The sequence below is a fragment of the Delphinapterus leucas genome, chromosome 7 (genome assembly GCF_059928025.1).
Source record: "Delphinapterus leucas isolate spDelLeu-1000000601 "Yukka" chromosome 7, BTC_Dleu_Yukka2, whole genome shotgun sequence".
In the NCBI taxonomy this organism is placed as follows: Eukaryota; Metazoa; Chordata; class Mammalia; order Artiodactyla; family Monodontidae; genus Delphinapterus; species Delphinapterus leucas.
In genome coordinates, this window is record NC_143135.1 from 40,894,702 (window position 1) to 41,163,419 (window position 268,718).

At 37.9% G+C, this 268,718-nt stretch overlaps 2 protein-coding genes and 2 pseudogenes across 4 annotated transcripts; 3 read left to right on the top strand and 1 right to left on the bottom strand.

Annotated features, from left to right (window-relative positions):
- Window positions 1–1,685: 1,685 nt before the first annotated feature.
- On the top strand, window positions 1,686–28,418 carry CYP2R1 (cytochrome P450 family 2 subfamily R member 1). 2 transcript variants are annotated; one of them, XM_022555735.3, is made up of 5 exons: window positions 1,686–1,965; window positions 10,180–10,321; window positions 14,237–14,869; window positions 15,609–15,938; window positions 25,414–28,412. In XM_022555735.3, exons 1-5 carry the CDS (start codon window positions 1,741–1,743, stop codon window positions 25,587–25,589), a joined length of 1,506 nt encoding a protein of 501 aa, XP_022411443.1. In that variant the 5' UTR covers window positions 1,686–1,740; the 3' UTR covers window positions 25,590–28,412. The 2 variants fall into 2 exon arrangements, with proteins under 2 accessions (XP_022411443.1, XP_089771247.1); XM_089915121.1 differs by lacking the exon at window positions 10,180–10,321 and having other exon boundaries at window positions 1,863–1,965; window positions 25,414–28,418.
- Window positions 28,419–45,863: 17,445 nt separating this feature from the next.
- Window positions 45,864–219,269, bottom strand: PDE3B (phosphodiesterase 3B). Of its 2 annotated transcripts, XM_022555765.3 has the most exons (16): window positions 218,165–219,269; window positions 113,110–113,160; window positions 105,106–105,354; window positions 102,154–102,296; window positions 95,807–95,913; window positions 88,131–88,332; window positions 87,488–87,564; window positions 80,508–80,659; window positions 79,295–79,432; window positions 78,190–78,301; window positions 75,068–75,181; window positions 62,062–62,261; window positions 54,699–54,902; window positions 52,015–52,176; window positions 49,620–49,875; window positions 45,864–48,395 (listed from the first exon to the last, which is right to left on the bottom strand). In XM_022555765.3, the coding sequence occupies exons 1-16, from the start codon at window positions 219,143–219,145 to the stop codon at window positions 48,181–48,183; spliced, it is 3,363 nt and encodes a 1,120-aa protein (XP_022411473.1). In that variant the 5' UTR covers window positions 219,146–219,269; the 3' UTR covers window positions 45,864–48,180. The 2 variants fall into 2 exon arrangements, with proteins under 2 accessions (XP_022411473.1, XP_022411474.1); XM_022555766.3 differs by lacking the exon at window positions 75,068–75,181.
- On the top strand, window positions 62,646–64,006 carry LOC111165287 (dynein light chain 1, cytoplasmic pseudogene; annotated as a pseudogene).
- LOC115803275 (ubiquitin-conjugating enzyme E2 D3 pseudogene) lies at window positions 181,405–181,899 on the top strand (annotated as a pseudogene).
- Window positions 219,270–268,718: the final 49,449 nt, after the last annotated feature.

The window sequence follows — 268,718 nt, forward strand, 5'->3', positions numbered from 1 at the left end:
GGCAGGCAGAAGGCAGGCAGAGAACGGGGCAGAAGAGTCAGTGAGATCCAATGTGAGATGTTGCTACTTTTGAAGATGAAGATAAGGGAATACGAGTTAAGGAATGTGGGTAGCCCCTAAAATTCGGAAAAGGCCAGGAAACTGATTCTCCTCTAGAGCCTCTAGAAGGAATGCAGCTATACCAACACCTACCTTTTAACCCAGTAAGTCCCACTTTGGACTTTTGAGCACAAAATCTATAAGATAACAAATTTGTGGTTTTAAGGCACTGTAGTAATTTGTTACGGCAGCAGTAGAAAACTAATATAACTCCTTATCATTTGATCTAAGCTCAAATGTCATCTTTTTAAAGAGACTTTCCTTGACATCTCTCACCTGCTAAAGGATTTCCCCATGCCCAAGCATTCTCTATAACACACTTTTATTTTTGTCTGCTAATGACTGTCTAAAATTATTTTATGTGTTTATTCCTCCTCCCTCACAAGAATGTAAGTTCTAGGGGGGTAGGGACTTTGTTGCTCTTTTCACATATTATCTCCATTGCTTTGGATAGCACTCATGGTGGACATTTAAAAAACACCTGCAGTGACAAAGTGAGAGAGTGGCATGGACATATATACACTACCAAACGTAAAATAGATAGCTAGTGAGAAGCAGCCGCATAGCACAGGGAGATCAGCTCGGTACACTGTGATCACCTAGAGGGGTGGGATAGGGAGGGTGGGAGGGAGGGAGACGCAAGAGATATGGGAACATATGTATAACTGCTTCACTTTGTTATAAAACAGAAACTAACACACCATTGTAAAGCAATTATACTCCAATAAAGATGTTAAAAAAAAAACAAAAAAATACCTGCAGTGTGAATAAGCCTTAAGCTAATGAGGACCATAACACTCTTGCCACTGCTCAATCACAAAAGGCAGCTGTTAAAAAGAGTCCCATGCCCAGTAGGTCCTGTGTTGCAAGGAACTACCCAAAACAAAACAGGAATAGAAACAGAAACAGCAAATAGAAATTTCCAAGTAGGCAATCACTATCCCTGGGCAACTGTAGACCAGAGAGTCTTCTGTGAGTGCCAAGAAGTAACCAGTTGGGAACGACCAGAAAGCTGTGAAAAGATATGTAATTAACTCAGGTTGCCTAAATATTGTGCAATTACAATTCATAAGGGATCACATGTAAAAATACCTCATAACATAGGACAAAATAATAGATGAGTAAAAAAAGGATAAATAGTGAGATTATTTTCTTTTTATATTGATGGGTCAATTCTTTAACGGAGATTCTTAAGATTACCAGGTTTTGCTAAAGACTGCAGTACTGATAATCTCCCCAGTTTTCCAGTCTGAAATAAGCAGACCTGGCTCCTAAAAAGATACCCACAGAAAAGGCTGGCTGCCTGGGATGCAGGATCCGCCTGACCCAGTGAGGTAGGCGGTGCTGTCACGTCTTCCAGCCCCAAGTGTCAACACCCCGGAAGAGGCCTCCAGGCTTTGTGCCCAACCAGCTGGGGCTTGCCTAGAGCCGCGCCCAGATCCATAGGGCCACCCGCCCTCCGCAGAGCGGACTCTGACCAGAACAAAGGCAAGAGTAACTGGCCCGAGGGCCCTACGCTCAGCCAGCCAATGGCCATGGAAATGGGGCGGGACCACGGGGTACCGGGCCAATACGATGCGGCGGGGTTGGAGCGCTCGCCGGGTCCCGGGGCGGTGGGGTTTTGCAGCCCCAGCCCGGGCTATGTGGGAGCCTCACAGTGCTGAGGCGTTCGCGGCTGCCCTCGCAGGTGCCCTCTTCCTGCTGCTCTTCGCGCTGGGGGTCCGCCAGCTGCTGAAGCAGAGACGGCCGTCGGGCTTCCCCCCGGGACCGTCGGGGCTGCCATTTATCGGCAACATCTACTCGCTGGGCGCCTCGGCCGAGCTCCCCCACGTCTACATGAAAAAGCAGAGCCAGGTGTACGGCGAGGTACAGCCGACGGGCCTCGGGCAGGGAAAGCTCGGGCCTTCCTCTCGGGGTGAGGGGATGACCCACGCTCGTGGGTGCGAGCTGTCTGACCCCTCTCTGTGTGTCGGCAGCGTCGAGGGGAAGCTGGCTTCCCAGGCCCGGGGTCGAGGTACTCAAGCGGCGCCGCTGGGGGAGGGAGAGCCCGGCCAAGCCGCGAGCCCCTCCCACCTGACGTCCGCGGGGTACTGGCCGGATTCTCCCGCCCCCGAGGGCGACGAGGTGCCGCTCCCGCGCCTGCGCAGTGGGGTCTGGGTCACGCGCCGTAAGCCCGGTCGGGAGTGACGGGCGTCACCCTCAGCGCGAACAGCTTCTAGCGCCCATGGAGCTGCACGAAGTGCGTAGGTTAGCTTCCACCCACGGCTTCTTGAGAAAACCAGGCGTCCGAAATCTAGGACCGAGTTATTGGTTAATAGGAGGTCGTTGGATGTTTGCGTTTGAGAATGGCTGGTCTAGGCGTCTGCCGAGAGGCTGAGAGAGCGCAGGTGAAGGCCTCTGGGAAATGACCGTGAAAGAGAGAATGAACAGTGAAAATTAGTGCGGAATCGCAGTGCCGTCTTGTCTGCCCGGAGCCAGGAGCGTCCCCGCAGCAAACACGGAGACTGCGCCGGCCGTGGGCCAGCCTCCCTTGCAGTGCGGGCGCCCGGGGGCAGGTCCTCTGGTCCTCCGCGTTTTACAGAGGAGGAAACTGCGTCACAGACCAGCTGAGTGACTTGCAGGCAGCCACGCCGCTGCGAACTAGCAGGGGAAAGGCCAAAACGCTAGCTTGTGTTTGGAAGGGTGTCCTGACCTCGAGGAGGCAGAAGTTTCCAGAACACTGGCACTAACACGGCTCACTTGTTTCCTTTTGAATCCATTCTTTTATAGGAAACGACCAGCCAGGCTCTGCCAGGTGCTGGGGATAGATGAAGAAGGCAGTCACAGCCCAATTTTAGGTAGTTACAGTCTAGCCAGAGAAAAAAATTAACGATCGACCACAAATTGTGTTTTGAAGGAAAAGTACCGCAGGGCTGCCTGGCAATTGCGGTGTTTCAGGTTTGGGCTTACATCCGTATTTAAACCAGCTTTTACAATAATTATTCTAGGTTTCTGCAGTTCCCTCATGGTATATGTTGCTAAAGGGAGGCTGGGCTTAGATAAAGCAAATTGTATAATTCTTAGATACTATTTTCAACCCTCCAGTTCTCAGGAATTGAGTGTATTTCCATGATTTCCATTGAATATATTTGATCTCTGGTGTACAAAGCATCACTAATATTTAGAGAAATCATAAGATGTGAAAGCGCAAGACGAGAGGTTGAGTCCTCTTTCGTCAGGTAAAACTTGACCTTTACTTGTCTGAATCTTAAGGTTTCGCGATACGCGTAATGGTAATAATAATAACTGAACACAGTTAAGTGCTACTCAAATGTTCTTTGAGTAAATGTTAGTTATTAATTACAGAACAACTTATTAGGCCTACAAAGTAGAAAGTGTTTTTAGACCAGTTATGTGAAATGGTGTCATGCAGAATAGGGAACTGTTTTTCATACGTAGATATTTGAACTGAAAGGAACTCTGTATTTACTATGAACATTCTTTTGGGAGAGGGGTAATTTAGTCTTATAATAGACTGCAAATTATAAATGTGCTGGAAGACTGTCATCTTGGCATAGGTAGATCTGGTACATTGGATAAGAATTTGGCATGAGTAACCAGTTTTATTGCTGGTACAACTATATATTTGAGGCAACCTTGGTTCTTTACAAAGAGGTCTTTTTACTGAAGGTGGTAAAATTAAATAGGGCTAACCTGTGCTGTTAGGTATAAGAGGAGCAGAGGAAAAAGAAAAAGGAGCAGAAATGGAAAGGATGTATGCACTGAAGAGTAGACATGGTTTGAGTAACTCAGTTTTAGACTTAAGTTGAAAACCACCTGATGTATTAACCCTTTAAGCTACTTGCTCTTTATCTTAGTTGTGAAACACCCCTACAGTTCTCCCATTGTCTCAGAGGTATTTTCCAATTCTGACAAAGTCTCAAAGTTGGTATTGTTGCAGGAAGGGAGACCCCTTCCAGGGCCCCAGAGTGGGCTCTTGTCTAACACTAAGAAATGAATTGTTCTAGGAGAAATACGTGCTGACAAAGCAAGAGACTTTATTGGAAAGGGGTGCCTGGGTGGAGAGCAGGAGGGTGAGGGAACCAGGAGAACTGCTCTGCCATGTGGCTCGCAGTCTCGGGTTTTATGGTGATGGGATTAGTTTCCGGGTTGTCTCTGGCCAATCATTCTGACTCAGGTTCCTTCCTGGTGGGCGCGCAACTGCTCAGCCAAGATGGATTCCAGCGAGGAGGATTCTGGGAGGTTGGTAGGACATGTCGACTGGCATCTCCTCTCTCCGTTTGACCTTTTCTGTATTCTTCCGGTTGGTGGCTTGTTAGTTCTATGTTCCTTACCAGGATCTCCTGTCATAAAATAACTCATGCAAATTGTTACTGTCTTTGCCTGGCCAGGGCAGGCAGTTTCAGTCAGTGTTTCTGCTAACAGTATGAGTTGTTAAAATACTATGCCTTTTTTGGAAGTGGAAGGAAACTATTATCTCCTGTACTCCTAGAAGGTTGTGGAAAGTTGTTTATATGTCATACTTATAAATACAGAATCTTATTTTTCCACTGTCTTACTTGATGATCTGGAGATGTGTGCTCAGAGAAAGCAAGCCCTGGACTTTAAAATTGCTTATAAGAAATGACAGCCCCTTCAAGTGACACCTACTTTTATGAAGTCTGTGAATTCAATTCTCCTTCATAATTCTTGAAAGGAAGACAACCGGTGCTCAAGACTTATACAGTCATTTTAAAGACAATCTTATATAGAAATGTATCACACTGAGACTTAGCATTTCCTTGGAGATTCACTCTGAATGCGTAAGCTTCTGCAGTGACTAATGTTAACCCAGGTTTCGAGAAGCATTCCCTAGCTAGCAAAGCTAGCACAAGGAGTTTTCACAGATTATTTTCAGGTAATGCATGTAAGGATAATAAAATAATTAATTTGAGGCATGTGGAGTTGACAACCTATAATTTATTTATACAGTAAGCGTTTATTGAGATTTAAGCAAGGCATTGAATGAGATTCCGTGGAGTGTTCAAAGATGAAAGAGATGAAATCACTGAATCTAAAGAGTTTATAATTTAGCAGGCAAGCAGAAGACAGGAATATGAATGCCTCTGGTTTTAGGTAGTATTAAATAAGTGCCATGGGAGCTTCTAAGCGTGTGCTGTGGTGGTTCAAGGGAGAAAGAGAAAGAGAGTGCACTGAGAAAGGCTTCATGGAGGTTGGTCCTTAAAGACTTGGTGGGGTTTGGACGGTATGGCAGTCAAGGTAGGCATTCCAAATGAGAAAACAACCCAAGCAAGTGTTGAAAAGTGTGTGGCAGTTATTTATCAGTTTTCATCAACAGCACTTTTTACATTCCTCTGTTATTAGCACTTAGCCCATAGTGTTGTAATAATATGCTTAAATGTGTGCCTCCCCCACTATTCTTTAATTCAGCATATATTTATCAGTTGTTATCATATGCTATGTATTAATACTATGCTAGATGTGAAGATTTAGCAATGAACAAAACAGGTGAAAATCCCTGCCCTCGTGTAGCTTACACTCTAGCAGTGGAGGGGAGGTGGGGAGCAGGATAGGGACAATATAAACACAATAAATATATAATATGTTAGAGTACAGAGTAAGAAGTAAACTAAATTAGGGTAAGGAAAATGGAGAATTCTAGGGCGTGAAATTTAAATGGGTTAGAGCAGGCCTCACTGTAAAAAAAAGGCGTCTTAGCAAATATTTGAATGAAGTGAAGGAGCAAGGTATGGGAGTATCTAGGGGAAAAACATTCCAGGCCAAGGGAACAAGTACAAAGGCCATGAAGCAGGAGTATGCCATGCTGAGAATCACTTATAAAGAGACAAGTTAAGAGGCTGTTGAGATAACATAGGGGAGAAACGAAGGATTAGAGTGTTAGTGACGGAAGTGGTAAGAAATTGTCATATTCTGTCTGTATTGTTAAAGTTGAAACATCGTGACTGCTAAGCAGTGATGTGGGGCTTGGGTGAAAAATGGAGTCAACATGGGCAGCTCAGGACTTCCCTGGCAGTCTGGTGGTTAAGAATCCGAGCTTCCACTGCAGGGGGTTCAGGTTCAATCCCTGATCAGGGAACTAAAATCGCACGTGCTGCGGTGTGGCCAAAAATAACCCCAAAAAACAAAAACCATGGGCAGTTTGGGACCAGAATATAGCTTGAAGGATGGCTGGAATGGTCATTAACTGAGATAGTGAAAAATCGTGGGTAGAGCTAGTTTGGGAATAGGGCAAAAGACTTGAAGATCATAGACTGACTTCTAGAAGCTGTTTTATGTGTACCTGTTTCCATCTTTGCCAGCATCATAACTACCCCATAATAATAAAAATTATTGAAGAAATTAAAAAATATATAAAACTAATCTTGGACACTTCCATAGATTAAAGCAGCATAAGGATGAATTTTCACAATTTGATATACAAACTTCTACCAAAAGTCCTTGAAAAGAGCATGTACCTGAATAGATGCTAGCTCAAGTAACAGTTTCCCCAGTTTTCACCGTGAAATAGAGGACCATCTCATTTTTGAGTAAAGGTGGATTGTATAACAATTTTCTCAAGTTATGGCTCCTAGTTGGTTTTTGCAATCTCTAGTGTCCACAACCTGACAGCATTACCCTGAAATTAACTCCCCTGTCTGTTCTGCCTTCCTATTAGCAGAATTTGTAATCCCATCGTTGTGAAATCGATCACAAAGTTGATTTAATCACAAAGTTGGGGATTTTTTTCCTGCATCAGGACCACTGCCTATTCACTAATACCCTTCGTTATTGTCTCTGCTTGTGATACTGTGATTTTTAATAAATGTGTATTTGGTCTTTGTACCTTTCCTGGCACAAGCTCCCAAAACCCTTGGAACTTCCTAAGTGTTGAGAGTGGTAGATGCATCTTTTGTTATTCATAATAAGCCCCTTTCACCCGCCTCAGAGTTTATGTGAATGTTAATGGAAAGCCCTTAAGGATGGGAGCTTGTTGCCTGGAGAACCAACCAGGATTAGAGGGTTGGAATTTTCAGTTCTACTCATCTTACCTCTGGGGAAGGGAGGGGGGCTGGAGGTAGAGTCAGTCACCAGTGGCCAATGATTTGATCAATCATGCCTAGGTAATAAAGCCTCCATAAAAATCCCTGAATTATAGGGCTCTGAGAGCTTCCATGGTGAATTGGTGAACACGTGGAGGTGAGCAGAGGCTAGCATGCCTGGAGAGAGCATGGAAGCTCTACACCCCTTTCCTCATACCTTGCTGTTGGGCTGCACCCCGCAGGCCGGCAAGGCCTGTACTTGCCCAGCTCCAAGACTGAAGAAAGAGCCCGGAGTCAGCAACAGAGACATCAGTGGATAGGGATCTTACATAACTGAAGCAAGGTCCTGGAGCGATACCCCACCGTGTGTGGCAGGTGGAAGGCAGGACCTGGCAGCAGGGGAAGGGGGCGGGGGATTACCAGTTACAGGGGAGTTGATTCAGGTTGCTTCATTGGTTATCAGGTACACTAGCAGAGGGGCACGCCCCTCGCTGCCCCTTTGATAAGAACAGTCAGTAGCTGGAGCCTGGGGCAAGTATGTAGGAAGGTCAGTCATGTGAGTAGGGTATAGGTGAAGCAGGCATTGGTTGAGCAGGGTGATATACAGAGAGCAAGAGAACAGCCATCTTGAGTGGCCTGACCGTACACTTGCCCTATGCATCTCTTCCATATGGCTGCTCCTGAGTTATATCCTTTTTTAAGAAACCGGTAATCTAGTAAGTAAAATATTTTATTGAGTTCTGTGAGCCACTCTATCAAATTAATCAAACCTGAGGAGGAGGTCATGGGAACCTCTGATTTATAGCCCTTTGATCAGAAGCACAGGTAACAACCTCGACTTGTGATTGGAGTCTGAAGTGGAGGAGCACTCTTGTGTTATTGAGCCCTTAACCTGCGGAATCTGACACTTTCTCCTGGTAGATAATGTCAGAATTGAGTTAAATTGTAGGACACCCAGCTGGTGTCCCAGAATTGCACACATCTGGTGTTATAGGTGTTGTAGTGGAGTACTGAGAGTAGAGGAGACACACAGGAGGAGGAATTTTTTCTTTATATCTGCTTAAAATTACGCTTCTGTGAAAAGATTTTAAGACCATCCCATTACTGCTTTGGGAACTGAAAGAGCCCCATCTTTGCTCAGCTGGTAACCACTTCCTTTGTGCTGAAACTCTTACACTGCCACTTTTGACTAATAACTTTACTTGTGGCAGGCAGTCCATGCTGCTTCCCAAAGTTCTGGATGTACCTACTGCTCAGTTGGCAGGGCCCATCCTTGTGCCAAAGACCCTTCTCAGCTGGTTGATTCTTTACTATTTGGAGGTCTTCATCACTTTTGCTACTGTAACTACTTCTGCTGAACTTCAATTCTCTGCTAAGTCTCCTGGTACCTCCCACCCCACCCCCCAAAGTAGTGTGAATCATAGCTAAATCTGTTCTACCTGTTTGCCCAGAGATGAGGCTTGACTCAGTGTTTTGGCTCTCAAAAGCTCTCAGCCACCCACTGAGAGGATGGGGATAAGCAATCTTTGCATCCCACTAATAAGGCAGCATTGTTCCCTAGGCCTCTATATAGAGCTAGCTAGAATAGACTGCAGGAGGTGTGACGTTGTAAGTGAACCTGTGGTGAAGCACATGAGAAGCTTCAGCAAGGAATAGGATGGATATTCCATCTTTTAGCTGAGGGGCAGCCACCTGTGCCAATGTGGTGGATGCCAGTCCTCCAAGGTCAAATTCCCTTAGGGCCCTCTTTGTTAACTTCGTGGAATTCAGGGGCCCAAATAAATAAGCCTGTGAGTTTCAGTATGTTTTGTTGAGGAGAGGGAAATTTTCCCCTCTGCCCCTCTTGAGTACTTTTGGCTGGACTAATAATAAAATTGACACAAGACAGATTAACAGGAGAAAAAGAAACACATTTGACTCCATGCACACGGAGGTTTCACAGACATGGGATGGAGGAAGTGGCCAAAGCAGGCAGATTTTCTACTTCTTAGACAAAGAACCAATAAATTTGCAAAGAATTGACAGGACAAAGAAACTTTGGTTTTGGGTGCCCAATTGGTGAAGAATCTAAAGAGAGTTTGTGCTTGGGCAGTACATTAAAGAAGTAACAAGATTTGTTTAAAAAAGGATTCTCACCCCCAAATTCCCTATCTTTGGCAATAAGGGTGTCCTACCTCCAGATGCATGGAGTATACCTTTCACATGAGAGATTTATTTCCTGCTTTCAGGGAGACAAAAAAGAGAAAGTGTCCCTCTTTTTTTTTTTTTTTTTTTTTCTTTTTTAAAAATTTTGTCTGTGCCGAGCAGCTTGCATGATCTCAGTTCCCTACTAGGGATCGAACCCGGGGCACAGCAGTGACAGCACCAAATCCTAACCACTAGGCCACCAGGGAACTCCCTAGAGCATCCCTCTTGCGTTGGCCATTTCTTCAGTAACTTTAATTCAAAATAATTAATATGCCATTGAGGCATATTTTGGGGTTGCATATCCTGGGCCCCAACATTTTATACCTCAAAAGTTGTCTCTCAGGCCTTTGACAATCCCCTCTCCTACCTAAACCTGGAATAATAAATGATGTGTAGATGGAGCCACTTCCTCATTCATCTTGGAAATAAACAGATTCTGAGATATCATTGAATGTTTTGAGTTGGAATGAATTTTAAAAGAGCATAAATATCAAGTATTTCTTGATTTTCTGTGGCAGCCCTGAAGCCCAAAAAGTTTAAGGGTTCTGCCAGGTGTCCTGTATCTGTTTAATGGCAAAGCTTAAACTAGAACCCAGGCCTCCTGAGTCTGGTACTCTTTTCATTACACCATTTATAAGATTATGTCTTGAGCCACTGAATGAGTAATGAAATCATGGTCTTTGACGTGCCTTGTAGAGAGAAGGCACTCTAAACATTGTCAGCTGAGTAATAAATGCCAGCATCTTCAGGGAGTAACAAATACTGGGAGAGCTGGACTTAGTATATGTGGATTTCTGTGGTTATATTTCTCCATATATTTTGCCATTTAAATGTTTTTCTTTTCTTCTCAAAGATCTTCAGTTTGGATCTTGGAGGTATATCAGCAGTGGTTCTAAATGGCTATGATGTAGTAAAGGAATGCCTTGTTCATCAAAGTGAAATTTTTGCAGACAGACCATGCCTTCCTTTATTCATGAAGATGACAAAAATGGGAGGTATGTTTATTTTCACCTACCTAATGATTTACTAAACTATTTTAAATCACATTTCCTTTTTAAAAAATATTTATTTATTTATTTATTTTTGGCTGCATTTGGTCTCCATTGCTGTGCACGGGCTTTTTCTAGTTGTGGTGAGTGGGGGTTACTCTTCGTTGTGGTGCGCGGGCTTCTCATTGCAGTGGCTTCTCTTGTTGCAGATCATGGGCTCTAGGCACACAGGCTTCAGTAGTTGTGGCACATGGGCTCAGTAGTTGTGGCTCACAGAGTGCAGGCTCAGTAGTTGTGGCACATGGGCTTAGTTGCTCCGCGGCATGTGGGATCTTCTTTGACCAGGGCTTGAACCCGTGTCCCCTGCATTTGCAGGCGGATTCTTAACCACTGTGCCACCAGGGAAGTCCCCACATTTCTTATTTTATGTAAATTTAGTACATAGAGATTGGATTCTGTTGTACTGATTAACAAGAAAGTGTTAATTAGTTAATTTAGGTTACAGACCCTAATATTTGAGAACCTTTCAGGCTGCATTACATTCATATTTTAGCCCAGTACATACTAATTCTACTGTTGTAATCCAGTTCTAATAAATATTGTAAATAATGTTTTAAAGAATTAGCACTTAATAATATGTGCAGGTTTTGTGAAACAGGTTAAGAATACATACACATGCACACATACTTGAATCAAAAGTATCTTTGAAGCTAGTCTTGAGTGCTTGGTGACATTTTACTATTATTTTACTTATAAGCTTATAGACCCTGAAACAGCCTTTCTTTAGTAATTAATATGATATGTAAATGAAGAATTGTGGGTTTGTGTAAAGGACTAGTATTCTCTATGGTTTAGTGTTGATCAGTGTCGGATGATTGCATATTCAACAAGGGAGAAAGGCTGAAAGTTAACAGAACGGATGAGACGAAAGCAGCAACAGAAAGCCTAAAATAGAATGTTGACGTCAGATACATCCGTTTTCATACTTAATAGTATAAGAGTTTTTATCTCCAAAATTTTCCAGTTCAATGAGAGCTTCACTCTTCATTTGACAGAAAAATTCAACAGTATCTTGGTTACGTAGACTAAAGAAGACATTGATTGAAAAGGAAAAAAATAAAAATTAACCATATATTAAATTGCAAAGCAAATCAATTAATGCAAAGAAAACACCAGTTTTAAAGGCCAAATTCTTAGGCCAGGGCATGATGACACTTGAAAGCGATAATATAAATAAAAAGCAAATCTCCAGCTTCTTAAATACTCTTCCAAGTAATAATTAGGCCAAAGAAGAAATTATACCACAATTATAATAGAAGACCTTTAAAGAAATTATGAAAATGTATGATGTGATCAGAGTAATATTTAGGATAAACTATATGTTTTTTGAAGCTATAAACTTATAGTTTAGACTGTTTTTATCATAAAGAAAGAAAAAAATGCATTCAACTTAAGACTTTTAAAGAAATAGTAAGAGAAAAAATAAGTAGAAAATTAGATGTGTTGGGCTTCCCTGGTGGTACAGTGGTTAAGAATCTGCCTGCCAGTGCAGGGGACACGGGTTTGAGCCCTGGTCCGAGAAGATCCCACATGCCGTGGAGCAACTAAGCCCGTGCACCACAACTACTGAGCGTGCGCTCTGTGAGCCACAACTACTGAGCCCATGAGCCACAACTACTGAAGCCCGTGTGCCACAACTACTGAAGCCTGTGCTCCTGGAGCCTGTGCTCCGCAACAAGAGAAGCCACCACAATGAGAAACCTGTGCACCACAACGAAGAGTAGACCCTGCTTGACGCAGCTAGAGAAAGCCCGCGTGCAGCAACAAAGACCCAACACAGCCATAAATAAATAAATAAATAAAATTTTTTTTTTTTTTTTTAAAAAGAAGGAAAATTAGATGTGGTTTCTTTTTTTCTTTTTTTTTTTTTTTTTTTCTGGCTGCACTGCCCAGTTTGCGGGATATTAGTTCCCAACCAGGGACTGACCCTGGGCCCTCAGCAGTGAAAGCGTGGAGTCCTAACCATTGGACCACAAGGGAATTCCCTAGATGTGTTATTTTAAGATGCATATGCACTGAACTTGGAAGTGGGAAATCAGAGCCACCATAAACCCACTGTTTGAATAGGAAAAAGTGGCCCTTTAGGCGGGTTCAGCCCATGCCTGGGCACACAGACTGGCCAGTGTAGGGTTATAATCAGGCTCCTGTGTACCTTCTTGTGTGTAACTGTATGCATATATTATGCACATGTATCCCATATGCATACATTTCTCTTGGGCTTGCTTTTATCTCAGTGCCTTTGCACTGGTTCTCTCTACCTGCAGTGATCTTTCCCTGGATATCTGCTTGACTCACTCCCATCTCCTGTGTCTTTACTTATGTCACCTTCTCACTGAGGCTTTTCCTGACCACCCTATGTCTCCTTCCTTGCTCTATAATTTGTTTGTCTCTCCTCACTAGTATGTAAGGCCCATGAGCAATAGCCATCTTTGCCTCTTTTATTCACTGATATATCTAAGACACTTTAGCTCCAGAAATACATTATGTTGAATGAATAGTCATCTGGGAGTATAGAAAAGAGAATGGAATATGGCATATAAAATTGCTGCACAGCGTTAAAGACCCCCTTATTTATGGTTAATTTCATCATAAGTTCCAAATTCAAAAACTGTTGCACAAAAGTTGTTGAAATGTAAATTACATAGGTACTTCATGTAGACAAGAGAACATGACATTTTTCATCATAGGTATACCTATGTACCAATTATGAATGAAATTCCAAGTAAACTACACGTTACAGAAATATATATGCTGAAGAAGTTTTTTTCTCGATAATCGATTTAAAGGGAAAATATTCCATAGTAGACATATCAGAACAGCAGAGTATACTGTGGAGACTGAGATTTCAAGGCAAGCAATATCAACATTAGAAGTTTGAGTTTCATGTTTGTCCCCTTAGTTTGGGCTGCTATAACAAAAATATATAGACTAAGTGGCTTCAACAACAGACAGTTATTCTATCAGATCTGGAGGCTAGGAAATTCAAGATCAAGGTACTAGCAGAACAGTGTCTGGAAAGAGCCTGCTTCTTGGCTTGCAGACTGCCGTCTTCTCCTTGTATCCTCACATAACCAAGAGCAGTCATCTCTTCCCACATCCCTTCTTATAATGGCACTAAAGCTCATTCATGAGGGCTCATTACATAATTATTTCCCAAATACCTAATTTCCTAACACCATCACATTGGGGATTAGGCTTCAACATTTGAATGTTGTGGTGGCACAAACATTCAGTCCCTAGCACCTGCTTTTGGCTTGAGTATTTCCACTACGTTGACACCTCATTCAGGCCATCCTTGCCACTTCCAGTTATAGTATTAGGTAACATATGCCTTTAATGAGAGGAAATTTGTATTCTAAAATCTAGTCTCTTGAAGCAGGAAATTTCTAATTCGAGAAGGATGATTTCTCAGGTATGTGTTTAGTCCAGGATAAAATTTTGCCCATAGAACACACAGTCATTCGTCTTTTGTAAATTAGGCTTATAATAGAAGTTGGATAATAAGGTCACCCAAGGCCTTGTTCACCCAGGTTGAATTACAGAAGACAGTTCAGTTTCTTGTGGTGGGAGATTATAGGTCTTTTCTGCCTGTGCCCAGATGAGAAGTATGGATAAGCTTTATCTGTTTATAATATTCCATGGCTAATGAGGAGTAAAGAATAGGGCTTAACTACTGGGTCTAGTTTTAGTTTTATAGAAAATTTGGAGAAGAATGAATAACCATCTTTTTTTTTTTTTTTCTTCCCTGCATAGTATTTTTAGCTGTTAGATACAGGGATGTAGGAATGATAAAAAATTTTTAATAGTATCATAGAAAGATAATTTGGAGAAGAATGACTAACCATCCCTTTTTCTTTTTAGGCTTACTCAATTCCAGATATGGCCGAGGATGGGTTGATCACAGAAAATTAGCTGTAAACAGCTTTCGCTGTTTTGGATATGGCCAAAAGTCTTTTGAATCTAAAATCTTAGAAGAAACCAAATTTTTCATTGATGCTATTGAAACATACAATGGTAGCCCTTTTGACTTTAAACAATTAATAACAAATGCCGTTTCAAACATAACCAATCTGATAATTTTTGGAGAACGATTCACTTATGAAGACACTGATTTTCAGCACATGATTGAATTATTTAGTGAAAATGTGGAACTAGCCACCAACGCCTCAGTCTTCCTCTATAATGCCTTTCCATGGATTGGCATCTTACCTTTTGGAAAACATCAACAACTGTTTAGAAATGCAGCTGTGGTCTATGACTTTCTCTCCAGGCTTATTGAAAAAGTTTCCATCAACAGAAAGCCTCAGTTACCTCAGCATTTTGTTGATGCTTATTTAGATGAGATGGATCAAGGTAAAAATGACCCATCATCTACTTTCTCCAAAGAAAACCTGATTTTCTCTGTGGGTGAACTCATCATTGCTGGAACTGAAACTACAACCAATGTGCTACGGTGGGCAATTCTTTTCATGGCCCTTTATCCTAACATTCAAGGTAAGGATTCCAGTGATCTCAAGGTCTGTTCTTACATTTAAGGCTCACACATGTTTTAGAGTCTTTGGCCTTGTACAAGGTATTCTATTTAGGAACTCCTGCTGTGCTATCCAAAAAGAGAAGCATTGAATAGCTATAAGGTTTTCAAAACTGTTATCTAAATTCGTATAAAAACCTCAGAGATGTCTTATAATACCTATTTCATAAATGAGGGAAAAGGCTGAGTGACTGATTTGCTCACTCCCTTCTAGTGCTGAGCTGGGACCTGAACCCTGGTGGTGGTGGTTGTTGTTGTTTTTCGGCTGCACCACGCTGCATGCAGGATCTTAGTTCCCCAACCAGGGATCGAACCCGTGCTTGCTGCAGTGGAAGCATGGAGTCTTAACCACTGGCCTGCCGGGGAAGTCCCAACCCTGGTTTTTTTTAATTTAAGTTTTTATGCTTCACTCTTTTCCTTGCTGAGAGTGTTGTTATTCTAATTCTAGATTTGTTTAATTTTTATTTTTATTACTTATAATGTGTTTTTCACAACAAAATTACTTAGAGTGTTGGGTACTGGTCGTATAAGATATGTGGCACATATTTAAATAGAACTCCCAGATAATGAAAAATCTGAATCTGGGTGTACCCATACCTTGTTGGCTTACTACAGGTTATCTTTTGTTTTATCCTAAAGGGAAATTACTTTAGATATAATTCTAAGAAGTGCGTAATAACTTGAACACTTTTTCTCTTACAGGACAAGTTCAGAAAGAGATTGATTTAATTATAGGACCCAGTGGGACACCTTCTTGGGATGACAAATGCAAAATGCCTTATACCGAGGCAGTTTTACATGAAGTTTTAAGATTCTGTAATATAGTGCCATTAGGGATTTTCCATGCAACCTCTGAGGATGCAGTTGTACGTGGTTATTCCATTCCTAAAGGCACAACAGTAATTACAAATCTTTATTCTGTACACTTTGATGAAAAGTATTGGAGAGACCCAGAAATATTCTATCCAGACCGATTTCTGGACAGCAGTGGATATTTTGCCAAGAAGGAAGCTTTGGTTCCCTTTTCCCTAGGTAAGAGAACTTTCAAAGGGGCATAACTTTAGGAAAAAGTATAATGCTGATTTATCATGTATAATACCTTAATCTGAAGCATTCTCTTGTAGAGTTAATATCCAAACTCTGAAAACAGTATTGAATCTTACGGGAGAGAATGGTTTAATTAGAGCTCATTAACACCTCTTTCTACTCAAAATAAGCCATAATTTAGCAGCTAGAAAGAAATTGATGAGAAGCTCTGGCTTTTTCTGAAACTTTCTTGCTTGTGGATTTTGGCTTGTAATCAAAACTTGTAGAGCTAGAAATCAGTAACAGGCAGCTTGAGAGACTGAGACCCAGGGACAGGAATGGCATCATAACTTGAAGTGAAACTAGAATCTAGCTCTCTTGGCTCTCAATTCTTATACCTCATCTCCAAAAATATTGCGTCTCCTGTGAACAAGTACACAGATCACGAGACCCATGGAAGATGGACTGGAAAAATCCTTTCACTGGGGAAGGGTACACATGCAGTCATTTGAAATGAAATGAACTTCTCCTGGGTCAAGAGAACAAAGTGTCACACCTCACATCTTTCATGGCATATCTCAGGCTCTTTTGCCACATGCAAAGGAAGTGGAGAATATAACTAATGAGCTTACAACAGCACATGACCTTACAAAAGAAGATGAAGAAATGGCCTCTGGGAACCAAAGTGCCAATTTCTATTCTTTGTGGCTTAAGAAAATCCTTTAATAAACATAACTTCCAGGCTTCCCTGGTGGCGCAGTGGTTAAGAATCCACCTGCCAGAAAACCTAAATAGACATTTCTCCAAAGAAGATATACAGATTGCCAACAAACACATGAAAGAATGTTCAACATCATTAATCATTAGAGAAATACAAATCAAAACTACAATGAGATATAATCTCACACCAGTCAGAATGGCCATCATATAAAAAGCTAGAAACAGAGGGAAGATGGTGGAAGAGTAAGACGCGGAGATCACCTTCCTCCCCACAGACACACCAGAAATGCATCTACACGTGGAACAACTCCTACAGAGCACCTACTGAACACTGGCAGAAGACCTCAGACCTCCCAAAAGGCAAGAAAGTCCCTATGTACCTGGGTAGGGCAAAAGAAAAAAGAATAAACAGAGACAAAAGGATAGGGATGGGACCTGCACCAGTGGGAGGGAGCTGTGAAGGAGGAAAGGTTTCCAAACACTAGGAAGCCCCTTCGCAGGCAGAGACTGCGGGTGGCAGAGGGGGAAGCTTCAGAGCTGCAGAGGAGAGCACAGCAACAGGGGTGCGGAGGGCAAAGCGGAGAGATTCCCGCACAGGTGATCGGTGCCGACCGGCACTCACGAGCCAGAGAGGCTTGTCTGCTCACCCGCTGGGGTGGGCGGGGCTGGGAGCTGAGGCTCGGGCTTCGGTCGGAGCGCAGGGAGAGGAGTGGGGTTGGCGGCGTGAACACAGCCTGCAGGGGGTTAGTGCACCATGGCTAGCCAGGAGGGAGTCCGGGGAAAAGTCTGTACCTGCCGAAGAGGCAAGAAACGTTTTCTTCCCTCTTTGTTTCCTGGTGCGTGAGAAGAGGGGATTAAGAGCACTGCTTAAAGGAGCTCCAGAGACGGGCGTGAGCCACGACTGCAAGTGCGGACCCCAGAGACGGGCATGAGACGCTAAGGCTGCTGGTGCTGCCACCAAGAAGCCCGTGTGCAAGCACAGGTCACTATCCACACCCCCTTTCCGGGGAGCCTGTGCAGCCTGCCACTGCCAGGGTCCTGGGATCCAGGGGCAGTTTCCCTAGGAGAACGCAGAATGGCGCACCTCAGGCTGGTGCAACGTCATGCTGGCCTCTGCCGCCGCAGGCTCGCCCCACACTCTGTACCCCTCCCTCCGCCCGGCCTGAGTGAGCCAGAGTCCCTGAAGCAACTGCTCCTTTAACCCTTTCCTGTCTGAGTGAAGAACAGACGCCCTCCAGTGACCTACACGCAGAAGCGGGGCCAAATCCAAAGCTGAGCCCCGGGAGCTGTGAGAACAAAGAAGAGAAAGGGAAATCTCTCCCAGAAGCTCAGAAGGAGCAGATTAAAGCTCCACAATCAACTTGATGTACCCTGCATCTGTAGAATACCTGAGTAGACAACGAATCATCCCAAATTGAGGAGGTGGACTTTGAGAGCAAGAATTATTATTTTTTTCCCCTTTTCCTCCTTTTGTGAGTGTGTATGTGTATGGTTCTGTGTGAGATTTTGTCTGTATAGCTTTGCTTCCACCATTTGTCCTAGGGTTCTATCCGTCCATTTTTTTTGTTTGTTTTTTCTTAATAATTAATTTTATTTTAATAACTTTATTTTATCTTACTTTATTTTATCTTCTTTCTTTCCTTCCTGCTCTCCTTCCTCCCTCCCTTGCTCCATCACTCCCACCTTCCTTCCTTCCTTCCTCCCTCCCTCCCTCCCTCCCTCCATCACTCCCACCTTCCTTCCTTCCTTCCTTTCTTTTCTTTCTTTCTTTCTTTCTTTCTTTCTTTCTTTCTTTCTTTCTTTCTTTCTTTCTTTCTTTCTTTCTTTCTTTCTTTCTCTCTCTCTTTCTCTCTTTTATTCTGAGCCATGTGGATGAAAGGCTTTTCATTCTGCACCCAGGGGTCAGTGCTGTGCCTCTGAGGTAGGAGAGCCAACTTCAGGACACTTGTCCACAAGAGACCTCGCAGCTCCACATAATATCAAACGGCGAAAATCTCCCAGAGATCCCCATCTCAACACCAGCACCCAGCTTCACTCAACGACCAGCAAGCTACAGTGCTGGACACCCTATGCCAAACAACTAGCAAGACAGGAACACAACCCCACCCATTAGCAGAGAGGCTGCCTAAAATCATGGTAAGTCCACAGACACCCCTAACACACCACCAGACGTGGACCTGCCCACCAGAAAGACAAGATCCAGCCTCATCCACCAGAACACAGGCACTAGTCCCCTCCACCAGGAAGCCTACACAACCCACTGAACCAATTTTAGCCACTGGGGACAGACACCAAAAACAACGGGAACTACGAACCTGCAGCCTGCAAAAAGGAGACCCCAAACAGAGTAAGATAAGCAAAATGAGAAGACAGAAAAACACACAGCAGATGAAGGAGCAAGATAAAAACCCACCAGACCTAACAAATGAAGAGGAAATAGGCAGTCTACCTGAAAAAGAATTCAGAATAATGATAGTAAAGATGATCCAAATTCTTGGAAATAGAATAGATAAAATACAAGAAACATTAAACAAGGACCTAGAAGAACTAAAGATGAAACAAGCAACAATGAACAACACAATAAATGAAATTAAAAATACTCTAGAAGGGATCAATAGCAGAATAACTGAGGCAGAAGAACGGATAAGTGACCTGGAAGATAAAATAGTGGAAATAACTACTGCAGAGCAGAATAAAGAAACAAGAATGAAAAGAACTGAGGACAGTCTCAGAGACCTCTGGGACAACATTAAACGCACCAACATTTGAATTATAGGGGTTCCAGAAGAAGAATAGAAAAAGAAAGGGACTGAGAAATATTTGAAGAGATTATAGTTGGAAACTTCCCTAATATGGGAAAGGAAATAGTTAATCAAGTCCAGGAAGCACAGAGAGTCCCATACAGGATAAATCCAAGGAGAAATATGCCAAGACACGTATTAATCAAACTGTCAAAAATTAAATACAAGGAAAACATATTAAAAGCAGCAAGGGAAAAACAACAAATAACACACAAGGGAATCCCCATAAGGTTAACAGCTGATCTTTCAGCAGAAACTCTGCAAGCCAGAAGGGACTGGCAGGACATATTTAAAGTGATGAAGGAGAAAAACCTGCAACCAGGATTACTCTACCCAGCAAGGATCTCATTCAGATTTGATGGAGAAATTAAAACCTTTACAGACTAGCAAAAACTGAGAGAGTTCAGCACCACCAAACCATCTTTTACAACAAATGCTAAAGGAACTTCTCTAGGCAAGAAACACAAGAGGAGGAAAAGACCTACAATAACGAACCCAAAACAAGAAAATGGGAATAGGAACATACATATTGATAATTACCTGAAATGTAAATGGAATAATGCTCCCATCAGAAGACACAGATTGGCTAAATGGATACATAAACAAGACCCATATGTAAGCTGTCTACAAGAGACCCACATCAGACCTAGAGACACATACAGACTGAAAGTAAGGGGATGGAAAAAGATATTCCATGCAAATGGAAACCGAAAGAAAGCTGGAGTAGCAGTTCTCATATCAAACAAAATAGACCTTAAAATAAAGACTATTAGAAGAGACAAAGAAGAACACTACATAATGATCAAGGGATCGATCCAAGAAAAGATATAATAATGGTAAATATTTATGCACCCAACATAGGAGCACCTCAATACATAAGGCAAATACTAACAGCCATAAAAGGGGAAATCGACAGTAACACATTCATAGTAGGGGACTTTAACACCCCACTTTCACCAATGGACAGATCATTCAAAATGAAAATAAATAAGGAAACACAAGCTTTAAATGATACATTAAACAAGATGGACTTAATTGACATTTATAGCACATTCCATCCAAAAACAACAGAATACACATTTTTCTCAAGTGCTTATGGAACATTCTCCAGGATAGATCATATCTTGGGTCACAAATCAAGCCTTGGTAAATTTAAGAAAATTGAAAATGTATCAAGTATCTTTTCCGACCACAACACTATGAGACTAGATATCAATTACAGGAAAAGATGTGTAAAAAATACAAACACATGAAGGCTAAACAATACACTACTTAATAACGAAGTGATCACTGAAGACATCAAAGAGGAAATCAAAAAATACCTAGAAAGAAATGACAATGGAGACATGACGACCCAAAACCTATGGGATGCAGCAAAAGCAGTTCTAAGAGGGAAGTTTATAGCAATACAATCCTACCTTAAGAAACAGGAAACATCTCGAATAAGCAACCTAACCTTGCACCTAAAGCAATTAGAGAAAGAAGAAGAAAAAAACCCCCGAAGTTAGCAAAAGGAAAGACATCATAAAAATCAGATCAGAAATAAATGAAAAAGAAATGAAGGAAATGATAGCAAAGATCAATAAAACTAAAAGCTGGTTCTTTGAGAAGATAAACAAAATTGATAAACCGTTAGCCAGACTCATCAAGAAAAAAAGTGAGAAGAGTCAAATCAATAGAGTTAGAAATGAAAAAGGAGAAGTAACAACTGACACTGCAGAAGTACAAAACGTCATGAGACATTACTACAAGCAACTCTATGCCAATAAAATGGACAACCTGGAAGAAATGGACAAATTCTTAGAAAGGCACAACCTGCCAAGACTGAATCAGGAAGCAATAGAAAATATGAACAGACCAGTCACAAGCACTGAAATTGAAACTGTGATTAAAAATCTTCCAACAAACAAAAGCCCACTACCAGATGGCTTCACAGGCTAATTCTCTCAAACATTTAGAGAAGAGCTAACACCTATCCTTCTCAAACTCTTCCAAAATATAGCAGAGGGAGGAACACTCCTAAACTCATTCTATGAGGCCACCATCACCCTGATACCAAAACCAGACAAGGATGTCACAAAGAAAGAAAACTCACGCCAATATCACTGATGAACATAGACGCAAAAATCCTCAACAAAATACTAGCAAATAAAATCCAACAGCACATTAAAAGGATCATACAACATGATCAAGTGGGGTTTATTCCAGGAATGCAAGGATTCTTCAATATATGCAAATCAATCAACGTGATACACCATGTTAACAAATAGAAGGAGAAAAACCATATGGTCACCTCAAGAGATGCAGAGAAAGCTTTCGAGAAAATTCAACACCGATTTATGATAAAAACCGTGCAGAAAGTAGGCATAGAGGGAACTTTCCTCAACATAGTAAAGGCCATATATGACAAACCCACAGCCAACATCGTCCTCAATGGTGAAAAACTGAAAGCATTTCCACTAAGATCAGGAACAAGACAAGGTTGCCCACTCTCACCACTCTTATTCAACATACTTTTGGAAGTTTTAGCCACAGCAATCAGAAAAGAAAAGGAAATAAAAGGAATCCAAATCAGAAAAGAAGAAGTAAAGCTGTCACTGTTTGCAGATGACATACTATACATAGAGAATCCTAAAGATGCTACCAGAAAACTACTAGAGCTAATCAATGAATTTGGTAAAGTAGCAGGATACAAAATTAATGCACAGAAATCTCTGGCATTCCTATACACTAATGATGAAAAATCTGAAAGTGAAATCAAGAAAACACTCCCATTTACCATTGCAACAAAAAGAATAAAATATCTAGGAATAAACCTACCTAAGGAGACAAAAGACCTGTATGCAGGAAATTATAAGACCCTGATGAAAGAAATTAAAGATGATACAAATAGATGGAGAGATATGCCATGTTCTTGGATTGGAAAAATCAACATTGTGAAAATGACTCTACTACCCAAAGCAATCTACAGATTCAGTGCAATCCCTATCAAACTACCACTGGCATTTTTCACAGAACTAGAACAAAAAATTTCACAATTTGTATGGAAACACAACAGACCCTGAATAGCCAAAGCAAGCTTGAGAACAAAAAACGGAGCTGGAGGAATCAGGCTCTCAGACTTCAGACTATACTACAAAGCTACAGTAATCTAGACAATATGGTACTGGCATAAAAACAAATATAGATCAGTGGAACAGGATAGAAAGCCCAGAGATAAACCCACGCACAAAGGAGGCAGGACTCTACAGTGGAGAAAGGACAGCCTCTTCAATAAGTGGTGCTGGGAAAACTGGACAGGTACATGTAAAAGTATGAGATTAGAACACTCCCTAACACCATACACAAAGATAAGCTAAAAATGGATTAAAGACCTAAATGTAAGGCCAGAAACTATCAAACTTTTAGAGGAAAACATAGGCAGAACACTCTAGGACATAAATCACAGCAAGATCCTTTTTGACTCACCTCCTAGAGAAGTGGAAATAAAAACAAAAATAAAGAAATGAGACCTAATGAAACTTCAAAGCTTTTGCACAGCAAAGGAAACCATAAACAAGACCAGAAGACAACCCTCAGAATGGGAGAAAATATTTGCAAATGAAGCAACTGAAAATGGATTAATCTCCAAAATTTGTAACCAGCTCATGCAGCTCAATGACAAAAAACAACCCAATCCAGAAATGGGCAGAAGACCTAAATAGACCTTTCTCCAAAGAAGATATACAGATTGCCAACAGACACATGAAAGAATGCTCAACATCATTAATCATTAGAGAAATGCAAATCAAAACTACAATGAGATATCATCTCACACCAGTCAGAATGGCCATCATCAAAAAATCTAGAAGCCATAAATGCTGGAGAGGATGTGGAGAAAAGGGAACACTCTTGCACTCCTGGTGGGAATGTGAATTGGTACAGCCACTCTGGAGAACAGTATGAAGGTTCCTTAAGAAACTACAAATAGAACTACCATATGACCCAGCAATCCCACTACTGGGCATATACCCTGAGTAAACCATAATTCAAAGAGTCATGTACCAAAATGTTCATTGCAGCTCTATTTACAATAGCCGGGAGATGGAAACAACCTAAGTGTCCATCATCGGATGAATGGATAAAGAAGATGTGGCACATATATACAATGAATATTACTCAGCCATAAAAAAAAATCGAAATTGAGCTATTTGTAGTGAGGTGGATGGACCTAGAGTCTGTCATACAGAGTGAAATAAATCAGAAAGTGAAAGACAAATACCGTATGCTAACATATATATATGGAATTTAAGAAAAAAAAATGTCATGAAGAACCTAGGGGTAAGACAGGAATAAAGACACAGACCTACTATAGAGTGGACTTGAAGATATGGGGAGTGGGAAGGGTAAGCTGTGAAAAAGCGAGAGAGTGGCATGGACATATATACACTACCAAATGTAAAATAGATAGCTAGTGGGAAGCAGCCGCATAGCACAGGGAGATCAGCTCAGTGGTTTGTGACCACCTAGAGGGGTGGGATAGGGAGGGTGGGAGGGAGGGAGACGCAAGAGGGAAGAGATATGGGAACATATGTATATGTATAACTGATTCACTTTGATATAAAGCAGAAACTAACACACCATTGTAAAGCAATTGTACTCCAATAAAGATGTAAAAATTTTTTTTAAAAAAAGCTAGAAACAATGAATGCTGGAGAGGTTGTGGAGAAAAGGGAACCCTCTTGCACTGTTGGTGGGAATGTAAATTGATACACCCGCTGTGGAGAATAGTATGGAGGTTCCTTAAAAATCTAAAAATATAACTACCATACAACCCAGCAATCCCAGTACTGGGCATATACCCTGAGAAAACCACAATTCAAAAAGAGTCATGTACCAAAATGTTCATTGCAGCTCTATTTTTTACAATAGCCAGGACATGAAAGTAACCTAAATGTCCATCAACAGTTGAATGGATAAAGAAGATGTGGCACATATATACAATGGAATATTACTGAGCCATAAAAAGAAACGAAATTGAGTTATTTGTAGTGAGGTGGATGGACCTAGAGCCTGTCATACAGAGTGAAGTAAGTCAGAAAGAGAAAAGCAAATACCATATGCTAACACATATATATGGAATCTAAGAAAAGAAAAAAAAAGGTTGTGAAGAACCTAGGGGCAAGATGGGAATAAAGACGTAGACCTACTAGAGAATGGACTTGAGGATATGTGGAGGGGAAGTGTAAGCTTTGACAAAGTGAGAGAGTGGCATGGACATATATACACTACCAAACGTAAAATCGATAGGTAATGGGAAGCAGCCGCATAGCACAGGGAGATCAACTTGGTGGTTTGTGACCACCTAGAGGGGTGGGATTGGACGGTGGGAGGTAGGGAGACGCAAGAGGGAAGAGATATGAGAACATATGCATATGTATAACTGCTTCACTTTGTTATAAAGCAGAAACTAACACACCATTGTAAAGCAATTATACTCCAATAAAGATGTTATAAAAAAGAAAAAAAGAATCTGCCTGCCAATGCAGGGGACATGGGTTCAAGCCCTGGTCTGGGAAGATCCCACATGCCGCGGAACAACTAAGCCCCTCTGCCACAACTACTGAGCCTGTGCTCTAGAGCCCATGAGCCACAACTACTGAGTCCACGAGTCACAACTATTGAAGCCTGTGGGCTTAGAGCCCATGCTCCGCAACAAGAGAAGCCACTGCAATGAGAAGCTTGTGCACTGCAATGAAGAGGAACCCCCGCTCGCCGTAACTAAAGAAAGCCCATGAGCAGCAATGAGGACCCGACGCAGCCAAAAATAAATAAATTTATTAAAAAGAAATGAATAAAATAAACATAACTTCCTCTAAGTTTCTTTAAATTCCAGGTTTCCTGAATGGTACATATTAGACTTAAATTTTGGTAAATATTGTGGATTTAGAAAAATTATTATGCCTGTTTTTTATGTTGAGGGAGAAGACATTGTCTTGGAGAACAGCTGGCTCGGATGGAAATGTTCCTGTTTTTTACAACATTGCTTCAGCGATTTCACTTGCACTTTCCACATGAACTGGTTCCAAATCTGAAGCCCAGGTTAGGCATGACGTTGCAACCCCAGCCCTACCTCATCTGTACAGAAAGACGCTGAAAGTGCCTGGCTGTTTTGTGGAACAAGGTGTTTGCCTCACCCCTGAACCTTGTTTATACAGTGTGTGTGTTTGTATAAGGATCACAGCATCATAAAAGCCAAATGAACACAGATGTGTCTTTAAAGACTGTAATAATAAGCATTAGCTATTACTTTTTCCAACCTTTTATGACTTATAAGGTGGAATTATCTGAGGAAAACAGAGGTACAAATGACAGTTGTTGCTTAAGATACTAAGAAGGGCCATCGATGACCTGACTTTTCAGCCTGTTGTTGAGCACCAGGTACCCCTCATCCCTTCTTGACTGCAATTTGCTCCTTTCTGGGCTCTTTGCTTCCAAATGTCAATGCCAGCTCCTTTCTGATCAGGTATTGCCATTAATTGTGTGGTACTAGTCCAGTTTAATAGTGGACTAAAGAAGAAATTAAAACCCAAATAAATGAGTTTGGACTACAGAGGTATTTTAGACATGCTGGCAGATGATAGAATAGATAGCTATACAGTATATTTAATGTAAAACCTGCCAGTGCTTTCAAATCTTGCTTCCTACTATAGCTTCATAAGAGTTGCGGCGTCATTCTTCCTACAAACGAGGGTCCCTGTGACCCTCATAGCAGCAGTTAAGTAGATAGGAAATTACAATAAGGTATTTAAAAATGACACATATGGGGCTTCCCTGGTGGCGCAATGGTTGAGAGTCTGTCTGCCGACACAGGGGACACGAGTTCGTACCCCAGTCCGGGAAGACCCCACATGCCACGGAGTGGCTGGGCCCGTGAGCCATGGCCACGGGCCATGGCAGTACCCATCTGTGTAAAAAGGCACTTTCAAATATGAAACATGTAAATCTCATTACAGATCAGCATTAACAGATGAACATTTGTAATGTTTTGAATGACAGGAAACACACACTTTGAACCCCAATTAAGCAAAATTTTATCTCCTAAAAAAGAATTCCCTTTTTCTCATTAGTGGGTCAATATTACTTTTTTAAAAAAAGTACTTAATATAGTATTACTATGTTATATTATGAATGTCATCAATAAAAATCTTGTAGAAAATTGTTTTCTCTTTTATATAAGTACCTACATAATGTGCTTGGTCTGCAAAGCCTAAAATATTTACTATCAGCCCCTGTACAAAAAAGTTTGCTGATTTTGGAGTTAGGAAAACTAGTAGCTAGGGGCGACAGCATAAATACTCAAAATACAAAATAACAAAAGAGAATAATCCAGAAATAGAATTTTAATAATCATAAGAAATTGATTTATACAATTAAATGCAAAGAAGTTTGAAGACCTGAAATGGATAATCTCTATGAAAATATAATTTACCAAAGATGACCCTAGGAAGACAAAGTCTTAACAGACCAGATTTCATTTAAAAAAAAGTTGCCAAAGATGTGACCCTCAGAAAACTATTTGAGCTGTTCTAGAGCATAGAAACAAAAGGAAAATTTTGAATGCTATTTTAGAATCAAAACAACAGCAAACATGGATATCAATTTAAAAGTGCTAAATAAATTATTAAGAAAAGATCCAGGGCTTCCCTGGTGGCGCAGTGGTTGAGAGTCTGCCTGCTGATGCAGGGAACATGGGTTCGTGCCCTGGTCTGGGAAGATCCCACATGCCGCGGAGCAGCTGGGCCCGTGAGCCATGGCCGCTGAGCCTGCGCGTCCAGAGCCTGTGCCCTGCAACGGGAGAGGCCACAACAGTGTGAGGCCCGCGTACTGCAAAAAAAAAAAAAAAAAGATCCAACACTACATTTAAAAATTAATACATTATGATCAAGTAGAGTTTATTCCAGGTATATGTGAATGGTTCAGTATTAGAAAACATTAATCATTTACAGAGAAAACTCATATGGACAAGCTAGTAGATGTTAAAAAGGCATTTGACAAAATTCAACATTTAATACAAATTGATAGAATGAATACATGTATATATACACCTCTAAAACATACAATGTGTACATATGTAAATATGTGTATATATAATGTGTATTATATATACACATTCCAAAACTGATGTGAAAATATTGGAGGTATTCCCTTAAAGTTAAGAACAAGAAAATGAGTCCACTTTCACCATACTGTTTTCTTGTATTAAAGGTATTAGCTAGCACAATGACAACATTAGATTGTAAGACTTGAAAAGAGTAAAACTTTTTATTTGCAGAAAATATGACTATATTCCCGTACAGCCCATGAGAATAAATAGTAAGATAATTTAATAAAGTAATAGGATATAAAATTAAAATACAAAAAATCAATAGTTATTATATGTACAGCAACCATTAGATACATGGAAGAGAAAGTACCTTTTTACAAAATCAATAGAAATAGATGAGTGGGGAAAACATTAAAACATTCTTGAAGGAGCTGTAGAGGAGGAAGAAATTTTCCTCTTCATTTCAAAGTTCCTCTGGCTGATCTAAGAATTTAATTGACAGAGAGTAACAGAAAAACAAAAATTAAATAACATGTAAAGTCTGCCTTTTCTCAGAAAATAACCAGCCTAAAGCAATATGCTGTAGAGACATATTTTAGGGTGGCAAATTCTGCTCACCTACAGAGCCAAAAGGAGACTGACAAATGGATAGATACGTTCTTGGATAAGAAGACAACACAAAGATGTTGGTTCTCCCTTGGCTAAGGTATGAATTTAATGAGATCAGGTATTTTTCCCCATAAGACCAGACAAGCTGTTTCTAAAATTTACATGAAAAGTAAAAGAATAGCCACAAACAAATAGCTGTATGGGGGTTTTAGCCCCATCAGGTATTGAAATATACTATAGAATTTGAATAATTAAAGTATTGTAATAATGGCATGAATAGACCGACAAATAGAATTGAAAAGAAAGTCAGAAATAAATTCAAATACATAGAAGAACATCAAGTCTGTGGAACAAAGATGGAATTTTTAATAAATGGTATTGGGAATTCTTTTCAGTTATTTGAAACCAGTTAAAAATTTGAACCCATATCTCATAGCATATGCCTTGATATACTACTGTCGACTGAAAAAAAATGCACAACTAAAAGTTGAGGATTATGCTTTATTTAGGGACATTATGAGGATTTAAGCCTGGGATACATCCTAAGGGAGGAGTCAGGATATATAGGAGTTTTTGCAAAAAAAAAAAGGTAGTCGAACATCAAAATATCAATATTACTGCTAATTAAGGAAAAACCAGACATCCCAAGTTAATGAATTTAGCACTTTTCTATGTATGAGAAGATGCAAGAGTCTGGGCTTATTTAAATTCTTCCTTTGACATGCACGTTAACTATCTATGGCCAGCATCCTGTTTTCTCTCCATCCTGAACCCCCTCAGGGTGCGCTGTGCGGGTGAGGGCAAGCTGCTGCAGTGGCTGAAGGTTGAATGGCTGCAACGTCCTTTGTTTACATTCTTTTTTTTTTGAATTTTTGAATTTTATTTTTTTTATACAGCAGGTTCTTATTAGTTATCCATTTTATACATGTTAGTGTATATATGTCAATCCCAATCTCCCAATTCATCCCACCCCCCCCCACCCTCCCCGCCACTTTCCCCCCTTGGTGTCCATACGCTTGATCTCTACATCTGTGTCTGTTTCTGCCCTGCAAACCGGTTCATCTGTACCATTTTTCTAGGTTCCACATATATGCGTTAATATACAATATTTGTTTTTCTCTTTCTGACTTACTTCATTCTGTATGACTGTCTCTAGATCCATCCACGTCTCAACAAATGACCCAATTTCGTTCATTTTTATGGCTGAGTAATACTCCATTGTATATATGTACCACATCTCCTTTATCTATTCATCTGTCGATGGGCATTTAGGTTGCTTCCATGACCTGGCTATTGTAAATAGTGCTGCAATGAACATTGGGGTGCATGTGTCTTTTTGAATTATGGTTTTCTCTGGGTATATGCCCAGTAGTGGGATGGCTGGGTCATATGGTAATTCTATTTTTAGTTTTTTGAGGAACCTCCATACTGTTCTCCATAGTGGCTGTATCAATTTACATTCCCACCAACAGTGCAAGAGGGTTCCCTTTTCTCCACACCCTCTCCAGCATTTGTTGCTTGTAGATTTTCTGATGATGCCCATTCTAACTGCTGTGAGGTGATACCTTGTAGTTTTGATTTGCATTTCTCTAATAATTCGTGATGTTGAACAGCTTTTCATGTGCATCTTGGCCATCTGTATGTCTTCTTTGGAGAAATGTCTATTTAGACATTTCTAAATAGACATTTCTAAATGTCTATTTAGAAATGTCTGCCCATTTTTGGATTGGATTTTTTGTTTTTTTAATATTGAGCTGCATGAGCTGTTTATATATTTTGGTGATTAATCCTTTGTCCATTGATTCGTTTGCAAATATTTTCTCCCATTCTGAGGGTTGTCTTTTCGTCTTGTTTGTAGTTTCCTTTGCTGTGCAAAAGTTTGAAGTTTCATTAGGTCCCATTTGTTTATTGTTTTTATTTCCATTACTGTAGGAGGTGGATCAAAAAAAGATCTTGCTGTGATTTATGTCAAAGAGTTTTCTTCCTATGTTTTCCTCTAAGAGTTTTATGGTGTCCAGTCTTACATTTAGGTCTCAAATCCATTTTGAGTTTATTTTTGTGTATGGTGTTAGGGAGTGTTCTAATTTCATTCTTTTACATGTAGCTGTCCAGTTTTCCCAGCACCACTTATTGAAGAGACTGTCTTTTCTCCATTGTATATCCTTGCCTCCTTTGTTATAGATTAGTTGACCATAGGTGCATGGGTTTATCTCTGGGCTTTCTATCCTGTTCCATTGATCTATATTTCTGTTTTTGTGCCAATACCATATTGTCTTGATTACTGTAGCTTTGTAGTATAGTCTGAAGTCAGGGAGTCTGATTCCTCCAGCTCCATTTTTTTACCCTATAAACTGCTTTGGCTATTCAGGGTCTTTTGTGTCTCCGTACAAATTTTAAGATTCTTTGTTTACATTCTGTGAACTCTTTTTTTGTTTTGTTTAATATGATTTATCCTGGAGATGTCTCTATATTGCTACATAGAAAACTTCCTTATTCTTTATATAGCTGTACAATATTCTATTGCAGGATATACTATAGAAACATAAAACACAACATAAAAACGACATAAATCCTCTACAAGGCAAACAACACTATAAGTGGAAACAACCTGGAAAGAAATATGCAAATCTTATTGCAAACAAATGGCTAATCTCCTTAATACAATAACACAGGAGAAAAAGTTTTAATAATGCATTAGAAAACATTGGTCAAAAGTCCAGTTATGACAGTTCACATAACATACACCACATTGTAAACATCTAAAAAGATAACTAAACTAAACCTTAATCAAAAAAAGAAATGCACATGTAAACTTTACTAAGATAACATATCTCATCTATTGTATTGGCAAAAATCCTAGAACTTGACTGTAATCACTATTGAGAAGGTTGTGCTGAAACATGCACTTTCATACATGGGTGATGAAAGTACAAATTTACACACATTTCCTACGGAAGGGAATTTGGCATTATCTATCAAATAATAGATGTATTCACCTTTTGACTGAACAGTTCTAATTCTTAGGAATTTCTCCTGCAGATACACTTGAACACTTATGAAGAGACATAAGTGCCAGGTTATTATTCTCTGATGTGTTATTTCTAATAGCAAAACGAAGCAAAAAAGTCAATGTAACAATACATATCTATCAATAGAGGAATAGTATATTCTGCCATAGAATATTTTACAGCTTTCTAAAGAGTCAGGAATTTTCTATGTAGCGATATGGAGCGATCTCCAGGATAAATCACGCTAAACAAAACAAAACAAAAACAAGGAAAAGCAACGTACAGCCTGTGATAGCCAGCCTCCAAAAATACCCTTAATTATCCTCACCTGGTACACACAAACTTGTTAATCATAGCTAGTTTGTATAATGAATAGCATGCAATGAAAGTGGTGGTGCGTGAATTCTAAGGCTTGTCTAAAAGCGTTGCAGCTTTTCACCTTGGTCTCCCTGACTGGGGAAACCTGTCACCATGTCATGATGACACTCAAGCAGTCCTGTGGAGAGGCCCACATGGAGAGAAAGTGAGGCCTCCCACCAGTTGCCCGGATCAACTTGCCAACCACGTGAGTGAGCCACCTTGGAAGTAGATTCTTCTCAAACCTTAAGATGACTGCAGACCCAGCTAGCATCGGATTGTGACCTCATGAGAGAGATCCTGAGCTAGAACTGCTCAGACAAGCAATTTCTAAATTCCTGACTCATAAAAATTCACAATAAATATATTTGGTCTTCATCCACAGTTCCTGGCTCACAGTTCCCAAACCCTTGGGAGTTTCCTAAACTGTAAGACCAATGGAGCATGTTTTGTTACAGTATTTTGTCTCTTGTCCTCAATTCCTGAAAAAATGCTTCAGAGCCATAGAAGTGAAATGGGTGCCTTGTTATTCGTAACAAGCCTCTTTCCACAACAGTTGGGTTTATGTTAATGAGGTGATTTTGGAAAGTAAGTAAGGATGGGGCTGGTTATCAGGGGAACCACCTTGATTAGAGGGTTGGAACTTTCAACCCCACTCCCTGATTACCCAGGAGGAGAAGAAAGGTTCTGGAGGTTGAATTAATCACCAGTGCCTAAGGATTTAATCAACCATGTCTGTGTAGTGAAGCCATCATTAAAATCCAAAAGGAGGGGTTTCAGAGAGCTTCCAGGTTGGTGAAGCAGAATGCCTCTACGTGCCGCCGTGCTGGGCTCCAAACTCCAAGGGGACTGAAGTTTCTTTGTTCTCAGCCTCACCCTGTGAATCTCTTCATCCGGCTGTTGATTCCTGTGCTTTAATATCCTCGGTAATAAACCACTCATCTGGTGAGTAAATTGATTTTCTAAATTCTGTGAGCTGGTTTAGCAAATTAATTGAACCCAAAGAGAGGGTAGCAGGAGCCTCTGATTTATAGCCAGTTGGTCAGAACAACATGGACTTGAGGCTGGTATTTGAGTGGGGGCCGTCTTGTGGGACTGAACCCTTGTGGAATCTGATGCTGTTTCTGGGTAAATAGTGTCAGAATAGAGTTGACTTGTAGGGCACCCAGTTGCTGTCGGAGAATTGATCGTTTGTGATATGGGGGAAACCACACTCCCACGTAGGTATTGGTTCCAGAATATTTAGCTTTAATTTAAAAAATAAAAGTTAACATTTAAAAACAATCTAAATTTCTTGTAAAATCCATATTTTCAGCGTTTCTTTTTAAAAAATATGATATTCCATAAATGCTGGGCCGGCCTTTTGACTAGCAAAAAACAATTAGAGCTGAGTTGTGGCTTTTTACATGATATATACATGTGTACTACACGAAGTCCACATTAATTTGAATGTTCTATCTGGTCTTGTAGGTATTTAAATATGTGGCCCCCACTTCAAACATTGAAAGAAAGCTTTCACTTGGGTTCCCCTGTGAGTCTTTGCTTCTCCAGGCTAAAATATCATAGGTTCTTTTTTTAAATTTATTTCTCTTTTTGTTTCCTTAATTTTGGTCTTGAAAGGAATTCCATCAAACGCTTGCAGAATATTCACCCTCAGGTAACCAGTAAATTTGTCTTTGGGGAGCTGCTTAGGGAATCAGACCCTGGCTTCAGGTTATCAGAGTCAGGAAACCTGCATTCTAGTCTTAGCCTTGAAGCTGTTGCACTCCTTGCCATGCAAAGTCTGGTCCATGGGCTAGCAGCATTACCTGGGAGCTGATCAGTAATGCAGAATCTCAGGCCCACCTAGATTTGTGAATCAGCATCTATGCCTTAAGATCCCCAGGTGATTCATATGCACGTAAAAGTTTGAAAAGCACTGGTCTAGATGATAAGCTCAAGGAAGGCAGGGTTTTTTCTGTCTTCTTTATTATTTTATATCCACAGGACCTATCTAAAGTTTAGCACATGATGGCTGCAAAATCCATGAATCTTTCTCTGACCTTGAGCATGTCCAAACTTCTAGGGACTTTGTAAACTTCCAGGGACTTAATTGTAAAGTGGTGTAGGGAGAGAGGTGGTGAGTGGAGATGGGGTCAACCTTCAATGGTTGAAAAACTGACGTGAACATTAGAATCACAGGTGGTAGTGGTGGTTTTTATATGGTTGTCTTTGACCTACTAAGTCAAAAGCTCTGAAGATGGGTCATAGGATTTGTATGTTTTAAAATTTCCCTTTAAGTTCAATGTTTATTACAATAACATATATTAAAAAATCTTTAAATGTCCCTCAAGAGGAAATGGATAAGTACAATGTAATACAATTCAGAAATTTAAATGAATGAAATAGAGCTACACATGTAAACATGAATAAGCCTAAAAAATTTTTTGCAAGAAGAAACTTGCAAAGAAGGTGTGAAGTATGGTGCTGTTTATTTAAAGTTTAAAAAATGCATATGTTTGTAATAGAAACATACTTATGTAGTAAAAGTGTAAAGTCCTAGATGGGAAAAATAAACACCAAGTTCAGGGTAGCTATCATACGTTCTTTATCTGATTTGGCTCTTATCACTCTTCTCTGGACTTGTAATTTACCAGTGTTCCATTTATTTTATCTGGCTATTTCAGAATGGGATGGATGCAGACAGTATATTCTGATGAATGCAATTTATGACATCCTTTGCCTTTTTTTTCTTCTTTTTCTTAACCAGAGAAACATAGGTAATTGACAACAGCTTCCAGGGCTATTATCATTAGAGGGCTTATTAAACCAGCCCTTCTCCATTTATCCTTTTCCAAAAGCAGTTATTTGAACTTAAATGCAATGAATCATACTAACTCTTCTAGTGGTGGATATTTTATATCTTTTTGGATCTTCTTTGTCTTCATTTAGGCTGATAGTATTGAAAGGGCTATTAAGGGAAAATAGACTGAGACAAAGTGTTAGCAACCGGATCCCACTTACACTGTCTGTCTTCCTGATTACATTTAACTGTGAATATCCTCTTTAAAAACTTTCCTTTAAAAACAAGCAGGGAGCCCCCAGCAGGGAATTTTGACTATGTGTGAAGACTCAAGAGAATTAAAGTGTGCCTGGGACCCTGAACTTGGGGATCATTTCTAAGCTAAAATTGGTGACAGCAGAATTTGATGCTGTTCTCTGAAAATGCAATAGAAATTTGTGTATTGATAGCATATGACAATAGTGCTAAACTTTCTATTTTGAAAAATATAATTCTTTTTCTCAATTCTTTGGGATTTTCCATTAGACAATAATATCGTCTATAAATAACGACCATTTTGTTTCTCCCTTTCCAATTATTATGGCTTTTATTTCTTACCACTCTGGTTAGAACCTCCAGTAGCGTGTTGATGAAAAGTGATAATAGTGAGCATTCTTGTCTGTTTAAGGGAATGACTAACATTTCATCGTTAAATATGTCATCGACTGTTATTTCTTTTGTGCATACCCCACAAACCTAAGTTCCCTATATTCTAGGTTTATCTCTTTTTTTTCCTCCCATGCATCCATCCTTCTTTCATTCCTCTTTTGTTTCTTAAATGAGTGACTTTTATTATTTTTTGCATCCATTGAGATAACAATTCTTTTTTTCTCCTTTAATTGGTTAATGTGTTTAATTACATTAATCAAAAAAAATTTTTTTGGGGTGTGCCATGTGGCTTATGAGACCTGAGTTCTCTGACCAGGGATTGAACCTGGGCCCAGGGCAGTGAAAGCGCTGAGTCCTAACCACTGGACCGCCAGGGAATTTCCCATTATTCAATTTCTAATGTTAATCATCCCTTGCATAACTGCCCTCTTGGCCTAATTACCAACCAAAGGCCCCACCTCCAAACACCGTCACATTGGGGATTAGGTTTCAACATATGAACTGGGGGGAACACAAAAATTTGATCCATTGCAATGACCTTTTAAGTCCAATATCTCTACTACCTGATAGTGTGGTTCTTAATCTTGGTTTCTTAGTTTACTAGTTCAAATTCTTGAGGAGGAATGTGGTGGACTAAGCTTAGTCTATGGGTTGGAACTTGGGTTCGGTGTAAATTCTTGGATCAATCAACTCTGGCCTGAGGGGTGGGTCAGACCCTTGTGGTTCCAACAAGGTGGTCTAAACCACATGGAGATAGAACTTTTCCCAGAAAGGGGAGGTAGGCCATCAAACCTATCTTCTACCTCCCATTCAATCCTTAAATTGTCTTAGTGTTGTCTTCAGAAGGTTAAGGCATTGCAGGTATTACTATCTACCTTTGTCCTGCCAAGCTCAACTGTAGGCATTGGGGGGACCTTCACAGGCAAGCTCTGTCCCGCCCATTTCTGAATCAGTGTACACAGTGTTAGCAGTACGTTGAGGAGTGTCCTATGTCTGCCAGCAGGTGGCGTCTAGAAATTAGTCGTAAGCAAAAAGTGTCTGTGTCTACCATGCTGGTCTCCCCTCACCACTTACTAAGGTTTTTTTTAATAGATATAATTGATATATTAATTAGTTTCACGTGTACAACATGATGATTAGATATTTGTATATAGTGCAAAATGATCACCACAATAAGTCTAGTTAACATCAACCAGGGGAATGGCCACAGTCTAATTCTCTTTCCTTCCAGAAGTCTCCTCCTTGCATACTGCAACTTATATGGTCACCAATGACCAAATGAACATGAACTTGAGCATATTGACAAGGAGATCTTGTCAGTGCCACCTCTGTGGCATCTGAGCTACAGCTCCAGTGAGTGTCCCACCATGTGCACATATTTCTCTCTGCTGCTGGGCTGTACACAACTTGTAGAAGAAACATGGGATTCACCTTGTTTGTGTTGAAAATAAATATTTATTGAACGAGGGAATTAATAATGGATAATCAATGCTGAGCAGCATCTCTCTTGATGGAAAAGTTTATGGGCATGGAAAATGTTCCTTGATCAGTGAGTCCTCAGAGTCGTGGTTCCCAGGAAGGCACCGGTGCCAGGTGGTATCAGGCATCTTAATCTTAGCTGAGCCCAGAGCAAGGGTTTGGAACGGAACTTCTCTCTTAAAGTGAGTAGGAATAAGGCTCCAAGGAATCCTTTCAAACACTAGGACAGAGCAGGGGTGAGGGTGTGAAGGGGTGGGAAGAAGGGGAGGAGGAAGAAGGATGTAGGAAGTCAACAGGGAAGAGGGGGACCCCCACCCCCTAGTCACCTCCCCTGGGGCCCTTTCTAATTGGAAATCCCACCCTGGAGCCTGGGTTCTGTACGACTCTTGGCTGCATCTCTCACCAGGAGTGGTTAGTTTACAAGAAGGACTTGAAGCCTTCAGTGTCTCTCACTTAATACAGCAGCTGCTGTGACACCCACTCCATTTGGACAGCTCATTTCTGCTCCTGCATCCCATCAGAGGCAGCCCTTGCTCACCTCCATTTGTCTAAGGAGACTGGGCTCCTTGGTGGGGGAAGGGAGACCATTTACTGTAAATTATTCCATTAGAATCAGGAGTAAGAGCGGTTTCTGCCATCGTCTGACAGGCTAATCCCAGGGCAGCTAGACATGGCTGTGAAGGTTGTTTGTTTTTTTCTGGCTGCACCATGGGGCTTGTGGGATTCCCCACCAGGGATCGAACCCCTGCCCCCTGCAATGGAAAGGCAGCCACTGGACCACTAGGGAATTCCCGGCTGTGAATGTTTAACCTGCACAATCCATTAGGGCCATCAACAGGGAGGGGACAGCAAATATAGGGGAAAGCAGTTAAGGGGCGTGGCCTGACTGGAGCTTCAGCAGCAGCCCTAAGACAGGGAGGAGGCACCTGAGGAGTAGGTGATGGAGGATGGAGTGGGAGGCAGAGTAAGGCAGTCTGCATGGCCCTCACTCATGCCTGCCCCTCAGGGACTTCTAATACATTGGTTCTCAACCTTGGATGCTCACTGGAATCTCACGGGACTTTTGCAAAATGCTGATACCCAACTTCCACCCTCTTTTCCACATTCTGATTAGATTGGTCTGGTTTATGGCCTGCACATCAGGTTTAGGAAGCTTCCCAGGTGAGGAGGCTGTGAAAGGAAATGGACAGATCTTATCATTTCATAGTGGACAGCTCGAAGGACCCCTCCAGAACATCAGGTGAAGCAACAGGCCAAGAGGGAAACGTCACCTATCCAGATTAATGGCAAAGAAAGGGCCATAACTGTTATCTCTTGAGTTCCTAAACCAATTAATTTTCCCATTTGTACTCTTCTTTCACTTTCTAGTCATGTGGGCTTTGTCAAGTCTTATTTTCCTCACCTGTGAAATGGGTATTATCACCTAATTTACTTATTTCCCATTACTATTACTTTTTTTTCTGAATTTAATTTTATTTATTTTTTTATACACCAGGTTCTTATTAGTGATCAATTTTCTACACATCAGTGTACACACGTCAATCCCAATCTCCCAATTCATCACACCACCCCCCCACACTGCTTTTCCCCCTTAGTGTCCATACGTTTGTTCTCTACATCTGTCTCAATTTCTGTCATGCAAACCGGTTCATCTGTACCATTTTTCTAAGTTCTACATATATGTGTTAATATACGATATTTGTTTTTCTCTTTCTGACTTACTTCACTCTGTATGACAGTCTCTAGATCCATCCACGTCTCTACAAATGACCCAATTTTGTTCCTTTTTATGGCTAATATTCCACTGTGTATATGTACCACATCTTCTTTATCCATTCGTCTGTCGATGGGCATTTAGGTTGCTTCCGTGACCTGGCTATTGTAAATAGTGCTGCAATGAACATTGGGGTGCATGTGTCTTTTTGAATTATGGTTTTCTCTGGGTATATGCCCAGTAGTGGGATTGCTGGGTCATATGGTAATTCTATTTCTAGTTTTTTAAGGAACCTCCATACTGTTCTCCATAGTGGCTGTATCAATTTACATTCCCACCAACAGTGCAAGAGGGTTCCCTTTTCTCCACACCCTCTCCAGCATTTGTTGCTTGTAGATTTTCTGAGGATGCCTATTTGAACTGGTGTGATGTGATGCCTCATTGTAGTTTTGGTTTGCATTTCTCTAATAATTAGTGATGTTGAACAGCTTTTCATGTGCTTCTTGGCCATCTATATGTCTTCTTTGGAGAAATGTCTATTTAGGTCTTCTGCCCATTTTTGGATTGGGTTGTTTGTTTCTTTAATATTGAGCTGCATGAGCTGTTTATATATTTCAGATATTAATCCTTTGTCTGTTGATTCGTTTGCAAATATTTTCTCCCTTCTGAGGGTTGTCTTTCCATCTTGTTTATGGTTTCCTTTGCTGTGCAAAAGCTTTTAAGTTTCATTAGGTTCCATTTGTTTATTTTTGTTTTTATTTCCATTACTCTAGGAGGTGGATCAAAAAGATCTTGCTGTGATTTATGTCAAAGAGTGTTCTTCCTATGTTTTCCTCTAAGAGCTTTATAGTGTCCAGTCTTACATTTACATCTCTAATCCCTTTTGAGTTTATTTTTGTGTATGGTGTTAGGGAGTGTTCTAATTGCATTCTTTTACATGTAGCTGTCCAGTTTTCCAGCACCACTTATTGAAGAGACTGTCTTTTCTCCATTGTATATCCTTGCCTCCTTTGTTATAGATTAGTTGACCATAGGTGAATGGGTTTACCTCTGGGCTTTCTATCTTGTTCCATTGATCTATGATTCTGTTTTGTGCCAGTACCATATTGTCTTGATTATTGTAGCTTTGTATTATAGTCTGAAGTCAGGGAGTCTGATTCCTCCAGCTCCGTTTTTTTCCCTCAAGACTTTCCTGGCTATTTGGGATCTTTTGTGTCTCCATAAAAATTTTAAGATTTTTTTTTCTAGTTCCGTAAAAAATGCCATTGATAATTTGATAGGGATTGCATTGAATCTGTAGATTGCTTTGGGTAGTATAATCATATTCACAATATTGATTCTTCCAATCCAAGAACATGGTATATCTCTCCATCTGTTGGTATCATCTTTAATTTCTTTCATCAGTGTCTTATAGTTTTCTGCATACAGGTCTTTTGTCTCCCTAGGTAGGTTTATTCCTAGGTATTTTATTCTTTTTTTTGCAATGGTAAATGGGAGTCTTTCCTTAATTTCTCTTTCAGATTTTTCATCATTAGTGTAGAAGAATGCAAGAGATTTCTGTGCATTAATTTTGTGTCCTGCAACTTTACCAAATTCATTGATTAGCTCTAGTAGTTTTCTGGTGGCATTTTTAGGTTTCTCTATGTATAGTGTCATGTCATCTGCAAATAGTGACAGTTTTACTTCTTCTTTTCCAATTTGTAATCTTTTTATTTCTTTTTCTTCTCTGATTGCCGTGGCTAGGACTTCCAAAACTATGTTGAATCATAGTGGTGAGAGTGGACATCCTTGTCTTGTTCCTGATCTTAGAGGAAATGCTTTCAGTTTTTCACAATTGAGAATGATATATGCTGTGGGTTTGTCATATATGGCCTTTATTATGTTGAGGTGGGTTCCCTCTATGCCCACTTTCTGGAGAGTTTTTATCATAAATGGGTGTGGAATTTTTTCAAAAGCTTTTTCTGCATCTATTGAGATGATCATATGGTTTTTCTTCAATTTGTTAATATGGTATATCACATTGACTGATTTGCATATATTGAAGAATCCTTGCATCCCTGGGATAAATCCCACTTGATCATGGTGTATGATCCTTTTAATGTGTTGTTGGATTCTGTTTGCTAGTATTTTGTTGAGGATTTTTGCATCTATGTTCATCAGTGATATTGGTCTGTAATTTTCTTTTTTTTGTAGTATCTTTGTCTGGTTTTGGTATCAGAGTGATGGTGGCCTCATAGAATGAGTTTGGGAGTGTTCCTTCCTCTGCAGTTTTTTGGAAGAGTTTGAGAAGGATGGGTGTTAGCTCTTCTCTAAATGTTAGATAGAATTCACCTGTGAAGCCATCTGGTCCTGGACTTTTGTTTGTTGAAAGATTTTAAATCACAGTTTCAATTTCATTCCTTGTGATTGGTCTGTTCATATTTTCTATTTCTTCCTGGTTCAGTCTGGGAGGTTATACCTTCTAAGAATTTGTCCATTTCTTCCAGGTTGTCCATTTTATTGGCATAGAGTTGCTTGTAGTAGTCTCTGAGGATGCTTTGTATTTCTGCAGTGTCGGTTGTAACTCCTCCTTTTTCATTTCTAATTTTATTGTTTTGAGTCCTCTCCCTCTTTTTCTTGATGACTCTGGCTAATGGTTTATCAATTTTGTTTATCTTCTCAAAGAACCAGCTTTTAGTTTTATTGATCTTTGCTATTTTCTTTATTTCTATTTCATTTATTTCTGCTCTTTATGATTTCTTTCCTTCTGCTAACTTTGGGTTTTGTTTGTTCTTCTTTCTCTAGTTCCTTTATGTGTAAGGTTAGATCTTTTGATATTTTTCTTGTTTCCTGAGGTAGACTTGTATAGCTATAAACTTCGCTTTTAGAACTGCTTTTGCTGCATCCTGTAGGTTTTGGATCATCATGTTTTCATTGGCGTTTGTCTTTAGGTATTTTTTGATTTCCTCTTTGATTTCTGCAGTGATCTCTTGGTTACTTAGTAACATAGTGTTTAGCCTCCATGTGTTTGTATTTTTTACGTTTTTTCCCCTGTATTTCATTTCTAATCTCATAGCATTGTGGTCAGAAAAGATGCTTGATATGATTTCAATTTTCTTAAATTTACTGAGGCTTGATTTGTGACCCAAGATGTGATCTGTCCTGGAGAATGTTCCGTGCTCACTTGAGAAGAAAGTGTAATCTGCTGTTTTTGGATGGAATGTCCTGTAAATATCAGTTAAATCTGTCTGGTCTATTGTGTCATTTAAAGCTTGTGTTTCCTTTTTAATTTTCTGTTTGGATGATCTTTCTATTGGTGTAAGTGAGGTGTTAAAGTCCCCCACTATTATTGTGTTACTGTCGCTTTCCTCTTGTATAGCTGTTAGCAGTTGCCTTATGTATTGAGGTGCTCCTATGTTGCGTGCATATATATTTATAATTGTTATATCTTATTCTTGGGTTGATCCCTTTATCATTATGTAGTGTCCTTCCTTGTCTCTTGTAACATTCTTTATTTTAAAGTCTATTTTGTCTGATATGAGTATTGCCACTCCAGCTTTCTTTTGATTTCCATTTGCATTGAACATCTTTTTCCATCCCCTTTCTTTCAGTCTGTATGTCTCCCTAGGTCTGAAATGGGTCTCAGGTAGACAGCATATATATGGGTCTTGTTTTTCTATCCATTCAGCAAGCCTGTGTCTTTTGGTTGGAGCATTTAATCCATTCACATTTAAGGTAATTATCGATCTGTATGTTCCTATGACCATTTTCTTAATTGCTTTGGGTTTGTCTTTTGTAGGTCCTTTTCTTCTCTTGTGTTTCCCACTTAGAGAAGTTCCTTTAGCATTTGTCGTAGAGCTGGTTTGGTGGTGCTGAATTCTCTTAGCTTTTGCTTGTCTGTAAGGCTTTTGATTTCTCCATCGAATCTGAAAGAGATCCTTGCTGGGTAGAGTAATCTTGGTTGTAGGTTTTTCCCTTTCATCACTTTAAGTATATCATGCCACTCCCTTCTGGCTTGTAGAGTTTCTGCTGAGAAATCAGCTGTTAACCTTATGGGAGTTCCCTTGTATGTTGTCATTTTTCCCTTGCGGCTTTCAATAATTTTTCTTTTTCTTTAATTTTTGCCAATTTGATTACTATGTGTCTCAGTGTGTTTCTCCTTGGGTTTATCCTGTATGGGACTCTCTGTGCTTCCTGGACTTGGATGGCTGTTTCCTTTCCCGTGCTAGGGAAGTTTTCGACTATAATCTCTTCAAATATTTTCTCGGGTCCTTTCTCTCTCCCTTCTCCTTCTGGGACCCCTATAATGCGAATGTTGTTGAATTTAATGTTGTCCCAGAGGTCTCTTAGGCTGTCTTCCTTTCTTTTCATTCCTTTTTCTTTATTCTGTTCTGCAGCAGTGAATTCCAGCATTCTGTCTTCCAGGTCACTTATCCGTTCTTCTGCCTCAGTTATTCTGCTATTGATGACGTCTAGTGTATTTTTCATTTCAATTGTATTCTTCATCTCTGTTTGTTTGTTCTTTAATTCTTCAAGGTCTTTGTTAAACATTTCTTGCATCTTCTCGATGTTTGCCTCCATTGTTTTTCCGAGGTCGTGGATCATCTTCACTATCATGATTCTGAATTCTTTTTCTGGAAGGTTGCCTATCTCCACCTTTTTCTAGGGTTTTATTTTGTTCCTTCATCTGTTACATAGCCCTGTGCCTTTTCATCTTGTCTATCTTTCTATGAATGTGGTTTTTGTTCCACAGCCTGTAGGACTGTAGTTCTTCTTGCTTCTGCTGTCTGCCCTCTGGTGGATGAGGGTATCTGAGAGGCTTGTGCAAGTTTCCTGATGGGAGGGGCCTGTGGTGGGTCGAGCTGGCTGTTGGTCTAGTGGGCAGAGCTCAGTAAAACTTTAATCTGCTTGCCTGCTAATGGGTGGGGCTGTGTCCCCTCCCTGATGGTTGTTTGCCTTAGGTGACCCAACACTGGAGCCCACCTGGGCTCTTTGGTGGGGCTACTGGGGGACTCTGGGAGGGCTCACGCCAAGGAACACTTCCCAGAATTTCTGCTGCCAGTGTCCTTGTCCCTGTGGTGAGCCACAGCCACCCTCCCTGCCTCTGCAGGAGACCCTCCAACACTAGCAGGTAGGTCTGGTTCAGTCTCCTATGGGTCACTGCTCCTTACCCTGAGTCCTGACGCACACACTGCTTTGTGTGTGCCCTCCAAGAGTGAAGTCTGTGTTTCCCCCAGTCCTGTTGAAGTCCTGCAATGAAACCCCCCTAGCCTTCAAAGTCTGATTCTCTAGGAATTCCTCCTCCTGTTGCCGGACCCCAAGGTTGGGAAGCCTGACGTGGGGCTCAGGACCTTCACTCCAGTGGGTGGACTTCTGTGATATAAGTGTTCTGCAGTTTGTGAGTCACCCACTCAGCAGTTACGGGATTTGATTTTATTGTGATTGCACCCCTCCTACCATCTCATTGTGGCTTCTCCTTTGTCTTTGGATGTGGGGTATCTTTTTTGGTGAGTTCCAGTGTCTTCCTGTGGATGATTGTTCAGCAGTTAGTCGTGATTCCAGTGTTCTTGCAAGAGGGAGTGAGAGCACTAGTATTTCTTTTTTGACCCTGGAGTTATTTAGGAGCAATTTCTTAAATCTGTCAAGCATACATAGTTTTCAGAGTTCTTTGTTATTTCTAATTAATTGCTTTGTGATCAGGGAACATGTCTTGTTTGTACATATTCTTTGAAATTTATTGAGACTTGCTTTATAGACAAGCATGTGGTCAACATTTTAAAATGTTCTTTTGATATTTAAAAAATATAATCTCTCTTGGATTTGGGGTTCTGTATATGTCCAATAAATCAAGACAGTCCCTTGTGCTATTTATATTTTTACTAACTTCTGCTCTATTTAACTTATTCAGTGTTAAATCTCCTGATTGGGTTGTAGATTTGTCAATTTTCCTCTGTAGTTGTACCCACTTTCGATTTATGCGTCTTTGAGGCCATTAGACGAGTACATGTATTTTATGTACCTGGTGAATTTCCTCCTCTACAAAACAGATAATAATACCTATATTATGAGGGTTGTGACAAAATATAAATATCTTACATAATTTTTATCACATTTATATCATAGTTATGAATCACTAAGAATAATGCCTAACACATCTTGAGTAGTAGAAGATACATGTAGTCTCTTCTGGCTTCCATTGTTGGTACTGAGAAGTTTGCTGTCAGCCTAATAGCCATTCCTTTCTTGAGACTTTTAAATTTTTTATTGCTTGCTCATTTTTGTCATTCCATGCTTTATTTCCTTAAACATTTCATACATAGTTATTTTATATTGTTTTTGATAATGCAATGTAGCATCTGAAGATACTGGGAAGTCTAAATCTGCTATTTCTGCTCTTCTTGCTGATGTTTGTTTCCTTGTGTTTGTTGCTTTTATCAAAGTTCTCCAGAGAAAGAACCAATAGAACATATAAACACCTCACCCTCCATCACATCCAAAATCTCCTTCTCTGGTATACCCTACCACAGTGAATGACATTGACAGTTGCCCAAATTGGAAATCTGGGAGTCAGGTCATCATCTCTTTCTTACCACCATACCCAGTTAATCAGGGTAAATTGATTCTATTGTATACCTTAAATCTCAAGTCCGTTCACTTTCCTGTTGTCCTACAATCTATCCTAGAGCACTGAGGTCTCCCCATGTCTAATCTTACTCTTCCACTCAACGTGATACGTTATTTGAATGATCCTCATAAAATGTGAATCTAATTATGTCACTTTCATATTAAAACTCTTTCAATTTTTCCTCATTTCCTTTTGGAATAAAGTTTAAGTGGCACGTCATGCTTTATAAGTCCCTTCATTAACCACTCTCTCTCTACCATCCCCTCTTCTTGCAGTCTAAGTTTCAGCCATCCTAAATCTCTTTCGGCTCCTCCAAGGTGGGATGCTTTTTCTCCTGGCCTCTACACATGCTGTTATTCTCTGGCCACAAGCCATCATCTCCAAGCTAACTCATTAAGTTTTCAGTTCTCAGCATTAAAGTCTCTGGGAAGCTTTCATCCCTGCTCCATATACCAGCCATCCCCACACACCCTCTAGAGCTGCTGACTGGCTTGGCAATTACAGTGAAGAAACCAGAGTTCATTCTATTCGTCTCTATTGTGAAGGTTGTTCCTATGAGATCATGCAATATAGACAGAAACCTAAGCAGTGCCAGAATTCCTAGGATTCTTGTAAAACTAAGTAGAAAAATCCAACAGCACCAGCAGAGTGAGAATAGCAGGAAACAGCCTTCAAATCATGAAATAACTTTAAAAAGTAGACTTTTATGGAGAAAAATGTCAGTAAGCACACAGATATTATAGCACTACAAGATTATTTCTAAGACCAGTGACTTAAAACAACAGCAAATTCATGATGAAAATGATTCTAATTAGAAAATTAATCTGATTCAGTAATAACCAAAATAGGATCTGCAATATGACTTTCCACAATTTCTCAAGTAAGATTCCATCTAATAGTACTGTTTATACTTAACATACACTCACATTCATTTCTTATAATTTATGAATTTAAGTTTCAGCAAGAATACTTTTTAGTGTTTGGGTTATTTTAATATATGCCAATTATTTTGTAAAGGCTAAATAATTTCAGGGTTAAATTACTTAAGTGAATTTTCAGTAATAGCATTTTTAACAGAATAAAAACATGCTTCTTTTGAGAAAATAAAAATATACACTAAACAACCCAATACAAAATTTTAATAAAATAGAAAGTAAGGAAATTTGAGTCATTATGCACACATGCATGTGTGTGAATTTATATATATATATATATGTAGTTTGCAACAGCAGAAATATACTTCTGCAGGATGTAAAATGTACTCTAGAGAACGAGAAGCACAGGATATAGACATTATAAGGGCAAACTCAATAAATTAGTTAAAATTTTATCACTCAGTAATGAGAGACCAGTTTACAGTGATGTGGCAATGGTAGCAAAAGTAGTAGGAAGGAGCTAGCACTCACCGTATCTAATAAATAAAGCTTAGTGATTCATTAAATATTATGATACTGTACAGGATCAAAACTTTCAACACTTATGTAGATCTTTAATTGCTGTCTTTCAGATAAGCTAAATAATCTAGGTAGGTAAGAAACTGCCTGCTGACATCATATTTTAAAGGAATTACCTTGCATAGGGAAGTCTACTCAATACTCTGTAATGAACTATATGGGAATAGAATCTAAAAGAGTGGGTATATGTATATGTATAACTGATTCACTTTGCTGTACAGCAGAAACTATAACACAACATTGTAAATCAACTATACAGTAAAAATTAATTTAAAAAAGAATTACCTTGGAAAACTGAAAAAGCTTCATAAGAGCTGCACAGATCCAAAATATAATACAGTCTCCAAAAATAATGGAAAATATTGGTCTACTATCTTGCTGTCATTCTGGCTGCATTTTATATCTTCAAAAAAGTTTTCACAACTAGGGTATATATCTGGACCCTAACAAGTTTATAAACATTGTAAATATGGCCCATTTTCTTTGTAATTATCTTAATGTGCTTTTGTGTAAAATGATTTACTAAAATGTTTAGGTTTTTAAAATATAAAAAATAAGTACTCCCACCATTTACTTTATCTCAGAAACTAGACTTGCAGTTGAGCTCTAGAAGTATTGAGTAGTCATAGGTCATTTCATGTAGTCTCAAGGCAGAAGGAAACTAACAGAAAGATGAGCATCAGTTTTACAGTAACACACAACACCCAAGATATGGATCTAAAGATTAAGCACATATTCAATTATTTATTCAATGTATGTGACCTTTAGAGCTCACGCTATTTCATTTGTTCTTTATCTTTGATAGGATTAATTGCATTTGATTTTTGTATTAAGGCAAAAGACAGACATCTCCTTTTCCTTGGCTTTAATTAGTCTCAAATTTAAGAAGAGAGAATAATGCTCATTTCATAAAAGGTTAACATTGATATTAGGACATTTTTTTTTCTTCTGACAAATCTGTGCTGTGTTTATATTAAAATAAGTGTTTAAAAATACTAATCCTGAGCAAGAGTTAAAATAAGAACAGTTTTGACTAAAGAATAAAATTCCTTCATTGTTAAACCTAAACAGCTTTAAAATTCAACCATGGGATATAAAGTCAGTAAGACTGGAATTCAGACTTCTGATGTCCACGGCAAACCTGAATGCTCTGAGCAGAAAGAACACACACATAGTAGATTAAAAAAAAAAACAGTAAAAAGCATCAAAAATTGATGCACCTGGATTTTGTTAAATATAACAAAGGTTACTCAGTCCTTCATGGATAAACCTATCTGGAGAACAGCACTGAACGGTATACTGCATTGAACAGATCCCTCAGAAAGGCAACGCTGGATTTCTTTTTTTTAGATAGGCACAGACATTCCCCCCCAGACATTCAAAGACATAAAAGACACATTTGGAAGTACAATATGAATCATGTTTTTTGGTGGGGTTTTTGTTTTTGGGTTTTTTTTCAGCTGTGCTGCTCAGCTTGCAGGATCTTAGTTCCCTGATGAGGAATTGAACTCTACTAGGGATTCATGGCAGTGAAAGTTCCGAGTCCTAACCACTGGACTGCCAGGGAATTTCCATTTTTTGTTGTTGTTTTTTAATCCTGTCTTCAAGAAAGGAAAAGGTTCTGGCCACTTAGGAAACTAAAGTGAGTCACTTGAGTTTTTAGTTATAGCTCCCCCCTCATGAAAAATAAGAGCCTTCTAGCCAGCAAAGCAGTATTATGACAAAGTATTAATATTTATACACCAGTAAAGGCATTAAGTAAGGGCTTGGCAACACAAGTCAACTGAAACCAAGCTCTAAGGATACTTTTAGTCCGTGTGGTGAAAGTGCATGGGAGTGGGAAACTGCCGGCACAGCAGGGATCCTCTCACAGTGTTAGCGCCTGTCCACCTAGGTGCAGTCGGTTCCAAGTCAGCGTGGTGAGCACTAGGCAATGACTTCGGCACTGAGCACGGCCCTCAGGGCTTCTTCAATATGCCTTTTCTTTTATTCCAACTGTCTCTCTTCCTCTTCATCTGCTTCTTCAATGACCTGAATCTCATCTCCTTGAGGTAAGGAAGAATTCTCCACCTGCAGTTTATTCCCATCAGCTTTACATTTCTCTTCTTCCTCTATGATTTCCTTCCATATCTTGTGGTTTTCGGTGAGATGGTGCATTAGCTGACAAAATATTCGCCGTCTGCCTTTCCTTCTTTGTGGTTCTGTGAAATTTAACACACGTGTATTCTAATCATAGCAATATGATTCAATCATTCAATAAATATCTGAGTGCCTGATATATTCCAGGCATTTATCTAAGCACTGGGGTTATAGTTATAATAAGATTAAAATAATCCTTGCACCATGGGGCTCTCTTTCTAGTGGGAAAACCAAGATAAGCAAAGAAGCAAGACACTTGTGTGTTAGATGGTGTTAAGTGCTACTGGATAAAAATAAAGAAGAGAGGGGATTAGGGAAGATGGGGTGGGGTGGGAGTTTCAAGGAGAAGGGAGGATGGTACTGAAATTTCAAATGATAAATAACAATGCAAAGTTAAAAACCATCCTTTTTAGGGATTTTTTTTAATGTATTGAATTAAACACAATTATCAAAATTTTGGTGAATACAAATAATTTTTAGAAGCCAATCAACTTTCCCAAGATGACATCAGATGGTAATGCCAAAATGCCATAAGATTACTCTTCACTATGCTACTCCTGAACACAAGGTAGGGTGGGGGTAGTACTTTGTTATCTTGTTTCAAGCTGTCTTATCTGTTCTGATTTACAGCATGCTTGGGAAACAAACAAAAAAATAATTAGCTAGATATAATTTAAATCCTACTTTAAAGAGCAAATAACTGATTTCATTTTTAGTTACAAAGATGACAAATGTCTTTTTCATTTTCCATTTATACTCACTGATTTATATAGAAAAACTATGCATTACGGTTTGGTAGTTCAAAGCCATAATGCCACAAAACTTGGTTTTCCTCTTAGAGTCAGATAATGTGTATTTTCCTCCTCTCCCAACTGTGTTGAATGAACTATTTCCCAAGTCTATATGAAGGGCATGTTAACAGGGGAGGGTGGTGTGAAGAGGGGTTAGGCAAAGGAGGACTAGCCACTAGGACCAGCCAGCTCACATAAGTTCAGATTTGGCGACAGCCCCATCATGTGTGCACAGGTAGAGACTGCTGAAGTGCACTGGCTGGAGGACAGCACTTCCAGAGATGCTACTTTCACTAAGAATGCTTGTTGTGTGACAGCATTTGCGTGGTACCCAAGCAGTAGTTACTCAAAAGGAGACTATTCAGGCTGAACATTTAGATAGTACTTACTTAAGATATAACTACTGAATCTGTATCTTAAAAACAAATCCAAATTAAATGGACATTTGCAGGTAATTAATAACATTAAAGAAATGACAGTATCCTTATATCTTACTAGGATTTAGGTTGTCTTCTATTTCTTCATCCTCTGTATCTAATTCTTCACCATCTTCTTCATCATAACAACTTTCGGTATCATCATCCTCTTCTGCTTCTATCCAATGACCCGGTAGCAGGCCAGCAGCATCATAGGAGTTACACAGGGGACCCACTATGTGAGTGATAAAAGATTCCTGGAGTTTTGCTAGTTGAGGAGAAGAACGATCCATGAAGGGACTGATGGGCAAACCAAGATTTGCTTCTTCATCTCCCTGATCATATTAAAAAGAAAAGTATACATTTAACTGTTGAAAGAACCACCACTGAGCTTTGTTAAAATTATCTTGAGGTTTTTTAATAAGCACAGTTGACTTTCCTATAGGTTAGTACATTTAACCTTCATGACCACTGTGTGGTAGGATTATCAGATGGCATTTTTCTCCTTTGACATAAGAATAATGAAACCTAGAAAGATTAAGTGAAACTGTCTGAAATATTGTTTTTAGTGATCTGGAATTATAACAGTTTATTGAGCACTTATGTGTCAGGAACTGTTCTAAGAACTTTACATAAATTAATTCATTTAATCCTCACACAACCTTATAAGGTAGGTACCATCAATATTCCTATTTTCTCAATGAGGAAACTGAGGCACAGAACTTACCCGAGGTCACATTGCTGGCAAGGAAGAGGAGCCAGGATTCAACCTCAGGCATGGCTTCCAAGTTTGTTTAATAAGAATTAATTCTCTATACTTTAAAAATATATCATAAAATGGGTCTAAATGAAATTTTCTAATGTTCTTTCACTGAATTAGTGGGTTTTCTAAAATTGGCATATACTACCACTTTCTTATTACCACTGTTTGTACAGATAATATAAAGACAGCATTTTCCTTAGCATAAAATTCTTTTGTGAACCTGAACTGAAGCCTGAGGCAGTCTTCAATTATCTTTGAGAATGAGGATGGGAATATGCAAACACTACTATACATACTGCAGTCTACAAATTAGGGTAAATATTTATAACCATTTATTACCCCAAATTACATACAATTTAGTTCAAATGTATCAGTGAAAAGTATTCGAAGATTATTGCTAAGATTTTACTAATCTATTTTCATGATTACACAGTATGGTATTTTGTTGACTTGTAAACAGCAGAGTATACACTATTGTATTGGAATGTTCAGCTAAGGTGGGTGAAAGACACTACATTTACTGGTCATTCAATACAATCTGGGTGTGACAAGGTATAACAGATAAGTGTGCAGTTTATAGGCTCACCTTCGTCACTCCTACTAGAGTAGCAACTCTTGGTAAAGAAAGCCCTGTCACAGAAGTCTCACTTGGTAAACATCTTGATCTTTCCTGATTAGTAGGTCTAGTAAGGATTCCCAAGGAATGCAATTCCAGTCAAGAGGATGTATTTGTTATTTTGGAGATAATGAAATATTAGGCTTCTGGGGAAATCAGTATTTTTCTACATTGTAGGGAGCCTCAAGATTGGACAGAAAAGTGGTAAAGACTGCAAAGTGGTAGGATTATTTTAAAGACAAGATTAAAAACATATGAGAAAAGAGCATGTTTATATTTTTGAAACTTGAAAGCCACTAAGTATCTACTTTGTCCCCATTTCTAGCGCTAATTTCTTACCCTCTGCCAGGACTTTTACGTAGTTGATGTATCTAAGGCAGTCTTTCTATAGCAGAGTTGAAAATGGGTTGATACTTTAAAAATACAATCTAAGTATACCCTGAATCAATTAAACAACTTCTTCTGGAAATAAATTATCCTAGGCTATAGGTTTTCAGGATTGAAAGGGACCTTGGAATCAATATGTAGTCTTTCCTTAGCTCTAGACTGGAGTACATTCAACCCACTCCAGATTGGCAATAAACTATTTTTGTTTTTAAAATTTAAAGATTAATTTATTTATTGTTATTTTTTAAATTTTTGGCTGCGTTGGGTCTTTAGTTGTGGCACATGGGATCTTTGTTGAGGCATGCGGGTTCTTTCGTTGTGGCGTGTGAGCTTCTTTCTGGTTGTAGTGTGTGGGTTTTCTCTCTCTAGTTGAGGTGCACGAGCTCAGTAGTTGTGGCGTGTAGGCTTAGTTGCCCTGTGGCATGTGGGATTTTAGTTCCCTGACTAGGGATCAAACCCACGTCCCCTGCGTTGTAAGGCAGGTTCTTTTACCACTGGACAACCAGGGAACTCCCTGTTTTTAAATTTTAGAAACAAAGGCAAAGGAGCTGAGAAAATATTAAGACCAGAGCAAATGCAACCCATTTTTGGTTAAAGCAACTCATTTCAAGCATTTAATGTAGCTATCCAAACCCAAAGGGTAGTGTCTTCAGATGGCAGAAAAGTCCACCAATCTAAAAGTCCCACCAATCTAATGTTTCAACTTACCTGCTCATAAAATTCATTGACAATGCCTTCTGTCCATTTCAAATGCAAGTCTCGAACTTTTGTTGGGCCATTTATATCTGCCAGTTTGATGCACACCTGGCATACTAACAGGCGATCATTTTCATTATTCCATTCTATACCATTACTGTTTACATCATTGGCCTAGTTTGGAAAAACAGAATTATTTTAGGTGCTGAGGGCACAGGAGTTTTTTGTTGTGGGGGATTTTTTTTGGCCACACCACACGGCCTGTGGTATCTTAGTTCCCCAACCAGGGTTTGAAACCACACCCTCAGCAGTGAAAGCGTGGAGTCCTAACCACTGGACTGCCAGGGAATTCCCCAGTTTTTTGTTTTTACCAAATTGTCTTAAAACTGTTTCCTGTCCAAAGGACAGGAAGGAATTTCAATAAATGCTGCTTTTAATTGGTTTGTGCCATAACATGTACCTCTATGGGTTAAATTTCCCTTTGAAGTGTCATTTACGGTTTTGTTTCAATGGAAGTAGAGCACTGTACAAGCAGAACAACAAACCATGGGTTTCAATATTTGTGATTACCAGAGAAAAATGTAATTTGTGTATATTAACACATTCGTATATAATATAAAGTATATATGTATATGCAAAAACAAATCATATAAGAATTATAACTATTTCTGTCTCAAAAAGGAACACTTAAGGATCTAACTGTAAAAGACAACATGCTATATAGCTGAAAGAACACAAGTCTTACAAGCTAATCTCTATGGTTTTAAATCCTGACTCAGAATGATTTACTAATTCATTGCATAATGCTGGAAAAATTACTTAAGCTCCTTGAGTCCACCTTTCTTCATCTATAAAATAGGAAAAATATCAATCTAGCCATATTGCCATGAGGATTAACAAAGAAAAATTCACAGTTCATAGTAAATGCTAACATTGTTATTTAAATAAATGCTAGTTATCAGGCAAATTACCATGCCTTTCAAGAACTCAAATTTCCTCTTGTAAGAAATAAAGTGAATAGGCCAAATCAGTGGCTTTGGAACTTTACTGTGATGGTAGATTTTTTGGGGGCGTCTACCCCCCTCTTTTTTCTTTTTTTGTCTATGCTGCATAGCTTGCAGGATCTTAGTTCCCCGACCAGGGACTGAAGCAGGACCACGGCCAAGAAAGCCTTGAGTCCTAACCACTGGACCACCAGGGAATTCTCTGACATCCACCTGTTTTGTTAAAGGAACTCTTATGTAGACCACCACTACAGAAAACAGTTAAAAGAAAGGTGAGCTCTTTAGATTGAAATTGTGTAGTCTAGGGAATTCCCTGGCTGTCCAGTGGTTAGGAGTCTGCACTTTCACTGCCGTGGCCCGGGTTCAATCTGGTCGGGAACTAAGATCCGCAAGCCTCGCCCCATGGCCCAAAAAAAAAAAAAAGAAAAGAAAAGAAAGAAATTGTGTAGTCTAGAGCCCCACTCATGTGACATTTTTCTGAGAGACTACAGAATAGAAATCTCTGAGGAACACAGATTCAAAAGTTTTGGGCTAGATAATCTTTCACCTATAAAAACTTCTATTTACTCTAACTTAAGTGAATTTTTATTAAATAAAAATAAAAGTTAATAGAACTATACAGCGATGAAATAAGTTTAAAGAAATTTCAAATTTCTTGCTGATTTTTGTGAACATTTTATCAATATCACATCAGTGACATATATAGGTCTCCTTCCAGGAGGTTGAATCTAGTACTCCTTTGATACCTGTTCCTCTACCCTGAAGGTACACCTTCCTTTAGGGCACAAATGTTATCAAGAAAACGATTTCCTGCCTGCAGAAGGTGGGGCATCCTTCCCTCAGGAATCTAAAGCAGTGGTTCTCAACATTTTTTCACCCCAACTTCTGAGGGATAGAACGTGCTCCCATTAGTACCATCACACAAGGGCAGTGATTCTCAATTCCACAGTGAATGTGAGCTCAGTGAGGACAGGGACTTCCATCTGCTCATTCCTTATTCTTCACTAGGACGATTGCATGCAGTGGGCAATCCCAATAAACAGTAGTTCAATGAGTGCCTTATTCTCACGTACTTCTCCAGACCCACACCAGCCAGTTAAACACTTAATAATATAAAGGGAAACAGGTGAAGCAAAGTAGGCATAACTGGCTTCTTAGAAACACATCTTTAACTTCATAAAATGCCTTACTTGGCACTGCACAACTTTCTCAAATCTGTCCCTAAAAGCTTCAATTGACATAATTGGAAATGTAGCAAGCAATAGTATTTTTGGACATGCTATAATTTTTTAAAACTACTGGCATATATATTGTATTATGTCAGACTTATCATGACTTCATGACTTCAGATTTATTCTAACTTAATGTTAAAAAAATACCTTTTGGAATGGCCTAATCAGTTAGGTAATCTGACTGATAGAACCTGGCCATCCCCCAAAGAAAAGTAACTTTTCAATTACCAACCCGCTTTTTTGCCCAGTATAACTTCCTGTCCCCTTGTGCCTATAAAAGTCTTTCATTTTATACTGGTCCTTGGAGCTCCTTTCTGTTAGACTGGATGCTGCCTGATTCAAATCAGCTTTTGATCAAATAAACTCTCAAAATTTAAAACAAAACAAAAAAATAACTTTTGTCAGTAACACTGACAATAATTTCTGCTTTTGAAACCAGGAATTAATTTGCATAACAAACCTTGGCATTGAATTCAGCAAGGAAATCAAAATGCTTTTTAAGATCTGTGGCAAGGATTGCTTCAATGACTAAAAAACGAAAGCGCTTGAATTGCACATTATCAAGATTAAGAAGGAAGTTGTACTCTGGACGAGAAAGATACAGATTCCAGGCTGATGCAGCGTGATGATTTTCCAGAACAGATCTGTCATTGTACAAAACTGCCTAAAAAGGAATAAGAAAAATGAGGCAGGCATCTCAAAGATACTGAACTTTAATAATAAACAGAGTTAGGATCAGGTTGGAAGAATACAATGAGTACCTACTACATGCCAGGCATGTTAATACCTGTAAAGAAGGGTTGATAATTTTATAAATGAGTAGACAAGTGCAAAGAGGATAAGGTACACCTTTCCAGCATTCACAGCTAGTAAGCGAAAGGGTAATTTGTCTCCAAAGTTCATCTTTGCAGACACCACGCTGCCTACCAAGAGATGTAAAGTTGATATCTGAGGTCAACTTCATTAAATCAGTGAACCTTCTAAAATAAATCTTCTGTTAATAAAGTCATTAGGGACAGAGAGAGCAGGTTTAGGGATATATTACTGTTCTTTAGCCAGCATGGAATGAACATGCTGACTAAAGCATGAAGGAGAGGAACCTGGAATACTGTGTGTGGTGAGTCAGAGACCCACAAATATGAGAAGGGCACATCCTATACTCCCAACTGACACAGTGCCTGGGAGTCAGAGAAGTATCAAGCAGGTAAAAGCACAAATTCTCTGGTTCAAGTGGTGTAGATTTATTCACTTTTTTTCCACTTCACTCTAGTGGAAGACCCTGAGGTACTACCTCAGTAGTCTAGGATTTGGGAATACAGATTTTAAAAACCACTGGATTATATAGAATTTTTAAAGCTTCTTCCATCTCTAACAAGCAAGCAATTTTTTAAATTATTAAATAAGCATAGTAATTATTAAAAGAACTCTCATAGCCAGTGCTAACGGATGAGTATAAAAATTAAAACGTTGTCCCCATTTTCATAGAGCTTCCTGTCTAATGGAAAAGGACAGATAAAAATACTGCGCAATCTCAGTTAAGATGCATATTCTGAGCCTAATTAGATTGTTTTACATATTTGTGAAAATTAGCTATAGTCTAGATTTAAGCATAGATACTTACCATTTGATTTTTTTTTACATCATTTATTTTTATGTTAGCAATGATATGATTTAAACTTTGCAGTGAGTCATAAAAAGGCTGGAAACAATCTGTGTCCACCAATGGATGAATAAAGAAGATGTAATATATATAGACACAATGCAATATTTTTTAGCCGTGAAAAAGAAGGAAATCCTGCCATGGGTGGACCTTGAAAGCATTATGCTAAGTGAGATAAGTCAGAGAAAGACAAATACTGTATGATATCACTTACAAATAATCTGAGACTGAACTCTAGATACAGCAGAACTAGGTTGTTACCAGAGGGTGGGGGAATTGGGAGATGGTGGTCTAAGGGTACAAATGTGCAGTTTGAAGACAAGTTCTGGGGATCTAGTGTACAGCATTGTGATTATAATTAACAATACTATATTATATAATAAAAAACTGCTAAGAGACTAGATCTTAAATGTCCTTACCACACACACAAAGTTAATTATGTGATGTGATGGAGGTGTTAGCTATCGCTATGGTGGTAATCATATTACAATATACGTATCAAATTAAAACATACATGTGAAACTTCAAAGACTTCCTAAGGGGTCAACTTGCATTTAATTGTGATTTAACTAATTCATGCTTAAATCCAGTAAAGGCTGATAGAATAGCTTTGTTCATGAAGAAGTAATCAAACTCCCAGCTCAATAAATTACAATGTATAATGAGTGTCCTGTAAAGCTAGCTGACTTAAACTCTCAGCTAGTGAGATCAGTAAAAAAAAAAAAATTAGTAATTCAGAATTCCTGAAGCATCCAAATTACCCTTTGACCTTACCAAAGAAATATAAAATGGGGACCAAAAGAAATCTGAGTCAATATTAGAATCTAGATATAATCACTATACTGGAAGCTTTAAAGACATGGTAAAAGTGGGAATGGATTGAGGAAAGGCCATCTAAGTCATTGCATAAGAAGGAAAAACCCACCTGGAGAGTAAGTAGAAGGAGTCCCCTGCTGGACCCCAGTCAACTCTCTACCTCATGGCTGAGTGGAGGCAAGAATCATGGAGCAGTAAGGAGGCAAATTCTGCTTTAGAAGAATACTGGAAGCTTGCACATAGAGCAACAAGCCAAGCTTAAACTCTGTGAGGAAAACATTCCAGGTAAAACAGATAATGAAGCCTCAGCTGGCTTTTACTGAGAGCGCCATGACAGCTAGAAAAGGAAGACAGTTTCCCCCCTAATTTAGAGCTGCAGTAACTAACATCCTCTGAATTTTGCTAAAGCAACTTGCTACCTGCTTTCTCTAGTTATGGATCCCATCCTTATCTCCACAAGCAAATACTTCTCTAACATGGCAAAGCAAATTAGTTGATCATGAAGTTTACTTTTACCCTCTCTGAATCAAAAAGATTTGAAAAGGGGTTTAATACAAACTCTGATGTAATTAATCTTAACAAAAACCCATCAGACATAAAGACTTTGATCAAACAGGAAGACTATGACAAATCTGAACAAATGTCTCCTTTTGAAACACAAGAAAAAGGAGGAAACAAAAATCTCTAGGTCATAGTCATAAGATTAAAGAAGGTATTTAAATTTTTCTGAATGAAAAATCTTGGATTAAGAAAGGCTGTTTTCATTAAAAAAAATAATATTCCTAACTTAAAAAAAAATCCAATAGAGGCAGTAAACAAATTAGGTGCAGTAGAAAACAATGAAGCTACTTTTTTATAAAGAAGTACTTCTCTTTAAAGAAATAGTCTTGATGAACAGGTGTCATCTGGGGATTCCTTTACTCTCAAGTTCTGGGTTCTAAAATTTCTGGTAATCCCATTATCTTCTAAGACCCTTTGTCTTAGTTATCACCCTTGTTTTGCTAAAACACATTTTTATGTAACTTTCTCAGATAGGATGGATGGAACATGATTTTTAAAAATCTTTGCATACCTGAGACTCTTTATTTTGCTCTTAACACTCAACTGTAGCTTAGCTGGATACAGAACTCTAACATGAAAATAATCCTTTTATGCCAGCACTATCTCTTCCCGTTTTACTTTTTTCCTAGCACTTATGTCATAATCATCTCTCTGTCTTTTACACACACACACACACACACACACACACTTATTTGTTTTTTCTTGCTTTACTAGAATGTAAGTTCCATAGGGGCAGAATATTTTTTTTTGCCTGTTTTGTTCAATAATATTCATAGTATGCATTGAATAGCCTTGTGTATGTTTTATTGCTGAGTCTCTTTAATTGGGAAGGATGAGTAGGAATCCTGTAAACATGGATGGGGCCTGTTTACCTAGCAGGTTTTGCTTTAGAATTACCAGTGTGATTTCAAAAATGAGAAGGATTTACTCTGGAGTACTAAATCTCTCCTGGCCATTTTCTTCAATATCTAAGATATGTGTTTTCTGCCTGGAAGTAAATGCAGTAAATACAGTAGCTTTGCTTAAAGGTGTGTGGTGTGTGTTATATGGGAGGTGTGTGTGTGTAGAGCAGACAAAGGCAAATTGCATCAGAAGTCTCTAGGGTTCCACTTAGGCCTCAGCTCCCTTCTAGTATACTTTTTTTTTTTTTTTTTGCGGTACGCGGGCCTCTCACTGTTGTGGCCTCTCCCGTTGCGGAGCGCAGGCTCTGGACGCGCAGGCTCAGCGGCCATGGCTCACAGGCCCAGCCGCTCCGCGGCGGCATGTGGGATCCTCCCGGACCAGGGCACGAACCCGTGTCCCCTGCATCGGCAGGCGGACTCTCAACCACTGTGCCACCAGGGAAGCCCCCTTCTAGTATACTTTAATCTCGTAATATTTGCCCACATGTTTTTCATTTTCCAGAAACAGTATGAAATTCTTTAACCTACTGGTGATAATATCCTCCCGCCAACTCCTCTCTGTTGTAATGAGTTTCATCCCTTACTAATATTTTGATCAGGAGGAAAAGGAGAAAAATGTACTTGTTTAGTCACCATCTTGATCTATATTTGGGAGGACAAACATTTATGACTGTCTCAGATCTACAATTCTCAAAGTTTTGTTTACTTTTACCCCAAATCAAAATATTCTGCAAACTCTAACATCTCAGTCACTAATCTCCATCTTTCAGCCAACTATTCATTTGGAAATAGCTCAGAAATCTCTTAGAATTTTAATACTGACATCCCTCCAGGATAAAGCTGACTAAATGTTTCCCCTTCTCTCATGGCAAGGATTCAAAATAATCCTCCTAAGTCTTCCCACACACTTCTCTTACCATGAGAATGAAGAATGCTTGATCCAGTTGGTGGTGATATACACTATTGTCCCTTTTTATCATATACCAGAGCAATAATATCTTTCACTATTTATAGCCTGATTAGACCTATTGAGCTTCCTAAGATGAGAGAGACTGCTTTATTACCTAATAAACAGGTTAGGCCTCAGGCTTTCATAAAAGAGTCCTTATCTCACAGGCACTAGCTGAAGAAGGTCTCAAGAATTTCATCACTTTGGGAACAACGGAGTGTATTTCAGACAAGCTTAGCGGTCCTGCAGAGCAAAGAAATTAGGGATCCTTCAACATTCAACAAATTTTTACTGAATGCCTTCTGTGTGCTAGGCACCATTCTAGGTATTAGGGAATAAAAGAGATAAAAAATCCCTGCCCTCTTGGAAACTTATACTCCTCTGAGAGGCATGGAATAAACAAAATACACAAGCAAAATACACAATATGCTGAATGACCATTGTTATGATCAGGGGAGGAACATAATGAGTGCCAGGGAGGGGCTTTTGAAATTTCAGGTGGAAGGAAGTGACAAAGTGAGCTATATATTGGGTTGACCAAAAACTTCGTTAGGGTTTTTTTGTAAGATGTTATGGAAAAACGCAAATGAACTTGTTGGCTAACCCAATATATGTCTGAGGAAAGAGCACTCTGGGCAGAGAGAACAGAAACTGACCAGGTTCTTAGAAAGGGAGTGTGCCAGCACATGGAAGGAAACAGCAAGGAGGCCAGTGAGGCTAGATCTGAGTGAATTTAAAAAGGAGAATTACTGGGGGCTAAATGGTGTAGGGCCTTCTGAGCCACTGTAATGACTGTCTTTTACTAGGAGTGAGGGCTTGGAACAGAGAGTGATGTAATGCACGTTTAAACAGGGCCACTCTGGCTGCTATGTGTTGAAACCAGACTGAAGGGGAGCAGGAAGTAAGCAAGGAGACTAGGTAAAAGGCTACACTTTTTCATAGCTGAACTCTGATCAATTTCCTTTCCAGTCCAGCCCTTTCCATTGCTTCATCTCTTGGCAGTCCTTAACAATGAGAATTTAGAAATAACACATAGTTACTGATTGTGTCCAGACTTCATGTTTGTATTTTGATCAGGACAACAGTTCTGAGTATACAACTTATATAAATTACATTCATGTGTCATTGTTTTCAATTATCTGCATGCAAGACAACACTAGTATTCACTAACTTGTAATATCCTTGAAGAAGAGGTAATAAACAAGTCTGACTCACCTATACTCAAAGCTAATAAAGAGAGAATGAAAGCAGAGGGTGGAATAGAATAGTAAATAATTTCTGTCTACATGATATCTGATTCAGTAGAAAACTTTCCAAATGTTATCTCTTTTAGTCATATCAGGTACATATTTTGAGGTTCAGAAAGATAAGGGTTACTTGCCTAATGTCACACAGCTAATAGTAGGTAACCAGAAATTAAACTCAGGTCTCTCAATCCGAAGACCAGTACTTTTTCCACTGTGCCACTACTGCCCAGGTCTGTGACTTGCCATAGGACTAGGATTGTGAAGTGCTAGGCTAGAGAAAATGGGCATCTGATTCTTGCAGAATGGGACTGCAAATGAGGAAATGTGTTCCTTAGTGGGAAATTTCTCCCAAAGCAATTCTTAGAAAGTGGAAAAATATTAATATCTAGATTGAAATTCATTTAAAAGTTACCTGTGGAAATCATGAGCTATGAAGAGATGAAGTCTAACTGGAGAAAATGAATTACATAGCACTTTTTTTTTTTTTACATAGCACTTTTAATCTTCTCTCTCTCTCTGAATCCTATTCTTGTTCTGGGTAGAGAATCTATCTCCTATATTTTAAGCAGTGGGAGTGTGTCAGAGAAATGAGAAAAGGAACACAGAGAATGGCTATAAAAGATGAAAGAATCAGAACTGAGTTTTGAACACAGAGCAACAAAGTGAGGAAGTAAGATGAATTCAGCAAACAATCATTGACAACTTGCTCTTTGTAAGGCAGGCAGGCAGAAATACAAAGCTGACATTTCAGGAATCACCAGCCTAAACAAAAATTCACAACCACACTAAATTCTGCTTAAAACCAAGTATAGTCATCCCTTAGCATCTGCAGGGACTTGGTTCTAGGACCCCTGCACATGTTCAAGTCTATTAATAAAATGATGTAGTATTTTCATATAACCTACGCACATCCCCTGTATACTTTAAATCTTCTCTAGATTACTTATAATACCTAATACAATGTAAATAGTTGCCAGTGTGCAGCAAATTCCAAGTTTTGCTTTTTTTGGAACTTTCTGGAATTTTTTAAATTTTCAAATATTTTTGATCTGCAGTTGATCGAATCCATGCAGGCAGAAACCCTGGATGTGGAGGGCTGACTGTATCTAGTTCCAAGTCCTAAAGTTTAAAGTCATCGCAATTACAATATCCATTTGTTGGGGACTCCTACCTCTTATGCAAATTGTGACCCTAAAGGAATCTTGCACCTTATCAGCTGTACTGAATACAAAAATAATGTACTAGAAGATTTTTTACATATATGAATATATGCAGACCTAAGAGACTGCATATTATGGTATGTCTTAGAGAAAAAAAGAGGACAACAACAAAAATAATAACAGTTCTCAGTCATTATAGCTTTTAGGCATATGAAGGATCTTGCTAGAAGGAAGAGTAAGTCTTACATCTAGTCAAAGTCTTATCAATTTGATCAAAGGCAAAGATATTGACAGCGAAGACTCCAGAATTTCATAAAAGTAGCGAATTACTCTTTCAGGAACATTTTATTTTCCAGCTGAAGATGATTTTCCCCTAATTCTTCAGCACAAGCACATGTCATATCACTGCCGTGTGTTATTATCCAACGGCCAAATGATTCAACTGAAGAATGGTTTACAAAGTGAAATACAGCATGGCTGTAAAATTTCAGAACCACTCCTTAAACTTTCTGAAAAAGTAGTTCCTACCTGAGGGGCATTTGTAGCCACTAGAAATGCATTTGTCCGCCCTGGGTGGTCGTAATCATGCATGGCAGCTGCCACGTACAGAGCCATCAACTCCAATGCAGGAATGTTTGAAGACAGGCAGCCATAGCTCTCATCTGGAATACAGCAACTCCTCGAAGAAATGTAAGCAATTCGCCCAGGGTTAATTCTACCGTTAGAATCTGAGGAAAAAGCAAAATAAACCAGCATTACACATAATATCCTCACAAGGAGGCTAAGAAGGAGATTCCCACAGGTAATATCATTATTTATCTTATTTGTTGACTTACCTAAGAAATAGACTCTATTTATAAACATGGACATAAAATAGTATACTATTTCCAACATACATGCTAATAGAGAGGAATAGTGTTAAACACGACCCTGAAGTCACTCACTTTACAGGACATGACAGGATTCTCATGATGCTGTTACTCAAGCTAGTGATAATTTTTTAAAACCTCTGATTGATAGATGCACCATGGCTTCAGTAGGGATCGCTACTCTCAAAGGGTCTGAGCCTCGCCAGCCCCTCCCCCAGGAGACCGTTGCAGTGGGCCAGACCCTGCTCTTAGGTAACCATGTGTGACCGAAAGGCTGTGATCAAAAATGCCGATATGTCGGAGGAGATGCAACAGGGCTCGGTGGAGTGTGCTACTCAGGCATTGGAGAAATACAATATAGAGAAGGACACTGCGGCCCATATCGAGAAGCAGTTTGACAAGAAGTATAACCCCACCTGGCATTGCATCGTGGGGAGGAACTTCGGTATTTATGTGACACATGAAACCAAACACTTCATCTACTTCTACCTGGGCCAAGTGGCCATTCTCCTGTTCAAATCTGGTTAAAAGCATGGACTGTGCCACACACCCAGTGATCCGTCCAAAAACAAGGACTGCAACCTAAATTCCAAATACCAGAGACTGACATCTTCAGCTTTGCCTAAGGGAACACCTCGATCTTTATTGTGTTGTTTTGTACAGGGCATTCTCTGGACTAGTTTGTTGTGGTCATAAAGCAATTAGCAAAACAGCTTACATTTGTATTTTCTATTCCATACCTCTCTGCCCCATGTTTTTTCTCTTCAAAATCCATTCCTTTAAAGAAATAAATGTGTTGGAGAAGTGTGCGTTTAAAAAAAAAAATTAAAAAGCCAAACCTCTGATTTTCTGAACATTTGTTATTTAATGGTTAGATATAATGGCCGGGGTAACAGGAAAAACCAACCTAGAGAATAACATTTCATGAAATAGTATGGAGACTTAGGAATTTAATATATTAACAAAGTAAGCTATTCAACATAGATGCTTTTCAAATCTTATCCAGATAGATTACCTTTCATTTGTAACCCTGACTACAACCCTTCTTCCTCTTCTTTTTCCTTCCATGAAGCCCCTTATAAAATACTGTAAAGAAAAACTATGAAAACTGAAAAGGCATGGAAAACTGAGGGGTGTCCTTAATATCTTACATTTGTTTCTTCCTTTTTTGTAATTGGGTGGCTGTCTCCATTTACATAGTCACTAGATTGTTTTTGCTAAAGGGATCTTAAAGTATTAAGAAGGAAATAATAAACTATATTGAGAGTAGACAGCAAATAAAACCACAAAGATATTAGAGAGATACTAAATTTCATTGGTGTGTTCACGAGTGGAAACTCAGAATAATGCCCTGGCTTGTCAAAGTCCAAAAGGACTTTATCATAATTTAGTTCACTCAACAGCTGCAATCACAAGAATGTTTTAACATAATGACTTTAACCCACACTATTGATATTATAAAGATACCTAATTATTTTCATGCTGTTTATATTTTGTATCTAAATTGAGTTTTAGAATTACCCACACTAGAGTTACTTTTAAAAATAATTATAAAAAGTAAAAACAAGACAGTTAAATGTATGGATAAAGATATATTTAATTCTGATAAGATTTTAATTACCAATATCAGAGTCAGTAACTTCAATTTTTCCTGCATTATATGCATTCTGTATTTCCCCTAGAATTTAAAATATATACATAAAATACCAAAAATGGCCAAAAAATCCTTTTAAACTCAATAATTACTTAGAATTGACATATTAGGATCTTAATACATTAGTTTGTATATACTTAACATTAGTAGTATAAAAATTAGTACTATAAAAAAGAAAATAGATGGCAAGGACAACTAAACATAACTACTGTAGATCTCATTTAAAAAGAGGCCTCACGGGACTTCCCTGGCAGTCCAGTGGTTAAGACTTCGCCTTCCAATGAAGGGGGTGCGGGTTCAATCCCTGATAGGGGAGCTTAAGATCCCACATGCCAAAAAACCAAAACATAAAACAGAAGCAATATTGTAACAAATTCAATACAGACTTTAAAAATGGTCCACATCAAAAAAAAAAATCTTTAAAAAATTAAATAAATAAAATAAAAGCAGGCCTCAGTAAAAGGCATCCAGATTGAAAAGGAGGAGGTAAAACTACCTTTATTTGTAAATGACGTGATTGTATACAGAAAAATCCTAAAAAATCCACTGGAAAACTATTAGAACTAATAAATGAGATCATAAAGGTTGCAGGGTACAAGATCAATATGCAAAAAATCAATTTTATTTCTTCACACTAGGAATGAATAATCAAAAAATGAACCCAAGAAAGCAATTCCATTTACACTAGCATCAACAAGAATAAAATACTTAGGAATAAATTTAACAAAAGAAGTGCAGAACCAGTATTCTGAAAACTAAAAAAATATTGCTGAAAGAAATTAAAGAAGACTTAAATAAGTAGAAAAATACCCATGTTCATGGTTCAGGCGACTTAATATTGTTAAGACAGCAATACTCCCCAAAATGATCTATGGTTCAACACAATCCCTACCAAAATCCCAGCTGGCTTTTTTGGTACAAGAGATATATAAGCTGGCCCTAAAATTCATATGGAAATGCAAGAGATCCAGATTAGCCAAAACAATCTTGAGAAAGAAGAATAATTTCGAAGTTTACTACAAAGCTTTAGTAACAAAGATTGCGTGGTACTGGCATAGGATAGACACATAGATCAATGGAATAGAATTGAGAGTCCAGAAATAAATCCTCATATATATGGTCAATTGCTTTTGGACAAGCGTGCCAAGACCTCGTTGAGAGCCAACTATGCCCTGTGTGATGCAAGGCACATTCATACATGTTGTTTCATTTAATGCTCACATCTTAAAAGGTAGAAAATGATTTCATAACATTTAAGAGCCAACCATGTACAGAATATATAAAGAAAATTTTTCAACAAATGTTGCTGGGACAACTAGATATCCATGTACTAAAGAATGAATGTTGGACCTCTTCCTTATTTCATCCCCCCAAATTAGCTCCAGTGGATCCTAGACCTAAACTTAAGAGCTAGCTATAACTATGAAACTCTTGGAAGAAAACAGTAAATCTTCATGACCTTGAGTTACACAAACCCTTCTTAGATATGACACCAAAAGCATGAGTAATGAGAGAAAAAATAAGATAAATTAAACTTCATCAAAATTAAAAGCTTCTGTGCTTCAACAGACCATCAAAAAAGTGCAAAGACAACACAGTGTGAGGAAATAGCAAATCATAAATCTAATAAGATACTTGTATCCAGAATATATAAAGAACTTCTACAACTCAGTAATGAAAAGATAAATGACCAAATTTTTAAATGGACAAAGAAGATATACAAATGGCCCATAACAACATGAAAAGATGCTCAATGTCACTAGCTATTAGGGAAATGCGAATCTAAAAACCCACAATGAGATACCACTTCACACCTACTAGAATGGCTATCAAAAAGATAGATAATAACAAGAAATTGGAACCTTCATACGTTGTGTGTGGGAATGTAAAATAGTGCAGCCACTTTGGAAAATAGTTTGGCAGTTCCTCCAAATGTTAACCACAGAGTCACCTTATGATCCAGTAATTCCATAAAACTAGGTATATGGCCAAGAGAAATGAAAACATATACCCACACAAAAGCTGGTAGAATATTCATAGCAGCATTATTCATAACACCCCAAAAGTGGAAAGAACCCAAATTTCCATCAACTGCATACTGACTGGTAGAAGAGTGAGAAAGAGGCAGAAAAAAAATGCTTAATATATAAAATAAATATCAACATCAAAGCAATGAGGAAAATACATGGCTATTATAGACTTCATTTCTGTGACTGGTCACATAGCTGTGTTTGGGATTCAATCATTTTCTTATTTCACTACCCATCCCTCATTCCCTTATTTGCTCAGCCAGCATCTCTACTGATTATGGTTCTTTGCCCAGTGGGATGACCCATACTTTCATGGTTCTGTACTATTAGTGACCCTTATGGCACTGGATTACTGCAGTTTTTCATTATCTTTTGTCACTAGACATAGGAGTACCAAAAAGGTCAGAGAATCCCCTGGGTTCCTAACATACATCCTCCCATGTGTAGTAGGAACCCTATTTTTTCTTGATAATGAGGATCAGACAGGATCAATCACCTGACCTTGTACAGAATCCTCCTCCTGTCTACTGGTTCAAAGGCATGGAGAACACCAAGTGGCCAGATGTCAGTCTCAGTTTACAGTTTCCCTTTTATGTGTCCTCTATTGAAAGCATTTTTCCTTGGGAACTAAGGTGTGTAAGCCAAGTTTTTGTTTGTTTTGGTGGGGGTTGGGGGAGAAGCAAAAATTTTCTAAGTGGATCGTTTGAGGTAACAGAAAAAACCCTCCTAATCCCACTCTTTGATTCACAGATTTGTGTATTCTTGAAATAGGAGAAATGGTAGCATATACTGGTCACTGGTTCAGAAAATAAACCACATTTTGTGGGACAGCACCTTAGCCCCACAAAATGTTTTCACCTAACAGGTGCCCCAACTGAGTCTTCAATATGTCATTCTCTCAGGCCAGCTGTGGGATGATAAAGTTCATGAAAAGATCAGTAAACTCTGTGAGCATGAGCCCAGTGCAACAATCTTTTGAGGCAAAAATGAGTTCCTTGATATGCAATACTGTATATAATAAGCCAATGGTGAATAAGGCATTCACTAAGTTCATAGGTGGTGATGGTGAAGCACTATAGACAGTAAAAGTAAATCCATACACAGAGTAAGTGAGAACAAAAGTTGTCTCTTCTATAAGACAAGGGATCCAATATAATCAACCTACTACTACCAGATAGATGACTGGATATTCCCCCAGGGAATGGTGCTATATCAAGGGCTCACCACTGGTTTCTCCTATTGCCAAGCTGGGCACTCAACAGAAGCCAGGGTCAGGTCAGCCTCAGTGAGAGGAAGTCCATGTTGCTAAACCCATACATAATCTCCATTCTTGCCATCTTGGCTATTGTGTTTATAAGCCCATCAAATGAAAACGGGAGTAGCTAAGGAAGGAGTCTGATTGATAATCAAGAGAAGAGGTCATTTTGACTACTTGATTATTGAGAGCCTCTTTTGCAGGGAATGCTCTTTGGGAAGTGTATTAGTTAGGGTTGTACAGAGAAGTGGAACCAACAGTGTGTGTGTTTGTGTGTGAGAGTGTGTGTGTGTGTGAGAGAGAGAGAGAGAAAGAGAGAGAGAGAGATTTTAAGGAATTGGCTCATGCGAATATGGAGGCTGGCAAGTCCAAAATCTGCAGTATGGGCTAGCAGACTGAAGAACCAGTCTGAGTCAATGCTGCAGTTCAAGTATGAAGGCTGTCTGCAGGCAGAATTCCTTCTTTCTGGGGGGAAGTCAGTCTTTGTTCTATTAAAGCCTTCAACTGATTGGATGAGGCCCACCCACATTATGGAGAGCAATCTGCTTTACTCAAAATCCACTGATGAGTTAATCTCATCTAAAATACAGCCTCACAGAAACATCCAGAAAAATATTTGACCAAATGTCTGAGCACCATGGTTCAACCAAGTTGACACATAAGATTAACCATTACAGTAAACATTCACATGGGAAACAGATATCCTCCACTCTGAGAAGTCCAGCCACAAATCTCTTTCCCAGAACTCCTTATAACCAATTTTCCAATCTTTTTCCTTCTAAAACTCTAAATATACAAACAAGCTATTACCCACAGGCCATGTATCTGTGTAGACCCTTTCTCCCGGTCATCTCTCTCTCTAGGCCAAATAAACAAGCAGATTTACTGCCTGATGTTCTGCCTACTGATTGGATTTACCTTCCCCTTTTTATCCTTCAAAGGATACCTTTGAGAGTCTATAAGGCTGTAGTCATCCACTTTCAGGAGGTACTGACTGGTATATGGGACAAAACAATCTAGAAACCAGGTCTTTTCTCCTTCAGTCACCCGGTCATGGGTAATTCCCCATGAAGCCATATGGATTAAGGAAGAGTGCCAGCGTATTAGCAATAGCTGCCATAGGAATCTGAGTTCATATTTGGAGTCTCCTGTTCCTTCAGGGGCAGCTCAAAACTAACCTTGTATTTAATATTTCCTCTTGATGACTGAGTGCTACTGTACATGCCAACTTTAGGAGAGTCAGAGGGCCCAAGTTTATGACAGGCAGGTCATGTGGTAACAGTGCACATGGTCAAATATTCCAACTCTATCAGAGCCCAGTAACAATCTAGCAGCTGTTTTACAAAAAGAACAGTTATCCGAGGAAGAAGGATGGGCACTGCCTCAAAATCCTAAGGAGTTATACTATGATTCCCTTGTAGTGATCTTCTATAACTCCACAGAGGATCCCTACCTGCCAAAGACACTCTGAGAACTGCTGGATGTGTTGAGGGTCCTATTGCCAAGTGTCCAAGCAGCTTACACTACCCTGAAACTGCTTCACATGATTCTCCTGCTCTGAGTTGCACATAAAATTCATAGCCTTACAGTTCATGGGTTGGAGCAGCAGTACTGAGATATTGTAAATTTGCCTTTAGAATCCAAAGAGCACTCTAGGTAGAGAATTCAAAATAATTGTCCCTAACCTTGGAGAGGATACCTCAACGTATCCTAGACCACCAGATTCCTAATAACTTCACTGAGGTAGCAAATCTCTGAATTTTTGTGCAAGTTCTCTCATTTCTCTTCCTCTGGCACTCTTATCAAGGTATCTAGGATATTTGTTACATCTTGCACAGTAGAGCTATTCAGCATTATCTGGTCATTATACTGGACCACTTTGATACCTTATGGGACTAGGCTAGATTATAACAGAATGGGAGACTTGATATAGCCCAGAACTAGGACGATGAAAGTGTACTGCTATGCCTGCCAGATGAGAAAGTAAATGTCTTCTTGTGGATTCTGCTAACAGGTATAAAAAAAGAAACATTTCTCCAGATTAACAGCTGTGCACCAAAGAGGATGAGTAGGGTTGACTTATTCAAAAATTCATATCTGGAACAGCTGTGACAACTGGAGTCACCACCTGATGAAGTTTAGAATAATCCACCATCATTTTTCAAGATCCATTCATCTTGTGTAAAAGCTAAAGTACCACAGGTCAAATAGCAATGTGATGGAAATCACCACTCCTGCATTTATTAAGTATTTGATGGTGGCACTAGTTTTGCAGTCCATCCAGAAATAAGGTACTGCTTTGGTTCACTATTTTGCTAGAATGAGGCAGTTTCAGGAGATTTCACTTGACCCCTCCTACCAGGATGGTCCTCTCTGCAGAGATCAAGGAATTAATGGAGAGATTCTGCCAGTTGCTAAATATGTTTATTCCAACTGTGCATTCCAAAAATGGGTGGGTTCAGGGAACTACCACTATGAGATGGACCCAGGCCAAAAGTCCTTTTATCATCTAAATTCCGTAAGCCCCTACTATGATTGGTGGGCCAGTGTGGTAGTTTACCCTCCAGGAGTTAGCGTTGCAATGTATTTCTCAACACTGATGAAGAGGGACACTTCTGAGGGACATGGTTAGGTATGGGTGGGAAGACTACATGACCAATCCATTTCAATATCCTATCAGTGTAAGCCTTTGAATCCCTTCCTCCACAGTATATCAGGAAGTTGTGACATCTCAATTTCTCTTAATGCCTAGATTTCAGACAATGAATGGAGCAAACTGTTAGGGCCACTGCCGAACACTCAAGCTAATGCCCTGAATCCAGAATCTCTAATAGGTACACCTATATCAATAAATTCAGAATGATCAACCATTACCTTCCTTTCCCTTGCTGTAACACTTTAAATCCATTCCCACATATGTTCCTCAGGTTTCTGCCAATATAAATTTAGGAAATTATTCTGGTGTTCAGACTTAGATCCTGGCAGATATAATTATGGATCACAAAGAAATGAGAGGTGGTGGGACTGGATTTAGAGGTGAAATAACATTCCCCTACAAGTCAAGAATCTCAGGTCTCAGGTGAGGTTGTTACAAGGTCTTCAGGCAACCAACACAAGGAGAAATGATTGTTTCTCAGCAGGGAGGTACGGCAAGATTTGAGGGGTTCAGGGTAATCAGATTTACTGAAATCTACTCAAATATTCCCCTTCCAGTTATCAGGGTCCTTTCTTTCCCAATCGATACCGTAGTTCTAACATAAGAGGCTTAGTGAGGCCATGAACTCAACTTGAATTGTATTTTAGGTAACTTCAGGATCAGACTTTGGATTATGTTTTCAGTAGTTATGATAAAATTAAAGAATAAAAATTAAGGAATCTTTTAGCTATCTGGTTCTCTAACCATTCATTAAAACTCTAAATATGGGGCTTCCCTGGTGGCGCAGTGGTTGAGAGTCCGCCTGCCGATGCAGGGGACCCGGGTTCGTGCCCCGGTCTGGGAAGATCCCACATGCCGCAAAGCGGCTGGGCCCATGAGCCATGGCCGCTGAGCCTGCGCGTCCGGAGCCTGTTGCTCCGCAATGGGAGAGGCCACAAAAGTGAGAAGCCCGCATACTGCAAAAAAAAAAAAAAAAAAAAAAAAAACAACTCTAAATATGTCATTTCATTTCTTTTTTTTTAATTGAAATATAATTGACACAAAGCACTGTGTAAATTTAAGGTATACAAGGTGTTGATGTGATACATTTGTATATTGCAATATGATTACCACCCGGAGCATTAGCTAACCCCTCACTACACCACATAATTATCGTTTCTTTTTTGTGGTGAGAACAATTAAGATCTAGTCTCTCAGCAACTTTGAGCTTTGTAATATAGTACTGTTGACTATAATCATTATGCTGTGCGTTAGCTCTCCAGAACTTGTTTATCTACTAGTTCCAAGTTTGTGCCCTTAAACAACATATCACCAATTCCCTCACTCATGGCCTGTTTTTACAAGTTCAACATTTTTAGATTCCATATATAAGTGATATCATAAAGTATTTGTCTGACATTTCATTTAGCATAATAATGCCCTCAAGCCCATCCGTGTTGTTGAAAATGGCAGGATTTCCTTCTTTCTCATGGCTGAATAATATTCCATTGTGTGTGTATACACTTACACACACACACACACACACACACACACACACACACATTCTTTATCCATTCATCCATTGACAGACAAGTCATTTCCATGTCTTGGCTATTGTGAATAATGATGCAATAAACATGGGTGTATATCTCTTTAAACTTCTGCTTTCATTTCCTTTGGATATATACCCAGAAATTGCTAATTCATATGATAGTTCTATTTTTATTTGAGGAATCAAAATCTCCATACTGTTGTTCACAGTGGCTGAACCAATTTACCTTCCCTTCAACAGTGCACAAGTGTTCCCTTATATCCACATCCTGCCCAAGACTTACCTCTTGCCTTCTTGATGACAGCCATTCTAACAAGTGTGAGGTGATATCCCACTGTGGTTTTTTTTCTGCAGTACGCGGGCCTCTCACTGTTGTGGCCTCTCCCGTTGCGGAGCACAGGCTCCGGACGCGCAGGTTCAGCGGCCATGGCTCACGGGCCAAGCCGCTCTGCGGCATGTGGGATCTTTCTGGACCGGGGCACGAACCCGCGTCCCCTGCATCGGCAGGTGGACTCAACCACTGCGCCACCAGGGGAGCCTCCCATTGTGGTTTTGATTTACATTTCCCTGATGATTAGTGAGGCTGAGTACCTTTTCATGTACCTGTTGGCCATTTGGATGTCTATTTTATTCCTCTGCCCATGTTAAAAAATTGGATTGTTTTTTGGTTATTGAGTTGTACAAGTTCTTTATGTATTTTGGATATTAACCCCTTACCCAGTATATGGTTTGCAAATATTTTCTCCCATTCTGTAGGTTGCATTTTCATTTTTTAAATTGTTTCCTTTGCTGTGTAGAAGCTTTTTAGTTTGATGTAGTCACACTTGTTTATTTTTGCTTTTGTTGCTTATACTTTTGGTATCATCATTTTTTTTCTATTAATTCTCCACTGCAATCAGAATAAGGCAGCACATCCCATAGTCCTTATAGTCTTTGTTTCTACCACAATTTTACATTTCAACAGCTACTTGGTCTCCCAAAGAAAGCTTTGTCTTCTACACATACTTGATTCCATAATATTGTGTATAAGGACTTATAGCATTGCTAGTAAGAACTCAGGAGGAAGTAAAGTGCATGGAAGAGAAAACAGGCATTGCCTTAGGGAATACTTAAATCATCTTGAACAGGCTGGTGGTAGAAAACTGCTGTCAAGGGCACTGCCAGTGAGGGCTCAGAGGAACCCATAATTGGAAACTAGAGGAAAGAGGATCATTGTCAATATAGCAGCAGAAAGCTTAGTCGAATTGTGTGCTGCATATGTGGAGTACAAAACTTGTAAACAATGACCTTAAATATTTAGCTGAGGAGATTTCCAAGGAAAGTATTAAAGATATATAGCCAGGTTTCTTACTGTTTGAAATTAAATGCAAGAGAAAAATGAGGGAGAACTGTTAAGCAAAATGGGTCCAGGACTTGATAATTTGGGAAATTCTCAACCTGTTCAGACTGCAAAAAATATTAAAAGTAGGAGATGCACTGTCAGGAATGTGTACTCTGGACAGAAAATCAACATTGTAGCTGTACCACTTTATGCTAATTCTTTTGAAGGATGAAAAGGTCAGGGTCTGAGACAGACTTGAAGATGCAACGCTGATGTCTTTGAAGAAGGGGCCATGAGCCATGGAATGCAGGTGGCTTGTAGAAGTTGGAGGGGGCAAGAAAACATTCCACACCATGCGGCATGTAGGATCTTAGTTCCCCAACCAGGGATCGAACTCATGCCCCCTGCACTGGGAGTGCAGAGTCCTGAACACTGGGCCGCCACGGAATTCCCCGAATTTGTACTGTTTTAAGCCACTAAGTCTGTGGTAATTTGTTACAGCAGCAATAGGAAACTAATACAGATTTTGGCACTTGGAAGTAGGGTGTTGCTGTAACAAATACCTAAAAATGTGAAAACAGCTTTGGAATTGGGCAGTGGGAGAAGGCTGGAAGAATTTTGAAGAGTGTGATAGAAAACAATAAAAGATATTAATATATTCAAGAAGTTCAGTGAACCCCAAATAGGATGAATACAAAGAATATCATCTGAGTGCATCACAGTCAAAATGTTAAAAACCAATAGCAAAGAAAAAAGGGATATAATACTTTTAAGGAGAAATAAGACTTATGGCTGATTTATCAACAGAAACTATAGAAGTCAGAAGATGAACCCAGAGGTATCTACAAATGTGCTGAAATAAGAAAACATTATTCTAAGACAAAATAAATACATCTATAGGGACTTGCCTGGTGGCACAGTGGTTAAGAATCCTCCTGCCAATGCAGGGGACACGGGTTTGAGCCCTGGTCTGGGAAGATCCCACATGCTGTGGAGCAACTAAGCCTGTGCTCCACAACTACCGAGCCTGAGCTCTAGAGCCCGCGAGCTGCAACTACTGAGCCCGCGTGCCACAACTGCTGAAGCCCACATGGCTAGAGCCTGTGCTCTGCAACAAGAGAAGCCACTGCAATGAGAAGCCCGTGCACCACAACAAAGAGTAGCCCCTGCTTGCCCCAACAAGAGAAAGCCAGTGTGCAGCAATGAGACCCAACGCAGCCAAAATAAATAAATAAATAAAAATAAATACATCTACAAACAAAAAGGCTGAAGAAAATGAACTCTGATGGAAGCACGGAACTACTGGAAGGAAGGAAGAGCTCTACGAAAGAGTATGGATGGCAGACAAAAATGAACCAGTGACATAAGGCAAATCCATCAAACAATGGCAGCACTTTAAACCACCAAAGAATGTAAAGCAGTGGCTAAGACTATATCACATTTACACTGATTAGTATGGTAATATTTCTCAGGCATTTGTAACTGAGCAAATTCTGTCCTGATTTGTGTGTGTGTGCATGTGTGTGTATTTTATTGGAGCATTTCTCCTCTTTTTTTTTTTAATTTTTAAAAATTTTGGCCACACAGCTTTTGGGATCTCAGTTCCCCCACCAGGGATTGAACCCAGGCCACGGCAGTGAAAGTGCCGGATCCTAACCACTAGACCACCAGGTAATTCCCGTCTCCCCTCTTTTATAAACTAGAATGAGAGAGCCATGAATGTTATAATTCATTATATTTGTATAAATAGTTACATTTACGAGGAAACAAAATTTGAATGTTAACAAGTTCTTTAATATTATTATTTAAATACTTATATGAAGATTTTAAACATGTCCACTTTTGTTGGGAATGTCATATATTTTAAATTTACATGATACACCTAAAACAAAAAAACTAAGAATTGAAAGAAAAGCAAATAAATGATTATCATAATATAATATTCAGGATATTGGCTACCTCAGTGAAGAAGGCAACACTGTGGGACACAGAAAAGAAACATGGTAGGTTGAATAGTACTGAATCTTAACCTCACTTTTAAGACGGGTAGTGGGTTTCCTAATTTGCATGTCATTATTCTTCAAAATTTACATAGTCCTTTATATATACCAAAGTTTACTTAATAAAACTTTTAAGAGAACAGAGATAATGAAATGAGATAGTTTGATTTATTATTCCTAATCAAATAATTAAAGGAAAGATTTATAGAAGGAAGTACCTGTTTCATTTCCCGCTCCATGATCATTGTGGATCTGTTGTAAACCAGGAATTGGCCGTGTTGTCAGATACCAAACAGCATGTAGGACATCTGTGGCATGTATACGATTGTGATCTAAAGTCACCAAAATGTTTTATAAAAATGATCATTCTGTTATTTTTAACATAGGGCATTTAAAAAAGTACTTTCTAGTCATACTGTATCCTCATAAATAAAATATATGGCTTAGAATAATTTCCAACAATTATGTTTTTGTTTCATCTTATTTTGTAAAAGTTTATTGATGTGTTAAAAAGCTTTCTTTTAAAAACTTTCACATATACTATGAAAACATATTAAAGGGGTCAAAGAAAAGGCAGCATTACCAGGGCTAATTAAGGTTGCTTTTTTTTTTTTTCTGGCCAGTCTGCAAGGCTTGTGGGATCTTAGTTCCCAAACTAGGGTGGGTCCCTGCAGTGAAAGTGCCAGGGAAATCCCTATGGTTGGTTTTTGTGACTTTTAAAATTCCTTAAAAAAACTACAAATAGAACTACCATATGACCCAGCAATCCCACTACTGGGCATACACCCTGAGAAAACCATAAGTCAAAAAGAGTCATGTACCAAAATGTTCATTGCAGCTCTATTTACAATAGCCAGGAGATGGAAACAACCTAAGTGTCCATCATCGGATGAATGGATAAAGAAGATGTGGCACATATATACAATGGAATATTACTCAGCCATAAAAAGAAACGAAATCGAGCTATTTGTAATGAGGTGGATAGACCTAGAGTCTGTCATACAGAGAGAAGTAAGTCAGAAAGAGAAAGACAAATACCATATGCTAACACATATATATGGAATTTAAGAAAAAAAAATGTCAAGAAGAACCTAGGTTTAAGACAGGAATAGAGACACAGACCTACTAGAGAATGGACTTGAGGATATGGGGAGGGGGAAGGGTAAGCTGTGACAAAGTGAGAGAGTGGCATGGACATATATACACTACCAAACGTAAAATAGATAGCTAGTGAGAAGCAGCCGCATAGCACAGGGAGATCAGCTCGGTGCTTTGTGACCACCTAGAGGGGTGGGATAGGGAGGGTGGGAGGGAGGGAGACGCAAGAGGGAAGAGATATGGGAACATATGTATATGTATAACTGATTCACTTTGTTATAAAGCAGAAACTAACACACCATTGTAAAGTAATTATACTCCAATAAAGATGTAAAAAAAAATTTAACTTAAAAATATGCAAATAGTGTCTCGGTTATGGAGACCCATGTTTGCAAACAAAACAATTTCTGCACAAAGGCACATAGAACAGTTAAAAATTCTGGATACTTGGACAGCTGCCTCGCCAGATAAGAAATAACTCTCAGGCCTGCTATAAGGATTACATGTTAAAAGATATATACCTTTATATAAACATCCAGAATAGTGTCTGACATGTAGTACATGATCAATAAAACACTGGTTTACTGAAATACCACTATGTGAAAAGGCAAGACCTACAAGTGAAACCCAGCTTTGCTATTTCCAGTTTTATGATCTTGGGAAAGATCCTTCTGAATTTTTACTTCTCACCTGTAAAAGGTAGATAATACAACCTTTCCAACAAAGATTAAATGAGATAACCTTTGTGAATCTAATGATTATAGTCATAGCTGATGTTTCAACAAATATTTAATGTGTACCTTCCATGTAGCATTAGCAAATGATACAATACTGAATGTTTACACTATAGATATGTCAACCCACTAGGAGCTTATTATTAATACAATCATGACCTTTTACTGACCATTTGCTATGTGCCATGAATTTTGATATGTGCTTTACATTATTATCACTACCTATGGGGTAGGTACTATTGTTCTTCCCATTTATAAATTTGGAAACTAAAATTTAGAAAACTTAGGTCCCAGTGACTTTTTTTTTTTTTGGCTGCTCAGCACGGCACGTGGGATCTTAGTCCCCTGACCAGGGATCAAACCTGTGCCCCCTGCAGTGGAAACACAGAGTCCCAACCAATGGACTGCCGGGGAATTCCCCAGAGACTCTTGTCTTAACCAGTATATCCTAATTGGAGGTGACAGTGAAGACTCCCCACCATGGCTTTCTTTTTTCCATCCCCCTGCCCTTGAAGTCCACCTTAAAATATCCCTTTATTCCATTTATAAAATTCAGCCACTTTTCAGAATGCCTACCTTGTAAGTGGTAATTATAGTACATATAACACACATTAAATTATTAAGCATCACCATTATTTATGAGGCCAATTTAAGAATAATTTGCTCTCTCTATATTTCCCAAAAGTGTGTCCACCTGGAGGTAAACTGTAGAATGATCAACACATAAAGAAAATTGTACCTTTTCCTAATATAAAATTAAAATTCTATTGTATCATAAAATCAAATAGCCATTAAAAATTATTCCACAGGGAATTCCCTGGCGGTCCAGTGGTTAGAACTCCGTGCTCTCACTGCCGAGGGCCAAGGTCAATCCCTGGTTGGGGAACTAAGATCCCACAAGCCGTGTGGCCAAAACACAAACAAAATTATTCCACAAATCAGGACACAGTTAAAAAACGAATTCTATGGATAAATTTTAAACATTTTAAAGTAAAGAAATTTATGAAACTCATGACTTAAAATTACCAAACATTTGAAAAGGTACTCATATGAATAATTGTTAACATAGAAAGATGTATACTATATTACATGAAAAAGCAGATTATAAATAGGTATTATGATTCACTTCATAAAAAATAAGTATGTATAAGAAAAAGTCTTGAAGGATATATATCAAAATGGGTTTTGGGGGGTTTTGTTTTTAATTTTTTGGCTGCACCGCATGGCCTGTGGGCTCTTAGTTCCCTGACGGGGGATCGAAACCACACCCCGTGCATTGGGAGCATGGAGTATTAACCACCAATCCTCCAAGGAAGTCCCTTACCAAAATGTTAACAGTAGTCAGTTAACTCTGGGTAGGAGGATGTAGATTTTCTTTTTAAATTACTATCTTCCAACTTTTCCAAACACGCAATTTTAAAAGTGTTTAAGGGACTATCTGAAGGGAATTTATAAAGAATTTCAAAACCAGTATTATTTCAACTTAAATCATATATTTTAATACTTACACGGAATGTCTCGATAACCATTTTCTAATGCATGAAAGTAGTTCATGAATTGTAGAGCAGGAATTTTAAATATCTCCAATAAGCCAGTGTCTTGAAATAGGGTATACATAACCTACATGTCAATTAAAAGAAAGTTCGCTTTAAAAATCGGAATTTCTATTTCTAGTTGAATATGTTTTTGTGATTTGCATTTGGGAAAGTTAACCATGTATATGCCTTTAACTTAAGTAATTTATTAAAAACTTCCCTATAGTGAATTCTTTCCGAAATATGAAAAAGGAAGATACTGCCCTAAAGCCCTTGAAAACCAAAGAATGATTATCATATCATGTCCCAGTTTTGAAATTTTTCTACTCTTCCCTTTAGCTTTTCATTCACAATTTATTGAAAGGCATATGAATTGTATTCTATTCTAGTCCTAGGTGTTAAAAGAAGTCAGAACAATACATTTATCACATTTCTGTCCCTAAAGAATTCAATGTGATAAATTGTGTGCCCTCCACATAATTTATCCTTATGTTCTCACATTTCATAAATAAGATACTTCGGAGTTAATGAGAGTAATATTTCAGGAAGGTTAATCTGATGCTGCTGTGTGGACCCACTAGGAAGAACTTTGAGTCTGGGTGGTAAAATGGAAATATTTTTCCATGGTTCTAGCATGAAATGGACCATTTGGCCTTGGGTAAAGCACAGGGAGGACCAGTGAAAACGATGAAGCATAAGTTTCAGTCTAAAGAACTAGATCACCTTTCATGTCCTTTTCAACCTCAAGATTTAATAAAAAGTAAATCTTTATTACTTCTTTAGTGTAAATTAAATCCCATTATTATGGGCAAATAAACTACTTTTCATATAAATATATATATAATTATGAAATACTTTATATACATAATAATATATTTGTTTATATATATATGGGTTTATATATCCAGGTTTCTCTTTTCAAATTTTCTATTGAAAATTTCATTTGTGAAAAAAAATAATTCAATGAACAATGTTGAACTTGTACCTAAACCAATATTATACATCTTTAGATTTTGGTTTTTATAAAGATTCAAGAAAAAAGTAACTTATAATAAAGCAGCAGGGGTTTGAAACAAACCTGACTGAGGATCCTTCCTGATTTCTCTCCCATCTTTTCTACAAGTTCAAAAATTTGAAAATTCCAGTTACTCATATTTTCTATTAATGAGTCATAATCTTCTATTAAAATCAGGTCCCGTGATGCTTCTTGTTCAATCTGTACATGTAGGGGAAAAAAAAAAAAAAACCAAACCAACTTAACCTTACTTTTTATAAATATTGTTAAATCCATAGCTAAATGAGAACACTTATAAATGAACACTATAAAAATGGTCAATATTATTTTCTATAATGGTTATTCTCAAATATAAACTGTACTTCCTATTCTCTTTGTAGAATGTTATCTTCAGACAAATATAAACATGTCTTCTAGGCATCAAAAGACTTATTGGTCTTTACACTACTTTTATAAATAAAACTATTACATTTCCAAAACACTACACAAATCTAAAATCCATTATTTTCATTTTGGAAGTTACAGGTATCAAAGGATAATAGACAGAAACTTATATCCTTAAACTGACATTTATTACTAGGATAACTTCCCAAAAGAAATGGATGGATTTTTTTTCCCTAAAAAGCTTAGATTTTGAACTTTAAGAACAAAAACAATATTAAGAACAAAAAACCCCTACGATTATAAGTAGGTTATTTTCATTGTTTTTAATGACTATGCACATACTTTATTTTTTCATATTTTAACACATACAATGAAGAAAAAATCAGCATAGAAAGTAATATATTGACTATAAAACCAAATAAATGTGTCCATTTTAAAATGAACGCACTTAGTTATTCTAGGATGATGAGTTTAAAAGTAATTATTTTTAACCCAAGGTTTTCTTTCTTTTTTTTGTTTTTAATAGGGGTATAGTTGATTTACAGTGTTGTGTTAGTTTCAGGTGTACAGCAAAGTGATTCAGTTATACATGTACATATAACCATTCTTTGTCAGATTCTTTTCCCATATAGGCTATTACAGGATATTGAGTAGCATTCCCTGTGCTATACTGTAGGTCCTGGTTGTTTATTTTTTATATAGTAGTATGTATATGTTAATCCCAAACTCCCCATTTATTTAAAGAAACTCTATGTTCAGGTGTTAATAGTTTTCAGTAAAAAATTTTTTTAAATCATATTAAAAACCTTGTTCTGGGCAAAAATAAGCAGCTTAGTACTAACTAATAATATATTTCACCTTTACATAATCATATTGAAAATTTATCTTTTACATTTGGTTGCTCTTCATTCTGTGCCTCTTCTTTTAGGTGATTATCACCTTCCCAAAGTAATTTTCTGCAGTCTCTGTTCTCTGTTTCCATTTCTTGTTGAGCTTCCGTAAGGTTGAATGATGCTTTTGAGAAAACGGTACTGTCTTCAACACCTTTCAGAAAGTATTTAAAGTAATAAACAAGAATAAAACATGTCCTATATGAACAGTTTTATAAGAAGAATTTGTAAAAAGTATTCAGATAAATCGAACCATACTGGCATTCAATCTAAATTAATGACACAATTAAGTTGTATCTTGCTGGACCAGCTGGCCCAGGTACCTTGTGCTCAGGCAATATTTCACCTGATATAGCTACTCATGGATGAAAGAGAGGGTGGAAATTCATTATAAAAGTGAGAAACTGAAAATGTCAGTCCCTCTCAGTAGGAAATTTTTTTAAAACCAATTTCATGTAAACTACTTCTAATGCCTGAAATTGTTTAGGCTTTGGATATGAAAATTCTAAACTCATAATTATGGATGAGATTAAGGCACATCTAAAAATTAGAACAATGTTATGAATTGTGAGTTATTTCTCTACCCATGTGATTAATAATACTCTTTTTCCCAAATTACATGGAAAAGGGAAGCAACATTGGTAGCTACATTTCATTCACTCATATGCAAAAAAATATTCATACTCATTCTATTTGTAATATGCTAACCAGGAAACTTTCCCAAAACACATCAACAGCAGAATAAACAAACTGTAGTGTATTCACACAATTGAACACTACAGAGCAAACAGAAGAAACTACAATCACATGCACCAATATGGACGATTTTTAAAAATACAATGTCAAGTGAAGGAAGCCAGACACAAAGGTATATACTCTGCAATTCTCTTTATGAAAAGTTCAAAAACATATCAAAATTGACACACATGAGTATTGAAAGACAGGATCAACATTATCTTTGGGGGAGATTCCTGGAAGTGGGGCATGAGAGGAGGTGCTGGTAATACTTTGTTTGTTGATCTGGGTGCTGATTACATACGTACATTAGATGTATGAAAATTCGTCAAGCCACAGACCTAGGATTTATTTATTTTTCAATATGTAGGGATTTTTTAAAAAATAAAAGTGTTTTTAAGAGTACTCATTCGAGTTGACTTTCAGAAGAATTAGGTTGGTTGGTGGGTTGGTTGGTTGATTGATTGATTGATTTCTATTGAAGTCTAGCTGATTTACAGTGCTGTGCCAATCTCTGCTGTACAGCAAAGTGACTCAGTTATACACATACAGATGTTCTTTCAGAAGAACTAGGTTTAAATCCTGATTTTTGTACTTAATAATGGCAAGCTTTTCCCCCTGCAGAATGTGGATAATAACACCTATTTCACTAGATGTTACACATAATAGGGGATCAATAACTGTCAGTCAAATCTGAACCTAACACACTGAATATACTAAAAAATCATTAACTGATCATGATCAGGAAGTATTACCCTTTGGAAAATATTACTTTTCAAATGTTTCCAAATAAACACACTTTATTTTAAGAAAATTTAAAAATTCAGATTATTCAACTGTTCTTGGTAAGTTAAGGCACTAACTACAATTATGTTCTAAAATAGCTGTCAATCCAAAAATTGTTGACATTTGAAGTACATGATTTACTTTTTAATGATCTAAATTCCTAATAACTATATCTTACAGATAATAAGAAAAACAGATGAAATAAATATAGCAATTTCTTCTCCAAAGATGTCCACAGCACTATCTCTTATCCCACATGCATTCTTTTGAAATGTATTCTTATTGCTCCATCAAGAGAGCATTTATTTCCCAACCCCCTGGAATCTGGACAGGCCACATGACTGCTCTGATTAACAGAATATGACAGAAATGACAACTTTGTCTGGTCTGGGTTGAGCCATTAACTGGACTGGCAGCTTTCATAGCCTCCTCTTTTGGCCTCCAGCCAAAATGTTGGAAGAAGACCAGAGAGAGGTCATATTTAAATGGACTGGTCAATAGCCAGCAGACACATGAGACATCTTGGAAACTCAGTCCAATCAATCCTTTGGATGACTGTCACCCTTGCCAATATCTGACTGCAATTACATGACAGCCCTCAAGTGAGAATCTCCCAGCTGAGACCAGTCAATGCAAAGAACTGTGAGAATTAATAATCTGTTGTGGTTTTTAAAAGGCTTTATTGAGTATAATTACATGCCATAAAACCCACTCAGAGTAAGTGTATAATTCAATAATTTTAGAAAATTTAGACTTCTACAATATTCATGACAATCTAGTTTTTTTGTTTGTTTGTTTTTTTGGTCCAGAATTTTTATTATCATCATTATCTTCAAAACACCTGATTGCTTTGGTCTTTAGATTCAAAAAAGTCTTTTTTTATTAAAGTATAGTTGATTTACAATGTTGTGTTAATTTCTGCAGTACAGCAAAGTGATTCAGTTATACATATATATACATTATATTTTTAATTTTTTTTATTTTTTGGCCACGCTGTGTGGCATGCAGAACCTTAGTTCCCTGACCAGGGATCGAACCCGAGCCCCCTGCAGTGGAAGTGTGGAGTCTTAAGCACAGGACTGCCAGGGAAGTCCTACATTCTTTTTTAATATTCTTTTCCATCATGGTTTATCATAGGATATTGAATATAGTTCTCTGTGCTGCACAGTAGGACCTTGTTGTTTATCCATTCTATATATAATACTTTACATCTATTAACCCAAACCTCCCACCGCATGTCTCCCCCAAACCCCTCCCTCTTGGAACCACAAGTCTGCTCTCTATGCATGACAGTCTAGTTTTAGAACATTCTCATCACCTCAAAAAGTACCCTTATGCCTATTTACAGTTCATCCTTATTTTCACCCCAGGCAACTGCTATTCTGATTATTGTCTCTATAAATTTGCCTTTTCTAGAATTTCATATAAATAGAATCAAACAATATATAATCTTTTTAGCTTAGTTTTTTTCACTTAGAATAATGTTTGGAAGTTTATCCACGTAGTAGCATGTATCAGCAGTTTGTTCTTCTTTTGTTAAACAGAATCCCATTGTATGGATATACCACATGATATTTATTCATTTACAAGTTGATGGACATTTTGATCTTTTCCAGTTTAGCACTATCATGAATAATGATGTCATAAGCATTCATAATCCTGTCTTTGAGTGCTCATATGTTTTCTCTTGAGTAAATTCTTATCCATGTTACTGCTGGGTAATACGGTAAATTTATGTCTAACTTTTTTGTTTGTTTGTGTTTTGTTTTTTTTTTTTGGCTGCACCACACTGCGTGTGGGATCTTAGTTCCCCAACCAGGGATCAAACCCACACCCCCCGCAGTGGAAGCACAGAGTCTTAAACAGCAGACCACCAGGGAAGTCTCCATGTCTACCTTTTAAAGAAACTGTCAAAATGTTTTCCCAAGTGGGTTTACCATTTTACAATCCCATCAGCAATGCACAAGTTCCAATTTCTCTTCATCCCTGCCAACACTTGGTATTGTCTGTCTTTTTGATTATAGCTATTCTGGTTTGAGTTTACTGGTATTTCACTGTAGTATTAATCTGCATTTCCCTAATGACTAATGATGTTAATAATTTTTTCATGTGTTTACTACCCATTCATTTATATCCTTCATATCCTCCACCAAAAGTCTTTCACCAAAATATCTAAAATCTTTTGCCTGTGTTTTAATTGAGTTGGTTGACTTACTATTGAATTAAAGAGTTATATGTCATGGTTATAAGACCTTTATCAGATGTATAATTTGCAAATATTTTCTCCCAGTCTGTGGTTTGTCTTTGATTTTCTTACTGGCGTCTTTTGAAGTGGAAATAAGTTTTGAAATCAGGTAGTATCAGTCCTCCAAATTTGTTATTTTTCCAAATTGTTTTGGCTATTTTAGGCCATTTGTATTTCCATGTAAATTTTAACACCAATTTGTCAATTTCTACCAAAATAAGCCTACTGGAATTTGATCAGAATTGCAATGAATTTACAGATCAATTTGGAAGAATAGCCTGTTGACAGTACTGAGTTTCCCAGTCTGTTTGCTATGCCTCTCAATTTATTTAGTTTCTTTAATTTTTCTTTAATTTTCTTTCTTTAGTTTTCTCAACAATGTTTTATAGATTTCAGTTTATAAATCTCCTAATTCTTTTGTTAAATTTAACTTTATTCTTTTTGATACTATTATGAATGGAAACATTTTCTAAATTTCAATTTTTGATGGTTCATTTCTGGTATAGAGAAATACAGTTGATTTTGTACTTTGATCTTGTGACTTTGCTAAACTTGTTTATTGGTTCTAATAATTGTGTGTGTGTGTGTGTTTGTGTGTGTGTTTGAAATTTTCTACAAATGATCTGTGAATAAGGACAGTTTTATTTCTTTATTTCCACTCAGATATCTTTATTTTTTTATCTTTCTAGAAATTTTCCTGGCTAGAACCTCCAGTACAATATTGAATACAAGTGCTGAAAGCAAAAATCCTTCTCTTATTCTTTTTTCTTTTTAACATCTTTATTGGAGTATAATTGCTTTACATTGTTGTGTTAGTTGCTGCTGTATAACAAAGTGAATCAGCTACACATATACATATATCCCCATATCCCCTCCCTCTTGCGTCTCCCTCCCACCCTCCCTATCCCACCCCTCTAGGTGGTCACAAAGCACAGAGCTGATCTCCCTGTGCTATGCGGCTGCTTCCCACTAGCTATCTATTTTACATTTGGTAGTGTATATATGTCCATGCCACTCTCTCACTTTGTCTCAGCTTCCCCTTCCCCTTCCCCATGTCCTCAAGTCCATTCTCTACTCTGAGTCTTTATTCCTGTCCTGCCCCTAGGTTCTTCAGAACTTTTTTTTTTTTAGATTCCATTTATATGTGTTAGCATATGGTATGTTTTTCTCTTTCTGACTTACTTCACTCTGTATGACAGACTCTAGTTCCATCCACCTCACTACAAATAACTCAATTTCATTTCTTTTTATGGCTGAGTAATATTCCATTGTATATATGTGCCACATATTCTTTATCCATTCATCTGTCGATGGACACTTAGGTTGCTTCCATGTCCTGGCTATTGTAAAAAAATTCAAAAAAAGAGTCATGTCCCTTCTCTTATTCTTTTTTTTTTTTTGCGGTACGCGGGCCTCTCACTGCTGTGGAGCACAGACTCCGGACACACAGCCTCAGCGGCCATGGCTCACAGGCCCAGCCACTCCGCGGCATGTGGGATCTTCATGGATCGGGGCACAAACCCGTGTCCCCTGAATCAGCAGGCGGACTCTCAACCACTGTGCCACCAGGGAAGCCCCCTTCTCTTATTCTTGATCTTAGGGGGAAAGCATCAATCTTCCTCTAGTAAGGATGATGTTAGCTCTGTGTTTGTTTCAAAGATGCCCTTTATCAGATTGAAGGACTTCTCTGATATTACTGGTTTGAGTGTTTTCATCATGAAAGAGTGTTGGATTTTGTCAAATGCTTTTTCTGCATCTAGACAGATTATCATGTGATTTTTCCCCCTCTTTAATGGGGTGTATTACATCGATTAATTTTCAAATGCTAAATCACCCTTGCATTCCTGGCATAAATACCAATCGGTCATGGTATGACATTTTATCTGTTGCTAGATTCACTGTGCTAGTATTTTGTTAAGGATATTGGAAATGTTGGTCTATAGTTTTATTTTCTTGTGATGCCTTTGTCTGCTTATGGTATCAGAGTAATACTGGTCTCGTTTATAGAATGAGTTGGGAAGTTTGCCCTCCTATTTTTTTGCAAGTTTGTGAAGGATTGGTCTTCTTTCTTGTTGTTGTTGTTTTGGGTTTTTTTGCGGTACGTGGGCCTCTCACTGTTGTGGTCTCTCCCGTTGCGGAGCACAGGCTCTGGACATGCAGGCTCAGCGGCCATGGCTCACGGGCCCAGCCGCTCCGCGGCATGTGGCATCTTCGCGGACCGGGGCATGAACCCGTGTCCCCTGCATCGGCAGGTGGACTCAAACACTGCGCCACCAGGGAAGCCCCTCTTATTGTTTTTTAGTCCTTTAAAATGTAAAACCCCAAAACTATTAAATTGTACACTATAATAGGGGGAATTTTAAAGTATGTGAAGGGATTGATATGCACCTATAACCCCTGAAAGGGCCTATTTCTGGTTTACCTTTATTCTTAGGATGCAGTACTGCTGAGTTTACCAAGTTACTCCTACCACGGCAAACCTTCAATTCCAATCTTTGTCTCCCTAGTCCCATGAAGCTACCAAAGGGACTGCTCATTCTATCAGTCACTGGCCCCTCTGGAAGCAGCGAACACCCTTTTGGTAGCCCCAAACTTGAGACTCACTTTTGTGGATTTCTGTCCTCCTCCAGGTCTTATACTGGAAATTCTGAGGAGCTTGTTAGTTCTTCAGTGGCTTCAAGCAGATTTTTTTATTGTTAATAACTTGTAACTTTTCTAGCTACCTTCAGGGGATATGATGGTCTGAGTCACCTAGTTAACTATTAGTGGACACTTGAGTCATCAATGTTTTAAAGTTATAAAACAACTATAACTTTATCACTAACAATATTTCTTGTTTGAGGGTATGTTTCAGAATAATATAATTAACTAAATTTTAAAACAACTCCTTTGTGTAATTATTTAAAAATGTATGCAAACGCTTTTGAGCTAAGATTATGCAATTTAAATTTCGAGGTTAATATAGTTAATCTCACTATTTATGAACCCTAGCCGTAACATAAGACTATATTCATTCGTACAGCACATTTTTACTCTTCAAAATACTTTCACCATCTATTATTTATAATTTGCTAATAACTCCTCTGTGAAGTAAAAAAGATTATAATCTTCATTTTAAAGATGGATAGACTAAAAAACTCATTCATTTATTCATTTTAAAAAACAATGTAAGAAATTGTTCTTAAATTTAAACACACATGACTTTTGCAGTCTCACCTGACTTTTCCCTGTGGCAGTCTGTACCAGACTCTGGTTCAGATGCTGAAGCATATTTCAATATTTGATGTCCACAGCTTATAAAATAAAACAGATAAATATATGTATATGATAAGTGAGGCAAAATTTTTTTACCTAAATACAATCAGAAAATCTGGTTATTTTTTAACTGCAAGATCCCAACTGCAAAATATCCTAATATTCCAATCTCTCTATAAACTTAACAGGCTTTATCCTAGAAAGCACCTGTGTCCCTATGAAGGAAATAACATATTTTGGAAGTAACACTGAGATCTGAGGTAAACACTTATTACCATCAAAGCAGAAATAAGAACAAACACCATATGAACTGGGTACTGTAAATAGGTACTAAATTAGTACATACTAAAATAATTCTCATACATTTACTGATATCTTATGATGGATAAAATACCACTATATTTCACTTCAGATGGAGATCATTTAGCTGGGAAATGAATAATGGCACTGAAATGAAAAAAAATTGTTTAGAATAAAAACTGCTAGATGAAGAGGATGTAGTATTCATTACTCATCTAGTTATAATACAGAACAAGAAAACTGGTAATACTTTACTAAAATAACCTATATTTTGAAACAAATAGTAAACACTTGGGAAACTTACCTGTTACATAAATTGCTATCAGAATTTCTAAGTTGCTGATAAAAATCTGGTGAATTGGGTGCATTGCTCAGAGATCTGTGTAAAATAACACTTGGCTTAGTAAGAAAATCAGCAGTGTCAGGAAATTCTATAGGCGATCGGTTAGTTGGAGAGCCAGCAGACATTGGTCCATGACTGGGAGAATTCAGGCCGGGTAAAGTACCTAGAAAATTGAAAGAGAAGAAAGAGATATGTATGGATGTATGTACTGATATGTATGTGTTTATTGTCCGTGTTCGGGTGTTTATAAAGAGCATTTTCCTTCTTTAAAGAAAGCAAAGTATTTACAGTTAAATGATTAACTAGATTTCTACACGGAGCTATCTTCAACACCTTCTACGAATTCAGGCAGAATACAGACCATATTTGTCATCATCGATGACTGTGGAATAAACACCCTGTGGCAGGATGGCACATAGTAGGTAAATACTAAAAGTATAACTAAAACGTACATAATGTGTGGCACAAATTTTCCTAATTCATATTGGTCTTTATCTTTAACATTTTGTGTCCCTACCAGCTTGATTATCCACATGAACAAAAGCATCTTTACCAAATTTTATTGAATATTTTTCAGTACAATACAATTCATTTTTATTGAAGAACCAAAGTTCTTGATAGCATTAAGCAAATTAAGCATATGATAAAATTATATGAACACAACAGCAGATCCCTTAAAAAATCCACATCTTTCCAGCTCATTCATTCATTCAACAAGTATTTGAGAGCCTATTATATGCTGGAAAACGTGCAGTGTTTCACAATGGAGAAAAAGATGCCATCCCTACCACTCAATGAACCTAAAGTCTAGTGGAAAATACAAACAAGTGCTAAGTGTTAAAATAAGGGGAAAAAAAGAGTGCTTCAGAAATACATCCCTAATCCTATTGATTTACTCAAGAGCCTTTGCTGGGTGCCTTGAATTAAGGGAATATCTGGACAGGTGTAGGTGGATTTAAAACTTTATTTTGAAATAAAGATCCAAGTAAAGTGTGAATCAGAGAGGAAAGCAAATAACAGTTGTTAAGGTATTATGGTATTTTCAGACATAGTTACAGATGTGTGTGATGGTTAATTTTATGTGTCAACTTGGCTAGGTTATCATGCCCAGTTGTTTGGTCAAATTCCAGTCTAGATGTTGCTGTGAAGGTATTTTTCAGATGTGATTAACATTGAAATCTGTAGACTGAATAAAGCATATTGCCCTTTATAATGTGGACTGGCCTCATCCAATTTGTTGAAGGCCTTAAGAGAAAAGACTGAAGTCCTCCAAAGAGGAAGGAATTTTCCCTCCAGACTGCCTTCAGAGTCAAAACTGCAACATCAACTCCTGCTAGAATTTCCAGACTGGCAGCCTGCCCTAAAAATTCTGGACCTGATAGCCCTCTCAATCTGGCGAGCCAATCCCCATCAGTCAATCAATCAATCAATCACTCCCCACCCCATGTATATGTATGTAAGTATATATGTATATATGTAGGTATGCACGAACATCCTATTAGTTCTATTTGTCTGGAAAACCCTGACTAATACAATGTGTTACTTTATTTAATCTTCATAATAGCCCTGTGAGTTAAGTAGCATTTTCATTTTACATGTGCAGGGCTGCCAACTGCTGTTCTATCAAACTGATTTGTTTAGAGGCTCCTATAATTTCATATAATGTTGGGGCTGAAAAAGATTTTATAAATAATCGGTCAAACACTTTAAAGTTTCAGAAGAGGAAACCGAGGACTAGAAAGGGGAAGTATCTTTCTTGTCAAAATAATAACAGTTAGTTACTAACTGGAGACTAAAGTCCCAATTTTCAGCATTCTTTTTTCTATTATAATACTGAGTGTCCGAAACCCTGACAAACAGGCTGAGAAGAACACACATATAGAAAAGTTATAACAGGAATGCTCACCACTCAAGCTAAAACATAAAACATGGCCAGAGATCAGAAACCCATGTCCAATATCTAATTCCCCTCCCTCTCATTAAAGGAAAGCATTACTTTGACTTTTATGGTAGTGTTTTTCTTGCCTCTCTTTATATTTATCCCACATATGTTATCTCTTTACAGCTTAGTTTTGCCCTTTCTTTGAACTTTGTAAATTGAATCAGATAGTATAAATGCTTTTATGCCTTGCTCAACATTTTAAAAAGATGTTTCACATGTTCATTCATTTTGAATGACATATAAAATTGTATGTATGAATATAGCACAATTTTATTTCTCTGTTCAAGTACTGAACTGCCAAATTGTTTTCCAAAGTAGCTGTAGCATTTTACTTTCCAATCAGTGATGTATGAGTGTTCCTACCTCTGAACATTTTTCCAACACTTATACTGTCTTTAGAATTACAGACATCATAGTGGGTGTGAGGTCATGATTCCTTGTGGTTTTGATTTGCATTTCCCTAATGACTAATGATGCTGAGTATCTTTTCATGTGGTTAGGGCCATTTGTATACCTTCTTTGGAGAAACATCTATTCAAATCTTTTGCCAATTTTTTAGTGAGGTCAGTTGTGTGTTTATCATTGAGTTTTAAGACATCTTTGTCTATTCTGAATACAAGTCCATTGTCAAATCGTAATTTGCAAATATTTTCTCCCATCCTGTGGACTGTCTTTTCACTTTCTTTAGGTGTCTGTTGAAGTAAATACAAATGATTTAATTTTAATGAATTCCTATTATCAATTTTTAAAAAATATTTATTTGGTTGCTCTGGGTCTTAGTTGTGGCAGGCAAGCTCCTTAGTTGCGGCTCACAGGCTCCTTAGTTGCAGCATGCAAACTCTTAGTTGCGGCTTGCATGTGGGATCTAGTTCCCTGACCAGGGATCGAACCCGGGTCCCCTGCATTGGGAGCATATAGTCTTATCCACTGTGCCACCAGGGAAGTCCCCCTCTATTATCAGTTTGTTTCATTTATGGACTGTACTTTGGGTGTCTAAGAATATCCAAACTCAGAGATTTTCTTCTATGTTTTCTTCTACAAGTTTTATGGTTTCACTCTTATATTTGAGTGTACGAGCATTTACAGTTAATTTTTGAGTATGATGACAGGTATGGTTCCAAATTCATTCTTTTTCATTTGTATATCTATCCAGTTGTCCCAACATCATTTGTTAAAAACACTATTTCTTCCCCTTTGAATTACCTTGGCACACTGGCTGAAAATCAATTGACCATGTAAGGGTTTATTTCTGGACTCAGTTCTATACCACTGAGTTGGAATATCCTTATGCCAGTGTCACTGTCTTGATTGCCATAGCTTGGTAGTAAGTTTTAAAATTTACAAGTGTGAGTCCCCCAGTTTTCTTCTTCTTTTTTTTTATTAAAGATTATTTTAGCTACTCTGGGTCCCTTGAATTTCTATATGAATTTTCAGATCAGCTTCTCAAATTTCTACAAAGAAGCCAGCTCAGATTTTGATAAGGATTTGTACTAAATTTAGAACAATTTAAGGAGTATTGCCATCTTAACAATATTAAGTCTTCTGGTCCACGAACATGGGATATTTTCCATATGGGTCTTCCTGCGACTTCCCTGGTTGGTCCAGTGGTTAAGACTCTGCGTGCCAATGCAGGGGGCATGGGTTTTATCCCTGGTCGGGGAACTAAGATCTCACATGCCACGCAGCGTAGTCAAAAATTTAAAAAAAAAAAAAAAATCTGGGTCTTCTTTAATTTCAACATTTTATAGTTTTCAGTGTACAAGTCTTGCACTATTTTGTTAAATTTATTCCCAAGTATTTTTTTAAATAAATGTATTTATTTTATTTTTGGCTGCGTTGGGTCTTCGTTGCTGTGTGTGGGCATTCTCTAGCTGCGGCGAGTGGGGGCTACTCTTCGTTGGGGCGGGCGGGCTTCTCACTGCGGTGGCTTCTGTTGCAGAGCACGGGCTCTAGGCTCACGGACTTCAGTAGTTGCAGCACGCAGACTCAGTAGTTGTGGCTCACAGGCTCTAGAGCACAGGCTCAGTAGCTGTGGCACACGGGCTCAGTTGCTCTGCGACATGTGGGATCTTCCTGGACCAGGGATTGAACCCATGTCCCCTGCAATGGCAGGCAGATTCTTAACCACTGTGCCACCAGGGAAGTCCTGAAATTATTTTCTTAATTTCAGTTTTGTATTGTTCATTGCTAGTATATAGAAATACAATTGATTATCGATTATAGATCTTGTATTCTGCCACACTGATGAACTTGTTTATTAGTTGTAATAGGTTTAATGAATTTCTTAGGATTTATAAATATATGATTATGTTGTCTGCAAATAGTTTTACATGTTCCTTTTATTCATTTTTACCTAAACTTCCCTGAGTAAACCTCCAACCCAGTATTGAGTAGAAGTGGTAATTATTTTATAATTATTTAAATTATTTTATAATTTTATTTTATAATTTCTAATTCTTTATATTCTTTCTGTGGTGAGACATTGTTGTCATACTGTCCTTACTTTAGATATGGTTTCCTCAAGTTCTTTAAACATATTTATGGTAGCAGATTTAAAGTCATTACTAAATCCCAAATCCAAGCCTCCTCAGGGAAATTTTGTTGGCTGTTTTTCATTGTCTACATGGCGAAAAATTTCTTGTTTCTTTGCATGCTTCATGGTTTTTTTGTTGAAAACTGGACATTTTAGATAATATGTTGTAACAATTCTAATATCAGATCTCTCCCACCCTCAAGGTTTATGCTCCTGGTTTCTTGTTTGTTCGTTTTTTGTTTCTGATTATTCATTGAGTGATTTCCTGGACTCATTATGTAGATTTTGTTTTCTCTGAGGTGTGTAGCCACTGAGTTCTCTGCTGCCTTTTTCCCCTTTTCTCCTTGATTTACGCTTGCTTTCCTAGAAGCCATTCTTGGGTCAGTGTAATTTAGATGAGACAGAAGATTACTTTAAACGTCTTGCCTCTATGTCATCTGTAGATGAGAATCTGTTTGAAAAGATACAACTTCAAACTTCCAGGCAGTTTACAAGACAGCCTTAGCTTTTACTTCCTGCTTGTGCAGGACCTCAAGGTCAGCTACAGATGGAGTGGCCAGGGCCTTCACCTTTCCCAGATCTTTCCTGGGCATGTGCACAGCCCTAATAAACATGTGCTCAGCCTAGTATATGTGGTGGGATAAGTGTCCAAATTCTTTTCTTGGATATCCAGTTGTTCTGGCCCCTTTTGTTAAAACAAAAACAAAAACAAAAACAAAAACAAACTATCCTCTTCTGTTGCCAGAGCTTTCCACTTCCCCAGGGTCATCTAGTGTCCAGGATTTCCTTTTAAATTCCCAATCAGCTCTTGTTTGCCCCAGTTGAAATCACAGCCTTACGCACTCACAATGTTGCCTGGCATAGGGTATATGTGTTTTTGGAGAGCTGAGCTCTGAGTTAAATGAAATATCCACAGCACCCTGGGAGTAGAAGTGTTTGCCAGGGAGCTTGAACAAAACGTTTACTGTACTATCAGGTTGTTGCTTTTAATGCAGTTTCTAAAGAGGTAAGACTCTAATGGCTGCAAAGCTAGTGGCTTTTAGCTGTAGTATCACTGAGCTGGGCAGAGAGAGGGTTTGGGAAGTGCCCCCAATTAAGCTGTCGCAGAACCCCACTGTCTCACCAAGGTTCGGTAGTTAGTTTCTCTTGTATAGATGACTTCTAGTTCTCTGGCTTTTGTTAACTTCCAGAATTCTGAAATGATTTAGTTTTTTGCCCCTATTTTTGTTGTTTTAGCAGAAGAACAAGTTTACTGAGATCCTCTCTCTGCCATTCCGGAAGCTGATCGCTATATATGATTTTAATCCTTTGAAACTTGTTGAGACTTGTTTTATAGCTCAGCAAATGGTCTATTTTGATCAATCTTGTATGTGTCCTTGGAAAAAATATGTATCTTGTAATGTCTGAGTGTGGTGTTTTATAGTCGATTAGGTCAAGTCAGTTAAATCATGTTGTCCTAATCTTCCATTTATCTATTACTAATATTTTGGTTTGCTTATTCTACTAGATAATGAGAGTGATGCGTTAAAATCTCCAAAATGAATACAGATTTGTCTTTCTGTCCCTTTAGTTCTGTCAATTTTTGGTTTGTGTATTTTATTTTAATTAATTAATTTTTGGTTTGTGTGTTTTACACCCATGAGATCAGACCTGTGTCCTTATATTTAGTGTGCCTTTTGTAAAGAGCATGTACTTGAGTCTTGTGTTAATTGTCTGACAGTCTGTATCTATTAACTGGAGTGTATTTTCAACTTTTTTGTGGAAAACTGCACATTTCAGATAATATACTCCAGCAACTCTGGTCAGATCCCTGGCACCCCCAGCTCCCCACCAGCCACCCACGCTAGGTGTATATTTAATATAGTTTGCTTAATCCTCCATCTTGCTATTTCTTTTTTAGTTATTCTTTATGTTTTTGTTTCTTATTTCCTCTTTTCTTGTATTATTTTAGATTATTCAAGGTTTTGTTTTTTTTTTTAAATCATGCCATTTTACCTCCTATATTAGCTTCTTACTTATACTTTTTCTTTTATTCTTTTAATTATCACCCTGGATATTACAATGTGCATCTTTGAAGTATTAGTTTCTTTTAAATTAGAACCTTTTTAGTACTTTTCAATCACTGCCAGTACACTGTAAATTTAAGTCCAATTTACCCCTTTCCCACCCTTTGTGCCACTGTTACCATATACTTGGCTTCTTTATACACTATGCAGGCCACAAGGGAGTCATTGTTTTTAATGATCAGTATTCTCTTATGTACCCACATATTTAGGCTTACCAGTGCTTTTCATTCATTCCTGCAGATCCATGCTTCAGTCTGGATCATTTTCCTCCTACCTAAGGAACTTCCTTTGCTGAATCTTAGCAGTGCAAGTCTACTAGCAATAAATTCTACCAGCTTTTGTTTGTATGAAAAAAATGTTATTTCACCTTAAGTTTTAAAGGATATTTTCACTGGATAAAGAGTTCCAGGTTGGCAGGTTTTGTTTTGCAATACTTTAAATATGCCATTCTATTGTCTTTGGTGACTGTAGTTAATAATACTGTATTGCATAATAATACTGTATTTCATATTTGAAAGTTGCTAAGAGAATAGATCTTAAAAGTTCTCATCACAAGAAAAAAAAATTTGTAACTGTGTGTGGTGACAGATGTTGACTTACAGTGATCATTTCACAACATATACAAATATCAAATCATTTTGCTATATACCTAAAACTAATATAATGTTATGTCAATTCACCCCCCCATAGATAGATAAAAATTCTATTAGAATGACTTATTATAGGATATAGTCAGGGTTTTTTTCTACTCTCATATTAAGATTTTTTTTTTTCTCCCTCCACAATTATCATGCTACAAAAGAATGCTCTTTCCGGGGTTTTCCCTTGTTCTCTGTCTACAACTACCCAGGTTAAATAGTTCTATATTTTATCCCTGAATTACTAGTGCCTAACAAAGTGCCTGATACATAGTACTTGTTCAAAAATTAATAAATGAATGAGCAAACTGTTAATAGCCAACCCAAACTGCTTAGTTATGTTAACCTATAACACATGAAATGGTATTCAAAATTAGCTATAAATAGGTAATGACAAGGTTTGCACTACCATATACTTTGAGGCCTCCCATATTTAAGTCACAAAAATGATTTCTTACCAGCTCTTCTTAGACCCATATGGTGAGTTAACGATACAGAAGATGACCTTTGCTTCGGGATTGTCAGTAGATTTGAACTAAAAGGTCCATTTAGATAGCATCCTTGACTAAAAGGGAAAGATAATAGGTTAAGATATTTAAAAACATGAGAAATTCCTTTTTTCCTTATGGTCTTCAATTCAATTCGCAAATATCTCCTTATACATTTAGTTTAGACATCTATCTAATGCCTAAGGAGTAAAGCAGGAGCCAGCAAACTTTTACTGTAAAGAACCAAGTAGTAAATACTTCGAGCTTTGCAGGCCATAAGGCCTCTGCAATTACTCAACTCTGCCAACTGCAGTATAAAAACAGCCATAAACAATAATAAACAAATGAGTATTGTTTCAATATAATTTTATTGACAAAAACAGGTATGGGCCACATTAGGTCCACAGGCTATAATTTGCTGAACCCTGGCCTCAAGCAGGTTATGAATATCACCTGGAGGGCTTCTTACTACACAGATTTCTAGTCCCATCCCCAAGATTTCTGATTCAAAATGTCTGTGAAGAAGGTCTCCCCTTCTTCACAGATATTGATTACCCACTGATGCAATCATATCCTGTAACTGAAATGTTTATTACAGGTTTTAGGGTTCTTATGAAGAAATTACATATACGTGAGTAGTCACAGTATACCAACTGATACATAAAAGGCATTTTAAAATTATATATTTTAAAGCTTTTGGCCCAATGCCATACATATAGCACTTCCTTTCTTAGTCACTAGCCTGTTTTCTTCTGTTAGTCAATTCCTGATTGGGCACTTTGCTACAGGATCAAGGACAAATCTAGATTCTCTATTTTCCACTCAATATTTTGTTAGTATAGGCTGAGTTCTCAAGATTTTCCCTAACTCCTTCATCTTTTTTGTACTTCCACACCCCCTTACTCAAGGAAAATCTATTTTTCAGCATCAGATATTTCTGATGCTATCTTTGTATGTGTTTTTCCACCTGTAAAATTAGAGATTTAGAATAAAGGACTTCTAAGATAACATCTAGCCTTTAGATTCTATAACATTTTTTGCTCAATAGTAATAATAATTTGTTGGCAATGTTACAAAAAGAGGCAATATGTAAATAATACCACTCAATAAACTCATCTCCCTACCAATGCTCAAGCATTCTTTGTATTTGAATATTCATTGCCTACTTACAGAGTGGGAGAGATGGGGAAAGTAGAGTGTCAATACCACCCAGGGCAATATTCAAATAGAACAATCTGTGTACTCTACCAACATCTACTTCCTGATTAATATTCAAAACAAAGACAGGGTTTTCTCCTTCAGAGAAGAGACCCAAAGCACTGCTCCATAGTCTTCTACCTTAATCCAGGGGGCCTAATCATTGAAACAGCTGTTTAGAATTGAGAGGTCAAATGACAGGTTTTCAGCTCAGTTCCAGAATCATTAATTCCCTGCCTATAACCAGATAAATATATACCGCAATGAGATTACATAAAAAATACTGAAGAGTGTATATGTATAACTGATTCACTTTGCTATAAAGCAGAAACTAACACACCATTGTAAAGCAATTATACTCCAATAAAGATGTTAAAAAAAAAAATACTGAAGAAAGCAGGGGGCAAGATAGGCTAGGAGTCCCAGTGATTATTAATAGTTGGTAGGAAGGTGATTAAAGTCAGACTTTGGAATCGGTCTTCAAATCCAAGTGCACAAGCATTACAAGAGATGTCAAATGTTATGGTCACAGAGTTAAGTCATATGTTAAGAGTTGATTTCTAAGACAATCAATGCAAATTACCTTGACAAGTTTTGTATCACCTCGTTTATTATTTTTTTAGGTAGCTGTAAAACTTTCTGGCTCCAACACCCAGATTTGCAGAGCCATTATCTTAAAAACTGAGTGGGATGACACCATTAGCCCTCTTGAATCTCTGCAGTTCAAATAGGTTCCAGGCATTGGTATAAATCTCTAATAAATTATGAGACTCATAATTGAGAAGCTGGTTCCCAAGTACATTATTTAGAGGACATACTATTGCCAGGCAACAAGTTATTAGATTTAATTACAGAGCACTTACGGCGATGAACGATGCATCAGGATAGGTTAAAGGCAAGCCTCTTTAGTGTAGGGGTACCTATAGTTGCTGGCCCTCAGAGTTTTGGTACGCAATTTGCCTACATTTCCCCAGGGAAAGTCTGTTCAAAGGAAATGAGCTGTGAGTTCTGAATACGTTGTCCACAGGGAGGGTCTGGGTCCCAGCAGGCATTCCATGCATAGCAGTTTAGCCATTCTTTTAACCCTAGGTACTAACACTGTACTTGGGTAATTCAATTGTCAGCTAACCCAGAAAAGCATTCTTCAACCCTTCCTGGAATTTCCTGACCAGTAAAACTTCATCCTAGGTCTGAAACTTAAGCAGAAGGCAGTATCAACTGTCATATGGACACCATACCCCTGCAGGATACTTGTTAAGCAGCTGTTTATCTTCAAAGACCCATTTTAATGTAATCCCAAACTCTTTACAGTAGTCAAGCAGGTCTCAGAAGGGTTGTAATGACTAACGCAAGGTAGAAAATGAAAATTGCCATAAAAGAGCAAAGAAAAGGTGTTAAAGAGATTCAGAGGCGAAACAGATTACTTTTCCTTGGAGAACAAGGGAGGGGGATGTCAGCGTGTTATTCTTAAACTGTGACATCTGAGCTCAATCTTTAAAGACATACAGAAATAGGGGTCAGAGGGTCTCTTCTAGGTAGAGGGAATAACTAAAAAGGGGCACAACTGTGCACAAACAGAGGCAATACCAAACAGTTAAGCTTGACTGGATTTTCAGATAAATAAAGGTGATACCGGAGAGGTATTTTGGTGTTATAAAGTAATGGCCTTCTTAATTAATTAAAATCTCAAGTCCTCTAAGAGATGAACAGTGGTAAACTCTTTTTTTTTAAATTAATTAATTTATTTATGGCTGCATTGGGTCTTTGTTGCTGCATGCAGGCTCTCTCTAGGGGCCACTCTTCATTGCGGTGCATGGGCTTCTCATTGCGGTGGCTTCTCCTGTTGCAAAGCACGGGCTCTAGGCGTGTGGGCTTCAGTAGTTGTGGCATGCGGGCTCAGTAGTTGTGGCATGCAGGCCCTAGAGTGCAGGCTCAGTAGTTGTGGTGCACGGGCTTAGCTGCTCCGCGGCATGTGGGATGTTCCCGGACCAGGGCTCAAACCCGTGTCCCCTGCATCGGCAGGCGGATTCTCAACCACTGCGCCACCAGGGAAGCCTCAGTAGTGGTAAACTCTTAAGAGTAGGTAATACAGTGGCTGTTCAAGTAGGACTAATTCTTCTTCCTTGTGGTTTTCCTCCTTTGGAGTCCTCTCATCATACCTAACATAAGGTTTATAATACTTCACTTTTTTTCTCCAGGCAAAGCATAAAGAAAACCAAACTTAAGTCCTATATTACGCTTTACACAAATGAGGCAGCTGAAAAATATAATTCAGCTTAATTTTCAAAGGGACTGAAATTAAAAACAAAATTATGAGAAAACTTCAAGGAAGAGTCTAACACAAGTTACATGCCTGTTACTTTCACGTAGAGAGCTTTCCAAATCATTTTTCTACTCTTATTCTTTGCAAGACTGCTCATCTCTGTTTGCTTAATTTTTCCAAGTAAGGGTGCAACTTTGTCATGAGGGAGTAACAGAATTTTAAATCTCAGGCTAGGAATTTGGGCAGTATTCTATGGGTGTTGACAAATGTCCAAAAACTTAATGATTAGAAAAAACTGTATAATCAAAGCTTTGTTTACGGAAGATTTCTGGTGGAAGGGTAGAAGATGGATTGGGTAGTGAAGGATATTAGAAATGGAAGGATAATTCAATAGCCCACGTAAGGAATAATGAAAGCATGAAATAGTGTAGGCAAAGTGATAAAGGAAAAAAAGGAATAGAGAGGAAAAGAGGTTTAGAGATAGACTTGACAACTGTTATCTATAGAGTAAGGTAACAGGATGTATAGATAACACCAAGTTTTCTAGGTAAATCAATTTTGTAAGCAACCACAAAACTAGAGGACTGCAGCACTGCGCCAGGAAATGAGGACAGAATAATAGTAACAGAGGGAAAAGCAGCTGGAGGGATGAGAAATTTGGTTTCAGACATAGTTTCAGGGAGCAAGAGGTTCAATATTTAAATCATGCTGAAATCATAGGGTGATTTAAAATCATAGTCAGAGAAGCTATGATCAGAATCCAGAGCTACATTCGTATCAAAACTAGGAAATGTGATCTCCATTCTGGAGTACTCTAATAAATTCAAAATGAATGCCTCATGATTACAGAGTTACAAGCCTATTTGTTTTGTGCTACTAAAGCTTAAATGTTCCCAAACAAAATGTCACCATACATTAATGATCTATAGCTATGATGTCTAATATGCCTGCCATTTATGTCTATATGATAGTTGCATATGGCTCTTTGTATTTTAATTAATTAAAATCAAATCAAATTAAGTTCCTTAGTCATACTAGACACATTTCAAGCTCTCAATAGCCACACGTAGCTAGGGACTACCAAATTGCATGTACAGCTATAAAAAATTCCAGTCATCACAGAAATTTCTATTGGACGGCACTGATCTAGAGACTTGAATTTCAAAAGGAAGAGTGGTTGTAAATGCTTCATATATTCCCCTTTACCCTACGTTCAAAGTATACTTAGAAATTTATTACTGAGAAGCTCCAGCTTCTGCACACTAGAAAGATTACTTCTAGCCTATCTCTTTAAAGTAGATGTTTCCTAATATGGCCAATTACTGTATTCTTCAAAGTTCTAAATCTTTTATGAGGCATATGATTTTGTTTTAATGAGTGTTAAGTAAATATATAGAATCTGCCTATACTTACCTTTAACTCTGAGATATGTTCGTATAAAGATTAGTTTTCCTTGGACCATGTTTCTATTTTATTATCAATCGTGTGAGGCAGGAGTATAAAAATAACCTTAACTCAGTGCATCAAACGTTTCTTTTATCTTAAATGCATTGCTGTTACATCGATGTGATGGAAAGATGAAAAAATAGAATCATTTTCATCATTCTTTCTTAAACTCAAAAGTATTCTCAAGATATTTCCCAGGGTTAAGAAATACCTGTCATATTTTCAGTTCCTAACGTCATTTACTTTGTCATATCCTGCTTCCGTTAACAAAACAACAACAACGACAGCAACAAAAACCATTATCCTGTTTAGGCTCTGGGCTAGCTTTGGACCAAAGCTCATTTTCCTGTGATGTTCTCTTCATACTTGAATCCATTCCTATTTTATAAATCATTTCACTCAATTTTTCTTTCATAAAAATGGAGTTCATCTACTTGAATGTACTGTATAAGATTCAAATTAATAAACCACACAAGCATCTGGAAAATTACAATGATCTGATCATATTTCATATATAAAATGTTCATATAAATTTTAACAGATAAATAGCTCTGATCCAACACTGCCACCTACTGTTTCAAATGTGTAACTACACAGGTCGAGTTAAAGTATCAACACAACACATGTTCAGTCCTAACAAAGTGGTTTAACAGGAAATTTACACTGGTTCCAATTTTATTAACATGGTTAGATAATTGACTAAATAGAAGCTTATAACTCACGTAAGATATCAATATCTTTCCTGGCCTTTAAAAGGCAAAGTATTGAATCCTTTGTTATCAGAGTAAGTGGATATATATACATTCAGAAGATCTCAGCTCCTGCAATCTCCCAGCCTCACTCACTTGGTTGCAGTTACTGACACCTCTCCTTTGTAGGATTAGCACTGTTTAGTTCCAAGTAAATACTCAACAGAATATACAATATATTAGTAGTTTTAGTTCCCCAGCAGGAACAGGGCTTAAAAGTGTCCTGTTACCTTACATCTCACGTCTGAGGTAACATCTGCGGTGAACCTTGGGGATGCTCCTCCTTTCACAAGTCAGAAACTGTTGACCAACCTCTGAATACTACGCAGGGGCCTGGTGACTGCCCCTAATATGGCCACCTCTACCGTGGCTTTCCCAGTACTGCATCCTAAATTGATCCTTGTTTCCTTAAATTGCCTCCCTGATTCACGTTCTTAAGGCTCCAGCATGCTTTGTACCCAACTTACCTATTTTGGGGGAAAGGAGATTACCTTCTTTTTAAGAATCAGTTTCTCTATCAGGCCACGTTACAAACAAAGCCATCCTATACTAAAATACTTCCAGTGTTCCTTTATGCTTTTAGAACTATTTCAAACTTCATTCACAGAAAGAAAGTTGATGTATTAGATTCAGGTTTCTTGAAAAGGCTCTGGGGATTTTACCTTAAAATGCCAAATTCTTGGTGAGGCCTTTTGCCATTATTGCGTTCCCACCTTGGAGAAGTCTGGTCGATAGGTGGCAGACCTGAGGTTCCCGAGCTCCTTCTCAGCTGTGGGGTTGATAAACTATTCCTACTGTTTAGCCCCTGTTGGATAATTTAACAATGATTAAAATCGTTATCCTCCAATATGCCATAAAAGATAGTCCATGGAAATATCAATACAAAGTACAGTTGACCCTTGAACAACTCGGGGGTTAGGGGCACTGATCCTCTGTGTAGTCGAATAATCTGGGTGTCATAAATAACATACAAGTGGGCCTTCCCTATGCAGGCTTCCTCCATATCCGGATTCCGCATCCACGGATCCAACCAACTGCAGATGGTGTAGAACTGTAGTATTTACTATTGAAAAAGATACGGGTCTGAGTGGACCCACACAGTTCAAACCCATGTCATTTAAGGATCAACCATACATTTTTAGCATGTATAGGAGAAACAAAATATTTTATTCTGAAAATCTGTCAATTTTACTCCAAACATAACATTCTATATTGTTCTTCTATTTATCTTCCTCCAACTAAAAAATGATTTCTGAACTCCCTATAGTTTAACCAAATTTTTTTTCTTTTGTACATTTTATTCCTAGTTTTATGAGAAATATGCAACTGACAATTTTAAAAGTAGATATGAAAGATTTACCCTGAAAAAAGACTTCAGAGGGCAAGCTTAGGATCAGGAGTGATCCCTATTTCCTAATATATTTTCAGTACAATGCTAATGTACATAGATAGAGGTTAAACTGCAGAATTCTGAGCTACCTTTTGAATTAATGGCTTAATTAAATTCAGAACACCTTTCACATTAAGAATATTTTACCCTAATTTTTGAAAATATTCTCGGTTAATCCAAATGTTAACCAGAATATTCCATTTTTGACCATTGTGAATAGGTGTTTTAGTGAAATTGACATTAAACAGTTTCTGCTTCTTATAAATTTCCCCTATCAGCAGACATGAAACCATCTCAAAGAGATAAATACCATTTATATTTAAGTTTTCCCAAGGATGTTGATTTTTTAAAGGTTCAATGTTAGTTATATTTACATTGAAAAAGTTGTTTATGTAACATCCTTTCTCACTATAATTTAGGTCCATACAATCTTTCTTAGTTCTTAATACACGTATAAGACATTTACATTAAATTATCTGTTCTAACTCCCTTTTCCTTACTAATTATTTTTTCATAAATGCTCTTGCTCTTTTCTGAAGTAACATCAGGCTTTTTATATACTTTTCCAAAGCAGAGATAAATTAGATAAGAAATTCAAATAAGAAATTTTAAAGAACACAAAGAAAAGAAATAAGGGTTACTTCCTGGTTCTTATATGACTTATTCCTATCCGTAAATTCTAGTACTCAAAATAAGCCTTATTACCTAGAATGTTCAGGAAATGAGGAATTAGGCATCCTATTTAATTAATATTATTGTTTAAATGTTTCTAAAATGTACAGTACACTTTTCTACATAGTAAACGTAATAACAAATATAATACTGATATCAACGTGATTTTTTTTTTTTTTTTGGCCTCGTCATGCGGCTTGTGGGATCTCAGTTCCCCGACCAGGGATTGAACCCAGGCCACAGCAGTAAAAGCCCAAAATCCTAACCACAAGGCCACCAGGGAATTCCCTCAGCGTGATTTTTATCACTAAGATTTTTAAGAATTATTATTTTTTAAAATTACTATTCTAAACATCAGATGTCAATGGAAAATACAAAGGAAGAACAACATATCAAATGAAAACTAACTCAAGAATATATTAGTTATTTTATTGATGAATTTATTGCTATCCCTTTTTGTTGCTTGTGATTAACCTTTCTCATAGGTAGAGTGCTAAAAAAAAAAAATGCCATATAACTTAATTACCATTGGGTTTTGTGTAATGCAGGTGCTACTCGATACACTTTAAAAATAAAAGCATCACATAACTACCTATGATCCAGATTTGTGAACAATTATCAAAAATTTGCCCTAATCGGGCTTAATTTTTCAACACTTCTATACAGTAATGCTGAGAATTAACAGAATTAACTGATGATCAAAGTCTCTTCAAAAACTATATTTAACTTGTTCTAAGCTCTAGATCACTATTACAATGAACAAAATTAACTGGTTTGAATTTCATCTTCTCTTAGTTTCTTTAGCTAGTAGAATAAAGTAGTTAAAATAATCTCTAAAATATTTCTATTTTTAAAGTTTTATGATCTTTGCTACTGGTAAAGGTATTGATAGTCAAATAAAAGAATTAAAAGCAACCTGAACAGACATAATGTATAGCTATTTAGAACAGTATTTATTATTTTCTAAAGGAAATCCTATTTTGAATCAGTGATATTTAAAGAAAAATTAATCCCATATCTACTGATGGAAAAGTCAATGCCTATTGGGCTATAGTAATCTCCAGTGGGTAGGCGGGAGGTAAGGAGACACAGTTCCAAAAAATGTGAAAATCAGTTTAAAATAATGCTGTGTAATTTCATAAAATGAATATTATAATGATCATTTTTTCTTCGTTTAAAAACAATTTCTGGTTTCTAAAGAATAAAATAGAATAATGACACAATTTGAATACTAGTTTGCTGTACAGCCTGAAATTAAATTTGCCTGTTGTTCTCTACTTCTTAAAAATAACAACAATAATAAAAAAGAGTTGCTACCAATGAAGTTATAACTGCTAATTACAGCAATATTATTTAGAATAAAAACTGAATACTTGCTTAGAATTATTTGAGATTATGACTACCTCTGAAGTCCCAAGCAACTCAATGTACTGGAAAAGAAGCTGGCCCTTTAAAAAGAAATTCTATTTTATGCAAGATTTAAAGGAGCAGTTTTAATTCAAAAACATTATTAAACGTGATAAACAGGGCTGGCTGATTACTGTATTTTGACCTTGTGAAGTTTTCTATCTCCTTTGTCGGCTGGGTCCTCTATTTCAGAGCAGTGATAAAATCCAGGAAATGGTGTGAGAGGATTAATCTTTGGCCTACAGGAGCCAGAGAAAGCACCCATCAAGCTACTGATACTCCGGAGGGAAGAAATGACTTGCGGGGGAAGGGTTGGGTCAACCAGAAGATCTGACACCATATTACGAGCCTCATTTAGCACCGAAAGATCAACTCCACTTCCACCTCCAGAATTCTAGAAAAGAAAAAAAAAACAAACAACCCATAAAATTATATATGTGTTACACAGAAAATTTAACATTTAAGAAAAACTTAACTCTAACAATAACTAAGTACTTGAATCCTATTAAATATTAATTTTCATTTATTTGGACTTGGCATAAATGATATATCAAGTGGTACGATTCTAACTTTAAAATTTTTGATGCTGATATAACAGATATTGTGAACTTTAATTTTTTTTCTCCATTAGTGTATCTCATATTTAACGGTATTCGCTAATGACTTCCTTATAACTAGTATGGAACCAAATTTGTGTTTCTTTCAGAATCTATAGTTTGGGCATTTTATTAATTTATTAATGAGTCTCTTTCCTCTATGTCAAAATTTCTTTCAAACATACACAGTATTTCTTTTATTTACTCCTCACTTAAGAGGCAGTCTAGCATAGTGACAAGGCTTTGTTGCAAAGACATCTGAGTTGGAAATCTAGACTTTAGCCCCTAACTGCATGACTTGGAGCAAGTTATTCAACATCTGAACTTTTCAGTTTCTTCACTGTAAAATGGGGATAACAACTACCTCATTAAGGGCTGATAAGAGAATTAAATCTGATAAGCTATGTAAAGCACATAAAGCAATGCATGGTACATATATTTAAAATGCAATAAATAAAACTATTATTATCCATATTATAGAAAATGATGAGATAAAAAGGAGAAAAAATGGTGTCAGAGTTCAAAGGAGACAGTGATAACACTGAACTGAATAGTTAATATGGAAGGAATAACAGGATGCTGGACCCTTAAAAATGGATAGGAAATACATTTTTTAAAATTTAAAATTAATATTTCATTGATGAATATATATGATATGATTTTTAGTTTTTGAAAATATATATTATGTTCAACTCAATTACCCACAGAAATAAGTACACTGATAATCAGAACAGTGAATTAAATGTTACTTTTGTTTGTTTTATTGTGCCTTGAATTTACATTTGGGTGTGTTCGTAAGTATTCAAAGTATTTACTGAGTTCACTGTTTATTAATTACCCTCAACACATTTTGAAATTGAGAAATGTTATGAAAGTTAGACCAACAATTAGCTTAGTAATGTCTTTGCTCTTTGTGGAATTCTTTTCTTTTCCCTTGTGAAGTATTATTTTGTATTAGCTTTTATCTTAAAACGTTCTCCATTATTGGGCCATAGCCCAGCTATTTCTAGTCTTTATAAGCAAACACCTCTCTCTATATGTCACTGTAGATATTAAGCATACTTCTGACAGATAGCTTCCCCTAACTTGAACTACTGAACCAAAGTAAATGAACCAAACCAAAATCACTATAAAACTACCCTTGCATATGTTGGTCAAACCTATACCTCCACAAATTGTGTATAACAGTATCTGTTTTCCCTCACCCAAATAAGAAATCTGTTGTCATTTGAGTTGGTGTTCCCTTATATGCAGTGTGTCATTTCTCTCTGGCTGCTTTCAAAATATTTTCTTTGCTTTTAGTTTTCAAATGTTTAATTGACATACCTCAGAGTAGATTTGGGGCAGGGGGCACTGATCCTATTTGGGATTCACTCAGTTTCTTGAATTTGCAGAATTACATCTTTTGCAAAATTTGGGAAGTTTTCAGCCATTATTTCTTCAAATACTTTTTCAAACCTACTCTCTCTCCTTCTCAGACACTGATGATATGAACGTTGGATCTTTTGTTATTGTCCACCAGGTCCTGAAGGCTCCTTTTGTTTCCATTTATTTTCTCAATGTTGTTCAAATTGAGTAAATTCTACTGATCTATCCTCAAGCTCAACAGATTCTATGCTCTATCATCACCACTTTATTGAGACCATTTTACAAGTTTTTTATTTCCATTATTGCATTTTTCAGTTCTATAACTTCCCTTTTTTTTTTTTTTTTGGTAACTTCTATTTTTTTGCTCAGATTTTCTATTTTGTTTATTTGTTTCAAGAAAATTTGTAATTGCTTGTTAGGATGTTTTTATGATGGCCGCTTTAAAATTCTTTGTCAGACAATTCCAAATCCGATCATCTTGGTGTTAATCATTGACTGTGTTTTCTCATTTAAGTTGTGATTCTCCTGGTTCTTGGTATGACAGGTGATTTTCAAAATTTTATCAACATTTTGGTAACTATGCTAGAAGACTCTGGGTCCTATTTAAATCTTTTATAGTAGGAGGTGGTCTTCCTCTTTAGATTTAGCACCAAGTCCTAGTCTACTTTTTCAGGCTGTAGTTCTAATGAAAATTTAATTCTCAGGGCATTCACAGTGGTATTTTCCGTCTGCTTGATTTTCTCCTGGTGCCACTAGGGTTTCCACTGGTCCCTGCTGGTGCTGCGGGTGAGAGTTGGTGAGGAGCTTCCTCAGGTTGGGCTATCTGGTGCCTCTAGGTCGGGGAAGGGAGTCTCCAAGCCACAAGGACCGAGAGCACTTTCTGGGCTAGGCACCTGTGTTGTGGAGACCTGGCCACCCTCTGTCTCATTGGGGAAGGGGAGTCTCATGCCTAGTAGGGAATAACCATACTTCCCTGGCCACTTAACGTCAATGGAGTTCCTGATCATTTCCCCCTTGGTGTTGCTGGCAAGACTCTCATTCAATTTTAAGGAAAGGAAGAGCCTACCTGCATCACGTTCTGTTGTTAGGCTGGGAGTCTGCATTACCCCAACATTTGCTGTTGGGTGACAGTTACAAGACACCCTGTCACACTATGTTGTTCCTCTGTTACTGGGGTCCCTAATTTCTCCTCTTTGCATTTTTCAGAGTTCTCCTTTGTTCGCCTCTTGCGTTATTTCCAGAGTTTATACTGGTACTTAGCAGAGAGTATCAGGGAGAATTAAATCTGATGATACATGCAGAACACATAAAGCAATGTATAGAATATATAGGTAAAGGGCGATAAATATTATTATTATGGAAAGTGGTGAGATAAAAATACAGATAAAATGGTACCAGAGTTCAAAGAATATATAGATAACTTTAATCTGAGTGATTAACAGACACATCACGGTAAGGGTGGCATTTGAGCTGAGCTGTTCATTTGGTAGGATTTTACTCAGAAAGATTAGGAGAAAAGAATTTTTTACAATAAAAACAAACAATATTTGGGGGAACTCATTCTTCAAGAAGAAGAGAGCATAAATAAAGGTACAAAAGTGGTGAAATAGTGACGTACAGGGAACGTAAAATTTTTTAAGTATAGGCTATATATATATACTTTTTTTTTTTTTTTTAAAGAGCAGTGGAAGATAAGGTTGGAGAGGCATGTTGGAACCAATATTTGATAACATCAGATTCCAGGCTAAGGAATATGGACAATGGAGAGTCATGGATTTTGAGGCGGTCAAAGAGAAATAAAGCAAGAAAAGGAAAAAAGAAGTGATGGAAGGCATTAAAAAGAAGGCAGTACTTATGATGTTAAGACCTGACAAAAGTGTGAGAAAAGAGCATTCCAGGCACACAGACTAGCGCCTGCAAAGATGCAGAGGCAGAAGCCTACCTGGCTTGTTTGAGGAATAACAAGGCCAGTGTAGCAGCAGCAGAGTAAATGAAAGAGAAAAGCAGATGAGGTCAGAGAAGTAAAAGGGAGTAAAGGAAGGGACCATATTGTGCAGGGTCTTTTAAGTCCATGATTAGGACTTCAGCTTTTATTTTTGGTGAGATAAGAGCATAGTGAGCAAGAGACTGACATCATCTGACTTACGTCAGATCGAATGGAATATTCAAATTATTTGCTATAACTTTAAAAGTTTAACTTAAATTCTTATTTCCCATTTGGCTTATATTTGGCAAACTCTTGTTTTTGTACACAGAGCCAAGAATACTACATTTTAACAGTTACTGTGGGAGTGGAGGAGGGGGAGGAGTAGGTGGCTGTGTGTCCCTCAAATGCTAAAACATTTATATCTTATACTATAATTTCAGAGATGTTAGTATTTATTATTATTGAATTTAATATAATGTCAGCTTATATTTTTGTGTGCTACTATGTACCAGGCACATATTATTATTTTAATCAGCCCTCTCAGGAAACTGGTATTATTCTCAATTTATAGATGAAGAAATAGGTTCAAAGTGTCTTAAAAGGCTTGCCTAATTTTTCAGCTGGGAGGGACTAGTTTGTATCAGACCAACTCTTCTGCCTAGAACAATAGGTCTAGAAAAGCCAAAATAAAATAGAAATAGCATCCATTTCAGGGCATCAGAACACAGTCAAGCAGCCAGGGCTTGAAAAAACAAGAACCTAGAGTTAAGAGAAAAGATAGAAATGAACCCAATATTCTGTGCTACTTTTTCCTTTCACAGAATTTGCTACTGATTCATAGCTGACATGGGGCAGAGAAGATGAGAAGCAGAGCAGTTAAGAGGCTAGGAAACAGCTCTATGCTGGGAGACCAAAACTGGAATTTAGGGTTATAAAGACAGGGAGAGCTTTAAATGCCAAGCAAGATCCCAGAGAGAAGGGAAGAACAAAGATGCAAGCTTGAATTCAGAGCTGCTTTTCCCCTGAAGATATTTGCCAGTCTGTAAACAGTGGCCAAGAGATGGAGAAACCAAGCAGAAATCCTCAAAAAGATTTCTATTTTGAAAGTAAAATATCGTTTTCAGCAGTCTCAGTGCTGGAGAAAACAAAACAAAAGGAGTTCCGAGAAAAACACCACTAACCAAACTGTTATGAGACAGAAAACCTGAATAGTACTAAAACTATTAAAGAAACTTAATAATTTAAACTTGCCCATAAGAAAAGCTCCAAACTGAGATAGCATCACCAGAGTATTCTTCCAAAGGAAGAAATGAAACCCATCTTACCAGACTCCTCTAGATAATAGAAAAAAAGGTAATTTCCCACCTTATTTTATGAGGCCAGTATAACCTTTATACCAAAAACATGCCCAAAACATGATGAGAAACAAGAATAATAGGCCAATTCTCTCACGTAGACATAGATTCAAAATATTAATAAATAAAATCCAGTGATATATGTGTGTGTGTGTGTGTTATTTATTTATTTTTTTTTGGCTGAGTTGGGTGTTCGTTGTTGTGCACAGGCTTTCTTTAGTTGTGGCGAGCAGGGGCTACTCTTCCTTGCGGAGCACGGGCTTCTCATTGTGGTGGCTTCTCTTGTTGCGGAGCACGGGCCCTAGAGCACGCAGGCTCCAGTAGTTGCGGCATGTGGGCTCTAGAGTGCAGGCTCAGTAGGTGTGGTGCTCGGGCTTAGATGCTCCACTGCATGTGGGATCTTCCCGGACCAGGGATCGAACCCGTGTCCCCTGCATTGGCAGGCGGATTCTTAACCACTGCACCATCAGGGAAGTCCCTGATACATATTTTTAAAAAGAAAATACTTCTTGATCAAATTTGCTTTATTCTGGGATTCCAGGGATGGTTCAACACAGGCACAAAAATAAAACAATATAATTTACCACATCAATAGAATAAATGGGGGAAAATCCAGGGATCATCTCAATAGGTGCAGAAAAAGCATCTGATAAAATTCTACACCCATTTATGACTTAAAAGAAAAAAGTTTTTAGTAAAATGGGATTAGAATAGAACTTTCTTAATCTGATAAAGGGTATCTATAGAAAACATTAGTGGTGAACATACTGAATATTTTCTCCCTGAGTTCATGAACAGGACAAGGCTGCCTACTAGTAACAATTCTATTCAACACTGCATTAAAGACCCTAAACCATACAGTTATGCAAGAAAAATGGCAAAGGACTGGAAATAAATTAATAAACCTGTCCTTATTCATTGATGACGTTATTATATCCCTAAAGACTCTAAAAGAATCCTCAGGGCTTCCCTGGTGGTAGAGTGGTTGAGAGGCCGCCTGCCGATGCAGGGGACACGGGTTCGTACCCCGGTCCGGGAAGATCCCACATGCCGCAGAGCGGCTGGACCCATGAGCCATGGCTGCTGGGCCTACGCGTCCGGAGCCTGTGCTCCGCAATGGGAGAGGCCACAGCAGTGAGAGGCCCGCGTACCGCAAAAAAAAATATAAAAATCAACGGAACTTCTATGAGGCAGCACAAACTATTAAAAACATGGAACTTCTAAAAATTGATACCTTTTACAATATGTTATACAATTTTAAAAATTAAATATCTAGGAATAAATCTAACAAAATATGCATGACCCCTACACTAAAAACATTATTAAGATAAAGATAATACAGATCAGTGAAGGAATATACCATTTTCATGGATTGAAAGCCTCAGTGTTATGAGATGAAAGGACACTTGGGAGAAGTTGATGACTAGGTGGGGAGCACAGGGGGCTTTTGGGGTGCTGAATTCTTCATCTGAAAAATGGTCACATGTATATATTCACTCTGAGAAAATTCATCAAGTTATAGTTATGACCTGTGCACTTTTATATATGAGCGTTACACTTCAATTTTTTTTTTTTTTTTTTTTTTGGCCATTCAGTGCAGCTTGCGGGATCTTAGTTCCCTGACCAGGGATCAAACCCAGGCCCGTGGCAAGAAAGTGCTGAGTCCTAACCACTGGACCACCAGGGAATTCCCTACACTTTGATTTTAAAAAAAGGATTATTAGGGAGAGAAAGAGGGGTAGGAGAAGAGAGAAATAAAAGTCTGTGTGTTCACAAGCCCATGCTCTCAACCATTACTGCTTACTTATCTTTAGATTCTACCAGTAATTTAGGTAGATACTCTTTTAATTGGAAACTGAGGATCTTGGTGAATATGACTGATGAAAAAGGCCACTATTTAGGTCAAGAAACCCCAGCCCCTTTTAGGTCAGATGTGGCCTTCCTCACATCATCTGACTGTAACAGTTACACCAGAGAATATTTTTTTCTTAATGGGCTGTTGTGGCTATTCCATTTAAAGTTTAAAAATAAGAATCAACCTTTCAAAGGGGTGTTCATTTTGCAAAATTTTATGTTGGGACAATAGAAGTAATATGTCTGTAAACACAAACGACAAAGATTTGATTTTTATTAATGTTTATCTATTAGTGTGAAAAACATCAGGTTTCAAAAGCATATGAAACATAATATTACAATCTTTGTAGACTAGAATTATATAAACCATATGTTTCAATACAATGGAAAACTAGGAAAAGATCTATAAAGATATATATCAAAAGTTAACATAGTTATTCCTTGATGTTTGAATGATTTTCCTTTTTTCTCCTATACTTCTATTTTTAATTCTACTGATAACAACAATAAGTGATCAAAAAATCTTTAAAAAGTACATTTTGTATTATTCCATATATATAAAGTTCATAAATAAAGAAAACTAATTGCTAGAAGTCTGGATAGGGATTTTCTTTGGAAACATAGGTAATGACTAGAATGGCACACAAGTGAGGCTTGTGGGATGCTGGTAATGTTCTATTTCTTGTTATGGGTACTAGTTATATGGAATGTTTAATTTTTGAAAATTCATTGAGCTGTGCGATTTTCTGTACATTTATCAGTAACTCTAGGTGGAGTGAACCGGGGGGAAAAGAGCCTCATATTTAATATAGATGAGCCCAGATTATATTAGCAACATTTTAAAAATAACTATATAAGTTTGGTTTCTTATTTTCTTTTCCCTTACAATTAAAACACATTTTTAAAAAACTACCTAAATGAAGTTCTGGTTATTTTAGTTCAGCTAAAGAAAAATCTTATGGCATATAAATTAAAGTTACATTCAGAAGATTTCTATGTCAAAAATTTGATTACAGATATTAATTATTAGTGATATCACTTATATTTACCTGATAGTGAGGTTTATACCACTGTTTTAAGTCCCAATCCCAAAGAATCATCTGGGGAAAAAAAAAAAAAGAGTTCACTTAGTTACAAACCATAAATAAATAAATATATGTAAAGACAAAATGGAGCATCTTCAATTACAGATACCTAAAATACCTTAAAGTTTGGGAGAGGAATTGGGAAGATTAGAATAAAAATTATCTCTAGATGGAATATTTTATTAATTACACAATCTGTGATTGAGAAATCAAAAGAAGAGTCAGGATAAAGTCACTAAACTAATCTATATTCAAAATATAGATTCAAAATATCTATTACCACAGAACTGAAAATATCAATCCAAAAGCACATCCATTCACTAAAAATACAAGAAAAATGACAAATCACCGTTCTTCCCCCTCCCTACCCTCTCCAAAGGCTCATAATTTGTCATTTTAAACCAGTGACAGTAGGTGGTGCTATTTCCTTACCAATAAGGCACTTCTGTCAAAAGCACTTTTAAAAGCTTGCCCTTGGTTTAGATTAAGCATAAAGGAATGGATTTATAAAAAGCTACACACAATCCTTTTGATTCACAGATAATTAGTTTTCCTGTTTTTCTCCTTTATAGATTCTCAATGGTAACTTCTTAGTACCAGACTAGTTTTTTCCTGCCCTTCTCTTCCTAGCAGGCCGTGTGGTTACTTCTCCATCTAATAGTCACTGCGCTCTAGAAGATAAAATTAGCTTAAATTTGGCAAGCTATAACTGCTACCTACCATTAATCCTAAATTTCTTTTAAGTTTTACTTAAGTAATAAATAGGTCTCCTCCTTTTGCCTAAATAATTGATTATAATTGTGATTTTCTACATGGCTTTGAACCCTAGTATCGAGCGTAAGCCTAGTTAATTTGTAATACAATCACAATTTCTATGTACTGAAATATTTGTGCTGTTTCTTGTCCTTGGTCGTAAGGATCCTGATTGCAAAAGATCATAAAATGTTATCTACTCTTTCATTGGTCTGATATTTAAATAGGGAGTTGGCAGATTTTTTTTCTGTAAAGGTACAAATAGTAAATATTTTAGGCTTTGCAAGCCACATAAGGTCTTCCATGGCATATTCTTTGGTTTTTGTTTTTGTTTTACAACCCTTTAACATGCAAAACAAAACAAAACAAAAAAACATTCTTAGCTCAGTGGCCATACAAAAACATGTTCCTGGCAGGATTTGGTCAGTGGGCTATAGCTTGCTGACCCCTTTTAAAAATTGTCAATTGTCATTATCACCATCCTTGCAGAAGGTCATCTCTTGCCAGTAAAGAGAAACCTATCTCTTCCCAAAGAAAATCCAGACCACTTACAAAATTCATGGACCAGTACCTGCAAAATGGCTATGGTACAGCTACATGCAAAGTACATAATATATATTAGTAGGCTCATCAAATTTACGCAGTATTTTATATGGCCCTAAGTGTGGTCCTCATATAATTATTTCAGGTTTCGATTTAACCAGCATAAACTCTAGATTCTAGAGACATTAATTAATGCAGTTTAAGACATTAATAACTTCCTAAGAACATTCACATTAAGATTAAAATAACTTAAAATCCCTAAATTTCTTTTATACTTGATATACACGCTCCATTTTCTGCATGCTATTCTTACACAACTGGCTTTTTAGTCCCAACTGCAGTACTTTACTTCAGTCCTGATTTCAGCCTGTCCAGGTTTCTTTGGAGAGTGGAATGTCGGCTATAGCCTATTCACCATTCTTCCCATCATCATGACATTTGTAAATCTGATGTTTTCTTAAGTTCACTTTAAAAAGTAGAGAATGAACAGGAGTGAAAACAGAACCTCAGGATGGATCACTAAAGATTCCCTATGAGATTTGAGTCTGCATACTTGCCTAACATACTATCATCCAATTCATACCTCCACATTTCTTCTACAAATGATACCATCAAACGGTGACATACCTACACCTCATTTCTCCTAATCATTAGTCTGAGTAGAATTTGATTTCTTGCTAACTCCAGCATACTTTCATTAGGAGGGTTGCTTAACACTGAGTCTTCCTTGCCTCCCACTTGCTATTCTGGCTTTGAATAAACTCTTAAGCAGTAGATCAACCTTATTTATAGTCACTTTCTCTGCGATCAAAAATACATTTGCCAAAGGCAGCAGGTCTTAGTCTGAAATCCCCTGCATATTAGGAACTGAAAAGAGATACAGTGAAAGCCACAAATCGCTGGTAGACTGCCTTCTGTATAAATTGGACAACTAGAATATTAGCGATTTTGAGAAAACAAAATTTTCTGCATAAGTAATAGAAGATGTATAATCCAGGAATCATACAGCTGCAGCTAGGTACATCTTACAGCAGTGTTATTCAAGGTGTGGTCCACAATAAGAAAGTACAGAAATGAAGAGTAAATGTTTAGAAATTTTTATATCAATTTGATATTGTTGAGTTGATTTTAGTATATTTTACAAAAGCAGATTGGGGCAAAAACCCCAAAGCTTGATCCTTTTCTATATAGTTTGATGCCAGGAGACAAGAACATGGATGCACAGAGCTGCACTGTTTGGGGCAGCAAGAAAACTAAAAACGGCCCAAATGTCCATCAATAACAGAATGGGGAGATTTTGGTACATTCAAGCAGTGAAATACAATAGTGAAAATGAATGAAGGATAGCTACAACCTATATGAATGAATCTTAAAAACATAATGTTGAATGAGAAAAGTCACAAGAGGATACATACAGTATAATTACATGCAATATAAAATAAAATATTCATTGAAATATACTTTTTAGAAATATAAACATACAGGAAACTATGAAGAAATTCTGGATGGTTATTTCTAGGGGAGAAGAAAACTGGATCTGGGAGTGCCATACAGGGAACTTCAAAGTTACTGGTAATGTTCAAAGATAATGGTGGGTCGATAGTGTTTTCTGTCCTTAGTGTCTAAACTGGTAAAGAAGTAGAGACAGTGACTAGAGTAAACTCTTGAGGAACTGTGCTATACATGGCAAGAATGAAATGGAGCAATAGCCAGAAAAGAATGTGGGAATAATACTTTTGTTGTTAAAATTGTAGGTTCTAGAGCTTGTTTCTACTTGATAGGAATGATCCCGGACAGTAGAACTAATGATAAAGGGTAGAGTGCACGATTTCTGAAGGAGCAAAATCCTTAATGAAAATATTGCTCAATACCTCTATACTATTAGCACGTAGATGAAATTTTAAATTAAGAAACAGTAATAGAGTATTAGTCATTATTAATCAAATCTGTGAATCACTAGTTGTTCCTCAGGGGTCTGGAATATTTGCGGGGCGGCGGGGAAGAACCAATTTAGTTTACATATATTTCAACATTGTGAACTGCAAGATTAATTCTGATTTCCACAGAAATATCATCATCTTAACAATTATATTTTGTTTTTATCTTTTATTTTTTAAAAAACTTTTGGCCAAGCGGCTTGTTGCATCTTAGTTCCCTGACCAGCGATCGAACCCATGCTCCCTGCACTGGAAGCGCAGAGTCCTAACCACCGGACCACCAGGGAATTCCCAACCATACATATTGAAAACCGAGGCAGGTGCCCTAAGGCCTGCATTATTCTGCATGACTACAAATCATCCTAGGTAAAGTATTTTCGTGTCATTTGAATATTATTGTTTATATCTATTGAATTTGCATTTTTTGCATTGTTACATTATGTCTCCAGTCCAAAAAATAAATGGCCCAAAATTGGTTTCCTAAGGCTTAAGGTACTAATAAAAATAGTAACAAAACTCAGAATAAATGCTAAGCCTGAATCAAGAGCAAGACTCTAATGCAATCTGACTACAAATCTGTGGGTGTGATGATACCACACAAACCCATAAAAAAATATTACTAAGTCATACAACAGTGACCATCTAAAAACTGGACTTTTTTTTAGACTCGCAATTCATTCACCTTATATTCTTCTGAATGTTGTCCACTTTGAAACTTTTATGACATTCAAACAAAATGTGAAGACTTTTTGGTAAACCAGTAGAACTTTTCTAGAACAATCACATAATGCTTTCTTATATGAAACTGAAGATTTTTGTTCCTAAAACAGAAGTGACATTAAACTAGAGGCACCATTCAGATTCTGTGCTCCTCATAGGAAAAGCGTATAAAAAAGATAAACTGTTGCTGAGAGACTTGTAAAACTAGCCACACAGATGATAAACATTATGCTGGAAGAGAGAATGGACCAAAACATTTCCAAAATGTATTTACTATGTGACACCTTGGGACATCACAGAACTGAAAAGGCATATAAGGTAAAAGAGTAATTACTGTCATATTTGTACACAGCAAATATCTTACTTTACTGGTAGGTAAATGCACTCATGTGATGAATCCAAATCAGCTCTTGGTTTATGTGCAATACACACAGCAAACGATGGCAGCCAACTTTTTTATGTGTTTATCACTGAAAAACCCATACTACGAAATATGATTTTTTTTCCTATTTAATGATTATTTTGTAAACTATGATAGAGACTTGAAAACATGTGCTGGAATCAGTTCTGAGAGAATCTGTACAGCAAGGAAGAGCCTCGCTAAACAATTAGAATATCCCTTAACTGCAGATCTACCACTGCTTTATTCACAGAAAACAGCTGGTAGTTGAAACACACATGCTGGGCACGATTCAGTGTTAAAGGAATAGCATAAGTGTAAATGCACTCCATTTTTGGCCACAGAAAGTACATCTTTTCAGTGTGCTGTGGGAAAATGGAGTGCAAAGAAAAACTATAAATAGCAAATAGAAGTAGTCAATAAAATGCAAAGAACTTCTATTTCTCAAGTTTTAAAGCGTGACAATGACCATTAACTTAGCAACTGACACAGCCTCAAAAGTAATCTTCAGTGAGAAGTCTCTTTATGATTCGAGGGTCCATGTTGAATTTGAGTATTCAGAAACAACAACGAAAAAAACTACTTGCTACTTTCCACTGTAAATTATAATTTTGCTTGAATTTTTCTAATTTAAGAGAAATAGAGAAAAGAAAAGAATCTGGTTGGATATATGTGCTGAATCTACAACACACAACCTATTTACTCATCAGTGAGCTGAAACAGAAATACCTTTAATATTGCAAACAATGTTCACTGATAATGTACTTATTTTAGTTTTTAAAAATTATGAATCATTTTTATACATTTATCTAATATTGGTAGGCGCCTGCCACACATACTGAATACATAGTGGATGGTGCATGGATATTAAAAGTTTAAGAAACATTGGTAGAAGCATTCCTTCCTCCTATATAATATGTAGCTCTTTTAAAATTTTACTTCCAAGTAGACAGTATATGCTCTGTATATAAACTGTTCCCAAGTCAGCAAAACCTTAGGCATCTAAACTTCAATCTCAATAGCAAGGTAGATCCTATAAATAATTTAAATATAAGAATAAATAATTCAAATACTGCTAAATTTTCAGTAAAAAAAAGGAAGTTTTAGTGGCTATGGTATGTTCTCAAAACATGGTTCTATTATACTATAAGACATCATTTAATGAAAGCATGAAATTTTAATTGCTGGTTTTTTTGTTTGTTTGTTTGTGGTAGGTGGGCCTCTCACTATTGCGGCCTCTCCCGTTGCGGAGCACAGGCTCTGGACGCGCAGGCTCAGTGGCCATGGCTCACGGGCCCAGCCGCTCCGCGGCATGTGGGATCCTCCTGGACCGGGGCACGAACCCGCATCCCCTGCATCGGCAGGCGGACTCTCAACCACTGCGCCACCAGGGAAGCCCTAATTGCTGTTTTTAGGAGCTTCCAATATTACATTTGTCTGTTCCCATCTAAACTCAAATACAATATCAGAAATTAGTACATATTTTCACACACTGTAGTTATCTGTTAAAAAATAATTTTTAAAACAGCATTTTCTCATAAGTAACATATGAGGTGCATACTATTTAAAAAATTCTTTTAGTTGTTCTGATAAAGTAAACCCAAGACTGTGCCTTTATATAAATTCAGCTTTTCTTTGTGGTTATAAAGTTGAATCCTGATAAAAGTTTCTCTTTGAATATGTTTATAAGTCCAACATGCTTTACAGAGCTCTACAAAACCAATACCACAGAGAAACATCAGCAGCACAACCAGGAGATGTTATCAGGTTCAATTACGTCAATGAGGTTTTATTTCATTGTTCCCTATGTAGCCAAAAAGAAAAATATATATGTGTCCTCAAGTCAAGCTCACAGAACTGTGATATTTATGTGAAATTTGAAAGATTGTCTATTATGGTACAGCTGTGAATTAACGTTACAGCATCCTTTATTCTCATGTTTCTTGTTGACATTTTGCTTGAGCTCCATGTATAAATCTAGGCTAATGAAATTGACTGAATTTCAGTATTTCCAACTTTTTCTATTTCTATGCCTTCCAACTTAGGCCCATTTAACTCTGTGTTTATTGAACATAAACCAAAAACATAAAATAAATGGACCGCCAAAAAGCTAAACTAAAACTGTACTTTCTAAGATAGTAACCTTGACAAATAAGGGCCCCAGTCAGAAAAACTGACAAGCAGGGGAAAAAAGGTGTGTGTGAGGGGCGGCGGGGGGTGGAAACTAGTATTACTTGGAAACTAATCTCATTTACTATTCTTACTAATCAATCAAAATATATGATTACAGCCGTGGTGACTTAGACTGTAAGCTATGCCCCAGCACTACGTTAGTTGCCTAATACCTAATGTCTTCTTTAATCTTTACTAGAATTCTTTGTGGTAAGCCGTATTTCCTCATTTTACAATTGACACAACAGAGACTAAAAAGGTGAAGTAACCTGCCCAGAGTCACATGATTAGTAAGTGGCAGAGACAGAAATTAAATTCAGATCTGCCTCATTCCAAAACTTTAAGGATTCTTAATCATTATTCTACACCATCTTATAATTATTACCATTTACTACTGTTATTATCAACACTACTATGTGCTAGCAACATGGCAGGTGCTTGGCAGCCATGTAAAATCACAACAATTTTGCAAGTAACCTCATTTATATATGGGGAAGTTGAGGCTTAGCGATTATACTAATTATTCTGTATTTGCCTCCCAGATCCCTTCTTTGCCCTCCTCGCCACCCTGGGGAGGCTGGGCCCTACACTGCATCTCCCGAGCTCATGCAACTGGTTTCCACTTAGGCTGGGAGATGACAGCAGGAAACTGGAGTTTGGGAGGAGAGAGAGGTGATTATTTCTTCTCTGCTGCCTCCATGACTACAGGTCTTAACCAGATGGTCTTCCCTTCACAACTTCAGCTGTGACTCTGAACACACCATTTCCACCCTTGTTTCATCAGCCTCAGGCGAGGTAACAGCTGTCCATAGTTACTAGTCTCTTGTTGCCCAACCACCCCTTGTCCATCATCTTAACCCCGCTCATTCTCTCAAAGTAGATTCTTCATTAAAATTTTTTTATTTGAACCACCTTGGAGTGAATTCTATTTCTTTTTTGCACTCCTAAATAATACAGGGACATTGTTAACCAAGTTCTGTCAGGTGTCAGCTAGGAAACTGCAGAGCTAGATTTGAACTCAGATTTATCTCCCTACAATTTTATTCCCTTTCTACTACTATGCTTGAAGGATAATTATTTAAGCTTTTAATGAGACCTTTCTTTCCAAAAATGATAAATAAAAAAGGATCATCAAATCATCAAATTACCCTCCAATCCCATATTTCCTGCATTTCATTCTGTTACTACAGATGAACTTCCTGAGCTCTAGTCAATGGCTTACTTTTCCATAAATGCACTAGGTCCAATCTGCTGGTACCTACCTGAGGATATTTCACAAGCAGTTCTCTCCCTGTCTGCTACATCATCATTTTCTCTCTCTACTAAGTCATTCCCCTTAGACTATAAACATGCCACAATTCCTCACCTCTCACACACACACACTTTCTCATGATCTTCCTTATACTCAGTCTCTATCCCAGTTCTTTGCTCCCCATTTACAGCAAAATTCCTGAAGAGTGATGTTTACTTTTTGTTTCCAATTCTTCTCCTACAATTCTCTCTTAGCTTTACTAGTTTATTTGCTGGTCCTTGAACATGCCAGGCAATTCCAACAGAGATTTTTCTAAAGCCGTACTGATAATTCAGATTTTATAAAGTAGCACTTGAAATGTACATATAAGTTTGGGTTTTTTTCTCTCAAGAGTACAAAACCAGAAACAACAATATTTAAAGGGACAGAGGACAGACATAGGTTGAGTGAGAAAAATATGAAAAGTCATAGATTATTTGAAAAAGATAGAGATTTAACCTCTAAAAGTACCAACTACTTAAACCTCTATATCCTATTGATCTTATGAGACTTTTGTTTTTATCATTTGATGTTCTGAAATTGAGTAAAACACCTTTTTTTTTTTTTTTAACCTTTCAGAACCCTTTTAAAACAGTTCCACACACCGTGGTCTAATTAGTTGTGCTAAGGGAATTCAAGCATAGAGAGCCATTTTCTAAATATACTATGAAATCGCCTCTATTTTACCAGTATTGTTAATCTCTTATTCACTCCAGATGTTTTCAAGTTTTTACCTACCTGCTTCTCTTCTAGACCTCCTGTGTCCTTCCAGATATATGAGTTGGCGCATGCCTCAACTGGCCTATGGTTAAGCAGAATTTTATCTCCATCCCAGACATGGACTCTACATTCCCACCAAGAGATACATATTCTGGGGAGAATGTGCCAAAAATAACTGAAAAAAAAAATGGGATTGTAAGCCTATAACTTCAGCTTTCCGCCTACTGTGAATAATGTTTTCCTTTTAAGTTAAAATATAATTTTCAGTATAATTTAAGCAAAAGATTCAATTAATAATAGCTAATATTTAAAAGACCTTACTAAAATATGTGAACAGTTCAGGATTGCATGAGGACCTTCCTAATAAATGTTCTAGAATTCTAAGCACAGTTTATGAACAAGACCAAAAGAGAAAAAAAAGGTTCCTCACCTCAAACACAGGAATATGCTACAAACTTGACTCCAATCTGGAAAGAAAACTGGATCACAATGGCCTTCTCTCAGGGGAGACCTGAGATCAACCTAAAATGGTGGTTTTATGACCATATCTAAAGCCATCTCCATCTATACATACAGTAACTCAGGCAGACTGATGCCAGAGTCCAGGTTCTCAAACACTATACTATACTGTTTCTCACCTACTTAAGGCTCAAACAGAGGAAGCTGGGTTGCTTCCCCACGCCCCCGCCGCAATCAACTCTATACAGTTCACATAACTAAAAGATCCATAAATTGCACATTCAAGTAAAACAAAGGGACTAGCTTGTCCTAGGCAGGCATACCCTCTGCCTAACAAAGCAAATACAGCATATATGTTTTCTCTGATTGCCCTTTATAATTTATCTGAGAACAGACAGATTATAGTTTAGACTTAAGAATGGTGAACCAACCAAAGACACCAGTCTTACTGGTAAAATAATTACATATATGTATGGAGGGGAAATAAAATAACACGCAAATTCTCTGCTGGAAGTCCCTTTGTTTAGGAATCCTCCTCCTTGGCTCTTCTGATATTTATGACTCTCTAATGCGTTTACATAGATACGAGCTTTGTATTCCCAAATAACACGATGGAGAGTCCTAATGGTATTTCACCGTGGCCAGAGAGTATATTTCATCAACAATTTGTGATCTCTGCCCCAAGAGGAGTACTTGAAGTGGGTTAGAATACTGCTGTAAGAAAAACTCTAGAAATTCCTTCCAAGGGCTCAGCTCCAGGCTTTGATACCCTGCCTTTGATCATTAGAACTATCAGAGCCAGCTATGGGCCCAGGACCATTCCGACTGGAAGTTTCCCATCTTCAAACATGTCCAACCCATTTGGACAGAGGGTGGAAATCACTGTCGGTAATAGCTAAATATTGCTTGGGTCATTTGAAAGAGAACACATGGTGACCTTTAATCAGTCTCAGTCTTTTAGTGTCCTCAAATTCCTACCTCACTGCAACTAAAACAAAATAAAACCTAGTTAAAAGGGGGAGGCAACTTCAAGTCTAGCAAACCACAGGCAACAAAAGTGTGTTTACTACATTAGGTACTCTTTTGGGAGCTTTATATATATTATTACATTCAACCTGTGAGATCAGTTTTTATAAATAATTTGTTGAATGAATAAATGACTCATTTTTAAATCCCTCTTTCTTCTTCCCTGTATCAATCTATTTTGATCTAGATATTTCTGATTTTCTATCACCACCATATTTTCACATTTTTATCATATCAAGCCTTGATCACTTTCAACAGCCTCCAATCAATTTTATCTACTTTATACATCTTCAAAGCTGTGTTATCATGATACTCTCCTGTTAGAAATATTCAGAGTATATTTGAGCTTAGGGGAATTTAGAAGTTAATTCCAATCTTCTCATTTTACAGATACTAAAGAAAACAAGGTCCACAGTAATTGAGTTTTTCTTTGTCTTTTTTACCTCTGTGTCTAACCTCACTCAACTAAAAAAAAAAAATCTACCTGTAGGCAGACAGTCAATTAAAACAAAGGAACCATTTGGTTTTAAGTGAGCAAGCCTCCCCCAAATAAAATAAAAACATCTTTTCTGATTACCTTTTATTTTATAATTCTACCAACCAAGCTCACATCTGATTATCTACCCAAACCCATGGGGGGGAATCTAACAACAAAAATCTGCTTACCACTTTCTACATCTGACTTAAACCCTCCTATTTTCCTTGGTTCCTATTCTCTACTTCCTATCTCTTAATCTCAGTTAAAAGTAGCTGACCTCTTAAAACAGAAGAAATACTTGAAGGCTACAATGGAGGTATTCTTTAAACAATAAAGCTTGTTGAAGGTAGCAACTGCACATTCATTTAGAAAGTAACAACCAGAGCTTAGATTATTCTATATGAACTAGCTCACTGCCAATATGGTAAAGATTCAGGACCACAAAGAGCTCTTATTCTGTCAGATGGCTACATCTCTGAAACATAAAGGCATTTCATACAAAAACTATATAGGAAAGTAGCACAGGTATATTTAAGAATATTTTCTTACCACTTATTTATATAACTTTTCATGGGTAAAATTTTAAATACCTAACAGAGATACATTTACTAGGACCTTACCTGATTTTATTTTAGAACTGAATATTAAACTTAGCAGATAGAGGTATTAAAGGAAATTATCATAAAAGCATCAAAGTAGATTTTAATTAACCAAGAAAGAAACTTAAGATCAATGTATACTAACAAAACTATTTTTTTCCACTTAAAATTAAATTCACCATTTTTCATTTGGGATTTTTACTAGGTAGAAATTATTCAAGTTGCCGGCAGTATCTGTTTGACACTTATTTGAGTAAACAAGTTTTGTCATAGTAACAGATCAAAATTAAGCAAAGATACTAGCCCCATAGTGACTTGATCTGAAAATGAAAAATGGAACCTCTGATCTATTAAAAACAAAATCAGATTTCCCCAAGGATCATCACAGTATCCTAAACTACTCAAACAAAATGTACTAAAATCTGGGCTTCCCTGGTGGCGCAGTGGTTGGGGGTCCGCCTGCCAATGCAGGTGACACGGGTTCGTGCCCCGGTCCAGGAAGATACCGCATGCTGCGGAGCAGCTGGGGCCCGTAGCTGAGCCTGCGCTTCCGGAGCCGGGCCCGTAGCTGAGCCTGCGCTTCCGGAGCCTGTGATCCGCGGCGGGAGGGGCCACAGCAGTGAGAGGCCCGCGTACCGCAAAAAAAAAAAAAAAAAAAAGTACTAAAGTTTTATGCTTTGCATAAGCAAAATGACTTTTTAATAAATTTAAAATATAGAGATAAATTTAACACTACATTTTAATAAAAATTTTACCATGTAAGAGACCACTAAACACTAACTTTCCATGTATAAAATAGAATAAAATAATAAAAATTTGGGAATTATTTAATTTGAATTATTATTATAATGTAACATGGATCATAAATAAACTGACAGTTCAAAAGCAAGTTTCAAATAATTTCTAGAGACCCTTTCTAAAAACTGAGAGCAACTACTAACTCTTCAGTGTGCTATCAATTTATTTTCCCAAACATTAAACCTTCTGACAGTGCTGTACAAATAACAGTCACCAGTAGTTACTCCAACTGGCAAAGAAAAGGAAACCAGATATTAAGGTCTGTCAATGATCAATATATTAGTAAAATTTTAAAAATAGTTCTATTCTTAACTCAGTAGTCTTCCCCACACACAAACACACCCCAAATTAATGGCTGCTCCCTCATTAGGGGACAAATGCACACCAACCTAGCATTTCGCTGAGATTAGTGAGTCTAGCACAGTGGAAAATTGTGCTAATTTTTGACCACAAAACTATTACAAAATAAACTAACCTACTCTTTTTTGGTATGCTGATGGTTAATGAAGACAGCTCAATAAACTCTCAGGCTGGCAGTACGTATGTCAGTATAGGCAGTTTACTAATTCACCAATTATTAATATAAATCAGATGTAAATTATGCACCTTTAGCCTCCAGGAGAACAAGATCATCCCAGCATCTAGCAAAGTGAGTACCTAGCACTTAGTTGCTTAATAAATACTTGTAGAATGAATTCACCTATAAATATCACTTGTCACATTATATAAATTTGAAGTTTTGGTTATGTAGCCTATTAATACTACTACTAAGAGCTAATATTTATCGAGAGCTTACCATATGACCTGTTGTCCTTATTTTTACATTTAATCATGGCTGAGCGAGACTAACTCGACCAAGTTTACATGGCAGGTGAGTGGTAGAGCAAGAACTCAAACTGGTTTTTCTACCTACAAAATCCAGAATTTTAATGACAGTATTATACTGGAATATTCAAAATTCATTATTATGCTAAGAATCTCTACTATGTAAGTCTCATCTGCCAGCAAAGGTCAGTTTACAAAAATGTGAAAGTAATGAATTTTCAAATGATAAATAATTACAATACATTATTTGCCTTCCTGGCTTTTAGTATTTGGTCTCTTGCTGAAGTTGAGCTCTTAACCACTTAAAAAAACATCTGCTTCTATTAGAGAACAGAACAACTTTATGCAATGGAACAAGTGGGCTACCAAATTAGAAAACCAAGAGCTGAACTACTTTTGTTCCAGATGTCAGGATATAAAAGGCACTATCTTAAACTTGTTGTGAAGATAAAATTAAGAATGTACTTTATAAAAAACATAAAGTACTACAAAAATGCTCATAAAATATTTCATGTGTTTATATGCTATTGTCTAAAATACATGTTGCCTAGATTGCTCACACTTAGAATATGTTACCATGCATTACTGTATGAACAACCTTGCTCCCTATTCTGGATATTCTCCATTTGTCCCTTCAGATCCACTCTCTTAAATGGCAGTGTTTGCTTAGGAAGCAGACCATTTTGGACTGCATCAAAAGGTTGTTTGTCATCTGGCTTTTGATGGGGGACTACAGGAGGCACCAGCAGGAAAGGAGAGGGCAAGAGGAGAATGAGGCTGAGGTATTTATAGGTGGGGATATCATCAGCTCCTTCCTCAACAGCACAGGCTGGCAGTGGCTGGATTCTTCCACTAAAAGCTACAGCTCCTGTTGGGGACCCTCGTCTACAGATCCTACAGTTATATCCCTTGTCTCTTCAGGCCTGGGGTGGTAATAAGGGTTATTTCCCCTAACTCTCTTCACACTTTTATAAATAGTCCTTTACTAAATGATCCTCAGTTACTCCGTTTTAGTGTGCCATTTGTTTCTTGTTGGGACCCTGGCTGATACACTACCTAACTAGATTATAACATCCCTTGATGATTTAGGCACTGTTTTTCATATTTCTTCTTTAATATCCTTAGCACCCAGCAAAACCACTTGCATGTAAATAAAGTATACTAGACAGAAAATCAGAATATCTTAGTTATTTTCAATTCTACCAATGACTAGCTTCCACTAAACCTTGGAATCTTAACTGCAAAATAAAGAAGCTGGATTAAAGGGTAATCTAAAGTCTGTTCCAGAAATCATATACAAGTATTATTTTCTCTACTGATAGTTGAAAGCTCACCAATAGAGATTTATTTCTTTGTGTTTGGATAATCATGGGATCACTTAAAAACAAACGAATAATTGTTTAACTCAGCGTCGGTACTTTTTATTTAAAGGGCCAGACAGAAAATATTTTAGACTTTGTAAGCCAAAAAGCAAAATCAAATCTACTATGTAGGTACTTCTATAATGAGACAAACATATTTTTCTATAGTTTTTTTATTGAAAAAATTCAAAATATAATAATAGTAAGTTTTTGTAATGCAGATCTGCACATGAGAAGAATAAAATTAGTTTGGAAGGAGAGCATGTCATTTAATTGGGACTCAAAAATTGGTATTCCCTATCCTCAACATCAGTGTTTACCTGTAATGCTCATCTGTAATGAGATTTTATATATTTCACCTTTGAAAATGTCTTTTCCTACAGATAGGGGCTGGCAAATATTGGTACCAGCCCACAAGTATATGATTTTAATTGTGCATATTCATCACTTGAAAGGTATTTATAGAATTATATTAGATTCTTCTCCTGATATTTACATTTTAGCATGTCATTACATTGCAGATAATCCATTCCAGTTGAAGGTTACTTGGAAGTTCCCTGACTGTGCAGTTAAATGGATTTTGAAATATGGAAAATCCTTTACTTACACTGAGTTCTGAATACCACTGCTAAAACCGTACTTTGATCTAGGAAATATAGCTGCTGCAAATTTGTGTGGAAATGGAGATCCCACTTCCTTTTTTAACTTCTGACAACATGTAAAGCAGATTGACATTACTTGTGATCCAAACAACACTCACTGTCATCAAAATCACTTTTACCACAGTATAAATTTTGCATTTAAGCATCGTTATTCCTCGTAATTTTAGGTTGAATTCGTTAAGAAATATTACCAACTCCGTAGCATAAGCAAATTTCCAAAGTCATTCAGTTTTTAATAATAATGGTTGAAGGTGGTTCTCTCATTCAGAAAAATTTCAATCTCAGCCTTGAGCTCAAAATACACAATAGATAATGGTAGAATATTACAGGGATTGTCTTTCCAAGACTGCAGCATCCTGGTTTGGGAGCCAGTAAAGGAGGGGAGAGGGTGCATAGTGAAAGGTATATAGAACTTTGTTATACAGCAGAAACTAACACACCGTTGTAAAGCAATTATACTCCAATAAAGACGTGAAAAAAAAAGGTATATAGAGAGTTCAAGTCTAAGCAGACATAATTAAGGGTGAGGAGGTCTAGAAATAACAAGTTTAACAGGAATACTATCAGATACGAAAATCCATATGTATAAAGAAGATACATCAAGGGTATGGCTGCTCACATTCTGAACACTGTTCAGTTTTCCAAAGGACTAACTGCAGAGTTCTTTTAAATAATGCCATCTATAAAACAGTAATAATAATAATAACTCAGAGGTTATTTAAAGTGAGATAATACTCATGAAGAGCTTATGTACTACTATACAAACTGTCTCAATAAATGTTAACATTATTTATTAGTATTATTGATGTTAATAATAATGAGTTCTCGTGATTTAAGTGCTTGTTTACAAAAAGTTAAGGAATAATGAACATTGAAACTAAATTGTTAAGGAAACTATCCAGTAAAATTAGATTATCAAATTAAATGATCAAATTACCAAGGAAAGAATAAAACTGAATGTCCATAAATATCCATGCAACTCAAAAAGGAACAAATAATCCAAGGAAAGTGAACTATCCCTCTAATGCTAAAAATGCATTTTGAAGTTTTTGCCTGTCTAACTGAGTCAAGTCCTATCTCACAACTCGTATTACTTTGTCTATGTCTTTGTATGTTATTTAACACAATCTAAACAGGAAGTTCCTAAAACACAAGTTTCCACAATTACTCTATCTTGTTCAAAAATAAAAATAAATAAGCCAATCAGACTTTATTGGTGTGGAATAAACTATTTTCATAACACTTCTTCTTTTTTAACTTCTAAAGCAAAACACCATTTAGTCATCTAAAATTAAATGGAGCTTTTAAAATCTCCAGGGCCTGCTTGAGTTTTCCAAGAAAAGTAATGATTTTAAGGCTTTATGTGCATTTTACTTACTAAAATATTTGAACACGAGTTGACTGAACATTGCAGAAAATGTTATTTATTATCTTCCTATGGAAAACAGTAATGAATATGCAGAAAATTTTAAGTCAATTTTACAGACCATTTTCATATTTATCAACTTATTTATTTTATTATGCTAAAAAAAAAGTTTAAAAGCAATATGGTCACTGTGATCAGATGGGTGGCTCTTGCTCCCCTCTGATCCCCTAAAAGGGATACTTAAACTGTTTTCAATTAAATTACCTCTATCACTTAAACACAGAGGCATAAAAATAACAATACTTCTCTCTGGAAGAAAATGGGGATGGATGGTTAGCTTAACATTTACCTAAGGAAATCAAAGCTATTGGATTCTTAAACAATTTTCAGCTTTATTAAAGAAATCAGAATTGGCATCTGAGAATAATATGTTGACTTTAACCAACCAATGACTCAGTTTATGAATCCAAGGATTCAATAATATCAAATGCTATTATTACTGAAGAGATTTCATTAAAAACAAAACCCATTGAGAGCATTCAATTTTATTTTGACTTTAAAATTCAGGTATTTGTTTACATTTCCATCTCTTCTCCTAGACTTTTTGATGGCAAGGTTCCTTCCTTATTTATCCCCAGTGACTAACAAAGTACATGGTTCATGGAAGGCACTCAAATAAATAAATATTGAATGGATAAGTGAGTAAATAAAAGCCAACTATCAAGGTGAGTCTAAGAAAACTGTGACCTGCTGAAATGTTTACAAAAACATCATCTTCTTGACATGAAATTTGTGCAGACTTTGGAAAAGTCTCCTTCAAATACCCTCACACAAATTACTAAACATTCAGAGAAAGTGCTGGTTTGGCATTTATTTCACTACTTGATTTTTAAAATAAAGCTGTTAGAATACTCAGAAGGTCATCCAGCACATACTGTAACTGCATGCATATGAACGAACGGCAAGTGAACAACAAATAAGTTACTGTGATAGCTTTTCTAAGAATGCAAGTTTCACTGGTGTGCTGGTGTTAGGAACCATTCACATTTGAGGCATATACCATGATCACTACATCTACAAAATAATCATTACATGGTTACCACCTTACCATAATTAACAACCATTTTCTGAACACCATTATGTGAGATCTCCTATATCAGGAAACACACACACACAGGTTAACAAATGCAGAACTCGCTTTATCATACTTAATATAATCCCACAATGCCACTCCCTGATTTTCCCTAATCTTCTCTTTTCCTTAAATATTTTCCTCTGTGCCACTGTCAGTGCTTTCCTTTCTCTTTCCTTCCTTTTAACTTTCCTTTCTTTAACTAGCCATGAAATTAAATTTTAAATTTTAAAATATGTACTGAAGAAAACGCCATGTACGTGTTCTTCATGTTAAAACCACCCAAGTCGAAACTTTTATATTTCTCTCTCCAAAGAACTAAATTACTTTTGCCTTGTATTAATAGTCAGTTGATCTTTCCTGTGATCCAATGTCTCAAAGATAAGGAAGAAAAGGTGGGGAAAATGGGGATCCTAGGTTCCTGACAAAAGACAAATGTGTTATATAACCACTCCCAAACTACCATTCCTAATATCTGAGCTCCAAATAGTTTATCAGATTAGCTGTAATCACTGAATAAGAGTCCCAAAACAATGGAATAAATGAGAGCAAAAAGGATAGTTCAGGATGTGAATGCTAATAGACCGTATTAGAATATTAGACAGCTTTTACAGGAAGAAGAGGAATAAGAGAAAGAATGGGGTGGGAGAGCAAAAAAATGACAGAAGCCTTTGTATTGCACAAAGACAGTCAATAAGGGTCCAGTGCTAACCAACCAAGGGGCAGATGTAAACAGTGTTTGTGATGCCATAAAGAGAAAGTCTAGACATAGTCATATGTGTCTCCTTAAATTTAAGAAAACATTTCAAAGTTTTCACAGAAACTAAAGCCATGATTCCACAGCAGAAAACTCAAGGGAGGGATGAACTTTAACAGAGCTAGGAAAAGAAATTTGAATTGACCAGTAGATTCAAAAAGGCCAAACCTCAAAATTATCTATGACTTGCAAAATACAAGAGAGAGCAAAAGGGACTTTTCTGTTGTTAGAACTTACAAAGTATTTTAATCCCAATAGAGAAAGCAAAACTCTAACTCCTAGATTGTCCCACTTTTCTGTGTCAGGGAACGAAAAGATTTGAACAAACATAGTGCTGGAACTAAAGCCCAGTACAGGTAAGTCCAATTTCTCTGTCAAGATGAATTACAGTCAAAGGATACGGAGAGAACTAGCACATGAGGTTATTTCTAACAACTGAAGAATTCTAGAAACAAACAAATGTAATTGATTTTTGAAAGGAAAAAAATAGATTCCATAAAATATAAAAGATGAGTGTAGCTAGTACCACTGGTACCCCATGTCACAGCTCCTCGGGCCACTTTTGGTCATAGCTGTGATGTGGACTGTCCTGGGAAGACACCTCATATTAACAGAATGCCACTTTATTTTTTTATATTTTTGGCTGTGCCCCACAGCATGTGAGATCTTTTTTTTTTTTTAATAAATTTATTCATTATTTATTTATTTTTGCCTGCGTTGGGTCTTTGTTGCTGTGCACGGGCTTTCTCTAGTTGCAGACAGCGGGGGCTACTCTTCGTTGTGGTGCACGGGTTTCTTACTGCGGTGGCTTCTCTTGTTGCAGAGCACAGGCTCTAGGCATGTGGACTCAGTAGTTGTGGCTCACGGGCTCTAGAGCGCAGGCTCATTAGTTGTGGTGCACAGGCTTAGTTGCTCCATGGCATGTGGGATCTTCCTGGACCAGGGCTCGAACCTGTATCCCCTGCATTGGCAGGTGGACTCTTAACCACTGTGCTACCAGGGAAGTCTGGCATGTGAGATCTTAGTTCCCCCAGCAGGGATTGAACCCACACCCCCTGCAGGGGAAGCACAGAGTCTTAACCACTGGACTGCAAGGGAAGTCCCTAGAATGCCACTTTATTTTATTTTATTTTATTTATTTTTGGTTGTGCTGGGTCTTAGTTGCGGCATGCATGTGGGATCTAGTTCCCTGACCAGGGATCGAAGCCGCATCCCCTGCATTGGGAGGTGTATTCTTAACCACTGAGCCACCAGGGAAGTCCCTAGAATGTCACTTTAAACATACATTAGCTCATCTTTCCATTTGCCCATTCAGGGCCTTCAATGGCACTACAATGGGCCACTCAGCCTGTAAGCAAGCACAGCCTGGAAAAATGGGCAGGTTAGCTCCCCCAGGTTGAGCAGGGAGGGCAACCCTCAACTAATGAAAAACAAGACTGGGAATTCCCTGGCCGTCCAGGGGTTAGTTAGGACTCCACACTTCCATTGAAGGGGGCCTGGGTTTGATCCCTGGTCGGGGAACTATGATCCCACAAGCCGTGCATCGCAGCCAAAAAAACAAAAACAAAAGAAACCAACAACAACAACAAAAAAAACCTGATTGGCATTCTGAAGACTTTTCAGGAAATCCCAACATAATCTAGCCCCAGTAATGCATTCTTACATGGGCTTTTCCTCCTTCCTGGTCTTACTCTTCCCTACTTCCTTACTCCCGCTTCCGTTCCCACTCCCAAATAAACTACCCACTCCATATCCTTGTCTCAGTCTTGATTTCTAAAGGAACCCAAACCAAATAGTGAGGCTGATATCAATGGCTCAAAAACAAGATTTAAGGAATGAGTTACAAGAAGTCAGGTGAAAAAGCAGGGGTCAGAAGTTTTTATCAAGTCACTAGAAAAATGAAAGATAGTTTCCTTTTTTGAGAAGATTATTGTGAGATGGCAGATCAGAGATGTGAGGTAGGTAAACTGTTCATTTCTCAAAAAAAGCTTGATCAAAATGGAGAAGTATGAATTATAGCACTATAATATAAATCAATAATTGTCTGAAACTAACAGTACTGCAGGTCAACCTGGAGAGACATAGCTACTGCGACACTACAGAATTCTAACTTCTATAATATTTTAATGAATGTTATAAATAGTATATATGATATAAAATAATGGTATTCCCACATATGAACCCACAGACAAGTGCCAGGAGTGCTGAATAATCACTAGGTGCACAGTCAGTATTTATAAGTGTGAGGTAGGACCTCAGAGTCTATTTTTTACAGTTCCTCAGTTGATTCTGATGGGCAGGCAGGGTGTGGCAATCTGTGATACAGAGGGTTTGCTTATCATATTTGTGGATGACAGAAACACAGAGCAGAGAATGCAATAATAGCAATTCAGAAATTATAAAGACCAGGATAGGCTGAATCAAAAGATGGATTAATTCTAACTAGCATGATCTGAATGCTCCTCAAAATAAATGGGATCTTGGTTAATGTTCTGTAGAAGCAGGGAGGTGACAATCCGCTCTACTTGCCATTAGTGGGCCACATACATGAAACGTATTCATTTTTAAAATAACACTTTTAAAAAAGTATAGACTAAAGGTTTTTAACCACTTATTGAAAAATGGACCCTTTTTTTTAAGTCTGATAAAGCCTATGGACCCTTCTCAGAATATTTTTTTTTTTTTACTTCTTTATTGGAGTATAATTGCTTTACAATGGTGTGTTAGCTTCTGCTTTACAACAAAGTGAATCAGTTATACATATACATATGTTCCCATATCTCTTCCCTCCCACCCTCCCTATCCCACCCCTCTAGGTGGTCACAAAGCACCGAGCTTATCTCCCTGTGCTATGCGGCTGCTTCCCACTAGCTATCTACTTTATGTTTGGTAGTGTATATATGTCCATGCCACTCTCTCACTTTGTCACAGCTTACCTTTCCCCCTCCCCATATCCTCAAATCCATTCTCTAGTAGGTCTGTGTCTTTTTTTTTTTTTTTTGAGGTACGCGGGCCTCTCACCGCCGCGGCCCCTCCCGCCGCGGAACACAGGCTCCGGACACGCAGGCCCATCGGCCATGGTCCACGGGCCCAGCCACTCCGCGGCATGCGGGATCATCCCGGACCAGGGCACGAACCCGCGTCCCCCGCATCGGCAGGTGGACCCTCAACCACTGCGCCACCATGGTAGCCCAGGTCTGTGTCTTTATTCCTGTCTTACCATTAGGTTCTTCATGACATTTTTTTTTTCTTAGATTCCATATATATGTGTTAGCATACGGTATTTGTCTTTCTCTTTCTGATTTACTTTACTCTGTATGACAGACTCTAGGTCCATCCACCTCACTACAAATAACTCAATTTCGTTTCCTTTTATGGCTGAGTAATATTCCATTGTATATATGTGCCACGTCTTCTTTATCCATTCGTCCGATGACGGACACTTAGGTTGTTTCCATCTCCTGCCTATTGTAAATAGAGCTGCAATGAACATTTTGGTACATGACTCTTTTTGAATTATGGTTTTCTCAGGGTATATGCCCAGTAGTGGGATTGCTGGGTCACATGGTAGTTCTATTTATAGTTTTTTAAGGAACCTCCATACTGTTCTCCATAGTGGCTGTACCAATTCATATTCCCAACAGGAGTGCAAGAGTGTTCCCTTTTATCCACACCCTCTCCAGCATTTATTGTTTCTAGATTTTTTGATGAGGCCATTCTGACTGGTGTGAGATGATATCTCATTGTAGTTTTGATTTGCATTTCTCTAATGATTAAGGATGTTGAGCATTCTTTCATCTGTCTGTTGGCAATCTGTATATCTTCTTTGGAGAAATGTCTATTTAGGTCTTCTGCCCATTTTTGGATTGGGTTGTTTTATTGTTATTGAGCTGCATGAGCTGCTTGTAAATTTTGGAGATTAATCCTTTGTCAGTTACTTCATTTGCAAATATTTTCTCCCATTCTGAGGGTTGTCTTTTCGTCTTGTTTATGGTTTCCTTTGCTGTGCAAAAGCTCTGAAGTTTCATTAGGTCCCATTTGTTTATTTTTGTTTTTATTTCCATTTCTCTAGGAGGTGGGTCAAAAAGGATCTTGCTGTGATTTATGTCATAGAGTGTTCTGCCTATGTTTTCCTCTAAGAGTTTGATAGTTTCTGGCCTTAAATTTAGGTCTTTAATCCATTTTTAGCTTATATTTGTAAACGGTGTTAGGGACTGATCTAATCTCATACTTTTACATGTACCTGTCCAGTTTTCCCAGCACCACTTATTGAAGAGGCTGTCCTTTCTCCACTGTACATTCCTGCCTCCTTTGTGTGTGGGTTTATCTCTAGGCTTTCTATCCTGTTCCATTTATCTAGATTTCTGTTTTTGTGCCAGTACCATATTGTCTTGATTACTGTAGATTTGTAGTATAGTCTGAAGTCAGGGAGCCTGATCCCTCCAGCTCCGTTTTTCGTTCTCAAGATTGCTTTGGCTATTCAGGGTCTTTTGTGTTTCCATACAAATTGTGACATTTTTTGTTCTAGTTCTGTGAAAAATGGCAGTGGTAGTTTGATAGGGATTGCATTGAATCTGTAGATTGCTTTGGGTAGTAGAGTCATTTTCACAATGTTGATTCTTCCAATCCAAGAACATGGTATATCTCTCCATCTATTTGTATCATCTTTAATTTCTTTCATCAGTGTCTTATAATTTTCTGTTTACAGGTCTTTTGTCTCCTTAGGTAGGTTTATTCCTAGATATTTTATTCTTTTTGTTGCAATGGTAAATGGGAGTGTTTTCTTGATTTCACTTTCAGATTTTTCATCATGAGTGTATAGGAATGCCAGAGATTTCTGTGCATTAATTTTGTATCCTGCTACCTTACCAAATTCATTAATTAGCTCTAGTAATTTGCTGGTAGCATCTTTAGGATTCTCTATGTATAGTATCATGTCATCTGCAAACAGTGACAGCTTTACTTCTTCTTTTCCAATTTGGATTCCTTTTATTTCCTTTTCTTCTCTGATTGCTGTGGCTAAAACTTCCAAAACTATGTTGAATAAGAGTGGTGAGAGTGAGCAACCTTGTCTTGTTCCTGATCCTAGTGGAAATGCTTTCCGTTTTTCACTATTGAGGACGATGTTGGCTGTGGGTTTGTCATATATGGCCTTTATTATGTTGAGGAAAGTTCCCTCTATGCCTACTTTCTGGAGGGTTTTTATCATAAATGGGTATTGAATTTTGTCAAAAGCTTTCTCTGCATCTATTGAGATGACCATATGGTTTTTCTCTTTCAATTTGTTAATATGGTGTATCACATTGATTGATTTGCATATATTGAAGAATCCTTGCATTCCTGGAATAAACCCCACTTGATCATGGTGTATGATTCTTTTAATGTGCTATTGGATTCTGTTTGCTAGTATTTTGTTGAGGATTTTTGCATCTATGTTCATCAGTGATACTGGCCTGTAGTTTTCTTTCTTTGTGACATCCTTGTCTGGTTTTGGTATCAGAGTGATGGTGGCCTCGTAGAATGAGTTTGGGAGTGTTCCTCCCTCTGCTATATTTTGGAAGAGTTTGAGAAGGATAGGTGTTAGCTCTTCTCTAAATGTTTGCTAAAATGTGCCTGTGAAGCCATCTGGTCCTGCGCTTTTGTTTGTTGGAAGATTTTTCATCACTGTTTCAATTTCAGTGCTTGTGATTGGTCTGTTCATATTTTCTCTTTCTTCCTGATTCACTCTTGGCAGGTTGTGCATTTCTAAGAATTTGTCCGTTTCTTCCAGGTTGTCCATTTTATTGGCATAGAGTTGCTTGTAGTAATCTCATGATCTTTTGTATTTCTGCAGTGTCAGTTGTTACTTCTCCTTTTTCATTTCTAACTCTATTGATTTGAGTCTTCTCCCTTTTTTTCTTGATGAGTCTGGCTAATGGTTTATCAATTTTGTTTATCTTCTCAAAGAATCAGCTTTTAGTTTTATTGATCTTTGCTATCGTTTCCTTCACTTCTTTTTCATTTATTTCTGATCTGATTTTTATGATTTCTTTCCTTCTGCTAACTTTGGGGGGGTTTTGTTCTTCTTTCTCTAATTGCTTTAGGTGCAAGGTTAGGTTGTTTATTCGAGATGTTTCCTGTTTCTTAAGGTAGGATTGTATTGCTATAAACTTCCCTCTTAGAACTGCTTTTGCTGCATCCCATAGGTTTTGGGTCGTTGTGTCTCCATTGTCATTTGCTTCTAGGTATTTTTTGATTTCCTCTTTGATTTCTTCAGTGATCACTTCATTATTAAGTAGTGTATTGTTTAGCCTCCATGTGTTTGTATTTTTTACAGGTCTTTTCCTGTAATTGATATCTAGTCTCATAGCATTGTGGTCGGAAAAGATACTTGATACAATTTCAATTTTCTTAAATTTACCAAGGCTTGATTTGTGACCCAAGATATGATCTATCCTGGAGAATGTTCCATGAGCACTTGAGAAAAATGTGTATTCTGTTGTTTTTGGATGGAATGTCCTATAAGTATCGATTAAGTCCATCTTGTTTAATGTATCATGTAAAGCTTGTGTTTCCTTATTTTCATTTTGGATGATCTGTCCATTGGTGAAAGTGGGGTGTTAAAGTCCCCTACTCTGTATGTGTTACTGTTGATTTCCCCTTTTACGGCTGTTAGTATTTGCCTTATGTATTGAGGCGCTCCTATGTTGGGTGCATAAATATTTACAATTGTTATATCTTCTTCTTGGATCGATCCCTTGATCATTATGTAGTGTCCTTCTTTGTCTCTTCTAATAGTCTTTATTTTAAGGTCTATTTTGTCTCATATGAGAATTGCTCCTCCAGCTTTCTTTTGGTTTCCATTTGCATGGAATATCTTTTTCCATCCCCTCACTTACAGTCTGTATGTGTCTCTAGGTGTGAAGTGGGTCTCTTGCAGACAGCATATATATGGGTCTTGTTTTTGTATCCATTCAGCCAGTCTGTGTCTTTTGGTGGGAGCCTTTAATCCATTTACATTTAAGGTAATTATCGATATGTATGTTCCTATTCCCATTTTCTTAATTGTTTTGGGTTTGTTATTATAGGTCATTTCCTTCTCTTGTGTTCCTTACCTAGAGAAGTTCCTTTAGCATTTGTTGTAAAGCTGGTTTGGTGGTGCTGAACTCTCTCAGCTTTTGCTTGTCTGTAAAGGTTTTAATTTCTCCATCAAATCTGAATGAGATCCTTGCTGGGTAGAGTAATCTTGGTTGTAGGTTTTTCTCCTTCATCACTTTAAATATGTCCTGCCAGTCCCTTCTGGCTTGCAGAGTTTCTGCTGAAAGATCAGCTGTTAACCTTATGGGGATTCCCTTGTGTGTTATTTGTTGTTTTTCCCTTGCTGCTTTTAATATGCTTTCTTTGTATTTAATTTTTGACAGTTTGATTAATATGTTTCTTGGTGTATTTCTCCTTGGATTTATCCTGTATGGGACTCTCTGTGCTTCCTCGACTTTACTATTTCCTTTCCCATATTAGGGAAGTTTTCAACTATAATCTCTTCAAATATTTTCTCAGTCCCTTTCTTTTTCTCTTCTTCTGGAACCCCTATAATTCGAATGTTGGTGCATTTAATGTTGTCCCAGAGGTCTCTAAGACTGTCCTCAGTTCTTTTCATTCTTTTTTCTTTATTCTGCTCTGCAGTAGTTATTTCCACTATTTTATCTCCCAGGTCACTTATCCGTTCTTTTGCCTCAGTTATTCTGCTATTGATCCCTTCTAGAGTATTTTTAATTTCATTTATTGTGTTGTTCATCGTTGCTTGTTTCATCTTTAGTTCTTCTAGGTCCTTGTTAAATGTTTTTTGCATTTTCTCTATTTCCATGATTTTGGATCATCTTTACTCTCATTATTCTGAATTCTTTTTCAGGTAGACTGCCTATTTCCTCTTCATTTGTTAGGTCTAGTGGGTTTTTATCTTGCTCCTTCATCTGCTGTGTATTTTTCTGTCTTCTCATTTTGTTTATCTTACTGTGTTTGGGGTTTCCTTTTTGCAGGCTGCAGGTTTGTTGTTCCCGTTGTTTTTGGTGTCTGTCTCCAGTGGCTAAAGTTGGTTCAGTGGGTTGTGTAGGCTTCCTGGTGGAGGGGACTAGTGCTTGTGTTCTGGTGGATGAGGCTGGATCTTGTCTTTCTGGTGGGCAGGTCCACGTCTGGTGGTGTGTTTTGGGGTGTCTGTGGACTTATTATGATTTTAGGCAGCCTCTCTGCTAATGGGTGGGGTTGTGTTCCTGTCTTGCTAGTTGTTTGGCATAGGTTGTCCAGCACTGTAGCTTGCTGATCGTTGAGTGAAGCTGGCTGTTGGTGTTGAGATGGAGATCTCTGGGAGATTTTCGCCATTTGATATTACGTGGAGCTGGGAGGTCTCTTGTGGACCAGTTTCCTGAAGTCGGCTCTCCCAGCCTTTCATCCACATGGCTCAGAATAAAAGGGAGAAAAAGTAGAAAGAAGAAAGAGGATAAAAGAAAATAAAATAAAGTAAGATAAAATAAAATAAAGTTATTAAAATGAAAAATAATTAAGAAAAAAATGTTTTTAAAAAGTAAATAAAGAAAAAACGGACGGATAGAAACCCTAGGACAAATGGTGAAAGCAAAGCTATACAGACAAAATCTCTCACAGAAGCATACACATACACACTCATAAAAAGAGGAAAAGGGGCAAAAATAATAAATCTTGCTCTCAAAGTCCACCTCCTCAATTTGGGATGATTCGTTGTCTATTCAGGTATTCCAGTGATTCAGGGCACATCAAGTTAATTGTGGAGATTTAATCCGCTGCTCCTGAGGCCACTGGGAGAGATTTCCCTTTCTCTTCTTTGTTCTCACAGCTCCTGGGGCTCAGCTTTGGATTTGGCCCCGCCTCTGCGTGTAGGTCACCGGAGGGCGTCTGTTCTTCGCTTAGACAGGACGGGGTTGAAGGAGTCGCTGATTCGGGGGCTCCAGCTCACTCAGGCCGGGGGGAGGGAGGGGCACGATGCGGGCGAGCCTGTGGCGGCAGAGGCCGGCGTGACGTTGCACCAGCCTGAGGCGCGCCGTGCGTTCTCCCAGGGAAGTTGTCCCTGGATCCCGGGACCCTGGCAGTGGCGGGCTGCACAGGCTCCCCAGAAGGTAGGTGTGGATAGTGACCTGTGATTGCACACAGGCTTCTTGGTGGCGGCAGGAGCAGCTTTAGCGTCTCATGCCCGTCTCTGGGGTCCGCGCTGTTAGCCGTGGCTCGCGCCCGTCTCTGGAGCTCCTTTAAGCAGCGCTCTTAATCCCCTCTCCTCGCGCACCACGAAACAAAGAGGGAAGAAAAAGTCTCTTGCCTCTTCGGCAGGTCCAGACTTTTCCCCGGACCCCTTCCTGGCTAGCCATGGTGCACTAACCCCTTCACGCTGTGTTCACGCCGCCAGTCCTCTCCCTGCGCTCTAGCCGAAGCCCGAGCCTCAGCTTCCAGCCCCCACCCGTCCCAGCGGGTGAGCAGACAAGCCTCTTGGGCTGGTTAGTGCTGGTCAGCACCGATCCTATGTGCAGGAATCTCTCCGCTTTGCCCTCCGCACCCGTGTGGCTGCGCTCTCCTCCGTGGCTCCGTAGCTCCCCAACTCTGCCACCTGCAGTCTCCGCCCGCAAAGGGGCTTCTAGTGTGTGGAAACCTTTCCTCCTTCACAGCTCCCTCCCACTGGTGCAGGTCCCGTCCCTATTCTTTTGTCTCTGTTTATTCTTTTTTCTTTTGCCCTACCCAGGTACGTGGGGGAGTTTCTTGCCTTTTGGGAGGTCTGAGGTCTTCTGCCAGCGTTCAGTAGGTGTTCTGTAGGAGTTGTTCCACGTGTAGACGTATTTCTGATGTATCTGTGGGGAGGAAGGTGATCTCCACGTCTTACTCTTCCACCATCTTCAGAATATTCTTATAAGCGTAAAATAAAATACTGAGTAATGCAAATTACCCTCCCTAATGTGAGTGGACCTTAATCAGTTGCAGATCTGAATAGAACAAAAAGGCCAAGTAAAAGGAAACTTTCTGCCTAACTGCTGAGCTGGTCTCTTTCGGTATTCAGACCCAGACTGAAATACTGGCTCTTCTTAGGTCTCAAGCTTGCCAAGCTTTCAGACTAGAATTTATACCATCACCTCTCCTGGTTCTCAGACCTTCAGATTGGAGCAGAACTCCTCAGTCTCCAGTTTGCCAACTTCTCAGCTTCCATTACTGGCTAAGCCAATTCCTTATTTTCTTTCTTCTCTCTCTCTCTCTCATATATATATATAGATAGATAGATCTATATACTTATCTATCTATCTATATATATCCTATTGGTTCTGTTTCTCTGGAGAAACTTGACTAATACAATATCCAAATCCATGAATTCCCTGAATTCTATTCATGGTCAGTATCCCTGATACAGGCCATCTGAAAGACATTCTCAATGATAGAGAAGGACTCCGTGACACATGAAGAATGCCTGAAGGAATCAGACATTTTTAATCTAGGAGAGAAACTTTGGGAATGAAGAGAGAAACAGAGGGGTACCAAAAGCTGTCCTCAAGTATTTCAAAACTGTCACGCAGAAGACAGTTTACGTTATTCTTTAGAGCCCCAAGGAAATCTAGGGCCAGTGGGTAAAAAACAAAAAGAAACACAAGAAGACAGACTTTGCTTCACCACAAGTATTTGCTTTTAATTAGTTAATGCTGTTCAAAAATGAGATGTATCATCTCCAGACGGACTGAGTTAGTCATCATTGGATTGGTCCTTGCAGAAGCTAGGTACTATTTAGTTATGTGTTCAAGGTAATTCAAACACTGAAAAGTCAGACTAGATGATCTTTTACTTCCCCCTAACTTGAACATTCTATTAGTTTTCATTTATATATATACTAACCTAGGTAGAAAACAAGTCTTATATAAAAATAGAAAGCTCCTTATGACATAAGTAAGTCTTTAAACATTTATGAAGTTAGCTTTTCTTTGAGTAGTATCATTTTAGTATGGGTATTTCAAACAATGAAAACAAAGACCATTTCCTTTTCACCTTAACTATAATGTAGTTTAATAAACGCAGCTGCCTGGAGACTGTCCGAAGCCACAATGAATGATAAAAAAAGAGAGAGAGAGAGAGAAGTGAAAAAGTTAGATGGTGAGAATTCCATTGTTAATAATTTTTCCCATTTTTAAATGATTAAGGAATAAATGTAATAACCATTCGTCTATCTGGGTCAGAATTTTAAATAATTATTTGTAAGAAGTTCTATTGGAAAATATAATTTGGGTCTTTTTAGCTCATTTCTATGTTAAAATAAGTTAGCAGTTATTTTATGTAACTTAAAAGAATACTGTTATATAAAAATCAGGTTAATATAAATTGATTATGTGAAAATTGAAAGAATATTCGAGCTCTGAAATCACCTCTGTACTAAAAAGCCTTCAGATTTCTGAGAAAGATTTTAAAATACAAAGAAAAAGTGTTAGTGTTTTAATTTATAGATCCTGCTTCTTCAGGCCACCTGCTTCAAATCAAAACAGCTGCCAATGGTAAACTGAGACTGTGACCAATCTGTGACCAGTATGAAATATAAACAGCTACATACCCAGGAGAACAATAAGTCACAAAACAGCTACCCATTATAAAACCAATTCTGAGGTTTGAGGCCCAACATGAATAATATGGCTCCAGAATAATATTGTCTGAAGTAATCCTTTGTATTTTAAAACTTAGTTTTTAACTATGTGATCTCTTCTTATTAATATTTCAGGTCTATGCAAACTGATAATAATAATTTATAATATGACATTGTTAAAGGAACTGTTATGTTATACGTGGTAAACAAAGTATGAACTGTATACCCATAAATTAAAATAACCGAGATGATATATGGCCAAATTCCTATAAAAACTACCAAAACTGACTCTAGAAAACATTCTTTAGAAAATTTGAACACATCTACAACAAGTAAAGAGGTTGAATCAGTAACCAAAAACCTCCCAACAAAGTAAAACCCAGGACAAGATGGCCTCACTGATGAATTCTACCTAACTTTAAAAAATTTAACACCAATCCTTCTCAAACTTTTCTGAGAAAGTGGAAGAAGACGCAACAGTTTTAATTCATTTTATGAGGCTAGCGTTATCCTGATACCAAAGCCAGACAAAAAGATCATAAAACTATAAACCAATATCCCTTATGAATTATATGTCATGACAAAGTGGGACTGCGAGAATGCAAGAGTGGTTTTAATATATGAAAACTGATCAATGTACTATACCACAGTGATAGAATAAGTGAAAATAACTACATGATCATCTCAATTGATGGAGAAAGGCATTTGACAAAAAAAAAAACACTCAACAAACTAGAAATCAAAGGGATCTTCCTCAACATAACGTAGGAGCATTTATGAAACACCCACAGCTAGTTCAATGGTGAAAGACTGAAGTCTTTCCACCAGTATCAGAAACAAGACAAGTCTGCCAGCTTTTACTATTTCTATTTCAACATTGTACTGGGCATCCTAACCAGAGCAATTAAGCAAGGAAAAGAAATAAAAGTCATCCAAACTGGAAAGGAAGAAGTAAAATTATGTTTATTTGTAAATTATATGATCTTATATACAGAAAATCCTAAACAATCCAAAAAAATACTATTAGAGCTGATGAATTCTGAAAAGTTGCAGCATACAAAATCAACACACAAAAATCAGTTATATTTCTATATACCAGTAATGAACAATCCAAAAGGGAAATGAAGAAGACAATCTCATTTACAATAGTATCAACACACAGTGGGACTTGCATAATGGTAGACATGTAGATCAATGGAACAGAACTGAAAATTGAGAAACAAACTCATAATTTATTGTCACTTGATTTTCAATAAGGACACCACAACCATTAAATGGGGGGAAAAATAGTCTCTTCAACAAATGGTGCTGGGACAACTGGATATCCACAGGCAAAAGGATGAAGCTGGACCCCTACCTCATACCATATATAAAAATTACCTAAAAATGGGGCTTCCCTGGTGGTGCAGTGGTTGAGAGTCCGCCTGCCGATGCAGGGGACACAGGTTCGTGCCCCGGTCCGGGAAGATCCCACATGCCACGGAGCAGCTAGGCCCGTGAGCCATGGCCGCTGGGCCTGTGCGTCTGGAGCCTGTGCTCCGCAACGGGAGAGGCCACAACAGTGAGAGGCCAGCATACCACAAAAAAAAAAAAAAAATTACCTAAAAATGGATCAAAGACCATTAAGAGCTAAAACTATAAAATTCTTAGAAGAAAACATAGGGATTAATCTTCTTAAACTTTGACTTGGCAGTGGATTCTTCACTATGAAACCACAAGCAACAAAAGAAAAAAATAGATAAACTGGACTTCATAAAAATTAAAACCTTTTTGGACAGCCTCTTCAATAAGTGGTGCTGGGAAAACTGGACAGGTACATGTAAAAGTATGAGATTAGATCAGTCCCTAACACCATACACAAAAATAAGCTCAAAATGGATTAAAGACCTAAATGTAAGGCCAGAAACTATCAAACTCATAGAGGAAAACATAGGCAGAACACTCTATGACATAAATCACAGCAAGATCCTATTTAACCCACCTCCTAGAGAAATGGAAATAAAAACAAAAATAAACAAATGGGACCTAATGAAACTTCAGAGCTTTTGCACAGCAAAGGAAACCATAAACAAGACGAAAAGACAACCCTCAGAATGGGAGAAAATATTTGCAAATGAAGCAACTGACAAAGGATTAATCTCCAAAATTTATAAGCAGCTCATGCAGCTTAATAACAAAAAAACAAACAACCCAATCCAAAAATGGGCAGAAGACCTAAATAGACATTTCTCCAAAGAAGATATACAGACTGCCAACAAACACATGAAAGAATGCTCAACATCACTAATCATTAGAGAAATGCAAATCAAAACTACAATGAGATATCATCTCACACCAGTCAGAATGGCCATCATCAAAAATTCTAGAAACAATAAATGCTGGAGAGGGTGTGGAGAAAAGGGAACCCTCTTGTACTGTTGGTGGGAATGTAAATTGATACAGCCACTATGGAGAACAGTATGGAGGTTCCTTAAAAAACTACAAATAGAACCACCATATGACCCAGCAATCCCACTACTGGGCATACACCCTGAGAAAACCATAATTCAAAAAGAGTCACGTACCAAAATGTTCATTGCAGTTCTATTTACAATAGCCCAGAGATGGAAGCAACCTAAATGTCCATCATCGGATGAATGGATAAAGAAGATGTGGCACATATATACAATGGAATATTACTCAGCCATAAAAAGAAACGAAACTGAGCTATTTGTAATGAGGTGGATAGACCTAGAGTCTGTCATACAGAGTGAAGTAAGTCAGAAAGAGACAGACAAATACCGTATGCTAACACATATATATGGAATTTAAGAAAAAAAAATGTCATGAAGAACCTCGGGGTAAGACAGGAATAAAGACACAGACCTACTAGAGAATGGACTTGAAGATAGGGGGAGGGGGAAGGGTAAGCTGTGACAAAGCGAGAGAGAGGCATGGACATATATACACTACCAAACATAAGGTAGATAGCTAGTGGGAAGCAGCCGCATAGCATAGGGAGATCAGCTCGGTGCTTTGTGACCGCCTGGAGGGGTGGGATAGGGAGGGTGGGAGGGAGGGAGATGCAAGAGGGAAGAGATATGGGAACATATGTATATATATAACTGATTCATTTTGTTGTAAAGCAGAAACTAACACACCACTGTAAAGCAATTATACTCCAATAAAGATGTTAAAAAAAAATTAAAACCTTTTTGTTCAAGAAAGGACAGTATTAAGAAAGTAAAAAGATAATCTAGGGAATAGGAGAAAATATTTGTGAATTATTTGTCTGATAAGGCTCTAGGCCCGAGAATACATAATGAAGCCTCATAATTCAACAACAGAAAAACAACCCAATTTTTACTTATTTAAATTTTTAAAAATATATTTGGCCACATGGCACAGCCAAAAAAAAGGGGGGGGGGCATGGGGAGAAACTAGAACCCTTAGAATACCTGATGCATTTTTTGCCGGGAATGTAAAATGGTGCAGCTGCTATGGAAAACAATATGGTGGTTCTTCAAAAAATTTTAAATATAATTACCATATGATCTAGCAATTTCACTTCTGGGAATATACCCAAAAGAACTGAAAGCAAGGACTTGAAGAGATAGTTGTATACCCATGTCCACAGCTGCATTATTTACAATAGTCAAAAAGTAGAAGCAACCCAAGTGTCCATTGGCAGATGAATGGAAAAATAAAATGTGGTAATCCATATAATGGAATACTATTCAACCATAAGAAAGAATAAAGTTCTTATACACACTACAATGTGGATGAACATCAAAACCATTATGCTAAGTGAAAGAAGTCAGACTCAGAAGGTCATGTAAGTGAAATCATACATCACATGTATGATTTCACTTACATGAAATATCTAGAATAAGTAAACCCATAGAGACAAAAAGTAGATGAGTGTTTGCCAGGGGGTAGAGTGAGGAGGAAATAGAGAGTGACAGCTTAATGGGCATGGGGTTTCTCTTTTGGGATGATGAAAATGTTGGAGAGCTTGATAGAGGTGATGGCTGCACAACACTGTCCCACAGAACTGTATACTTTAAAACGGTGATGTGAATTTTATCTGAATTTCAGAAGACCTGCTGAAATCCAGACATATTATCTATTTAATTTCTCAGAGCTGACAGTTTGATAGAAGACAATGTACCCTTATCTAGCAAACACTAACAATGTACTTAACATGTATATACCAAGTCTTGTTCTAAATGCTTTACAAGTATTAATTCATTTAATTTTCATTACAACCCTATGCAATAAATAGTATTATTTTTAATTTTAAAAATGAGAAATGAGACACAGCAGGGGTCCCCAACCCCTGGGCCACAGACCAGTACTGGTCTGTGGCCTGTTAGGAACTGGGCTGCACAGCAGGAGGTGAGTGGCAGAAGAGTGAGTGAGGCTTCATCAGTATTTACAGCCCCTCCCCATTGCTCGCATTACTGCCTGAGCTCCGCCTCCTGTCAGCATTATGGTGAGCTGTATAATTATTTCATTATATATTACAATGTAATAATAATAGAAATAAAGTGCACAATAAATGTAATGCACTTGAATCATCCTGAAACCATCCACACGCCACCACCCCCAACCCCCATACCCCCCAGTCCATGGAAAAACTGTCTTCCATGAAACCAGTCCCTGGTGCCAAACAGCTTGGGGACCACTGAGACAGAGAGATGAAGCAAACTGCCCAAGGCTGCACAGCTAGGATGTGGATCTGAGGAGCCAGTCTGTCACAACTATGCATGTGAGCCCATACTGACTCCACTACTACCTCTCTTGGGTACTCAAAATCCATTCTTTTAATCTTTTCTCAGACTAATGTCAAACAAATGCATTTATTGTTTGTGGAGCCCACTTGTCCTCCCTCTGAAAATCAGAGTATCATGTACCTATCTCAAATATTCCAGAACCTTTCCCATTCTCTACAGTGCCTGCTAGAAAAATAAAGGCTGTTTGCTCTTTTGTAAATTCTCTCCATACCCTGGGACAAAATTCATCTATATTAGGATGTTTCAATGTTTATAAACAACTACATACTCTCCTATAATCTTCATTGATCTGGGACTTTAGTTCCCTTAGGGCAACTTTAGTTCCACCCTTTTCAGTTAGAAAATAAATCACTCTCCTTGCCCCAAAATACTGAAGAGATCTCATTTTCTTTATGATCCAAAAGCATTACAAAATCTGCCCCAAGCAGCAAGCCTGTTTCCTCTTTAAAATTCTTGCTTCACACAGAAACTCCCAAAGACTTCTATACTTCAACAAGCTTTTACCATCCCTGGAGCTTTTGCTTCCTTCTGTACTTCAGCCTATCCTCTTATGTGCTCTTGTCTGGGCATCTTTTGCTCATTTAGTTTATCGAACTGTGTTCTGTGCCTTGCTTTCAAGGCTATCCTCACTGTGGGCTCTTATACTCCACAGCCATAGTCATGGGCATGTCCTAACAACACCCAGTCTCAGGGCATCCAGCCTAGATCAAAGGCTTAGCCCTTACCTTGAAAGGGAGAAGAACAGAGATAAAACTAGATTATTTGTCTTCTGCTGTCTCCCTTCAGTGTTCCACTATCTCAATCCACAAAAAAAAGTGACAGACACACACCCCTACCTACTATTCCCAACATGTTTTTTTCTGAGGACTATAAAGACGTTTCCACATTCTTTTCTTCACTGTCATCCCTACGTGATTCATCTGAACCTGGTAACTATCAAGGATTTTGATAAATTTTAAAAGGCTCTCTGCCAAATCCTGAACATATGCCCTAAAAGCCAGCATACCTCTATGGTGAGTCTACTGCAGTGCTGTCCAAGAAAACTTTTTTCCATCATGGAACAGTTCTGTCTAAAATGATTGGCGTTAGCCACGTATGGCTACTGAACACTTGAAATGTGGCTAGCGTGACTGAGGGACTGAATTTTTAATCTTAATTACTTTAATCGAAATTTCAACAACTATTTGTGGCTAGCCTGACAACTACAATCCATCTCTTCTACACAGTGCAAGCAAAGTGCTTTCTTTCACCTTTTAGTTCTAGACAATATCCCCTTACTTTCCCACACTTTTCACCAGAAGATCTAACATTCTCTCTATTTAGGGTAAATCTTGTAATATTTTTTAAACTCTCATAAAACAATTTCTTCATCTATTCCCCTTCTTTTTTCGTAGTCCTGCTTCACAGTCTCAAAACAGAGAATCTTAACATTTATCATATAGGTCCAAGGTTCAAAGTTTTTTCCTTCCTTCTTTGTATCACATTCCTCTACTCCCTATTTCTCTAACATAGGCTCTGTACTCCCTGGACGTCTTTATACATTATTTCCTTTTTCTATCTAGGAACTTTTCACCTTCCTTTAAGTTGCAGTGCAGAAGTATGAGTCTCAATGCCCATCACCTTCTTTTCAAGCGTTGCAATCAATTCACATTTATCATACGCATATTTGAATGTTTTTCCTTTGGCAAAAAAAAAAAAAAATATGACATCTCTGAAAATTAGTACAACAGCCCAACAGCCTTCCATACATCTTGAATACGGTTGGAATTTCAATAAGCACTCTCTAGTGTCTTCTGGATTACTATCTGTACTAATCTCAGGGGCAAAGTATGCAATCACTTCTGACCTTTCAAGGTCAGTGTAGTAACTCCATAAGTTTTGCTAAATAAAAACTGCATCAATGATAGTGAATCAGGAAAGTGGACTTTGGAGTCAGGGCTGAGTTCAAGTCCTAGATCTGCCACTTACTAAATATATGACTACAGGCAAGTTATTTAAAACATTCTCAGCTTTTTTTCTTAATCTATAAGACAGAGATAATAACAGTATATACTTTTTATCGAAAAGATCTAGTGTACTTCTTCTGTGTACTGTACCTTGAAAAAGAATCTCTCACAGGGCAGTTATCTCCAAGAATTACTGTAAAGGATTAAATGAAGTCATGTCTGCAAAGCACTTAACACAGTGCTTGGCACATATTAAGAGTTTGATAAATGCTAGATATTTTCATTGTTAGCCTCCTTCTAACTATTGTGTTTTCTCTTTCTGGCCAGACATATGGTTTGGTTCTTATCAACAAACTGATACCAATTAGTACAATCAATATAGTCTCCCAGACAGTTACCGGACTGTAAAGTGCCCAACTACAAGAAAACCTACCATTTAACTATTATTTGATTTTTTTCCACCTTCTAGAGTCTCTTATAAAGTACATTCAATTTATGGACCATCTGCTGAAGGAGTATTTTAAAGCTCTGCAGTCAATGTTGAGGAGATTTAGCAAATACACTATGACAAATTACTGCCAGACAACAAAAATGTGAGGTAGAAAAGTTGACTGATACTAAAAAACAGCCTAAAGGAGCACAGTATGTAAATACCACTGAAATACAAAATGATTTTCATAACAGAGAAAAAATATGGACAATTGTTATTATTACCTTTTGTTCAGTATTGTAATACTTAGCAAGTACCTATAAGTGTCTCAGGCAAAAGATGTATAAGAAGTTATAGGTAAGCAGTAGACACAGAGGAAAAGCACTGGGCTAAGATTCAAGAGAACACCTTTGAGTCCAAGTTTTACCACTTACACTATCTTTACCATTCTGGCTTTTAGGTTTTTTGTCCATAAAACAAAGAAATGGACTATCAGAGTTTCCCAAACATCATGAGAATCAATTAAGAAACCTTTTAAAATGTACAGATCCCTAGACTCTACACTGAGCCTACTGAATCAGAAATCTCTGGGAGCAGGTACAGGGAAATAGCATTTTTAAATGCTACTCAGTTAATTCTGAGGTGTAGCCAGGTATGGGGACCAGTGAACTAAAAAGCTAAGGTTCCCTTCTACTTCTTACTTCTATGGTTTGTATACTTGTGCTTTCTTCATTCTGATTTTATGATAGTAAGACCTATCAGGAATTTACTCAAAACAGCTAGTCTAGCAACATTACTAGGATTAGAAGAAGCTGATCTCCTATCTCATGCCTTCTGTATGCATAGAAGTCATAGTATAATGGATAAAGGCACTTCACAGGAGACTTGGCTCTATTTACTAGCCATGGAACCTTGGGCAAGTCAAATAACCTCTATACATTATCTTCCTCATCTGTAGGGTGTTATTGGGCTAAAATGAGAATACTGTACTAGGAAGTCTCTTGTACGTATTATAATAGTTTAGTATTTAGTATATTAATACTCAAAGCCCTTTGTTACCATGAAAAATTAAATATCACGGTGGTTATTAAACTAAAGTATGTATGTAATAGACTTTAAAGGTTTTTCAACGGAAATGTTAAAACAAATCTGCAATGCTTAATTATTCTATGTTTCTAAAAATTCAATAAACTACAATTTATGAGCCATATGACACAGACTGAAGTATTTAATTTTAAGATTAAAATCAATTCATTGTTGCAAGTTTAAGAGTCTATAAATGTAAGAATCTGGTTAGGTAATAATGGATTTTGAAATCCAATCAAAGGCAATCTGCACTATAACAAATGAAGAATAGAAATTCTGATTCCAGCAAGAAACACTAACTGGGAATACTACTGAGTCTGAAGTATAAATGCTAATATCCAAATTGCTTATAGATGGACAAAACTATAATTTTAGGAAAAATAACAATGGTCTTATAATGACAAAATCCAGTGTATGTGTTCTACCCTAAAATTTTCTAATGGAAAATATGATCAACGAAAAAAAAAAGATATAGTTTCAAAAGCCAATATTTTTTATCCTGGTAAAAACGGTACAGTTTCAAAAGCCAGTATTTTTTATCCTAGGCACAATATAGTTTCATTTGATTGCTGTTAGTTTCTTTCCTGGATGAATGCCTACAGACTTTCTAAAAGACAGGGTAATGACAAAAACGTGTTTCGAAAAAACAGAAACGCCACAAACTGAGGAACGTCAGATATAGTATGTCAGAAATGAACTTTCTTCCACAATGGCACATTTCAAGCGTGAACACCACATTTCAGAAAACAGTAGATTTCAGGCATCTTTGTCACTTGTTTTTGTTTAGAGGAGGAGGCTAGAACAAAAACTGACTTGGTTTCCATGTCTCTCAAAATTTTTTAACCAAGAAGAAACAGCAAAAGGTATAGTTTCCTGTGATTCACTACCACTGCCAAACCTTTTCTTACTCCTATTTCTTCCATTCTGTGCTTCTTTCTTGGCTTTTCTTATTATATTCCCTTGGTTTGTGGTACCATAGCCTATTCCACAGACCTGCCAGTGACACCCTTGGGCATTTGTTTATTTAACCAGTACACTTAAAACTAAACACATTTTAAATTTCTCCTCTGCAATAATAATTCTTCCTAATTACCCTGTAAATTATTCCTGCCATAAGTACCATGAGTTTAACTTTAATTATAATGAAAGGAAAAGACAAAGGAGAAGGAGAAATTGGATTATTACTCAGACAACTTATCCAGGCCCTACAATGAAGACAAAGGAAATGGCAAAGAAAAACTGTAGTGTTCACTCTAATTGATGTGTCATTATATCACAATTACAAAACCAACAGGTTAATAAAAATTAGGTGGGATAAAATTTGGGGGCAAAGGTCAAAAGATATTCTGAACTTAATATGTACTTTCCTTCTATCTTCCTCATTCTCCTGAAACTACATTAGTATAATTTTTTTTAAACAATCATATTTAATGTGTTAAGGGCTCAGAAAATTTTTCCTGTAAAGGGCAAGAGAGTAATATTTTAGGCTTTGTGCCATGCATATTCTTCTTTGCTGTTATTTATTTTGTTTCTTTGTTTTTTTTTAAACAATCCTTTAAAAATGTAATAACCATTCTCAGTTCACAGGCAGTACAAAAAAAGGCCAAATGCTGGATCAGGTCCAAGAGTTGTAGCTTGCTAATCCCTATGTTACTGTATACCTGTTACAATTCTAAGCATCTATAAATATTAAATCATTCTAGTGATCCTATGAAGTTGGTGCTATTATTACCATCATTTCCATTTTAAAGGTGGGGAAACTGAGGTACAGAACTTGCCCAAGGTCACAGAACCAAGTAAATGATGGAGCTGAGATTCAAATCTGGGCAGTTTGGCTCCAAAAACTGTGTTCTCAACCACTGCTCTATGCTCTTTCTCTATTACGAAGGACTTAAGAGTATATAAAATGTAAAGGAATTGATGCCAATTCAGAAACCTTCTGGTCAACAAAGAAAGGAATTGTCGTACTGACCACGCCCTCTACTTGCAGAGAAAAAAAATGTCACCTACCAAGAATCAGACTGGAATTCAACTGCCAGCAATATTGAGTGAGAGAAGACAACAGAACCTTCCTATTTCTGAAGAAAAGCAATGTTAAACAACTTAGAAACTATACATATATTATGTAATCAAGTCTGGGGATGAATAAAGTCATGTTCAAGCATGCAAGAATTGAGAAAGCATACCTTCCACATAGTCTTTCTTCAAAGGTGCTTTGAGAATGTACTTTAGCACAATGAAGGAGTACACTGAGCAAGAGAAAAACAGTTAAATTATTATGGAAGTTCAAAGGAAGAAGAAATTGCTTTTAAGGGAGCCAGAGGAAGAAGGTAGGTGGGATTTGATTACTCAAAAATAGAAAAGAGGTGGGGGAAAGGGAAGAAAGAACAGGAATGGGGTGTAGGGGGAGCAGAATGGAAGGACAGCTCATTTCAGAAAAAGAATAGAATAACAGAGGCCATCTCTTAGTTATCCCTGTGTATTGTGCTTTGGTTAAAAAGGACCAAAATTAGCATCTGAGTAACGTCCTTCTCAAATTGCAGTTCCAAGACAATACAGATTTTGTTAAGATCTTCTAAGTGGTTTCTTAAGTTTTCATGCTTTCTTATATGTATATATTATTTTGTATATCAAACTAATCGAATTTTGTTAACAGCTGTCACTTTAGTAGAATCATGAAAGGTAACACATTCTTTGCATTTATTCTAGATAACAGTCAAAGAATCATCAGGTGGGCCAAGTAGTCAAAGAAGTCCTTTATTACTTAGCCTCTTTGTACCTTAGTTTCCTCATCTGTAGAATAGAGTTGAACAGGTAGTAGCAGCAGTGGCAATGCAATAAAGAGTATGACTTTCCCAGAGTTGAGTTCAAATCTAGGCTCTGCTACTTAATAGCTGTGTGACCCTGGAAAAGTTTTAACTTTGCCTAGTATCTGTAAAAATGGAGCTAATTATGGTGCCAACTTCAAAGGATTGTTGTTAGAATTAAGACGATAACAAGTATAAATCACTTAACACAGTGCTTGTGCTTCAGCACAAAGTAAGTGTAAGCGCTTAGTAGATATTATTGATCTATCCTGCCAACGTAGTTTAAATACACTGCCCCCCATCCCAGTGCCCCTACACCAAAGCTTAACAATCTGTATCTAATAACAACAACGACCAAAAAGTTAGAAAAACTGAACATACTGAAGAAATTAATTTGATTTAGTACTGCCTAAATAGCCAGCAGAGATTATAGAAACATTAAATGGATTAAATTCAATACCTCTACTCTAATGACTCAGGCATTTAAATTTTCTGGCTTTTTGTCTGTGGCAGTCAACCACAAATAACAAACAAACCACAAGACTATTGTGCCCCAAAATCCAAAACAAACATTAGTTGGAAAGAATTAAGGAATTTATTCTAGTATCCACACTGCACAGAAGTTACCTCTAAGTTTAGAGAGATTCCTAACTGAAAGAATCACAAATATAGGGGTGTCTTCTTGGTATCATGGACATATCTGATCCACAGGTGTTTGAGTATGGCTGAAGGAGAATTTAACTGCCAGTGGGTCTTACAACGTAACGGATGGTGTGTAAGTAAATTTAAAAAAATAAAAATTAAAACAGTAGATAAAATTCTGGGAAAACTGAACTAAAGGAGATTCTAAAACAAAGCTCTACAGTGAAGTCTACTTCATCAGACAGTATATCACAAGAAAATCCTTAATCTAAAGTAGGTCTGCAAGTTAACCTGTACGTTTAGAACCCCACAGCCTGACAGTTAAGAGAAAGCGTTTTTTAATGTTTTACTTCTCATCTAGAAACATTGTTTGTCTGCAGTTTTAAAGAAAAACACCTATCACCTGAATTGCACAAGTTGAAAATTCTCTTTAACATTTTAAAATTAGAGTCATCTTGATAATGGTTGAAATTGAATTTTGAAACCAGACTCAGTTAAAACATATCTTGGCCACTATCCCTTGTGTTATCTTGAATAATCAACATAATCTCTCCACTTTTCACTTTTCTCATCTATATAATCCTATATATTTATAAAATAATGTATAAAGTTGCATGTATAATATTTGTCTCTCATATTAGTAAAAACCTCTATGAAAATAAGGACAGTGTCTGTCAAGGCAACTGGCCTGGATTCTTCCAAAAGTCACTTCACTGGGGAAAAAAAATGGTGGGGAGGGTGTGATTCTATATTAAATAAGATGAAAGAGACATAACCACACGCAATGTATAAAACCTTGCCTCATTTGGAAAAAATGAGAGCTGTAAAAGATATTCTTGGGACATTTGGGGAAAACTTAAAGAGTGGATGTTAGATAATATAGAATTATTATTAATTTTCTTAGGTATATAAGGGTTTTGTAGTTATGGTGGAGTCCTTATTCTTAGAATGCATGCTGGGGTATATAGCGTGAAATATCATGATTTCTAATGGTTTAGGGAAAAAACCCAGTAAATGCAGCAAAACATTAACAACTAGTAAATTCAGGCAGAGGATGCACAGATTTTTGATGAACTGTTTCAACTTTTCTGTGTGGTTAAAAATTTTCACAACAAAAACTAATGAAAAATGAATAGAATCATATGTTCCAGAAATGCAAGTATAATTCAGTATTGAGCAACCTGTTAATATACTTCCCCTTATTAATAAGTGAAAGAAAAAAATATGTAACTGTTCAACAGATGCTGAAAAAATACTGTCTTTGCAATTAGAGAGAAAAGCAAAACCTGAGACTGGAAAGAAAGAAAAATGATCACTTACAGATGACATAATTATTTACTCGGAAGCTTCAAGAAAAACAACCTAAAATTTATAAGAAACAGTAAGTTCAGCAAGATTGTTATTAATATACAAATTTAATTTCAATGTCAGGAGAAATGATATATGTGCGTCAAAACTATAATTGAAATTTTGAGTCAGGTGACTCCTATGCATAGCCTAACACTGAATGTTCAGTTTTCAGTAATTTTCAATTTTCAATGAAGTGTTCTCTTTCTCAAGTATTTAATACAGCAAAATCACTTTCTGAAACAGTCAGAATCCCTTTGTTTTCCCCTCATGTAGTGTAATGGTGGCCCTGTTAATGGCTCCAAGCTCCTGCAAAAAAAAATAACATCCTACTCTTTGAGGTCTTTTAAACTTATATTTTCTAGCTTTAGTTTTAGCTTTTGTTAGATCTTTCTTAGACTTTTTATTTTTCATTTTTCTTTCTACTTTTATCAATACCAATTGTTTCCTTTTTAGGACCATTTCCTTCAAAATGATACTGCACAAAAGTCTGTGTCACTTCATGGAAGTTATTGTAAACAGGAAAAATAGCAGCAAATGCTAAAGTAGGACAATCATCTAGGCTCACCTACTAGCTGACCCCCATACCCTAGCCTGAAGAGTATGTAAGTAAAAGTAATGCCTTAACAAAATTATTATACTTCTATCTGAAAATATATACTACTAAGGTTCTATCTGAAAATTCACAAAGATCTCAGAACTCATGCCTCATAATATACCAGATGTATTGGTCAATTTCCAACTTTGACGGATTAAGAGAAATAAACAGGAGTAACAGGAAGTAAAACAGAGAAAACAGAGGACAAGAGACAGACACAGGTAAAATAAGAAATTGAAAAAATACACAACTGCAGTTTTATTGTCTCTTTTTTTAGACTATCCTAAAAGATAATTTTATAAGATAAAACTTATAGATTCACTCCTAATCTTTCAACACTCTATAGAATCCTCACAAAGTCCTTGTTATAACAAATATTAGTGAAACCTAATGAGTAAAAATTAAGGTGTTCAAGCATGTTGGAAGAATCTGAATGCCACTTTCTCATATTGTCATTTTGTAAAGCAATATTTTGATACATACTACTCTCTCCAAATAAGCATGTCAATATGCCAAAATGAGTTTTCCATAATGTGCACTTTTAAAATATCAAGAATATGTGTGTCTAAACAATGGGAATTAAAATAACAATTTCAGGGCTTCCCTGGTGGCACAGTGGTTGAGAGTCTGCCTGATGATGCCGGGGACACGGGTTTGTGCCCCGGTCCGGGAAGATCCCACATGCCGCAGAACGGCTCTGTGAGCCATGGCCGCTGAGCCTGCGCGTCCGGAGCCTGTGCTCCGCAACAGGAGAGGCCACAACAGTGAGAGGCCCGCGTACCGCAAAAACAAAACAATACAAAACAAAACAAAAACCAATTTCATTAGGTCTTTATGAAACTGCACAAAACAGAAATCATGTTATCAATCAGTATTTTATGCAAGGCAAAACAAAACACCTAGAATGCTAACATGATATATTTTAAATTGTTCTCTTAGATTTGGCAAACACAGATGATCCCTCCTAGTAAGTTTCCTTGAACAGCTGTATTTTTTAAGATCATTATTTTCCTCTCAAAGTTATCTAACCATGAAAAAATGATACTAAAAAAGGCCTCAAATTATATATAGTTCCTCAGAGGATATTTAGTATGACCTATTCTTATCAAATTAGTCTGGAGCCATGGTTCTCAACCTAGTTTCCCCAATAAAATAGTTGCTAAAGCCCCATCCTCTGACATGCTAATTGAGCATTAACAATTCTTACTAACAGCTGAAACGTTCAGGACAGTTTCGTACCAGTATGTAATCTAGACATAAGGAAAAAAAAAATCACTGTTAATTTTGTAAGCTTTTTTATTATTTTTATCTCATCATCTTCTACTTGCCCCTCTGCTTGCCCAGCTTTCGACAAAACTGTCTCCTTTGCCTCAACTTGAACATGTCAGACACACTCCTGTCTCAGGACTAATGCCCTTGCTCTTCTCTCTGCCTGTAAAGGTTCTTCTCCAAGGTATTTGCATGTCTCCCTCCCATACCTCCTTTAGGTCTTTCTTTGCTCAGATGTCAACCTTCCTAGGAAGGTCTTCCTCAAAAACCCAGTTTAAAATTACAACTTCCTCTCCCATCCCCAGAACTCTCTTTTACCCTTCCTTGCTTAATTTTGGCCATGGCACTTACTTATCACAGCTGACCATTAGTTTTTGCATTTATTTTCTGTCTCCTTCTACTAGTATATAAGGCCAATAAGGGCAGTTTCTCTATGGGACCTAAACTACAGCTGGATAGCTAAATAGCACCAAACAGTAATGCATTTCTACAAAGAAAAAAAAGTAATAATATTTTTAAAATAGTACATTATCCAGAAAATAATTAAAACAACATGCTCTGACTTAATTATATACCAAAAGTCCTTAAATAAAGTGTATAATCACTATTTAGAAGATTGATCTGAAAGAAGTCACTTTTCCTCTATATTTCAGTTTCCACATCTATAAAATAGGCATTTTACAAGGGTGTCGTAAGGATAAAATCAAAGTAAAAGACTTTAAAAAATTAAACAAATGTGAAGTGATAGTGGTGGGGTATAATCAAGAGTTGTTATTTAGAATGTGAACAAAATTCTAAACATAAAACACAGGGAACTGAGACAAGCTGATATAACATGATTATCTGTTACTACATATAAATTAAAAATTAGACATCCACAATTAGAATATGGACACCACTGCATACTTGAGATACAAAAATATCTATTCTACATTGAGGAAAAAAAGACAAAGTTACTTAATTTTTCTGGCTTTTTCATGTTCAATCACTCATGTTTAATAGAAAATTCTTGAGCTACTTAACCTCTCTATGGTTCAGTTTTCTCATGACTAAAATGGAAATAACAGAAAATGTGAGACGTTAAATGATAACGATAGAGTGACAGAGGTCACATCTGATCCCAAATCTGGCTCTAAAGTTTTTGCTCCTTCCATTACACTTTTAGGGCATATTACCCAAACCAGGTAAAAAGTTGAAGGTGTGCCTAGGGAAATCATATCTTTCAGAAGAAGCAGAAGGCTATGTTCAAGTGATAATGCTCAAAGAACAGTATCAGTATGTATGTTATCAATATTACTATGACTTCACAGAATCTGCTAAAACAATAACTAAAAATAAGATTGAAAAATAACCTGAAACATCAAAGAACATCTAGAGTAATATTGTCTCCAACCACGTCTCTCAATCTAAAATATTAAAACCATTTATGCCCTTTTTCTTATACAATTGTAGGTTAAAAAAATTCATAAAAGAATGAAAAAGTAGATGCAGTAACAAAGAGAATGTAGTGGATAACTGCCCATTCTTGGCCACCCAACATCTGAACTCCTTTTCTACATTTGAGAAATTCTCTACCCGATGAATGTTGATGGCCTGCAGAGCTCACTTCCCACTACACCTCCTGAAAACACCAGACATTCACTTCCCAATCATTCCTGGAGTTATGGCACTAGCATATATCCTTAGATCAACTACTCAGAAACACCCATCAGGGCTTTAAATTGAAGGATAATGATGCAATAGAGGGAGAATCCATTCCGGAGACAGGTGGAAACTGATGACAGCAACATCAAGGTTCTGAGGTAGCAGTGTCAGAGGTAACAGGTGGCATTTGTGGGCTAGGATAATCAAGGTGCAAGTAAGTATTCATTGTTGGTGGCAGCCATGCATATATTCACCAGATGAATGTTGTGCTGTGATTTTTGGATGTGGTCTTGTCTGCTGCCTTAACTTCTCTTATTTTTGTCCTTTTTTTGAGACTAGTTTTCCAGCTTTCCCAGTGATTCTTTGAGATTCTCAATATTCTTTAAAAAATTTTCTTCAGTTCTTAAAACAGCCAAAGTTGATTTCTATTATTTGTAACTAAGAACTCTAATTTATATACCCTTAATTCATAATTTATTCATTCTAGTCATGCATTATGTTTTTGTTACAAAGTGTTTGAATACTCCATTAAATGCAAAACAAAATTTAGGATTATGATTTTGATACTCAAATTTGTTTCACAGTACTTGTATAATAGAGATTAATTATATTTTATATAATGAGTATAGTCCTGAAAGTTAGATAATCAATCTCTGAATATCCATCATACTTATCGCACAGTAGTTAGGTCTTACGTATGTTCCAGTAAAATTTTTTGCTTGCAAATTAAAATATAAAAAATTATAAAATCTTGGTATTTTATTATGTAGTAGTTAATTTCTGCAACCAAGATGGAATAACATAGGTAAGTAGGCAGAGGTGGCAGTGAGAAATATGATTTATTTTTACTAAAGCAAATCCATCATTATATAAATTTGAGAAACTACAACTAGCCAAGTTCCACCCAGACTAGAACTTTATTGCTTTTGGTCAGAGGTCACTGGGGAAATAAGCACAATGTGATCTTTGAAATGTTATAAACTACAAAAAAGTAATAAACATAAAAGTCAGTATATTCAAATTAATTTCAAAGAGAGTCATCAAATTAACACAAGACTATCATTTTATTTAAAATTCCTAAAACAACTGAGCTATAACTCTGATCAATAAAAGGACTGAGATGCTTTCTTATTTATCCACAACAGTCAATAATGCATTTGCTGTTGGCATTCTAAGGTAAATGCTAAAGAAAATGTCTCCAAGAAACATCTGATCATGCCCTTATCTGAAACTATGTTGGAAGTAATAGGGAAGGTTGTCTAACTCAGGGGCTCCTACAGAAGATAAATGAACTGGGTGGAGATAAAGATGAGATTGTTCAGGAGTATCTTCAATGTGGCAGTGAGCATGGTCTGGAACCACACTGCTATAAAAGTGTCTGGGCTTTGGAAAAATATCAGTGACAATGTATATTTGAGAGACCTACTTTAATTACTTTTAATTATTCTATAGCACTCTGATAGATGAGGCAGTTATGCAACTCAGTATTTATAAATGAAAAGATCTGCAGGCATATATAGAAGTAGTGTATTATTTTGATGTTTATGATAGCTACATGAATAAAAATTTAAGTATCATAGAAATTCTGCTATTACCTAAAGTAATTTTCTGCTTAACAAAGTCAAATAACAACTCCATGAAGCAAGAGTACAGACTGGGTTTGAGTGTCAAATAGCTCTAGATTTTAATTCTGGTTCTATCTGTTTGATGAAGATCAAGATAACCTGTGCAACATCAGTTTCCTCATCTGTAAAAGGGAAATGATTAATACTTACGTTGCAAGAGTTCCGTGAGAATTAAATGAGATAATATAAGTAAAAGCCCTATCACTGAGTTATCAAGAATATAATAGGTGCTCAAAAAAATGTTACTTCCTCTTTCTTTTCTCTGATCCTCCCAGCTCCTCTCCATTGCCTCTGGCATTCTTTATAATGTTAACATGAAAAGAACTGACTAAATCTAGGTTCTTACAGTTGTTCTTCACAATTGTAGCAGTAAAAATATTTTCATTAAGTTTTTTTTTAATATTTATTTTCTTTATTTTTTTGGCTGCGTCGGGTCTTTGTTGCAGCGCGTGAGCTTCTCTCCAGTTGCTCGGCGCGTGGGATTCTCTCTAGTTGTGGCAAGCGGGTTTTCTCTCTGTAGTTTGTGGCACGCGGACACTCTCACTGAGGCTTGCGAGCTCAGAAACTGTCACGTGCGGGCTTAGTTGCCTCGTAGCATGGGATCTTAGTTCCCCGACCAGGGATCAAACCCGCATCCTCTGCACCGGAAGGCAGATTCTTTACCACTGGACCACGAGGAAAGTCCTCCTCATTAAGTTTTAAATGTGACTTTCATAAAAGCATAAAAACATATTTAAATTATAATAAACAACTTCATAACTTTTATCAGCCACATTTGGTTTGGCCAATAATGTGAAATGAACAAACTTACTTAAATTCATAATTTAAAAAATTTAAATCCTAAAATAACTTCAAAACTTAAATTCCTAAAAACTCTTTTGTCACTTAAGCATATGACTAATTACCTTATAAAACCTACTCATATATTATAAACTATAGTAAGCATGTTGATAAGACCTTTCTGTGTTAGATAGATGAAAGGAACTTGAAGAACTATCACATAAACAGTTCGAACATTCCTTTTCAATGATGCCTATGGGTATGCTCTTTATCACTGTCAAAATGGAATGTCATGAATCCAAAAGAGTATATTTAAGAAGTGTGCACTTGATAATGGCTACTCTGACATTCTGGAAATTGTAAGCCTTGTACGGTTAATTAAATTACTCATGGAATAAATAGTACATATTGATATAAGCACAAATAAATTTAAAGTTCATAGCTAATAGCTAATAAAAAATATTTTCATTAAGTTTTTTTTTAATATTTATTTTCTTTTGACCTAATAGAGGTACGTCAAAAAAGATACTGGGAAAAAAATGCGATTTAGGAAACAGGTCTATCTGATTAGTAAATTTTATCCCAGACATTATTTAATTAAATGTCTCATTTAACTCTGAAACCTGATTATTGTAAGAATAATGGAATTGCCAACAACCCAGTCCAAAACATATAGTCATATGATAGATATAAAAGGAGAGGAGAAGAATTCTTGACTTTACCAAAACGTTTAACCAAAGGCATATTTGTTTAACACAACTTGAAGATGAGACACTTGCTTTGTTAATGTAGAGACAGATTAGTGTAGTGCCTAAGAGCAGAAGCTCTCCAGCAATACTGATGGCCACTTACTAACTGCATAATCTTGAGGAAATTAGTTCAAACTCTCTGTACCTCATATCCCTGGATCCTCTGTCAAGAATAAAAATAGCACCTGTTTCCCAGGGTTGTTTTGAAATATTAACTCAATAAATACACGTAAATCTCTTCAAAAGGTCCCATGTACATAGTAAATGTCAATATACATTAGCATCATATTACAATTACTACTACTGTTGTTGACACTTGAAAGTATCTATGATGGTTATACAATGCAATAAAATCATCAAGCAAAGCAAACAACTGAAAAAGCTTAATTTACTAGCGAGTTATCACTTAAACAGAAAGCATTTACCAAGGACTCTAATGGAATGGAGGAAGAAAAAGCACCTTGGTAAACAAGGTTTGGGGAGGAAGCTAGGATTTACCACCTTGAAAAAAGGCATTATAAACAAATCCTCCAGTTAACTGATGACAGCTCAACCTCAATATAAGATAAGAGGAGATAACCAAGATGGATGGATCCCAAATTCAGGAAATTCTGGGGACTGCTTAAGCCCTCCCTTGGCTTCATTTCCTTCCTTCAGTAATCTCCCAATCCTCTATTCCCCTTACCAGCAAAACTTCTCAAAAGAGTTCTACTTGGCTCTTTCTACTTCTCAACCTTCATTCCTTCTTCTATTAAAATCTGATTTCTGTCCCAACCGTCCCACTGAAATAACTCCTGAAGGCCATAAAACAACCTTCAACTTGCCAAATCCAATGGTTAATTCACAAACCTCATCTTGGTCAACCTCTCAAGGACATTCAACACAGCTGTATCCTTAGAACATTTCCTCTCTTTGTTTCAATGATGTATCTCTTCTGGTATTCCTCCTAATTTCCTGGGTCCTTCTATTCTGCTTTATAAATGGAAAAGTAGCCCGAGGCTTAAATCTGGGTCCCCTTTTCTGCTATGGCTACACATTGTCTCTTGATAATCTCCTATGGTTTTAAAAACCATCTATATGCTACTGACTCCTAAATTTACATTTCAGCACTGAACTTTCCCCTGAGCTCTAGACTTATATATTCATTCATTCAACAAATCGTTAATGAATACACACATTATGCACCAGGCATTATTCTAGGTTACTGGGATACAGAGATAAATAAGACAAAGTCTTTGAATTTTAGATAGAGAGAAAGATAATAAACAAATGTGGGGGGGGGAGGGGGGTGGTAAGTGGAATGAAGAAAAAGAAAATGTGTTATGGAAATATAGAATGATAGGCAGGCATGGAGAGATGGTAAGAAAAAAACCTCTCTTACACGGTCACACCTGAACAGAAACTGATATGAAGTGAGAGAACAAGCTCTGTGGAAATATGTAGGAAGAGCAAGTTCAACAGAAGAAACAGCAAATGTAAATACCCTCAACTCAGGAATAATGTTGACACCCTGAAGGAACAGCAAAGAGTCCTGGACAGTGTAGCTGAAACAGAGTGAAACGCATTTGAATATGAAGTCAGAAAAGTAGAAAGAGACCAGATCTAATAGAGCATTATAGCCATGGTAAAGTGTTTAGACTTTATAGGAAAAAAGCTGGAGCATTTAATCAAGGAAGCGACATTGTAAGATATTCATTTTTAAAAGATCACTCTGGCTGCAGTGTGAAAGACGGATTACATAGGGACACGATTAGAAGTTGGGAGGCCAGAGAAGAGGTTACTGTAAGAGTCTAGGTAAGCAGAGATGGTGACTTGCACCAAAGAGATCGTACCAGTAATCAAAGTAATCAGATTGGGCATATGTTTTAAAGACAGCTGTCAGCAGTTACTCTAAGGGACTGAATATGGGATATAAGACAAAAAGAAGGAATAAAGAACGACTGCCAAACTGGGTGAATGGCAGTGCTGTTTACTAGCATGCAGCAGGCACTGTTACCCACTTGGCTATCAGACACCTCAAAAGTAGCATGGTTAAAACAAAGTTACTTATTTTCATCAAAAACCTTGTTCCTCTTTTAGTCTTCCCCATCTCAGATGCTACCACATAATCCTTTTCTATTTCCTTCTATCACTTGTCCCTATCTGAATAACTTAGTTTATTTACATATTGTCCACTATAGTGCAGGCTCTATGAGAGTAAAGACTTTGACTGTCTTGTCCACTGCTATATCCCTGGATCCTATAACATTGCCTGATATATAGTAGGCACTCAAATATCTGTTGAATGGATGAGTAAATGAGTGAAAAAACCCTCCTATTGTCTCCTTTGTCACTTATTCTCTTCGGCTTGGCCAGTTAATATTGGTGCTCCCCAATTTCTAGACTCTCTTCTCACTAGCTCTCACAAGGCATTCTTACCCACCACTTCAATTTCCATCTACTTGCCCATGTTTTGAACATTTTTATCTCCAGTCCAGAGTTCTTTGAGACCTAACCTAATATATGCGTCTCAAGATTTCAACATGAATGACTCAAGGTATTTCAGATTCAGCAAGAGCTAACTAGTGAGCTTTACCACCAAACCGGTCCCACTTCTGATGTTCTGTATCCTGATAAACAGCATCAACATGCATCCAGATAGGCAAGCCAGAAATACTTCAGTCGTCCTTGATACCTTCTTCTCCCCCAACCCCTGGTAATCAATCTATTGCCAAGTCCTGTTGATTTTATCTTGTAACCATCTTCCAAATCTACTTCCCTTTCTGAAAAGACTTTTGCCATCAGGCTAGTCCATCTTATTTAGCTTGATTATTGCAACAGCTTCCTAATAATCTCCCCACAGCTACTCTGGTACCTCTGTATTCTATCTGTCCATATTTGATCTTTTCAAAAAGAAAGCCCTGACATCTATTACATGAAACTTTTCAATAGCTTCTCATGCCTCTTAGGGAGAACGAAAGGCCACCCTCCCAGGCCTGGCCAGTCCAGCCCGTGCATATATTTCTGGCCTAATCTCATACCACTCTTCTTTTTGGTTTCTGTGCTACAACGACATCAGCCTTCTTTTGGCTCCTTAAGCGTGCTGTTACTCACCTGAAACAGGACAGGCTCTTCTTAAAGGATCTCACAGAACCCACCGTCACAGCACTTCCCTCAGCTTGTAAATATGTGCTTATTATATCGATGTCTATTCCCTTCACAAGATTATAAATGCCGTGACAGCAGAGATTGTGTCTCACTTTCTTCATCACTACATCTCCAGCATCCATCAAAATTTAAGAATTCCTCAGGGGTTTCCCTGGTGGCGCAGTGGCTAAGAATCCGCCTGCCAATGCAGGGGACATGGGTTCGAGCCCTCGTCCGGAAAGATCCCACATGCCACGGAGCAACTAAGCCCGTGCGCCACAACTACTGAGCCTGCGCTCTAGAGCCTGCGAGCCACAACCACTGAAGCCCGTGCGCCCTAGAGCCTGCGAGCCACAACCACTGAAGCCCGTGCGCTGGAACTACTTCAAGGCTACGTGCTCTAGGGCCCATGTGCCACGACTACTGAGTCGCATGCTGCAACTACTGAAGCCCGCGCGTCTAGAGCCCGTGCTCCGCAACAAGAGAAGCCGCTGCATGGGGCTTCCCTGGTGGCACAGTGGTTGAGAGTCCACCTGCCGATGCAGGGGACACGGGCTCGTGTCCCGGTCCGGGAAAATCCCACATGCCGCGGAGCAGCTGGGCCCGTGAGCCATGGCCGCTGAGCCTGCGCGTCCGGAGCATGTGCTCCGCAGTGGGAGAGGCCACAACAGTGAGAGGCCCGCATACCGCAACGAAGAGCAGCCCCTGCTCACCGCAACCAGAGAAAGAACACGCAGCAACGAAAACCCAATGCAGCCAAATAAATAAATAAATAAATGAAATGAAAAAAAAAAAAAAAGAATTCCTCAGATGCTTGGTAAATGCATTTCTGCATCTGAGAAGTTCTCCGATGGCAGTATAGTACACTGGCTAAACTGGAATCAAAGAGATTTGGGGTTAAGTCCCGAATGCATCTGCTATATAACTTTAGGAAAGTTACTTAACCTCTCAAAGCCTGAAATACCTCGTTGGATTTTGTGAGGATCAAATGAGATAATGCACATAGTACGCTTAGCACAGTTTCTGACACACAGAAGAAGTTCAATATATGTTAGCTATTATTAGCTATTTTTCATTCATTCAAATAGCCATTTAGGTTGGCTAGTTTAAGTACCTTATTTTTACCCTTTTTCTAACTATACCTTCAACTCAAGTAAATATATTTTCATAAATAATTTTTATTTAACATTTAATATCAAGTACCTGCATCCTAAAAAAAAAAGCATAGCATAATAAACATATAGTAAGTATATAATATTAGTTATCTCCTCTGTGTAAAAAAGTTACACCCAAAGTGAGCATCTTAAAACAAACACTTTTTATCTCAGAGCTGTGGGTAAATAATCTGAAAGTGGCCGAGCTGAGTGCGTCTGGCTCCAGTTCTCATGAGGCTCTAGTCAAGCTGTCAGCCGGGGCTGCAGCCATCTCAAGACTCAACAGGGCTGAAGGATCTGCTCCTAAGCTCACTCACACAGTCGTTGGCAGACTTTAGGTCTTCAAAAATTTTTACTGAGGTCTGATGTTATAAACAGTAGATGAAAATGTCTCCCATCATTTATAAAATTACTATGAAATGATGCCATCCATTATGCTATTCAACACCCTCTATAAAATTCAATGAATTTCTCCCTGTGTTTCATCTTACAGAAAAGTTTCTCTCTTGACCAAAAGGCATATGTCTTTTTACTATACGAAGGTGTTATTTTTTTATTGGATTTCTCTTTTTACTCTGACAGTTGGTACAGATAGATTTTTTGCCAGACTAATCTCCATCTAGACTTTTCTAAAGTTTTCTCCCCCTCCTGCCCTTATTCTGCCGCCTTTTTTTTTTTTTTAAGGAATTTTATTTCTTTCTTTAATTTGGTTGCACCAGGTCTTAGTTGCGGCTCTCTGGCTCCTTACTTGTGGCATGCAAACTCTTAGTTGTGGCATGCATGTAGGATTTAGTTCCCTGACCAGGGATCAAACCCAGGCCCACTGCATTGGGAGCGTGGAGTCTTAACCACCACGCTACCAGGGAAGTCCCCTGCCTTCTTTTATTACATGGCTCTTTCCCTTCATCACTATTTTAAAAATCCTATTATTAATATTGATATATCACTTCTGAACATTCACATACAGTATTTGGTATTAGGAAGAGTATAAGTAATCGATCAACTATTAACTAATTAGTAAGTTGACAATATCAAAATTTGTGTAACCACCAAAAACATATTTAAATAAATTTAAAATAATATTCTATTTTAAATTTGTGTTTACTTTACCATATGTGAGTGAAAATACTATCTGGTCATCCCTTCTCAACACCATAGAGCTAAAAAGAAGTCAAAACTGCTGAAGCTCTATAAGTGTGCTGTCCCATACAATAGCCACTAGCCATATGTAACAATTTAATCAAAATTAAATAAAACTTAAAGTTCCATTTCTCAACCACACTAGCCATATTTCAAGGGCTCAATAATAAACATGAATTTCAAAGCTATATAAATCTTTGCCTTTATATCCACACATATAACTTAGATCCACAAATAGAGAAGCAAGCTTAAAATAGGGCCAAAGGAAGAATGTTGCCATGTTCACTTTGCAACCTGCCAAGACCAATACAAATAGCAACACACACACACACACACACACACACTTAGACATTTATAGTCTCTCTAAATCTAACCATCCCCTCCCCTGGACTAGAACATGTCAAAGTAATGAAAAATGATCACAGGTTAGATTAACTAGGATGCTGAGAAAGTAGGCTTCCCCTTTAATCAAAACCAAACAACCTGCTAGTCATTAAAAAAAAGTTGCATACACACAACCACTACCACCATCCAGTACTAGCCAGGCTGTGGTAAAACTGGTGTTCTCCCACAACTCTTGAAATGCAAAACAGCAGTAGAAACACCCTGAAATCCAACTAAATTATAGTACTTGAGATTGTTCCCATCACATATGCTATTTCCTCTGCCTGTAGTGTTTTTCTTTACCATCTTTACCTAATGAAATCCTGCTATACAAGAGTTCAAAACTTGAAACACTTATAGTCCGCACAAGATATCTGATATACAATGCTTTGAGTAACAGATATTTGTATAAATATTTTAACTCTCTCTGAGAATGTAATTGGCCTAAAGCAAAGACTATTTCTTGTATTTTTTGTATTTATCGTGGTGTCCTACATAACTGGTAATCAAATTTTTTAAAATAAATACTAAATGAAATAAGTCTATGTGCCTGACAGTAAAGAATCTCAATATCATTCTTCTGTGCAACTTTATGAGACATATTAAAGGAATCATGGGATAATCTCTAGTATAATCAAGCAGTTCACTAAGACATTATATTATATTAAGGCATTATTTAAATATGACATTAGTAGGAGGACTTGTATTTAATACTCCTATGCAACCACTTGCAAAGAAAATTACTTAAGTCAATCCACAGGATTATGATCTACTTTTAAACACATCTCTTGCACACCCACATAAACCACTTTTCCTATCTTGGGTAAAATTTAAATACTAACACACACAAAGAAAAGAAAACAGAAGTACAAATGGTAGGAGTTTACACACTATTCTCTGGATACAGCTATCCTTAGACTTGGAAGAATGACTAAATTTTTTCTTGGCTTCTCAGCTTAAATCATCTCTACCACTCTGAGTATTCAGTGTGCAGCATGATTTTAAAGGAAATTCTTTCCTTCCCTAACATGTTCTCAAGTCTAATCAAATTGCAAACTTGCATGTAGCCATATTATGATCCTTGGCCCCTATTCAGAGTAACTATCCCGAATGAGAACACAAAGAGCATTTTTACCAGCTGTGAATGCTGTCACTGATTCATTACCCTTCTGGTCCTCTCATTTGCATTCTGGATCACCCTTTAAGCTTCAGACCAGTTAGGTCCTGCTCATTCTATCTGAGATCCTTAAGAAGCAAAAGCAGTGAAGATCCAACCCACGAAAAACTGCAAATGTAACTTCATCCATTTTGCCCATTATATCTTTAATCAGAGCTTCTAAATGTGACTAACAGTTTCTAATTAAAATTACACTGAAATTTTTCTTTGCACATCTGAATAGAAGTTTACTTTCAATACAGTATTCTCTGTACCATCACTGGAAAGAATCATATGACATGGAAAATAGCTTAAACTCAGGGATATTCCTTTAAAAATTCATCATTTGGGGCTTCCCTGGTGGCGCAGTGGTTGAGAGTCCGCCTGCCGATGCAGGGGACACGGGTTCGTGCCCCGGTCCGGGAAGATCCCACATGCCGCGGAGCGGCTAGGCCCGTGAGCCATGGCCGCTGAGCCTGCACGTCCAGAGCCTGCACGTCCGGAGCCTGTGCTCCGCAACGGGAGAGGCCACAACAGTGAGAGGCCCACGTACCACACACACAAAAAAAATTCATCATTTTTCTTTCTTTACCCAGACATTTATCCTCCATTTAATGGCCTGTTGAACACTAGTTTTTGAATATTCAGCATGGAAGCAATAAAGGCAGTTCTTTGAACAAGAAATATTCTTGGGGAAAATAATATCATTATCATACCCATCGGAAATCTGCATTGCAAGTGACAGAGACCCAACTCAACCCACATTAAGCCAAAAGGGGCATTCATTGGCTTATAAAGCTGGGCAGGAAATTGGCATAGTTCTGAAAGAAAAACTGTAGAAAGAAGGGCCTCAAAAAAATGGAAGTAGGTCTCCTTCAGTTGGCTAGGGGGTGTGTGTGTGTGTGTATGTCACTCCCTAACCACCCTCCCCCCACACCCAACTCTTATCCCTGGTGGTTTCCCCTTAGCTTTATTATTTAAGCAGAACTTCTCCACATGGAATTGGAAGATGGCTGCCTAAAGCTTCATAGTCTAAATCTCACACTCGTAATAGTGTGTAAAGAGAGGTTCCGTTCCTCCAACGCATGCATATCGATCTCTGGCTGGACAAGACTCTGATGGACTTTGGTCACATGCCCACTCAGACTTAGACCTACTATTGTATCAACGGGATTAACCTAGATCACCAGGATGAGTAATGTGCCCATCCCTTTGGTGGTTGGGTGGAAGAGTAGGGGGAGAATGGGTGGGCAAGACAGATTTCTAAAAGAAGAGGGATTGAGTAGAAGGGAATACCCTGAGAAACCAAAAACAACAGCTATTACAGTCAACCCCAAAAAATCAATCAACTATTCAGCACCACATCTGTGCCAGATGCCACACTAGACCTTTACATATACTACCTCGTGGAAGGCTCACAATAACATCATCAGAGTGGTATTATCATATCCATTCTCTAGATGAGGAAACTAAGGTTCAGAAAGGTTAAGTAACATGCAAAAGTAAGTTGCAGAGGATTCAAAAGCAGGACTAACTCCAAGGCATACGTATACTCATTCACCTATTCTACAATGTTGCCCCAAATGTCTTCCAAACCAAAAACTGACGGTGACTACTTTGCAACCTCTCACCAAGATAAATGGCTTAAGGGAGCTTGGACTATAAATGTACAGTGTTATTTTACTTTTAGAGGGATCCCTCTGGGTCAGGCAAGATTAAAGATATTGTGAAACCACGAATAGGAATAATATAATTAAGAACATATATCCAAATAGTAAGGATATGAAAGTTAGCCAGGAAGGGAAAAAAAGGTATTTTATCACCATTATTTTTATGTACATCTAAGAACAAAAAAATGCCCAATATGGGGAGTCTAATAGGAAACCCTATAATAAAGCTATGACAAAAGAATATAGAAAAAAAAAAAAGAAAGTACATAGGAGAAAAAGAGAAACCTATTATACGAAAAGCAACAGCACAGAAACTTGTCTTCCTAACTTTGGCACTAGTGGTGGGAGGGCAGGGAACTCCCCTTCAAATTTGAACCGCCATCCATAACTAACACAGAGTTGTAATCTGAATTCATGCTACTAGTGTGGTCCAAATTCTCAAGCACTAAATTTAATTTAAAATGGTCTCAGGTTGCTAGGGCCCCCACGCTATGGCAGAAGCAAACACAAATCTTTTATGGAAGAACTAACTTCAATCCACTCTGACACTGATTGTCAGATGCCACTGATCGTAAGGCAAACCCAGACTTCAGAGGTTTTAAAATGTCAGCGGCGGGGGGGGGGGGGGGGGGGGGCGGGGTAGTGAATATTAAAATCAATGAGACAAGTATCCTCAGGAAGGAAAAGATTGGAAACCACTGCTCTACAGTGGTAGCATTTACATGGAAATTTACTCCCAAATTCACTTTCTCCAAGTTTGAATTCTCCTCTAGCCATTTCCTTCCAATTCTTCTATCTCACCTCACCACCACTACTAACACACAAACTTTTGCACTTTCTTCAGAGTCCTAACATGTAGCCCACACTAATCTTTCCCAATTCAAGATTCTAAAAACATTTAGTTTGTAACCCAATATTTAACACCTGCTAATCATAGTACCCACACTGTTCTGTATGAGAAACTCTCCAACAAAGAATTAGCATTTCTGGCAATGAGGTATAAACAGATTTTGGAATTATTTCTCCCTACTTAATACATAATAAAATACCACTGATCAAAAATCTTTAGTTTTATAAACAGATCTTAAAAGTCACTATTATTGGGCTTCCCTGGTGGCGCAGTGGTTGATAGTCTGCCTGCCGATGCAGGGGACACGGGTTTGTGCCCCGGTCCGGGAAGATCCCACATGCCGCGGAGCGGCTGGGCCCGTGAGCCATGGCCGCTGAGCCTGCGAATCCAGAGCCTGTGCTCCACAACGGGACGGGAGAGGCCACAACAGTGAGAGATCCGCGTACCGCAAAAAAAAAAAAAAAGTCACTGTTATTTAAAAAAATCTTTAATCCATTTTTTAAACATTTTATTTGAGCATAATTGCAAACTTACAGAAGAGCTGCAAAACAAGATTAGTGCATAGAAGTCCTGTCTGTCCTTTACCTGGACTAATCTACTGTTAATATTTTGTCCTGGGGACTTCCCTGGTGGTCCAGTGGTAAAGAATCCACCTTCCAATGCAGGGCATGTGGGTTCAATCCCTGGTCAGGGAACTAAGATCCCACACACCGTGGGGCAACTAAGCCCGTGCGCCACAACTACTAAGCTCACGCCTCAACAAGAGAACACGTGTGCTGCAAACTGCAGAAGCCCACGCACTCTGGAGCCTGCGCACCACAACTAGAGAGAAGCCTGCGCACTGCAAGGAAGAGCCCGTGTCCGGCAATGAAAGATCTCACATGCCTCAACGAAGATCCCGCGTGCTGCAACTAAGACCCAACGCAGCCAAAAAATAATAAAAGAAAATTTAAAAATAAAAATATTTAAAATATATTTTGTCCTATTTACCTTATCATATATATGCACCCTTACAAGCATACTCTATTTTTTCCTCTTGAACTTTTTGAGAGAAAATTGCTTATATCATACCCTCTTATCCCTAAATTCTTCAGTGTAAATTTATAAGAATAGGGATATTCCCTTACATAACCATACTACAGTAAACTTCAGAAAAATTAATGTTGCTAAATACTCGTATCAAATGTACTGTCCTGTTCCAATTTTGTCAATCGACCCAGTAATGTCCTGTAAGTTTTTATAGGATCCAATCTACAATCGGTATTACATTTAGTTACATCTCTTTACTCTCCTTTAATCTGGAACCTATCTAAAGCCTCTCTTTGCCTTTTATGACACTGACTTTTTATAGAATATAAACCTTTGTGGGGTATTTTTGGTTTTGTTTTTTTTTTGCGGTACGCGGGCCTCTCACTGTTGTGGCCTCTCCCGTTGCGGAGCACAGGCTCTGGACGCGCAGGCTCAGCGGCCATGGCTCACAGGCCCAGCCGCGCTGCGGCATGTGGGATCTTCCCAGACCGGGGCACGAACCCGTGTCCCCTGCATCGGCAGGCGGACTCTCAACCACTGCGCCACCAGGGAAGCCCTAAACCTTTGTTTTTAATAGTATGTTCCTCATTTTGGGGTTTGTCTGATCTTTTCTCATAACTAGATTTAGGTTATTCATTCTTGGTTGAAATACTAACACTGCTTGGAGAATCACATCTGGAGACACACGATATCCATCTACCCCTTACTATTAATTTTGATCATCGATCAAGGTGTTGTCTGATTTATCCTCTGTATAGTTATTGTTTTTTTCCCTTGCAACTAATAAGCAATCTGCAAGGATACTCTTTAAAATCACTGAAATATCCTGTTCCTCATTAAAAGTTTCCCATGGATTTAGCATCCATTGATGATTCTTGCCTGATCCAATCTGCAAAATTTAAATCCATTTTACTCATTCATTTTAAAACTATATTAACTATATTTAATGACAGAAAAAGTCCATGCTAAGAAGTCTAAAAATGTACTTATCGTTATTTGAATTACATGAACTTTAGCTTGCATATAATAACTAAATATTAAAATAAATATCATTTATTTTAACCACTTTAGATCATTCATGTCCTATATAAGTTTTCTAACAAGATGCTGAGCTCTGTACTACCATCTTTGAGACTAAATGTAAAATTCAACTTTTGCCATGTGAGTATTTATAAAGATGTCACAAGATACCAAAAAAAAAAAAAAAAAGAAAGAAAAAGAAAATAAATGGTACTTTTATCATAACCAAAAATATTTCTGTTTATCAATAAAATTTACCTATCTACAGTCAACTGTTTTTGTTTTTGTGCATTAGCTAGAATATAAAAGGAAAATACTGGAACACAGTGAGGGGCATATAAATTGTTGCTACTATTTTGAAAGACAACTTGGCAACTGCTCTAAAACTTTTAAAGGCAATGCCTATGGATAAACTTATACACGATGCAAGTATACAAATTACAAGGAAACTGTTTATCAATAGAAGCCAGGTCAATAAATTACACTGTATTCAAACAATGGACTACCATGCAGCTATTACAAAGAACAAGATGGGGGATTTACCAGGTGGTCCAGTGGTTAAGAATCCACCTTCCAATGCAGGGGATGCAGGTTAGATCCCTCGTCAGGTAACTAAGATCCCACATGCTGCGGGGCATCTAAGCCCTTGCACCACAACTACTGAGCCTGTGCCACAACTAGAGAGCCCATGAGCCACAACTACTGAGCCCACATGCTCTGGAGCCCGCATGCCACAACGAAATGTTGCACATGCCTCAACGAAGGTCCTGCATGCCGCAACTAAGACCCGAAGCAACCAAAAAAAAAAAAAGAACAAGACGGGTCTATAGATATCAATAATATGTACTAAGTGATGGTACACTTAGTTGCAGAACAGTATTGTAGATCCTATACATGTAAAAAGAGAAAGGAAAGGAAGATACACTATATATGTAAATTTATACATGCAAACATACCCTTACATATGCTTGCATAAACATCTAAAATTCTAGAAGGAAACACAGGAACCTGTTAGCAAAGTTTATCTCTGGGGAATAAGACTGCAGGGGTCAGGAACTTTTGCTTTCCATTTTTCTTATTCTAATATTTAAATTGCTAACCATAAGCATGAATTGTTTGTAATTTTTTAAAATTTGTGACAATTTTCTCAATACCAGAGGTGAACTAGCGATCACAACTGAAAGTGAAATAAAAAGAATTATCACCTGCTAGAAAGAGCATAAAACTATATTTTTTCATATTCTAATTCTAATCTCCAACCCAGAAGGAGAAATCATCAATTGTGCACATATACATAGTAGGCACTTAGCTAATGTTTTTCCATTATTATCTTTCTAGTAATTATCAGTGGCATAAAATTTCCAGATGGCTGACTAGAGCAAAGGATACTTGTGGCCTGTGGCCCTGAAACAGAAAGAGAAAAATCACCTATCAACATGACAGAAGTTAAACTTATAAGGAAAAACTTAAACAAATCAGTCTATCCCTTCATAAAATCCATGATATTCAAGTAAATTATCAAAGTGAGTAAAGCAAAGAGTGACTAATTCACTATTCCAGTGACTGAAAGATTAATTCTCAAAGTGCATTAATCCAAAATAGAAAACTACTAGCAAACTGCATAGTTGGTAATTCTATATAAATATGAGAGGTTCATATCTTGTAATAGCATTCACAAAACATGAACCAAAATTATTAGTATTCATATATGTGTCTATATCAATCCCTATGTATATGCATATCTATATATATGAATATATTTATGTAGTTAAATAATAAATACATATATAATAGGAGGAAAGGGTGCTATGTACAAGTTTTCTCCTCCACTGCTTTCAAAACAAATTTTTATACCTTGATATTCCACTAAAAAGAAGCCAGGAATCAGTCAGGCCTGATTTATCTCCAGAGCCTACGAAATTAATGATTATTTCTTTTATTATACTTCCAAATCTGCAATGAAAACCTCTGTGGATATTTTTTTGGTTTCCTAAAAGCCACATTGTTAACACCAACTGCATGTTTTCCATACTTCTCTTTGCTAGTGGCATCAAGGTTCATAGAGTCAGTAAGAAATGATTCCCAGGGCTAAATGTGAAATATAGATCCCTGCCTATCTTTACGCACCATCTCCTTTATCACTCTTCCACTCAATCGTTACCCTTTAGCAGTACTCATCTTTTAAAGTATTCAAATATGCCAAGCTTATCAGGTCTAAGAAGCAGTTGCACTCCTATTCCCACTAACCAGAAATTCCATCCCCAGGTCTTCATGAGACTGTCTCCTCATCATTCAAGTCTCAGCTCAAATGTCATCTTCTTACAAAGGACTTCAATAACCATGCAATCTAAATTAGTCCTTCCAGGCACACTGTACCTCACCAGCCTGTTTTATTTTTTTCTCAGGACTTATCACACTTTCTGAAGCTACCTTGTTCTTTTATGTGTTGTTTTATCCAATCACTCTTCCCTAGTACCTTCCCCAACGATGATTTCTAAGTTTCATGACAGTAGTTTCATGACAGCAAGAATCTTGACTGTCTTGTTCACTGTGATATCCCCAGCATCTGGTACACAGTAGGTACACGATATGTATTTGCTAGACGATTGAATAAGGAAGAAATCAATATTGTCACTACATGCTGTCAGATGCTGAAGATATAATCTACTACAGCATGCACCAAAATGCTAAAATATGTGTGTAAGAAAACTGTAATTATGTCTTTACAGCTATTTAAAAATCTATGAAATGGGCCAAAAACTCTAAAAATGAATGAATATTGCTCCTATCTAAATGATCATTACAAAACCTAATACATTGGCAATAAATACAATTTAAAAATTCAACCACATATATGATCTAAAATTTACAATACACTTCTTTTTGTTTATTTGCAAGTGTCATTACCAGCATTTTTCTTTTAAATACATTATATTGATTAGTAACATGTATATTAAAATAGCCATAGTGAGGTATAGAAGTTGTTTTACTTTGGATACGATCATGATGATGATATGCAAACATTTGTTGAGAAGTTACTATGTGCCAGCACCTCAAATATATTAGCTCATCTAATCTTTACATCACCACTAGGAGTTGTGGTACTATTACCATTGCCATTTTACAAATGAGAAAATTGAGAAACAGAGGGCTTAATTTATCCAAGGTCACTTAGTAAATTACAAATTTCAATCTACGTTCTTAACTCGATAACAGATGCTAAGAAAATGTAATACTTTAAAAGATGTCAGTTTATTTAGCCTTTCAGTTTCAGGCACTGTACAATATAGTCTAATTAAAACTATAGTTTAGTTTTCCTTCATTGAACTCAATTTAAAAAAATCATTTACATTAAGTGTGAGCCTAGATCAATATACAAATTCAACTTGCACTGCCATCATCAAAAAACAGGAAAGGAAGAGGAGGGAGGGAGTGGGGGAGGAGAGAGAAAGAGGGAGGGAGGGAGGGAGGGAGATTATTGCTAGCAAGTATAATGCACCCTGTTTCCAGGGCAACTGTCAAAGTCCTAGAGTGCCTGATTCAGCACTTCTTCATCTGTTTACAATCACTCCAACACTCTGAAAACACGGTCATTGCATTCTATTTTGTGCAGCAGCAAATTCAGCATATACAAAACAGTATTTAACCTTTTTTTTTGCTTTAATAGGCTCACATGAAAGATCTGAAATAGCTATTATCCATATATTTTTTAAACAGTATACAGTTTTTCACCTTATTACTATATAAATAATAAAAACATTCCCGGTATTATACAACAGAATGTAATTGTAACATACATCCATAACATCCATGCTATAGCAACATTCAATTAAAGGTTAAAATATTTTATTAGTAAATGAGCCAAGACCATACATATACTTTCTCCACAATAAATACTCCACATTCAACCATAAACACTGTAATTTAACCACTAACGTGGATTTGAAGTCACAAAATAAAAACTAGAAGCTACAATTTCATTCCTAAAATTGTATTTGCCTATTTTATTCTGCACTATGTAAAATAAAGCTACAATTCCCAGTTTGTTTATTTTTGTTTTATTTTGTTTTGGAAGAGGATGCCTATAGTAAAGACTCTACACATACGCACGCGTGCACACACACACACACACACACACACAGTTAAAAAGAGCAGTTATAAACCTTCTTGAAATGTAATTTTGATTTTAGAAATTTATTTTATTATAATACAAACTAAACTGTCAGTGTATACCCATAATAGTAAAGTAATAAATAAAAACTTATGAAAAGGACACATAATTATATACTATGGTAATTGGACAAGAATATGAGATTGTCCAATCCAGTGTTACTTTTCTTAAAATCAAATTTATTGAAGTCAAATTTACTTACAGCCATTTAAAATGTTCAGTTTAATGATTTTTGACAAATATTGTACAACTGTATATATATCCCCACAATTAAGATATAAATATTTCCATCACCAACAAAAGTTCCCTCAAACTCCTCTGTATTCAATTCCCCCTACCACTGGCCCTAGGTGGCAGATCACTGATCTGCTTTGTATAAATCATTTTTCATTTTCTAGAATTGTATATAAACTGAATTATACAGTACTTACTCCTTTGTATATGGCTTCTTCGATTTAGCATAAGGTTTTGCTAATGTTCTGAGATTCACACATGTTGTGTGTATTCATAGTTCATTCCCTTTTATTAATGAGTAGTATTCCATTGTAGGGATATACCACAATTTGTTTACCCACTCACCTGTGATGAACATTTGGGTTGTTTCTAATTTACGACTTTTATGAACAAAAGTGCTACAAACATACGTGAACAAATTTTTCTGTGGATATATGTTTTTATTTCTCTTCATTAAATACTTAGGAGAGAACTCCAAGATCATACGCTAAACTGCCAAAACATTTTCCAAGGGAATGTACAATTTTACATTCCTAGCAGGAGTGTTCACATTTTTTGCCTAATTTTAATTTGATCATTTGTTTTCTTTTTATTGAGTTGTAAGAGATCTTTAAATATTCTAGATAGAAGTCATTTGTCAGATATATTTATTATAAATAGTTTTCCCATGCTAGTACTTACCTTTGCATTTTCTTACTGATAGCTTTCAAAGAAAAGTTTTTAATTGTAATGAAGTCCAGTTAATTTTTTTTTCTTTTATTTCTTTTTCAGAATTTTCTTCTAGATGTTTTAAAGTTTTTTTTATTTTTAAATTTTGGTCTATAACCATTGTGTTGTGTATGGTGTGAGTAAGAGTCAGTGTTCATTTTTTCCCCCACAGAGTAGCCAGTTGTTCTGGGACATTTGTTGAAAAGACTGTAACTTCCTCCTTTGATGTGCCTTGGCACCTTTGCTAAAAATCAACTGATCTTATGTGTGTGGGTCTATTTCTGGACACTCGATTCTATTCTATTGATCCATAATGTCTATCTTATTACTACTACACACTGTAATTAAATAAATCTTGAATCAGGTAGTCTGAACTATGTTCTTTTTTTTAATTGCTCTATTTGTCTTTCCATGTAAAAAAAAATTTTTTTTTGGCCGCCGCACAGCATGAGGGATCTTAGTTCCCCCACCAGGGATCGAACTGTGCCCCCTGCAGTGGAAGCATGGAGTCTTAACCATTGGACCACCAGGGAAGTCCTGTAAATTAGATTCAATCTAATTTTGAATTAGATTGTCAGTAACTTTAAAAAAAAGAAAAAGACTGCTGAAATTTGTATTAAAATTTCACTGAAGTACAGATCAATTTGTAACTCAGTGTTTCTTAATCTCTATCTATACATTAGAATTACCTGGACACATCAAAAGATAACCCAAGCCTACCTAGACCCCCATCCCAAACCAATCAAATCAGTAGGTTCTAATATGGAGCCATGATTCAGATATTCTTGTTTAATCTTTTGGAGGAAATGTTTCCATTAAAATTAAAGGTATCTGAGACTATAAGGAACTTTTTGTCATAAATATTGCTGGTGTCTAATTAAAAACTGGGATATCCATTTAAAAAATTAATTTCCATTTGTTAGACCTTCAGACCTAATATTTAGATAAGACCCAAGCCTCCTGGTCATGCCAAACCTAAAAAAGAAGAAATTTGGAAAATTTTCTAAAGATATTTGAGGAAGAAAAACCCAGGAGAAAAAAACCTGACAATCTAGAATTCTACATCTTGGTAAACTATCATTCAAAAGTGAGAGTTAAACAAAGAAACTTTCAGACACACAAAAAGAGCTTACACTAACTGAAAGATATTTCTGTGTTATAAAGAAAAATATTAAAACAGAAGGAAGAAGTGTGACACACACAAAAAATACAGCTAGCCCCAAACGGAGTAGTTCAAACAAGCATTTAAGGAACAACTAATCCTAATCTTTTAAAAGCTGTTTCAGATAACAGAAAAAGATGTAACACTCACCAACTTTTTCATAAGTCTAGTGCTACCCTGATATCAAAACCAGATGAGAACAGATGTTACAAGAAAAGAACATTAAATGCCAAAATGTCTTATGCAAATAGACACAAAATTCTCAATAAAATATTACCAAACTAAACACAGCAAAGTAGAAGAGAAAAACCAATACAAATCTTAGCTGCCTTGATATCAATGAGTGTTGGCAAGTCTCCTAAAATTTAATCAAATAAAAGATCTTGGCATTGAAGGAAAAGAAAGAAGAAAAGAAAGGGAGGGAGGGAGGGAAAAGAAAAGACAAGACAAAACAATACATCACGGCCTAGCTGGGTTTACCACAGCACTACAAGAATTGCACGTATATTTTTCTTTATACTTTTCCGTATGTTTGAAACACTGTATATCATAATTTTTCTTAAGCTCCAAAGGGGTGGTAATTTGCAGATCAAAAAAGATTGAAACCTAAATGCCTACAGTAAGGAAAAAGAATAGGAAGTCAATTTACTCACAGACCCCTCCAAAGATCTAGCACTTGAAGATAGCAATTGCCATAGAATGTTGGGGTAAGATTTCCCACTAAAATCTGGGGAGTTTGATTGAAAACCTACATATTTATACTGATAAGACGCTGCCTCCACTGTGTTCAGTCAAGCAACTACTTCCCTTCAGACTGGCAGACCAGAATTTTGGTCTCTGGAGAAATTCTAGAGACCAGAGATCTAGAGAAATTCTGCATTTGGTATAGCAGGCACCTAGTAGAAAACAGAGGTGAGATAGCAGACTGACACAGGCCAGAAGTAACAGGGAGTTAAGAACACCAGGAGAGGTCGTGCACGTGAGCTCCACAGGGCCAGGGAGGCACCAGCTGCCACGCAGGAAGGAGGCCAGGCTGCAGCTTGAGGGAGGCCCCGGCCTGCTGCGCCTGTGTCTGGCAGAGCTGGTGTGAGACAAAAGACAATCCTTCCCAGCCACCGGGATAATCAAGAGTTTTGGCCTGACCTTTGAGCACACACCGAAATAGTACGGAGCCAAACGAAAAGCACAGACTATGGCACTGAAACGGATTAATAAAGAACTTGGTGATTTGGCCCGTGACCCTGCAGCACAATGTTTTGCAGGTCCAGTTGGGGATGATATGTTTCATTGGCAAACTACAATTATGGGACCTAATGACAGCCCATATCAAGGCGGTGTATTCTTTGTGACAGTTCATTTCCTACAGACTACCCCTTCAAACCACCTAAGGTTGCATTTACAACAAAATTTATCATCCAAATATTAACAGTAATGGCAGCATTTGTCTCGACATTCTAAGATCACAGTGGTCTCCTGCTTTAACTACTTCTAAATTTCTTTTATCCATTTGTTCACTGCTATGTGATCCAAACCCAGATGACCCCCTAGTGCCAGAGATTGCACGGATCTATAAAACAGAGATAAGTACAACAGAATAAGTCAGGAATGGACTCAGAAGTATGCCATGTGATGCTAGCTGAAAGTCAGAATAACCTGCATTATAGCTGGAATAAACTTTAAATTACTATTCCTTTTTTGATTTTCTTATCCAGCTGCTCCCCTATCAGACCTCGTCTTTTTTATCTTTTGTTTACCTCCCTCCATTCATTCACATGCTCATCTGAGAAGACTTAAGTTCTTCCAGCTTTGGACAATAACTGCTTTTAGAAACTGTAAAGTAGTTACAGGAGAACAGCTGCCCAAGATTCAGAATTTTTTAAAAAAAGGAGCATGTGTATTATGTGACCAATGTCTTCATTGGGTATGGGATTAAAACCATTCCTCACTGCTCTAACACGCTGAAGAATCATCTGAGGGGGAGGGAGATGGATGCTGAGTTATCACATCAAAGGAAGCAGCATTATTCTAGCAGCATCCATTCTTGGGTAAGCCTTCCACTGTTAGAGATTTGAGGTTACATGATATACTTTATGCTCATAACTGATGTGGCTGGAGAATTGGTATTGAATTTATAGCATCAGCAGAGAAAACGTGATGTATTTTATGCATGTCCATAAAGGAATGACCTGTTCTTGTTCTACACAGAATGGAAATTGGAAGTCAAACACCCTTTGTATTCCCAAATAGGGTCTCAAACATTTTGTAATTTTCATTTAAATCGTTAGGAGGCTTGGAGCTATTAGTTAATCTATCTTCCAATACATTATTTAATATAGCACTGAATAAACGATGCAAGTTGTCAATGGATAAGTGATCAACTAATAGTTCTGCTAGTAATTGATTTATTTTTCTTCAAAAAAGTTGCATAAACCAATGAGTTAGCTGCCTGGATTAATCAGTATGGGAAACAATCTTTTGTAAATGCAAAGCTGTTTTTTGTATATACTGTTGGGATTTGCTTCATTGTTTGACATCAAATGATGATGTAAAGTTCTAGAGAGTGAATATTTTGCCATGTTCGGTTAAAAGTGTGCAGTCTGTTACAGGTTGACACGTTGATTGACCTGACATGCAGAATTAATAAGCTATTCAGATAGTGTAGCTTTGTAGGCTGCACATGATACTGGCAGCCCAGGAGTTCATAGAGGGACTTGGGACCCAGCAGTTCTGAAACGTGTATATGGAGTTGAAGAAATTTATTTTCCAGGTACAACCCCCACCTAACTAAATTTTTTCTTTACCTTGTACACTTGACAGCTGAAAAAAACCATAACATGGGAGTAATAATGGGTCAAAATTTACAAAATAAAGTAATGTTTTGGTGTGAAAAAAAAAAAAAAAGTGCCAGGAGCAACCTTTAACCAATAAGGGACAGATGTTGGTAGATAAAGTGCCCAGCTTCCCTGCACCTCAGTGAGACAATTCTGTGGTATCATGGTCTAAACCAGCATGGAAATGTTCGGTATTTGCACTGTCCTATATGGCAGCCACTAGCTGCAAGTAGCTATTGAGCACTTGAGTTGTGGTTAGTGTGACCAAAAACTAAATTTTAAATTTTATTTAATTTAAGTAATTTAAATAACAGTACATGGCTAGTGGTTAGTACTGGACAGCATAGAGTCTCTCTGAGAGTCTCCAGTAATATTGAATCCCAGCTGCCCACAGTAGTAATCCACTCAGTCAATATACTCTTTACTAGTTTTCCTCTTGTACTGTCTCACTTCCCCATTCTCTGATTATAATTCCTAGAATCATCTCCCTATCTTAGAGTCTGCTTTTGAGAGAACGAAGACTCTAAGGATCTGATGAAAGCTTGCAATAGAAAGGCAAAGACTAAAGTGAGCCACAAGAAATTAGGAAATGGCAGGAAAAAGAAACAGAAGAAAACATGGATAAAATGTTATTAATAATCTCAAAGAGATAAGAGTAGATATTGCATCCATGAAACAAAAACATAATATTTTTTGTACTTGGAGAAATTAAAACTACGATAACAAAAATTTTGTAAGTCAGTAGAAGGATGAGAAGATGAAGTGAAGGACAACAAGGAAAATAAAACAAAAATCCTAAGCGATGGACTTGGGGAGAAAAAAAATTTTTTTTTAGTTAAGCAATTAATCCAAGTGATACACTGTCAAAATAGGAGATACAATGGCCAGCTAATAGTAAGTCCAGAAAGAAAGAATTGAAAAGAGGAAAAAAAGAGAAATTATTAAAAACCGCAGGAAATTTTCCCCAAACTAAAAGACATGAATCTCCTAAATTAAAAAAAAATCAAATATCAGCACATGATTGAAAAAAAGACATATACCAAGGCACAACATCACAAAATTTGTGAACACCAGGATAAAGAAAATCCTAAAAACTTCCAGAGAGAAATCAGATTAGCTTCAGACATTTTAATAGTAACACTGGATGCTTTTTTTTTAAAGTAGACTTAGTTCAACAGTAAACAATATTTTTATAATCAAAAAATGTAAATACCAAAAATAGATTTTAAAATTGTGACATAGCTACAGTAAAAGAATGGAAGAAGAGTGAAAGGGAGGGACTCTAAGAGACCTAAATTCTCAATAACATACAAGAATCACTTAAGCCAAGAAATTGGCAGAAGAGGCATATTATTTTAAATTACGTAGATAAATACCACAAGAAACAGTGAAAAGAATTCGGAGTGATTATATCTGAGGACCAGGACTGGAGAGTGGGGAAGAACTAGAAAGGAGACTGCAATTTTTCATTTTAATCTTTTAGTGCTGTTTGATTTTTTATGTGTATGTATTACTTTGAAGGAAATAAAAATGTATTACAAAAGCGGAACAGAAATTTTATGTTAAAATTGTTCAAACTTTTGAAACTATTTTTGAACATCAGTTGTAAAGAGATGGTGTAAGTAATTGGAATCCAAAGATAATTGCAACACAGATAATATCTACTACTCCTTTTAGACATCTCATTCAATAAAACTTCAGAAAGTGCTAACAGGAAATATAGTTAAACCTATTTATTTGTGCCAATGGCAGAGAGCTAGAATATGAATAAATCCATTTATTTTTGCCATTAAAATACACACATATAATTTGTCAGGAAGATTAAGCCCTGTATGTGGGGAAGACTAAGCTCTATATGTTTTAGAAAGTTAATATTAAAATTGGATACTATCACTTGAGCACAAATCAATGAGCTGGATAGTCACAGAAATGTTATGCACATAATAGGCACTTAGATTTGTTAACTAAATGACCAAAGGAGATACTCCAAACAGGGCTCCTAAAAACACAAGAAAAAGCCAGTACAAATATAAAATTTACCATAGATAATATGCAAGTAGTAACTGATAACTTAGTATATATTGAATCACTTTTAGTTTCAGTTTCATCTCTTTTCTCTTCCAGCCAACCTTTTGCCTGTCACTGTGTCAGGTTCCCATAAAATGACTGAGCCATGATAAAAGACAGAGAAGGAAGTAATGACATCAGAACATTTATGATAGGAGAATAAATTCACTAGTCAGGAGACCTTGCCAGCAACAATATCACTTGAACATTACAAGTGAGAACACAGTAAGGTTAAAAGAGAAAACTTCATTTGGAAAGAAAACTTCATCTGGAATATTAGTAATTTTTCTTTTTATTAAACAAATATTTTAAGAAATAATACCCTAAAAATTTTTCCTAAAAATGGGAAAAACTGACAAGCCTTTGCTATGAAAGTTTTTAAAGCACTGTACTATGATATTAATCTTAGGCAAAAGATTACGGTTGTCAGTTCATAAGTAATTCAACATTAAAACATTCCTTTCTAAATACTTATTTTTGACAGTTTACCTTGATAATTTAAAATATTTTTCCTGTTTCACAAAATTATTACAATAAAATCAATCAACTTCCTATTTTTCTATCAAATTTTTAATACAACTTCTAAGAGCAAGTGTTCCCAATAATATATAGAACCTCCAAACTTAAACTTTTATTATTCAGCATAAATAATTAACTATGAAGTCTATTTATGTCTAGCTTTATATAAAAACCAAAATGAAATCCTTAATTTCACACTAATAATTAACCTTACTAAATATTAGAGTTCACATATTAACCAATTAGACCTACAGAATGGCAAGAGAATAAGATCTACTATTACCAGCAGAACTAAAAAGGGCCAATACTTTAACTCCAATTTTTAAGGTGACCAAGGCTAAAAATAATATCTATTCCTTTTTTTTTTTCCAATGATTGTGACCACTGAGAGCAATGGTTGTGCTGCTTTCATTTGTGTACCTAGGAGCACCTGGCATAATACGTAATGCCCTCCATCAAATTTTATTGCATGAAAGACTGAATAAATTGTTTTTCTCAATAATATCTATTCCTTTAAATTAAATTTGTGTCTCCATTGTTGGAGGCACCCATAATTAACAAAGGATTTTAGAAAGCAATAAATACTATATTTGTCAGCAAAATAATCCCATTTAGATATCAATATCACAAGTACTAAAAGGATTAAATGATCTCTTAGAAAAGTTTTCAGCTCTAAAATCCTGAGGTTTTACTAACACAGAACATTTTTCTCCTAAAAAGAATTATCTTCTCTCATATTATTCTTTTATAGGCTTCACTAAATAACGCTTTATGCTTTAAAAATGAGAAACTGTTTCAAACGAAGCCAGACTTTCTAATTAAGTTAACTGGAAACAAGAAAAACTTATTGAGGCTTTCATACGAAGGGAATAAAATAATGTCATGGGCACAGTATAAATTTTAGTGACTAAACAACTTTATATAACTTGCTGAAAAATCATAAAGGAATCAAACATTTCCAGTACAATTCTAAAAATAAAAAATAGCTACAGCATGAGATGTCATTAGTAAATAATTGTTTGAAAACCTGAAGTTTTTAATGATCAACAAACAAGTACCCCTTTTCATGTACTTTGTACCCCATAGAAAGAAAAGACGCTTCTATGTGAAATAAAAGTTAACTTTATTTTTATAAGAAAGCCTCTCTGACGAGAATGCTTGAACTAAGGGGGAAATAAAGTACTAGATAAGTCTTAAAAATCACCTTATATTTCCCTTGTATGAAGTTTCTTCCCCTATCCTTGGTCCTGTCAGTATAGGATGAGCTGACTCTCTGAACCTATCATATGCTAGGAAATATCTTAACTTCTACAAAGCCAAAGAATTTTTGCCAGGATTATGTGGATTTGGAAAAAGAGGAATTCCAGTAAATTCCAAGTAACCAGTTGTTACCACAGAGAAATAAAACTGATTTGTTCAGTTTTGGAAGGGACAGGCTTTTCGTTGGACAGAGCCAGCTGAGAATTATAAAGCTTAGCTGCTTTAAGCCACAACCCTCACAAACAGCTAAGAAGCAGTCATCAAGAGTGTTATTCTTAGACTAGCAGAAAGTAAGTTTCCAAAAGAAGTTCTCTCAGCTTTCAAAAGAATAACTTCTAGTATTTCTTAAGACCTCCATATGACCACTTGGTCAGTCACTTTCCTCCATGTACATTATGCATCACAGGTTTTGAAGTAAGACAGAACTGGTTTTTAATACCAGATCAGTAACTACCAGCTGACTAGTCCTGCTTAACTTCTCTGAGCTTCAGGTTCCTCAACTGTAGAAGAAGATAGCCATACCCTATATTTTGATGACTACTTCATAAATTTTATAAGAGGAAAAAAGAGATGATCCCACAGATTAAAAGTAGCAGAAACCAATCTTACACAACTTTTTTCAGCAAATAGTGAAAAAGGAAATACTAAGTCATTGTATGAAGCCAGCACAACCCTAAAACCAACACCTGACGTGGACATTATGAGAAAAGAAAATTACAGACCAACATCTCTCATGAGCATTAATGAAAATTCTAAAAATAATAATTTAGCAAGGCAAATCTAGCAACATACAAAAAGGATAATACATATGACTAAGTGGGATTTATTCCAAGAAAACAAGGTTGTTGGTTCAACATTTGGAAATAAACCAAAGTACCTCACCACATTAACAAAATAAAAAAGAGAAATCCTAGGATCATCTCAACAGATACAGAAAAAGTATCTGATAAAATTTAACTCATTCATAATTTTACAAACCTCTTAGCAATCTGGAAATAGAAGAAGGAAAATTCTTTAAACTGATAAAAGATATCTTCTACCAAAAATAATACACACACATCCCTCAACTACAGCTAACATCAATTTTAACGTCAATATACTGAATATATTCCCCAGAAGTTGGGGAGAAAACAAGATTGTCCACTGTCCTCACTTCTATTCAATTTTATATTGGAGGTTCTAGCCATTGAAATAAGGCAATAAAAAGGCAGAAAAGTATAAAGATCAGAAAAAGTAAAATTGTCTTTGCTCACAGATAACATGATTATATATGTAGAAAATGCAAAGGAATCTACAAACAAGCGACTACAATGAATAAGTGAACCTAGTAAGGTTTTTTGATACAAGTTCAAGACTTTTCTATTGTATTTCTATATAGTAATAACAATCAAATGGGAAATCAAATTTATGAAACAGCATTTATTATATAATAACAAAAAATCAAATAATGAATAAATCTTTCATAAGACGGGTAAGATAGCTACACTGAAAACTAAAAAATGATAATGAGAAAAAATTTTAAAGAAGTAAATACATGGTGAAATACACACAGTTCATGGTTTGTAAGACTCAGTATTATTATGACAACCAATTCCCCCCAATTAATCTATAGCTCCAATGCAATCCTAATCAAAATTCCAGCAAGACGTTTTGTGGAAACTGAAAAACCAATCCAAAAATTTATATGGAACTGCAAAGACCCTAGAATAGCCAACTTCAATCTTTAAGAAGAACAAAGCTGAAGGACTTACACAACAAGATTTCAACATTTACTATAAAGTTTTATTGTAACAATGGTCAAAGGATGGACAAATATACTAAAGAAACAGAGTCCAAAAACAAATCCACACATATATGGTCACTTGCTTTATGAAAAAGATGCCACTGAAAATCTGTGTGGGGAAAAGAGAGCCTTTTCAATCAATGGTGCTAGAGTTTTGGAAACTAGTACGAAAAAACAATGAACCTTGACCTCAATTTCACACCATTAACAAAAATTAATTCAAGATAGATCACAAACCTAAAAGTAAAAGGTAAAACTATAAAGCTTCTAGAAGAAAATATAAGAAAATATCTTCATGATCTTCATATAAGCAAAGATTTTAAAAAATATTCAAAAGGCCACTAAACTGCTAACTAAAAACTAAAGTTACTAGCCTATTAATAGAAAAAAAAATCGTATACTTCATTAAAATTAAGAACTTCTGTTCACCAAAAGATATCATTAAGAGAGCAAATGGTTAAGCCACAGACCAGCAGAAGATATTCCCAGTATGTAAATCCAGCAAAGGTTTTGTATCTGGAATTCATAAAGAATGTATCTAGAATTCATAAAGAATGTAAAATTCAAAAGAATTTTGTATCTAGAATTCATAAAGAATGTAAAATCTACTATAAATCAATAATTTAAAAAATCCAATTTTTTAAATGGGCAAAAGATCTAAACAGGAATTTCAAAAAAGAAAATACCCAAATGGCCCATCAACATATAGAAAAGTACTCAAGCATCATTAGCATCAAAGAAATGTAAATTAAAGTGACAATGACACAACACTACACAACTCACAGAATGGCTAAACACTCATCTGAAGTGTTGATTAGAATGTGGAGCAACTGGAACTCTCATCGCCTACTACCGGGTGTATAAATTGGTACAACTTTGGAAAATTGCTTGGCAGTTTCTATTGAGGGTCAAACATATACCTACCCGATGATTCAAAAAACCCACTCCTAGGTAAATAGTCAACAAAAATTAATATATGTCTACCAAAAGATGTATAAGAATGTTCACAACAGCTTTAATCATAAATGTTCCCCCAAAATGGAAATAACTCAAATGACCATAAACTGGAGAATGAATAAATAATGATACATTTGTACTATGGAATACTACACAGAACTGTAAAAGAATAAACTAGTGATAATTTAGCAGCATGTATGAATCTTGTAGGCATTATTTTCAGCAAAGGAAACCAGATACAAAAGATAACATACCATGTAACTCGATTTATATGAAATTCAAAAACAGGCCAAAAAAATTGATGGAGATGGGAGTTAGGATAGTCGTTAACATACGGAGGGAGTAATGCCTCTAAGCGTGAACAAAGATTTCTTCTGGTGTGCTGGGAATGTTTTATATTTGGATCTGGGTGGTAACCACATATGTATGTACCTATGAAAACATTCATTAAGCACTATATTTTAAGATTACTGTACTTGGTAGTATGTATGTTATGCCTCAATTTTAAAAAGTTGTATTCTCTAAATTTGAAGAAAAAAGCTTCAATCTGGAATTTGGAGATATGTGCAGGAAAAGAAAGTACTTAACAGAGGACTTGGTCAACTCATAACCTATTTGGTTCATATAAATGCATATAAAATAAATAACAGGAAATAAAGTCATGCTAAAAAGGAGACTCAACATTTACTGAGAGTTGATAATAACTCAAGCATTGTGCCAAGGCTATATTTGCACATACATACACACACACACACAATCTTATTTAAACTCTTCAACAAACCTATGGTGTAGGTACTAATTTTAGAGATGAGAAAGCTATGGTGAATAGATGTTGCTCCTATTAAGTTTTAAATGGTTTGATCTTTGTAAACACCGTTTGGCTTGCATAAAATAATTTTCTAAATATACTGAGAAGAAGTGATTTGTAAATATCCTACCTGGCTTTCCTATCACATTACCTAAACATCATCCTCCACCACACTGTCATCTTACTCTCCTTTATTTTTCTTCACAACACACATTGCTATCTGATAATATATTACATGTATATGTGCTTATTTCGTATTTTCTCTCTCTCCCACTAGAATGCAAGTTCCATGAAGGCAGAGACCTTGTCCATGTAGTTCATTGCTCTCCCCCAGCACCCAGACCCATGTCTGCCATGTAGTAGACACCTAATAAATAATGGTGGATGGAATGAAAAAAGTAATAATAAATGTCCTATCTGATACTCAATTTGTACCCTTTTCCATAAGATCTATAAAGCTAAAAGAAAATAAATGTATTCCAAGTCTCTGGTAATAATCAGTTTGTATAACCTTACCAGCAAAAGACTTGATATTTATCTCTAATTTGGGGCAACCACTACATATAGTCAAAGAAGAATTTGGGAAGACTGATTTTAACATGTTAAACTAATACAGATAATTATCTTCCATTTATGTCACAAAAGACATAACCATCCAAATGTTAATCTTTTAAAACTGTATTGTTTTGGAGCCAACTAAGCACAGAGTATGTCATGGTTTTAGGAAGAAATGCTTGGGGCCAGCATTATAAAAGCCAATTACAATACTCAGCATCAACACAGAGCTAAAACAGTGATGACTAAACAATTGCTGAAATGCAGCATTATTTACAAATAGCCAAGATAGGGAAATAACCTAAGTGTCCATTGATGGATGAATGAATTGAGAGAAAATGTGGTATATGTGTGTTGTGTGCGTGCACACACACACGAATATCATTCAGCCATAAAAAAGAATGAAATCTTCCCATTTGTGACAAAATGCATGGATCTTGAGGGTATTATATACTAAGTGAAATAAGTCAGAGAAAGAAAAATGCTGTATGATTTCACTCATTTGTAGAATCTAAAAAACAAACAACAAAAACAAAAAAAAACAAGCTATAGATACAGAGAACAGATTGGTGGTTTGCCAGACGTGGGGGGTAGGGGTGTGCAAAATGACTGTAGTCAGTAATACTATAGTGCACATTTGAAAGCTGCTAAGGCAGTAGATCTTAAAAGTCCTCATCACAAGAAAAAACAATTTTTTGATAACTATGTAAGGTGATGGATGTTAACTAGACTTATTATGACGATTATTTTGCAATAAATACAAAATATTGAATCATTATTTGTACCTGAAACAAACATGATGTTATATATCAATTAAATGTCAATTTTTTTAAAAAACACTACTTAAGTGTATAGGGATAGATGTTTGCCCCTTCACTGAATTCTACTGTTTAGTTTACTCCTGTGTCTTGATCTCATTTCCTTACCTCTCTGTTCTAGCTACTGTGAGCTTTAACCTCACTTGCTATTATCTTTAATTTTTCCTTCTGTGCTATATATGTGTGTATATACATATATATACACACACACATATATGTATACATATACACACACATATATATTTTATATATATGTGTGTGTGTGTGTATATATATATATATCTATATATCTTTCTCTCTAACATATTTAGATGTGCATCTATCTTTGAAGCATACACACACATACACATAAAACTTGCCTGGACCTTGTTTTCCCTTCCAAAATACTGTTGTTTGATGTCACAGCCACTTTCTTAAAAAAATATACAACCTCCACTCCCTACTCCCAAATTCATATGATCATCAATAATGACCTTTATCACCAAGTCAAACTGCCTTCCATATGACCTCAATGCATCATTTAAAACAGAACACATCCTCCATCTTTAAACTGTATCCTCTTGACGTGCATGATTCTGTGCCTCCCAGGTTTTGCTGGGCCTGAACTTTAAACAATTTAGGGGAACTTCTTTAAGAAAAAAAAGCAAAATTAGAAATACAAACTTAGGTGTAATGGTGAATACTTATCTAGAATGAGGGGGGAAAGAATTACAACACAAGTATCACTAAAATCTAGAAAAATAACATCATAATTCTATCAATAATAAACTCCCTGACACACTTCTAGGATACTTTTTCTACATTTTAATTGCATATCTTTCATGATCACTTCTTCATGTGACAATGACATGTAACATTTTCTATAAGTAGACAGAAATATGTAAGATTTTCTATAAAGAAATAGATTTTTTAAAACTTTCTGAAGACTAAATCATTACTCACATTTTAGAAAATATTCTTTTAGGTTCACAAACTGTTACTGGCTACGTAATATAAAATTTTAGTACTGTTGTCAAATTTGGGGAAACTTACATTTGTTTCTTTCCTTTATAAGCTATCAGATTCAAAAGAGTTTTCCCCAGACTAGCTTCTGGCTCCATGTATTTCAAACTGTGTTTCTCTTACCCTACTCACGTACTTCTAGTGTCAGATTCTGTAGGACGTGTCCATATCATCTATAATCTCTGGCCTTGCATCTTTTTTCATAACACTGAGTCAGCACAGTAAGTAATAAGAGTACAGTTGACCCTTGAACAACCGGGGGGGCTAAGAGTGCCAACCCTCCCAGCAGTCGAAAATCTGTATATAATTTATAGTCAGCCCTCCGTATAGGCAGCTCCTCCATATCCGAGGTTCCACATCCATGGATTCAACCAACCTCAGATAGCGTAGTACTATAGTTATTTATTATTGGAAAAATTCTGTATGTAAGTAAACCCACACAGTTCAAACCTGTGTTGTTCAAGGGTCAACTGTATTCCAAATGTCATCCCTATACCAGAACAGCTAGCAAAAACCTAACTACACTCTGAAGTGACAATGAACCGTATAAACATATGCCACCCAAACTAAATGTAACCCCAATTCAACTTTCCCTTAGCTGGATGCCAAAAATGCCTACAGGCACTCCAATGCTACATGACCTGAGGGTAAATCAAGAATGGAAAGAGACAGCACTCTTAACTTAAAATACCTTAGTTTTGGAAATCCTACAGAAACATGTGGCCATGTGGACACCTTTCTCCCCAAGGCTTAGAAGAAATTTGCACAAGCGGTAAATCCCCCACAACCTACCGCCCTGACTCTGTTTTCTTTGCTGACTCCTTTCTGACATGCCAACCACTAAATATAGGTACTTCCCACAATTCTTTCTCCTGAAAACCTACACAATACAGGTACTTCCCAAAGTCAGGTTGGCCTTAATTTTTTAAAAATTCTATCTGCACTCCTTTTTTCCCCCCAGTCTCATCTATTCTCAAGCTTCATCTATGACCTTCTTTAGCAAATAATCCTCCCTCTAGAATATAGTGACTAGACTATCAACTCTCTGGGAAAGGGAGATGCCAGCCTTGTGGTCTGCATGAACTCCAAGGCCTGAATACCCTGAGGCATATAGAGGAATGAATGAAACATACTGAATAGCTTCAAAACTTTATCTCTAGCCTCATTCTCTTTTCAAACCTATGATCTTTGATTCAACTGCCTATTGGCCTTTTTCATGAAGATAACATCTGCCCCACCTCAGAAAACACACACAAAATCCCACAGCCCCTGGAGCACTCTGAACTTCATTTTAATGATAACTTTTAAACTCTTAGTAAATAATTTTCAGAGTAACCTTTAGGAAAATTAAGGCATGATAAAATTATAGGCCTTGTTCAAGAAGAATACAGATTATTCCACCTCTAATAGCTTAAACTTCCCTCTTAAAAACAAGTCATGTGGCTCATAAACCATACAGATCTAATTATAACAACTTATCTAGAATCACACTCAGTGCCCTATACAAGGACACCATAATTAGAAATGCAAAGCCTAGTGCTAGTTATTAAACATGAACAGATAAAATACTTTTGAGAAAGAAAATAAATACAATAAGACTAAATACCAATAACAAATAACTAAATAACAGTAAATATGCCTGTATACATATGTCTTAAAGTTTGTATACAGAATGTACTCAAACAACACGGAGTGCATATTCAGTCATGTAGTCCTGCTCCAGTGAAAGACTTCATTGTAAACACGCTACTAAAACAAAAGAGTTCCCAAGCAAATAGGACAAACCGCTGACATAAGTGTGGTACTGACGTAGCTGTCTATTTGCCTTTAGTTGCTAGGATTCAGTGTGTCCATTTTTCTCTAAGCTCTAAAACATGCAACTCTTTGATGTTATGAAGAGTCCACAGTTAAACAAAAAATTGGCAGAATGTTTAACATAAAAAATATTTCAAATTCAAATCTCTAATTTCTTGAAAACACATTTTCCCTATGGTTAAAAAACAAATGTTAGTGAAATTTTAAATTTCTTTACCAAAAACAACAATAAAAATCAATTTCAATAAATGAAATGAAAAGAGAAACTACATACTTTCAAGTTACTATCGTAGAAATAAAATTCTGAATGTAGCTTTAAAGGAAAACTATCTCCTATCTGGTCAGGAAGTTTTTGAACCTGTGTGATAAGAGAAGTGAATATTTTGCGTTGTTCAAAAAAAGGAAATTATGTGGTGATTTGAGTAAGCTCCTAAATTACTCAATTAAGATCCATTTCACCTTTAGAATTATAATCTTAAGATTATATGCTAATCGATCAGACACTAGTAAATAAAGTGAATTGTATGTCATCCATAAGATCTGTGAAAGAAGAGGCAACGAGAAATCTGTTTGTTAGGCAAATAAAACAGAAACAGTGGCAACTTTAGTACTATTTTCTGTAGCTCCAAAACTATCATCCCATCTCAAATTACGGGTCACTGAGAAAGTTCCCCCAGGAACTTCCATCTGCTCTTGGTGCAGCACAGGTGTGGTGCATAAAATGGGCTTGAAATACCTTTAGTGGGCAGCAAAACCAAATTTCCAGGAAAACCTTCAGAATTGATTAATATTAAATGAACACAGTTCCATTGTTTCTCTAACAGCATTTAACAATATTGCTTCACATTCCCCACTGGCTTTCGAACTATTTAAATATTTTTCAACTTTCATATTCTTTGGGATACAACTTCCATTTCTATTTCAAGATTCAAGTATTTCAAATCAATTCAATATAACTTATAAATTTACTATAAATTTTTTATTTAAATAAAGATTTGAGAAGCCACAAATTAGTAATTTTTCAATCTACACAAAGTTTTATGTCATCACTTCACTTGAAAAACAATTTTGCATTATTCAGCAAAATTGAAGCACAGACGTACCCTACCACCTAGCAAGTCCATCCAGGGTAAATACAGCAGAGAAAAGATCATACACATGCACCAAATATATTTACTGAACTGAAATCATATAAAGTAAGCTTTCTGACCATAATAAAATTAGAAATTAGACTAGAAATCAATAACAAAAGGATAAAAGAAATACTCCAAACACTTAGAAATTAAACAACTTCTAAATAAGCTGTAATTCAAAGAGGAAGTTTAAAGGGAAATTAGAAAATAGTATGAACCAAATAAAAATTAAAATACAACATATCAAAATTTATGACATGCAGATAGAATAGTGCTTAGAGGGAAAGCTAAAACACTAAATGCTTATATTAGAAAAAAAATCTAAAATCAATAATCTAAGCTTCCACCTTAAACTACAATGAGAACAAAATAAGCCTATAAGCAAGCAGAGAAAAGGTAACAATGATAAGATCAGGCATCAATGAAAAAACAGAAAAGCAATAGAGAAAACTAATGAATTGAATACATAGTTCAAAGCTTTCCAAAGAGAATTTCTAGTCCCCAGTGATATCATTCGGAAATTCTACCAAACATTTAAAGAATAAATACAACTAATTCTATATACTCTCTTCTGAAAACAGAAAAGGGAATACTTCCCAACTCATAGTGGGAGCATCATTACCCTGATACCAAAACTAGACAAAAACAGTACCAAAAACACTACAGACTTACATCCCTCATGAACATAGATACAAAAATCCTCAACAACATATTAACAAATCAAATCCAGCAATGCACAAGAATAATAATACACCACAGCCAAGTGGTACTTATCCCTGCAATGCAAAAGCTGGTTCAATATTCAAAAAACAAGCAATGTAATCCATCATATTAATAGTATAAAGAAAAAAAGACATACTATATGACCATATCATTTGATGCAAAAATTTGATGACATTCAACTTTCAGCAAACTAAGAATAGAAAGGAACTTCTTTAACCTAATAAAGAGTATATATGAATTCACTTAATAGACATTTATTAAGTGCTATGTTAATAACAGTGCTACAGTGCTATCTGCAGCACTAAGGACAAGGAATGCAGAAGAGGGATAAGACATTGCCCCTATGCTTAAGGAACTCAGCTTCTCAATAGGAAGGCAATCACATAGGTAACTAAAGGTACTTTAACAGCAGCGTATGTAAAACATTATAAATATTAAAAAGGACATTCTATCCAGGTGATCAAAGTGGGGCGGGGAGGGGGTGGTGGCAAAGAAAGTTCGCTGAGATAGTCCAAGCCAGTCCCCTCTCACTCAGACAACTGCAACAGCCACCTATCTTTCTGCTTCCACTCTAGATACTCTCCACCAATAGCCCATAAAAAAGCCAGAATAATATTTTTGAAGCATTAAATGATGTCATGAAATTGTCTCACTGCTTCCCATTAGAATGTGGTTAGAAAGAAGTGCAAGTGTCAACATGGTCTACAAGGCCCTATGTGATCCACACGCTTCTTACCTCACCTACCACTCTCCGCCCACCCATATTTCTTTCTAACCCCCAAGAATGCCAGGGTCTTTCCCACCACAGGGGCCTTGCCTTTGCTAGTCCTTCTGTCTGGAATGTTCTTCTCCCAGAGCCTGCATGACCAGCTCCTTTTCAACATTCATGTGTCAGTTAAAACGTCTCTTCAGAGAGGCTTTTCCTGACCATCTTACCTAAAGCTCCACCTCCACCACCCTGGCCCATTATTCTGTTTTACTTTCTTCATGCATCACAGTACTTAGAACTACATGAAGGTATTTTACCGTGTTTTTATTTTCTATTTACCTGTGCTAGAATTTTGTTAAGGCTCCATTAGAGCAAAACCCTTATGTGTCTTGTTCACAGTACTAATCACGGTATCTAGAACAAAACCTGGCACATGTGTATATGCTCAATAAATATAGTTAAATAAAGATGACATTTAAGCTGGATTAAGGTGGTGAGGGCCGGGGGAGGGGGGGCAGGAGGGATTGACCTTCTCAAGAGGAATAAATAGAGAAGGAGAAAAGGAAATCAACATGGTTTATCCAGTGCTTCAATTTTCACAGACTCTGGAGAATAAAGTTACAGTTGGGAGGTATCCTGAAGATATTATTTAGTTTTGTTGTGTTTTCATGATGCATGAATACACTTTCAAACATCCCCAGTCTTTTCTTGAACACTTCCCCTGGCACGCAAATCATTATGTCACGAGCTAATCAATTCTGACCCAAACAACTTTAAATGACCAAAAGATTTTCTCATATTAGTCAAAAAGCTGCCTATTTGTTATTTATACATATTAATCTCAGTTCTGTCCCCAGAAGTTCTCATGAAAATAGGAAATTTAATCCCTATTTCATAAGGCAGGCTTTCAAATATTTGAAGACAACTACATCCTCCTAAATATAATTTTAAAATTAGGTAACATTTCTTGACAGTGCCTGCTGGGCTCTGGGCTAAGTACTTCATATGAACCACTCACTTAATCCTCACAACAACTCTATGGTAAAGTTATTATGACTATGCCTATTTTACTAATGAGAAAACTGAGGCCTGGATTAGGTCATTTGCCTAGGTCATCAAGCTGGAAAGTGAATTCTGAGGCCAGAATACAAACACAGACAGTCCAACTCCAGAGCCTACAGTCTTAACTGTAAGCCTCACTCTCTAAATGACTCCTGTTCTTTCTATCTGTACTCTGTCACCATGTGCAAAACACTCAGACAGCAACGCTAAAACTCAGAACGTGACCCAATATCTTCAAACTAATGATGAAGGCAACACTGATTCTCATGCACTTATAAGAGCCATGATATAATGCAAGATTTAATAATAAACAAGAGGAAAAGCAGTGTAAAAATTAACATATCTCTGCAAATACTATCCATTTACTATTCCTCTTTGTCCAGCACACACTCCAAACTGAAATACTTTCCATTTTCTGAGCACACTTTTTATTTCACTACTCCTCCACCTCTGTTTACATGATTTTCTCTTTCTAAGGAGCTATCCTTCCACTTCTGCAGAGAATGGATCTACTGTGTTTTTAATTTTTATTTATTTACTTATGGCCATGTCGCGCATGTGGGATCTTAGTTCCCTGACCAGGGATCGAACCCGCACCCCCAGCAGTAGAAGCTCAGAGTTAACCACTGGACCACCAGGGAAGTCCTCTACTGTGTTTTTAGAAAGCCAGTTGCGCTGGGTATATTCCATTTGCCCCTCCAGAGCCATTCTCCACTTTCCTCCACTCTGTTCTGTGTTCCCAGAAGGCCATCCTGAATAGACTGTAATAACAGTCTCCTTTGCCCTGTCTTTTGGGTGAATTCAGCCAATGGAGACAGGAAGAGAGTGAGCCTAGAGTAATGTCACCTCTAGTTAGTAATCTCACTCTACCAGAAGCCAAAGCTTCTGTTCAAATGGACCTCTATACAGCTGCCCTCTGAGTTTTGACAATAACCTCCTAACTCTTCCCTTACTTGTCTGAGGGCTGTGATGGCTACCTATTGTTGCTCACCAGATACTTCATTATTCCGTGTCAGTTTCCGTTAACCCTACCCACACTTTTATAAATCACCCCCTACATTAAGTTCTTGCAAGTTCACCCATTTGACTGTATCATCTATTTTCTGCCAAGGACCTCACTGACACACCACTTCCCTTTCCCTATGCCTTCTCTGTATTTTGTTTATACCTCCTTTATGACACTTTATTTTTTTTCTTGTACTAGACTCCAAGTTTCTTGATGACAAGGTATGTTTTATTCATCTTTGAATCTCCCAACTCATTAATTTCTTGCCCATAGTAGGCACTGAAAGAATGTTTCAAGAATGGGAAAAAATAACATTAAAAAATCAAAAGAACAATACTTCATGACATAAGAAAATGATCTAAAACTCAAATTTCAGTTTCTATAAAGATTCAAAAACATACAAAACTAATCTATTAGGATAAAGGTCAGAATTGTGGACATTTCTGGATGTAGCTATTAACTGGGAGAGAACATGAGGAAGGCAACTAGGGTGCTGAAAATGTTCCTTATTTTGATGAGTGGTAATTATATGGGTATATACACATGTAAAATTTTGTTCAGCTGTATACCTAACATTTGTTCACTTTATGGCATGTACAGTATATCTCACTAGAAATGAAAAGGAAAAACAAATCTATATTTGGCTGCTCGTGTTGAATCAATACGGCTAACACCTCATTTATCCAGAGATTCTTTATCAAAACAAGCAAAAAAGGTCTCTGCATAGTCAAAATAGATGTTACAAAGTCCATACACTTTATCCATGAGAAAGACTTTTTTTTCCATCATTACTTTTTTTTTTTTTTTTTTTTTTGCGGTACGCGGGCCTCTCACTGTTGTGGCCTCTCCCGTTGCGGAGCACAGGCTCCGGACGCGCAGGCTCAGTGGCCATGGCTCACGGGCCCAGCCGCTACGCGGCATGTGGGATCCTCCCGGACCGGGGCACGAACCCGTGTCCCCTGCATCGGCAGGCGGACTCTCAACCACTGCGCCCCCAGGGAAGCCCCTCCATCCTTACTTTTAAGGCCAATTCCAATTAGCTTGGTTAACTAGTTTCCTGACCTACTGTTGATAATCAGTAACAAACTGGGAAGGTGGGGAAGATGTCTGTTAAAGACTGATAACTAAGAAATAACAGCTAACAATGAGAAGCAAGCAAAATAACTATTAATGAGCAGGTAAAAATTCAAGATACAAAATGTCTGAGATCACTTAGTATACGGCAAGGTTTTATAAGGCACTTAGGGCATCATTGTATCACGGCACACTAAGAGAAACAGTGTTTAAAATGACAACCCTTACTTATCAGGGAAATAATGAACTATTTTCATCAAGATCTGTCAGGAAGCAGAAACAGAGTTAAACATATGAGAAACAGTCATGGCAAAAATGCATTTAAACTAAAAAGGTGTTACTTGTAACAAGATAAACCTTGGTTACTGGACATAAATGTACTTAGTTTAAAATAATCACATTTCTGGAGTTTGCTAAACAATTATGACTAATAATTTACTACCATCTTCCTCCTTGGTAAACTATAAAAATTAGCAGATTTGTATTAAGAAGGTGAAGTTCTCCCTAGAAAATTTTTTAAAGTGCTTCTAAACACTGAAAGTGTTCACTCTATCAACACTGGTTAACTGAGAACCATTCAAACACCTAGGAATTTTTAACCAAATCTTAAGCATTTTTTTGTAAGGCATATCTGAAAAAGTAACATCAAAATTGTTTTCAGCACTACTGAACCACTACAATGTCACCTCAAATAATCACTCTTTTTGCAAAAGAGGGAATTCCGACCCATAAGGTCCTACATTAGTCTCCATTCTCCCAGCTTTGAATATTCTTCTAAAACTTCACCTACAAACTGTCATTCACTTAAAGCAATCTTCTCCTGTTAGAGAAGATTGCTTCTGGGTTCTGTGATTCCAAGAACGTATTCTTTAGGTATACCACTCACGTTATTTTTAATGATGGAATTATGAGTAGTATGTAGCAACTAGAAAAAAATGCCATGTTAAGTGGTAAAAAGAACAGTACTTAATGCAATAATTCAATTCAATAAACTATTTGCTATATGTCAAGCACGGGGGATACATAAACGAATGAGAAACTATCCCTGCATTTAAAGAACACAAAATAAACACAAATATATTGAATGTTAAGAGTAGATGCGCACTGAGAAGGCAGTGACTCAATTTTGTCGAGAGGGAAAAAATGAAAAAAGGTAGAACCTAGACTCAGTTTTAAAATTAAGTACGTTCTATGCAACTATGTAAAAATCTACAGTAGCAAAAACCAGGCCACACAAAATTTAAAATACCTGTTGCATTAAAGTTGTTAGGATTACAAATAGCTTTTCCTATTTTCATGTTAAAAGGCAATGCCTTTTCCTCAATCCTACAGTTTCCATGAGTTGGAATTTTCCCTAAATTTCTAGACTCTCTCTATCCCCTCACTATTCTCTTAGAAGGGGAATAGTAACATAACATGATTGGTAAGTTTAGCCTAAAGAATTACATAAGCATAACTCTACCTGTTGCTTTTTGCTCTAGGGAGCCTACCTACTAGCTAGAAGTTCTCCAGTGCTCCTCTATGAGATGGGCCCTCCTAGCAAGTAGGGAGGATGTTCCTGGCCCTGTCCTTTCTATGACCACGTATGTCTATTTAACTCTGGGCTTCATGATTAGAAAACAAAACTGTCTGCATATATAAGCCATGTCCTGCAACATGAGTTTTATCAGGAATAAAGGTGGTATTCTGATCTCTCATCTGTCACTCTTTTCTCAGTTTGTTCAGAATTTGGGGAAGGAATGTGGGTTTTATTGAGCCCCTCAGATACTACAAAATTACAATAATGCTTTCTCATTTAAAATAAAATCTTCACTTTTATCTTATACTAAACACCTAGGTATAATATCCATACATGATTCTTCTTTATAGCCCTCACAATTCCTAGCAGAGCGTTAGCCTTAGCAAAGTTTGCTGAAGGAATGAATTTTCAGATAGTAAAGTTAATTCTACATGGTACTTAATTTACAACAAAAGCAAACTATAAAATAATAAATATTGGTGTTTACTAATGTATACATAGGTATTTTCCCCCTAAGGAAAAATATGTCCCCATATATTTGTAAAAATTCACATCCATAATTATTTTTGTCTGCTTTAAACCATTACCTTTTACGTAGTGAAAGATCTTCAGGGCACTTTATATAAAAGGTGGAACGAAGCGTTAAATTGAAGAAGCAGTAAAGCTCGGTGCCTCATAATGGCTGGAGGGTTGGAGGAGTCACTTTTTTAGACACCGTTTCTCTTCCTTCTGTTCCCTCATCTCTTGTTTCCCTCTTATCAGCCCTGGGGTGGGTCTGCATAACTGTCAACATGCTTAGCAGACAGTGAACTATGAAGCAAGAATTATGAGTGAGAGCATTTGTTTGAAGTTCCAGTGTACCTCCAACCCCAAAGTGACAAACTGGAACAAAAGTTTAAGGGACAGAAAGTTATGGTTGCAGTAGTTGACAAATTCTTCGTCTGCTGGGCCAAAGGTTCTTAACCTTTAACTCTGAAACTTCAAAAGATAAGAAGTCTCAATTACCCCTTTTAATCACGTTTGAAGTTGCTTTTTTTAATCATTTCTGTTGCTTTTCCTTTATTCTTTTTTTTAAATTTAATTTTATTTATTTTTTTATACAACAGGTTTTTTTTTTGATGTGGACCATTTTTAAAGTCTTTATTGAATTTGTTACAATATTGTTTCTGTTTTTTATGTTTGGGTTTTTTTTTTTTTTTGGCCACGAGGCATGTGGGATCTTAGCTCCCCGACCAGGAATCGAACCAGCACCCCTGCATTGGAAGGCAAAGTCTTAACCACTGGACCACCAGGGAAGTCCCCTTAATCTCTTTTAAACTCATCACTTGCATCTTTTCTTTGTTGTCCTAATACTGAACAATCCGCTAGAAGAATTTTCCCCATATTATCCCTTATGCACAGGCTTTTTACTCAATACAGGTTGCAAAAGGAGTTTCAGGACAATAAAAAGGGATTGCTTGAAAGATCTAAATTTCAATTAACCTTACCATTGATTTTTTTTTAAAAGGGTTGTTGCGGGGTTTTTTGATAAATTTGTTTATTTAATTTTGGCTGCGTTGGGTCTTCAGTGCTGCTTGCGGTCTTTCTCTAGTTGCAGTGAGTGGGGGCTACTTACTCTTAGTTGCAGTGCACGGGCTTCTCTTTGTTTTGGTGCACGGGCTCTAGGCGCGCGGGCTTCAGTAGTTGTGGCTCGTGGGCTCTAGAGCGCAGGCTCAGTAGTTGTGGCGCATGGGCTTAGTTGCTCCGCAGCATGTAGGATCTTCCTGGACCAGGGCTCAAACCCATGCCCCCTGCATTGGCAGCAGGATTCTTAACCACTGTGCCACCAGGGAAGCCCACCATTAATTTTAGAGTAATTTGGCATGAAGTACCAAGCAATTCAAGAATGAAAATTTTAACTATAATAACAGCACCAATATTGCATAGCAACCTTACCAGGTGCCAGACACTGTTTCAAGAACTTTACAGGTTATTAACTCATTTAATCCTCACATCAGTGAGACAGATGCTATTTTACCCCCAGTTTACACCTGGGGAAGCTGAGGTACAGAGAAGTTAAACAACTTGCCTAATATCCTGTAAGTGGCGGAGATGCCATTGAAACTCTGAAGCAGTCTGGCTTCATCGTTGTGCAACACAGCTTACTGTTAACGAGAATACCAAAGACAGTAGGGAACTGAGACCCATCTCCACCTAGAGTTCTTTCCTTTTCTCAAGGTCAGCATGGAACTATCAAGAGTAAATACAATATTATATAACCACTGTCAACTCCAAAATATACTATGAGAAATACAAAATAGAAATGTTTGATCATTGTTGCCAGGGAGGTTACATCCCATTTAGAGATAGCAAGTATACACATGAGAAAACATGCATTAATCAATAAAACCAAGCTCTTTGTCATTTCTCCCAAACCAGGTCCTTTCCCCATACTGCCTATGTTGGCTAACAATACCACTAATCTTTCAGACACCCAGACCTTAAATATCTTCAGACCTCTCTTCATATGAAAATATTTATCCCTCTCTGTCTCTCCACTCCTAGTATTCTCACTATAGACAGAAGATTCTCACATCATCTCACTATTCTAATTTTTCCTTCCAAGGTAAATGCTATTTTTTTCTAGTTTTAGTTCAAGCTTGTTCTCCCCTCACAAATTAGGCACTGTTAGTAATGTTTCAGAACATCAAGGCTACTTAATTTTACCTATATATTTACTATCATTCCTTCTTGATTTAAGTTCTTCCTTCTGCCTAAAGTATGCATACTTTTGCTGGTAAAAAAACTCTCAGTTTTTGCTGGTCTGAAATGGTCTTAATATGTTCTCTTTCTAGAAAGTTTTGCTGGACATTGGTTTCTACTTTGACAGTTATTTTCCCTCAGCACATGACAAATGACAGTCAACTGTTTTCTGGCTTCCATTCTTCCTAAGTCACCTTTCAGTGTAACTGCCGTTCATTTTTTTGGTAGGTAACTTCTTTTTTCTCTCTGGCTTCTTTTAGAACTTCTCGTGTGTGTGTGTCTGTGTGTGTGTGTGTGTGTGTGTTCTGAATTTTGCAGTGATGGAATCTAAGGGTGGATTTCTTTTTCTTTAATCTGCTTGGGATTCAGTGGGCTTTCTGGATATCAACTGGTATTTTTCATCAGTTCTGTAAAGTTCTATTTTACAACCATTATCTCCTCAAATATTGCCTGTTTTCCCTTTTATTATTTCCTTTTGGAACTTCAGTTAAATTCATGTTAAACTTTTTTCTTTATTCTCCAACTTTTTCGATCCCTCTTTCTTAACTTCCATCTTTTTCTCTCTGCAAAACATTACAGACAATTTCTTTGGATCTACATTCTGGTTCACAGATTCTGTCTCTCAACTGCTATTTAATATGTGCATCAGGTTTTAAATCTGTGGCTATTTTTTCATCTTTAGAAGTTCTATTTTTCAAATCTGCATGATTATTCTTTCAATTCTCTGTTCCCCAACCATTTTCCCAAGCTTCTATTTTGTTTTTTAAGCATATTAAACATTTTTTTATATCTGATAAATAATAGCTCTAAGCTCTGAAGTCTTTGTGGGTTTCTTTTGCTGTGTACTTTTTTCTGCAGCTTCTCATTCATAGTGCCTTGTTTCTGTGCAAGTTCTGTGGATTTTTGACTATGCACTGCTCAATATCCTTGTTATTTTATCTGTGGGAATCATCTGAGGCCTTAGAGAATTTGAATTTACCTCTATCAGTCACCTGGGACCACTTTACATTTTCACTTGAGGTTTCTAAGTCCACATATGTAGCATTAATTTAAATAAAAAACTAAATGAGTACTCTATGATTCCAATTATATGACATTCTGGAAAAGGCAAAAGTATGGAGAAAGTAAAAAGATCAGTGGTTGCCAAGGGTGGGGATGAGGTAAGGGATGAATATGCAGAGCACAAAGGATTTTTAGGGCAGTGAATACTTTGTATTTATTTTCCATAATGATGGATACATGTCATTATACATTTATCTAAACCCATAAAATGCACAAGATCAAGAGTGAAACATAACGTAAACTATGGACTTTGGGTGATTATGATGTAGGTCCATCAGTCTTAACAAATGTAACAGTCGGGGGCGGGGGGGCGGGTGATGCTGATAATGGAAGAGGCTATGGCCATGTTGGGGGCAAGGTGTATATGGAGAATCTGTACCTTCCTCTCAATTTTGCTATGAACTTTAAACTGCTCTAAAAAATTAAGTCTTATTTTTAAAAAAATTTAACTAAATGAGGACCTAAAGATTCCACACGAAAAAAATATTAGAATAGATAAATTCAGGTAAGCTGCAGGATACAAAAACAACACATATAAATCAGTTGCATTTTCAAACACTAACAATGAAATATTAAAAAACAAAACTAAGAAACAATCCCATTTACAATAGCATCAAAAAGAATACTTAGGAATAAACTTAACCAAAGAGGTGAAAGACGTGTACACTGAAAACTACAAAACACTGTTGAAAGAAATTAAAACACAAATAAATAGAAAGACCTGCCATGTTAATGAATTGTAAGACTTACTATTGCTAAGATGTAAATACTACTCAAGGCAATCTATGGATTCAATGTAATTCCTATTAGAATTCCAAAGATGATTCTGCTAAGTGAAACAAGTCAGTCACAAAAGATAAATACAAATGATTCCACTTGTATGAAGTATCTAAAGTAGTCAAATTCATAGAAACAGAATGTAGAATGGCAGTTACCAGGTGCTGGGAGGAGGGGGAATGGAGAGAGTTACTGTTTAACGGGTATGGAGTTTTAGTTTGGGAAGATAAAAAAAAGTTCTAGAGTTAGATGGTGGTGATGGTTGCACAACAATATGAATATACTTAATGCCACTAAACTGTACAGTTAAAAATGGCCAAAATGGTCAATTTTATGTTATTTATATTTTACCACAATTTCAAACAAACAAACAAACAAAAACCCTATGAGGGCCCTCCTGTGGTTATACGTTCCCAGGGAAGATTTATTTTCTCTGTCCCCCAACTCCCCGTGCCAAGGTCAAGACCCGCATCCCATCTCCTTGGTCATATTTATTTCTCACTTACCCTTACACTGGAAGAGTAGCACTTTGGGGTCTCTGCTTTATGCAGTTTTTCTATTAGATTTCTGACTCTGGACAGACCCTAGGTTTTATCTCTTGAGCCTAGCCATATCTAACAGAAGCAAATGTTCATGGTCTCTAAGGATGGTCAGAAACCTTCAAATGAAAGCTGGTTTTAATGTCTGCTTACCTCTCGGGATTCCTACTGAAAGGGAGCAGAATGTGCTACCCCAGAATATGTCACTCGGCATATAGCTTATTTTGAATTAAAGTTTACTTGAGAAACAGTGGTGAAGAACACTCTGACCCTCCTTTGTTCCCCCCCTCCCCAAAAGCAGGAGATAAATCTCCCATGTGAAAGGTACCCATCCCAATACCAGGAGGGTGGAAGGCATCCTTATCACCAGAGATAGGGAATTTAGGGCCAAGAATACTTGGCTCTAACAAACCTTGTTACTTCTTCGCCAATTCACTACCCCAAGCCCAGACTCCTTTGTCTCGTCAACTCTTCACAAATTTATTACTTCTTTGTCTTAAAGTTATAAAAGATTCCTGCTTTGGTTACTTCTTGGAGTCTCACTTTTTTATGGGGCTCCCATATACAAAATTAAATTTGTTTTTCCCCTGTTAATTTGTCTTAAATCAATTTAATTAATAGCGCAAACAAAGACCCTAGAAGGGAAGAAGGGAACATTTTTTTTCTCCCTCACACTGCTTTCACTTCTTTTTTGGGGGATCTGAAATTTTTCTTACTCAGTGATTCCTTTCAAAAGATACATTCTAAAATGCTTAAACCTGTAGTTTAGTTGTTTCAATTGGGAGAGTTCTTAGGGGCTTGTTATACACTGAAAATGGCATTTAGCATATTACGGTATTTTCTGTGTGCTAGCTGAGTGATGTGGGGCTAGTCAATTCACCTTTCTACCTTCGTTTCCAGCTGCACAACAGGATTTCAATACTTATTTCACAGAGTCGTTGAGACTAGCACATAGCGAGCACTTGGTAAATATATCTTATAATAATCCCTTTTTTCTAATCCTGGGTTATATTTCTTTATTGCTTATATTATTTTTACCACTGATACTGACATTTCTGATAGAAAATTTAAGCATCTTTTTTGGTTGTTAGTATTGACTGGGGACTGAAGGTAAACAGTTTGCCTGATTGGACTCAGTATATTTTCTGTGACTTTATAGTCTCTCAGTTGATAAGAAGTATTCTTATTCCAAACATATTTACTGTAAGGTGGAGATTATGTTGGAATAACTTTGAAAAATTCTTTCTAAGGTCATAGAAGTAAAATTTTTAAATTCATTTTTTATACATTTTATATCAATAAGAAACTTTTTTTAAGATTAAAGCTCAATTGTTATATACTTTCTGAAGGCTTTCTGACTCTCCTCCTGGAGAGAGTTAGCTGTTCCTTCTCTAAAGCTCCCATGTACCTTATGTGTACCTCTGCTATATCACTTACCACACTGAATTGTAATTATTTATTTACATTTTTTTAATCTCAATTAGAGTGTGATCTCCTTGCAATACAGACCCTGTGACTGTCGTCTTAGTATCTCTCTAGGGGCTGGCACATATAAAAGGCAATTTGTAAATATATATTAATGCTGATCAAATTTTCATTACTTTCTTACACTGACTCTTTAAACATATGACATGTGCTCTCTCTCATGCATCCTTTTTCTGTCCCTCCGATAAGTAATTCCATCCAATTTGTAAAGTTCTATTCTCCATACACTTACCCACAAACTGTGGGTGGGGGGGTTGAAGAAAACACCAGGAAAGTGAGATTTTTTAATACTCTGTCCAGTTACTGACGGGTCAATAAGATAAAAAGTCAATAAGGACGCAGAAGGTATGAAAAGGACATTTTACACCTTTTATCTACCAGACAGCTAACAAACTGATGTATTTCTTCAAGCAAACAGAACACTTATGAAAACTGATCATACGTTAGGCCACGTTCTTTGCCCAAAGGCACTTAAGTCAGAAATCAACAACAATAACTGGAAAACCTGCATATGATTAGAATTTTTTTTCTAAACAACTGTCAATCAAAAGGGAAATCAAAATGAAAATTAGAAAATTCTTCAGACTACACAATAACCATACTATACATCCAAACTTGTGACATTCAACTAAAGCAACATTCAGAGAGAAATGTATAATCTTAAACGCATATGCTGGAAAAGCTCAAAGTTAATGGGCTTAGCATCTCAATTACAAAGTTAAAAAAAGGAACAAGAGGGAACTCCCTGACTGTCCAGTGGTTAGGACTCTGGGCTCTCATTGCCAAGGGCCAGGGTTCAATCCTTGGTCAGGGAACTAAGAACTAAGATTCCCACAAGCCGTGCAGCATGGCCAAAAAAATAAAGGAACAAGAAAATAAAAGAAAAAAAGAAATAATAAAAGAGCTGATATAAATAAAATAGGAAACAAGTACCAAGTTATGGTTACCAAGGGGGAAGGGCGGATAAATTGGGAAATTGGAATTGGTATATACACACTACTATATATAAAATAGATAACTGATAATAACCTACTGTATAGCACAGGGAACTCTACTCAACACTCTGCAATGACCTATATGGGAACAGAATCTAAAAAAGAGTGGACATATGTATATGTATAACTGATTCACTTTGCTGTACAGCAGAAACTAACACAACATTGTAATTCAACTATACTCCAATAAAAATTAACACATAAAAAAAGAAAACAAGTACCAATCCAAAAAGCTGGTTTTTTGAAGAGATTAAAAAACAAACTGGGACTTCCCTGGTGGTCCAGTGGTTAAGACTCCACGTTTCCAATGCAGGGGGCGCTGGTTCCATCCCTGATCAGGGAACTAAGATCCCGAATGCCACATGGCGTGACCAGAAAAACCCAAAAAACAAAAAAACAAACTTCTAGCCAGGTTGATTAAGAAACAAAGAAAAATGATACAAATGATGGTAGGAATGAAAAAGAAGACAAAAATGCAGGTGCTGAACAAATTAAATAAATAGATAATAAAAAAGATATTACAGATAATAAAAAGATATTACAAAGAAAATAAATTTGAACAGTTATACTAAATAAATTTGTAGAAAAATGCAACTTAAAATTTTCAATCAAAATCAAATTCTCCTCTAAATTGTTCAAAAGATTTAATGCAATGGCAATCAAAATCCCAATATGAATTTCTGTAGAACTTGACAAACTTATTCTAAAATTTATATTGAAGAGCAAAGGTCCAAAAATAACTGACAAACTCTTGAAGAAAAACAGTAAGATGACGAGACTTACTATATATTGTCTCATTATAAAGCTATTATAATTACAATGATGTAGCATTAACACAGGGCACATAAACTTATCAGTGAACCATGACAGAGAAGCCAGATACAGACTCACACACACCCTGAAATTTCACATTTGACAGAGGCAGCATTGCCGATAAACAGAGAATAAACTTTTCAGTGAATTGTGCTGACATAACTGGATATACATACGGGTAAAAAATGAGATTCGATCTCTGTATCACATTATACATGGAAATCAATTCTAGGTGGATAAAAACCATTTGAAAGGCAAAACTTTAAAACTCTGAAAAGATAATATAAGAGTTTATTTTATGACTTCCAATAGAAAAGAGTTTTATAAACAAGACATGGAGAGTCTCACACCATTAAAGGAAAAGATTGGTAAATTTGATAATATTAAAATTAAGAATCTCAGTTATCAAAAGACACCACTAAAACTGGAAGAAGATATTTGCAAACCAAATAACCAATAAAGGATTAATGTCCAAAATATATAAAGAACTCATGAACCAAGGAAAAACAAACCACTGAATTTTTAACTTTTTTTTTGATGTGGACCATTTTTAAAGTCTTTAAATTTTTTACAATATTGCTTCTGTTTTATGTCTTTGGTTTTCTGGCCATGAGTTACGTGGGATCTTAGTTCCCCGACCAGGGATGGAGCCTGCACCCCCTGCATTGGAAGTATTAACCACTGGACCGCCAGGGAAGTCCCCAAACTACTGAATTTTTAAAAGGGCAAAAGACATGAACAGGTAATCCCTGAATAAGAAATGCAATCCATAAACAATATTCAGCCTTATTAGTAATTAGAAAAATGCAAATTAAAATCACAAAGAAATACATTTCACACTCACTGGACTAACAAAAATTAAAGTTATTAAATAGGAATCATTGGTTCAAGGGCATTCTTATTCACTGCTAGCACAATATACATTGTGCAACCATTCTGGAAAACAACTCAACTTCCCAGAGTGTCTCAGTCTTCTACTGCTACTTGTATGGGTTAAAGTGTGTCCCTCAAAAAAAGATATATTGAAGTCCTAACCCTCAACACCTTAGAATGTGACTTCATTTGGAAATTTACAGAGGTAATTAGATTAAAATGAGGTGATTAGGGTGGGCACTAGTCCAATATGACTGGGGTATTTATAAAAAGGATAAATTGAGACACAGAGACAGGCACAGAGAGAAGACTATATGAAGAGACATGGAGAGAGTGCCATGTGAAGATGAAGGCAGAGATGGGGTGACACATCTAAAAGCCAAAAAATGCCAAAGGTTGCCAGTAAACCACCAGAAGCTAGGAGACAGGCATGGAACAGATTCCCCCTCAGAGTCCTCAGAAGGAACCAACCCTGGGGACAGTCTGATCCGGACTTGTAGACTCCAGAACTGTGAGACCATGAATTTCTGCTGTTTAAGCCACCCAATTTGTAGTACTTTGTCACAGCAACCCATGTCAACTGTTATAGCAGTTAATGCAAACTAATACATTCCTGTAACAAATTACCACAAACTCAGTCACATAAAACAACACACATTTAACATCTTACAGTTCTGTGGGTCCAAAGTCTGACAAAGGTCTCACTGAGCTAAAATCAAGGTATTGGAAGGGCTTTGTTACTTTGGAGGACTATAAGGAAAAATGCATTTCCTTGTCTTTTCCAGCTTCTAGAGGCTGCCTGCTTTCATTGGCTCCTGGCCTTCTCCCACTGTGAAAGCCAAAGGTGGACTGAGTGAGTCTTTCTCACATTATATTACTCTAATACTACTTCCATTGTCACTTCTCCTTCTCTGATCTCTTCTGTCTCCCTCTTCCACTTTTTAAAGACCCTATGACACTGGGTCTACTTAGATAATCCTGGATACCTGGATAATCTCCCCATCTCAAGGTCCTTAACTTAATCCCACCTGCAAAGTCTCTTTTGCCAGGCAGGGTAACATACCCACAAATTCCAGGAATTAGAACACGGACATCTTTACGGTACCATTATTCTGCCTATCATACACAGTAAAGTTGAATATGAGCATACCTTGCAGCTCAGCAATTCTACTTCTAGATGTGTGCAAGCCCCTAGGAGACATTTACAAAAAATTTCATAGCAGCATTGTGCTTAATAGCAAACAACTGAAAACCACCCACAGGTCCATGAACAGTGGAATGGATAAATTTTATTATGTTCATACAATGAAACACTATACAGCATTGAAAAAAGTGAACAACATCTATCCACATCAACATGAATGAATCTCAAATGTCAAGAAAAAAGAAAAGTTACAGAAGAATTCATACAGCATGATTCTATTTACTTAAAGTTCAAAAGCAGACAATACTGACAACATATTATTTAGATTACTTAGTAATATGTTCAGGGGAGTTATAACGATAAGCAAGGGAATGAACAGCAAAAAAAAAATCAAGATAGATGTGTTGTCTCTGGGGCAGAGAGAAGGGGATGCAAAAGAGGTTATACAAAGGAAATGAGTGGTAAGTACTTGACATTTTTCTTTTTTTGTTTTATTTTCTTCCTTAAACCATATAAAAATATACATATGTACAGTTTTTTATGTATGGCATTTCTCATTAACAAATTTAAATGCCAACTAAATAAATTTAAAATATACTGAAAGCAAGTTGTACGAAACGTAAGGAAGCAGTCAAACAATGTACTCTATCTGATGGAGGAGGGAATAATCTATAAAGATAAGATAACCTTCCAGGTCAATCAATACTGGAGAAAAAGTTCTAGGTTGTAAAAGAAAAAGTGGGAAACACCCTCCTCTTCCCCAAGTTCTAAGAACAGGTTTCTAACAATCTCTTAAATAAACCTGAATCCGTTTGTAAATAATAAGGTGAACAATTATAAACTATTATAATTATAATAAATTTAATAATAAAATATAATAAAAATATTATGTATTTAAATATATAATTAAATAAATAAATATAATAATTATAATTATTATAAACTATAATTGTTTATACACAATTATATACAGTTATAAACTGTCAGGAACTACCCACAGACAGAACCCAGCTCTTCTAAAGTTTTGCTTGGCTAACACGGTTGTTCAGTTTGTTTTATTTAAACTGAAAAAGCCCTTAGGCAAAGTAGGCAACAGTTCACTTCCATTCTTCCTTACCCCCCCTCCTTCCCCAACGTATAACATAAATAGGCTATGTGGCTGGCCTCTTAAGGCACCTGAGTTTCAGACCAGCTGCATCCTGACAAATCATCCTGAAATAATGATATCAGGTACCAAGTTTATCTTCAAGGTCATCATGAACTATGTGATTTCAAGAGTACCTCCTACCTCTCACTCCCCTCTCTCCCACCACCACCCTCAACCGCTTTTATTCAGGGGCATTGTTTATCACATAATTAGAGATAGCTGGCAAATTAAGAACAGCCTTGGAAAACTATGACTGCAGGTGCGTACGCTCTTAATGGAAAGTACAGCTGAACTAGGAGTCAAGACCTAGGTTCTAGTCCCTGTATCCCAAAACCTCCTGGCATAACCTAGAGACAATATTCTTCTCTCTCTGGAGTTGAATTTTTTTCCTTTCTATAAAATGAGCAGATTTCAATTAGATAAACTCCAAATCTCTTCTATTTCTTCTATATCTATACAAACATATTTATGTTGAAATAAACTTTTTCAGCAAGTATAGATTCGTCCTGCTTTGGGTGGGGTATAAGAAGGCAGGAGAATGCGCTAGGGAAACAGGCTGACTTGGTAACTGAAAGGGAAGAAGGAAAGAGAATCAGAGAAGCGCCTGCCACTGAGGAGGATTAAAAAATCAGAGGACAATGAAAACAAACATCACTAAACTATACTAAAGTCAAAGTTTTACTTATGGTTGGCCCTATTTACCTTCCACTCACTGTGGGAAAACAAACTATGGAGATGTTACTATTTCATGTGGTATAATGAAAATATTCTATCGCACATCACCACATCACTGCTTGACACGATTTGTCAACTTTTATTTTTAAACCCGGCCAACTCTACTAGGATGGAGTTTTGTTCTCAGCTTATGCATTAGTCTGAGCATCACTGTAGTATCTAAACACTTCTTAATCTTATATGTTTCTTAAAGGAGATTTCAAACAGTGTAAATGGGAAAATCAAAAGAAAAAAGTCTACACGTCAGTAACAATAAGCAGTCCTCAAATAGCTAGAGCGGTGGATGGATGTGGGGAGGTGTTCCATAACTGCTAACGGCTTTCAAAAACAACAAAACAAGGCCAACAGCAGGTTAAGACTTTGCAAGCAAGGGTCAAGGGCATGAACTTTATTTTGTGGACAATGAAAAGCCGTAAGAGATTTTTAAAACAGAGCGAGTGATTTGATCAAATCTGTGTTTTTGGAAGATAACTCTGATGGCAAGGGTACATACAATATTTACAAAATAAAGCATAAAAATATTACGTAGGCTGATGTTTCACTACAAAATATTAACATGAAATTAGAATAAAACACTCACTCATTAAATTTCACAAATTCCACAGTATTCTTTAAAAAATTCATGGTGGGTTATGACTTGCAGATTCCTTAGGGGAATAAATAATCACTTAAACTTTAAAATCTTTTTAAAAAGCCTTCATACTACATGCGTATCCTTTTTTAAACAAAATTAACACTTTAAATAATATTTATGGGCTTTAAGGCCACAGAATTTTTAAATATTTACCTAACCATTTAGAAAGCACTCAGCATTTTACGTATAGAAAAATATCTCACACACAGACTTATGCCTTTCAAAACCTTATATTTACCTAGCCTATCACACATGAAATGATCTGGTTGACAGCCGAAATTTGCATTGTAGAATGTATAATTGAAATGACATAGAAATGTAGCTTGTTAAATTCAGGCCAAGGCATCTTAGGTAGATGTAAAAAAAGAATTTTTTTTACTTCCTATTAGTCTCAGCTGATTCTTCACAAATATACTACAAACTTAGTGCTTCTTTCCATTAACCCACCAAGGTAGAACATAGTCAGCAGTAACTAAACTTTAATTATGAAAGATCATACGTTTTACAAACATATGCCACTATTTTTCAATACAGTATCTAACATAACATCCCAAATGTTAAAAATTACTTTGAATCTACTCTCACACAATTAAAAACATTTATATTAATATGAGTTTTCAATTGTTTTTCAAAGATGTTAATAAAAACGTTTAAATTCTTAAGGAAATGAAAGCGTAATAATTTTATCAATCCACAAATGAAAGTCCACATATACGTGTTAAAAGTTCTTTCTCTTCAAATAATACAGAATATTTGTTCCTACTTTCCAATTATCACACCTTGGAAAATATAGGCCAGCAGTATCAACATTAAACATTTAAGTAAAACTTCGAGATCTATTAACTTTTGAAGTTTTAGCCATACATTTATTTATACCTTACAAAAAGTGTAAACTAACTAAAAGAAATGAATTCTAGAATTGGAAGGTGGTATAGAATTCACCTACTGGATCCCCTGATTTGACAGGATACTCAGACTCAGAAAGGCTCACCAACTTTTCCAATATGACAGCAGGGCTAAGACTTTACCCTTGAACCTCTATGAATCCAGGAGACTTTCCCCTATATCAGCTTCTACCCAAAACCGTTTGTCTCCCTTCACTTTCTGAAACAAGAGAGTGACTTTACAATTATCACATACAAAGTTTAGCACTTCGAAAATTAGAAAATCTCTTGATCTTTTACTTCCATAAAAGTATTGGTTTCCACTTAATTTCTTTCACATAACATACCTCCAAACAAAACCACAGATCCACTGTTAAACTTCAGGAAAAAGCATAAGTAAAAATTTTTATTACAGTCTCTGCCAAGCTAAAAATATCTAGTAGTTTCTAGTACTGCCGAAAGACTATTATGTTATGACACTGAACATTAACCATGTATAAACCCTTGAACTATTAGCATATATTTAAGACCCCCTCCACCAAGAAAATGTTCCTATTCATAGTGGAATGTGAATAAGGGTTTTCTACACTAATAAAATATGCCCTTTTTAAAAGCACAAATTTTAAAAGCACAATATTTTCCTCTAATACAACTAATAAAGCTACCTAGCATAACAATGCCGCACCTAGTTAATGGCTGAAAAAGTTGCTGTGATGGAAAGAGCACCAGACCAGGATCAAGTAGACCAGGAATTTTCTATTTATAAGATAACACCCATAATTCACTAAGCCAACATATTGCAATTAAGTTACGTTAAACTGTAACGCTGCTAAGCTCGGGGAAATTGTTTACAAATGTGATGAAACTGTGCTAAAACACTTTCCTGGTGTTAAAAAATACAATATATTTGCAAATAGTCAAATGTCAAACGCTATTCCAGTCTATGAAAATAGCTGACATGACTCTGCTCTACAGTGAATCTTCTCCTGACAATTTTTCTCTTGATACACATTATTCTGAGCATTGTCTATTATCACTGGCAGTAAACTGAGGAAACAAAAGCCATGATATTTTTTGAACAATTTTTTTCAAGCATTTGGCCAAATAACTACAGACCACAAAGCAGCCTCTGAAAACACTTTTCAGGGAGCAAGGTGTTGTCTCTTTGAGCACTACGGATAGTGTAAGAGCTTGTAGATTATATTGAAGAGCAAAGAGCATCAGATGTAGTAATAAGAAACTTCTGTTTCAAATATATTGGGTCCCTGGTGTAAAGCATATCACTAATCAAAAAGATTGAAAACCAATAGTATAGACTCCTACTCTCCTACTTAAGGAAAACCTCTACACTCATCCTTTTAGTTGCTTAGAAGACATCATTGAAAACTGAAAAATCTAGGTTCAAATCCCAGCACTGTCACTTACTAAATGTGTGAAGTTGGATAATCTCTATAAGCCTCAATTTGCTCATCGCTAACTTGAGGTTAATGTCACCTACCATACAGAGTCCTTGTGAGGGTTTAAGACAATATAAGGATTTTGCACTTAGTAAATGCTCTGTGAACAGTAGCTATACTTGGTGAGTTTCTTAGTGATGTAGAACAGGTAAGATTTCCCTAGGCTATACAAAAATAGACACTCTTTCCCTAATGATGATTTCCATTTTCTTAAAACGCAAAAGCATATAAACCTACAGGAAAAGAAATTGTACAAATGCTTTTGGCATATTTCCAAACATTACTAAGTTTAAAGGTTAAATTGTTACAACATTCTCCTAATTATGCAACAAACACACAGGACCATGAGTTAGTCTGTAAAAGATTATATTAGCCTACACTGCTGAAATTTGGGGTGAAGGGTGGGGGAGAAATCTCTTATAATTATCCCCAACAGTCTTTTTATCTAAATTAACAAGTCTCTTCCAAAACTCACCACTGTTTTCTCTTTTTATTATGAGATCTCAGATTTGTCCTCTCAATTATCAAGAATAATGAAACCACACTGATTAAAATGCATATATTTTTTTTTCCCACTCATTCTAATAGCTGTACGCTATCTTTGGGGAGACATCACCATTATAACAGCAACAGATAAATGTCACCAAACAGCTACACATCAGACTATGCCAAAGTGGGAGTAGTCAATCTATTATACTTCAAATAATTCACTTCATTCTTCTGAGAACGCATCTACTACATTAACAAACTCTTTAAAAAGTGAAACATGCTTTGTCTGCCATTTCATTTCTATTCAAAGATAAATGGTACTTACGCATTTTTTAAAAGCTTCCTGTATTTTAGGAATTCTTTTCAGAAAAAAAAATTGTCTTTTTTTCACCATGGAAGTAAACATGCTTTCAAACACGCTAATTCAACTCGGGAACTGAAGCGATAAAACCTCCCTCCCTTCCTTACCAAACTTTGCTTTCTGGTAACATACCTGTTCTCTCGAAATGCAAGGCAATGAAGGTCTCCTGAACATTCTGCAACTGCCATAGTAACTGGCTGAAGTTTCTCCAAACGACACGCAGCTGGACCTCCTCCGGGGTCTGATCACAGGCACTTTTTCCTCCGCGGTACTGGACAACCGAGGATGATGGGGAGCTTCCCTGACTTGGAAGAAGTGATCCAGCCCCAGGGCCAGCAGGCAGCCGACGCCCCCCACCAGGCAGGACAGCAGCGGCCGGAGGGCTGGAGGCAGCGCCCCGAGGCTGGTGAAGGACACCCACCAGACGAAGCCGGAGAAGAGCAGCACCAGGATGCTGTGCCGGAGCCTCCCCGGCTGCGCGAGCGTCAGCAATCCCACGCAGCTCAGCACCAAGAACAGCCTGCCGGCCACCGCCGGGGGCGTGTGCGGGGCCCGGGCCCCGGCGTCTCCGTCCCCCCAAGACCAAGACCCCCACTGCCCCACCAAGAAGTCCCCCAGGTAACAGCAGGCGGGCAGCGCCAGCAGCCACCAGGAGCCGCCACCGCTCCGGCCCGGCCCGGGGTCCCGCTTGGTCCGGGTCAGGAAGCAGGTGAGGAAGAAGAAGGCACAGGCGATGCTGAAGAGGGGGCTGAGGCTGTGCGAGCAGACGCTCAGCAGGGTCCACAGCCGGGCGGCCCCGACAGCCCAGCTCTCGGGCCCCGAGCCGAGCAGCAGGGCAAGGACAAAGGCGGCCAGGGCGCCCAGCGAGAGGCGCGCCCGGGAGAAGGGAGAGCCGCGCCGCGGCTGCTGGGGGAAGGCCGGCGGCGGCGGCAGCAACAGCTCCACGTTGCAGAAGCGGCAGAGGTGGAAGAAGAAGCCGCGCGGGGGGTCCTGCCGCAGGGGGCTCACGCAGCCCTTCACGTAGCCGTTCCTCAGACTCTCGAGGGGCGAGCCGGCCCCGTCCGGCGGCTGCGGGTACCGCATGGCTTTGGCGTCTCGCTCGTCCCTCCTCATGGCCGGGACGCGGGGTGGCCGCAGGGGCTCGGCACGCCCCTCTCGGACCGCAGCTGCAGCTCGCGCTCCTTCCCGCCTGGCCCCCGCGCTCTAGGAGCCCCCCGGCTCGGCAGCGCGTCAGGGCTGCGCCCACCGCCGTGGCCCAGGGTCCCCGCCGCGCGGGCGGAGGAGTGGCGGGGTCCGCGACATGCTGGCTGGGGAGAGGGGCGGAAGGGGCTTCTGCCTGGGACCGCTGCAGCAGGACCCCCTCCTTTTCCCTCGGGCACTTCTCGGGACTGGAGCCTCGGTGTTGCCTCCCAGCTCCCGCGGGCTGCAACAGTTACCTCACGGCTTTAGCCTAGTCCGTTGGGCGCGCGATCGGCTGGCGGGCGCTCCTCCCCCGCGGCTGCCCGGGCCGGGCGCGCGCCCCGCCCGCCGCCAGCCGCCCGCGCGCGCCCGCGCCCCGGCCAGTCCCGCCGCCACCCGCTCCGCGGTTCGCACTGCCGGCCGCCCGCCCTCCGGGAAGTGAGCTGGGGACCCCAGCCGACTAAGCGTCCCCAGACTGGGGAGAGCGCGGCCGCGGCCGCCCGAAGACCCGCCCGGGCTGGGAGAGACGGGAGGGGTCCTTTTCGGGTGGAAGGGGGCAAGCCCGCCATCCTGGGACCCCAGGCGCGCAGGTTCCCTTTGGGGGTAAGTCACGGACCCCAGGCAGGCTCACCACAGGGGCGTAGGGAAAGAGGATGTTTACGGTTCCTAAGGGGAGTGTCTAGTAGAGAAACCGAGTTGAGGGGGGGGAGGCGGCGGGTCGTGCCTCTACCCTCATCCCAGTTTAGGGTGGACCCTTGGACTGTCCGAGCCGAGCTGTGACCTGGTAAAGGGCCAGCCACCACCAAGGTCATGGGGAAGAAACCTTGATCACTGTGGCTAGGTCAGACCTCAACAGCAACGTGGATTCTTGGGCCACGCAGCAGGCCCTTGCAGTGGCTTTTAGAGAGGAGCATGCACGTGGAGCGCTCTCTGGGAGCATCCTAGTAGGTACTACCGAGATTGTCTTCCTCAAGAACCATCTTCATATGGGAGGAACTACCGTTCCATCCTCCCTGCGTCCTTGCCAAACATACGCACTGGTTGACATCTGCATCCGTCTCAAGGAGCATAGAAAATCTGCTGTCGAAAAGTTCTTTCCCCATGGAAGGCTTTTTCACTGTAACTACATGTTCTAGAGATGGGGAATGGGCGGATTAGGAGTTCTCTCCAAGACCATTGCCCAGTTTGGATCAGCTGGCCATGAAAGAAGCCAAGTAAGATGCTATCTGTGAATTACTGGTGAAACTAGCTACGTGTGGGAAACGCTGACTTGAAAGCGGGAAGAGCTTTGCTGTACCGAAGGGACTGCTCTGGAATCTAACCAATCATAACGCCTTAGAGAGTGAACTGTGTTTCCCTCCACCAAAACTCTCCCTTCAACCTCATGACAGAACTTCATTTCTCGAAGAGCTAATTCCACATTTTTCCAGGGAGATCTGAAACCTTACTGTGTGGTAAATCCCACAAACAGGCCCATTTTTCACCAATTAATCTTTGCCCACAGCCATGACCTAAAACAGATTATTTTCATATATGGTCATAGTTCACAATGCATAGCAGAAATCACAGAGAAATCAGCACAAGAATTTGACCAAGATGAAAAAAGACCAGAATTCCCTTTCCTTGTCTGCCTCTTGGGTAAAGGAAAAAATATTTAATAGAGTTTTCAAGTTGATTAGTCAAATGCTTGCCCTAAAAGATAAAAATCCAAGGGATCTTTTTTCCACCATGACAATTTGAATATTAAAAACAAAAAAAAAATCTCATTTCAACAGAACTCAGCAAATACATTTTAAACTGTATTTAAAAATAAACAGAACTCATCATTACCAATCAAAGATTAAAATAGGAAACTTGATGGATACATTTTGAGCTTGTACAGAAGGGCATGACAAACTAGTATCAGCATCACTGAAATGCCCATTATAAATTCTCATAGGAAATAATAAATTGCTTTGAAAATCAGAACAAATTCAGATTAAAGTTGTTGTTTTAAAAGCTTGGGCTGTCATCTGAGATAGCATAGGCATGGTAATGGAAATAGTAGTGGACTAGAAATCCATCTCATCATTTCTAGTCCTGGCCCAACCATTCATGTCCAGCATTAAGCAAGTCACATAACTTTTACAGGCCTCAGTGTTTTCAATTGTAAAATGAAGTAATTTAATTTTGATGATCTTAAGATCCCTTCCAGTCTTAAAAAGCTCTGATTTCTATATGCCAAAAACATATAGGTATTTTTAGGATCCAAGGATTGCTAACAGCAACCTTTGAATTATTTGTACCACCAAACTAAAGCAAACTCTCAGTGCTGACAAATAAAAATAAAAGGATTTGTATCCAAGGACTATTATCTGGAAAATAAAATGCAAAGCCCTCTTCATACTTCCCAGTTCTCCTTCTCTGAACTGTCTTCCCAGGTCTTTATGAGGCTAAAAGCCCAACTTCTTCAATAACCTTTAGTTGGAGTGCATCCCTCTAGACACCAACTCCAGCACCTGCGAGGACTGCAAAATAAAATGTAAGGACGTGACCAAAGACCATCAGTTTACTTAACTAAAAATATGCACCAAAAGAATCAGCTAGCTATGTTTATAGCAACTCCCTTCTCTGTTTACAGTTTTTGTCAGAGATTAGTAGTAGGCCACATGTCTTAGAGTTCAAATTATTTAGTTATTCTTTTGCCAGATTTAAACAACCAATAGAATTACTCAGCTCTGGTCTTTAGGTTCAAGAATGTATGACCGTTATCTGTTGTGAAAAAAACCCCTAAAGTGACAGCATACCTTTGACTTTTCTCAACATTCTCTACCCCAGCCTCATTTTACGTGACTTTGCCTTCCCTCACGTCTTGACCCATGATCTCTCCACTAGAATCATTCTCCCAGTTTGATGATCCCTGACATGGGATCGCAGTGCTTACTACCCAGCTCCCAAGTCCTTCTGGTGCAGTGCAACCCCCTGTCTACTTCTCTATTCTGATAATGAGGTCCTTGCCCTCAAGCTCCAAAGACCCAGTTTTCCCATGTCCTCCAGTTTATAGGATGAGAATTTTGTTTTGTTCTCCATTTTAGGAACCCACACCAATAAGCTGCCAATGCTCCAGTTAATTACAGAAGAACTAAAATCCTGCCTAGGTCTTTCCAGTCTCAGGGCCAAACTCTCTGCCCCTAAACATTAGTCTACCGGCTAAGGACCCCATTGGTGGACCTTCTAGATGCCACTGCCTGCCCACCTGTCTAACCTTACAAGCATCAATTGAGATGTCCCATTACTGGGCTCAGCCCAACTGTTAGAACACCCACTTTTTCACCTGGGACCTCTGGTTCTCACCATTGCTTGATCGGAAGTTACCCTCTCTGTGAATTCTCTTGTTCTCTCTTTAAACCTTTATCCTCAAAGAAGCTGAAATAACAAATGGGCCTCATATTAGGTCTCAGCAACTCCTCCCCACCTGTCCTGTCCTCTGATAAGTCTAACTCCCCATCCTTATACCTTGTGCTTTCAGTCTCTTTTTGAAAAAGAAGATAGGATTCTTTCCTAAACTCTAAAGTCCAGATGTAAAGAAAATCCATTTCTAGAGCAGTATTCCCAGAAATTCCCTTACAAAATTAAATATTTTAAATGGTTCTGAGTCCCTACGCCCATTGGTGACCCTATTAGCATGGAATATAAATAGGAAAGGGTGGTAAAGGTGGATGGATGAGGGGTACGACTCTATCCAGTCCTTATCACTGTCCCATGTTCACGTGATCCCCAGCTCAATTTATGGAGCAGCCTCTAAAGAGCAGATGAAAAGCAGGGGATAAATGTTACCAGTTCTTTAAGAACTTTTTATTACTGTTCTCATTCTATATTGTCACCTCTCAACCATGGTTTTCGAATTTTTTCAAAAGAAATGTCATGCAAATAAAAGCAGACTGCTGTTATTGAGGTGGAGATGTCCCAGCCCAGAGCCTGACTACTGGCAGGTCTCTGACATCTCCTACTCTGACCTGAAGCCCCCTCTTTGGAACCCTTGGGCCAAAAGAAAGGAAGGAAGGAGAGAAGGAGGGAAAGGAAGAAGGCAGGGAGGGAGGAAGGGAAAGAAAAGAAAAAATGTTACAAAGGAAGGAAAGGGCTTCCCTGGTGGTGCAGTGGTTGAAGAGTCCGCCTGCCGATGCAGGGGACGTGGGTTCGTGCCCCGGTCCGGGAAGATCCCACATGCTGCGGAGCGGCTGGGCCCGTGAGCCATGGCCGCTGAGCCTGCGCGTCCGGAGCCTATGCTCCGCAATGGGAGAGGCCACAACGGTGAGAGGCCCCCGTACCACAAAAAAAAAAAAAAAAAAAGGACGAAAAGAAGGGAGGGAGAGGAAGGAAGGAAGGAAGGGAGGGAGGGGGAGAGAGAGAGAGAGAAAGAAAGAAAGAAAAAGGAAGGAAGAAAAAGGGGGGAAGGGGAAGGGGAAGGGGAAGGAAGGGAGGGAGGGAGGATTTAAAGCCTCTGAAATAGACTATAACAAATAGATTTGAATTGGATTTTGTAAAGTGTTTAGAACTGAGTTCTCTTTCTAAAATGTAACTTTTCAGAATTCCGTAATAAAGCAACCCTAATTTCTCAGGGATAAAGATACAAAGCAGTCTGAAAATTTTTTAATATCAAAGAAATTTTCATGAATACCCAGTAAATTAAGCAGTATCATTGAGATTCCAAATTCCAAAACTAGAGCCATTCTTTAAGATACGTGAAAACCTTAAAAGGTCTTGAAAGAATGAAAGAATTAACATTTTCAAACTTACATTTGAAAATAAAAAGAAAGACTGGTTTTTCTCTGGTATAGAAAGGATCATTCTGTTTTCAATGTGCAGTGGCAACTCTGTTGCCTAAGTGTGCCAATACTACCTATTTTCCTTCCAGCTAATACTCATCTCTGAATCTGAACCTCACTTTGACTCACTCTTTAGATCATCTCAACAAGTATTTACTGAGTGTCCTCTATATGCACAGCACTGTGCTAGATGCTATTTAGAACATTAAAAAACTATAAACTTCTTTAGAAACTTCCTAAAGGTGCAGCTTTATACGAGAGGTAGGACCTATGTACGTAGACCATAAAAGAGCACAAGAGAATACGTGATAAAAACTGTTGGGAACAGTGCTTGAGAACTATTAAAGAAGGAGAGAGTCATTCTTCTCTGGAGTCTCCTTACTGTGTTGTTGTCTCAGCTTGTTTTCAAGATTTGTTTCTCCTCCACCAGTTCCAGTTCTCTCCCCAGTGTCTGGATGGCTGTCTTCCTCTCTCTCTCTTCCCCTCTGTCCACTTTCTCTCTCTCATCTCTATATTTAATCCCTCACTTCTTTTACTTCCTCAACTCTCCTATGCAACCACTCCCTTCTGCCTTCTCTCCCTTAATGAATGCATTCATTCATTCAGTGTTTATCAAGTGCCTGGCATTGTGCTGGGGACTGTGCTAGCTGACAAGGATACATTGATGAAAGGTGTAGTTCCTGCCCTTAAGGGTTCATGGTGAAAGCTAGAAAAGTAAAAAGACTACTAGAGCCCAGTGTAACAGGAGCTGTGATTTAAATGTAAGCAAGCTCAGTGTACTCTGTGAGCTCAGAGGAGGGACACCTAACCCAGACCAAGGGTGGAGTACCAGGCAAGGAGTAATGCTCTTGAGGAATCAGAGAAAGAGATTTCTAAGCTCAGTATTGAAAGATGAGACGTTACCTAAATAAAGTAGGAGAAAAGATAATCTGGGCAAAAGAAGCAAACAAGTTTAAAAATCTGGAGGAATAGTGCATTTGGATAATTACAAGTATTTTATGACTAGAGTGTAAGGTATGAAGGGGCAAAGTACAAAAATGTAAGAAATAAAGAGGCTAGAGAAATGGTATGGCCGTAATGTGCAACTGGAGTTTATTGTTACTATTTGTTATACAAAGGTTCATGTTTGTTTACATGGTAGAGTCTTCAATATACTCCTCAAACCCAAGAATCCTGTTTTAGTCTCCATGCCATGCATAAGTACTCAGTTAATGCTCAAAAATCTTTGAAGTATGTTTTTATTTCTCAGAACAATTTAAATCAGATTTTTTGGTTGTATGTCCTTAGGTTTTTGCTGTTGTGTTTTATTAGTCAATGAATTTTAACTGAAACTTTTAAAACATGATTTAATACAAAAAAGATTCCATTTTGTTACTGAAAAATATTTTTCTTAACATCCATTTGCACAAAATCAGTAAAAGAACATTTCTCTTAGACTTATAGAAAACGTTATTTATATTTATGTTTGATTTAATTTCCAATGTAATGTTTAAGAGACATGTGGGTCAATTTTTTTTTTATTCAAGTGATGGTACCTAGACTTCTTTTGCTTTGAAAGAATATATTCTACCACTGTAGGAATTTTTCTTTTTCTATTTCTAGTTTTCAGAGCAACAATTGTATCTATGACACAAATTCACTATATTTTTACCAAAAGTAACTGGTAAAAGTATTAAATCTATAACTGTTAATCTGAAATTTCCTGGATTTTTTTGTATTAAACCTAAAACCTGAATCTTGAACAATAAACAGCAATGCAAACTCTTTCCAAGTTTCCTGTTCCCTCCTTAGACAAGCGGTAGTTTCTTCAGCTCTGGCTATCCCAGCAGATCTGAAGGATCACAGCCACGACGGTGGCAGCCTACCGTTGACACTGAACTTGTGGTTAATTGTGGAGTTCTGCCACAAAACCACCTCACTACCACAAGCTGGATTCTTGCCCAGGAGAGTGACAAACTGCCAGGCTAAGCAATGTACAGGAGGCAGCAAGAGCAAACTGCCTTTTATTCCAGACAGCAGTCGTTTCTGGATTCCAAAGGGAGCAGCAGTGGGGCACACCAAAGAAAAATTTAGAAGTATGCTTTCTCCACTAAACCTACTTAAAATGCATTCATGTTGTTTTGTAAGAGAAGCTCAAAAAGATTCTTCCAATTCATTATCTAACATCATCAATAAATGCATGACTATTCATTACTAAATTTTTAAAACTGAGCATTGGGATTGGAAATAAAATTATTACCGTTAACTAGTAAGTGAGCCACCTACATATGATCACTGCAAATAGGAGCAAATAATGTGTCTTTGTATGTGTTACTAAGCTGCGCACAGCAGCACGGCAGCTCTGGGAACTTTGAAAGTCAGGGCAGCACGCAGCGAGGGAAGGAAACTTTAGCGTCAGTCAGATCTAGTTACGACTTTGCAGCTGCAGGACCTTGGAGGTTACCTAATGCCTCAGGTTACCTACCTCATCTACAAAATCGGGATAACAATGTCCACCTCATAGGGTCATTGTAATGGATTAAATTAATTTAATATGTGAAATGACTACCAATGACTAGATGCTTGGTAAATGTAAATTTAATTTATTTTTCTTATATCCTATCCTCTTAACATTCTCCATCCTTTCAGGACTTCCCAGGATCTATCAATTCTGGGTTTTTCAAAGAAGATCCCCAGATTATATCATCAGTTCAGCTTCTTTTCAAGGCTTGCTTTCAATGCTATTTCATTCAACTAGGACTCTGTCTTCCTAACTACACAAATAGATAAATTAGCAGTTCTCTTTCATCACAAGGCAAACGCTACAGGGATTTTATGCTCTTTTCTAATCATGTACTATAAATGCAAAAAAAAAAAAATTAATACATTAATTTTTAAAGGAATGACTACACATTATTATCATAATTTTATGGGCCTACATATCTTAGATCTCATTCTGCTGAAAAGATGTTGATTTAGGGCCTGTCAGTGATAACATGGAGAAACAGAAGAAAAAAAAAGTCAAACCTTAACAACCAATTTCATCCATAATAACATAAAACACAGTGAAGACAAGAAAACATTTATGTTTGCAAAAATTTATTCATCATTCAGCATGTGCCAAGCATTGCCCTAGATACCAAAAGTACAAATATGAATAAGATATAGCCCTCAGTTTGGTAGAGGAGAAAATATGTAAACAGGTGCAGCACAGTATGAAATGCTCTAACATACCCTCTTATCAAGTATAGTGGTGGGATGAAGAGGAGTTCACAGATGAAGAGATGCTAGCCTGGGTACCAAAGAACAAATAGAGGTTCCCCAGGTAGACAAGGAGAAGGTAGAGCATCCACACAGAGCAATATGTGCAAAGCCATGGAAGCATGAAACAGCATGGACACTTCTGGATCTGTAACCAGGTAGGTATGATTTGGGTTAGAGGGAAGATGGGCATGGAGAAATGAAGCTGGATAGGTAGGTAGAAGTCAAATCATGGGAAGGTCTAGAGGCCATCCTGTGGAGCCTGGAATTTATAAGTGAGTGAGTTATAAGGAACTGTTAAAGGTTTTTAAGCAGGGCATGATTGATTTTTTGATTTTTTTTTTTTTGGCATGATGAATTTTAGTTATATGTTTCAAATCTCAATGCTGGTACTGCATGAAGAATAGTTTGGTAGACTGTGAGACCAAAGCCAAGAAAATCATTTAAGAAACCTTTATAATAGGCCAAATGAAAGATAAAGTTATGTAAGGCAATGGCAGTAAATTTGTAAAGGAAGGATTGAATTAGTAGAGAGCAGCGATAGAAGTTTCAGGCCAGTTCCATAGAGGGAAAGGGAGGATGCAAAGAGGGTTTCCTAGGTCTAGTCTAGGTGAATGGACTATCTTGAAGCCATTAACTAGGATAAGAAGTACTAGAGAAATCATTGAGAATAGAGGTTATGCATTTCATTTTGAACAAGTTGAATCCAAGTGGAGATTTTTTTTTCTTGTATCCCTTTGAATTCAGCAAGAAATCCTTTTTTGAAAAGAATTAGATGATAAGATCATTTAAATCATCTCATTTAACATTCTTTATTGAAAATCACAATACTTTCACCAGTTCTGGAAATAGTAAACATGTCACTAGATCCAGTGAAAAGGAAGATGTAAATTTGTATATTTAGAGCATTTAAAAAATATATCTGGTCAGATAATTCAGACAAAAGCAAGTGTATTTAATGTTCTTTTCCTGCTAAATAACCAAGATTCACTGCAATGCTCCAGTTAACCTAACTTCAGTCTTCAGTAGAATTATGCTTGGCCTGTTCCCAGTGACAACTCGCTAGCATGGTTTGGTGCTTTGGTAACTATATTAAATGTAAGTGCAAACTGTGAAAAATAACCAGAACCTTATATAACTTCAAGATTTTAATACTGTCTTTTGGGGATGTGTAATCATGTTTGGAAGGATGATTAACATCCACTCAAATATGGACAAGACTTTAAAGAAATCAAAACTATGGTTTTTAACCAGGAAACCTCATGGGTATGGCAGATTTTATTCCTCAGCGACCCCTCCTTTTCACAGGTGAAAAGCTTTAAATCAGATTTCCTCTCGTTATAACCTCTCAAATGCTGTCAGGACCAGCAGCCCACTCTCTTTAAACAAATACCAGCCAACCAAGAAACCACGAGGTATTATTGTGCTATAAAATAAACCAGACATATCCAAACCTTCATAGGAATGAACCTGACTAAACCTTTACTAAAAACAGTTTCAAAATAAACTGTAGGCTCCAAGTTTCTCTAACAATCAAAATTCCTCCATCCTTCATCAACCTCATTCTCAAGCTCTTTACTCTTCCAGAGCTACATTGCAAGCAGTTTCTCTGGCCACATATTCATAATAAGAACTAAAGGGTCCATTTCTATTTGATCACAGGCATATGAGAATCCAGAAAACGTTAGCTTCATTCCCTATAAATATTTACATTTGTCAAAATTCTGTTTCCAATTTTCCTGTACACTACCAGCCCCTAAATTATGAGCTACTTCTTGCAGTATATCATGGGCATAAAGAGAGTGAATTTTGCAAATAATTAAGCCAAATCTTCAGCTTGAAAAAATAGATCCCCTTCAATTTCATTCAGCAAATAGTTATTCATTTAAGCCCTGTTCTAGGTACCCTCAAGGAATGTGTGTTGCGTATATGTGTGTGTGTTTGAGGATGGGATCATTTGTCAAAGGCCAGTGGGGAACAAGGCATATATAAATAACTATAATGCAAAAGGGAATACACTAAGAGTTAACCAGATTGCAATGGGGATTAGGAAAGGTGACATGAAGTAGGTGGGATTTAAAGTCCATCTTAAAAGATGGGTAGGATTTAGAGATGAGAGAGGAGGGCATTGTAAGAAAGAAAAAAAGAGCATAAATGTGAAGAAAGTGTTCATGGAACTATTATTTTATCAGAACATAAAATGAAGAATTATAAAAATTAAAAAATTATGAAACACATATAGCACATTAAGTCCTCTAATTCTCTATCTCTAATTCTCACAGCAATCTGAAGGTAGTAATAATACCCATTTTACATATGGGAAAATCAAGACACAGAGAAATTAAGTCATTTGGCAAAGATTACTCAGCTAGTAATTGTTGAAGCCAGGATTTGAACACAGGCAGTGTGACTCCAAACTCTCTAAGTGCTTTCCATTGTATTGGTAATTATTAAACTTTGGTACACGAAAATCATCTGGATAAATTTTATCCAGATGGTAAAACATAGATTGCTGAACCCCAACCCCAAAGATTCTGAGTTAGTAGACCCAAGATGAGACTGTGGAATATGCATTTCCCCCAAGCACCTCGAGTGATCCTGATGCAGGAGGTCCAGGAACCACATTATCCTGAGATAGACCAGGACAGTATTAAGTAGGATCTAGAAAGGCCTTGAATATATTTAATGATCAGTGTTATGAACTTAATTATATCCTCCCCCCATTACATTATGAAGGCCTAACTCCCAATGTGACTGTATTTGGAGACAGGACCTTTAAAGAGGTAGTTAGATTAAATAAGATCATAAGGGTGGGACCCTAATCCAATATGACTGGTATCCTCATAAGAAGAGGAAGAGACACCTGGAGTGTGTCTGCACAGAGAAAAGGCTAAATGAAAACATGGCAAGAAGATGGCTGTCTGCAAGCCAAAGGGGGAAGCCTCAGGAGAAACGAACTTGGCCCACACCTTGTTTTGGACTTCTAGTCTCAAGAACTGTGAGAGAATAAATTTCTGTTGTTTAAGCCACCCAGTCTGTGGTATTGATATTTTGTTATGGTAGCCCTAGTAGACTAGGAGCTAAATCAACTTCCTGCTTCTCTTAAGCTGCATACATCTGTCATATATCAGAAGCTGTGCCACAGAAGATTCCTAATTATCATCACCATCATAAAAGCTCAGATCTATATGGCATTTTATAGTTTACAAAGCCTTTTCACATGCTCTATTTCACTTGAACTTTGCAACAACCTCTGAGGTGAGCAAGACTCAATAAGGCAATAGGACTTACACAGGTTTCTTACAAGTTGTAGTGCTGAGTTCAGGTCTTCCAACCCCAAATCTTAAGTTTATTTTTCCTATATCACACACACACACACACACACCATCAAGTATGGTTATTGTATAAAAGACCCATCTAGGCAAATGTCTTTCTTTAGCTTAGAGAGCAAATAATTTACCTCTATTTTCTAGTAAAGTAAGATATGGTTTCAGGAATTCAAGAGGTGTATTCAAACATTAATAGCAAAGATGAGATCAGAATACTGTGCAAGATTCCTAAGTCTGGTTCTCTTCTCAAGGGAGAGTAACAATACTCACCCATTTATATGAATTAAGGTTATGCTTTTAGGCCTTTAGGGCACACACTTTTTAGTGGTTTTCTAGTAATAGGAATATGTTTGTTCAGATACCAAGTGATATAAATGTGCACAATACCAGACTGTACAATGGACTACAGCTTAAGTAATAATAGAAACTGTAAATAGAAAAAGAAAGTGAAAGACCTGTTAAAGATAGAGGAAGTGATTCCTCTACTTTCATTTTCTTTTGCTATCACTTCCTCCTTTTTTAGGGTAGCAAAAACAATAAATTGTGGATTGGTATTTTCAGACAACAATGTAAACATTATATCAACAGTTTCTAAAGATCTAGTACAGGATGGTAGGTTCTCAGTCTTCATACTCTACCATTTTCTTGTTAGATAAGGTCTCATTTCCCCAGTGTCATTCTGTTAGTTTGTGTCCTCTGAGTAGCAGATGCCAAGATAGAATTAGACATGCAAGAGATTTACTGGGGGAAATGCTGGTGAAGGATAAAAAAGAAAGCGAGAGAAGTGGGGAGAGCCTTCAGACTGTGATGCAAGTGTGACACCAGTGAAAGAGAGAGGGAGGAAAGATTTAGGTAGAAAGAGGCTTACACTACAGCACAGTTCTAAGAAAATTTCAGCCAGGCCAGTGGGGAGTCCTCAAGCCAAAGCCACTTGCTAAGAGTACCTGTATCACAGAAATGGGCTTAGGTTAGTACACTTTCTGTGCCATCACTGGCTAGAAGAAGCCCAAGGGATGTATTGGCCTGGTGCAAAAACAGGGGTGGATCTAGCGGGTAAGGGTTGGGTCCAACACTCAAACTGCCATAGCAGATTTGAGTGGCACATTTTCATGGTTTCCACAGTCCACCCTATGCTCTGGACAAGTCTGCTTCTCTATGCAGATCTAGGAAACAGATCCTCCATGCTTCCTGTGGGCCTTTCCTCCTGAGAGAAAACTTAGAAGAAGGAGGTTAATGAGATGAACCAGAGCCCCCATTGCTGCAGCTGGTCTTGGGGCTGCAACTAGTACTCATCCTCTCCCACCTCTGTTGTCCGTTTTAAATTCTCATCATTCTCAGCGACCACCTTGACAAGTCTTGTTAGCTTACCTCAGGATGTGACTTAGACCTTCATTCCTGATGGGTATTAGTCATTGGCAATCATACCTTTTTCAAGTCAGGGCTGCTGCCCATGTCCATCCATAGTTACAGTGGACCAAGGGAGTACCAGGAGGCTTCCAAGTAGGTCACCTGAGTTCTACACACTTTCCTATCCTTGTTGTGTAAAAACAGCACTACCTTCTCCTGATGATCGTGATTAATTACCCCTCCCAAAATGGCGACTCCTCTTTTCACGTGCTGGTCTCTGGACACAAGGAGTCCAAAGTGCCCTGGCAGGATCCGCAACTTATATATTTCATTGAGATACTTGCTCTGTCCCCTGGTAAGAGTGCACCCCTTCTAGGGACCAGAACTGTCAGCCCAGCAGAGCCCAGAATTGCAAGTACAGGAAGCACAAAATCTCCCAGTGGATTACTGGAAGTAATGTAAGTAAGGCCATTCCTGATTCCACAGTTTGGTGTTCATTGTGTTCCTCCTACTTGGGACAAGGCACCTATGGTCTCTGGTTTAGTCCAGATCCCCATGTCATCCACAACAGTTGCAACAGCACCCCTCCCCCCTGCTGATACCTCTGGCCATATGGGGTTAGAGGGGGAGAGGGTTCTCATAGGACCAGCTGAAGAAGGAGGAAAAGGTCTGAGCTTTTCTCTACAAGGATGGCACTGCATCCTTTCAGAGTGTTGCTTCAGAGCTGTGCCTTTGGAAGGCTATTCCAGTGTTCTGTGAATTTGGATCTTCTAAATGGTGCAGTATATGATATGGCTAATGCATCCCCATGGTCATGAGTCCAAGCCTGTACCTCCTTCACAGTGAAATGTGTCACCTGTTCAGATGTTTATTGTGTGGGATTCATACTGTGGATCAGGCATTCTTTAAGCCCCCAGACTGTGGTGCTGGTGAAGGCAATGAAATCAGGAAAGACAAGACTGGGGCATCCCTGGTGGTCCAGTGTTTAAGACTCTGCGTTCCCAATGCAGGGGGCCTGGGTTTGATCCCTGTAAGAGCCTGCATGCCACAACTAAGACCTGGTGTTCAGCCAAATAAATAAATAAATATTTTTTAAAAAACGAAAGACAAGACTGTACCCAGAATAGGTATCTATCTCTGTGAGGACAAGCCACTAAACTCTTGTAGTTGACTTACTACTAAGCTCTCAGTTGGTCTCATCAAGAAATAATGATATATCAGCATTGGTCTTCGTTGTTGACAAGTTGGACATTCAGAAGCAGCAGAAGCTAGATCGCTTCAGTAATGAAAAGTTCATTTTATTGGACCAATGCATAGCCTGTCTCTGCTACCATGGCTACTTTGTTCATGTGCCAATTATGGCAGTCCCAGGTGGCCAATGACAAAGACTGGCTTATGTCTAATGGTCTAGTTATTATATATACTTGGTGATTCAGTTCCCCTTCTATGGTGGATGCTTTCTGTTGAGCTGTAATGTGTAATACAAAACTCTTAATGTTCATCTACATACTTCTATCTTCTTGTCTCCAATTTTCCAATTCTTTTCTTTCCAGGCCACTTCCCGTACCTACATATACTGGACCACTTCTCATTCCACAAAAAAGTAGATGACTAGGTGTACTGTTCACAGCTCTACCCATTGGGAAGATTTTCCCTCCCTCTGTCTTTCAAGGTTATCCTTGAATATGGCTATAATGCAGCCATGGTCCATTTTCAGCCTATACCCCCATCCATAAATCAAGCTGGGGCTTTTCCTTCTCCTTTGGTTGCTTGCACAGGGCCCCTCATATGGGCCGTAGGAGCAAGCTGAGGAAAGGTGCTGTTTGCAACGGTGGTGACTGACATACAGTTCACTGTGTCCTCAGTCCTGCTGGGGTTCAATCCCAGATGTATCATTTCCATATTACAATGGACTGCTGTTGGACCCATCTGACTTTATGATTTGACATATCCAACAGAACCCTGCTCATGATGGGCAGCTCTGGACCCATAGTCTCTTGGTGCCCCATGAAGCATTCTACCTCTACCAGTCCTAATATCTCACCAATAGCTGTTCCTCAAAAGGCATATCATTCTATGCTACAAATGGCATGGTCTTGCTCCAGAACCCCAGAGGCTTGCATTGTTATTCTTCCAGTGGTGCTTGCCATAAGACACTGCATCTTTCTTACCACCAACACCTCCAACACCATAAGATCTGTTGGATTGTATGGCCCAAGTGGGGCTATTTGCACTGTAACATGGACCTTTCCTACTCAAAGCTGGCTGCTGTCTGTGTCACTCAGTACATGGAGCAGTATTTGTATAATAGATTTGGAATGTGTTGCCTCCAGAAGCCAAACAGACCTACCAGGCACTGTGTTTCCTTCTTTGTGGTAACAAATGCAAGATGCAGAAATTTTGTTTTACTTTGGAGGGGAATACCTTGTCATGCTTCTGACCCTTGGACCCCTAAAAACTTCACTGAAGGGTCAGATTCCTGAATCTTCATAGAATTTTCATCTCCAACCCTCTGGAACACTGTGGCTTACCAAGGCCTTTAGCACACTAGCCACTTCTTACTCATCCTGAACAATCAGCATGATGCCATCAGTGTAATGCTCCAGTGAGATGTTCTGTGGGATTTCCAGGCAGTCTGGATGTCTTCAGAGTATATTATAACAGAGGTCAGGAGAGTTAATACAGCCCTGAGGCAAAAGCTTAAATGAATATTGTTGTCTGTCCCACAGGAATGTGAACTATTTCTGATCCTGTCTTCTAACTAGAATAGAAAAGGATGCATTCACCATATAGATAGCCATATACCACAGGCCTGAAGCCTTATTAATATGCTGTACCAATTCTACAATGTCCAGCAAATCTGCAGCAACTGGGGCCACTAATTGCTTGACCCTGAACTCCTAAAAGAATGAGTATCCAGCCTTATATATATTTTGTATCTAGAACACCTAGGACAGTACCTAGCACTTTGCATACATTCTATAAGTATTTTATAAATGAATTCATAAATTGGGAATTAAATTCAATAAGATGCCTACATGGGTTGATTTAGATGAGCTGACCCTAATTCATAGGGTTAGTATGAGGACTAAATGAGTTACTAAATGTAAAGTCTTTACAGCAGTGCCTGGTACATAAAAAACAGTATATCTCATTAATTTTATTTTCCAGGTCATAGAGAACTATCATATAGGATAGAGAGATGTGACATTAGATTAACTCCTTGACCAAAGTTTTAAATGAACTGTGAAATATGTGAGTTGCCTTTAGAGTGAAAGTGCCTGAAATATTTTTCCTGAGGTATGAGGTTTCCAAGGAAAATGCAAAAGAAAAATGATTGTAAAGCTATTATAGAAACAGACATTTAACCCAATGGAAAAAAAAGGTGGTTGCTGTGTGCCAATGTATTACCAGTATTGCTCTATTTGAGATAATTTCATGAAATATTGAAGTTGAAATTTTTGACAAAAGATTCTCACTAATTATAAAGTGAAACATAATCTTAAAATGAATAAATGCACTTGTGCCCACTAGCCATCTCACAAAAATGACCTTTTCCATTACCTAAATGTCTGTTTATATGTATATAAAAAACACATATATTCACATTTTTCATCTCTGCCTGAAATAGGTCAATGTAAGAGCCAGTATAGGAAAATGAAAAAGGATTATACCAGAATACACACACACACACACACAATATAAAATATAAATATATATATATATATATATTTTTTCTGCATAATACTGTGATTGAGAGGACGCAAAGCTATTATTCTCTGGCATTAGCTTAGTTAGTGGTCATCAAATTTTACATGATGTTGATGACTTTCAGGGAACTGCCAGGTCTCATTAAACTTTCCTAACAATTGTCACAGCTGTGAAATAGTTCCAGGGCTTCTAAGAAGGGATCCACACTTGCTACTTTTACGAGAGCTAGGAGGGCTTCCCCGGTTGCACATTGGTTAAGAATCTGCCTGCCAATGCAGGGGACATGGGTTCAAGCCCTGGTCGGAGAAGATCCCACATGCCATGGAGCAACTAAGCCCGGGCGCCACAGCTGCTGAGCCTGTGCTCTAGAGCCCGTGAGCCACAACTACTTAGTCCATGCGCTGCAACTACTGAAGCCTGTGCACCACAACTACTGAGCCTGTGCGCTAGAGCCCGCGAGCCACAACTACTGAAGCCCACGCACCTAGAGCCCATGCTCCACAACGAGAAACCACCGCAATGAGAAGCCCAAGCACTGCAACGAAGAGTAGCCCCCGCTCGCCATAACTAGAGAAAGTCCATGTGCAGCAACAAAGACCCAACGCAGCCAAAAATAAATTAATTAATTAATTTTAAAAAAGATGTTGGAGAACTTGTAAAAAAAAAAAAAGAGAGCGAGCTAGGAAAAGGATGTTGGACAAAATCTAAACAGGGCTTCTTTCATCTACAAAAAGAAGCTGAGCTACTATGGCATCTCCAATACCCTCTCTCAGTTATCAATATGCCATCTCACAAGAGAGAAGGTCAGACAACTTCAAAACTTAGGAAGCTACTTTGTTGTTTTATTGCCAGTATCTCTGTCATTGGAGTCTTCCAGAACAGAATCACCGGACTGAATTTATTCCACCAGTGAGCCAGTTGCTTATTAGCACTTTTGACATTCAGATGGCTCGAGACAAAGGCTAAACAGGGGTAAGTCTCAAGTGTAATCAGTGGAAGCTCTCTTGCTGAGGGACTCTAGTCTCTTGGGCAGTGGGCCGGGGCATGGGTTTCTTTCACAAACTCCCAGCACTGCTGTGTCCTTTCTATTACCCTTGAAAATCATGTCACCCGAGAGGCCAAGAGTTAAACTGGCTGTGCAGTCTGAACTGTGAAATTTGGAAGTAAATCCGAATGGACCAATAGCCTGGATCTGTTTCATGAGTAAACAGAGGAGTTCAGGCTTGCGACCCTATAAAGTTAAGTCAATATTAGTTATAGAGGAAATCCTGTTTGTTCTTTCTTCTTTTATAGTTGCTTTTAAAAAAGAACTCAAGTAGAGGTTTTGGTATGTTCTAATGCTAAAAACACCATTTCTCATACACGCGCCCTCACACACACGTGCGCACACACACACACACACAAAACCAAGAATGTTTGTAACCAAACAGAAAGGAAATCACTGCTGTCTTTACAGTGAGAATTAAGGATGTTTTTCCAATATCCTTCAAGTATAAAACTTAAATGTCCTTATTTATGAAACGGGAAATACTCATCTAGGTTCTGATGCCATGTAGTCACCTTATCATAATTATTAAGATAAAGATAAGTAAGTGGGACTTCCCTGGTTGTGCAGTGGTTAAGAATCTGCCTGCCAATGCAAGGGACACGGGTTCAATCCCTGGTCCAGGAAGATCCCACATGCCACGGAGCAACTAAGTCCATGCGCCACAACTACTGAGCCTGTACTCTAGAGCCAGTGAGGCACAACTACTGAAGCCCGCACGCCTAGAGCCCGTGCTCCGCAACAAGAGAAGCCACCGCAATGAGAAGACTGCGCACCACAACGAAGACCCAACACAGCCAAAAATAAATAAATTAAATAAATAAATTTAAAAAAAAAGATAAGTAAGTGATTGCTATTAAAAACCCTTTAGTTCTGCTTATTGGTCACAAATTTCTCTCTGTACTCATTGCCTAGAAATTGTATGTAACAAGGTCCAAGCAAGCATTTAAACTTCTAGGATACCAGGACAATGATTTCTAACCTCTTTGAAGTTGTGACACCCCATCTTGATTGTTAGATTTCACAACTATCTCTCCTGTCATATAGTCCCCCACAGCCCCAAGAAAAAAGTATGAATCTATAATATGAAATTTAACAAAATTTTTAAATGAAATTAAATTAATCTTACTTTGCTTCAGGATTTTGTTTTGCTGTTAGGTTTTTTTTTTTCTCTTTAACTAATTTCCTCTTCTCTGATGCTGAAGCCACCCTAAAGCTTAGGCCTGAATTAGCCTCTCTTCCTACTGTATTCTTTTAGCTCTTTATATAAATATATTATAGTATCTTAACATTGTATCTTTGTTGATTAATTTTATTTTTTTTATTATTTTATTATTTATTTATTTTTTGGCTGCATTGGGTCTTTGTTGCTGCACACGGGCTTTCTCTAGTTGTGGCGAGTGGGGGCTACTCTTCATTGAGGGGCTTGAGCTTCTCATTGCGGTGGCTTCTCTTGTGGAGCATGGGCTCTAGGCCACGGGCTCCAGTAGTTGTGGCACACGGGCTCAGTAGTGGTGGCACATGGGCCCTAGAGTGCATAGGCTCCAGTAGTTGCAGTACACAGGCTCTAGGGCATGCGGGCTTCAATGTTTGTGGCTCACGGGCTCTAGAGCACAGGCTCAGTAGCTGTGGCGTATGGGCTTAGTTGCTCCATGGCATGTGGGATCTTCCCGGACCAGGGCTCGAACCCGTGTCCCCTGCATTGGCAGGCGGATTCTTAACCACTGCACCACCAGGGAAGTCCCTTGTTGGTTATAAATTTTTCTCCCTGGTTTAAATGAAGGAAGCATGTCATGTTCATCTTTATTTCCCCCAGAATTTCTAGTGCACTGCTTAAAACAGGAGGAGATTCAATAAATGTTAGTTAAATGCATTAATAAATAAGCAGTGGCCTTGGAGGCAGAAACACAGCCAGGGTGTCGAAAATATAGAACAGAGAATCATCATTCTACTAGTGTAAAGATGGTTCCATGTAAGGTCCTCTGTTCTAGAACTCAAATCTGGTGAGAGAATGGGTGCAAAACATCTTACAAACCTAGGTAAATGTGGGTCAATGTCACTGGTCCTTATTATTTAGTAGCCTTCGGGGAATAGTTTCTGAATCTGTGAATCAGCAGTCTGTGAAGACAAGAACGAACTTGGCTTATTGCAATAGGAGGATCATGAAAGGATTAGTAAATTGAAGCAAGTTGACAAGAAGTTGTCCCATAATACAGTAGGAGTCCAGTTTTGAAAAACTGGGTCTTGCTGAAGTCCTTACCAGTTACTCATTTCTGTGCCCTGGTTTATAAATGACCATTTCTTTAGATGCTTATGTTTTGGATAATTTCATATAGCATTACCAGAAATATGTGTTCCCAGGTACAAGATACACAGGACTGATTGGTCAAGGAAACGTGTTATATTTGGATAACTCTACTGGGAGGCAAAAGTAACTGACGCATTTTGAAGTGACCATTGGTAATAAGCTTCAGCGGTTCTGGAAGATGCGGTAAAAATATCAGGGCAATGTGACAAGCTACTGTGATTCAAATAGATATTAGTGGTAACCAAAGTTCACAACTATGTCAATGAAGCTGGATTCCATTAAGTCAATCAGTAACTAAGGAAATAGTTAATTGAGATACAATCACAAACTAGAAAAACAGGGTAAAGTCAGAGGAATAATCACATTTCTCGATAGTCACATGCTATCAAACAGCAGAATCTGATGTCTGGAAGATAAAGCAGGCTGATTTCAAAAATGGAAAAGGAGGCTATGAGCTAGGGCATGAGTAATTCCATCAAAGCAGTCAAATGCCAGGCTTTCTGAAAAGCAGATGACCTCCTCACAGAAGGGAGCTGCCTAAAACCTACTAGAACATAGCTCTAGGCTACAAGCCTAATCTGCCCAAGGTCACACAGCTAGTAAATTGCAAAGTGGGTTTTCAACACTAGGTTGAACGACACCAAAGCCCAAGTCCTCTTTTTTCTAGACAAGGGATAACCAAGCTATGTGCCAAGCTGCTGGGGTATGCTGTCCCCCACCACTTTGTCTGATTCCAGTTGCAGAAAAGCCATGGGTAGCCGCAGTAAGTAGGAAGCTTTCAGTTTCTCCAGCTCACCTCTTATGCCCTTATATTAAAAATAAAACCAGGAATTAAAGAGGTTCAGGATGACCTCAAGCCAGGAAGCTGAAGTTCTGAAATGGCTAATCGATTCCTGAGCTAACAACAAATCCTAGTATGCTGTTAAATTCCTACTTCTGTATTTTCTAGGAATTAGAGAAAAATACCTATTTGTTCATTCTTTCATTTAACAAGCAATTATCAAGTGTGTACCATGGGCCAGTCACCAGAGATCCAGAGGTTAATAGAAAAAGATTTCTGCTGTTAAGAAGCAACGTAGGGCTTCCCTGGTGGTGCAGTGGTTAAGAATCTGCCTGCCAAAGCAAGGGACATGGGTTCGAGCCCTGGTCCAGAAAGATCCCACATACTGCAGAGCAGCTAAGCCTGTGCGCCACAACTACGGAACCTGCGCTCTAGAGCCCGCGAGCCACAACTACGGAAGCTTGCACGCCTAGAGCCCGTTCTCTGCAACAAGAGAAGCCAAGACAATGAGAAATCTGTGCACCGCAATGAAGAGTAGCCCCCGCTCGCCTCAACTAGAGAAAGCCCACACCCAGCAAGGAAGACCCAACACAGCCAAAACTAAAAAAACAGAAAAAAAAAGCAACGTAAGTGAGGCAGGAAGGAGGAGGGAGAGACAGACAAGCAAATAATTTCAGCACAATATAGCACTGATATTGAGAATTTTAAAAGTAATAAATATAGGGACATCACACTGAGGGAGAAACATACCTCTTCCCAATTCCTGATGTTTCCTTCCAGATGGAGGGGGCTCCACTAATGTAATATCCCTAATTTCCTCCACTCCTCAACTCTTTCCCCAGGAGAGGAGAATTTACTTAATCTGATTGATGACAATGAAAAGAGAAAGTGGCATGCTTACGCAAGCTCCCTGTTTATCCCCTCTGTCTGTCTGCCTCTCTGTTTTGTCTCGCTCTCACTCTCTCTCCCGCCCCCTCTCCTTTTTTTTTTTTTTCCTTGGCCACAAGGCATGAGGGATCTTAATTCCCCACCAGGGATCAAACCCATGCCCCCTGCATTGGAAGCATGGAGTCTTAACCACTTGACCACCAGAGAAGTCCCTCTCCTTACAGCCAGCCTGCCTGTAAGGAAGATAATTTCTCTGCTTTTCCACTCCCCAAGTTTTCCAGAAACAAGCCCCATGTAAGGAAGCCTGCAGAAGTTCAGCACTGTCCATGACCAGGGGTTCAGCATTAGGAATCCTTCCTGTTCATAGATACAAATCACATTCTCCAACATCAGGTTTATCCATAATAAATGTGTTCTATTTCAAAAGGCAATGTGTAATGGTTAGATGCATAGACTCTGGAGCCAAACTGGTTAATACCCCAGTATCTGCCACTTAATAACAGCCATGTGGCTTTGGGCAAGTTACTTAGCTTCCCTGTGCTTCAATTTCTCCACCTACAAAAATGGGACTAAGAGTATCTACTCACAGAATTATTGTAAAGATTGAGTTCATATATACAAAGCACTTAGAACAGTGCCTATTACAAAGTTAAGTATTCCACAAGTTTGAGCTATCATTGCTATTATCATTATTATTTTTGACCCCATCTGTCTTAATCTTTTATTTCTCAATTTGTTGAAAAGTTGGGCAGGAAGGAGAAGTGCTATTGATTGGGATCCTCCAACTCTCACCTCCAACAATTATGGAAGTTTAAGAAGTCTTATACGGTTTTTAGAATCATTGCCCTTTTGTTTATAGTTCTTGGTCCCCTTATTAGGTGAAATCTGAAAGCCTCTATCATTGGATTCCAAATGTCAGGCCAAGATTTTCAGACTTTAGCCCAAGTGAGATTGAGATTGAGACAAAGCCAATTAGTTGTGTCAGATTTTTCAGTCCCCACTTTCTGATTTTTCTTTTCAGCCAGCTTGACCCCTCTAATCAAGGCAGGCAGGCAGCTGCTTACCTGATTCTCAAAGATTCCTCCCAGGTCCTTCAGGTTTTCTGCACGTTCCAGAGATCCCTCCTTGCTCTGGCATCTGCACTTCCTACCCTGGTCTTTGCAAAACCTTCCTAGGAGAAGAAGGCTTTTCTCTACCTAGTCACAGGATTCTTTCCCTGGATTCAGACCTGCCCTAAGGAGTTTAATGGGGGAAATGAACAGGTAGGCAAAAATAATTGGAATACAATGTGTTAAGTACAGCCAAGGAGATATCTAAATGGCACTAAAGGAGTACAGCAGTCAGGACCGGTAACAGATGGCATACTCAAAGAGAATGATTAAAGAGAGTTTAAAATAATTTATTTAGAAAGGTGTAAGCAGAGTTAGGGATAATGAAGCACCAACACTGAGAAACTGCTCCCACGCTTAGTCCTAAAGAGGCAAAGGAAAGGAGCTATTATCAAAATCCAGAGAGACAGCTCTAGCTATAAGGGAGGTTTCCTAACAGGAACTTTTTTGGTAGATTAATGCAGCCCTTGCCAATCCAAGGCCTGGGAGGGAGGGAGTTAAGGAAATATTACTACAATCTTATTCTCTTCTGTCCTCTGAGCTTCCTCCAGGGCCTCCCATTGTTCAAATCCACCAGAAAGTCAGAGAAAACCCGGTTAATATTGTCCAAAGAGGTCAGCTTCCCAGGGCTCAAGATAGATGGAAAATGGTAGAGAGGGGGTCAAAAAGGTCAAGCAAAGAATAGCCCAGCACAGAGAGTAGAGGTACTAACACTTCCAGAGGACTTCAAAGGAGATAATATTTGAGATACATCTTGAAAGACAAGTAGGGGTTTACCCAGTGCAGATTCTACACAAAGAGAGAGCATATTCAGTAGCTCATGGTTATAAAAGGGGCATGCATGGTATATGTAGGCAAGCAGTCCCATTTGGCAGAAAGACATAATACTTGTGGAGAGATGGGCCTGAAAAGAACATTTAGGACCAGATTATAAAGATTCTTAAAGGCCATGCTACATGACTGGACTTAATCTTGTAGTTAGTCAGGGTCTGTTCAAAGACTTTCAGAGAGGGTGACGTGAGCATATTTCAGTTAGGAAAAGATAACTTTAATGTCAATATAGTGGATGGCCTAGAGTATTGAGAAACCAGAAGCAGGAAGTTCATTTTGGAGGTCTTTGCAGTAGTCCAGGCAATATATAAGGGTGAGTGGCACTAAAGCAGTGGTGATGATGAAGTAAAGAATCTATTCTGAAGATAAAATTAACAGAATTTGATGACCTAGTAACTACAGGAATGCCAGCAAAGGCAGGTTCTAAATGAGCATCCAATTTCTAGTTTGAGAAACTAGGTAGATGGTGGTACTGTTAATTATGAGAGAATTCAAGAAGACTAGGCTTGTGGACAACTACACAGAGTTCAGCTTCATACACACAAAGTTTGTGTGCCTGGGGAGCACTAGTGGGGAAATGTCTAGTTAGCAATGGATAAAAGACAGCCAGGACTCTGGAGGGAGACTTAGGAGCCATATACACAGTTTGGGGAACAACAATTTATTTTTTGTAGCCTATGTAAAGTATAGCCACCAGATTTTTCTCAACCTCTGTAACTAACAAAGGAAAAAATGTGACTCCTCGTGTAATGAAATAAACCACAATAAGAGTCAAATAATCCACTGCTGATTCTCCTTGCCATGGGAAGCGTTTTTCATTTGATCGTTAGCAGTAGAAACTCATAACTGAGAATTGCATGGTAGTTTAGGAGTGTTCTGTAACAAACAAACAAACAAACAACCCTCAGTTTTGAAAACTGAGTGCTATTTGCTCCTTAAATTTAAACTCATCTATTTTATAAACAAACTCCAAGTTTCTCATAGAAGCTTCATGTTATTATATGAAATCATATCTCACGACATGTAATTGTTCTTCAACTGAGGCATTTGGTAATACAGTGTTCAGAAAAGTACTTTCCCTCATAGCAGATACATAATAAATATTTTCTGGATAAATGGGTGGCACACAGATGGATAAATGAAAGCAATAGGTTATGTTAATGTTGATTTTGTTAGAAGTTTTGTGTGTTTTGTGTTAGAAGTTTTGTGTAATCAAGGGAGAATTAGAAACTGTCTGGTTTTGCTTCATCCATAGAAAAAGGCCAGAATTAGATGATACTCAGTTTCTCCTTTGTGTCCAGCTACCTCAACCACCTTCCCTAAGAAGAACTGACATACTTCTCTTCCAGTTCCTTGTTATGTTAAATGATCATAGTTATAGGGTTTCACAATTTTACTTCGTCTGTATAATTCCCAGCATAACTATCTTGAAATCTTAGAAATACAGTTCTAATTATATGAAGCCAATGGAAGTCTACCATTAATAGTACACAATGAGGCACAAGTAAAACCAGTTGATTTCTGGCTTCTAACTTTACACGATCACTATGTGACTTAATATATTGGTTAAAAAATTATTAAATTATTGACTAAACTCTATTTTGTTAAAATCCTTTTCAAAATTTTATTTAAAATTACTTTAGAAAAAACTTTCTGCCTGGTGGTTGTCTTTCTTGTAAAATTTGGAATGAGTCATTAATACACTACATAACCATGTCCCTTTCCTATCTTGATCTTAATGTAGTTTCTTTATCTTCAGCGGACACTATCAACACTGAACCTTTTGTCACTCATCCACCCAGCCCTCCCAGCCCATGTAACAAGCGGAAAGATTTCTTTCCAACTGCTGCCTCTCTAAAGAATGAAGTGCAGATACACGCAGGCTAAAGAGAGCTGGATCTCAAGTTAAACCATGATACAGCCCAGGCACCCACAGATCATCTGATTTCTAGGTAAACAGACTCTATCTCTAAATGACTGACTTAAAGGTAACAGGCAGATACTGGAATACTGAAGATGCTTGACAAATGTAACCTTTCACTGAATATTCAAAATACATGTACTTAGTTATGTCTCTCTCCTATAGGTTACAGTCTACGTCCTAGTCATCTATGTATTTTTCTCAGCACCTAGCACGATATCAGTTGCCAGTAGAATAAATTGATAAATTGTCCCATACATACTTTTTCTTTCTTTCTAATTTTTTGCATTATCCAATTTTTCTTTAATAAATAAAATTGTTTACATAATAAAAATAATGAGAAGTCCCAATATTTTGTTTGTGTTTTTAATGTGTATATTTTTATATGGATCTATGGTATTGTACATAGTATACATATGTATACATATGATCATACTTATAATAAAGGAAAGTAAGGCAATAGTTTAAAACTGACTTATGAATCAGTACATAATACATTTCCAACATCTTATGATAATTTGCTAGTTACAATACAGAATATTTAAATACTGAATATGTATTTGTGTTAGTCTAAAAGACGGTTAGCAGAAACTGAAATGAATGTTTTGGCTGTTTTCTTATGACACAACTGGGTGAAAAGCAGAACTACACAGAAGTTTCATAATAAAACTCCAAACCACATTAGACTTGTCCATTGTCAGGTTTTGTTACATTCCTCCTAACTCAGCCCAGACTCCCTGAGGTTGGCAAAAAGGGCAAAGTTTGAGTCAAAACCACACCCTTCCTTTGAGCTTTTGGGATGCACTTAGAATTCTGCGAGAAACCAAAAGGAATGGCAGTTTTTCCTTCCAGATGTGGCAAGTCTGTCACTTTCAGTGTTTATTAAAATTTCAAACTCAGCCCAATAACTAAAGACAGTTGTCTGGAAGGGGAATGAGGGGAGGGCAGGAGAATTCTAAAGTTCTGTTCCACTCTGAATAAGGTGTTGATGTTGTAAGATTCCTTAGGAGAGGGAGTAATTAGGAAGGGGGCAGGGCAAGGAGGGAAGGAAGGAGGGAGGGAGAAACCAACAAGGAGAGTGTCATAACCAAAGATTAGGATTAATCCAGTTCTGTGGTCCTGAGATCCAAGAAAAAACTTCACACTTGACCTAATTGTGTTCATTTGTCTGGAGGCTGTTTCCATGTTTGAAGCAGGTTGTATTCATAGGTGAGCATTAAAAGGACAATTTAAGGCATAGGGGTTTACTCTTAAAAAAAAAAAAACTCTGAAAATCCAATATCGTAGGATTTGCTTGGCTGCCCTACTTCTATCGTGTATACTTTTTCCCTTTAGCTTTTCCTATAAATAACAAACTTGAAAATAATTTTCATCTCAATATTTCTTTTTCTATTTATTTATTTCTTTATTTAAACAATTTTTGTCCATTTATTTGAAACATTTTTGTCACTTCATGCATTTCCTATAAATTGCTTATAAGTAGTTTTGTTTTGTTTTTTTTTTTCCGGCTGCACCATGTGGCTTGCAGGATCTTAGTTCCCCAACCAGGGATCGAACCCATGCCCCCTGCAGCGGAAACATGGAGTCCTAACCACTGGATTGCCAGGGAAGTCCCTTTTTCTATTTATAATAGTCAACATTTATTGAGTTCTAATCTCTTTTCAGGCACTATGCTAGGTATTTTACATACTTTTATGGGAGAACACTGACTCTTCACTCCTGATACTGCCTTGCATATGGGAGAACAACCATTAGAGTAATCGTCCTTGCCTGAATACACTTATTACTTCCCAGGAGAGGAGGAACTTTGGTGAGTTTGGGATGAGGCTCAGGGCCATGACAAAGATCAAATATAACTGATGTTCCTTTCCCCTTCCCCATTCTCTTTCACATATTCCAGCTTGCAAAAATATTGTGTTCTGGTCTCTGCTCTCGGTGAGGCCAGTAGCAGAGTAGTACAGGTCCTACCCCTGCAAGCCGGGGAGAAGACAATGACGAGTCAAGTCCAGGCCCTGGATTTCATATTAATCTATTAGGAGACTATCTCCAGGGACTATTATACGACTCAGAAAGGTGAAGGTAAGAGTTTCTTTGCTTTAGGCAAACACAGAATGCGTAGACTTCATGTCTCACTATGGGAGACCCCACAAACAAAAATGCATGTCTGGGCCAGAAAACAAAAAGAGAGAAAAAATTAAAAGTGTGTAAGAAAACAGAAGAAAGAAGATCACAAATTCAGCATACAATCTTAGCTTTACTATAAGCAGAGAAAGAAAGGGAGCAACCTAAAATCGGGTTGAACTGTTATAAATTCAGATGAATCTTTCTAAAAAATAGCAGTAGAGCAGAGCAAGGAAATATAACACCAGATGTCTAATCTCTTGCTGCAGAAAAAGATGTAGCTGAAAGATTCTACTCAAGGATTGTAACATTCAAAGTGAAAGATAAGGTCTTGAGTAGGACTTAAGATAGGTAATAGAAACTCACTAGGCCCATAGGGGTACAGGTTCCAAAAGCAGCTTTAGTTCAGGCCTCTGCTGAGGGTGATTATCCTGTCGAAACAATTTTAGGAAGCGGGAGGAAGTCATCCAGTGAAGGCAGGTGTCTCAGCCATGGCAAGGGGTAAAGAAAGGCAACAAGCCCTGTGGATTAGGAGTAAAGTGCTATTCATAGGATAGCATGGAAGCTATGTGACTAGACAAAGCCCCACTGTTTTCAGCATGGGATACCAGAACCATGGGACTCAATAGGAAAAGGGAAAGTAAAGGGTTTTGAATGTTAGACAGGAAGGAATGGTACTTCAAGTAAAGCCTACTGACTGGGACTGCCATCATGTGAAAATTTAAAAATGTTTTTAGAAGCCAGAAGTGTCACAAATGCCACTCCCTGAGAGAGAAAATAGTATGCAGAGCTGGCTCTTCCTTCCACATCAGAAGTGAGAGATTAACTTCTTGATGGGTGATTTCTCCCAATTGAGTTTAAGCTCACATTTTCTCAACTCCAAAAACTTGGAAATGACAGCCCTCAAACTATATACAGAAACCCAACTACATGTCACTCCTCACTGGTACTACCTTGCTCCAAGCCACAATCTTCTCTTCCCTAGGTTATCCCAATTGCTTCCTAAATCATCCGCCTGCTTCGGTACTTGGCCCCTTAGAGTCTCTTCTCAACCCAGCATCCAGGTGATCTTGTTAGTTCAAGTCAGTACTCTGCTCTGAACCCTCCACTGGCTTCCAGCTCATCAGAGTGAACACTCACACGGCTCCACATGATCTGTCCTTCTGTGTCCCTCTAATCTCATCCCTTTATCACTTTCCACCTTGCTCCCTGTACTCCAGCCACACAGGCCTCCTTGCTGGTAGACATGCCAGGAACACTCCTGTCTCCCACCTTTGCATTTCCTCTGCCCTTAGATGATCTCTCCCTAGATAACCTCAGGGCTTGCTCTTTAACATCCTCTAGGGTTTTATTCAAAATTGCCTTCCCTAGGGTAAGCTGGGACGAAGTGAGAGAGAGGCATGGACATATATACACTACCAAATGTAAATAGCTAGCTAGTGGGAAGCAGCCGCACAGCACAGGGAGATCAGCTTGGTGCTTTGTGTCCACCTAGAGGCGTGGGATAGGGAGGGTGGGAGGGAGATGCAAGAGGGAGGAGATGTGGGGATATATGTATATGTATAGCTGATTCACTTTGTTATAAAGCAGAAACTAACACACCGTTGTAAAGCAATTATACTCCAATAAAGATGTTAAAAAAAAATTGGCTTCCCTATCCTAGCTAAAATTCTAATCCCCTCCCAACATGTCATAATAGCCTCTTTATTTTTTCCTCCTTATCATGTCACTAACATGTTACATATTTACTTATTTATCCCATTTAAAGAATGTCTTCCCCAATAGAATGCAATTTTGCTCCATGAAAGCAAGGAGTTTTGTCTATTTCATTCATTGCTAGAATAGCTCCTGGAATTTAGTAGGCATTCAATAATTATTTGTGATGTGAATGAATGAATCTTGGTGAGATGAAAACCCAGATTATTTCCATCTGTTCACCTTGATTTGGGTACCTTTGATACAGTTTTTGGCCTCACTAAGAGATGTGATTTGGGAGCATAATTTTCCTGTGGTAACTCTACTATGATCTAAGGATTAGTTTGCTTTTTAAATTGTGTAGTTACTGAGCTAGAACTTTTATAATCTTGTATGTTCTAGGAATTCTTCGGACTTTTTATAAAGTGGGGATCATGAAGACAAATTCTAACTCTGGGTTCTTGAAGGAAACACATCCATTCCAGGTGCTGTGGTGCTGAGGGAACCCACCTCCATATCTGCCTTCTCTTGACTAAGACTGAGAGGATAAGAAAATGGGAGGAAATAAATTTTGGATTTTAATTTTTTTAACTTTAACTCATAAAGTCAAGAGAATTTGATCTAGGGTTTTAATCCTTTTGGACTTTAACTTATTTGGACTTGCAAGCAGAGCAGGGGTTGGGGGGAATCAAATTTTTTTTTTTACTGTAATTTCTCCATAGAATTTGATCATGGGACACGAAGTATCTTATTGTTAGGATGTTATTATTGGAGTATTTTATGTTGTCACTTGATACCATTGTGGAATCACTGATGAGCTATAGACATGTTGTAGCTATGAAAATGCACTGCTCAAATCTCCATCTGCAGGAAGCTCAATGGACTGACAGCCTCTGGATCCACCACTGTGTTCTCACTGAGGCCACTCTTCCCATCAGCTGCTCCTAGCCAATGACTGAGGATGGTTAGAGTATTAAAGCAGGTCCATTCTAGTGAGACAAAGAACTCCTCCAGCAAGTGTCTTTGGCTCAATGAGTGCCTATCACCCAGGTTTAACCTTTCAAGGAGCAGCACGGCACTCTCAAAAGTCTCCCTACCGTGTCCTCCTCTCTTCCTTAGTGCACAGGTGTCAGACCTGCACCATGGTTTGAAGCCTCCCCTCGCCTTCTCCTGTTTCTTCTCCTGATACATCTCTTACATGCCTGATCCCTTCTTGGCATCTACTTCTCAGTGGACCTGAACTAACATAATATGTAATTGGACAACTTGGCTAGACAAAATTTGGGTTGGGAAATAAAGTAGGGAATTGATTTTCAATGTTGTCTTCAAGTTAATTTATGTAATATACAGATCTGGCCTATTTCAGAGCATTCTGGGGCAGAAGCAACACTACGGACCTCGGGTATATCAGGAGGACCCCCAGAGGAGCATGATTGGCTCCTCTGGGAGAACATCCCTGTGAAAGTGAGAACCAGACTGTCCTGATAATCTGCTGATCTTTTCCCCACAAGGGGACAGCCAGAGCCTGGTTGAATATAGGATAAATGGTCAAGGCCAATGGATTAAGAGAACAAAAGTCTGGGAAGTGTTTAGGGGTACAGCTTTCTTCACCCCATTCTGATGTTTTCATTGTGGAAGGAGCTTCACTGTCCACTCTCTGCCAACTCCTCTTTCCCCTCCCCAGGGAAAGAGGAGAGATTTTTCTTCTTGATGAGTTAGAGAGAAGAATTTTTAAATGCTTATCTCAGTCCCTTCCTGTTTCATTTTAACTTGGGATCCACAGACATCATGCACTCATTCCTACTCCTTCATGCCATATAATTGCAGTGGCAGGCTCCTGCATGGGGAGACCAGCAGGTTCCACTTCCTAACGTATGACTGGGGTTCCATGTTAGGAAGCCTATAATTGCAATACATCTAAGCCACATCTTCAATTCTAGCCTTTAGAAGTTTAGCAGGTGATATTTTCATCACCATCTACCTTCTCCTTTTCTGTCTCATAATTTGTTCTGAGCTCTGGCGGGGAGATGGTACTATTTTCCCCTTTTTATCCAGGAGGAAACTGAGATACAGTGAGCCGAGCAACATTCTCCAGATCATACAGCTAACAAGTGGCAGAATAACAGTTCAAGCAAAAGTTGAGTTCTTAGCTTCTGTGCTTTCTCACTTTGTCATTTCTTATTATAGTTCTATTTTCGTGATGAAAGATTTTGATACACACAAAATTAGAAACCTTCAACTAGTGAATAAATTAGTAGTGTTGATAAGATTTGTTCCTGTAGTCTTGCATTTATTTATCTTGGATTGTTTTGAAACTAAATTGTCACATTTGAAATCTCTCACTAAATGTCTTGACAAATATTTCCAAAGAGGTTATTTGAAGGAGAACATAACTTCTAATTATCTTGTTCTCACATGTGACCTCTAGCACAAGACAAGGAGTGGATCAAACTTATGTTTGCCTCCAATATTTTCATCTTTGTGTTGGGAACCTGGAAAAGCTTGAATATTTCAAATAGCCTGAACATAATAGTTAAGGAAGTAGAATTGTAATGATAAAGTACTCATCTTAAAATTCAAGCAAAATTCATCAAACTTACAAATCTACTCCACACTTCCCAGGAATTCATTGTCAGTCATTGGTTCTGTTTGGTCTGGATTGTTCTACTATCTGTAAAGCATTGTTGATTTATGCAATGATTTGAATGCTTTATCTAAGCCTATTTTATAAAAATGAGCGGAAAGCAGAAAAATAAAATGCTAATACTTATGACTATTCAAGTAAGACAAAGATCGAAATTATTAGGCGTGCTAAAAGCAGCAAATATTTGGCCTCAATTAAATTCTTATTGGACTTACGCTGGTCAACTGTTTAATTACAAGTGCAAGAAACGAATTTTAAGTATTTGTTCAAAATGCAGAGATGTAGTAACAGATGTAGATCCATAAAATCATAAATTGGAAATCAGTATCAAGAGATAGTCCAGAAATCCAAATACAAAGAGAAGTTTTAGTTCTATAACTCTGTTAACAGGGATAGAGCTGGTGGCTTGATTCTCTATGAGGGGAAAAAGAAGATGGATGCTTAACTTTCTCTTGAGTAAGTCAGTGCATGATCTTGTGTTTGATTCCCCACAAGTCCCCTGAAAAATCACCCTTAGCAAGCCCTTCCCAACATTAAAATACATTTCTTCTGACTACTTTCCTTTCCAGTAAGCTGAGAGAGCTAGAATTTGAAGTAAGACATTACTTTAGGAAACTCATTCTGAGGTACATTTGGTGTTTAAACTATATATAGAACGTCTGGTATGGTGTTAGAACCCTTGACAAAGTGCTTGCAATGAGAAAGCTTCAGTTTCCTCTTGATTTCCCTACTTGGTGCCTATGCTCCTCCTTCCCCACTTGCCATCAGGCTGCCTCCCCATCCTCCAAGGTTAGAAGAGCGAGGTGAGGGGCTTCCCTGGTGGCGCAGTGGTTGAGAGTCCGCCTGCCGATGCAGGGGATACGGGTTCGTGCCCCGGTCTAGGGAGATCCCACATGCCGCAGAGCGGCTGGGCCTGTGAGCCATGGCCACTGAGCCTGCGCGTCCGGAGCCTGTGCTCCGCAGCGGGAGAGGCCACAACAGTGAGAGGCCCGCGTACCGCAAAAAAAAAAAAAAAGAGGGAGGTGAATAAGAACTAAGGGGCAGGAACTGTCTTACCTGATGGGCACCAAGGGACCCTGGCACTGGTTTTCTTTAGCTGTCAAAAGTTTAAAAGCTCTCTCTTTCTGGATGATGATGTTCAAAGCTAACTCCTTCTCATGGGTGGTTTCCTGGGTGCTTTGGAGGCTCCCACATTGAACTGCTTGTGCTGCAGGCAAAGCATTTACCTCCATCTGGTCACTTATGCTTCTTCCCACAGCAGTGGGAAAGAGGCAAACCAAGCCTCTGTTTGGGTCACTTCACCTTTCTGAGAAGAACTCTTGAGTGAAATTTGAAATGGTTCCAGGTCAGCTCTCTTCAGCTGAGCCTATACTGAATCCATGAAAAACACCCACAATCTTTGTCCCTGCTTTCACTATATATGCAACTAGCACTCAACGCAGGGTGCATTCTGTCTTTCTCTTTCTCTGCACTTTAGACCAACAGCTACAGCTTCTTGTCTTGCCGATCCAAGTTTGTTTGTTTAAACTTTATCACCACCTCATCCATTGCATCACCAACGGTCATTTTTAGTACCTGTCTAAATATGGCTACTCCAAGTTTGTAAGCATGATTTCCCATTCCCCCCTCCAAAAAAAAAAAGTGTCACATTGCAAGCATTTTGTAGATTATAAACTTACAAGATAATAACAGTTATATATGTAAAATAACAAAATATAAAATCTTTATATTAATATTATAGTTACAGTATATAAATATATCTATAGCATATACTTATATATAAAATCATAAAATATAAAATGATATGCATAAACAAGTTTCTATAACTATCATTCTTTCATGCCTTTGAAGGGAGCAGGAAAGCCTGGCATGGAGCTCTCTACTTAATGAATATACCAAGTCAAGGATGAAAGTATGAAACAAGGTTCACTCTTTTTTCTCAAACAAATGTCCCCGAGGTGGTGATAAATAAGACAACTTTCCTTGCTACTCACAAATAGTTTGATGACAGCTGAGCCTTTTCATTGCCTAAGACAGCTTTGCCCAAGTGCCCATTTCTGGGAAATCATTCCCATCATAGTAACTGAGATTCCCTGTCCAATAAACTGTTAGCAGTTCATGGGTTCCTCCGTCCTGCTGGATCCTCTGCGTCTGCTAGGACGTATCTAAATGACAGATGTGCCCACATAGATGGTCTCCTTGAGCCTGAGATAGTCTCACACTTACCTAATTGTGTTATGCTGGGTGTGAAGCATGAAACTATGCATCTCTAGTGAGCAATCTGTGCTCTATACTGAGAGCGAGATGCTTTACTAAAATTTGGGTAGAAGTGAAAGTGGGGAATGGTGGTGGGTGGGGAGGGCATCAGTTTCATTATCTTTTTCTGACTGCAAGCCCTTCACAGGATATTCTCATGCATGAAGTTACTTGGTACAAACATTGACAGGTTTTGTTTAGCATAATGGTTATGTGCACAGAGGTTGGGAGGTAGATAACTTGGATTTTCATCCTCACTCCTCTACTTACTAAATGTGAGGCCTTGGACAAGTTACCTGAGCAAGTTCATGGAATAAGGGTAGGAGTACTCACTTCTGCTCCTTAAAGAAATCTAAAAATCCATTAAAATCAGACTCTGAAGCCCATGGGTGTCTGATAGCTTTACAGGGAGCATGAAGACAGGATTATCTGGCCAAAGAGACATCCCCCCCTTTCTATTTTTATTGAGTCTTCATTCCCCAAGAGTAACCAACAACTCAGGAGATGAGTCTGACAGGATGTACATCTTCTCCAGGCTGTTTCTGGAGGTCTTAGGCAAGAACACCGGCAGCAAGTCTCATGTTTTGAGGTGGAGGGACAGCAGACTTTGCGGGTTTCAAGTGAGAATTTCACAAGACCCACCGACAGCCATGTACCTGGGGACATCCAGAGATGAGAACCAAGTGTTGGAACACGAAGGATCCCTAAAATCCTCGGCTACAGTGGTTTGGGGATATTTACTCCAGTCTTACACCATGGATCTGACAGCTACTCTCCTCATATCTTTTCCAACAAAGTCCCACTTTTACCAGTTTAGCAGCAATCCTTGAGCTGGCACTGGCCCTCCTCTGTTGCAACACCCTGTGCAAACCACATGTGTAACTGAGGCCCAGCCTCTCGTTCTTGAAACAGTCAACTGACAGTCATCTGAAAAAGCTGAAACTCTAAAATGGAATAATGCATGGCATAATGCTATTCTGTGGAAATGAGTGACTTATTTCCTTATCTAAAATGTAATCCCTTTAATATGCCCCCAGGTTAGCTGGGTGTTTTTTTTTTTAAAAAAAAGCAGCACATTAGAGAACTAAAGAGGGAATATTCCATTTTTCTGCTCTACCATTCTCATTATTAACGTTAACTTTGTCTAGTTCCAGGCATCACATGCAGAACCAACAATACCTCTCCCCATGTGTCTCTTTTCCATAAACAGGCAAACCTTTCCCAGAAGCTCCCAAGTGGATTTGCCTTTATGTCTCACTGACCAGAATTGCACAAGGTGACCTATTCATTTCTACACCGTTCATGGGTGAGGAAAGCGATTGGCTTAAGGAAGCACAAGGCTGAGTGAAAGAGGGTAGATTACAAGGGGAAACATGGGGTTCTGTTAGAAAGAGGAAGAAAGAGAACAGATGTTGAGTAAACAATACCAATGTCTACTCATCCTCCATAGAGGATCTGCAGGTTCCTCTGTGTTACAGAACAAACTTAACTTTCTGCAGCCTTACTTACTCAGGGCAACATGCCGAACATTCACAGATTTTGCTGAAAGAAAAGTGATCTTGTGCCTTTCTCTTACTAGGACTTTTTTTCTTTTCTTTGATCTCGCTCACTTAGATCTCTCCCTCTTCTATTGCTCTTTTGACAGTAACCCTGGGCTGCCTTTGTTTTGCCATTGAGAAGACTTTTATTCCTTCATCCCACCACATCTCTTAGGCTTATTAGGCCATAAGGGATTACAGCAGAGTTATGTTATTGACCTGTAAATAAAGCTCTACCAACTTCCCAGTCAAATGGGCTAGAAACTTTATGGCAACTTTTCCAAAATACACCCATAAAACTCTAGGAATATGCCACAAAAAAAGAGGATTCTGCCATCAAATAGTTTGGGCAATGTCGCATATGGTTTCCTTTTCTTGAAGATTGCAGATTGAGAGGCTCTGAAAAGTGCTACTGTTAAATAAACTGACTCAGAATGAGTTCTGGAATTAAACCGCCTGTGCTCAGTTCTGGCTTCTATCATTTTCTAGCTGTGTAAGCTCTTTAAGCCCCTGTTTGACATTTGAGAAAAAGAGGGTCGAATGGTACTATTTAATGGGGGTTGCTGGGAGAAGGAGGTGAAATAATCCATGTGAAGCCTTTAGCACAGATCTTTTCATTCATTTAACAAATATTTATTGAATACCTACTGTGTGTCAAGGTCCCAGGTCTTACGGAGCCTACGTTCTAATGGGGGAGGGAGGGGACAGACAATAAACAAGTAAATAAATAGAAAGATTTCAGATGATGATGAGTACTATCAGTAAAATAAAACATGATGACGTTATAAAGCATAACTAGGATGAGAAAGGCAGGGGGTTTTTTCCCATTTTTTTAAAAGTCTTTATTGAATTTTTATAATATTGCTTCTGTTTTATGTTTTGGTTTTTTGGCCCTGAAGCATGTGGGATTTAGCTCCCCAACCAGGGATCAAACCTGAACCCCTTGCATTGGAAGGCGAAGCCTCAAACACTGGACTGCCAGGGAAGTCCCTGAAAGGCAGTTTTAGATGGGAGGGTGAGATAAGGCCTTTCTGAGGAAGGCATTTTATTTCAGACCTGAGATATGAGAAGGAGACTGGAGTCCTTTACTATTCATTCAGCCATTCATTCAACAAATATTTATTGAGCACCAACTATGTGTCAGGAGTGTTTTAGGCACAGAAGATAGAGCAATAAACAAAATTAGATAAGAATATCTACCCTAACAGATTCACATTCAGAGCTCACATTCTGGTACAGGAAAAGAAAAAGAAAAAGAAAAGAAATATATATAGTGTGCTAAATGGTAGCTAAGTGCTATGGGGAAAAGCAGGAAAAAAAGGGAAAAGAATATTTAATTTTCTTTTTTTTTTCACGTTTTTTTTCTTTTGGGGCTGCTCGGCTTGCGGGATCTTAGCTCCCCAACCAGGGATCAAACTCGTGTCCCCTGCAGTAGAAGCATGGAGTCCTAAGCACTGGACTGCCAGGGAATTCCCAAGAATATTTAATCTTAGCTTTAAAGTTTCAGGGATCCCTCACTGAAAAGGTAACACATAAACAAAGGAAGACCTGAAAGAGATGAGGATGTGAGCCATGCAGAAATCTGGGAGAAGATAAGTCTAGCCAGAAAGAAACAGCAAGTGCAAAGGTCCTGGGGCAAGAGCATGTGTGATATATTCCAGGAGGAGCAAAGGGGTTAGAATGCCTAAAGGAGAGTAAGTAAAAGAGGGAGTGGTTAAAAATAATAATAATAACAGGTGCCAGATTATGTAAGGATAAGCAAAAGTCTGGAGTGTTCCTTCCAGGCAGAAGGAACAGCAACTGTGAAAGTCCTGAGTCAGGACCAAGTTTGGCCTATTCAAGCAACAAAAATGTGACTGATAGAGCTGAAGCATACTGAGAAAGGGGAAGAGTCAAGCAAGGTCCAAGAAGTCATCCAGGTCAGATTGAGGTAGGAGATATATGGGCCCCTAGGCTGGACGGCTGGTGTTTGTCAAGTGGAGTAACATTGAAGCTTTGTTCTCACCCAGACACTCCAAGGACTAAGCTAGTGGCAGAAGCTGAGCTCTGCTGAAATAAAGAGATAAGATGACCACTCCTGAGGTGAAGGAAAACTTCCCTGTCTGCACATGCGCAGGAAGGCTCCTTGGGGGTCAAAAAGGGAGGAGTTGCCACCTCATAATAAGTGCGGACATACCCCCCACAGGCATCTGTAATGGGATCCATCTTAGCAAAAAGTTGCACATGCATGTTGGGGAGAGTCCTAGGACCAGTCAGGTATGAAAAAAGAAACAAGATAATTGGCTAAATGTAAACAAAGACCTGGAAGAACTATCCTATATAAGGGATTTAAATCACCTCTTTACTGCACTCCTCATTAGAGAGGTCACCCATACACTTTCTCTCTGGGTGTGTATTTCTGCCTTGCTTCTGTCTTAAATAAACAAACTGCTTCACTGTGTGCTCTCCCACATGTTATGCTGTGTCTCTAATAATAAACATTGTACCTGTTCTTACAGTTTTTGCCTCCTTGAAACATTCTTGCTTTAAATGGGGGTAAGAGCCAGGGGAAATTTGCTGCTAGCCTCTAGCTCCTGGTGGTATAGTGGCTAGGATTCCAGGTTTTCATCCAGGCTACCCAGGTCCAATTCTTGAGCAGGGAACTAAGATCTCACTTCAGGACTGCTCACTGCTGTCCCTCTGAGATCAAGATCATGTAGAACCTTATGTTATAAGTATAGGCCAGTGTAAAGAATGTACATATATCTTTTTCTAAGTACACTGAAAAAACTTAGCTAAAACTGTTGCTGTTATTCATGAGATACTATTTTGTTGCATAGATTGAGAAATGCTGCCTTAGAGCCAATTTTAACTCACTGTCTTGCTCATCCCCCATATCAAGCAATCCCCAAGTGTCATGAATTATACTACAGTAGGACTATAGCAGGAAATTGCTAAAAGTCCTCCAAACTCTCTTGTACTATTTCTTAAGTTACAGTTGGATCAAATCACTCCTCTCCTCAAAATTTTCTGTTGATATTTTTACTCTTAGAATCAAATTCATGTCCAGCAGCTGGCAAGGATTTCAAGGTCTTCCTCGAGGTGTCCCTCCACAAATTCCTTTTAAAGATGCTAAATGTACAAATTGTACTGAGTGTACACGCTTGATCAGAGCTCCACCATTAAGCTCATTCCATTCCCTCAACCTAAGCTCCCCTTCCCTGCGTTCTTTGTTTGTTGGACGTCTTCTCTTCCTTCAGAGCCAGCAGAGCTCCCACTCCTCTGAAGTTGTGCCTGATATCCCTTAGCAGAGTCAGTACCTCACTCCTTCAGCCACGTACCATCAGTATCATTCACGCCTCTGTTTGGTGTGTTCGTCAGATTGCTTTTCTGTAGACTTAGTTGTTGTCCCCTCTCCTGCTCCCATTAGACTGTAAGCACACTGAAAGCCAGGGCTTTATTTTCATCATGTTTTCTAGAACTAGTGCCTAGCACACTTGCTAGTACATAGCAGGTGCTCAATAAGCTGCTGATGAAATGAAATTTAAAAGGCAGAAATGTGCCAAGCGCTTTATGTAAGCACTAGGACTCAAAGAGAATAATAACATGGCCATACTGTCAAGGAGTTCATAAATCAATAATAGCAGCTACCATTGACTGAATCCTAACTATGGTACAGGCGTGCCGTTTAACATTCATGGCAACACAGTGAAGTAGGTGTTCTGACTCCCAGTTTACAGAACGAGGTTAAATGGCTTGTTCAAGTTCATAGAATAAACAACAGAATTCAAGCTTAGATCCCTCCACCTTCCAAGCCTGTGCTCTTTTCACTATACTTGTATCAGCTGGGATCTAGCCAGGAAAATAAACAGGTCTTTCAGAGGAAGGGACTTTTTTTTACAGAGGATCAGTTACACAGATGAATGGAAGAGTGAAGAAACCAAATAGAGAATGGTGAAGCAGCTCAGAGATTTAGCAAAACTGGGAGGTTGCTCCCCTTGTTGCATGAGTGATACTGGGAGAAGATGATGTTACCAGAGCCCAGAAGCCTAGGCTGTCAGGCAGACGAAGCTAGAACCATGGGGGGAACTGCCCAAGGGAGAGCTGGGTCCAGGAAGGGAGGGGCTGTCCACAGGGACCCTGCCAGCTTCCACAGGAAGCAGGGAAAGAAAGAGTGAGAACTACCCTGGCTTCTCCCTTCCTCTGCTTCCAATCTTTGACAGTGCTTCGTATTGCTTTAACCTATCAAGAACCAAAGAACAAGAGAGACTGTGAGAGCAGAGCATGAGAAGCATGGGAGTGGGTCTGAAACCAGGGCAAGCATGCTATCTCTCCACATGAAATGAAAAGGACGATGAAATGAAATAGTATTTAATTGTGAGCTAGGAAGAATGGTAACGATATTAAGCAAATTCAAAAGAAGGGGAGATTAATGGTGGCTGCAGTAGCAAGGGAGAGACTCCTCAGAAGGAGGAAGTTGTACTGATTCCTAAAGAAAGGAAGATTTCTTGTAGGCAAAGAAAAGAGAGAAGGCATTCCTGAAGAAGGAACCACTTAAGAATTTTCCTGCAGATAAAGAATACTATTCATTGTTTTTAAAAAAATCTTTCTTTTCAGCAATAACTGTAATATATGTGTACATTGTAAAGAATAATGAAGGACTTCCCTGGTGGCACAGTGGTTAAGAATCTGCCTGCCAATGCAGGGGACACAGGTTTGATCCCTGGTCCAGGAAGATCCCACGTGCTGCGCGGCAACAAAGCCCATGGCCACAACTACTGAGCCTGTGCTCTAGAGCCCATGAGCCAAAACTACTGAAGCCCACGTACCTAGAGCCCATGCTCTGCAACAAGAGAAGCCACCACAATGAGAAGCTCACGCACCGCACCGAAGAGTAGCCCCCGCTCACCACAACTAGAGAAAGCCCGCGTGCAGCAACGAAGACCCAATGCAGCCAAAAATTTAAAAAAAGAATAATAAAAACCAAACACATACACACTATCCTGGCTTAGGAAGTAACACACCATTATCTGCAAATTACTTTAAAAAATTTTTTATGGTTTAAAAAATACATACATATATATGCATACATACATCTGTGTATGGTAACATTTACCATTATAGCCATTTTTAAGTGTACCAGTCATACAATTCAATGGCATTAATTACACTCACAGTGTTGTGCAACCATCACCACTATCGATTTCTGAACATTTTTCATCACCCCAAACAGAAACTCTGTAGCCATTAAGCAATGGCTCCCCCCTCTCTCCTTAGGCCCGGCTAATTAATTTTTTTAACATCTTTCTTGGAGTATAATTGCTTTACAATGGTGTGTTAGTTTCTGCTTTATAACAAAGTGAATCAGCTATACATATACATATATCCCCATATCTCCTCCCTCTTGTGTCTTCCTCCCACCCTCCCTATCCCACCCCTCTAAGTGGTCAAAAAGCATCAAGCTGATATCCGTGTGCTATGCGGCCGCTTCCTACTAGCTTTCTAATCCATGCAAATGAAACTCAGGAACATGACTACTGAAGCTTTAAATCCCCTTTCCACTGGAGTTGCATTTATTATTTTTTTTTCTTATTAGTCATCAATTTTATACATATCAGTGTATACAACTCAATCCCAATCTCCCAATTCATCCCACCCCCACCCACTGCCGCTTTCCCACTTGGTGTCCATGTTTGTTCTCTACATCTGTGTCTCAATTTCTGCCCTGAAAACTGGTTCATCTGTACCATTTTTCTAGGTTCCACATATATGCGTTAATATACGATATTTGTTTTTCTCTTTCTGACTTACTTCACTCTGTACGACAGTCTCTAGATCCATCCACGTCTCAACAAATGACCCAATTTCGTTCCTTTTTATGGCTGAGTAATATTCCATTGTATATATGTACCACATCTTCTTTATCCATTCATCTGTCGATGGGCATTTAGGTTGCTTCCATGACCTGGCTATTGTAAATAGTGCTGCAATGAACATTGGGGTGCATGTGTCTTTTTGGATTGTGGTTTTATCTGGGTATATGCCCAGTAGTGGGATGGCTGGGTCATATGGTAATTCTATTTTTAGTTTTTTGAGGAACCTCCATACTGTTCTCCATAGTGGCTGTATCAATTTACATTCCCACCAACAGTGCAAGAGGGTTCCGTTTTCTCCACACCCTCTCCAGCATTTGTTGTTTGTAGATTTTCTGATGAAGCCCATTCTAACTGGTGTGCAGTGATACATCACTGTAGTTTTGATTTGCATTTCTCTAATAATTAGAGATGTTGAACAGCTATGTCTTCCTTGGAGAAATGTCTGTTTAGGTCTTCTGCCCATTTTTGGATTGGGTTGGTTGTTTTTTAAATATTGAGCTGCATGAGCTGTTTATATATTTTGGAGATTAATCCTTTGTCCATTGATCCGTTTGTAAATATTTTCTCCCATTCTGAGGGTTGTCTTTTCGTCTTGTTTATGGTTTCCTTTGCTGTGCAAAAGCTTTTAAGTTTCATTAGGTCCCATTTGTTTATTTTTGTTTTTATTTCCATTACTCTAGGAGGTGGATTGAAAAAGATCTTGCTGTGATTTATGTCAAAGAGTGTTCTTCCTATGTTTTCCTCTAAGAGTTTTATAGTGTGCAATCTTACATTTAGGTCTCTAATCCATTTTGAGTTTATTTTTGTGTATGGTTTTAGGGAGTGTTCTAATTTCATTCTTTTACATGTAGCTGTCCAGTTTTCCCAGAACAACTTATTGAAGAGACTGTCTTTTCTCCATTGTATACCCTTGCCTCCTTTGTCATAGATTAGTTGACCATAGGTGAATGGGTTTACCTCTGGGCTTTCTATCTTGTTCCATTGATCTATGTTTCTGTTTTTCTGCCAGTACAATATTGTCTTGATTACTGTAGCTTTGTAGTATAGTCTAAAGTCAGGGAGTCTGATTCCGCCAGCTCCGATTTTTCCCCTCAAGGCTGCTTTGGCTATTCGGGGTCTTTTGTGTCTCCATACAAATTTTAAGATTTTTTGTTCTAGTTCAGTAAAAATTGCCATTGGTAATTTGATAGGGATTGCATTGAATCTGTAGACTGCTTTGGGTAGTATAGTCATTGTCACAATATTGATTCTTCCAATCCAAGAACATGGTATATCTCTCCATCTGTTGGTATCATCTTTAATTTCTTTCATCAGTGTCTTATAGTTTTCTGCATACAGGTCTTTTGTCTCCCTAGGTAGGTTTATTACTAGGTATTTTTTCTTTATGTTGCAATGGTAAATGGGAGTGTTTCCTTAATTTCTCTTTCAGATTTTTCATCATTAGTGTATAGGAATGCAAGAGATTTCTGTGCATTAATTTTGTATCCTGCAACTTTACCAAATTCATTGATTAGCTCTAGTAGTTTTCTGGTGGCATCTTTAGGATTCTCTATGTATAGTATCATGTCATCTGCAAACAGTGACAGTTTTACTTCTTCTTTTCCAATTTGTATTCCTTTTATTTCTTTTTCTTCTCTGATTGCCGAGGCTAGGACTTCCAAAACTATGTTGAATAACAGAGGTGAGAGTGGACATCCTGGTCTTGCTCCTGATCTTAGAGGAAATGCTTTCAGTTTTTCACCATTGAGAATGATGTTTGCTGTGGGTTTGTCGTATATGGCCTTTATTATGTTGAGGTAGGTTCTCTCTATGCCCACTTTCTGGAGAGTTTTTATCATAAATGGGTGTTAAATTTTGTCGAAAGCTTTCTCTGCATCTATTGAGATGATCATATGGTTTTTATTCTTCAATTGCTTAATATGGTGTATCACATTGATTGATTTGCATATATTGAAGAATCCTTGCATCCCTGGGATAAATCCCACTTGATCATGGTGTATGATCCTTTTAACCTGTTGTTGGATTCTGTTTGCTAGTATTTTGTTGAGGATTTTTGCATCTATATTCATCAGTGATATTGGTCTGTAATTTTCTTTTTTTGTAGTATCTTTGTCTGGTTTTGGTATCAGGGTGATGGTGGCCTCATAGAATGAGTTTGGGAGTGTTCCTTCCTCTGCAATTTTTTGGAAGAGTTTGAGAAGGATGGGTGTTAGCTCTTCTCTAAATGTTAGATAGAATTCACCTGTGAAGCCATCTGGTCCTGGACTTTTGTTTGTTGGAAGATTTTAAATCACAGTTTCAATTTCATTACTTGTGATTGGTCTGTTCATATTTTCTGTTTCTTCCTGGTTCAGTCTTGGAAGTTTATACCAATTTGTCCATTTCTTTCAGGTTGTCCTTTTTTTTTTTCTTTTTTTGCAGTACGCGGGCCTCTCGCTGTTGTGGCCTCTCCCATTGCGGAGCACAGGCTCCGGACGCACAGGCTCAGCGGCCATAGCTCACGGGCCTAACCGCTCCACGGCATGTGGGATCTTCCTGGACCAGGGCATGAACCCGTGTCCCCTGCATCGGCAGGTGGACTCTCAACCACTGTGCCACCAGGGAAGCCCAGGTTGTCCATTTTGTTGGCATACAGTTGCTTGTAGTAGTCTCTTAGGATGCTTTGTATTTCTGCGGTGTCCATTGTAACTTCTCCTTTTTCATTTCTAATTTTATTGATTTGAGTCCTCTCCCTCTTTTTCTTGATGAGTCTGGCTAATGGTTTATCAATTTTGTTTATCTTCTCAAAGAACCAGCTTTAAGTTTTATTGATCTTTGCTATTGTTTTCTTTGTTTCTATTTCATTTATTTCTGCTCTGATCTTTATGATTTCTTTCCTTCTGCTAACTTTGGGTTTTGTTTCTTCTTCTTTCTCTAGTTCCTTTAGGTGTAAGGTTAGATTATTTATTTGAGATTTTTCTTGTTTCTTGCAGTAGGCTTGTATAGCTATAAACTTCCATCTTAGAACTGCTTTTGCTGCATCCCATAGGTTTTGGATCATCGTGTTTTCATTGTCATTTGTCTCTAGGTATTTTTTGATTTCCTCTTTGATTTCTTCAGTGATCTCTTGGTTATTTCGTAACGTATTGTTTAGCCTCCACGCATTCGTGGTTTTTTACGTTTTTTCCCCTGTTATTCATTTCTAATCTCATAGTGTTGTGATCAGAAAAGATGCTTGATATGATTTCAATTTTCTCAAATTTACTGAGGCTTGATTTGTGACCCAAGATGTGATCTATCCTGGAGAATGTTCCGTGCGTACTTGAGAAGAAAGTGTAGTCTGCTGTTTTTGGATGGAATGCCTTATAAATATCAATTAAATCTATCTGGTCGATTGTGTCATTTAAAGCTTCTGTTTCCTTATTTATTTTCATTTTGGATGATCTGTCCATTCGTGTAAGTGAGGTGTTAAAGTCCCCCACTATTATTGTGTTACCGTTGATTTCCTCTTTTAGAGCTGTTAGCAGTTGCCTTATATATTGAGGTGCTCCTATTTTGGGTGCATATATATTTATAATTGTTATATCTTCTTCTTGGATTGATCCCCTGATCATTATGTAGTGTCCTTCCTTGTCTCTTGTAACATTCTTTATTTTAAAGTCTATTTTATCTGATATGAGTATTGCTACTCCAGCTTTCTTTCAAGTTCCATTTGCATGGAATATCTTTTTCCATCCCCTCACTTTCAGTCTGTATGTGTCCCTAGGTCTGAAGTGGGTCTCTTGTAGACAGCATATATATGAGTCTTGTTTTTGTATCCATTCAGCAAGCCTGTGTGTTTTGGTTCGAGCATTTAATCCATTTACATTTAAGGTAATTATCGATCTGTATGTTCCTATGACCATTTTCTTAATCGTTTGGGGTTTGTTTTTGTAAACAAAGAAATCCTTTTCTTCTCTTGTGTTTCCCACTTAGAGAAGTTCCTTTAGCATTTGTTGTAGAGCTGGTTTGGTGGTGCTGAATTCTCTTAGCTTTTGCTTGTCTGTAAAGCTTTTGACTTCTCCATTGAATCTGAATGATATCCTAGCAGGGTAGAGTAATCTTGGTTGTAGGTTCTTCCCTGTCATCACTTTAAGTATATCATGCCACTCCCTTCTGGCTTGTAGAGTTTCTGCTGAGAAATCAGCTGTTAACCTTATGGGAGTTCCCTTGTATGTTATTTGTCATTTTTCCCTTGCTGCTTTCAATAATTTTTCTTTTTCTTTAATTTTTGCCAGTTTGATTACTATGTGTCTCAGCATGTTTCTCCTTGGGTTTATCCTGTATGGGACTTTCTGTGTTTCCTGGACTTGGGTGGCTATTTCCTTTCCCATGCTAGGGAAGTTTTCAACTATAATCTCTTCAAATATTTTCTCGGGTACTTTCTCTCTGTCTTCTCCTTCTGGGACCCCTATAATGTGAATGTTGTTGTGTTTAATGTTGTGCCAGAGGTCTCTTAGGCTGTCTTCATTTCTTTTCATTCTTTTTTCTTTATTCTGTTCTGTAGCAGTGAATTCCACCATTCTGTCTTCCAGGTCACTTATCCGTTCTTCTGCCTCAGTTATTCTGCTATTGATTCCTCCTAGTGTAGTTTTCATTTCAGTTATTGTATTGTTCATCTCTGTTTGTTTGTTCTTTAATTCTTCTAAGTCTTTGTTAAACATTTCTTGCATCTTCTCGATCTTTGCCTCCATTGTTTTTCCGAGGTCCTGGATCATCTTCACTATCATTATTCTGAATTCTTTTTCTGGAAGGTTGCCTATCTTCACTTCATTTAGTTGTTTTTCTGGGGCTTTATCTTGTTCCTTCATCTGGTACATAGCCCTCTGCCTTTTCATCTTTATCTTTCTATGAATGTGGTTTTTGTTCCACAGGCTGCTGGACTGTAGTTCTTTTTGCTTCTGCTATCTGTCCTCTCCCTGCTAATTAATTTACTTCAAAATATATTTAGAGAGTTCCCTGGTTGCCTAGTGGTTAGGATTCCGGGCTCTCAGTGCCGTGGCCCGGGTTCAATCCCTGGTCGGGGAACTGAGATTCTGCAAGCTGTGCAGCCCAAAAAATAAAAATAATAATAAAATAAAATATATTTAAAAATAATATGGATTAATGGTTAGTTAGATGAATGTTAATAGATGGATAAACATGTGGTAATGAAATGTTAAGAGATGGATACTCAAGTATAATAAAATGCTAATGCTAAGATCTAGGTGGTGGATATATAGGTGTCCTGTAAATTTTTTTCAACTTTCTTGTATGTTTGAAATTTTTCTTATTGAAATTTAGGGGGTGGGGGGGAATTTCATACCTGGGCCTCAGTCTCAGAGATTCTCATTTAATTGCTTTGTGTTTGGGCCTGGACATCAGAAGTTTTCAATGCTCTGTGGATGATTCCAATGTGTGACCAGGGTTGAGGACCACTGCATTAAAAGCATGCTATGAGATCCCAGAGCCAGGGTGAGCAGAAATGAGCACGGGTTAAGCAGGAGAGGTGGAAAGAGAGGGGAAATTTCTAGGTGCATATCACAGGTGGGGCTTCCAGGCTGGGGTCTTAAGTGCTTTCTGTGGCTGGACAGGCAGATGGGCCAGCTCCGTGTAAAGGAGGAGAAGCAGCTGCTCAGCGGGCCATTGAGAACATGGGATTGGTCAGCGTTCTCCTAAGTTCTTAATACGGGACTGAGCAGTTTATACTGATGTGTTTAATTTTGCATGATTCATCCTTTGCAACGTTTCCTATAGCTTTAACTAAGAGCGTCCACTCCTTCAGAATGATACTTTTAGTGTGTAAGCTCCCTTTAACCCTTGGGAAGTATAAGAGCCATTTTCAACATATATATATATATATATATATATATATACATTTTCTTGTTTTATTAACTCATCTTTAAACCATTTTTATGGAGATGAAGAGATGAGTCTGTTGAAGCAGAAGAAAATGTTATAACCTGGGTGTCCTTGGGCTCATGGGTCAGCAGGGGGAGAACAAGAGAAAGCTAGTCCTGGGTAAGACAGGGGCCAGTGATCAAGCCTAGCTGTTAGGCTTGGAAATTTGACAACTCCAAAGAAGCTACTCTAACCCAATTAACCAGTAAAAATGGTAACTGACCCTCCCCAGAAAACTGATATCTGCACTGACCAATTACAATATGCCCTCTGCAGTAGTACAAATATTTTCTGTAACCCTTCTTCCACTCCCAGCTATTTTAAGTCTTACTCTGGGGTTATGGTGGTGTGTAAGGTTGTTTGTCTCTATGGTAAATGATCCCAGTCCATTTAACCATGTGAAAGGAGTCAGGAGCACTAACATCTGATCCCTTGTCATGGGACCCTAGCCTGGCTCAGTACAAGTGTCAGCTGGAGACAGAACAGGGCCCAAGGGCAGAGGCAGAATGGCAAATGAGGAAGAAGACCAAAGGTCAGTCACAGAGCAGCTGTATCACAGGTGAGATCTAAGGGGAAACTGCTGGACTAAAAGCAGGAAGCAAACAGAAGTTCAGGAACCAGAGGAATGCAAGAACACATCAGGAAGGGGTATGCAAGACAGGAAGAGAATCAGAGCTTTGGCTATGAATGAGCCTCATTCTTTTTGGGAGCTTGCCCTGTGGTGCTTGGGTGAGCAGGAAGGAGTTAGGAAATGCAGAGTGGGACAAATCTTAAAAAAAAAAACCCAAACCATATTATCACACAGCCTATTAGCTGAAGTTCATTTTGATGACCCTGAGCCATCCAGAAGAGGTTAAATGTGGTATCTCCCATTTCAAAAGTCAGCGAAGTATATAAAACATTTTAGAAAACTCTGAAAATAATATGGTTAAAAAAAAAAAGAGGTTCTTTTACCGTTGAAGGGTAACTTTCAGCTGCCAGGAAAATTCACATATATGTAATCCCACATTGCCCCCATAAATCTAGGTAGCTACGGCAATAATTCAGAAAAGTGGAGGCATAGCTTTTTAACTTCATTTCTCCCAGCTAGAGTGACAGCTATTTTCCTTTCTCCCTCATTTTGGAGTTGTAAACTATATTAATATCCTTATATAACTTTGATCCAATTTAGAAATTTTGAAAACTTTCAAGGAAGGACTACAATGGGCTGGCATAACTCATGTGCTTATTTGCTATGTCCAAGGGCCTGTGACACTGTAATTGGCCCCGCTGCATTCTATCACTGAGGGGTAGGAGAGAGGAGGGATTGGGGGGTAGGAGGACAGAGCCCTGAGGCCATATGGAGTAGGAAAGGAGAGCCCCAAAGGAAAGAAGCTGCTGTTTCCAGAAGTGGAAGTGTGGGAAAGAATGCTTGGCAGTTATCTACCACGATCTATCAAGCTCCCACAGGTAATGAGTGAAATAGCAGGGACCTGAAACCATGTTTTTTTTCCCTCCTATTGATGTGTCTCCTATGCTGGGGAAAACATTTACAATTGCTGCCAAACTCCCAGTGTTCCACTCTGTCTGCCCTCTCTCTTACCCTGCTTTTACCCCCAGCCTGGAGTCCGCTTGGGTGGAAATGCAGCATATAATGGGCCCAGAGTTAATCATCTGCAGGTTTCACCTGATAAGTCACAGCATGTTTGCTACGCTCCTTCCAAGAGTCAACAGCAGCTGTGGGGATGTACCGAGGGTGGCCTATGGCATTCAGAGCTCTGGCCCAGATGGGAGGCAGTGTGCCGGGAACCTATCTGAACACCACCATCTGGAGTGCCTCTGTTGCCCTGAAGGCACTTGTCTGCGTCTCCAATGGACACAGCTTAGAGATGCCAAAAAACGAGCCAAATTCGCTGGATGGACAAATGGCCTGACGTCAGTGGAATTTGCTCATAATTTGGGCCTCATGTGTGATGTACTGTCTGAACTCAAAGAGCTATCAAAACAGGGAGGAAGAGAAGAAGGAAAAAGACAAGGTGGAGGAAAAGGAGGAGGAGGAAGAGAAGTAGGAAGTGCGAGAACAGGTAGATGAGAAGGAGAAGGAAGAGGAAATTAGGAAATGGCCAGGAGCTGTGGGAGGACAGGTTCAGTTTTTGACTCCTGGGGCCAACAGTCCTTGTTAGTTTGTTGAAGGCATCAGTGCCAA

Bases quoted from the DNA above. Each gene is read 5' to 3' on its own strand.
- PDE3B (XM_022555765.3), bottom strand. From the start codon at position 219,145: ATGAGGAGGGACGAGCGAGACGCCAAAGCCATGCGGTACCCGCAGCCG. The intron at 75,182-78,189 runs GTAAGTATTAAA...TGGTGACTTTAG, and splicing joins TGGTTATCGAGACATTCCGT to ATCACAATCGTATACATGCC. The intron at 49,876-52,014 runs GTAAGTTGAAAC...TAATATGATCAG, and splicing joins TCAATGAATTTTATGAGCAG to GGAGATGAAGAAGCAAATCT.
- CYP2R1 (XM_022555735.3), top strand. From the start codon at position 1,741: ATGTGGGAGCCTCACAGTGCTGAGGCGTTCGCGGCTGCCCTCGCAGGT. The intron at 1,966-10,179 runs GTACAGCCGACG...TTCTTCTCAAAG, and splicing joins AGAGCCAGGTGTACGGCGAG to ATCTTCAGTTTGGATCTTGG. The intron at 14,870-15,608 runs GTAAGGATTCCA...TTTCTCTTACAG, and splicing joins CCTTTATCCTAACATTCAAG to GACAAGTTCAGAAAGAGATT.